The following is a 288,358-nucleotide window of genomic DNA, read 5'->3' on the forward strand; positions in this document are numbered from 1 at the left end:
TATGAAATCTTTGTTATTAGGTCTCTATATCATTGGAAACCATCGAACTTGTGATATTCTGTACGATCTATGATCTTTAATCTTAAGTTAGCAGTGCTTTAAAAGATTTATTGCCATCGTTTCGTTTCGTTGTCTTTATGGGATAATCAATATCTCTGGTGGACAACCATCTATGGTTATTTCAAATTACTACAGAATTATTTTTTCTAGATCCCTGGACTACAAGGATCATGATAATTCAGAGAGTTGTTATGAAAATATGAAACTCAGCGGCAAGAGTTGAAAGTTTGAATGTAAAAACTTTTTTATGAGGAAAGTTGTGTGAAAAAACGGGAAAAATGTTTCCTTGTTGCTTAATAATCGGGTGACCTACTTTTCTGAATCTGATTCCCAGGTTTGTAGAGGTAAAATGCATAATCTCTGTATAAGAAACATTTTGTTGATTATAAAATTACTACCACGCCAGTCGTTGGTTATTTTCGCCCTTCAGAACATTTTTTTTAAGGAAATGAAATGTTGGACTGGAGTATAACAATGCTACTGGACACTCAAAAAGGTTACAAAAGGAATTTTTAGAATTATTCGTTAAGCAAGTTCACACGATAGAGGGATAGAGGGAGAGAATGAGATTTGAAGAAAAGATATACATAAGGCTAAGAAGAAGGAAACAAAGAGGCATAATGGAGATTAGAGCAAAGAAAGATAAGCAGAAAGAGAAACAACAGATTGAGTAGGGAAGAGATTCATCGAAAGAAAAAGGGAGAGAGAAAGAAAAAACACATAAAAGAGAGTATTAAAGACGAATGTTACAAAATTAAACAGGAAGACAGATAAAACAAGAAATAGAGAAAGGAAGAGAGTGGAACAGGCGAACAAAGAGAAAGAGAGTGGAGAGAGAGATAAAGATGAGATGGAGAAGAGATTAATGTACCAAAAAAAATGTGTGAGAGAGAGACAGACAGATAGAGAGATCTAAGTAGATGAGAAATATAGAGATAAGGGAAAAGGGGAAGAAATAAAACGTAAAGACACATACACACACACAGGAGAGAGAGAGAGACAGACAGACAGACAGAAAATGAGATAAAAGAGAGGTAGAATCAAAAGTTATTTTACCAAATTTTCCACGCAAAATTTTCCAGCCGGTGGGTCCTCTAACTGCCAGTATCCGAGTTTGATCCCCGACTCTTTGCGACCTCAAGAATTATTACCGCTACATCTTCACATAAAGTGGCTCTGGGGTTCACCCAGCCCTTATCGTTGGTTACCTTCGGGGGACCCTGTTGGGTTGAAGGCGACGGTATCGTGGTGTTGATCATATGGCTACCACCCAAGTCAAGTAGCGAGAAGAAGCCTCGGGGGGGGGGGGGGGGGCTGAAGCCCACTACCCGAAATCCTACAAATATCTAATTTAAATAGTGTATTGTGCGAATTAGTTTTACTTCATTTCCAGGAATAAACATCTTTATAATATGTTGTAATATACGGATAAGTTATATTTAAGGCTTCTCGCGTCAAGTTTTTTCGCCTTTAGATGGCGGCTGCTGATGGGTGATGGGCCTCCCCCTGAGCTACGGGCATGAGCATAAATTTATTTATTTATTTTCTTTTATTTGGGATTACCAATGATAACACCATTAAACCTTGTTTCCATGATAACCAAAAAACTCAATATGCTGACAAAGACAGAATTTATTTCATTTTTAAAACATAAACCAAACGTTAGGTTTCATCCTTCTAGCAAGGTCTTCTTCAGACTCTGTACCAAATACAAATGAAATAAGGTACAAAACAGGAATATATATAAATCACTCCCCTCCAGACACAAGATTATTAGAAGCTTTTATATCTGGAAACATTCCCTTCCAGGTGATCCAGCATTTGGTCATCTCCTGTGAACTGTAGTTTTACCTGACAGGTGATTTAGACAAATATTTCTTTTCATCTGGAACGTGGTTAGACTCCTTATATCACGCTCTTTTTCCTTATCCTTTCCACTTCATTCTTCCAGGGGAAGAAGACATAATGAACTGGAATGGGGGAATGAATATAAACAAATAATGGAAGAAGGTGTTAGAAGGAGTGAAAAGGACAAGACCGAAGGAGGAAGAGAAATGAAGAATGAAAGGATAAGGGAAAAAAAGCGTGAGATAAGGAGTCCAACCATATTGAGTTTTTTTTGGGATCACCTTTTTTTGCAGTTTTTCTATCTATGTACTGTACACAAACTTACATATTTATTTTATCTTTGTATAAATCATTATTACTAAAATACTAAAAAAACACTTTGATAGAAATTACTCTTACTAAACTGTTATGTCAAATTTCCTAAAAAATTATAACATATATCCAACTGTAAGCTTAGGTTCACATATCAAAGATTCCAAACACTGTCGAAGAGGAATTGCAGATCTTATAAGTGATTTGTAGAATGTCTCTCTTTCTTGTATGTATCTATTATAATTAAATATAATATGATGTATATGTTGCTTATTACCACATATACAGTTTGGGTTTGTACAATCCGGATCTTTTTGAAATGACTTTTAGTAGTTGTATGTCCTGACCTAATACGATTTAGCAATACAACCACATTTCTTGTACCTTTAACTTTTGTAAACCAGGACCTGATTCCATACAAATTAACTATCCTCTTATAAAAACGGGCCGCATTTTGAAATTCACTTTTGCACCATTTCTTCCAGTTTTCCTGAAATGTTGTATTCACCCTTGGGAAAAGGTCTGTGTGCCATGTTTTCACCCCCAGGACAGGTTGAATTTTCTTAGCTTGTTTTGCAAATAAACAAAAATAAATAAAAATTGTTGCAGTATACTAGGTTAAATTTTCAGAATAGTCAACTTCATTGCAGGTGGCTGTGGGTCGAGGAGAAGTGATAAACTAAATGACATTTTCTAATAATCTAAAAATGTATTTTGCAAATTAGTATTTGAATGTATTTTCACAACTAGAATAACGCGCCAGCTGCTACGAAACGCTGATTATACCGAAAGAAGCCTAAAAGTGATTGGAATCGATAACTGGCAACGCCATGTTGTTGCAGTTGGCGCCAACACCCAATAGTGAGTTTTGCGAGGATGGATATTTGCGATTCATTTGTGTCCCCCTTTATTTTTTAAAGGCAGGCCGACGAGAGCGAAACATCAGCATTGTCAGAGGCATATTGTTGCTCCAAAGCTTTTGTTTACGCTTTTCATGCAAATCTATTTTCAGTTCGGATATGCTTTATGACGTCATCATTTCGCGTTTCAATCCTTTGTGTTCGCTTGTCAGTGTTTCAATTTCTGATTCACCGTGAGGGAATCTGACGTCTAAAAATTGTGAGTTTCTATAACGCCACCTGAAATGTCTAGCATTACCAAAGAGGTGCATGGTCTACTATGAATTCTGAACACTTGACAGCTTGTAAATTTCCTTTTGTTGAAATTGTGAATTGTTAAATTACGATTTAATAAAAGGTCACGAATGGAAGAATGTTTAGTCAATCTTCTTAACCTGCTAGAAATAGAAACATGTTTATATTAGTGTTGTTAACATATTTTATGGAAACGTATTAAGTATAATAAAATAAATATATATTTAGTTAAATTGTATACTCTTTACTTTATTGCAATTGATGTACTATTCTCAGTATTGTGTAAAGGATAATCGGTTAACAACACTAATATAAACATGCTTCTGGTCACAAAATCTATCTTTTTACCTCTATGTGTGATATTGAAAGTATTTTCAATATGAAATCATGCCAACTTAAGTAGTGGTATGGTTTAAATTTTATACTATACAGTATAACATTTAAATCAGACCACAACTTAATGTGGCATGATTTCACATTGACAATACTTTCAATATCACACATAGAGATAAAAGGATAGTTTCTTTATTTACCTAAATACATTGAGTAATATTGAAATAGTTTCTCATTTAACATATTACGATCATAATTTTGTACCAACTTACTGACTAGAGACGAGAGACGTTGACTAGAACTTGTAGCGATACAAGCTTTGTTTCTCACATACTATTTTTTTAACTTTCTGCTATGTAACATAAAATTGCTACGTTATCATTTCAATTAATTAAAGCTTTTTCTATAAAACTCAAACATATTTATATTGATTGTTCTTATATGTTCTTTAAATTTTAAAGTGTTGCACAGGTTGTCATAATGATAAAAAATGGAACATTTGAAAACAGTTTTGACACTTTTTACTGTGTGGGAATATCGCTTTGTTGAGAGTGGGGACAAAACTAGCAAGAATATTGTATAGATGGACGAATAAGTTTGTAAAAAGATAATTTTGCCAGCAATTGTATAAAGCGGTAAGAATAATTGCATATTGCTGCTTCAATATTAATTGTTTCTCAACAAAAATTAATTAAAACACGACAGTTATTGTAAAATAACACTATATAAACGCTATGCACTATAAACATAACGTTTCCACCCTCTAACACGATTTCATTAATTCTGGTTTTATAGTTAATATATAATTTTGGACTGCAATTTCAAGATAATAGGTCTCTTAAACCAAGAAATAGTAATTTAACAACTACTTCCGATGAAGAAATTAGTTTACTCCAAAAACAATTCTACCTTGCTCAGCATTTTGAGTGCTTTGTTATACATGGAAGTAAGGTTTAATAGTGTTACGACTGTTATATTACACCGAGGCTAACAGGAACTGGATTATATTTTGGACATGGCTCTTGCCACTTAAAATGGAAAGCAGATGACTGTATTACTGTTATTATTGCTGTGAAAACTGGAGGTGCGAAAGAGGTGCTTACTTAAGACACAAGGGGTGCGCAAACACCTCCGAGTGCCATCTATATGATGATGGCGCACTATTGTTAAATGGTACACAGCAACTTGACAGAAAAAAGTGTACATTCATGTTCAGCCAATTGAAGTTTAGAATCAACTTAACTAAAAACTGGATAGATACATAAAGAGTAACACTGTAAGGGGGATACTGTTATTTTATTTACTTTCATGTTGTAAATCTTTGCGATACCAAATATGTTCGCGGAAAAAGTTGACTCTACTATTACTTATGCCATTTAATAATGATATTTACATAAGGCAATGCGAATTTTCTTATCAATTCTGGGCAGAATTGTGACAGGATGCAACATGTTGAAATATATGTTTTAATTGTTCTTATTGATAGTACATTACTAACTCTCGGATATTCCTAAACCAGATGGTTTATTGTCGCAGGAACATACTTTTCTACCTGTCTAAATCTCAGGCAAGATGTATGCAATTTTGACCATCCGCCTCCATCCAGTGGTGGCGATTAGGAGGGACGGGGGGGCAGTTGCCCCCCACTTTTCGCCACTTTTACCCCCGCACTCTGCTACACCTTATCTACAAAGGGAAATATACTGTCTTTGCCCCCCGTTTTGGCCCCTTGGTCCCTGGTTTTGGAACCCAATCGCCACCACTGGGTCCATCTTATTATTGACATCCCATCTTGGTCTTGGATTTCTTACCATCAGGTTGGCCAAGCAGGATCATGTATTCTTCTCTATCTTAGTGTACGTCCTTAAATTAAGTGTTCTTCATTAAATTATTCTTATAATAGGGATGCATATTGGTTGATTTGGTGTTTTAAGTCCACTTTATTTAAGACTAAGCGGGACTGGACCTACAGTTTAAAGTGGGATACGAACCATTATGTGCCCCCAAGGGGTATCGAACCCGGGATAACTTGATTACAGGGATGAATGTATATTATGTAATTCAGTATTACTTATATGCGGCACATATATGAAACAATCTTTGCAAATTGTGAAAGATGGAACTCGGTTGAATCTAAAAATGAAGTTGAATATAGATACAATAACTGTAGGAAGAGACGGTTAAGGGTGTATGAGTAGAATAATATATGGGAAATAAGAATAACTTAGTATTCATAGCCAGACGAGAGTAAAAGGTTGGAAAAATTATGATGGATTGAAGAGGAATTTTAAATAGGTTGTGGGGAGAATTTTTAGATGACAAAATCTAGATTAGACACTTCTGTCCGAATGCTCGCGGTTTTAGAAACAAGTTCCTCATTCTGGGATGGTTATTCTAGGCACGGACTTACGTTTTTCTTCATATACATACATTTCCCGCATAAAGCGGCCCTGGTGCTCACCCAGCCTCAATCGAGGGGATTCTGGGGCAACCCTCGGGCTAAAGGCGGCCGGAGTGTAGTGCTGATCACATCACCTCCAAAAATGTCTTTAACGCTTTCAGTATGACCGGTAAATAGCCTATTAGTATATCAGTAGATATTCTTGAAAAAAAAATATTGGTAGATTACAATGTATTGTTCTCATCTTGAACAGCAGGGAGTGCCTGAGATATATATATAGGGTGTCCCAATAAAAGCGACGGATTTAATATGCTTAAGGAAATAGTGTATATTAGTGTATATTTACAAAATGGCAAATATTTTTACATCATTACAAGGGGCAAATATTCCGATTTAAGATTGAAAGGTGACATCTGGCTTATATCGGCCGGCTATATCGAGAGCGCAGTGTTTTGATGTCTCCTGTAGAACCTATTTCCTCAGACTTCTTGATCAACTTGCGAACTGTACTATCTTTAGGTTCAAGTATTGCACGAAGCTTCCTAACAGTCTCTGCATAACCCTCGGATTTTTGCAATGACTTTTCACTATCAAAACTTATTGTACCTTTGTGTAACGCTTCATGTCAACTAAGCTGCAAAAATCACTGATAAAGGAACTTGTAAGAACAGTGTTACCAACCCAACCACAAGACATGTTGCCTAAATTAAACTTGACATTCTTAAATCGGAACATTTACCCGTAGTAATGATGCAAAAATATTTGTCTTTCTTTTTTAAATAAGTTTCCTATTAAGCATATTAATTCCGTCGCTCTTGCTTGGACACACTTTGGTGAGTTCCCTAATTCTGTGAAATGTATGCTGGGTCGAACGGTGAACGCTATCTGATTCAGATTATAGAGATAGGTTCCGATCTACTGTTCCCCCTACAATCTCCCTTATCAACCCTTCGGTAGGGCGTGGAAGGAAACGAGATTTTTTGATACTGGCCAACTCACCTCTTGGTCAGAACCCCGCCGCAGTTTTCAGGTTGTTGTTGGCCATTACCAGAACATCCCTCCTTTCCATCCACGCCTTGTCGAGGGGTTGATAAGGGAGATTATAATGGTAACAGTAGAACGGAACCTATCTCTATCATCTGTATCAGATAGCGTTCACCCTTCGACCCAGCATAGATTTCACAGCATCAGTGAACGCATCAAGTTAGAGACGCTCTTCTCAATGTAATTTTGTACATGATCGTACAGATTACATAAATTTTAAACCCTTCCTGGGCCCAATCCCAGAAAAATGCAAATCTTTCAGTGTATGACTGAGATGCCGGCTTGTGGTAGTTTTGTACACGGCCCACCCAAATGATGAAATACTACAAAGTACAATTCAAAAGTTTGCGTGAAACCCAATTATTCTCTTCTGCAGACTAACGAATGCACGTATCAGTTCACGACGCTCTTGACCAATCGCTTGACGAAATATTGAGCTACATCCATTCAAAACCCCATCCCCACCCCACCTATAACCCGTTCAAGGTTACCCGCAACCTTCCCCCCACCCCCATGCTTAACTGTTTTTGAAACTCCCAGGCGAACACAGAAAAATCAGTTCACCAAACACTCCCAGATCAAAAAGCAGAACCAACATGTCCGTTAACATGCCCGCCAACCTATATTCCCCAATATTTTCTGGATAAAATTCTCTCACAAGTAGAGGATTCCTTTTCCAAATTTGATAGCGTAGCAAGCGCCCTTAACTGGGCAAGTGACCAGAGTAAAGAAATGCTCCTCCTTTCCTGTCGGATGTCGCACTAATGAAAAAGAGACCCACGTTTGCAACCACGACGGTCAATATACACGTTATACCCCTAAGGTATTGTGTGGGTCATGCCGTATATATCACACTTGCTGTTCGCATAACGTCTTAATAAGTATTGTGTTTCTTCACACATGAAATTTTTCAGCGTAGGAAAAAAATTTTTCCTTCGAAAAATTCGCCGAAAGGGATTCGGTGAAACGGGAATTCTCCTTTGGCCGAAAACTTTATTTAGGTGGGAAACCTGATACATTGCGACTCTGGGTCATTCGGGGAAACGGGAAGACACGGAGCAAAGTAACCTCTCTTAGCACTCTTTGTGACCATGAAGGAAATTTGTTTCACAAACACAGCGAGCAATTTGTAAGCACCTCAGGTATTAAAAAATAATTCACAGCATTTATAATAAAGTGAATTTGAGGAACTCACTCCTCAAAATATTCATTTTACTTTAAGCTATTTTTCCAAATGAAAATTTACTCTGAGCTCCAATCATTCCATGCGGTATACTGTTATAGTCAGTAATATTTTCTTTACATTCGCATTATTATTAATATATTTAATATTTCCTTTGCAGATTGGTGTACAAAAGTCCATTATCTACAGTGCATTGTAAAATAAAACACAAGGTAAGTGATTCTTGTGATAACAAGTATTTACGTACTTTTAAGTATCTGAATTAAAATTAGCTAAATTAAACAATAACTAATAATTTTTACAATGTTTAGGTAGATAAAAGTTCGCTCCCTCTATTTATCCCGTAGGATATTACACGATGAATATTGTTATCCCAGTAATTTTTCAAACTTTTACAGTTATTATTTCTAGCACACTACCACAACTAAGATGCTATGCACTATTTTATGAAATGATCCGAATATCACCAACTAATGATCTTTACTTTATGCACGAAAAATGTATTATTCTACTTATGTCATCTATCACAATAATTACGCTTTACCGGAAATGACTTCGATTGAAGTGGCCTAAGCCAAATGATTCAGGAATAAAAGCAGAAGGGTTTACTATCGCCATTTGACCTTACATTGCATTGTAAGATCTCGATTTTCCTTTTCCAACTATAATTAATAGTTTATAATTGTTTTTAAATGGTTGTATATTTTTGTACATGCTTAATACCATCTGTGTAACTTTAGTGCCAGTGCTTCTCAAATTATCCTAGTTTCCTTTAATTTTCCACTCCTGCCATCTTTCCTTTATTTGACTTACCATTTGATTATTTTGAAACAATCGCAGAAAACACAAAAATATTGATTGTGAGATTATATTCGTATAAATTACAATGTTTAATAAACTGAAACCGTATCTAAAAGGTTCTGTACAAATACTCGACAGATTAATATAGGTAAGGACGTTGCAAATGGACACCCTAAGGATATATTGCAAAATAACTATCAAACTGTTTATTGAAAAATTACAAATATGGTCTATACAGAAAGTGTGAACATTGAGTTAACAAATAGTACAATGTAAAATTCATCAAAATAATGAACGTTGGCGTCCAAATTGTTAAATGAATCAGTGTGTGTAGCAGTGTCCGTTTGCCCCACCATTGCGGGGCAAACGGACATGTGAGAGGGGCAAATGGACACTAGCTCATTTATGAACTGTCATCCTTCTCACAAGACAAAGTATTGGTCATTTCATTTCGCAACGCACTTTATGTGGAATCAGACAGAACACACTAAGCACTGCACCCAGTGTTGGCCGTACACACCGTTGCATACACGGCACACATCTTTTGCTGCGCGTTTAACATGTTTTGCCTTTCTTGTGTGTTTGATTTGCTGCAGTCAGTTTTTTCTCTTTGAGGCGAGCGATGAAAGAAGGATCCGTTAATAAGTGCGATTCCCCCGTTTTTCGTTTCCTGTTCGAGGTCCCAGAAGTTGATGGCAAGGGGTTGAGTTCTTGAAAACTTCCTTGGGATGAGGCATCATCGTCTGTGGCTAAAGGTTCTGGTGATCTCTGATCTTGACCATTCACTTCATGGACAGTTCCAGGAATAAATGCGTGCTCAGGCAGGCGTTGTGGATTAAATGGATGTATCCCACACGCATGAAACCCATTTACTGCATTCCACTGTGGCCGCACGATTCCAAGCCTCTGCAAAAATGCCACCAAAGGCCACTTTATTGATACCTTTCCCCGGATTTCTTCGCACGTAAACTCTACACCCGTAGTTCTAAAATGTTTTAAGTGGCCCAAAGAACGAAACGTCGAGCGGCTGAAGTTTGTGTGTGCTGTGTGGAGGTAAACACAGAAGGTACACGTTATTAGCTACTGCCTTCTCCAGAGTTGGTGGATCTGAACAATGCGATCCGTGTCCATGAAGAATGAGCACTACAGGGCCAGGGGGTTTGACACTAATGTAATGGTCCATAAAATGAGCAAACTCTTCCCATTGCATGTAGCCACTATCCGAAAGAATTATTTTCGTCCCGGAAGACATGCCAATTTCGAAGTTCTCATTATATCTTTGACCCTTCTTGATAACAAAAGGAGGCACATACTGGCCAGTTGCAGATACACATGCCATAACACTTACTGTTTCTCCCTTTTTCACAATTCGTTTGGCTCACGACTTCTCTTTTGCCCCGCATTGATATGACTCGTTTTGGTTTGTAGATCAGTTGCAAGCTTGTCTCGTCACAGTTGTATATGTTGGCAGGTTCGTCTAGCAACTTTGATAAACTATTGTAAAATATGTTAACATTTACCTTAGATAGTAATTTAGCTCGAGCATATGTCAGAGCCTCTGCAACACGCAAGCTGAGTTCCTTGTGACGAGCTAAAAATCCTTGTATCCAGTCCTTCCCTGCCATTTGTAGATCATTAAAGAAATGTGGCAGAGCATTCGTAAATGCATACCGACATACCAAACTGCGGAGTTCCTTATAGGTCAAACCATATCCAATAGAATCAAGTTTCAGAAGGTGCTCCACCAGTTATACCTCCGCTGCATCTGATTTTGCGCGTAGTCCCACTTGTGAACAATTCCGGATTGATCATGCCTTCTAGAAATTATGATTCCACAACAACAATTTTCAAACCAAACTGACTAGCGATGAGTGGCATGCACCAAGTGACACCCGCGAAGCGACAGGCGACACTACCATTGCCGCATCTACAAATCTTGTGCCCCCGAAAAATATTACCAAAGCCTCCCTCTACCTACCTGCCTACCTTTACACACACACAAACACGCATATATATATAATTCTTGGTGCTCGAGGAAGCGTGTTCAGATTAGGCGTGGTGAGTGAGTGACGATGTGTCTTCCGTTTACAATCCTTATCTCCAGTCACATCAATAAATTAAATGTGGAGAGAGTATCGTTCGGTGTAATGTATTGTTTCCCTTATCCAAGTACAGTCTCTACTCTCCCAGAGGATTCGGTTTTAGTAGAGCTATGGGATGTGACGATCCAGCATCGTCTTGTCCTATAGCGTGCTGTTCCCTCGGGGAGAGCTGCGACTATATGATGGAGGCGCCGGGTAATTGTGAACTGTGCAATTCAATTGTGACGCAGGGTGGCTACTCAACGGGAATTCCTTGAATCCCGGGAATTATTCGTGAATTCTGCTTGAAGTTTTCTCCGTAGACGTGAAAATTTACAACTTTAATTAACACAAAAAATTCGTATATTTACAAATGCCCCGAGGCAAGTTTTTCACAATTTAACTTTCATTTTTACCGAGAAAAGAAAGAGGAGGTGCCTGGAAAATTAAAGATAATTCTCTCAGTTCGTTTACTTTACTACTGACCTTTCAGAACAATCTATTTGAAAGGGAGAAGATTATTGGAAGATAATACACCGTGTTCATAAATATACTGTCATACTTTAAAGTAATATTACGTCGCTTTGGATAATCGTATTTAAATGAAATTGGTGACATTTGAAAGAAAAACTAAAATAGTTTTGTGCATTTCAACAATGGACACCAATATCAGCAATGGACAACAATGAACAAGATCAAACATAGAAACTGAAATAAATTCACTCCTGACAACAATGGATGATGCGGGTTCATTGTTGGATATTTAGCAGGCAGGCAGGTTACATGTGAATGTTTCCCTTTAAAATTGTGTTGTTATTACAGAAGATTTAAGAACGTAGTTGGTGTGTTTTAGAATATCATTGCACGCAGAGTTTGATGAAGGTTCAGCGTGCTTATAGGCGAAGGTTTCAAAATCAGGCTCCTTCACACACATCAATTTTGAAGTGGTACCGGGATTTTGTGGATCGTGGCTGCTTATGTCATCAAAGGAAAGGCCATTCAGGGAGACCATCTGTCAATGCGGGAATTGTGGAACAAGTGCGGGAGGCATTTGTTCGTAGTTCTAAGAAGTCTGTAGGTAGAGGTAGTCAGCAGTTGAACATTCCTAAATCCACCGTATCTAAGATCCTGCGTACGCGACTGAAGTTTCACAACTACAAACTGAAATTAGTGCACATGTTGAAACCTGATGACCCTGTAAAACGGTTAGATTTCTCTGAACATTTTATGTTACTAATGGAGGATAATGTAAATCTGTCAGGAAAATAATTTTCAGTGATGAGACAACATTCCACGTTGGTGGAAAAGTGAACAGACATAATGTAAGGATTTGGGGGAGTGAGAATCCACATGCAATTTTGGAAGTTGAAAGAGACTCCCCTAAAGTGAATGTCTTTTGTGCCGTATCGAAACGTTAAGTCTATGGCCCATGTTTCTTTCGAGAGGCCACTGCGAAAGGTCCAGCTTATCTTGACATGTTCACTGAATGGTTATTTCCACAATTGGAAGAAAATGAAGGCAATGAATTTATTTTTCAACAAGAGGAGCACCTCCTCACTGACATTTACATGTTCGAAAACATCTGATTGAGCGGCTTCCAGGAAGATGGATTGGACGTGCCGGAAATGATGATAATGTCTTCTACAATTGGTCGCCGAGGTCACCTGACTCGAAGGTCTGTGAATTTTCTTATGGGGTTACATAAAATATGTACCCCCATTGCCTCAAAACCTGCAAGAACTGCAAATTCGCATCACTTCTGCAATCCAGTCCATCCCTGTGGATATGTTGGAGCGTGTGTGGCATGAATGGTAATATCTCCTTGATGTCTGCAAGGCCACTCGTGGGGGACACATTCAATGTCTATGAGTTGTAAAATAAAATATTTGAGATTTTCTATCAAATGTCACCAATTGCATTTAAATACGATTATCCAAAGCGACGTAATACCACTTTAAAGTATGACAGTATATTTATGGACACGCTGTATATCTGGAAGTTGATAGGTAAATTTGAGTTGGAAATTCTTTCACAATTATTAAATTTCGTACATTAGTAGACTATGTCCGGCAATATTTGTAACTTTTGTTTGTAAATGTATTCGAATCTGAGTATATTAAGTAGCAAATGTAATCACCGCGTCCTAAATTAAATATTTGGGATAGTAAGTATGTTCTTTAATTGAATTAGAAGTTTTGAATACACTGGAATCTCACAGACCCTCTATATTGTTAATATATTTGTGTGTGTGCGTGTGGGTGCTGAGAGGCGGTAATATGTAAGGTTGAAATAGGGAAAAAATGTCTGCTTGGACCATTGCATTTTTGGAAAGTTCGGCTTGAAAACCAGGAATTATACTTGAACAAGCTTATTATACGGCGTTGCCCAGTTATTTATATATATCCCAATCTTGTATTAGACAGGAAAATAATGAATTCTAACTATAGTGTAAAATGTAACTAACTTTAAAAGTGATCGTGAATGTCACCAATTAGCTTAGCGACTCCAAAAACTATGGATTCGACACTAATCTAGGTCATTTGTTGCATTTTATTTTTCACCCCCTCACCCCCCCCCTCCCATGCCGATAGGGGATTAAGTTGAACCGCATTGGGAGTGTCACGAAAACTATGGATTCCATTCGCAACACAGCCTGAATGTTAGACAACCCGAGAAACACTATCGTTGTGCGGATTGCATAAAGTCACGGATGTCTGTTTGTGCGGAATTTAATATCGGTGTTTCTCGATTATCTTTACACCCCACCCCTAGGGGTGCCAGGGGTGTCTTACCATCATTGTATTTCTTTGCAGGTTGCAAGTGATACGCGTACCAAGTTTGGTTGAAATTGCTCCGGGCGTTCGAGAGTTATGCAGGAACAAACAAATATACACACCCATACACACACATACACCCATTTTTTCTGTGACACTGGCTAAGACTGAACTTCCTTTTGAAGATACTAGACGTAATGACTAAAGGGAGAAGAACTATGTGAAAGCAGAAGATATGAACTGATAGATGCAATTGAATTAAGCAATTGCAACTCCGTCATGAAGCACATGGCGCAAAATTGGAACACAGAAGGTTACGTAGGAAAACATGCTCTTTGGGAAGAAACCACGAATTAAAGTAATGAAATTAATGAACAATTAATTCGTAACAGGATCTCATGAGAAGGAGAGGCTATATGGGAAAAGACTACACTATCTGTTAATACGTAGGACTGGCCTGTTAATCACGATTTATGATGTGTCACATGTGTGAAGGCCCAGCGGGGTGGGATGTCCAGCTGATAATGGACAAGCTATTGCTCGTCATGTACACCTGCTGGACATGTAGCCCTCGCAATCGAACTGAAACACCCGTTTGGCCGAGGGGTCTTGTCCTCATGTTTATGCAGCTATGGAAACTAAGCACGTAGAGGCTGGATATTGTAATTTAAACACCTTCCTTCCTGCTCTACAACTAATCCTGGGATACTACGTTGGAATTGTGTCTAAAGCAGGGATCATTCCCTTTGTCCCATCATGTTCTTGACAGTCGGGATTATTCGGAAATACTGTGTCTTAAAAAAAATTTAAGGACTTACTTAGCCTACCTCCGTGGTGGAATGGTTAGCACATAGGTACGGGGTTCGAATCCCCGCCTGGGCACGGGCGTTCTCTGTGACTGTTCCTTCATCATATCATCATTCATCCCCATATTCGCGTGCGTCACCCAATGAAAAACCTATTTGCAGGCGCCCTGGCCCCAAATAACGCCATTGGCTTGGGGAATTTAGTACAATAAGCTGGAAATATTTGTCGTATAAATAATTTTTGATGAGGGTTACAATAGTTGACATCATTGCCGTGCAATAAAGGGTTTCGAATTCGATTCCCGATGAAAAGAACTCTACAGATGCCAATGTTAATGTTTTAGTATTAACTGTGTTACTACAGATGCAGCTCTAATCCGAAGAATGTGTAAATCATTCAAAGTGTAAGAAAATTTAGGTACACAGTGGACATCTCTCTAAGTTTCCATATATTTCAGTCATTTATTATTTTGTGTTCAACACTATGGACGGGCATTCATCTATAGTATGAAGTTTAATAAATAAATTAAAAACATTCATCCCAGTACTTACGATTGTGCTTCGTTGCAGATATTCCCAACAAGCTTAAGTAAGTAAATATTTGGCACGCGCAGTTCCGAATTACAAATACGTTCTCACAGCGCTGGATTGGCAATCCAGCAATCCTGGCAAATGTCAGATAGACCGGTAATTTTCAATGGCTAGTTTCATAGGGTATGAAAAAAAACACCATACAATAACAGATATTTCAGCACAGTTCCTATTTTATACTTACGTTTATCTTCTGAAAGTAAACTTTATATGAAATTTTAATGTTTTGAAACCGAAGTTTGCACGTCAAAAAGTTCCCTTCTTTTGCCCGGTTTATTCTAAACAAAAAATGTCGAATCACGAAAATTTGATAAAATATTACCAATTGCTAAAAATCGAAAAGAATACCACCTCCGCCACTACACATAAAATGAAACGGATTTGTTTGAATTACGAATTTTTTTCGTTAAGATTTTCATAACCATAAACAAAAAAGAATGGTAGCTTTTACTAAATTTATTAAGTTGTGTAATTTATTTTGCAACTGAACAAATGTCCACGGTTACTAAAATAATTTGGTTCTCGTATACAATCGTATGTGTGTGACCTTTTTAAGTATTTTTTCTTTTATGAGAAATTATTTTTTGGTTATTTGAAGCATTTTTTTCTCTCTGTCTACGGTCATATCCATGTCGTTACGGAACTCCGGGCCACGTTATTGTACGCACAAACTACAAATTAATATTCACACATACACGTACACCCAACGGCCAAAGAAACAGTAGGCGAATTGTCCTCCACCATTTTAATTCGGTCTGTATTACACAATGTGATGACAATGTATTGAAATGATGACGTCAATTAGCAGAAAACAATGCCTGCTTCGAACCAACATAGTTTCATTCCTTAAAACCACACAGGATGGAGAATAAAAAAAGTAACTAAAATAGCAATGGACAATTTGACTACCTTTATCTTTGTCGTTGACTGTACGTGTAGTTTACATTAGGTGCCATATTAATGAAAACGCCAGAACAATATTTTGATTCTATTCCATCGATGTGTTCTGACATATTTTTTGGTAGGGCGTAGCTACATCCAATATCATTACTATTTATTTTCATAGTCCCCTTATTTCCTTGTCACGGTTCGACTAACGCTAATTGAATTAACCAAACACGTAACTGACTAATCTATCCTTCAATAACATAGATATAAAGCAAATAAATGGTTTCAGTAAATTCATGGAAACTCTCATACTATAAGTCTTTGGAAAACGAAGGAAATATCGAAGTTAGAACGAAGTTATAGAACGAAGTTATATCCTTACATTATATGCAATCCGGTATGCATGGGTGTAATTTGGGTTATCTACCAATCAGGATGCAAACGGAGGATTCCGCTCTGCATTTGACGACTTGCTATCACTTTCAACGCGAACGTACCTTCATGAGGCTCCTTTTATGTTCACGTGACTCGCATGGAAATATCTGCAACTAAGCGAACAGCAGACGACATCGAGACACCGACAGTGCCATCATTTTCCGAAACGAGAGAGATTCGTTTTACTACGTGTATTGAACAAAAGTTGAACGGCTTGCTACATGGCCAGAGCGGAAAAGAAATGTGCCTGATCTTCATGCCGGCGTCTTCGTCGGGTTTGAGAAATGCGAACGTATTTCTCATCTACTTTCACGGGTCATTTAACACGGACTGCATAAGGAAGTTGCAGGAAGATGCGATTTCGTTGGTGAAAGGACGGGAAGAGAGGAATTTGAGCTGCAGCATCATCCGTGAAAGACCCAGTAACAGGAATGCAGTCATGGATAAACTATGGAATTCAGTGAACAGTTTCTTATGGGAGAAAAAATGCATGAAATTCCATGCGCACTGGCATATTCAGATTCTCTATGTGTGTGCAAAGAATAGTAATCTTGTGTAAAAAAGATCTTGTGTGTTTATATATTTGAATGGTCTGGTTAAGTCACTATTACATTTCTTTAAACACAACTATAATCATAATATTTGCTACGATATATTGCACAATTAAAGCTTGGCATATCCAAACCCACCCCCAAAACAGTTAATAATTAAAGATGCATGTATCAGTAACTCTGAAAGTATAATTATTTTATAACATTTCTGGCGAAATAATTATCAACGAATATCATCATTTTTAATCCTATACATATTCACAAGAGAGGATTGCTTGTCCTCGGCAATATAGATTTTTAAGAACTATCGTGTATTTTTCTTAGAGTTTTCATGTTTCAATTTGTTGACTCTAGTGGCGCCACCGAATGGACTCGTGTTGAATGAAATGAGCAATACATTCTTTTAACGAATATAGCCGATTTGGCAATAACTGATGAAAACTGATGCTCCTCCTATATGCTATAATTGCATAAAATTTGAAGCAATTAACTGAGGACAGCAAATAGGAAAAATAAGAAAGAAGAATTCAAGTAACTATTACATGAAATATGTGCCAATTTATTGGATATATTAATAAACTACAGGGTGTGGTCAAAAGTCAGGACCGGGCTAATTATTTTATAAACTGCGTACGGATTTGATCTAAAGTCAAATGGTATCAATGTTGGGGGAGGGAGAAACGTTATGACGTGGTTGCAGTCGTCGACCGCCATCCATATTGGATCCAACTTTGTTATTTCAAATGGCAACATGGTAATGTGCAATATCAAAATACACCCTCTTTCAACGAGGAATCGAATGGTGCAGGTCATTGTATGATAACTATAACGGTGTTGCACTTAGGAAAGATTTTAGGGTCGGTTATGATCTCTGCGAGCTGTTCAATAGCTAGAAAATTTGGATGCATAAAACTATTAACTACTGCATGTAATGATGCGTTAACATATTGTAAGTCGTGACTTTCAGAATTATACACAACATTATAAACTTTGCGGTGGATCTTTCATTTCTTGTTTCCATTATTTTTTTATTTCCCAAAAGATGTAAAACACCTAAGCGTTGTCGTACAACACATACGAAATTTAGTAGCACGTAGTTTTTAAGCTTTTTACATTGTACAGCAACAACCTGTATAATTTGAGAGTGTATTGATCTTTGATGGATTGACTAGATACTTTTCATTATTTTACGAAAAATTCCTGAAATTCTGGTGAAATGTTTTATACCAGTTTTTATAATTTAAAAGTGTCTGTTTAAATCTGAATTATTATTTGGATTGTTGATAGTTTATATCTTTTACATAAGGTGTTTGCAACAATTGTTGACTTGGACTGATATTTTTGATTGGATGGTACAGGGGTAATGTATGTTGTTGCTGGACCAGTTAAATGTTGTATAATACTCTATACTTACTCCATTTTAATATTCAATATTTAATTGAATATTTGTTGCAGTATTTTGCTTGTAATCCCATAAATATAAACGAAGCATTCATTATTTACTTGGAACTTTTTCTAAATACGTTCACGTAAGGAGCCTAGGAATAAAAGAAAGGGTTAGTTATAGGTTAATAAGACGTGGCACAATGTAAGAGCAGTGTTTAAAGAGATATTATCGTGTAAACCACCATCCTGTTTGAATCCTCTTTAATCTTAATTATTTGGTAATTTGTTAAGTTAACATTCTTAGATGTTCAGTGATAAATACTTGTAGGCGAAGTTTTGTTCTTTGAGATATCTAAGATTTGGGAATAGATCTTGGTTACTTTTGTACTTAATCATGGCCTAACAAGCAAGAGAAAGAAAATATCACAACTTCACCAAATCCCCTTTCATCGTAAGTTTTAAAATAGCTATTTTGCAACAAGATAATGCTTGTTCACACATTGCACAAGTTTGTCTCGCATGTTTCTGCGATATTGAGGCAGCCAGGTAGGTCTCCAGATCAGACTCTATTTGACTTTTTTAGGTTAGAGATTTTCATGTACTAAGCTTCCTCATCATAGTCAAGAATGCTTACCATTCAAAGCTCATGCCCAGAGCACGTCATTCTGTATTCTTCCTAAATTTTTCAAAAATGTAAATATACATTTTTGGTCAGTGTGTTCGAGCTTTAATTACAAATCATGTAATATTACTGTTTGTATTTCGCGTTTGGGACGTCACGTGTACTTTGGCATGAGAATGTTTTATAATTTATGTAGACATAATGAGCTCACGAAGTTAGAATATATTACATTTTTACGTAATTTAATAGTACTTTGGAAGTGTGATTTTTTGGTGTAACGTAGAATCTTCCTACTTCGAATTTTTTTTAAAAAATAATCGTTTATATTACAATTTCTGTACTTAGGGAACTAAATTCATAAAAATATTATGACACTTCGTTTGCAATTTGTTACTCAAAAACGTTGATAAACAAATAGTATTTAAGGAGGACAAAGTATTCTAGTTGGAAATTTAGTGACTACATCAAATGTCGAAAATTTAGAAATTTTAGCTGCATTATTTATAACAGGTGGAATAATTTAGTGCACTGGATTTGTAGTAAATGACAAACTGATTCAATTCAAAACGAGAGATGAAGTGAAAGTAGTTTAATTGCTATTTAAATTATATGTAATTCTGTATAAGGTACCAATTGTAGGTTCTGAGTTATTAACAATTTAAAATGTTAACACTTTCCACGTCACGGTTTCGTTTAAGCTCACTGCAAATTGTAGTTATTATTAAGCAATGAATGGATGAATTGGTTTTAAGAATTGAATAATGAAGTTTTTTATGAAGTTAGATACGCCTTGTTCTGGAGGGGCCAGGCGGGCCCGGCCCCCCAACTTAAAAAAGACTAAACATTTATTGAATATCCTCTACTTTATAATATCATATGCTTCTCCCAGAGTCTGGCCCTCCCAAAGCAAAAGCTCAAAGTTCGCCCATGCACAGAAATATGTTCTTTTTTCTGTAATATTGTGGTTTGTGTTATCAAATTTATAGTTTCTGGACTTACGTGTAATTAAAAGTGTCATCAGAAGCGGAAGTCATTTCCGGTTTATAAACATTTATAGAACTGTCCAATCTTTTATTGATTCCGTTGCCAGGACAACAGTGCGTGGTGGACAGAAAGTAAGTTGTTTTGGGTTCGATTATGTGAATTTTGTGAAAAAAAAAACACTGTTATAAAAGAAAAGCCGCAGCTTATTGAAAAGTGGTTGTATTTGTGAGTATAGCTGTGTTATTTTGCAGAAGGTAAAAGGTTCTATGAAACTTGTAAAATGGCAAGAAGCTATTTCCACAGATTACTATTTCTATTTCCAATTGTACGTCTTGAGAATGCTCCTTGTAGCATAACATTAAGGAGAGTCTCATAACTCCGCCGCACAAGGAGATTGGGTAGCTACCGTGACGTAATAATCCAGTGGCGAACACCCAAAAGGAACGTCAAAAGTTATTTTATTTTCTTGTTCGAGGTTTGTCTTCGTATTCTGTACGTAGGTTAAGGGGCATATGCGTGTGTTGTGTGACGGGCAAATATAGCTGATGTGCTGAAGTGTCTATAATATACAAATCAATCAATCAATCAGCAGAAGATACTTGGTTCCACTGTGCGAATTAAGGATTTTGCTTTGGAGAGATTCCCGATTTTTTATTTTATTTCCGGGGAAAGCATAGTTTTTTGGGGGAAGTATGCAAACAGTTATATGGTTCAGTCAGTATACTAAACTACTGCATTGCGGTACTAAGCACCTTAAAAGAGTAGTTCTAACATTAAATCTTGTGATAGATTTTACAGGTTATTTAGAAACAGAAGATTTGCGTTCAAACAATCCAATCGCACACTAAAAGAATTCTATTGAAATAGTAGCACTGAGAAAACTTGGATAAATTTCTATTACTCACCATTTCAAATTTAATGTCTATCTATCCTACCTTCATGTTTATTATTTTGTTTTTTGTAAAATCTCTGCACCCGATGACACTAACTATAGGTATTTTTCATTTCTTGCGGCGGGCGCTCTAGAAGTTGACAAGGGAAAGTGGGGTGCGGGAATTAGCCGCAGACCAACCAGACAACAGCGGTGGCGCCGATAGATACGACGTGGCGGAAATAAGTACTACGTGAACCTCGTTCTACAGGCTGCTGCGTTTTTTATCGCGCTGAATTGGTCGCTTCTCCACTTCCCTTGCCAGCTTCTGGAGCGCCCGCCGTAAGAACTGAAAAGACATATAAGTAAACAATATGCTAGTTAAGAAGTAGATCTTTAGACGAGAAGTAGGATGAAAAAGTTTTAAATATTAAAATAACTATTTCCGGAGTTTTTTCTCTGACGTTTGTTCCATGATTAATAAATTTTCTTTGAAGGGGGATAAAATAGTCCATGGTAGGGATGAAAATAAAATTATTTTGCCGGAAATATTGTGGGGCGATCCCCGGCATTCCCCTTTAATTCGCTCACTGCTTGGTTATAATAGGAAGGAAGGAGGCCTACCACTCGCTTTTAATTCACACACAGGAAGAGTTTTACGTAGAAATTTCAGAGAAGAATGCAGGCTCGATCAGGACTCGAACCCGGGTCACTGGCATACCGTGCCTATTCTCTACCACTGAGCTACAAGGCCCGCCGAGCCTTGCCTGTTTTTCCTCTGTCTCTGTTTTACCTGTGTGGATTCGTCTCTAGAAGTGCTCCTCCAACGGTCGAGCCATCATTTTCACATGAAAAATCTACATAGTACATCTCCTGTTTGCGACTAATTTAATGAAGGAGGAGTTTTGTTTAGTATTTACTCCATATAACCCGTCTCCCCAGTACCAACTCTCTCCAGTATTAAAAACATGTAGAGATTCGCCGTTAAAACTTCAAAAGAGAAAAACCTAGCCAGGATCATTAAGTTGTCGATGTCATCCTCTCATCGACATTTCCATCATTTCGCAGCAACTCGTTCCAAAGCTGTCAGAATCGACCATATATCACCGCGGAAGGGTCCGCCGACCGGCACTTCAGCTATCCATATCCGCGTCCATTGTTGTCCCTAGCTGAGGAACAATGTAACCGGCACTAATGACCCAACAGATCATTGTTAATTTTAGTCCCGCACCGGTAAAGCTCTCCCAATGCACAATCCGCAGAGACAAAATTACTTATTGGCGATCGGTCCTGCTTGCCTGGATGGAAGGTAGAAAGAAAAGGCAGGAGGCCATGAATAATAGAGGAACAGGAGGACACTGCAAAGGATTCCATCCCCAACGCGACAGACAATATAGAAGGGGGATTGAAATGCAAACAAACGTGTTTGGATGCGCCAAAAGGTAATCTTCATACCATATGCACTTCGCAATTCATCACACGTTCGTACAACGCTCAGCACACCAGGGAGGACTTGGTTTCATTCCCTCTATGGATGTCCTTTACTTCAGTAATTACATCTATTCATATCCTCTTCACGGAATCAAATACACCCAACTTCAATAAATACATGCATACTACATACATATACATATATATGCAGGGTGTCTGAAAAGTAATAGCGCAAACTGACACAGGTAAAAGTACACGATAATAGAAGCAAAAAAGTCTCAGCAAGCATGGGTCCGCAAACGAACCGTTTTCGAGTTAATTGCGAATGTGTCGTTAGAAGCCGTCTCTGATTGCATTTTGTAAACACGGAGTGCTTTACTCCTTTCGCATTCCGAGATTTGCTCTTTGTTTACAAAACAGAACATTTCCGAGAGGTCGCGTTGTAATCAAACAGGATGGATACAATTAGTACAGAGAATTAATTGTGCATGCTTGTGACCAATTCCGAAATGAACCGGGGGTGTTCGAGAGCATTGTACCAACTAGGACGACGTTTACAAACAATGAAGTCAGTGGTGGATTGTAACCACACATTCGCAATTATCTCGCAATTATCTGTGTCAGTTTGAGCTGTTACTTATGAGACACCCTGTATATGTATATATACAGTATATACGTATATATTATAATTACCGTATATAATGTCATAGGAAGGCGAACGAGCAAAGACCAACTTTAACTCGAGCACACTCACCCGATCAAGGCAGCGACAATAACAAAATTCTTCTGGCTAGACAGAATCCAGCTTGCTACTACAGGATCGCTCTTGCTGATCGAAAAAGGAAAGAGTGGCGCGGTAGCTTGCAAACTTATCAGAAACACGGCAGGTGGCGTGTCGAATAAGTATCCCGGACTTCTTTTGGGAAACATCAGGAATGTTCTAACGTTATCGTGGTCGCGCGGTAGACGCGCTCCACCGTTCAGGTGATGACCCCCTACCCCTGCTACCCGGGGTAACTGCCTCGCTGGTGCTGGGGTCGTCACCAGAGTCCGAGACGCCAGAGGGCTCGCTGCCCGTTTAGGTGAGTGTGTCTTTCTCCTTACCTCTTCATCGAGTCAAGGAGGGCTATCCACAACCTGTAAGACCCAGTTGGATATTGTTTTACAGCTTCATCCCTAAGTGACATCCCTCGTACATTTTTAGAAACCTTGTCAAACATATATATATATATATATATATATATATATATATATATATATATATATATATATGCATAAACCATAAACACACACACAGGGGAGACAGAGAGAGAGAGTGAGAGAGAGAGGCTGTTTCTGTGACCTTGGATCAAACTGGCAGGCTGGATGGAGACTGACCTAAGTATCAATTTGAAATCAGGAACCTGTCCGGAAACACAACATTAAAATGTTATAAAATAAAAGGTGTTGATGCTGCTTATGAGATTGATTGATTGATTGATTGATTTAGTTTGTTTTACTTCGCGGTTTGTGCCTCTTGGCTAATTTGCTAAGATGGGGATGAGTGATGAAATAATGAAATTGATGAATGGACATTCACAAACAACCAAGCCCGAGCGGGATTCGAACCCGGGACTCTTGGCGTCGCAGCGCGATGTCTGCTTATGAGAGTGGAACAAGACAACGAAAGATGCGGCTTGTACAAGCAGTTTTCAGGGTGAACTGCCAGGGCAGTAACAACTTAGCTAAGCGGAATTGTAGGTCAGGAATTGTTAGGTTAGGAGGTCTAGTTTTAGCGTTCGTTGAAGCTGGATGTGCTCCGCACCAGAACGAGTACGGGGACACCTGTTGGGTGGGAATGAAAGCAGGGAGATAACTCAAACCTTCCCTGCTCCCCACAAAATGGGAAGTACCAGGCACGTATATTCTAGCCTATCTCTGAAGCCCAGATTAAAAACAGAAAGGAATCAACTAGCAAATGTGACTGATGCTTCACTCTTAGATAACGACCGCGGGAGAAAACAATACTACATGGACTCCTTTTCTTTAAGCTATCGCCAGGCTTGACTCTTCCCCGACCAGCGCCTGGAGGCGATTCGGTGACGTATTTGTGGTGGCTTCTAAGCCCAAGCGCTGGACAGGGAAGTCTTCATTTTACGACGGAGATAAAACCTTGCAGCGATGCCAATTCGCTAACCGGCATGAGATTTTTCCCAGGAAAGGGAGATTTTCAAACTGAACTACAATTATAGGAATGAGAAAAGGGTGGCAAAGTGACAGGGATTTCCCCCCCCCCTCTAATCCAACACTGTCCCATTGAGCACATGCAGAAGCGAGAGGTCGCGTTGAGCTTCATCCAACCATGCTTTACAATGGTGACAAAGTTTTGAAGCCCTCGGCTGCTTTATTTATGACTGGGCAAGAGTGGCTCACCGCACTGAAGGAAGTTTAAGAGAATTACGTACCTTACTGAGCGGATTTAATTTAGTGTATTGAGTGAGTGACATATACGTTTTGAATGATCTGTGCTGCGTAGTGTAGTGAATGAATATGAGTGATATAATTAACGAACTATTGACGAAAGAAGTTACTCGGCTTTTGTATGAGGATAAGCTTGAAATCCTGAAGATATGCAGGCCTGTGGCCTCCCATAGAAGAGCAAAATGGATTTGATTTAGTTTTGTGTATTCAGCCTTTCTTTTCTGCCACTTTAGCTAATCGCGATGACGAGGATGGCTGACGATGCGATGAAATTGATGATGGGACATTCACAAAGAATAATCATGCCCAAGCCTGGACTTGAACCCGGAACCCCTGGCGTAGTAGTACGTTGCACTAATAACCATTTTAGAGGTCTGTAAGAGAATAATGGAGTTCCTGTTGAAATGAAGCATTCAACATAAGAAATTTATTATGTATTTTATTCTCGCACGTAGGCCTACATAAATATTTCACAACGCGGGCCTCTATATTTTATAAATAACCATCAAATACCTGAAATCCTTTCCTAACTGTTCGTTTATTATGACATTTATATAATTATTTGTATATTGTAAGGTACGTGTTTTTTATTCACAATGTCACATCACTTCAAAAATCCAAGAAATTAACGAAAGGGAGCTTCCCATTTGAACATTATGATATGAAGATAGCTCAGGTTTTGAACCCAGCATACGCCACTGGGAAGTACCTACACTCCATAGTTGAGTATACAATTCTTGGTCTATATCTTGGTTTAATATTACCTTTTACGAGCAGGCCTCATCTCCAGGAAGCTATCAAATCGGAACAAGCCCTGGCACCTAACGACCTGTTGGATGAGATGAGTCAAGGCAAGGATACTATAAACCTTTTTCTGCTCCCCCCAAAATAGGCAATAGTTTAACTGGATAGTTCAATGAACTAACAGATATCTAACTATGCACTTGTACGATCATTTTATCTCCTATTACCTCTTTCAGTTACAGAAAGGATTAAACGCTGGAAATATATTTTTAATAAGGGAATAGTAACTATAGAGAATCTAGCACTATAAACGCGGCTGCAATTTTATTTTACCTGGATATTAACTTTTTTAGGATTCTAATTTTCTGTTCTACATTTCAAGCTCTATCATGTTCTGGCATCTGCAGGAATGGATCATGCTGTTGTGGAGCAGAATTTAAAGCAGAGTCCTCTATGTGTTATTGAAGTAAACTACATTATCGTGGTTTCAGCCATGCTGAAGCACTGTACTATTCGCCATTGTTGCTTTAATTTTCCGCAGGTGCACATTGAAAGTCACATAAGGATATGATGGCAGGATGAATGAATCCCGGTTGCTTCCGGTTCAGAGTGTGTCAGAGTAGAAGGCAAAATTCCACGCATGCTTGCACTATTTGATGCACCGAAAATGCATGAGCTGCATACTGATTCAAAATGAGTATTGTTCGTAGGCGATATTGGATACGGATGCGCTAATTGGGGACCAACGTGGTGTCTGATTTCAGTCACCGGGACAGTTCAATGCCGTTGTTCTGGGGCTGCGTGCTTACAGAGAAATGGATGTTTGAGAAATGAACTTTTTCTTTCTGGGGGATGATGTCATCCTACGGTGCACTTATGTGCTTGTTCACGGTGAGATAAAGTACCCCGTGCGTATACAACCCTGCCATGAATGCACATTTCTAGTTCTTGGTAAATTTTGGAGGGGATGTGATCAGCATCACGTTCCGGCTGCCTTTACCATCCCGTACCCATTGATTTGAGGCCGGGTGAGCCCCAGGGCCGCTTTATGCGGGGACTAGTCCAGAAAAATTCTGACCTTAGATCAATGCACACCAGGAATCGAACTCTGGTCTCCCGACACCCTACCGGCTAGACCACGGCGGCTAACGGGACCGCAAAATACTATTTTGTCACAAATACGAGGGCTGCTGGAAAAGTTTCTGCAATCAATATGAAAAAATATCTCTGTCAATCATTTCACGCACAGCATCAACATTACTGGCAACAACAGACGTGTATGGACGACCTTCACGAAATTCATTGCTGATAAATGTGCGACCACGATGGAATTCGGAAAACCAATTGTACACTGTGTGGATGGTGCTTCATCCCCCAAATGCCAAACGAAGTCGCTCGATGCATTGTTTCGATGTTAAACTACAATGGAAATCATAAAAAATCATAAAAGTGTTCACTAGAAATTTCCATTTCTCACACAAAACTACTACTTCAAACTGATGTGAAAAGTAAACGAATAGTCTTAAACAAACAATCAAAGATAATTTAAACATAGAAAAAGGTCTATTTTTCAGATTTTTATAATAGCGGAACACTAGCGCCACCGTTGGTGGTAGTTTGCAGAAACTTTTCCAGCAACCCTAGTTCTTATGTTTGAAAACTAATTATATACATAAATAAATATACTGCGTAAATATCTTACATAATAGTGTGATATGTACAGCACTCCTACCAATCAGTCCTTTCGAAATGGAATGCGTGCATTTATATTTTGCCTATTACATCCTTCTTTAAAGTAGCTTCTTGCAAATGTTTACACACGTGTGATTAAGACCACATTATTACTCAACAAAGCTTTCAAAGAGTTCAGTTGCGTACAGTTGCTGTTTTAAGTTTACTTTATGCACAGTAAGGCTAATTGGGACTGGACCTACAGTTTAAGGTGGGATCCGAACCATATGTGCCTCCACCGGGTATTGAACACGTTACCCCTTGATTACAAGGCGACGACTCTACCACTGCGCCATCGAGGAGGCCCGTAGCTTTCAAAGATTGTACTGAAAGACCGTTCTTGTCACTTGTTCACAAACCATTCATGTACGATAACACTAGTTCCGCGGGACATTTGTTCCAGGTAAACGGAGGGAAAATTCTAATATATTAAGAACATTTGAAATATGGCACATTGTTGACGTGGAAATGTCAAATAATTTATACCCAACAATATCAAAGTTGATAGTAACAGTAGAGAAGATGTACCGAGAAATATAAAAATATGGTTGGAGAAGCGGTAACACCTTCTTCTTGTAATTGAGTAATCCCGGGTTCGAAACCCTGTGGAGGCACTTAGTATTTTGGATCCCACTTTAAATTCTAGGTACAGTCTTCACTAGTCTCTTTGTGTATGAAGTGGACTTGAAAATAAAAAAAATCTCACAACACATATATGAAATTAAGATTATGTTATTTGTCAACAACTTTTAGCAGAACCTTTCTCGGGCCAGTATAATTGACACCAGTGACCGGCGACTGAGAAGCTTTGTTCTAATTGATGTCACCTTTGTACATGAATATGTGTGACTTGGAAAATTTCTTCTTGCCAACAACACTGGTAAAATCTTCAGTCGTATTCAACATTGTCAACACAACCGCAACCACACGCCCTCGAAAACGCTCTAAATCATTGGTTCTCAAACTGTGGTATGCGTACTTCCAGGGGTACAGGAATTACTTGAAGTGGGTAAGCGATCAGCTCGGATGAGAAATGTCGAGAATTCCCACACGACAACCTTTTAGCTACAGGTGTGTAGAGCAGACTTCATATCTTTAACACTCAACAGGAAAATAAGGCTGTTTTCCTCACTGACACCCTTCGTTTGATATGTTTCCAAATAAAATACTCGTTCGAAATCTACCCATTTCATTCTTCAAACTAAAAAACTCACAAACATTTGTTAAAGTGTAAAAACGTCACGAGTACGTCTGGGATCAGTACCGAATCTTCGCTTGAAGGTTTCAAGTGCACAACCAGACATCAAGAAACTGTGTCAGACTGTACTTGGCAGTTTGTTTACTAACTTACTTTGTTCCTATTTTTTTTCAATAACTCTGGAAAGAATATGTGAAAATTAAAGTTTTTTATTTATGTACAGGTTCGTTTGAATCAATATTATCTGTATGCGTAGCACACGTATAGGAGGGCCTGTACGTCATAGAAGATATCTAGTTTTCACACCTTTAGGTATGAGGTTGGCAACTCCGCAAAAATAAGCGAGTTGGTAACGATGGGAAAATATAGAGATTTTTTTTTCTTTCTGGGAAGTTATCAAAAGAATGAAAGAAAACATTATTGTAAGTTTAAATTTGTGTCTTTCCAAGACAATTTGGTGAGTAATCTTGTGATTATATAATGTTATCTAATCTGCTGCAAATAGCAGCTGGAATTTAAATGAAGGATACGACTTTACAAGGTATGTGCATTATAAGATTCTTAATGGAAGTGTTCTTTAAACGTGTTGAGTCATGAGTGCTTACTAGTTTATAGTTAGGTCAATTACGGTTAATAAAGTATGAAATGTAGTAACTGAGACTATTAATTAATAAACCCAGCAAGCCCTAGGTGCAGAAGAGTTCTCATACTCCTAGCCGGGGACGTAGGATCAGGAATTAAAAAAAAAAAATCCCCCAAAACCTACTATTCGGAGAAAGCCTATGGTGGCTGTACCATAGACATTTAGCTACACCTAAAGGGTATAATGAGAAGAAAGTTTGAGAACCGGGGTCGGTTACCCTATTCTACACCCTCGAATTTTCAATTTGTTTTTCTTTATGAAGATTATGTGATCCTAATTGTGAAAAAAAATGGAGCTCGGAAAGAAGTATTTACGACTGTACAGCCGTTTAAAGTTGAGATTTTGTCGTTTGAAATTGTTGTGTCCAAATTTCCCACCTATTCCGGGCTCCGCCCCTGGGGTAATTGACTTACCGCCTCCTACCGCTACCGCGGCCCCGCCTTTAACTATAGAGTCTCTTTTAAAGGCATGTTAGTAATTGGTCGGAGTCACCTGCCCCCAACACTATTTCTCACTGTTTTCCGCATTGACACATGCAGATACCAAAAATGAAGGCTAAAATTAAACCTAAGAAGATAACTTACCTCTTTTTACCAAGGTCAGGCACTGAATTGCGGGTCGAAGTTAAATTTGTAAGTCCAACAATGAAGTAACTCCTACGTTGAAAGTCCTTGTTGTCCTTTTCCACAGAATACCATCCTCCACTCCCTTCCCATCATAAAAATAAGAAGTTCGAAATTATCCCATCCCACAAGTCATTTAGAAAATACAACCCTCCCCTTTACGGCCTGCAGTTGCCGAAAATAAATAATTAATTCTAATTTCTGAAGTCACATAAATGAAATCCAATGTCTGAAATGTCCAATCCGCCAATATATCACACAAATAACATATCGCAATAATGTTCCCATTGCACAAGTCAATCATATGAAGAAAAATAAAGAAAAAAACAGATGTGCGCCTGTGACATGAATCCGATCCGAAATCTTCAGACTTGCGCCTGTGACATGAATCCATCATCCGCCATCATAGAAGCTCTGAAAAACCTTTTTGACGTTACGCAAGGACGTAGCACGTAGATCTAACAAATTAACTTCCGCGCTATTTGCAGACACTTTTTGTTATGAGGAACTAAATATTTTCACGAAAGTATTTGAAATGTGCCTGAAATCGAGGGTGTAGGAAGAGCTACCGGAGCCGAGAACCGCTGCTTTAAATCCTTTTGAACCACAATGTAACAGAAACACATAAATTAGTAAGGTGCAGAGATGTGGAACCGGAGTTTTGGGCCCAATGCAGCAGAGAAGCGTGCATCGAATGATGGAATCCACGTTTGCTCAGTTCCCGCTGTGTGGTCTACAGTCTCTTAGGTGCACGTAACGATCAAATAGTGGTTCCAGGGTACTGCAAACACAACTAACCTCATAAGGGCGTCTGGAAACCGTGCAAAACCACTGACATGTTCATGTCACTCTCAAACAGAGATTGCATACTGTAACGTACAGAAACCTGGTAGTTACATAATACTGGCATTGTCTCGAACTAAGGAAAGACAAGAAAAAGACACACACATGCACACACACATACGTACACTTATCTCATCCTCAGTTCTTGGAACTTGGTCAAGGATCTACTACTTCCCCTGGTCGGTGCAAGTGAACTAGGAAAACCACCAAACAGGATATCATTGTGGCTTTTGCGATCCCAGGAGTGCTTTATGGCCCTGGCGATTCTGGGAATGAACTTTGAAAACAACAGGATGTCATAGGTGCATCTGGTCTGGGAAGGATGCACCAGATGATTACGAAAGTACCCATCACTTCCTTCGTAGGTGCAGAGGCACCTGCACATCCTTAATTCCTAGAAAGAACTAACTAAGTACACAAGCCACTCAGTGCAAGTGTCCCTAAGGGAGAACTAAGGGTGAGACAAAGGACATACACAAATATAAAAAGGGCAGGATATAGAATGGAAGGGGTCAGTTGATTCCGAGAGTCCAGAGAGTCGAGAGTGCAGTCCTGATAATCCAGTCAGCCGGGGGGGAGTTCACCTACATCGATACCGAGACGCTGCCAGTCTACCTCGCTCCTCTCTACCTTGAGTGGGTAAGACGACGTTCCTTCCTTTCTTTCTGGTCATTTATTTAGCTAGAGTCAGGCCTTAGATTGTTGTACGACGCAACATGACCAATGTTTAATGCAGTATACAATAAACCATATTTAATCTACCTCTGTTGTGTTATGTTCTAACGAGTAAGATACCTTTTAAGTAACGTTTGTATCCCCAGAGCGTTGCAATACTTGCTTTGCCAAATGCTTTCTTGAAATGTAGTAATACGTTCAAAATTGCACAGTCGTGCATAATAGATAATGTATTAACACTTGCTTAATTGTAATACCGTAATCATAGTCTAGTTACACTGCATCGATTTATATATTTAAATTGTTTACTATGTATAGTGCACATTGTGTCAATTTTGGCTAATTTGCGAAGATGGGGATGAGTGAAGATGTGATGAAATTGATAAATGGAAATTCACAAACATCCATTCACAGGCCGAGATTCGAACCCGGCACCCGTGACATCGTAGCGCGATGTGCTAACCACTCCGCCATTGGGGCCGGCCCTCACGCCTCTTCCCTAGCATCTTCCTTTTGCCTCATGCCTGTCCCTAGAATCCAAAATTTTTCACCTAACAAAGTATGGCCAAATTGTTTAATAGCCGAATGATAACGCATATACGAGAAGAGATGTAGAACCAGGTAGAAACACGGGATCTGATGTGGAGAACATATTAGACCCGAACGAAGTTTTGTATATCCTTAATATGGAATTGGACCTCCACTAATGTAACATATATTTATTTTGGAAGGTAAGGAAGATATTTAAGATTTCTGTATTATCATTGCAAAATAGGTATAATATATTCCGAACACTCAAATGTTGATTTGATTACATTTATGATTGCTTTTCTGCCACTTTTGGCTAATAGCGACTATGAAGATGGGTGATGATGAAATTAATCAGTTTCATTTCTTCAATTCAAAAAGCATCCTATTTACCGAAGGAAACGTAATAGTACAGAAATTCTTTCTAGGGCGTTAACGTTGTTTTCTTCAAGTACATACAGAGAAGAAAACACATTAATTTAAGCAAAATCTGTAGCTTCAAACTAATTGGTAAATGCGTCATGTATTTTGTAAATATTATTAATATCATATTACTTAATATGTTCGAGAGAGAGACATGGTAATGCAGGTTAATATTAGTTGAGCACGATAAAAACCACACAGTGAACAGAGAACATTTTTAATTCGAAACTGGACACATGTCCGAAACATTCATTTACATTGAAGCACGATAAAATGAAGCTATACACAGAATATATCTGTTTTGGTTTCTCTTCTTATAGCCATGAAGGAACGCCAAACCTAGTAGCCAAGTACAAATTTCTAGTCCGTATCATTACTCAACTCGCAAACATGCATAAAGTTTTTATACACATTCTTCCCAACAAGAGTAAATTATATTTTGAGTTTTTAATAAACAAAATTAGTCAATTCTGATATTTAGAACACAGTTTATTTAATTGGAATGTTGTATTGAATTGCTTAATGCACATTTTTAACTTTCTGTGTGAGAGATCTTTTCAGAAGTTTAGTAGTGAATTAACAAGAATGATATTAGCCAAAAGTGACAATAAAGATAAGTAAAATAAACCAATCAATCAATAATTTCTCTGTGTACAATTTCATGCTTTTCATTCAAATAGTAGGACGACGGTTGTTGCAAGTTTCAAGCCCCGTGATTATACAACATGAAACTTTAATTAGGGGATGAAAACTGACAGATAGTAGCATGGGATGTCAGCAAAACTTTAATATTGAAACTTTTCTTCCTTGTGTTCGAGTTGGTCGCACTTGTCACTTTGAAGTAGTCCTCGCAACTCTTAATACACTCCTCGTGTTGTTTCTCCAAATTTTGGAAGGAGTCCAGAAAAGCTTTTTTGCGAAGGAAGGGGGGTCCATTCCTAACTCCTTCTCCGAATTTGTTTGGATCTTCTCAATTGACTCTGAACTTCGTTCCCTTAAGTTGGACTCCAGCTTAGGAGGGGAAAAGATATCTTCAAGGATGAGACGAAAATTCTTGGCGGTCGGCCTTCCTCGTATTGCTCTTGCATTTACAATTTCCCTGCAGCGGAATAGATTCCAGATGTAAACTGCTATATTGGCCATCTTGACTCAGGTGTTTCCTTGGTTCTCACCAGGCACTTCGGTGACTGTTGGGATAGTGCCTTTACCAAGGGCTATGAGACAGTTCCTTTCTTGTCTCCTAATCTTCTCCTCACAGGTCCTATCTTCGCCTTGTTGAATTAGGAACGAGTCTGTATTTTTCAATTCCGTAAGGTTTCTGTTGTTACTAAAGTCATATTGAGGTAAAAACTAAATTTTGCCCCCTACCTCCAAAAAACACCCACAGTAAGAATGTTATCATTGACATAGAAATGAATATTTGCATCTCTCCTTCCACATAATCCGGAAGTTACAAAGTTGCTATTGAGATAAGAACGAGCGATCCTGTGCTTCATGGCTTCCCAAAAACCCTTGTGTTTGCAGTCATTCTTGAGTTAAAAAGAGACTGCATCGCTGTCTTCTCATAATTATGGAGTTACGACTTTAGTTATCATTGAGTTAAACATGCGACTACATCCTGCTTCCCAAGTATCCTGCAGTTATACAAAATTGTTGAGATAAGAGCGGTACTACTATTTTAGTGGTTGTACTAAAAATAGAATAGCCGGACCCCGTGGAAGAGTGGTTAGCACATAGCGCTACGTCGACAGGAGTCCCGGTTTGAATCCTGGCCTGCTCATTGATGTTTGTGAGTGTCCATTCATCAATTTCATCATATCATCCCTCATCCTCATCTTCGCAAATTAGCCAAAAGTGGCACAAGAAGCGAAGTAAAATAAAGCAAATCAATCAATCATTTTGTTTACCTTTTTTATAAGGACATATCTCAGCCGTATATGATGTTGCTATCGTCTTTTGAACAGCCACAATTAATTGTAGATTACAATGTTGCAATATCAGTAAGGGTCAGTCTAATGGCAATGCATTGCATATCAAAATGATGAAATAAAAACCAAATATCAATATCTCATCCTTCCAATTTAATTGACTTTGAAATTGAATGGGTGAGAGAAAGAAGGTAAAGATTCCAACATTTCGGTCATTTTGAGCTGAGATAGCCATTTGTTTTACTTAAGCTAAGCTGCATCAACCGACACAGAGAAAGCAAACATTCTCCATCTCAGCTCGTTGTAGTAGTCAGTAGGAAATATCATTGAGGGGAAGAAGGAAAACATTCCTGGAATGTTTGCCTTTTAGCTATCAGCACGGACAAGAAGCAGCCAACATTTGAAGTCAAAAGTGTTGAAAATTATCAAATAATCAAATTTAAGCAATGGTGGCCTACGCTTGCATAGCAGAGAAATGTTTCAAATTAGCAACTACAGACATCTCATGTAAAAAAGAAGAAGAAAAAAGGATATGCGACAGCACACAACTTCATAGACTGCACTAGGAGAAGTATTCAAGTTCTACAAAGACGGTGAGATTGTGCTTGCTAATACTTGCTTACTATTGGAAAGTTCCAATAAACAGTAACAATTTAAAAAAATGATGACGTGTCTAAAATTGTGCATTAAGTACAAGACGGCTGCAAAGAGTTGTATGGCATCATTTTATCATGGCCTACGATCAACTCAGTCGGCATATAATGAACATGCTGATAGTGACTTGCAGTGCTGTAGAGAGAATACTTTTTTTCACTTCATTACGTTCATGTTGCAGGTTCACCACTATCTGAAGAAAATGTGTTACGTAAAATGTATTATCGAGAATTGTTAATGTAAACATTTCATTTTATCAGAACACTTATATTGCATTCATGGTAATGTTATATCATCTAATAACTGGGGCACTAATATTTTAAAACTGCATTTATTGTTTACTACGTTCAAGTGAGAACCAAAACGAAAATATTCCACAATGTTTTTATAGCTTTGTATATTTACTTATGAACATTTTTTTAAAAACAATTGCTTTAGAATTATTGTCAGAGCTTTGTATTATACGTAATTTCACAATAGAAAGTTTTTTTAATTAAGAAAGTAGTTTGAAGTCCAGAACAATTTCGTTGATTTTCCACTCTGTGGGGTCTGTTATTTCTTTCTCTCACCCATTCAATTATATATTTCAAGTTTGCACATTTCCGTAAAATATCCATTTTGAAGTATCTACTAAATATCTGCACATGATTTTGTCCACAAAGTTGTAAAAATAAACTTCAAGTACACAAGTAATTGATTATGAAGTATCTTGTGTTAAGTTACTTGTTCTTGAAAATTGGAAAAAAAAAACACTTTTCAGTGAATTTTTCGTTATAATAAGTAATAGATTTGAGATTAATTTTCAGATAATGCTTATTAATAAAAATAGACAATTGAAGCTCTCCAATGAGGTACGTGAATTTTTTTCCTCTCATGGAGTTGAATTTTACAAGCATGTAAACTGAATGCTCAATATATTTGATGGCAAAGAAAACAATGGTACCGTATAATTCAATAAACCTCCGAAACTCTTACTGGCCTTGTGAATACTTATATAGTTCATCAAATTCTTCACATAATATTTTACTTTATCATTAGAGGATTTGAATTTTCCTTGGGCTTCAAGATCGAAGGGTACAGATTACAAGGACAATGAAAATCAGAGTATTTTTCTACCAGGAACTTTTTCTGCTGTTCATTCTGCCTGAAGAAATACTGGAGCATAGCACCAAAGAGAACAAGCCTGCCACCTATGGGACAAGAAAAGAAGTTTACGTTGGGTGATTTTATCTGCGTTGAGAAGCTTTTGAACAGTCTTCTGCATGAAAGGGTCTTACGAGCCCTTTTCAGTGCATGCTTGGTTGTTGCCGTGCGGGTTATATCAGCTCTTGTAGCCGTGGGATAAAAGACCTTTATGCCTCACCTCCTACAGAGTAAATCCACACCATCATCAGAGATGGCACTACAGTCGCTGACGTGACTGTGACGTGGGAGCGTATAAAATGTCATGGCGATCCCCTGTCAACAGTCAAATGACTTCGCTAGGCCTGAGCAAGCTTCCAGCGAATAGATAAGCCTAGAGGATGAGGTTCCGGGAATTTTATGGCTCCTAGGTTATCTATTGGGGATGGATTTTTAGCTGAGGACGGTACGGTTGTTTCGAAGCTGTTAGCGTTACTTTCTTTCACTTTCTTTTTCGCCTTTCTTCCAAGGCATCTTTGAAAAACCAAGATGGTAGGTTGGAATTGTGCAAGAAAGCAGTGTGATGGATCACATTGTAGGATTCAGTACAACTGGATTGTACAGAGTGATCACAAAGTCCCATTACCCCCTATGTATTACATAGATGTTAATGAATTGTTGTTTGTTATTGTTGCAGGATCTACATCTAAATCATGGCTGATGATGATGATCATGATGATCGCCATCGTACATGGCGGAGAATCATACTCTGTTATGAAAACGATGGAGTACACACAGATACTCTGGACTAAATCATAACGAATAGTCACACTACCTCCGAGTTGTCCTCTGCCATGATCTCACATTAATACAATGCGACCATCTATGACGATGTGGACACGCGATAGGGGGTAATGGGACTTTGTGATCACTCTGTACAATCCCATTAAAAGGGTTTGTTTATCCCAGAAGAGTCTGTGACTGTACCATCAAGGGCAAAGATAATAAGGCTAGTAGGCAAATTGTTCATCGCTAATTTCATTCCCTTTTATTCTACAATCCGGCAGGCCCGTAGCGAGGGATAGGTTACACGGGCTAAAGCCTAAGGCGCCATGCATAGAGGGCGCCATTCAAAGCTCTTTTTTTTTAAAGAAGACAATAAAGAATATGCGACGGAGAAATTTATACTTGGCAGTGGTAAGGGGAGATGAAAAACATACAAAGTTTTACTCGACTCTTGTTCCCATTCAGGATTTTCAAGTCATTAAATGACCCCTAGATACTTTCGTTGGGGGAGCCGCCACGAGAAAATGTATGTCATCATCCAAGTCGACCTTCCTGTTCGACCATGTCACGAAAAAATCGCTATCACAAATCCTATTCGATTTTTGAGGTTGGTATGAAGTTAAAATGCTTACTTAAGGACATTCCCAACTTGCCCAAAAATGGTATACTGGAGCATAGCATTGTTCTTAACCTTGACACGTTCTTTTAGTAAAAAAACTAAAAAAAACATGATTTCACTAAACCACACACAAAAAATGATCACGTGAAGACTCGAATTCACTTCATGCCTCTCAAGGTATGGGTAATATCTTCGTCGTTGGTTGTTCAAATACAATCGATGTCTAGTTTTGACTAAGAACAAGAAGTATATTTTGCTTCTTAGCAAGATAAAAATACTTATAGGCGTAATTCCATTGAAATAACAGCATCTTACAATTCAGCATAACCCCTTTTCGAAACTCCAAACCCGAACTAAGGACAAAACACAATCGTAATTCCCATGGCAAGATATGTACATAAGAGCTAATCACTCTCGTGACATTATCAGTGATAGGTCTAATTATAATTATTAAATAACACAAGAATCACATACAAAACAACAGAGATTAAGATTATTAACAATAAACTGTACAACGAGAAACGTGATTAGGAAAGAACAATAAACATTCGCACGAGTAAGTTAATTAATAACAATAATTATTAGTGCAATGGGAAAGGACGTGTCAACTTTTTTCCTTGATTAACTTGACTGACATGTGTAAATATTGTCCTAATTTTGCTAATTTCTCATAATCGGACTTCCCAGCATTTTTTTGTAAGGCAAGGAGCCACAGCAATTTCAGTTACACAAACTCCTATGCGTGCGGGAAAAAAGATGGTATTTCTTTCGCAAATAACAAACTTCAAACATAATTTCAGTATTTACCTTCTTCTATTTGGAAAAAAAAGATGCACGTGTGCAGAGCATGAAGTTTAATAATCGTTAATAACTTCGAACACTGAAAAAATAATTAACATGCAACTTATAAATTGTCACATTCATTTCAATGTCCATCTGAACCATTCTTCATGATTCGATAGTAGTGGAAAGGTATTATTTCTAAGTCATCCTTGTAGGTATGCCTAGTATTTAACCTCAGTTGTGACATATTTTGATGATTTTTTATGGATTTTATTGCGTTCGACGATGTTCTAGCCCTATTTTTTGCCCAATCTCATTTTTGGAGCCTCATCTTTGTAGGTATGCCATGATCTTACGTGATATAACTTAACCTATTCACTTTTTTACAGCCTTTTACGGGTTAAAATAACCTACAAAGTGTAAAAATGGTTGTTTCTACGCAACCCTTGTAGGTGGACCTAGTATTTAACCTCAGTTGTGACATATTTTGATGATTTTGATGATTTTTCTATGGATTTTATAGCATTTGACGATGTTCTAGCCCTATTTTTTGCTCAATCTTATTTTGGGACCTTTTTGGTAAGGTGGTTCAACGTAAACGCCTACGGGCCCTCAGCGTAAACGGCTACGCCCCCCTTTTCACGATGTATGTCGTGGCAATAGGTTCAATGCCCCCACTACTACTTTTGGAGGGAGGGAGGGGCTCGCAGTGTTGCCAAATTACTCCACAAAAATTTCACCACATGATATTTCACAGGCGAAGCTAACCTACAAATAGAAGTTGGCAACACAGACTAGCACCAAGAAATTTGCTTCACAGGCTCCCCCCTTTTTTTTAAAAAAAAATTTTACATAATGATATTTCACAGGCGAGGCTAATCTACAAGTAGGAGTTGACAGCGATCTATGCTGTAATATTTTGTAGCCTTCTAAGATGATAGGTATGCAGTAAGGTGGAGAGTTGGTGAGTACGCTAACTGGCAATAGTGGTGGTGCAGTGTTGATGCTCTTGTTACCCCCTCCCCCTGTTTATTTCTAACCTACTGATCTTTGCATGCTAACCAAAAAAAAAATCTTAAGCAATATTGGGAGGCAGGCTCGTTTTTTGTAATGCCACGGACGGAAATATGCATACCTCTGTCTTCCACATGTATGTAATGCGATTTGAGGGGAAGAGGGTCAATTAACCTTATGGCTGACAATATTTCTATAAAATAACAATTCCTATGAACTCTGTAAATTTCCGAGCATATGTTGTATTCATATTTTTACTTATCTTCGAGTGTACATTACAAATCTGCAAACGGATTTTGGCTATCTCGTACTGTTTCAGAGATAAACCTACTTCCGGTCGCCATTTTGGATTTCCGAGCATAGGTTGTATTCATACTTTTACTTATCTTCGAGTGTACATTACAAATTCGCAAACAGATTTTGGCTATCTCGTACCGTTTCAGAGATAAACCTACTTCCGGTCGCCATTTTGGATTTCCGAGCATAGGTTGTATTCACACTTTTACATATCTTCGAGTGTACATTACAAATCTGCAAACAGATTTTGACTAACTCGTACCGTTTAAGAGATAAACCTACTTCCGGTCGCCATTTTGGATTTCCGAGCATAGGTTGTATTCACACTTTTACTTATCTTCGAGTGTACATTACAAATCTGCAAACAGATTTTGTCTAACTCGTACCGTTTAAGAGATAAACCTACTTCCGGTCGCCATTTTGAATTTCCGAGCATAGGTTGTATTCATACTTTTACTTATCTTCGAGTGTACATTACAAATTCGCAAACAGATTTTGGCTATCTCGTACCGTTTAAGAGATAAACCTACTTCCGGTCGCCATTTTGAATTTCTGAGCATAGGTTGTATTCATACTTTTACTTATCTTCGAGTGTACATTACAAATTCGCAAACAGATTTTGGATATCTCGTACCGTTTAAGAGATAAACCTACTTCCGGTCGCCATTTTTAATTTCTGAGCATAGGTTGTATTCATACTTTTACATATCTTCGAGTGTACATTACAAATCTGCAAACAGATTCTGGCTGTTTCTCTCTGTTTTAGAGATATTCCAATATATATATATATTTGAAGGGCCAGGGGAAAAACGATGAATGTTCATTCGAGGCGATTTGCCAGGAAATAAAAAACAAAGTATTTCTTTCCATAAGTACGTTAATATATGCGAAAATAATAATGCGCTTTTCAGGCACTTCTCATCGTTTTCCAACCAAGGCCGTTCTCATTCTTATAGTACAGCTTCTGAACTATCAGATGCCGTTGCGATCTCAAAATGGGCGAAAAATCGAAATTCATCGTTTTTCCCCCTGGCCCTTCATTTGATAAGCGACAACAACAGAGCCATCTCTGTGCAAATGTTGGAACTCGATGAATGCTTGAGGGGGACAAGTCATTTTTTTTTCAGTACGTCAACATTTTTAACTCTTTTTGCCAGTGAATGGGTTAGGTGACTTGCAACGACGAAGGCCTTCTAGCAATGCGAACTTAGCTTATGCCGGCGTAATTCGCTAAAATATCTTTAATTTACATATTTCTCATACCGCCGTATCTTGTTCTATTAGACCTCTTCAAGAAAATCGCCAATTAGTGAAAACTAATTGAGCACAACAGCGAAAGAGGTGCTAATAGGGCAAGCATACAATGATATGGGGATATGTGAATTGTCGGTTTCTTCGATTCGGATAAATGGATCGAATTGAAACTGGGATATTCTGCAATTTTTTATATGATAGCTAAAATAACGGAGATTTTGATTGGCTAATAATTTATACGTGGTGTTTTCTGATTGGTTTAAGTAAGCAAGATTTCTATTGGCTCTATAAATCTATATAAGTCAGAGCACAATGCTTATTTCTCACCTTTGCTGGATCGGCACAGGAACCCACATCGCGGGGGATAGAACCTGAACGGCCTCCACCAAAGTATAGGAGATTAGAAGCATATAATTTGGCGGAAAACCCCAAGTAAGGTCATAGAGTTTTTTCATAGGGAATAGTTTTATCAGGTTGGTAATAACCCATAAAATTTTATATATATTTTTTTAAAATTTTATATAAATAACATATCTGAAATTTCTATCGTTTGTTTGCTCATATTTTAAAGCATATAAAAATGCAATCACCTACCTGTTTTACTCGCAAGAATGATAAGATCGAATGTGTCACTTGTGGGAAACTAATTTCAAAGAATAATTTATCGATACATAAGGCAAGGTGTAACGGAGCAAATCGTTTGTTATCCTCTAAAGCCTGTGCTCAATGTGGAAAAGAAATTAGCATTCCAAATCTAAGTAGACATTTGAAAATTTGCAAACCATCAACCGGAGAAGGAACATTGAAAAGAAAAATTAATTATTCTGAAGCTGAAGCTTCTGCTCCAAAACAAATTAAGTTAATAATAAATATAAACCAGTTAGGTCTGCATTTAATGGTCAACTTCAGGATTTATCATTTACGTCGGAAGCAGGCCGTGACGTTCCTAGTTTTTTGCGTGAAGTGAAAACTTTTGTACTGAATACTTTGAAAAGTAATCTTGAAAATAATTCCATAAAAGTATACGTTGATTTATTTTCCGAATATGAGAAAGTCGATGGTTCAACAGAAGTTTTTTATCATCGTACCAAAAACCAGGCTCTTTATTGGGCAGATGTTGAAAATTTGGACGAGTTTTACTCTAATCTGTCAAATGAGTTGATTATGAAACATGACACTTTCGAGGCTATGGGGTCGGGATGGTCTTTATGTGGCAGTCCTCATACATTAACCGTTTACGTGAACAAATTCATGCCTTTTTATGCATCGAGTTACGTTCCTCTACCACCGACCATTCAAAGCAAGAGAGCAGTGTTAAATATTCAAAATAATGACTCAAAATGCTTTCTTTGGTGCATCTTGGCAGCTCTGTATCCTGTTCATTGGAAAAATAATCCAGAGCGAGTTAATCATTACAAGCAGTACGAGACAGAGTTTGAAAATGTAATGTCTAGCATTGAATACCCCGTGGCATTGTCAGACATATCAAAGTTCGAGTCGCGTGCACGAGATTCTGATGGAAAACGCATTGCTATTAATGTATATTCTTATACGTCAGAAAAACATCTTGTGCATCCCATCAGGATAAATGATATCAACGATAATAATGCTCATATAATTAATCTTCTTTTAATTTCAAACAACAATATTCACCATTACTGCCTTATTCGTTCACTATCACGACTAATCAGAAGTCAAGCAACGAAGTATGCAAATCACATCGAGGTTTGTCCAAGGTGTTTGACCACGTTTAATGATCGAAGAAAATTCAATCACCAAATATATACCGGACGGCAAATTGCTATTGAAAAACGTGTCGAACATGAAATATATACAAACCAGCTCGAATGTTGATGCCCAAAAAGAACGAAGTCGAAGAATTCAAAATGTACAAGGCTTTGTTTGAACATCCAGCTATTATCGTTGCAGATCTTGAATCATTTCTGAAGCCACTGTCCTCCTGCAAACCAAATCCAAATATTTCCTCCACAACGCCATACCAGCTTCATGAACCAAATAGTTTTGGTTACACTGTCATACGACAAGATGAAATAAATAAACCATATGTATACCGTGGACCGAATGTTATCGAACACTTTTTTGAAAAGATGGAAGAGGAGGTTGAGAAAATTGGCAGCTTCTTGCAAATATCCAAACAGATGAATTCGTTGACACCAGAGGAACAAAAAATATTTGATGAAACTGTCGAGTGTCCAGTGTGCAATCAATACTTCACAAACGAGAATCGTAAAGTGTTTCACCATTCGCACACAGACGGTCGTTTCATCAGCGGAATCTGTAATGCTTGCAACCTCAAAATTTAAAGGCCCAAATTTGTCCCCATATTTTTTCATAATGGATCGAATTACGATTTTCATCACTTAATTCGGAAACTTGGATATGACGCACAAAAAATAGATATTCTTGCTCAAAATGAAGAACGATATATTTCTATAAGTAAGAAAGTTAAGATTTCGGGGACAAATGAAACCATAGAGATGAGGTTTCTTGACTCGTTCAGATTTCTCTCTGCAAGTTTGGACGCACTAGCAAGTAAACTCTGTGACGAACAATTCAAAATTACGAAAGCTAGTTTTCCCAACATAGATATACAACTGATTAGAAGTAAAGGGATTTATCCGTATGAGTACGTAAACAACGAATCTAAATTTAATGACGACACTCTCCCTCCTCAAAACAAATTCTTCAGTCAACTGAGAAAAGCAGGAATTACAGACAAAGAACATGCACAACTGATGTGGGATAAACTAGAATGTAAAACATTCGGAGATTATCACAATGCATACTTGAAATTAGACGTAACAATACTTGCGGATGTTTTTCAAGCATTCAGGAAAACGTCAATGTCTATTTACAAGTTGGACCCTGCGCATTTCTTCAGCCTCCCGGGTTTAGCGTGGTCTGCAATGTTGTTGCAAACAAAAATTAAGTTAGAATTATTAACAGATGTAGACATGTTACTTTTCATCGAGAGAGGGATTCGAGGTGGGATGGTGCAACATGCACATGGAAGAAAAATATGATGCAAATAAACCATCCAATTACATTTTTTATATCGACGTTAATAATCTCTATGGATATGCTATGGTACAGAAACTTCCTTATGGAGGTTTCGAATGGATAGAAACAACTTCCATAAATATCATTGATTTTGACGATTGTGAATTTGGTTTCTTTGCAGAAGTGGATATTGAATTTCCAGACAATTTGCATGATATTTTTTCCGATTTACCACCGGCACCCGAACTTAAATGTCCGCCTAATTCTAATCAACGCAAGCTTTTATTAACTTTGGAGAAAAAAGAAAGATATGTTCTCCATTACAAAAGTCTTCAGTTTTTGATTGCGATGGGTGTTAAAGTATTGGATATTAGAAGAGTCCTCAGGTTTAAACATTCCGAGTGGCTCAAACCATATATTGAAACAAACACACAACATAGAACAGTTGCCACTTCCGATTTAGACAAATATTTTTTCAAATTCATGAATAATGCTGTATATGGCAAGACAATGGAGAACGTGAGAAATCACGTGGACGTGAGATTGGTTTCATCTGAAAATAAATGCAGTAAGTTGGTGGCTGATCCTAGATTTAAATCACGAAAAATTTACAACGAGAATCTGTCACTTTTCAATCTAGATATAAAAGTGATAAAATTCCGAAAACCAATTTATGTGGGAGCAACAGTTTTAGATTTATCGAAACTTCACATGTTTCAATTTCACTACAATGTTATGCATCCTTTCTACAACGATAGCATTTCATTACTTTACATGGACATCGACAGTTTTATTTATAACATTAAAACAGCCAATCTATATGAAGATGTAAAAAATCCGTCCTTGCTTGATTATTATGATACTTCTTCCTACCCTCAACCAAACAGATTTGGAATTCCATCTAGTAACAAAAAAGTTCTAGGTAAATTGAAAGACGAGTGTAACGGTGACATCATTCTCGAGTTTGCCGGTTTGCGTTCCAAAATGTATACATTTAGAACTGAGAGCAGCATCACGAAGAAAGCTAAAGGTGTTGGTAAAAATACTGTACAAATCAAACTTTCATTTCAAGACTATATTGATTGTGTGAAGGAATTGAAGAAGCAGCTACGATTGGAAAAAAGAATCCAAAGTGTAGACCATGTGATTACAACAAACAAAGTTAGGAAAGTAGCATTAGATCCACATGATGATAAAATATGTATTTTGTCTTGTGGGATCCACACGTTGCCTTGGGGGCACTATCCTTTAGATAGTACTAAGAAATCCATACAATGCACTTAAAAAAAGAAAACCTTATGGCTGGCAATATTTCTATCAACACAAGCATATAAAATAACCATGCCTATGAACCTGTTTGGCTTCAGGAAGCAAGCTATGGAAGTGCCCGTCCAGCCTACGTCGTCGTCGAGTTTCAACGAACTCCTGCCTTCCATTCTATCGAAACTTAACGGTCTGTTAATTATACACTTGAATAGCATCCTGACGCAGTACGACGAGGATGTGGACAAAACTTTCTATGTATTCAACAACAACTTGAATTATTACCGGTTCCCCATCTCCGGCAAACTTAAGTTCAACATGAACCCTGAGAACAAAGGGGAGGCCAAGGTTTCCTCTGGCAAGAACATCTATCGCATTAAGCATGATAGGATGGATGTGACTACAACGTACGATATCTCTGCTGGCGATTGCCTGTACGTGGAGCTCTTGGACGACTACGATAAACTCATTCCTCTTTTCATAGAAATGAAAATCACCTACCCTATAATAAATAACCACAGTGGTAACAATGCCTAACGATATTTTTGGTCACACCAAATGCGACGACCACGGCGACGAGCTACTCATGCTCGACGTCAGGGTCAAGAAGTTGCGAAGCGACCTGCAGGCTCTGCAGTCCACGCTCAACTCCAGCCTCCAGTCAGAGATAGCTAGCCTACAGTCTCAGTGCCTGGACACCGTACTCAAAATTGACGCCGAGCTTAAATCGTTGCTGCAAAAGTACACCGACCTGGCGTCAATAGACAACTTCGATAACTTGGCACTGAGTGTAGGCAAGCTCCAAAAGAAACTTGTGAAGCTGCAGCAAACGCAGACCTCCGATGTGGAACAGCTGAAGCGATACTTGCAGGACCAAACGAGCACCATCCAGACTGAACTGCAAAACATTATCCAGAGTATAAAAACTCAAGATGACTACAATCGCGTGAATGCCAGTATTGCAAATTGCACGAACAGTTTCAATCGTTCGAAATTCCTACGTTGGAAAGCATCAAGGCTGAGCTTCAAACGGATGCTTTGCATGCAGCCATCAACGATGTCAAAACAAAACTCGAAACGCTACAGGACTTCATCGACAATCTACCATCGTCCAGCGAGCTGAATGCCATTGCCCGTAGCGTGGCCAACATAAAACTCCAACTTGAGACCTACGAGGATTTCGGGAAGCTGCAAGGTACCATAGCCCATATTGAGGATGCTCTTGCTGTTATTAAAAATGATCTAGCAAACGTAGACGAAGCATTGGAATCCAAACTGCCTGGCATCAGGGATACTGTGGCCAGCGTCCAACAGCAGATCACCAAGTTGGAAAATCTAAACACCGAATCAGAGTTGTCGCATTTTCATCACTTGATCGACGACATACAGGCCAAGTTGGAAACTTTGCAACAATCCACCCCCACCCAGGACGAAATAACGCAATTACAAGAAGGCATACGAGCTGCTGCTGCTGCCTCGGAGTTGGAAGCGATGAAAAAAGCTTTGGAGTCGCTCCAAAACACGGTGGCCACCCTGCCTACCTCGCAGGAACTGAAAAGCGTGAAGAGGGCTCTCAACCGAATACTCAAATCCGACGATATCAAAAACATCCAAACCGAAATTGAATTGCTTCGGGAGTCTGTTGCAACCTTTCCCACCAACCAGAACATCAGCGAGCTACACGGCTTGTTTGCGGAAATTAGAACCCAGGTCCACGACCTCGCAACCCAGAGCTCCAAGTTGACACTCGTGGAAAGCCTGCAGCAGATTATCGCCAATGTGAAAGAGCAAATTGGCAGCATCGAGGCGAGCCAGGAATCGGCCATAGCAAATTTCAGTACCCAACTACATGACTTAAACGAAAAATTCAAGAGGCTAATTGTCGATGTGAAGATCAAGCCCGATTACGACACTGTTGTCCGTGCTATCGAGGAACACTTGGAATCGGTGAACGATAGATTGGAGGACATGGAGAGCGAGGTTCGAACCAATGTAAACACCCTGAACGCCAGCATCGACAATCTCAAGTCTACTGTTGTCATCGAACTGTACAGCATTCCAAACAGGGAATTTTCCTCGCTCTTCCATCCGGGTGCCAAACTCTACATGCTGACTCCTGCCAAAGCCTATCACCAGTTTTTCCTCGCCGGCACACTTCAGTTCGTCAAGGTTTCATACTGGTCTTTGCCTCACGCAACCCACTACCCAACCATGACCGTGACGAACATCAGTGACGAGCCTAAAATAAAAGGAGTGGAGTTGGTCGATTTCACCCACCCCGAAACTCGCGAGACTGCCTATGCCGAAGATGCTACTCAAATTATCGACATAGAAATAGGTGATAAGCTGTACATAGAAAACCCGGCATTGTCTGCAGCCAGAAATCCCATCCAAGCTATATTCTTATTTTCGCGCAATGTCTAGGCAGGCTATTGTGAACGAGCTGCACAAACCTGCACGGCGAAACTACAAACGACTGGTGGTAGTGACCAAAGGCATAGACGACTTGTGGGAAGCTGACCTTGTGGAAATGAGCAGTGGCAATTTAAAATATTTACATAGAATCAACAAGGGGTACAAGTATCTTCTCACCGTTATAGACACATTTTCAAAATTTGCGTGGGCTTTACCCCTCAAGGCAAAAACAGGAACCTGCGTGGTGGAAGCATTCAAAACTATTTTCGATGAAAGTGGCAGGCGACGTCGATTTCTTCACACGGATAACGGAAAAGAATTCTACAACTCTGTCTTTCGGCAATTTATTCAAAAACAAAATATTCAACATTACTCCACCTTTAGTCACATCAAAGCCAGCATAGTGGAACGTTTCAACCGTACTCTCAAAACACGGATGTGGAAACAGTTCACGCTTCAGGGGAATTACAAGTGGCTCGACATGCTTCCGGAACTCGTTAACAGCTATAATCACAGTTTGCATCGCACGATAAACATGAAACCGGCTGACGTCAACAAATCTGACGAGCGACGTTTAATTTCTACGGTTTATTGTCCAAAGTACAAATTTACAAGCAAGAAACCGAAATACAAAATTGGAGATCAGGTGAGAATCAGTAAAGTTAAGCGTGCGTTCGGAAAGGGCTTCACAAAAAATTGGAGTACGGAACTTTTCACCGTAGTTCGAGTCTTACCCGGAAACCGTCACACGTATATAATGAAAGATAATCGCGACGAAATTCTGAAAGGAAGATTTTACGAAGAGGAACTTTCTAAAACAAAATACCCCGACACGTATCTTATTGAAAAAGTATTACGTAGAAAAGGTGACAAGCTGTTGGTGAAATGGCTGGGACTCGAGGAAAAAAGTTGGATAGACGCAAACGAGGTGATTGTGTAACGGGTGCTTGGGACGTGGTACGGCGACTGCCAGATTTTCCCTCGGAACATCTGGATAGGAAAAATGGCGAGCTTCTACCCGACAACATTCGCTTATTGATAATTTTCTTCTTGCACCCAACTGGTTAAACTGGAAGAACAGGCACCTGTACGTTTTCTCTAAAGGTTTGGAGCAACCAAAGTATCGCCAGCTGTCGAAACTGTACGAGGGTCTAGGCATAGCCATATTTGCTTCTGAAGTGATACCACTAGACTGCTGTCTCGAAAATTCGGTGGTGGTTTTTGACGATGTGATCCTGGAGAACCAAAACGAAATTCGCAATTTTTTTACTCAGGGTCGACACAGAGGCATGGACTGCTTCTACCTTGCTCAGACTTTTTCCAAAATCCCCAAGCACCTACTCCGAGACAATACTAATTTCATTTGTTTGTTTCGTCAAGACTACACCAATTTAAAACACGCTTACGATGATTATGTAGGTGGGGACATAAACTACAATCAGTTTTCCAAATTTTGCTCTTTATGCTGGAACCAAGATGATTTCGGATTTGTCACAATAGACATGACGAGGAAACCCAATAACGGAAAATACAGAAACAAAATTAATAATTTTCTGAACGTTGCAACGTTACAAGAAACGTCTTGACCTATTATAAATAACTACATACAATAAAAAAAATGAAACGCAAACTTGCAGACGACAACCTGAAGCTGCGTAGCTACCTGGCAAAACGGTTTAAGGGGTGGAAATCCGAGAATCGCGGAATTTACGAAGAGAAAAAGCGTCAGGACCAACCTATCATCGATGCCATCAGTGGACTTGGTAAAGAAATCAAAGATGTCACCGAGCAAAACAAAGAGTTAATCAACGAACTTGTGCCACTTACTGCTCGAAATTATACCATACCCACACCGATATCCAGCATTCACACTACTCCGTTCGAACTTGCTCCGGCTCCGAGACGTCAGGCCCTAGGCAGTACCTCTTCGGACAAGCTAGTCGAACTGGGTCCGTTGGCGAGGGATTACCTAAGCACTGGGAAATTCGAAAAAGACGAGGTATTCGGATTGTACCCGACCATGGAACATAACGAGGGTGTGGTTTGGAAAATTGGTAAATCGAAAGTCACGTTCGAGGGCGACGACGTGAAAGTTAATTTGGGCGAGAAGAACAGCTGGACTAGGTATCCCGGCACCGTGGGACTGTGGGAACTTATCACCAAAAAGCAACCTAAAGACTATACAGACGAGGATTACCAAAGTTACACGGAAATTTTGATCATGACGGACGCCCTGTACCAAAACAACGATGCAACACAGAATCGCGTGAAATCTAGCAGTGGAGAAAAGTACAGGAACCTCATCAAGCCAATATGGACTCAGCTCAAGACTGGCAGCGGTGTCAAACTCTACAATACCCTTCCTAAAGAGTTTGTTTGGGTAGACGACGTAAGGAAGCTTGTAGATCGATTGCTGGTTATCGCAGGCGAAGAAAATGCAGGCAATCGCAACTTCCACAACGAGAAGGTGGGCATCATGGACATGATTAGCACCAAGCTTAGCAACTTCATTGTCAACGACAGCAAGGGTGTTGGGCACCTCATCAAAATCATCAACACCCTGCCTCCGAAATTCTGGAATGTATCCGAGGGTCGAGGTCTCGTGAACGATATTATCAACAAGCTACCCTTCCAAATGCCCCTGCCAGGTTACCAGTACTGCGGTCCGGGTACGAAACTCGAACAGCGACTGGAGAGAGGAGACAAGGGTGTGAACCCACTGGACGCAGCATGCAAGAATCACGACACTGCCTACAATACTCACACGGATCTCGACGCATGTCATGATGCCGACAGGAAGTTGGAGCATGCAGCTTTCGGGAGACTCGTCAGCAGAGATGCCTCGCTAGGTGAACGGGTTGCTGCATTGGGTACGACCATTGCCATGAACACAAAACGAAAATTGGGGTGGGGGCTGTAAATAAATAACAACCTGTGAGAAAAAGGAACTTTGTATAACCAACCTATTAGGGGGGCAAAGCCTTACCTTTTCACGATATATATAAATAACATACTATGACCATGAAACCCAAAGGTGTCGTTTACCAAATACCTTACGAAAACCTCAAGTCTCTCGGAGCTCTTGATGGATTGCTCACCAAAAAGCAGCGCGAGAAGAAACATTCCTGCTTGGCAAAAGGTCATGGAATGAAATTGCTGCTTAGCATTCCTCAGTTGAGGAGGTTACAAGGTTCGCGAAACAGCAGCAGAAGACTGGAGGTTTCATATTCAGGATCCCGGCTATTTTGGCAGCATTGGGCGCTGTTGGCAGCTTGGCAGGAGGCAGTGCCGCCATTGCCAAGACCGTCATCGATGCAAAAAAGAATAAAGCCGAGTTAGAAGAGCAGAAACGCCACAACCTGGCTATGGAGAAGAAGGGGAAAGGTGTGACCAAAAAGCGAAAAAACAATCTCGAAGCTTTGAAAAAGTTTAAAAAAAAGAAGAACCCCTGTCCAACTTCGATATTGAATCTTTGATCGAATCGTTGGGGGTCAAGCACTTCAGGGGCGTTTTCATGTCTGATTCTCTACCTTCTGTTGTGAAGAAAAAAGAGTGTGGCGTGGTTAACCTAGACAGTTACGAAAATCCAGGTACACATTGGATATGCTACCTCAAAGCCAACAACGACAAAGCATTTGTTTTCGATTCATTCGGAGGCACGCCACCTGCTGGGTTGGTAAAGTATCTCAGTGTTGCCAACCTCTACTACAATGACGAACGCATCCAGGGTTTCAGCGATGTGAACTGTGGCCATCTCTGCGTTTCCATGCTTGTCTTCCTTTCGCAATTAAATAACCCAACAATCGAGGATTTCCAGAAAGTATTGTGGCACCTGAAGCACTATGGGGGTATTCCATCTCACAAGCGAGACTTCGCTTCTGAAACTCGCATTGCATGACGATATAATCTATCCTAAATCTATTGCCCTTCGTGCATTCTACAGCATGTACCTGATACCTAATGTGACGGTGCACAACAATACAATCAAAATTGGCAGCGAAAAAATCAGCATCACCCCTATCCAGTACAATCTTTCTACCTTGCAGGCTCAATTACCAAGAAGTGTATTGCTGTTGCAAAATTCTGTAACTCACATGGTAGAACTGGTGTCCGCCACGGAAACCGTAGACCTGGGTACCATTGGAGAGCTTTTGGGATTCGAGAACAACACAAAACTCGAACCTGGCATCAAGCACATCGGTGCTAACATTCCTAAATTTCTAGCCATCGAGACTCTGCACATACATTGCAATGTGGCAGAAGGTATGATCACCAAATCCTCGGACGGTATCCCAGGGAGTCACAAGCAGACAGGTATTATCGCTACGTTCAAACCAAACTCTGAGTTCATGGAACCAATTATCTACACACCCTCCCCACAGATATACTTTCCCGTATCTCGTAATCGCATAGACAACATAGAATTGGCAATTACCAACGAGAAGGGTGAGGTGGTTGATTTTGCAGGAGCCACGACCACTGCCGTCGTGGAGATTAACATATAATAAATAACCATCATGGAGCAAATCGAAAGTTACGAGTTGCAGTCCTTTCCTCCCAATCGTCGCACGTTTGCCAACCTCAACGAAGCGAATCGAGAGATAGAATACGACGTGGACGTCGGGGATGTATTCATTCATCCTCACAGAGCTGATTTGTATATCAAGTTTGATGTTGTGAAGAGAGACAACGGCGAAGCATTCCTTGCCAATGCAAATTTAAGACTTGTAGATAATTTTGTGCCGTACTTATTCTCGCAGGTGGAAGTTAGAAAGCGTGGCACCGTCATCGATAGGGTTGACTACCCCGGGATTACCTCTACAGCTGTGGGAACACTGAAACTCTCCAAGACCGATGCAGCATACTACCAGGCAGGGGGATTCGAAGCAGGTACAAAAATCAAAACTCAAAGTCACACAGTACTGTTTCCCATGCGCTTGCTTCCTGGCTTATTCTCCGACTACACAGAAATTATGTGGAAGTGTGGTTTGCGCGTCACTTTTCGCAGATGTGCCAACGAAAACAATGCGCTGATGCGTTACAGCACCTTGAGTGCAGACGGTTCAGCAATTCCCAATACACTACCTGATCCTGCCAAGTGCATCATCCAGTCCATGGAGCTGCGCATGCCCGTAGTGGAATACGAAACTAACTACGCTCTCAAGTACAAAGCAGACATTTTGAAGAATCCCCAAGTACCCATCCAATTTTACGGTTACCAGTGCGTGCAGAAATCTGCTTCCGGCAACCATTTTGAATTTGACGTGACCACACAGTTTAACAGCATCCGGTACGATATGCCAGAGTTTGTGGTCGTGCTCTTCTAGACGGGGGAGGACAACAACCAAGAAAAAGATTCGAGCCAGTTCGACAATTGCAAGATCAAGAACATCTACCTCAAGAATGGCAGGAACGAGATATTCCCGCGTGAGAACTACAACCTGAACATTGCAAACTACGACTACCTGAAACTGTACGAGGCATACACAGCTTACAAGAGAGTGACCTCCGGCAACGTGGACGTGTACTACAACCCCAATGAGTTCATAGCTCACAGACCCATGTTCGTCATTAACACATCGAAGATAAAGCAGGTGGTTGTTAACGATCGCACCAACATCAAGATTGTCTGTGAGTTCCACGATGCTCTGCCTGCGAACACACTGTGCAGCGTCATCCTTATTGCAGAGAAAACTTTTGTGTATGATGTCAAGAATGAAAGAGTGACTGAACAGTTTTGAATACAAGAAACAAAATCGGATAATTCTATAAAAATTACACTGACCTTAGATCCAAAACATTCTTCACACATAAAAAAAAAATCACTATCCTATAGAAATTTATGGCAATACTGAGTAGTGCCAACTTCTATTTGTAGGTTAGCTTCGCCTGTGAAATATCATGTGGTGAAATTTTTGTGGAGTAATTTGGCAACACTGCGAGCCCCTCCCACCCTCCAAAAGTAGTAGTGGGGGCATTGAACCTATTGCCACGACATACATCGTGAAAAGGGGGGCGTAGCCGTTTACGCTGAGGGCCCGTAGGCGTTTACGTTGAACCACCTTACCAAAAAGGTCCCAAAATAAGATTGAGCAAAAAATAGGGCTAGAACATCGTCAAATGCTATAAAATCCATAGAAAAATCATCAAAATCATCAAAATATGTCACAACTGAGGTTAAATACTAGGTCCACCTACAAGGGTTGCGTAGAAACAAACATTTTTACACTTTGTAGGTTATTTTAACCCGTAAAAGGCTGTAAAAAAGTGAATAGGTTAAGTTATATCACGTAAGATCATGGCATACCTACAAAGATGAGGCTCCAAAAATGAGATTGGGCAAAAAATAGGGCTAGAACATCGTCGAACGCAATAAAATCCATAAAAAATCATCAAAATATGTCACAACTGAGGTTAAATACTAGGCATACCTACAAGGATGACTTTGAAACAATACCTTTCCACTACTTTCGATTTCGTTCTATTTTATTTAAGAGTTACACATACAGGTTGATCGTCAAACAAAAATCTCAGACATGCGTCATACTAGTGAAATGTTAGTGATCACTGACAAAGCCGTTAAAATCTTGTAGTCTTATGTTCTGGTAACACATTGTTGGGATTTTTTTTTCTAAAGTCGTAGTAATACGTAGTACGTTTTTAAAGATGCTCGTCAGACACTAATACGCCGGCCCTTGTGATGGAGTGGTTAGCACATCGCGCTACGACGGCAGCAGTCCCGGTTTCTAATCCCGGCATGGCCATGGTTGTTTGTGAGCAAGTGCACCCGCAGGGAGGGGCCAGGCGGGACACTTGCCCCTCTGAGATTTCTGGTAAAAGTTAATGTACTTCTAATGGTGAAACCCTAGCGATATTTTATAACAAAAATGTTGTTTTCTGTTATTTATAGGCCGTAAATTACGGCAACTATTATTATTATTATTTCAAATAGGGTTACATTTAAGCTTACAGTATATTTTACACTGATTATCTAACTATAAAAAACAGCTTTTTTGTCAGTATACATGTATGCAAGTTGTATATAGTAAATACAGAATATGGAAATTACAAATGAATGTACAGTAGACTCGCGATTAACCGAGCTAATTGGGACCGAGACTACCTCGGATACGGAAATACTCGGATAGTACGGAGATAATGTGCAAATATGTCGTAAATGGCGAAACAACACTTAAAACTGTATAATAATTATTTATTACTAGTTCAACATAAATGAGAATATAACTTTTTCAAAAAGAATTTTATAGATTTTTGGACTAACCCCTTTCCTCTCTTCGACGCTGTGATGTAACGCCAACTCTGTAGGGAGTGTAGATGTAACGAACGCATGCAGCGCGGACGGTGACGTGACTTCAACTTACTAGTAAACAAATAGGTGCGTTATGAAGCGCGATGTTTTCCAACCACTCCCTCGGTTAACCCGGAGCCTTGGTTAATCGGGACTCGGTTAGTCGCGAGTCTAATGTATTTAAAAAAAAAAATAGTAGTAGTAGTAAGAATAAAAAATAATAGAAACAATACAGCAGTAATAATAACAATAAGAGTAATAATAATTTTTAAAAAGTTTCTATGATCCTGACCCTCCACCCTGAGGAAATATCCTGCGAGAGCCATTGTTTGTGAGCGCCCATTCATCAATTTCATCACATCTTTCATACCTATATTCGCAAATTAGCCAAAATTTGCAAAAAAAAAAAACGAAGTAAAATAAATCAAATCAATTCATGAACTAAAACATAACTGAAGTATTCTTAAATATGCTGCTTTTTTAAAGTTTACCTCTAATTACGCAAACTACGAATTATAACCTATATATTTATTTTGTGATTTATTTCTGTTTCCCCATTTCATAATTTATAAGATGTAAATATCAGAAACCAAGGCATAAGAAGAAAATATCGAAGGACGCTCATAAAATGTAAGGGATTGGTTGTGTGTGTTTGTGCGTTTAGGGCTCCAAACCGCAATCCTGGATAGGTTGCCAAAATATCTACTCCGTAGCTGCTCGTGTTGTTCTAACGAATGGAATTATGCTGATGCAAAGTATAGGTCCTATGCTTATATGTCAAAATACACTTACTCATGGGAACATTTCTTACGAAACATAAATGCTTATTTATTGAAGTTGTCCTGTGATAAAACAAATGAGCAGAGAAGACCTGAAGTGTGTAATTGCCCATCGTTGCCCATTGTTGTCGTATCAGCTGTCGAAATAACATGTACAGGCCCGGATTTAGAAAGGGGTGAGGGGGCAGAGCCCTCATACTTGCATCTGTATAAATTCTTTTAAAGGAGCTGCATGATGGAATATAAAAGGAGGAGTTTGAAATTTGTAAAATTATAACTAGCTATCTAGCAGACTTATTTGAATTAATTTATTGGCTAATCGAGAAGATCACAAACACATAACTGGGTCTAAAATTGTTGGCAACTGATCGAGTGGGGAGAGCTTTGCTCATAGTACTAGACTCTGTGGTTGTATCCAGTTTTCACATACTGGACTTTGTGGAAGTAAATGAGCTTGACTGATTGAATGATAAATACATTTCTTCACTTGGCTTTTCTCCCACTCACAAGGGAGGTTATCTAAGTGTCCCCCTCCGATTTCCTTCAAACTTGGCAGGTGTATAGAGGGGCACAAAGGAAGGAATAAGTGTTTTTTTTGTTTCAGCTAGAAAACTGTTTTAGGGGCCAAAACCCTCTCAAATGTCAAGATGAGAAAAAATTGAAGTGAGGATCTGACCCCTGTGTCCCCCTCCGATTTCCATGAGACTTGGCAGGTGTATAAAGGGGCCCAAAGGAAGAAATACGTGTTTTTTCTTTCGGCTAAAAAAACTGTTTTAGGGGGCAAAACCCCCCTCAAATGTCAAGATGAGGACAAATTGTCGTGGGGATCTGACCCCTGTATTCCCCTCCGATTTCCATAAAATTGGCAGGTGTGTAGAGGGGCCCTACGCCCTCTGTTTCTTCCTATGCCATATTTACGTGGTTTCGGGGTCAGATCCCCACTTCAAGTTCTCCTCATCTTGACATTTGAGGGGGAGGGGTTGCCCCCTAAAACTGTTTTTTTTTTAGCTGAAACACAAAAACACGTACTTCTTCCTTTGGGTCCCTCTATACACCTGCCAAGTTTCATGGAAATCGGAGGGGGACACTTAGATAACCTCACTTGTCAGTTGCGGCGATTAGAGCGTCGAGGGAGCACTTGCCCCCCACTTTCACCGCTTTTGCCCCGCACTATGCTAAATCTTATCTACAAAGGGAAATATATTGACTTTACCCCCCTAGTTTTGGCATCTTGCCCCCTCGGTTGCGTCATCGGGGAGGCCGAGGATTAGTGATAAAATGATGAAATTAATGAAGGGACAATCACAAAAAACTCCTATGCCCAGGCCGAGGTTCCAAACCGGGACCTCTGATATCGTTGAGCGCTGTGCTAACCGCAGCACCACGGAGGTCGTTGAAGTAACGTGCTCTACCTTTTTCAACCCTTCCCCTGCTTTTAGCTACGGCTGCTGAAGACCAATACCTTTGGGCTCGAATGAACTCGCGGCCGCAGCTAAGTCCATAAAAGAATATGCTTTGCAACGGGTTAAGCAAAAACCCTCCTCTCGCAGCGAGATAAGATTGATCTATATATTTCGGCCCTAAATTATAATTGGTCCCTGAGGATTAAGTTCTGGGGGAATTGAGCAGAACGGTGTTTCCGAAGGGGGTTGCGCCTTAATGCGCCCGACATTGCCCAGCAGAGAAAGACATAAATTCTCCCCCTTCGGCCATTCGTTTCTTCCTTAATGGACACTTGGTTCCATTCAAACCTAATTGCCTGATGGACAGCGATGCCTTTATATCCTCTCTCGGAGTTACGAGGCTCTGGTGAATATAGCGCCGTGAAGAACTCTTTAAGCGGTGAAGACTCACGTGAAGATAAAAACACTTACTATCCAGACTGGAATTGTTTGATACGGCCATATAATGAATTACGCCGGTAACATTGGCGTAGGCAGGTATTGGAACACGTGCCTTGAGCCTCTTCCGAATTATTGCCAAATTACTGAACTCTGAAGTGAATTATTTACAGAACCAAAAATTGTATTTTTAAAATACATTTTGAGGTTCTGCTTAAAATTACTGACTTACTCTTGTTTTCGTGTATACCACGTAATTGAGTTAAATCAACTGTTTTGAAATAATTATTTTTTTTTAGAAATTCGTTTTGTTGAAATGTGTGTACTTATTTTTACCTTTATTTTTTATTATCAGTTCGTGTATTTAATTTCATGGTTTGAATTATTAATTGTATTAAGTTAACAGGTAAATTTTGGTAAGGGAAAAGGAAAAAGATATATTTTGTTGTTTCCAATCATTTTTTATCCTTTTGTTTATTTTTATATTTTGTGTTTGTCCTTTTATAAATAAACCAAACTGGAGGACCTGGGTCATGTCAAGATTTGCGATCTAAATTTTAAATTTTCAAAATGGAAATTATTTTCCTAGGCGGCAAAACGTATTAATCGATAAGATTGTATTTTATTTAAACTTTCTCTGAAAGCTTCATATTGACCAGGGCATTTCCTTGTTTACACAAGTCTTCTACCCTATGTGGTATTTCAATATTGCACAGTTAAGCGTTAAGCAAACTTCCTGAATGTGTTGAGGAAACAGGAGTTTCATCAGGAAAATAGGTAGCCAGCTGTTTGCAATAAACAGGTGGAAACCTCACGATTCGGCATGGAGGAAGAGCTCCATGGCCTGGGTTTTTAGAAGGTAGACAGGCTGGGAGAGGACTGACTTTTGATTTGGATTTGAGAGAGGGAGGAGGTCGAGAGAGAGGACTTGAGAGGAGAGGTCAGAGTGTCGCTGGTCAACAAGCAACGAAGTCCAAAGAGAGTTTAGATAAATTGTAGTCTACGACATTTCAAATTGATCATGATCATTCTTCAGATAGACAGGTATTTATCCAACCAACATGCATGATTCAGGTTTGAAGGTTCATAAAACCGAATGAGTGACCATTGTCTTTTCTAGTTGCTTAGAGATTTTATTTCAGATTTGCCTTTCGCAGCCAAGCATTTAGACTTGTAATCTTAAGGACATCTATTCTTCATGTCAGGATTAGTATTTGACGAATAAGGCAACAATCAAAATTGACATATATAATGACAGGGTACATTGCAGGTTCTTAGTGTAGTACTAAGTGCCAGCACTACAATTGCTCAGTATCTATGAGTGATTCTATTCTGAAGCATTCGTTTATTTTCCTTTATGTAGACTACTCTCTCAGCAAGATCTAAATTTTTAGATTCCCATTCAACTTAAAAAAAAGAGCATACTTCATTTCTCTGTTTTTTTTTCCCAGATGTTTCTGAATAAGTATCAAAACCATGTAAGGCTTATAAATATAATTTTTTAACCAGCTTTAACCCAATTTACAGTATTTTCGTATGGTGCAATTATTAGATATTTTTGAGAGAAATTTAATTTTACTAGGTATTTCTTTCCAAGATATAAACATATATTGTAACAAATTAGTGTTTACAAATATAAAAATTCATATTCACTGTCATCGTACTTCCTGAAGGTTCCACGTATTTGATTGGCTCTAATAAATTTTCAAAAAGACTAAGGATTTCCACGTGAGTTATGATCCTGATATATTGATAATGAGTGTAGATATTCGGTATATAAAATACTCGTCCACATTGCAGTACTTTTTACTAGGTCTCATTGTGATTGTATAGAGGGCTAGATTTAGTGAAAGAACTTATAAACATCACATTTTCTTACAGAAAACATGGTTCGCAAGTCTACCACAAGCCTCAGAACACTTCCTTAAACTTTCATGTTTCTTTGACATTTTCAAACTGAGCAGTCATTGAAATGTACTCGATACATACAACAGATAAGTAATGAACTTATTAAACAATTTCATGCAGTAAGTGTACTGAAATTCATAGTTATCCTATTTCGTTACTTTTACACCCAAACGTTAAGGGGAAATGTTAACTAACTAATTAACTAACTCTCTAGCCTTCTTAAACCCGAAGGTTCATAGCTGCAGCAACACAGGCCTTCCATCTGTTCCTATCCTGAGCAAGATCTATATACGCTTTTCCATCCCTCCCGATTTGCTTTAGGTCCATTTCAACGTTGTCCCTCCATCTTCGTCTTGGATTTCCTACAGGTCTCGTACCATCAGGTTTCCCAACAACAATCCTGTAAAATGATCTTTCCTCTCCCATTCGTGCCACATGGCCTGCCCACCTAAGTCATCTTCATTCAATTATTCTAATAATATCTGGACATGAATACAAATTATGTACTTCTAAATTACGTAACCTTCTCCACTCAACTGTCTCCTCATCCCTTTTAGGCCCACATATTTTCCTAAAGATCTTATTTTCAAATACTCTCAATTTATGTTCCTCTTTCAATGTATGGGACGAAGTTTCGCATCCTTATAATAATACAGGCAAAATTACTGTTTTGTATATTTTAACTTTTAGTTTCTTAGATATTAAACGAGAAGACAAAGGTTATGGAGAGAAAAGTAACTTGCATTTCCTGAATTAAGCCTGCTTTTTATTTTCTGTTTAATACCATTTTCATTTGTTAGTATTACTCTTAAGTACATGAATTTGGAAACTGGTTGAAACGAGTTATTATCAATAATTAGATTTTGATTTTTATCTAACACCTGCTTTCGACCTGGAAGCATATATTTAGTTTTCTCTTTGCTAAGGGGAAATGTTAGATATAAAATTTATTTCTGACCTTTTACATAAAACTGGAATTTTTTGGAATTTTGTAAACTGTACTTTAGGCTATTTACTTTCGATCTAACGCAGTTTTTATTCGGGTTATTTTGTTCGAATATAACTAACATAACATTTTGTTTCTGTTATTAATACTAAAAATAAGAAGCTTTCTGCCTCTTGGACGATGACAATTTCCATGGGGGCCGACGGACTGGTTCGACCAGATACAAATCCTGGTATTTCAGCAATCACCTCAGACTTGAAAATTTCCCACATGGTAAAGTCAGTGTGGTTGAGGTCAAGCGTCCATTCCACAATTTGTTTGATTGGTTAGTTAGGTTGGAATGTGGAATCAGAACCACCATGTGCCTCCACCGGGTATCGAACCTTCACCCCTTGATTACAAGGCGATGACGTCCATTCTATAGGAAACCTTGTCCCATGAAACACGTCATCCAGTCGTGTATGTTTTAGCTGAAGAATTTATGTTCACCCTGTACGAACTAAACGAAGCTCCAACACATTTAGGATGCGCCGTTAATACCACTAGCGTTTTTTTTTGTGGCCTCCAACTGTAGCAGCGGTAACACGTATACATATTTAATTTCATTGCCCCCACGTTTTCTATATTCATCTCCTTACGGAACGTTTCTGAGAGTATCAAAACGGCACATTTCGTTTTTAAATGAAGTCCTCCCTTATCCTACTTAGCTGTTCTTCTGCTGCTTGTACAGAAGCTACTCTTGGTTCCGGGTTTAGCTTTGTAGATCAGCGCGGCCAGAAACTTGGAAAGGGGAGATAAAATTTTAATGGAGAAAGAAAATCCCAGCAAAGAAATGGAGATAAGCGAATGTGGAATACAGCAACGAGATGAGAGAAAGGTGGGGAGGGGGGAGGGTGGAGGAAGGATTGTAAGCTCTCCAGGAAAAGTCCAGGAGACATTATTTTAAGGGATTAGGATATAATCCCCGTGACAGTTGGGTAGGAAGATAACATAGACGGATGAAATTTTTGGTCCCCGGCCGTTCGTCTTACCAAATGCAGTGCGTTTTAATTACACCCTGGTTTCGGGCGGTATTGTGTTTTCCTTGGGGGACTGCCCCCTCCCCCTTTCCCCTCCTCCCTGCGCCATTTCACCAGACTCGCTTCACCGGGACGGCTCTGTTGGATACGTTTATACAGGGGTAGAAAAAAAGAAATTAGATTCGGCTGCGAAAAAGTCACCAAGCTTAAGAGAATTTCGTTTGGTTTCAGGGAAGAGAGATTTTCGTTTACTTTAATTTGTGTGGTGTGTGTGTAGGGGAGGAAGTAACTCTTGTCCCGCGGGTGTTGGTAAATTCTTTTGATCTTGATGCGTTTGGTTTCACTTTTGGCGAAGGTTCAAGGTTCGAGTCCCAGTTTGCGTGTAATTTTATCAATTTCTATTCTTCGTTCATTTCCATCTCCAGAAAAAATATTTTAGTTGAAACAATGCATTCACAAATATCTATAAATGTATATTTATAAATACGGTAACCCGCGATAAAAATTGGCATGTAGATCCTGAAATACATTCTTTGCGGACAATGCATTAAGAGTGTTGCCTGACTACGGGAATGGCAAATTACTAGTAGTAGTGCAGTAATTTTTGCTTTTTGTTATTATTAATATTATCACTACTACTACAACTACTTATGTTGTTTTTTAAATTAGATTTTTTTTGTAATTTCCATATTCTGCACATCTATCTATATACAATTTGCATAACTGTATACTTAACATTAATTCATGTATATATATAGTTAGGTAGACATCCCTCTCCACGCCCCTCCTAATCGCCGTCAATGAATATTGTTAATAATAATAGTTACTGTAATTTGCAATTCACAACTCGAATTACACTAACTATTTTCAGAAAACTCATGGCCCCCCCCCCGCCCCTGCGGGTACCCTTGACAACACTCATAACACATTGCAGGGAAGCGAGTAATTCAGGATTTAGGTATCATGTGAAGAGATATTACTACAAATTACAGCTTTATTAATGGCAAGTTATTAACACCGATATTGTCGGCACAGTTACATTTCTTATCACATGTAGAAGAAAGAAAGGTGTATGTGACGGGGATATTAGCTATCGACACTATTTAGCATCTATTTAGGGATGATGCTACCTCCTGCACGTTTATTTGATTCCTTTGGTATATGATACTTCGATTTGTACCACTTTTGGCGATTCGGAAAGATGAGGATGATATGATGAAACTAATGAACAACAATGCCCAGGTCGGGATTCGAACCTTGGACCACGGCGTCTTTACCGAGATCGGCACTAATACATAGTTATCTGGAGGCAACCCTGGTGTGTGAAGACTGTCGGAAGGCGGTGCTGATCTCACCATCTCCATAATGGCATAGATCGAGAATGTTTGGGGCTTAACTCCACATCCCTCTATATGTGCCTTAACGGTACGGTGAAATATGCACGGGGAATTTACTTAATATAGAGGAGTACGCAATATTCGGAGTATAGTTGCTTCGTTGTTGATTCTACTATAAGTTCAGCGAACAGGTAGGTACGCAATAATTTGCTAAACTGTTTGACTAATTCACGTAAATCATAACGCGAATCTCACACGCACAGCCCTTGTGATGATAGATGCTAATCAGACTATCGATGCAGATGAAGCCACTTCCCCTTCTTCATTCCTTCGTTACAACCTACTTGCACCATACAAGCTGCAGTGTGTTACATAACTAACTATTTCTCTAGCCTTCTTAAAGCCGACGGTTAATGACTGCCGTAAGACATGCCTTCCATCTGTCCCATCTTGAGCAAGATCTATATACTCTTTTCCATCCCTACCTTTTTCTTTTAGGCCCATCTCAACATTATCCCTACATCTTCGTCTTGGCCTTCCTACTGGTCTCTTACCATCAGGTTTCCTAACAAGAATCCTGTAAACTTGTTTTTCCTCTCCCATTCGTGCCACATGGCCTGGCCACCTAAGTCTTCTTGATTTGATCATTCTAATAATATATGAACATGAATACAAATTATGTAGTTCTAAATTATGTAACCTTCTCCACTCACCTGTCTCCTCATCCCTTTTAGGCCCAAATATTTTCCTAAGGATCGTATTTTCAAACACTCTCAATGTATGTTCCTCTTTCAATGTAAGGGACCAAGTTTCACAATCCATATAATATTACAGGTAAAATTACTGTTTTGTATATTTTAACTTTTAGTTTCTGAGATATTGAACGAGAAGACAAAAGTTTATGAAGAGAAAAGTAACATTCACTTCCTGAATTAAGTGTGTTACATTAGTTGTAGAATGTGTGTCAAGAAGTAATTCTATTCCGTTGTTTATCAGTGCCTATGGCGACAACCCATATATTTTGAAAGAAAATTGCAATTACATAAACAAAAGATGCAAAACAATCAATTGCAACTAAATATAAATACAATTAAGTTTCTAATTTGTACCACAAAATCACAATATACAGTCTATAATGACAATGTTAACAATGTACCAGTACAGAATGTAGACAATATCCAAGACCTGGGTGTTATATATGATATTAAGCTTACATTTAAGCCACACGTAAATATGATTGTTATAAAAGCAAGATCAATTATGGGAAACCTGATACGAAAAGGGAAAGAAAGCAGTATTGTGAAACTTTCATCTTCATGTATACCATTATGTTTAAGCCGTCCTTAGAATATGCTTGTCATATATGGCATCCATTAAATTTCGAAAGTAATACATTGCTAATTGAAAATGTACAAAGCACGTTTTGTAGATTTATGTATAATAATTTTGAAACGTATCATGTCTATTATAAATACAGTAACCTAAGTAAAAAATTAAATTATGTAACCATGAATGTAGAATAAATATATTCTGTCATAAGTTTATAGAAGATATCTTAGCAGATGTAGTATATATTAAATCAAATATGGAAACGTTATGTGTAAAAGTGCCGCACTATAACACCAGAAGCTAATATATCTGCAAATACAGTCTTGAATCTAACTCTTGGATGGACAATTTGGTAACGCTAGGGGGATTAAATGTCACAATGTATAGAAATTAAATACGTCAATAATGTAGGCTAATTAGTTTTTAACTTTTAATGTATCCTCTTTTTCTTTTGGATGGATATTATTATATGTCTATTTTATGTGACTAATCTTACTCTGTACAATAGTTTTAAGCATGTATGCTAAACACACGTTGTTGTATAAAGATGTATATCTTTTCGCAACACTTAAATACGCGTAAATGGATCCCCATTGCTATTTCACATTGCTAATCGGGTTGAATAACTGTAAGGAAGTCTCGTCGAATCTTCAAACGTAAACGTGCTTAGGGGAACGTCGCTGATGCGATCACCTGCTTGTCATGTCCTGCCCCTGCGTTGCCAAAATGTGTACCGTTCTTCAACACATGGTCGTCACCGTTATTCCGTACAAAGTGATTGTATCATCATGAAGGTTAAAACCTTAACAATGAAAGCAAAGGGGAAACGATGTTGAATATCTTGACAAGGAAGCAAATATACATTTTTAAATATGGAAACAGTGGACACATACGAAGTGGAAGCGAGATGAGTTTGCGAGTAGGGCGCATCTATTTTTATCTATTTGAAGGAAGATTTGGTGTGTATAAAGTAGGATGGATAAAAATCATTATTTTTATTTAAAAATCATTTTTGATGATCTTTTATTTAAATCGATTTTTCAATTCTTTTAAAAACACTTAAAATTGCTTGTATGTTTTTTTGGCACCAAACATATAGATTCATGCTTTCTGCAGAAAGGCTTCTTCTACAGTAGTAAATGGTCTTGAACAGTTTGATTAAAGGAAATAAAAAATATGTAAATATACATTTTCTGTTTCTGATACTCTATACATGAACCTACTATGGAAATGTTCGTTGAGTGTGTTATTTGCAAAATATCAGCTGCCATGTATTTTTAGAGTTTAATGATAATGACACTGTCTACGGTTTAACATGATTACAATTTTGTACATTTTTCTTCACAAAATGTTTGCTATATTTGCCTATAGAATTTATTGAATATCAAATCGAGAGAAATTTAAGTGTGTTTAAAGTTTTCATATTACACGTCCTTTCGTATGAGCATCAAACCCATCAGTACTTATATTTGGTTTCCCTCCTTTCCATGTTAGAGCCTAAACAACACCATTAAATGAATACTACATTAATGTACTTTCAATAAATGTGATTGTGATATCTGAAAAAATCCTTATGTACGTATACTATTCAGTAATTTATTTATTTAAATTGATTGAAATCGGTGATTTCACCTGATTTAAAATAATCCGCGGTAAATTTCACGTATCGGACAAACGGATTTCTTCAAATTTACGGGAGAAATTACTTACCGAATGCAGTTTCTTTATACTTGTGGAAGTTCGGGGAAGTGTCTTCTCGCATCGTTCATTGAATTTTGCCTGTAAATCAGCTAATTTTCGATATAAATGTGTGACCGATGCACGAAAGCTCTTGCATTCATTTACTTCCAGGAGGATGAACCCTGTGTGTGATGACGTAATCTGCTCAATGCCGGTCAGTGTTTCCAAACACGTGTTTTTGTAACTGAATAAAGTACGTTTCCGCATATGGGTTGTGGGGCTATGTGTCAATGGTTCGTGGGGCTACGCATATTTTTTTCGAAACCAATTTTTAACTATTCTAATCTATACGTGACCCTGCCTAACCTAACCTTACTGGAAATGGTTCGTGGGGCTATGCGTCAATGTTTTGTGGGGCTACGTAGGTATTTTTGGGTGCAGTGCAGGTGGAGACACTGCATGCCGAGTACAGTAGTGAAACTGTGACCGCCATTTTGCGTGTTACCGAAGGCAAAAAGAAAACCTACTCGATATGTCGCAAATAGAGCTTATTTCTGTGAAATAAGCGAAATGCCACCTTCAGCAATGTTTTTCAATGCAGAAAACGTAAGTACGAATATTCAAATTAAATAAACTAGCAAATTTCAGCCGTTTGTCCGATACGAGAAATTTACCGAATCCACCTTACTATAAAGTACTTTCACCTTTGCATCTACAGTCATTTTCTGATGGAGCTGAAATCATTACAAAACTTGAAAATGAGGTGGACCACCCAGCGTCGAATAACATGGGTAGTCGTTTTAAGTCCAGTTTATGCACAGATAGGCTAATCGGGAATGGACCTACAGTTTAAAGTGGGATTTGAACCACCGTGCAATGTGCCTCCATTAAACAAACGTTTAGTTAGTAACAATAATAAGAAGAATTGTAAACAATGTAATGACCCGTACAGCAACAGCTCTTGAAGGCCAGGTCCTACATACCGATATCAGACATCACTCCCACGTGCCTTAGCAAATGTGAGAGATCACCCAACCAGTTACGGCGTGACGTGTGGTCAGCACGACAAACCCCCAGTCGTCGTTGTATGTTTCTGTAACCGGGTAACGCTACTCTTTCGTAGCTCCCCAATGTCCTCACGATGGTGGGTGTCCACGCGTCCCATACACAGGTTGAAATCTCAGGAGAAAAGTTGTTACGCTTTCCCCCAGAAGGTTCGAACCAATGCGTGTCCTGTAGCTCGAGGCCAAAGCCTGACGCCTTAAACCAGATGGTCACGGTGGGGGACAAATGAACAATATATACTATAAAATGTTAATAGAAGAATCTTATAGCCAGTTCATGTCTCTGGAAATATCTTACTTATTTACTTATTTATTTATTAAGAACACAATAGGCAGATGCCCAATTACAGCGTTCTATAAATCTGGCATTGTACTCATTCATAATAATAATTAGGAATAAACTGAACTGATACAATTATACAATTCAATACATTCCCTACAGACCATCATCATCAACCATTGCCGTTTCCTGCCTCTGGCTGGTTCGGCATAGAAGTCAAACCTCTCCATATTTTCCTGGTCTTCCACCATTCCTCTCTTTCCATGGTATTCCAGTCTTGTCCTTTTCTCCTAACACTCTCCGCTATCTGCTCTTTCCAACGACATCTTGGTCTCCTCTTGGCCTAGTTCTCACTCCTTGTGCATTGTAAGCTCTTACTGGTAGTTTTTCTGCGTCCAGTCTCTTCATGAGTCCGAACCATCTCATCTGTGCCTGATCTATCTTGTCCTGAAGCTTCAATACACCCACTGTCTGTCGGATCTCCTCATTTCTTATTCTATCCCTTCTATTTTTCCTCAAAATACTCCTTAAAAATTTCATCTCCACTGTCTCGTCTTTCTTTTGTCGCTCTCTGTCATTGTACAAGTCCCTGCTCCGTACGTAATTATTGGCACATAGTATGTGTTATATATTACCTTCTTCCATTTCATAGGTACATCTATGTTCCATATTAACCTTTGAACGCTTGATAAAGTCCACCAGCGATTTGTCCTCTTCTGTTTACCTTCTCTTCCATTCTTCCACTTCTCTCAATTATGCTTCCTAGATATTTGAAGCTCTCCACTACCCTCAACTCTTCCGTGTGCATCTTTATTCTTGGTTCATTTCTGGCTCTGTTTCTTGTTGTTATTAGCACCTCGCTCATTTCTGCACTGAAATCCATTCCTGCTCTTCTGATTTCCTCATTCCAACTATCAAGTTATCTCTATATTTGTTCTTCCCTATTTTCCCATATTATTAAGTCATCAGAACGGCTCGTTTGCAGACCCATGTTTACTGAGACTTTTTTTGCAGTGTATCGTACACTTTTACCTGTGTCAGTACGTCTACTGTCTTAAATCATGAAATGTATTGAGTATATTTAATAGGAATTTTTTAGGTTCATAGAAAATACAAATAGAAAATGTTGATGATTTGTGTATGGTAACTTATAATGGTGAATTTTGAAGTGTTCCGTTCCTCATTAATTATGCAATATGGTCATTTTCTTCAATAATTGTGCAATATTGTTATTATCTCCAATAATTATGCAATTTTGTTATTATCTTCAATATTTATGCAATATTGTTATTATCTTCAATAGTTATGCAAGTCATGCAAAATAGTCTTTATCTTCAATAATTAAGCAATATTTTTATCATCTTCAATAATTATGAATTATTGTTCGTTCCAGTACCGTTGTATTACTCGTTACCATTTGCGTTTCTTCATTTCTCACTTCGCTCCGAAAACAATATTTACATTATAATTCTCTCCTTTCTGTGAAAAACACTCAGCCATTGTCTGCAATCTGCGGGTAGTCTATTGCGCGGGAAAATTTCCCGCGCGATTCCTTTTGCAGAGTCCGGCATTACCGCCTTGTCACCCTCCCCTCTTTCTTTTCCATGATTCCATTTTTCAACTTCTCCTCCCATTTTTCCTCCCTCAACCCTTCCCTTTATCTATCTTCCCCTCCCCTCCCTTCTCTGGATGGCTCATTTATTTCATTCGCCCCTCTATCCTTCTCTCGCACCCCCAAGGAGTTATTTATATCTTGCGAGCATCGCAGCGTGAACAGAAATTAAAGTGTATTTTTCTTCCAATTCTCCTCATTCGTTTCCCCCTCAGCATGTATGATTTCGCTCCCTGGGTGATGGACGATGTGGACATGTAGTCAGCAACACGCTCCGCTTTCCCGGCTCCCCCTCGGTGCGAGATAACAGCTTAATTATCATTATTCTGCGAATGTAAAATGTGGGTAAGAGTCAACGTTTTTCCACCTTTCCATTTTAATAACGTTAATTCCCCTCTTTCTAAAATAAATTAAAATGCATTGTGGCACTATATTAAGTTGAGCTAAGTAGCCTATAAAAAGAGCCTTAGAAAAGGAACTAACGTTGGTAAATAAGTATGACGCAACTACCGTCTTTATTTCTTCTAAAGCGCATTCCAACGTCACACGTGTGACATTTTATAAACAAAACGTAGGAGTCTCGAAATGAGAAAAAATTGACTTCATTTGTCTGTGATGAATATAGGCTAAAGATGCTGATAATTTTTCATTGAGAAATATGTAAATTATATGCATTCACAAACACTTAAAACTTAATGCAATTAAAAAGAATAATAATTTCGAGATTAATTAATTTTGTTATTTGTATGGAGTAGAGCCACTTGGCCCCCTGCACAGTGGCAAACACTCTCTACGTACGAGGTGTAACGGGAGTTATAGATACCCACGCAAGCCTTCACATTTCAGGGTGCGTGTGTGTTCGCTAGCTCAAATATAAAGGGGTTGGACAAAATAATATGAACACCCACCTAATATGGCTTTTAGAACAGCCTCCATCCTCCTGGGAATGGATGCATACAAATCCTGGATGGTAGTTAGTGGGATGCTATACCATTCCTCAACAAGAACTGCTCCAATTCCTTGAGATTGGCTGGCGGAGAGCAACGGACCCCTACTCTGGTTTCCAATACTGACCACAATGGCTCGATAATATATACAAATCAGGCGATTGTGCAGGCCAGGGAAGATGTGTAAGTGCGTCATCGTGCTCATCAATTCAATCTTGGACAGTTCCAGCGGTATGAATGGGAGCATTATCATCATCCTGGAAGATGATATCACCTGCTGGGAACAATGCCTGCGCTTTTCGATGGACATGGTCACCTATAGTGTCTTCATACACCTTCGCAGTTACCCTTCCTTTCAGTGTGACAATAGGACCCAGTGAACGCCATGAAATTACCGTCCACACCATTACACTATAGCTTCACTGTTGGCACCAGACAGTCTGGAGTGTATGCCTCGGCCGGTGTTCGCCATACGTAAACACGTCCACTGGTGGGGAAGGAATATTTTGAAGATTGATTCGTCGGACCACATGACATGTTTCCATTGGACGGTAGTCCAGGTTTTGTGCTCCTAACACCACTGACGTCTCCGTTTGGCATTGTCCTGAGTTACAAGAGTTTTGGCAATAGCGGCTCTGCCATGGATATTCTTTATGCAGTTCTCGGAGCACTGTTTTCGTTGACACTGCATTCTCGACACGCATATTCGGCTGAGCAGTCACTTTGGTTCTTCTCAGATCCAAAAATCCTCCTGTCTCTCTCTGTCAGTTTATTCTTTCTGCCACTATTCTGTTTCGCAGGCGTCGTTTTCCCCTGCACTTTGCATGCTGTCATCACGGTAGATACAGTAGCTTGCGATACCCCTACTAACTTTGCGACCGTTGTTACGGATTCACCAACTAATCGGGCACCAACAATTTGCCCTCGTTGGAAGTCTGTAAGGTCAGACATATTGGTAGCGCAACCCAACACGAAGCCATTCACTGGATTCCTAGTGGCTTATACCTCTAGCAGAGGGATCATAGGACACGAAGAAAACAAAAGACGCGTTCCGTGCGTGATAGTGCAGTCAGCACACAACTCCGAAAATGAGACTCATCTAATCGGGTGTTCATATTATTTTATACAACTCCTGTATATATTACGCTTTGTCCTTCTTTTCATACTCACTATATTGTCACCAATGTTTAATACCAGCTCACCACCCTCCCTGTTGACAGGATTTGCGTGCACCACAGCTTGGAATATGGAGTGTCCATCATTGTTTCTATTTCATCATTTATGCTTAATGATTTAACTCACCCATAAATAATAATGATTTTTTAAAATACGTTCGGCCTCCCCGATGGCGCAGTGGTAGCGTCGTCGCCTTGAAATCAAGGGGTCCCGGGTTCGATACCCGGTGGAGGCACAAGTGATTCGGATCGCACTTTAAAATGTAGGTCCAGTCTCGATTAGCCTTACTGTGCATAAAATGGACTTAAAACACGAAGTCAATAAATTTAAATACCGTACTTCCCGTACATATTTAACTTCCTACAACTGAATATAGCAATGGATGCCACATTCGCAAAGCAATAATAAGAATAATTCCCTGACATTCTACATGGGCCTCCTGTTCTTTTTTTTCCATTCAGAGCCAGGAATATGCATTTTTCTTTAGAGAAATACGAAATCTTAGATTATACACTGCAGTTGTGATAGAGGTTTTTTAATGGGCTATGCAAGAGGGTGACTTTCTCTGAAGGCTCTCACACTGTAGCCCTTCTTCCATGCAGTACACACTTGCTGCATTTTGCAGTCTAACTGGTACCTGGCTTCTGGACTCACAGCCAGCTCGTGTCGTGTCGTCCACATAATATATGATTGTGGTTCTCCCTTCCACACCTCATCTTACCACCATTATCCATATCGCCGCGATTAGCCAAATGTGCCAGAAGAGCGACACAACATTTTCCTAGGGAAATGATGAGAAAGTACATGCAAAATAAACTTTTGGACGCTAATTTTGAAACATTGGCTTTACCATATACTTCGTAGTTCATATTATGCAAAATTATATTTATTATTTCTGGCGCAAAGCTGTTTGAAAAATATATTTCATTAAAAGATTATCACTTTAATGATATTAGCACATGCCTTTTTCACGTGGGTGGTGGAATTAAAGGTTATTAATATTTTCTTACTTGGATGGAATTTTTTTCTGTAGTAATGCACATTTCTACATCAAATTTAAGATTATATTCACCAGTATGGCAACAAAGTGTCGCCTCGATGGGCGAGGGCGTTAACGTGTCGACTCTTGATCTCGCCATCAAAGTTCTTGGGTTCGAGTCCGGGCTTCTGTGTTCTTTGTGAGTATCCCTTCATTAATTTAATCTAATTAACACTCATCCTCATCGTCGTGATTGGCCAAGGAACGCTAATTAACTAAAACAAAAATATACCAAATATCAACCCAAAATTCAATCCATTCTTTCACCGAATTATACATATTTCAATGGGGTGTAAGTTGTGATCCTTTCTGGGAAAATCCCAATGTCAACCTCTCCTCCAATTAGTACACCTTGGACTGCATTTTGCAGACTAACGAGGTTCTGGCGACCTGACCTGTAGCCATAATTCTCCTCTGTGTGTCTTGTGTTGTGTTGTCCTTGTATGTTTGTCAATGTCCCTTCTTCCATCTCATCTTATCATCATCATCGCGATTATGGAAACCTGGCATACAAGCAATGTAAAATAAAATCAATCATTAAACTTTTGCTCTTCACTGTACAGTTCTTAATTGTTCTATCGATTTAATTTTCGTCCATCCTAAATTCCGTTCTAATTTTGCCTAAGAACATTACACCCTAATCGAGAAAAACAAGCGAAGCTCTGGGTTTCAGCCTACTAACACTGCTTCGGCATTACGTGTGGATCTCTCCTCCATTGTAGGATTCGTTGAAAGGTTTCTAATATCGCGAGACAAGCGGAAATTGATATTCGAACTTTGATACCTGAGGATGAAGCCTGGAGAAGAACTGACTGAAAAAAAATATCTCTGGAAGAAGAGTTCTAAACTTCGTGATCTGTATCACTGATGCTCCTTCTGACAAGACTTCCTATTGTCTGGACAATGGACCGGAAGCTGTTCCACATCCACGATCCGCCGTGTGTAACTTTTCCTGACAACAATCGACTCGTATCGCGAGAAAAAAAAACACTGGTTGCCACTAGTGGCGGTCGATACAAAAACACACGGCGTCTTGTGATGAGGACTTTTGTTCATCATTATGCACATTTCATGTTTCTAAGTCGAGAGGTGTGGGCTCAAAAGGAATAAAAATAAAAGTTTCTTTTACACCCCACTCTTTAAGGGTTGAATTTCGGAAAATCCATTCTTTCTGTGTGTTTATGTTATAAACTATCATTTTTCTAGGTCCATGGGCTTAGCTGTAAACGTATCTGCACTTAGTCCAAAACCCCTAGAAATAGTAACATGAACGTTTAAGGGTGTCTTTCTACTATGACATAAGCACCCACTTCATAAATTAAACCCCTAAGAGGGGTAAGAGTGTTAATAGTATTTAATTTGATACGTTTACAACTCAAACGCAAACCATTCAACATAGAATCATGAAAGATTAGAGATGTCTTCCTCCTATGATGTTAACAACCATTAAGATGTGACTTTCCGAAATTCAACCCCGCCTATGTGGTATATTTTAATATCCAATTGTAATATTCATTCCCCCCCCCAAAAGACCTATCTCAGAATAGAACAAAGTGTGCTGTGCTTTAACTAAAATAGCCCAACTAAATACACTAGATAAAACAACTTAAAATACAAAACCACTACAAAAACCGCTACTTCCTGGACATTGTTCCATTCCGAGTATGTCCCTTTCTACACTCAAAAGAACTCAACGTGTTTTAACCTCAGCTAATCAGTGGGAAGTGAAGTTCCACACGAGGCTAGCCACGCCCCTTTTTCCTAATTAAAGCCATCTGGTGGCAAACTAACTAAACATTTCTCTTTTTTGCACTCAAAGACCTTGCATATGATTTGCATAACTGATCTGCTATTGCATTTGAGCGAAATCAGTCAACACTTTTCAAGGTTCCGGACTAAGAAGATTAATTTTGATATATGGTCTGCTGTGAGACCTATACATTGCCAAGTATTAGTATATGCAGATGACATAATACTAATAGCAGATACAGAAAATAAGCTACAGGAGGCGGTTACAGAATGGACAGAAGTGCTAAAGGCTAACAGAATAACGGTAAATGCAAACAAAGGAAAAGGAACAAGAGCATTGAAGAGGATGGCCAAGGAACGGGAAAGATGAATGGAGTGGATAGAGGAAATCCCGGCGCTATGAGGCAAAAGGTTTAAGAGGAGGAGGAAGGTGAAAAAGGATGTCTGGTCTGCTATCACATTTGAGCGAAATCAGTCAAAGTTCCGGATGAAAAACAAATTTACACTCGGTTGTGGTGGATCGAAATTCAGTTAATATTTTAAATATCTGCGTAGACTTCATTTCTGGAGATTTACAGTGGATGAAAACTTTGAAATGAAGTGTGTGGTTGAGAAGGGCGGGAGTAAAACGCAGGGAGTGGAGCGATAATGCATTTAACCATGTTAACTGCCGTCGAATAAAAACTCTTAATCCGAAAGGATCGGACCAGTGGCATACATTGATTGACTGGTTTTATATTCTATTTGAGGGACGTCGTTTTACATGTTAGTGTAATTTCAAGCTACATAACTTATAAAATACACTTGTAGTGGTAGTTTAAAGGATGACGTCACAGAATTGTGATAATTGATTTTCAATGTAACGCATGGAGACCATCAAATTGATGTCTGCCAATGACAAGTTGTTAAAGTTTGTTGTAAAATAATTCGTCTCCGAGGCCTCTTTTTGATCCTAATACAAATATTTATATTTTCCCCTAGTGTGTATACAACAATGCAAACATATAATGCCTTTATTACCGTCATTCATAAAATATATTTTAATGGTGTATAGGATCTGAATGCAGAATCGTATCTCGTAATCATCTCACCCAAAATGAGTACCCTTATGCGCTGGGTGTGTCCGGCCATCGATCTGAATCAACTACCAGTATCTCAGGAACTACGAAAGCTATAATACCAGTTTTGGTGGACTCGTATATCTATGCTTGAGTGGTTATCACAGGGTGCTACGATTCCAGGGGTTACGGGTTCGAATTCAGGACTGGGCGTTGGGTGTTCTCTGTGAGTATCCTTTCAGTAAGTTGAAGGCATTGAAGTGCCAACTTCACTTCCTTTTTGTACACCCCTGGCTGTATTCTTGCAGGGTAACGAGACTCTGGCCCACAGCCAATATAATCCTTTGTGGGGCTATGTGTTACCGTGTGTTTTGTCGGTTTTGCGTACTGAGAGTCGCTTTACAGCCTCAGCTTTTAGTAAATGCATGGAGATTTCAATTTTCAGATGTCGTTTTAGCGTTAGTTCTTTAGTTGATATCAGAATTCTAGAATATGTTTCAGAATATCTTTCATTTTCCTTGTGATGACAGCCTTATTTTTTTCTGATACGACGCCAGAGGTCCCAGGTTCGAATCCGGGCTTGACCATGGGTATTCTTTGTAGATGTCCCTTCTACAATTTCATACCTTCACTCATCCTCATCGTCACAATTAGCCAAAAGTGGCAAGAAAGGGAAGATAAATAACAAAAATCAAATAAAAATCATTATTTCGTGTCTTTCGTTAAGAAATATACCGGGTGGTCTAAAAGTCCCGGAACGGTCGCATATCGTGAGAAATACACATCGACTCTGAAAACTAAAAAATGCGTGTTTAATGAGTGAAAGAAAGCTCTTCAATGATATCACACTTGATTCCCCACCCCCGCCCTCTGAGATATGGCGATTTTAAATTTTCGTAGATCCCCCCTTCCATATACTCTATTGAAAAGTCTTGACGTGCAGATTCCGAATCTGCAATCGCTTTCAATCTAGCTCAATTAGGGGCAGAGCATCAATTTAAAATTTCTTTGGGTTTTATAAAATTTTCACTTTTTTATGTTTGTTTTTTTATCGCCATATCTCCGTTCCTAATTGAGCTAGGAGGATCGTTGATAGCTCGTTGGACTCGAAATGAAGTCTTCTTTCCGATTCTACAATACAAAATGGGGGTTTCCATTTAAAATTTCACAGTTGGCCCCCGCTCCACCCCAGGAGGCGGGGATGGGAAATCAAGTGTGATATCATTGAATAGCTTTCTTTAAATTATTAAAGACGTATTTTTTCATTTTTCTATTTGATGTGTATTTCTCAGGATATGTGTCCGTTCCGGAACTTTTGGACCACCCGGTATATGTCCAACATAAATATTTCGGGGAGGGGCAAGATTGACATCAATATTCTTTTTGATATAATATTTACACTTAATGAGGATTTGGGAGGAGCACAAAATACCTTGTTCCCCAAAAGTCGGCGTCTGTGATGACTGTAGCAATAAACAATTGCACTCACGGAATCGTAATAACATTACAGTCGTCTGTGCATCTCTTCAGCTCGAGTACAACGGGAATGTTGATATTAACGGCTTGTGTATCTGGTAGAAGAGACTAAAGGTCAAAGGTTAGGTAGCTGGTTGCGGCATGACATCCTCGTAACCTAGACGCCTTAACTGTGACCTGAGGATAAATATAATTCATTCTCTCTTTAACCTTTTTTCGATCACGTTCTTGTTTTAAGGATCTAATGGTTCATGCTCACATTTATATCGCTACTTTGCTTGTAACATTTTATTGCTTTTTTTTGTTTAAAAAAGGGCAAAGGAACTCAACATAACTTAGAAACATTAAGCCATGGAATCATGCCAAAACGTGATTTCATGTAGCACGTGCTTGTTCTTTCTGTTACAGTCTCAGGGTAGTTCTTCGGAAACTTAAATGCCGTGGAGACAACATGCTGTGAAAGCTTATGGGGGGATGTGAAGGTAGAGCCCCACACATTCACAACGTAGGCCATTTGTGGTGGCGATGTGATCATCACCACGCTCCGGCTGCCTTAGCCTCAAAGTTGCCCAAGAGTACATATTAATTGGAGCCTTGGCGAAACCTAGAGCGCTGCATGCGGGGACATTACTGAAATATTCCCATCTGAAATCAGACACGCCGGGATTCGAACCCACTTTTAAGCCTTACCGTACCGATTGAACTACCGTGACATGTATGTATGTATGTATGTATGTATGTACCTACCTACCTACCTATATACTTATTTACTTACTTACTTACCTACCTACCTACCTACCTACCTACCTAGCTACCTACCTACCTACTTACCTACTTACTTACTTACTTACTTACCTACCTACCTACCTACTTACTTACTTACTTACTTACTTACCTACCTACCTACCTACCTACGTACCTACCTACCTACCTACTTACTTACTTACTTACTTATTTACTTACTTACTTACTAACTAACTAACGAACGAACTAACTAACTTTCTTTGTACATACATACATACTGCGTCTATGAATATATATGCACACGCATTTACTTTTGGACCACCTCCGATGCGGAGTGGTTAGCACTACAACGCCGGGAGCTGGGTCCGAATCCCAGACTGTGCATGAGTGTTCTTTGTGAGTGTACCATGACCAATTTCATCACTCATCCTCAGTGGCGGCGTTTAGGGGGCGCAAAGGGGCAGTTGCTCCACTTTTTGCCACTTTTACCTCCGCACTATGCTAAATCTTATCTACGAGGAAAGTAGGCTATCTTTGCCCCCGAACCCAAGTTTTAACTCCCTAGTTTTGGAACCCAATCGCCACCATTGCACATTCTCATCTTCGCGGTTAGCGAAAAGTGGAAGAAAAGGGAACTAAAATAAACCAAATGAATCAATCATTAGAATTACTTGAAGAATTAATAAAGAAGGAAAATAATCCAAAGCGAAGTCAATCAACTAAATTTTTCAACGAAATGTTAATGTTTCTTTAGATAACTTAACATAGATGTATACAAAATTCCTACTTTCTATTCATATAAGAACATTGTATATTTTAATGAGAAGTACTTATATACTTCTCTCTCTGGTTATTGACCAGGTCAATTTCTGTAACGGTTTTCAAGTTTTCGAGAGCTAATATAACGGAACTTGATGTACTAGAAGCTCAGAAATATTCATTTTTTTATATCTCATAAATGTTGAAAATATGTAATAAAAACAGGAAAATTTGTGACAAAAATAAAAAAAAAAAACATTTAATATCAAAAACAAAGTATTACATGCATTTTAAACACCTGAAATCAGTTTCTAAATGCTTACCTCTTAGTGAGCTATTTTTTGGAAGAGTTGCAGTGGATCACCATAGTGTTTTCCAAATTCTCCATTGTAAATCTGTGACGATTATCTCTGAAAAGCATCTTATATTGTGAGAAAGGTCGCTCCACGTCACAAGAACCAATTCTTGAATATTTGAAGCACGAAATGTCACTAACGCTGAAGTTTTCCTAAGCTTTCTCTTCCTCTAGTTCACCTCCTTCCAAAACACATGAAATTTGGCACATCGTTTGAAATCCTTGGTTTTTCCCAAAAAATATCTGTACATTTAGGCATTAGCACTTGTGCGTTAGATCCAGTGGGGGTAATAGTTTCCCCCAATAGGATCGTAGGCGAGGCGCCAGAAGTCTGCCAACGAGCGTGTTCAAGGACAAAACAAACCTAGCACTCTCGATATGAAAGAGGTGCGGAGAATAAACATTTTTCTTTCGAGGATTTCGAGGTAGCTGAAGTCAATGAGCGATTTTATGTATTAAAAAATGAAAATTTGCAAAATATGTATTTACATACGGAAAACTGAAAAATATGTGTATTTATGTAAAATACCTAGTCTTACCATAAATACTGTCACAAAGTTTTAAGTAAATTGACACAAAATGCTGAGAGATATTTTGGACCACAATTTGTACTCCAAAGGGTATAGGTCCGGACTTGCAGAAGGCCAATCTGAAGTGGAAATGAAGTCTGGAACATTTGCTATGAGGGCACGCTCCATTTCTGTGAAAAAGGAGTCAAAACATCAGCCAAAGTGTACCAGCACACAGTGCTTGAGAGACTAGTCAAGAATGTCAACAACACTGTCTTCCATGGCCAGAACTGGAGCTTCTAGCAGGATTCAGCCCCAACAACACAGCAGTGGTTGGAGGCAAATGTACCAGATTTAATTTCCACTTCGGATTGGCCTTCTGCAAGTTTGGACCTATACCCTTTCGACTACAAATTGTGGTCCAAGCTTCAGGAGATGGCTTGCAAGGAGAGACATCCCAATACTGAAAGTTTAAAGCGGTCTCTTCTGAAGGCAGTTGCTCATTTTCCAGTCGATGTGTTGCGTAATTCAATTGATGCGTGGCCACAAAGACTTACGGAATGTGTGCGTGCTAAGCGTGGCCATTTTGAATATTGATTTGTGATTTTGATTTGTCATGCATCCATTTCAGTAATGTTATTAGGATATTAAAATATCTCTCAGCATTTTGTGTCAATTTACTTAAAACTTTGTGACAGTATTTATGATAAGACTAGGTAAAATTTGCTGTGTTGATATAAAAGGCTATGATCAGAGTTTATCCAAAACCAGGGTCTCTATCTTATGGCAGAAAAAAAACATTTATTTACCTAAACTTCCGTTCCTAAATCACTCTCATCTTCAGAGTAGAAGATATACCTTCTCTACTGCCCTGAAGATGAGAGTGACGTTAGCTCTCGAACGCCTGGAAACCCTTACAGAATTGACCTTGACCTGGTCCATAGCCCGAGAGAAGGTTTTCATCAGTCGGCGCCAGGGAACCTTCAAGTCTTACTTCAAGCACAGAATTGTTGCGACAAATCCTGGGATCATGTTTCGAATCATGGGTAAAGTGATTCATATAACCTATTCATCCTTACTGTAGTTACTAAATTAGATTAAAAATATATGTAAAATATTTATATACTACAACATAACATATTTAAGAGTGGATTGTAGAAATACCGGCTTAATCTTTTAAAACTGGACATTTTTTCGTACATTTGGCAACACTTATCTGCGTCAGGTGCAAATTTGTAACGAGTATACATTTCCCAGTTCAGCTGTGTAATTGCAAGGAATGAACGCCTGAGGGTGCTGTATATATTCGCGAACATTGCAGCGCGGGAGAAAAGAATATGAAAAACATCCCCTCGTGGCCAAAAGACTAAAAAATATATTTCTTAGGGGAAGATGTGGGGAGTAAATGAAGGCCTTATGTTACATTGGGGATCCGAAAGCTTCGTTCGTGAACGCAAAAGAGCATGGAGGTACGTTTGGAGGTGAATACATTTTATAAAGGATGAATATGATTCCTCAGAAGAAATATGCACTTATTTCGATGATTTCATGTAACTTCTGACACGTCAGAGGTTCGTTCAGGGCTCTAGTCGAGGGTATACACCGTATATCGTCTGGTTAATAAATACCTTCTACTATGCTTCGTTTACACTTACAGTAAATCCTCGTTAATCCGGACTAATGGGTGGGGATAATTTGACCGGATTAACGAAAATGCGGATTAACTGAAATAACCTAAATAAACAGTAGAAAGTGCATTAAAACTCCGTTTATAGCAACAAAACACGTTTATTATGGTGTATTTAAAGGGGATAGGCCTAAATACACTACACAGTACAGTACAAAGTGTGCGGGAAACAGAATTGCATCAGTGGTTGACTGCCTTTTCTTTGCGAAGTTCTCTTGTTGACTTCTAGCCACATTTTAAATCTTGCATTTTGCTATTTTTGCCTTTTGCCTGTTCGGATTAAGCGAAGTCCGGCTGATCGGGATCCGGAGTAACAAGTTTTTACTGTATGTATTGCTAGAGCCAAATGAAAACCTTATGAGTTCAATATAAATTGCAGGCCAGACTGTATACAGCTTAAATTTACATGACGTATCAAATTTACAAGACGACCTCAAGGCTGCAACACTAATCAAGTAAGCTTGAAAACGCCATTTTTGTTATTGTAAATTTGGCGCCTCCTAAACAAACTTGCACCAGTAAAGAGGAGTGCTTTCTTATCCTTTGTCAGCGTAAAACGTACAAAAAATTCTCCGCAAATTACACTATGTGGAAGAAAGTCATTGGACACCGAATGTCAGCGGATACCATCAGTTTTCTTGCAATCAATAAGAGGTCGGTCCGCTTTTGGCAGAGATAACAGCAGCCACTCGTCGTGGTAAACTGGCCACAAGGTATCTTGTAGTACACCGAGTGGGATATTCCGCCATTCCTCCTGCAGTACAGTCACCAACCCTGGAAGTGTAGAAGGGCGAGGCGATCGCGACCTCTATCGGCGCTCCAGTTCGTCCCATAGGCTAGATGTTCGATAGGGTTGAGGTCAGGGCTCTGAGCAGGCCAATCCAGTCGGGTGACATTATGTTCTGCATACCACTCCGTAATAGCCCTGGAAACATGACAAGTTGCATTAGCGTCTCGCATTACCTACACTCTCCCATCTGATCGAAACAGTGTGAAGCGTGATTCATCGCTCCATAGGACCTTCCGCCATTGCTCCACCGTTTCTCCACTCTTTACACCAGCGTAGTCTCTGCCGTTTATTGTTTTCTTTTTATCAGGGGTTTGTGGGCAGCGGCTCGACCATGATAACCGTGTGCATTGGCCTCCTTGCGAAGTGTCTTGGTCGAAACAGTCAAATTAGTTGCAATTTGAAACTTCTGCAATCGAATGCATCGGACAGGTCCTGTATTTCCGAATCTCCCTCTCAGCACTCTCCTGTCCTGGTCGTCCAATTTCGCGGGTCTTCCACTTCGTAGTGCACTTCAGCAGTGTCCTTTTTCCTTCCACTTCTTGATGACAAAGGTTACAGTTGATTTAGGGACCTGTCGGGCATAAGCTATGCTATGTATACTCATTTATTTATTTATTTATTTATTTCCCTTCAACAGAGACAAATCTCCAATTACAGAAAGGTAATATCAAAACATTACATTTTCATTTACAACTTGTATGTACACACGTACACATTCTCCCTCCTTCCTCCTTTACACACACACATATTCACAAACATAGACAGATAATACATTATATATATATATATATATATATATATATATAGACATCTTGGTGACAGATCAGGTTTACTGCTTAACTGTGACAACAGAAATTATCATATATTTACACATTTCATCTGAATTACACAAAACAAGTATCACAAACACTGGTACAATATATCATTACAACAAACTTCAATATGACAAATCCAATTCTCATAATAAATACATTATTAAGAGAGATACCCCTTTAACATATTCATAAATTTGGTTCGTGTCATGCCGAAATCTAAGTCCACCAAATGATTTGAGATCTTGTTATATTGAAGTGTCATTTTTTGTATTGGTGAACCTTTATACATTTCTGTTCTTGGGATTTTGTATGAGAGTAAACGTCTATTACGTAAATGACCCTGTCTTACATTAAACCATATTCTCTCTAGTATAGAACTACTATCAATATGTCCATTTATTATTTTATACAGAAACATTTGTTGAGAAATTTCACGTCTATTTGACAGGCTTACAAAATCAAATTCATTTAATAAATCATTGTATGGTATTTTAAGAATTATTGGCGATATTCGATACTTCTTATAATATAAAAATCTGAGAAATTTCTTCTGTATACGTTCAATCATATTTTTCTGGGACTCACAGTTTGGCGCCCATACGGAACAAGCATATTCTAATTTGCTTCTAACTAAACATTTGTAGAGCATACACAAAGAGCATATATCATTTAAACTTTTAGCATTTCTTATTAGAAATCCAAGATTCCTGTAGGCATTCTGGGTAATGCAAGAAATATGCTCAGTAAAAGTCATATTATGGGTAATAATTACTCCTAGGTCTTTGATTGAATACACTCTTTTTACAAATTCGCCGTTAATAACATACTTATCATTTCGCACATTATTTCGTGCTCTAGTAAATATCATGTATGAACATTTCTTAATATTAAACTTGATATCATTCTCTACACTCCACCTATGAACCATGTTTATATCAGTCTGTAATTTCCTAGTATCCGTAATATCCCTAATTTCTCTATATATTTTAACATCATCTGCGTACACTAAACACTTTGAAAATTTGATTGTACCTGGTAAATCATTAATATAAATTGCAAAGAATAGAGGACCCAGATTTGAACCTTGTGGAACCCCAGATTTAACATCATAAACAAAAGACTTCGCTTGTTTATAAGTTACATATTGTTTTCGATTAATAATGTAAGATTTGAAAAGATTTACATATTGTGTTGAGAATCCAAAACTTGCAAGTTTTCTTAGAAGAATATTATGATTAATTCTGTCAAAAGCTTTTGCGAAATCTATATATATTGCATGTACACTAAGTCTCTCGTGGAACGCATCATGTATATCTTGGACAAAATTTATCAGATTTGTTTGCGTTGATCTACTTGGAAAGAAACCATGTTGATTGTCACTTAAGAAACATTTTACATGATTAAATATGCGATTGTATAGGATAGACTCGAATACTTTCGCCGGTGCACAGAGAATCGATATGGGCCTGTAATTTTCTATTTTTGAACTTTCACCAGATTTTAAGATGGGGCATACACGCGTTTCCTTCCAGATATCAGGGAACATTTGTGTTTTCATTATTAAGTTATAAATTCTAAGTAGAGGATACATCAATACCTCAGAGCATCCTTTCAAAATGTAAGGTGGTATTTCATCTGGGCCGCTAGATCGTTTGCCTTTTAACTGTTTTGTAGCACTTTCATATTCTTTCTGACTAACTGGCGAAATTGCTAATGTGTATGATATAATGGACTCAGTGCGTTCGTCCATTATACATGGTTCAGATGTTTCAGCATATACGGACCTAAAATATTTAGCAAAACCATCAGAAATATCTTTTGCAGATTTGAGAGAATTTTCTTCAAAATTCATTGTGCTGTTACAAGCACCATTATTACTTTTCTTATTTCTAATAAAACTCCAAAACTCTTTAGTATTTGATTTCAAATTGCTTTCCAATTCCTTTATGTAGTTGTAATAGGCACTACTTATCATTGTTTTTACCTGCTTTCTAGTTTGCCGAAACAATGACTTATATCCTATTCTAAATTTTATATTTTTTCTGTAATACTCTTTTAACTTTATCAATTTAATGATATCATTATTAAACCAACATGGGTATTTATTTGTTGTCTTTCGTCTTCTTTTTGGGACTGTGGCAAGAAATACTTCATGAACTCTATTACAAAAAATATTAACCGCCTGATTTACATCAGTCATATTATCTAATGCAGACCAATCTACCACTCCAAGCAAATGATACATCTGCATGAAATTGGCTTTTTTAAAATTGTAAGAATAATAAGCTTCATTTGTTATTACATCAGTAGATTCCCTTATAGTTAGGTGTACAGTCAATGCAGGATGATGGTTATCTTCTTTTACAAGTGGCATTTCTTCCCTACATATGTTCACATTCTTTGGAATGTTAGTAAGAATAAGATCCAAAGTTCTATCGAGGCAATTTTTAATATTGTTTACAGAATTAAGGTTATAAAAATTCAAAAAATTTAACAAAGCTCTACAAGAGGGTCCACCTTTCTGTAACTCATAACCTGAACTGGTAATCATGGGTAAATTGAAATCTCCAATTATAAATATATTCGAGCCATGAAATTCCACGAAAGAATCAAACATATTATAAAATGACAAATATTTTTCTATACCGCATGCAGGCGTAAAATACACTGTGGTAATGTAATAAATCTTATTACGTGTACTTATTTTAACAACCAATGTATCTACCTCACAATTCAAATTTATTACTTCCGATTTCAGTGATTCCTTTATTGCTATCATAACTCCCCCTCCCCTCTTATTTCCAGGTCTATCGCGACGGTACACTTTGTAATTGCCATTAAATAATTCATTACTATTTACACTCTCATGCAGCCAGGTTTCAGTAACAATTATAATATCAAAATTATTACTCAAAACATTAATATAAAATTCCATAATTTTAGTATTTAGACCACGGGCATTTTGATAATAAATACATATTTCATTTATACGACCCTCGAAAGTTACATTAATTGGGTGACGTCTTCAAGTGATTTTAATAATATGATGTTAGCATCATCCCTTTTTTTCCTTAACTTAATTAATCCCGCATGGTCTACCCATAAATAAGCATAGTTTTTCTCGTATTTTATCTTCCTAGCCTGACTAAGAATGCGCTTTCGGTAAGGTGTGAGGCTTTGGTTAATATAAATGATTTCACTTTTGGTATAACCGAGATGTACAGCATTTAAGTTCCTTTTCACTTTCCTCTTCTGTATAAAGGCATCCTTGTCCATTCGCCTGACAAATTTCACAATGATTCCACTTGAAGATTGATTAGAGGGTTTGCGCAACCTGTGACAACAGTCTATCATCTCATCCTTGATTTCTATGTCCAATGCTCGCCCAATAGTTTTTACTACATCCGTCGTATTTTCATTCGGCTGTTCAGGAACACCGTATATTTCCAACGTATTGCGGCGACCATACTGATCTAATTCATCTAGTTGCTCCTGATTATCCTTCAGTTGTTTTTTTAGAGTTACATTTTCCCCTTTCAACTGTTCAATTTGTACCATACAAGTATTTATTGACTCTGCCTGCTTTTTGATCAATGATGCATTTTCGTCCAGCTTTTGATGAGCTAACTCAAGTGATTTACTTAGTTCGCGTTCACAGTTTATATTTGCTTTCTTCAAATTTTCCATTTCATGCTTTACAACTTGAAGTAGTTTATACATATCAACAATAGTTGGCACTTCCGTTTCACTTACACTTTCGTCCTGTAAACTACTACGTCTAATCTTCGCACATTCTTTGCATCTCCAAATTTGTCCCGCACTCCGCATATATTCTGCATCTTCCTCTTTCAAACGTGCACATTTCAAATGACATAGCTTCAAACAATCTGAACACTGTATTTTTGAGGAAATGTCCTTCCGAGCCACAGGTTCGTGACATTCGATGCAACTACTCATCTTATTAGATATATCGAACAATTCGATAATGACAGTTCAACTGTACTCCGCGGGTTTTTTTTAACACTGAGGTGGCAACACTGTTTGTTTACATACGGGAAGTAGAAATGACAGTGACAGTATTTAACGTATTTATCGTTTCATTTACCAGATATTGAACTATTTGTTACACAAAAGTAATCTTCAGTACTTACTGCACATTCCTGCAATATCGTTTTCACCACCTCGCATCAGAAATACATAAAACAAGACAAAAAACACGGAGCACATTCACACCGTTGTCCTACCGATCCATCACCACAGACTATGCCTCCTATGGAGCAGCCTACTATGATCCCTCTTCAAAAAATACTGACCTCTTTCCTGTCCATCATTTTATCAGCGAATGATCTGAGAAGCCGCTTGCTGCCGTATATATATACCCGTCTGTACTCTCTTTTCCATGAGGAGTTCGTTTCAGAGTTAAAACCGGGGTGTCCAATGACTTTGTTCCACATAGTGTATAATTCAATATCTCTATGTATGCTTACAACACCAGCAATAGAGGAGAAAGTTCGACAATGACCTCATTTCGCAGGCAGATGGGTGTAAAGGCAGTGGCTCATAAGTGACTGCATGTGGATCCCAAAGACCAATTCTTCTTAAGATATACAGGTACTAACTCAAAGTTGAATATCTGTACAGGAATAGATCTCTGCTAAAATGCAAGAAAACTTGTGACACCCTACGTACATAATTCTACTAAAAAAAAGAGAAAAACAATTTAATATTTTCATTTCACACTTTCATTTGACCATTAGTACAGTGAGCTTATTACTGGCAAATATTGTTGTTGATTAAGGACCATACTGTTGAGAAGGTATAGGGTGTTAATAACCGAATACACATCTACTTAATATCGCCATTTGACTGCTATAATAATATTGTAAAATTGCGTACAATTAATTTGAAAAAATCTTAGTTAGCATTTTTTTTTGTACAAGTCTTGAATAAAATGAAATCTTCCTCTTGCTATCAAAACGAATGAATGTAGAAGTCTGACCTAATATGACTGAGTATCGAGTAAGTTCATACTAAAGTCTCAACAGTGTTCTTGTTTATTTTTACTGCAACAATTGGAGGCGAACTATGAAAGCTCTTATCGTTAAACGCGATAATTGAAGTCCGTTTTATTTGAGTTTTAAAAATAAACGGAACGAAAAGAGATAATCGTAGCTTTTCCTAATTCTTGCGCTTTTTTATTTGTGTTTATCCACATTTTTATATAAAGTGTGACTATTAATATACAGTATACAAACTGATAACGCGCAAGTCAATATTAACAAGAAAATACATAAAATACGATAACATGTTGTACTAAAGCTTCTAAAAATTTATTGCAAGTAAATTATTGAACTAACGTTAACGAAACCAGTCCAGAAAGAACGAGAAACTCGAACATTTTTTTTAACACTACAAATTTTCAATGTATGAGTCAGTTAGTAAGCTCACACTGTTTCATTAACCTTCCGGCGGGTGTGCTATTTTTTATAACATGAGCACGCGCGCCGGGGGACTTTGTCACCCCTGTCGTTCTTCGTTTAAAAAATTGCTTGTTTTACATGTATAGTTGAATAACTTTATTTAGACATGTTCTTACATTATTTATTTGTTTCCTTGAATGCATTTAATTCTATTTTTGTTATTTATTTGTATATTTTTTATTAAAAGTTGTTGTTTTCACATAATAGTATAGTTTATGTATCATTGAGATTTCACATATTTATGATATTTATTTATTTTCGTATAAAACATAATAAGATTATTACAAACTTTATTTGTATTTTTTTTGTTTCCTTGCACTCCTACAATAACAAGTTGTTGTTCTTATATAATATATTTGTATCTTTTAGTTTAAATATTTTAATTATATTTGTTTATTTTCTCTTGTACAATAATAAGGTTCTCACGCACAATGTTTTTGTCTTTTATTTTACATATTTATATAAATGTTTATTTTGTATTTACTTTCATGCATACAATAAGAAGTTGTTGTTTATCCGATGTTGAATCGATATAAATATTAAATAAAAATCACACCTCATTACTATAATAGTGATAAAGCTAGTAAGAGATACAAACGCAAGGGGAAAAAATAATAATTAAAATTTTAGTTACACGAGAAGGCGCGGGTGAATCAGTCACCCCAAGAATGCAAAGAGATGGAAAACGTTTCTGGTATGTAGAGAAAGGTAGACAGAAGAACGGCGCCTTCCTCCGTCGGTACCAGAAACCCCAATTGATGAATTCGAAGGCGGATGGTAGTGTGCCACTAGTCATGTCTCGACGAAAAATGTGGTTTTGGGGTAACAAAGTTCCCCCGCGCGCCTGCCGGAGAGTTAAGATTTTGCAATAACCTGCTTTGCACTGCTACCTACAAATAATTCCCTTACCCGCAGTCAAATGAACCTGTTATTGGAACTTTGAGAACATACAGTATTCAATGTTTGCTTTGTATAACTCAGAGTATAACTTGCTAAACTAAGGGACAAAAATTGGATCGTTTCATCCAATTAGGTTCCCGTGCATTCCACGTATGGAGCAACTGCCTAGAAACTTCGTGGACGTGAAACTCCCTCAACTTCCCAAAGTTTCTTGTCTTAGTGTTTACGCCTTAATCAGTAGACAGCCCGCAACACTTAATTGCGACTCTGGCCCTTGGTTCTCTGTAAACCCATTAAGGGGGGATTATTTCATGGGTTTTGCCTCCTTTTTTCCTTGCCTGGCTTTCTCATATAATTTCTTCCGTAGACGAATCGATGGTGGTGGCCTCTTCTGGCAGGACGTAGAAGTTAAGCAGGTGGATACTTTGATTCATTAATTCTGGGATTCTAAGAATTATTATATACCCAGGCATTTGAAATGTTATATTATTATACTGGAGTTTGTTACGACCCGATGTGATTCAATAATGCGACGTTTAAAATGTTTATTATTATATTTATAACTTATAAAAGCAATACTTTTGTCACATTATGACGTCAAATATGTTATGATGCAGTCGAGTGGTTATTGACTAGCCTGAAAGTTCCTCTCCCGGGTCCTAGAAGAAGTGAGTTGCTTAATAGAGGGAATGATGTAAGCTGCTTAAATCAGTTGTTCTCAAAGTTTTTCAGTCCGGGACCCACCCTGAAGGATATTATACTTCATGTGACCCATAAGTATGGACGCCGACAAAATTACTTGTATGATGTGCACCCAGTTTAAAATCATATTTTTACTAACATCGAGTACTTTAATGAGCCCTCTGTTACGCTTGCTGAAGCAAATTACACTTAGCTACTTCATACGATACATGTAAATGTGTAATTTGAAAGACTAATTGACTCTAATCTAACTTGTAACTAAATACACATCTTGAAACTGAGAGATACCGGTAAAAAGCAATGGTAGAGAGCGAATATCATAACTCTATAGGTTAGACTATGTGCAGCACGGGTTGAATTTAAATTGCTAAAACCTTAGTAGTTTAAATGTAATGGTTTTAAGAGACAGCAAATACATTTTCGAGCCCAACTTCGCGATCCGCAAAACGCCCTCTGGGGAGGGCTTTAGAGAAAAGATGGCCTAAATGTTTGATTTCGATATTTGTAATACTGTACTTCTCCTGAATTTAATTTTCTTACAGCTCTCGCCACGAAACAGTCCAGTCATTGTCGGAGCTTCCCCTTGTCTTCTCCACACCCCTGGCTCTCCAGGGTTGCCACACTTCTTCTAAGCTGCTCAGTCGACACTTCGCGCGTTGCACGTATGCGGTCGATTCCATCTGTTGAAATTGTAGCTTATTGGCAACACTGTAGGTGGATGGCATGACCTTGACTGGACTGTTTTCGTGGCGACAGCTTTAGTGAGTGTAGATCGTGCGAAATTATCATGACTGGCATTTAGCGTGGATGCTTACGATAATTCGTTCAAAGACCCAAACTGCAGCCCATGTTTCAGGTGGCCTGAAACGAAAGAAGTACAGCGTGGCCACAAAGTCCTGCTACCGTTACAATGAAACTTAACTCCTTTACTATATGAGATAAAGTCTTGTTTCCATGATTATGAAAAACTAAATATGCTGACCAAGGCAGTAATTTATTTTATTAAAAACATAAACTAAAACGTAACGTTTCAACCTTCTAGCAAGGTCTTCTTCAGACTATGTATCAAGTACAAAAGTAACAAGATACACAAAAAGGGCATTATATATACACAAACATTACTCCATCCAGACTATTAGAAAGTTGTTAGGAACTTTCTAGCAGGTGGCTTTCACTTTCCAACTGTACTTTCACCTAAAAGGCTAAACATAATTACTTTCATATAGAATGTGAAGAGATATTCATATAGAATATCTCACGCTCTCTTTCCTTCCTTTTTCTCCCTTCTCCTCTCCCTTCTCCTCTCCTGACGTCTTCTTTTATAAAGAATATGGAGGACAGAATCAAGAAAATATGCATGAAAGAATGTGAAAAAGAAGGCAAAATAAATAGCATATGGAAACAGCTGGAAAAGAATGGCTATGAGAAGCAGGATAGACCGGACATAAACAGAAGAAGTAAGAAAACGGGCAGGGGTGAATTGAAAGAGAAAGAAAAAGAGGAGAGAAGGTTTTGAATAAAGAGTATGGGGAAGACCACAGGAAAGATATGCAAAGTGCTTAGGAAAGCGGGAATTAAAACTTACAGGAAGGGAGGGAGAAGCATCTTAGGAATAGCGAAGAATGTAAGCAAGAAAAAGGAGAACAGAGAAGAGGAAGAGGAAGGGATTATCTACGAAGTGAAATGTAAAGAATGTCAGAGTGTGTACATAGGAGAAACGAAAAATAGGCTGAAAGACAGGTTGAAACAACATAGGGATGATGTACGACTTAAGAGAGAGAGAAATGCAATATTTAAACACACGAGAGAAACAGGACATGACATAGAGTGGGATGAGGCTAAGCAGATAGGGAGAAGAGAATGCTAGTGAGAAAATGGAAGGAAGCCAAGGAAATAGAGAAGAGAGGTGAAGAAGACATAATGAACTGGAATGGGGGACTGAAGTTAAACAAAGAATTGAAGAAGGTGTTAGAAAGAGTGGAAAGGACAAGAGAGAAAGAGGAGAGGAGAAGGGAGAAAATGAAGGAAAGAGAGCGTGAGATATTCTATATGAATATCTTTTCACATTCTATATGAAAGTAATTATGTTCAGCCTTTTAGGTGAAAGTACAGTTGGAAAGTGAAAGCCACCTGCTAGAAAGTTCCTAACAACTTTCTAATAGTCTGGAGGGAGTAATGTTTGTGTGTATATATAATGCCCTTTTTGTGTATCTTGTTATTTTTGTACTTGATACAGAGTCTGATGAAGACCTTGCTAGAAGGTTGAAACGTTACGTTTAGTTTATGTTTTTAATAAAATAAATTACTGCCTTGGTCAGCATATTTAATTTTTCATGAGATAAAGACATGCGGTTTTTTGCAACGTGTTCTACAGTTCTCAAAGTTGTGTTTAGAATTACCAGACTCAGCATACCACACACATTGTGCCTTCTCCTGTGCTGTCGTCATTGTCGCTCACAACATATTCTGAAAAAAAAAAGAAAAACCTTAAAATAATAATAATAAAATACCACTACTTATTAAAACTTTGAGAGCTGTAGAACACGTTGCAAAGAACCGCATGTCTTTATCTCATACAGTTTAGGAGCTATGTTTCATTGTAATGGTACAGGACTTTGTGGACACCCTGTATATATATTTTTCCTATTTATTTACTGGGGACGAAACGCGGAAGTTACGAATCCTTTTTTTTCCCCAGTTGGTTAATTTTGGTTGTTCGTATGTCAGGGCGTCTGACTGCTGCACGACATAACCGCGTTCGATAACCAGAATGCTTTATTGTTACTGCTTATTTCCTTTCACTGTATGGTTTATTGATTTACTTGGTTGATTCTACTTTCCTTTTCTGCCACTTTCGGCTAACCGCGAAGATGAGGATGAATGATGTGATGAAAGTGATGAAGCAATAGTCACAAAGAACACCCATGTCAAGGTCGGTATTGAAACCTGAGACGATTGGTGTCCTAGCGCGCTGTGCTAACCACTTCACCACTAAGGTTGGCGTACAAACAGTGGTGTTAAAATTACACAGGAGGTCTACACCACGGTTTGTTCAACGTTTAACCTCGGTTGTATCTAAGTAACACAAATACATGTTTGTAGTCAACACTTTACCAAAATGCGATGTGAACGTCGTGGGACCTCTGTTTGAACTTCATTAACAATAGTGTTTTACGGTGTGCATAAGCTGCCCTGGAGGTTATCATACCTCCCCCTATTTCATAGCTGTACGATAAAGTTGGCAACACTACATCACATGCTCTGACGTCACGCTACGTAATCTCGAGGCCTCGTGTCCGAGCCAGGAGAATCGACCACTTGGTCTCGGGTAGCGAAGCTACACACACACACTTGGGAAAATTCTACTACAGTTAAGTATTTCACTTAAACTATGAATTAATCAATAACATAATCCACGTTAGTCTACTTATCGGGCTTATCCTACTTACTAGGACTAAAAATAACTTACTTAAAATGGGGGGGCTATTTTTTTATTTTATTTTCTTAAATTAAACTTCCATAGCATAATGTAAAGAATTAATATCGCCCTATGACTATACGACATATACTGGGGGGTGAACACTCAATTTAGGTGCCAACAAGGCAACGTTATTTTCTGGTTATTCATATAAACGTTAATGATGTTAGAATTCTTGTTATTAGTAATTACTAATGACTTGTTAATGCTTTAAACATGAAATTGAAAATATACATTTGCTTATAATTTGTAATTATTTACTAAGGTCTATTGTTCTCACTACTAGGTAAGTAGTTGTATGGCTCTAGAAAAATAGGGGCCCAGTCAAACTATCCACTGCGTGGTACGATGTTCGAACGTAATTTCTTCTTATATAGAGGCAAAATACGTGGGGATGTCATGAGCTCAACAATGGATGTCTTGGAACAACCCAAAGGCTTAAAAGGTGCGGAAACGTGGTGCTTACCGCATCATCCCCACTTTGGGGGACGATGGGAAAGAAAATACATGTATAGGGCGACCACAGGAAAAAAGAACCTTTGCCCAATATCCTTCGCGCACCTTCTCCTCCATCGGTTCAACTCTGGCCACGAGGAAGTATGCTCCACTCTACCCCTCCCCTCCACGTGGGAGGACGATGCACAGGAGTCGCGGGTCTGTGCAGGTTCTTTTGTGTGTGGTTCCACTGTAGGGGTCATATCGACTGCAGATGCAAGCTGTTTGCAGCAGCGCGCACTGGTTTTGCTCCGCCCACTCGATTTCTCCTCTTCTCTACCGTTATGCGTAACAGAGTCCTGGGAAGATGGTGTAGGGCGTTGGGTTGGAAGTATAGAAAACAATTGGACGATAGATATCGTCTTGAGTAACTACACGTGCACTTGATTGACTACAGAACACGTGTAGTCCTGACTGATTGACTACAGAGCACGTGTAGTCCTGACTGATTGACTACAGAGCACGTGTAGTATGACCTTCCTGTAGCTACCAAGGCCAAGGCATGGGTGTTGATACGTAGGGGCTAGGGTGGGTTAAGCCCCACCGATCCATACATTAGTCCCTCCCACCCAACCAAACCCATGCGGCATATGCGCAAAAAAATTAATGAAAGATAAATTTTAAATTCATCATGAAACTTTCATGTGTTGCTCTTGTGGTTTAAAAGTCACACTTAAGGCATAGACAAGATCTAAAAATTCAAATTATGTTTTGATGCAGGCAGTATATAACAACAGAAGGTATATACAGGGTGCGATTTATTCTCTATAAAAGTTGAAGTCCATGTGCATTTTATGGACCATATGTACGGACAAGGTTTCAAAGAAAATATATCACTCTTATTTCCGTTGATATTCCACCTTGGTGGCCATGGTAAACAATGATGTTATTGCTTTCGTTCGATACCCTGTGGAGGCACAAGTGGTTCGGATGGTACATAAACTGCAAGCCCATTCCCGATTAGCCTTGTGCATAAAATGGACAAAACCAAAACTCGAAAACTCACATGTTGTTGCTTTCAAACAATAGTGGCTTGGCATACAGTGTTAACATACATGGAGTCTTTCAACAATGACTACCTACAATTGCGTTTTTTCTGAACATGAAAGGGAGCCGTCATTATAGAGACATGAGCGTGTATTCAAGGGGTATCTGGTTCGAATCCTTGTGAAGGCACATTACAAAGTGCATAAAGTGGAATTAAAAAGAAATAATGCTAAATAACAATTCATTGCAGAGACTTGAATAGAATAACATTTTGATGGGGAATAGGTGTCAGAAAAAAGAAGTAATGTTAGTTCCTATGAATCTGCACTACTTACGGGTCTTATATAGAGTACACCTGAAAGTAAATGTGTTGCGATCGTGTAGAATCGGTTCAATCCCACGCAATCACTTTATTAAATTGCACCTTAGGTAGATGTTCATTTTCATTTGCACAAAATGTTGTACATTGCACAGTGTACACCCTGCATGATTGCAGAATGACGAGGCTCTGGTGACTGGACTTACGGCCAGTATAATCCTCAGTGCCCTCTATATTTGTGCTTGTAATTATCCTTTCACCAATTTAATCGTATCGCGGTTCACTCTTATCTACGCCATTAGCCAAAAAGTGGCAGAAAAGCGAAGCAAAAACAACCATCGTCGTAAGCATCAAAATTGAAAGAAAAGCCACATAAAATAACAAAACTAAAAATACTAGTGGTGGCACTGTACGTAAATTGGTACCATATGCAAGCCCGCATCTCGTGTATATCTGCGTTCACTGACGTACGTAGGAAGAGGAGCTTAAGCCCCTCTGAAATTTTGAGAAATTTGGAAATGAAAACATTAAAAAAACTCGGAAAAAACCCTAATGACACAGCTATGTATATCCACCTTGACCATTCCACCCCCAGAAAATAATCCACCATACGCCAGTGCCTGGGTATGTGGAGGTGACCGAGCTGGAATTTTTCGCGAAGTTCCACACCCAATCTAGTACCTAAAAAGCAAGGAACTATCAAACTCACAACCCTTACATCACTCGGCGCACCTCTCAATGTTTGTTCTACCCTCTCTCGAAAGATCAATACGAAAACCGCCCCGAGGTCACCCCTGCCTCCTCCGCACCGATTGGAGTAAGCCAGTGTGTCGTGTAAATCAAAGTAGCGAGGCTGTAACAGCGAGTAACACTTCTGAAGCAAGAAAACACCCGCCTCTTTTTCCTGCTTCTGTCTTGATGGATCATTCGCCGTCTTTCTTCCTGCAACCGGGGAAACCAATGTTTATGCTTAAAGCCTTCCGCTGTTCCTCGATTAGGTTCCTGACGCATCTCGGGACTCATGTCGTCTTACCTGCGGTGTACTTTTGTGCTGGGGAAAGAATAACAACTCCATTCATTCATTCCCTCTTTCTCCACCCCCTCCCACCTTTCTTTTCGCTTTCTCCTGCCTATCTCTTTCGGTTGAATGTAGGAGTTACCGTACTTTTTGGAAGGCGAAAAGGAGCATGCATATACTAGGGAAGGAAGAGTACCATTTTCGACTGAAGTACCCAACATCAGGAAAGAACTTTGTCAACTTCGAAAGTTTCCACCAGTTTCTTCTATATTACAGACAAAAATGTATGTTTGTTACGGCATAACTCTCGAACGCCTTGAGCGATTTCAACCAAACTTGGTACATATATCACTTACAATCTGGAAAGAAATACTTTGGGGGTGGGAAGGGGTGATATGTAAAAATAATCGAAAACGACCGATATTAGTGTGGAATCCATAGTTTTCGGGGTCGCTAAGATGAATAGTGACATTCCAAATGCCGTTTAACTCAAGTTCATTTCACACTATAGTTAGAATTCATGATTTTCCTGTCTAATAGAGGATTGGGATAAATAAATGCCGGGCAACTCCGGATAATCAGGTAGTCTGCTTTATAGTAAAATTTCCTAGTTAAGTTATATTAAAACACAAGACACTCTTAAGTTGTCAGGGGGTCCTGCGTCAACATAATCGTAGTTAGCAAAAATATAAGGTTTTGTATTAATTTGAGTAGCTTTTCTACTACTTTTAGATAAATATGAAGATGAGCGTGAATGATGATTAGGGTACTTGAAATTCATTAAGATGAACCAAAAAAGATAGATCAAATCTCAGGAAAGAACTCAATCCCGAATTCGTTTACAAGACGATAGTGACACACACACACACACATATACATACATGTATGAATTTTTCAAAATATTTAACTATTCTGTTTTGTTATATTTAACTTGCGTTGCCCGGGTATTTATTTATCCCAATCTTCTATTAGACAGGAAAATAATGAATTCGAACTATAGTGTAAAATGTAATTAATTTTATTTACAAGTATTTAAAAGTATATTTACAGTATACAAATTATAATGAAAAATCACTTACAAATTCACTATAATATTAAGTTAACTTAAAACGTCCCACCCCCACCCCTAGGGGTGTCATGGGTGTCTAGAGTTCTAGAGTTATGCCGGAACAAACACACATACATCCGCCCCTAAGGCTGAGAGATTTTGAGTATGTAAAACCCTCCCTGGATATATTTCATACACCTTCACGCGTAGGGGTAACTTTACTTTTGCAGTAACTTTTACGACCAGTATGAGATCCTTAGTTACCATTGGCTTATATTCAGTGTTGTCGAGGGTTAATCTTACTCCTTCGCGTATACCTTCTGTTGCAATGTGTACATCGTCTACGTTCGTTTCCTTTCAGTGGCGGTGATTTGGTTCCAAAACTGGGGGCGGCAAGGACAAATTAGTTTCTATGATACATAAGGCTTAGCATAGTGTGGGAGCAAGTGTGGCCAAAAGTGGGGGGCAACTGCCTCCCACCCATAGACCCCTATATTCGCCGCCAATGTTTCTATGTAATTTGGCCATTACTCCAGTGAGCTTACTAAGCTCATGTACGTGTGGTGTCCTGGAACATAATGTTGAGAATGAGACAGGGTAGTCAGAATTTTATCGCTATCATTTGACTACAATAGTAATTTTGTAAAAATACGCAACATGTTTAAAGCTATTTCTAGCAGAACTTTTTACTAGCTTGTGTTGTCCTTCTGTGCACGTCTTAAGTTATCGGCGTCTGGTGACTCTGAATGGTTAGAAGGATAAAAATAGGATAATAGAGCAAATTTGATCAATAGCTGCACATACTTATTTCAAAATGTGGTTTCAAACAAAACACATTCCACGTATCGACACTGGTTCCACCTAAAAACCATACAAACCAATCTTGGCAATATTTGAGCCTTAGAGTTTCTATAGTAACTGGAACTTTGTATACCAGCTCTTCAAGCAAACTAAACACACTATACATTAACCAAAATTGTATATAATAGATTTCCAGACAACTCAAAATGGTGAAGTGTTGCAAATAAATCAAATTTAGAAACTCTTCTAATTAACTAGACAATACTAGTATAATATGCTGAAGAGAAACTTACTTAAACCAACAATTTTAACAAACTCTGTCAATATCCAACCTTAAACACTTTCATGAATAACATGAAGAAGACATTCCACTGAGGTAATATGTTCATGCATGTTGCAGAAAGGAATTCCACTAATGACACATGCGCAAAAGAAAAAAAAAACTAAAAAGTCATACACATGCGTGAGTAACTTATCACAACCTCGTGCATGGAATTTCAGACCGGATCAATAATAGTATGTGTAGGTGAACAATAGACAGTATGTCCTGAAAGTCATATACATTTGTTATGTTGAGTCATGGCAAATGAGAATGAAAGACATGGTGTGTTAAAAGTACTAGTATCTATTTTCTTTATATAATAACTTGTGGCAAATAAGGATGAAAAAATAGGGTGCATTAAAAGTAATATCTTTTTTTTTATTGGTAACCAAGTAGTCAGTTTTTTTATATCTAAGAAATTGTTTTTAGTAACAACAAATATGATAGCTTAGAGGTTTATATCATATTTAAGAAATTATTTTGAGTAGAAATAAATATGATAGCACATATTTACAAAGGTATAGATGACACATAGATGTGAAGAATGAGAGAGTCACAGAACAATTTTAGTTGTTTAATTTACTAGACAAGACTAGACTAGTCTCTTACATAGGATGCCTCAAAAGTTTTTTCTTAATATTAGTAACCAAAATAATATTTAAGAAACTACCTTAGGTATAAGTAAAGCACGGTGTTTTAAAAATAACTAGTAATCAAGTAGTCAGTAGTTTTCATATCTAAAAATACTACCCTGGCACCATTCTCAAACAAAACTAACCACCTGACAGTAGAGTTGTTTGGAGCATAAGTTAAGTACACTCTCAACCAATCAACAGAGAGTCACTTGACTCTGAGAGTAGAGTATTAACAAGCTAGACATTTCAAGAATGTTAATCACCCTAGTGCGAGGGTTTAGAATTCGTAGCATGGTTAGACAAGTTGCTACAAGTATAAATTAGCTAATTCCACCAGAAGATATGAAAATATAGCTTAATTTTGGTCAAAATATACAATAGTATCAATTGTCCTTTGACAAGGTTGTTGCCAGAAACAATCAACTTATTCTACTCAAGCCGTAAGACAATGAGCTTATAGTAAAGAAAATAGATGTCAGGTAACTTCAGAATCTTCGAGGTGAGGTTAGTGAGTGAAAATTTGGGCTAGAAATTAATAAAGCTAAAACAGTTAGTGTATCGCATTACATTGTACTAAATGTGAACAATAATGTAAGATACGAGTATCGCAAGGGACTAATAAAAATCGAGGTTTTGCACAAACAAATAAGGATTTGGTTGTAAAATATAAAGGTAATCAATAACAATACAAAATTAATTTTAAATAGAATATGGGAAACTACCTCCGTCTTCTGTTTATGGTATTGTTCTTGGGGCAAAATATGGTTGAAATTGGAATTAAGATATCTATACAATATTCACGGAAAAATCCACAAAGAAACACGTATGCAAAACTCCCTGAAAATTTGGAAAAAATTATTAACTCCGATACTGTACATTTTACGGTGAAAATTAAAGAAGAGAATATGCTGGAGACAAGTGTTTAAGAAGTATTTTATTTAATAATGTGAACTTCATTTTTAACATGATATAACGCGTATAAATGAACTCCCTAAGAAGTCAGCTAATATCTTAGTGAAGAAAAACTAATACATGTAACTGTTATAATAAAATATCTTGTGTATTGTATTTTAACAAGACGTTATGATATAATTTGCAATTTGTGAAAATCGTTCCATCTATTTCATCATTAAAGTTTCCATAGTTGGGGCTTGTCTATGGTAAATTTCGAGACAGGATCTAAAACGAGAATATGAACTTTGTAGTACATTAATTCAAAATAGATGGAGCTATATATTTTGAATTTAAAACATACGACATTTATTATTTTCTGAATGTTTTTCTGTTTTGCGTGAGATCTCATTTTTATACAATCTGCTGTTCATACATTATCTATGTTTTTAAATTTGGTCTGATTACATTGATATTTCTGACGAGACATTTGGCTTCAAATTACACAATTTGTTTTATTTCTTGTTCTATCAATTATGGTGTACATGCCAAATCACACTGAAATGAAGTACTGGAATTCTATTTTATTTGTTACTACTATAGTCCCGCTCCCAAAGCTTTCATAGAGTATACGCTACGTTTCGTGAAACTTTAGATACAGACTGTATTTCCATTAACTTTGGGTTATGGTTCCATTCAATATAACACTGAAATCATTTAACTTCTATAAAATATGTCATTGATGGCCGAATATTGGTGATGCTAATGAGAATGATATTCAAATACTTTGCATGGTTAGCGAAGATATTTTTAAAGTAAAATAAAAAATATGAAACAATTATTTTAGTAATTTAGGATCATGAACATCCGCAGATTTTTGAGGGGGAGGGTATTTTTTCCAGAAGAGGCGGCCAATATGTTGATTTTTTCACCATTATAGTGTCTTGTCCTCGTAAAATAATGTTTAAGTTTTAAGTTATCATGTTCCTCCAACTCTCTTGCATTAATTAACGTTTATTAGTGGCTGAAACGAAGTTATGTGTTAAATATATCATTGTTCGTTGGCTCATTTTCCAGGGGGGGGGGCGTGGAACCTCTTACCCCATTTCCTGGACATCCATCTTTAGGATTGAATCAGAATGTATACGCTATTGAGTACGGTTGACCAGAGATCCTCGACTACATCCATTTGTTACTTGTTAACCATTCTTATGCGGAAGAGGATTTTTTCTTTACATATAGAAAATGCGTTGATGTATCTTGAAAGGTGACAGGTGCTTCAATTCTGTCACCGTTTCCGTTCTTCTTGGCAAGACCATGTCCCCACTCGTCTGTGGCTTCCATACTCCAGAGGCGGTGGTTTAACCGAGTACAGACAATGTGGTCACATTGCCCCCACCAAGCCACGTACTCGCACAACACTGAAGTTTCTTCTTTCGTTTTGGCGACAGCAATAGACAACAGAGAGAACAGTTCGCTTTTCTGCTGTTCATACAGCGCGCGAGCGTGTATGTAGATTACGTGAGAACATATATGTTTTCTACTGCAAAAACGCGTTTTTACATCACTATATGAAAAATACTAGAGAGCAAATCACTAGTGTCGCTGGCCGAGTATGTTGGTATCCGTGGCATAGTGGTTAGCACACCTAACATGGGTCCCGGGTTCCAATCCTCCGTAAGACATGTATATCTATGTATGTTTGTCTGTCCTGATGAAAATTCAAGTGTAAAAATGAATAACAGAAAACAGCAATAAGTTATATAAAATATTAAAGTAGATTTTTAAAACAATAGTTGGACATCTGACTTTCGCACGGGAGGTCCTGTTCGATTTCCGATTTTTCCACATAAAGCAGTTCTACGGTTCACCGAACTTGTAATGATATGGATTAGGATAGGTGGTCGTAACATGGTGCCGATCACATAACCTCCACAATGGCCGAGGGAGGCCCTTCTCTCCACGCTCCCTATTTGCTTAAATGGCATATTGCAATTTTCAGAGGAAAGCTTTCACACACGAATGCACGCGCGCAATTTCTAAATATAAAAAAAATATTCCCTCATAAGAATGCGAGAATGATGAAAATCCCTTCGTTATTATATTATTTTGTTTTACACAACAATAACATATACTTAATATTATTGAGACTTTCGCGGTCGTAAGCTGTGTAGGCTATTTACCATCGATTTCGATGACTTAGATGCGTTGCCAGCAATTATTCCCTTCTACGAAACGATTCTTGCTTCATGAACAATTTTACATGAGCTGTATCCTTGAACGAAACTATTCTTGCTACATGAACAATTACATCTGTATTGTCCGTTTGTATTCGAAACGATTCTTGCTTCATGAACAATTTCTCATGTGTTGTCCGTTTGTATTTTGGCATGAAACGATTCTTCTTTAATGAACAATATACGTATAAGTGTGTTCGTTTGTATTGTTGTACGAATCGATTCTTGCTCCATGAACACTTTTGCATTTGAGCATGATTCGTTAGACATGCAACTTAATGCTTGTGGGAGTATTTGATTGATTCATTGCTTTATTTTACTTCCCTTTTTGTGCCACTTTTGGCCAATTTGCGGAGATGGGAATGAATATTACATGATGAAATTGATGAATGGACACTCACAAACATTCAGGCCCAGGCCAGGATTCGAACCCAGGACTCCTGGCATGGTTATGGGAGGAGAAAAGAATCCCTATGAAGGGTGAAAACGTAATTCTATTGCCAAGGGTACTTGGATCTACTGAGTTCTTCCTGGCAACCCTTCTACCCTTGTTAACTCAGACCATGTTGGAATAGTCCATTATCCACTTACAAAGTGCACATCCAATGTCATATCCCATTTTCCAACCTCCACGGCATACTGGTAGTACAGCGAATCCCGGCCTGGACATGGTGTTCTTTGTGAGTGATCCATCATCAATCTCATCATATCATCACCCTCATCTTCGCGATTAGACAAAAATGACAGAAAAGCGAAGTAAAGTAAACTAAACTAACCAATAAATCAATGCTATCCACTAAATATGTTTTGCATCAACTTCCTCCCTACATCCCAAATCATGTTTTGCCTGTTTACCACTCATTTTAATAACTTTTAATAACTAACCTTTCTTGCAATCCCCTTGCCTACACATCTAATGGACTCTTCCTTCAGCATCCATCATCATTTCCTGTTGAGCGCTGCTCATAAAATGGATAAAAGTGTTCAAAACGCACCCCACACTGCTGCACGCTCACTGGATCATCTCTAAAATTATTCACATTTGCACATAGGTGGTCTTCAATAGCATGCATGAGGAACGGGAGTTAATAAATCTCAAGCGGCAGTTCGCAAATTGCCCCGGTTTCGTATTTCAAAGGTGGAAAAAAAGATAAATTAATTAGGAACGGAAAGGTGAGGTAAAATCTGCTTTTATTTATCCTCTCCGCACATGCAACGCTGGAAGTGCACGTTGATTGTTCATCGCCGATATACAACACGACCCCCACTCGCCTTTCTTCATAATAATAGATAGAACAGAGCGTGGTTAGCACGGGAAAAAGCTCTCTTTGCACCTGCAGAGCACACACGCGCAGGTCTCTTTGTTACCGCCCCAGATATTAATTTCAACCCTTGGGCATCTTGTCTGTGGAGTTTAATAAAGGATCCAACCGTTATTTTTTTCTCCCACCTTCTCTTTGGAAAACGAAGCTCCACTATCCTTATCCTGGTTTCAATAAAGAGAAAAGCGGGCACTGGGCCTGAAGCGATATAAGGAACGGGGACAGGCTGAAGTGATTTCGTGTAGTGTGTTCCTAACGGTGATTTTTCTTTCTTTTTTACGGGATCAGCAAGCTCATGGAGTTAGCAATATTGATTTCGGTAATCTGACAACACTGTAAGGCTAACGTTTCTTTTTCAAATTACGTTAAAAGATATATAATCTCTTCATGGAATCGGCGTTTTTGCTACAATGTAAGCGTTAATATTCTGAAACATTGTCGATAAGTGCTTAATCCAGTTAAAATAGTGCATGATTTGTTGGTTTCAAGTATGTTTTTAGTAATTGTTGTTATGGAAAGTCTGTTAGCACCTGTCGCATAGGAGGAGAATATACTTTTTTATATTTGATTCTGTGCTGGTGTAATGTGCGCGCACAAGTTTGAACTTGTCACACTTGTCTACACTTCGCATGTAGGGGAGAGAGGCTCAAAGAATTTCACGGTGACGACGCACTTGATCAGTGCGAAACAAACAAAAATGATTTCTTTCGAGACGGGTAAGCATAGTGTAATTATACCGAATTATCAAAGTTCGTTACTTTCGTACTTAAGGTATAACTTGTTAGAAAATTGTTCTTCTTGCGTTTGCAATGTTTCGTGTCTTATAGATACCTTTATCTTGTGCAGTAATTGAACTGCAGTTAATAAGTACTTGGTACATTACATTCACAATACTACTCAGCGTATAAATTCGTTTTCATACAATATAAATGTCTATAAATAAACAAATGAAGCCAAATTGACAATATACAAATGTTAATGCATTATTCCATCCTGTGAAGAAGAACAATGCCGAACGTAGTTACAATTGTAATCAATCATCATGTACTGGAATTACCGCTATGCGTTTGTTATTTTGCTACACATGAACAGTAATCAATTATGTTGAAATGCTGGCAAGGTCCAGCATCTCAGAAAGTCAATGGTCTCAAGATAAGTACAGCCAGAATAGAAATTATAAATAAAACATGATGCAATGTTCCTTCTCTACCATAGTTATGAAAGCTTGCCAGCTGTTCATTCTTTTATAATTATTAATAATGCCGTTGATGCAATATTCAACAGAAGGACTGGGAAAATTTGTATTCTGATCCAAAATCGGGTTGGAGGCAAATTATTGTTCCTTGTGCAATTGGTTTCATTTTAACGGTACCACGAATTGAATAGAAATTTTTCATTAATTTCCTTTGGGAAATTTACTTTCAAATGTTGTCCAGAAAACAATGGACCTAATTATTGGACAGTGGGCACGTTTCTTTGATTTTTTTCTCTGAAACGGTTGTTGGACGATTGTTGTGAATTAACTTTGGGGTTAAAAAGTGTTAGAGATTTCGCAAAAACACAGTTTGATATGCAGAATTACGATGTTCGAATTGTGAATTATTAATAACGAAAGTATAGATAGAATATAATAGAAAAGAAAAGTTTCTTTACTTACTACAGAGCGTAGTTCGGCCTTAAGCTGTTCTGTAACCTTACCTGGAAAATTAAAAGAAATAGTATTAAAAATGAATGATAATATGAACGAATGAACCTCGTCGCCTTGTAATTAAGGGATTCCAGGTTCGACACCCGGTGGAGCCACATAGTGTTTCGGTTCCCAATCTAAATTAGCCTATCAATGCAAATAGTGCACAACCATCAATACATTTTTGTACCTACCTTACATGTTTACCCGTTTTCATTTGTACTATTTCCAAATGGAACAGCCTGTAGAACTTGCCAACAATTCAACGGAAGTCCACAGGAGTGACATCGGGAGATCTGGCTGGGCATCATGTTTGTCCTCGACACTCTATCAATATTTGTATTACCTATTACTTCTACTCCACCCTGTAACATATACAACCTTTGTAGTGAAAAAAAAAAAAAAAACTAAACGCAATTCCAACTGGCGGCTGGGAAACAGCGAATCATCGATCAGTTGAATTTTCTTCGACTGAAATCGGGCATTTTCAAGTCACAAGGTACCGAGTGTTGTTCTCGGGACGAAACAAATGAATTTTTTCTCGGTCAACAGCAGAAATCTGGGGGTTCAACTGCACACGTGGTTCTCCACGTTGAAGTTTCCCACTGGTCGGAATACAGCCGGACACACAGTCATATAAAGGCCACTGGCAAAAACAGAAGTACGCTTGGCAACGTTGCTTCGGGAGAGCGATGTGATCCCTTCAGGTTTTACTTCGCAACTGAGATTGTTGACGCCCATCGGACCTCACGCCCCCGAAAGTGATTAGGGAACAGGACGCGCCATAAACAACCATCAAGATCAACCGCTAGTTGGAATTGCGTTCAGTATAATAGTTTCTCAGAAATGTACAAGCCACGTGGTCATTTCGTAATAATTCTCAACCTTGAGGAACGTTACGACTTATTGTACGTCACCACGTATAAGAGACGACCGATTTCAGCAGCTTTTTATATCCAAATAGTGTATATCAGTTTTCCGTTCGACTTAATTTTACTTTCGCTTGATTAATACAGGGTGTACATAAAATAATATAGCAGTTTCGATATGTTTTTATTTCTCGTAGCGACGGAGTATGATAAAAAGTCACGTTGGATAAAAGAGGAAACCGCGAAAGATTTTTAAAACATGCCCGCAAACTTGTACTTTCCCTCATTGCCGCGAGCGACGCCACTGTCACCAAGGGATTGAACACTTCTAATGCAAGTTGCACAAACTTGGGCAGTTCTTCTTTAATCTTTCATCACTACAAGAAGGAAAATAAAATATTGAAAATCCTATCTTATTTTATGTACACCCTGTAGTTTCCAAATTAAATTGGCCCGATTACAACAGACGACCCGGTGTTCACAATTTCGAGAAACATATTAATGACTTTAAGCAGCTGAGGAACAAAACCTATTGGTCAGTAAACTAATATTAATGGTTTTCCCCTATCTCATTCTTGCCTGATAAATTTCACCTTCCAACTACGCATATAATCAAAAGTAATTGTTACAAGTAACGCTATTTCTTGTTATTGGGAGCTTAACTGGTAATTGTTATTTAGAGGCTGAAACACTGAGAGTCTAATACATCCTCATTTTTTCATCATATAATTAACAGCAATGTGAACTTTCTCTATACCTGAAAACATAACAGCTCACTGTAATTTTTCAACAATACCCTGCCTGCACCCTAATGATAATTTATAACCATCTAGGAATAAGTGAGGGGTTGTGGTTAAATTGGTTTCTGGTCCCAGAAATACATTTTTTCTAGGCCTTCACCTACTTCCTGCATACATTTTGATAAACATACATACGAAACATATGACCCTGTATCCATGGCTGACTGTGTCTCTACCCACTATGCAACGTACTCCAGTTGGACACTAGTCGTTACAAAGTTAGTCCGCTGCTCCTTGTGTCGGGAACATGAGACTCTTTATCACACATCAGGGCTTGCTTGGTGGAAAAGAAACACAACACGGTATTCAAAGTTAAACGCAGTTTTATAATCACTTATCTCTCATAATCACTTATATTTCCTGTCGTATGTGGACTTACAAGCAAGGTACAGATTTGCTTAAGTTTCTGCCTGAAGAGACGTAAAGAATAATTCTATAGCATATTAAATCACATCACAATCACTAAACACACTTGCATATAGAATTAACGTTGGACAAGACAAACGTAAATACACGAAAGTTTCTGTACTTAATTATTATTTCCGAGTATAGCTAGAATCAAACTAAATTAATTACCAATTACACTATTCGGGCATTCCATTAACCGTTACCACGTGTCTGTTGATTTCTTAATTCACCTGTTTTTCAACTCAGTCTTTCGTCAGGAGAAAACATTCAGTCGGGTTCACTACCTCTGATGAAATGAGAAAGTGACGTCAACACGAACAGATTATGACGTATTTCTAAACATATACACAAGTTCCAACCACAACTGTATCAATCTAACTATAGTTGTCTGTGACAGCTTGCACATTATTTGAAGTAACAAACATTTTAAAAATCTTAACTTCTTACAAATATAAAACCTTAAACGCTCAGGTTCGTTACAACTAAGAATCAGTATTTGTAATTAGCGAATTACTTGTAACGCAGTTACAAGGAACATTTTTTTAAGTAACTGGCAACTGTAACCAAAAGTTTCATTTTGGACTTGTATGTGGTACCTCTGAGGACGCGTTCAGTGTTGCGATAGGGGTCTGGAAAGGGGAGGGGGAGGCACGCCACCTCGGAAAATGAACGTGAACCAACAATTATATATTTCAGATATAAAATCTCGTTCAAGTTGAAGTAATAATAATAATAATAATATCATGCCCATGAGGATCAGTGACAATCTATCACTCCACCCAGACGTGGGAGTTCATCCAACCTGTTACTGGATGACGTGCAGTCAGCACGGTGAACCCGGGGTCGTTGTGTTTATTTACTTATTTATTTCGACTTCGTGTACACGGCGAATTAAAGGCTATAATTCCTTTTCTTCTACTTGACCATCTACTTTGATATTGTTTTACATCTGTTGCTAATAAAATACAAAACAAAAAACGAAAAGAACACAAAAACGAATACATTTTATAAACTCACAGACAGACACGTGCGCACCCACATAAACAAAAAAACAGAACTAATTACGTTACACACACACACACACGTACAAGCAAATGCATAACGTTACACTTAAACATAGTCCTAAACGGTAAATTCATCTTAAATAATACAAAGAATCATTTTTTGTGTCTTAGTTTCATCTTTCATTCTCCGCACTGCACCTGCTACTTAGTTTGGGAAGTCAAGTATTTAATTTTCATTATTGAATAAATGTATTTTTAACATTTTTTGAACGTCACAACTGAAAAAGAGGCATGGATTTCAGGTGGCAACTTGTTCCAAAGGCCTGCTAAGATCACAGTAAAAGAATTTCCATAAAAGTTGGATTTGTGGAGAGGAAAGGACAGCAGAGGTTTTCTGTCGGAAAAATGTTGAAATCGGTTATAGCGTGTCCTCCCGTTTCGCCGTATTGCGTTTTCACCCTCCCCAATAGAATTTCAAATGATTTATGTGACACGAACTTTCTAAGGCGAAACGGGACAGAGCGCAGAGCTTGTTATGTTACCTACTTTGCCTCTCCCAACGGCCCCAGGAGCACCGACCAGGTTAGGTTAGGTTAGGTTAGGTTAGGTTAGGTAGATTGTAAGTCGATAATATTCTCTGGTGGGAAATGTTTTGTGTGTAAGGCGAAACAGGATAAGGCGAAATGGGATGTCCCGTTTTGCCTTAGAAAGTTCGTGTCACATAAATCATTTGAAATTGTATTGATGGAGATGAAATCTCAATAAGGCGAAACGGGATAAGGCGAAACGGGCCTTATATATATATTGTGGGTCTTTTTATTTTGAAGATTTTGTACAGCAAAAACATTGCGTTTATTGTTTAGTTTAAGCCACTCGTAGGTATTCAAGTTGAAGTAATCAATGTTAGTTGAAGGGAGTTACAGAAACATGATAATTACAAGGTGAATGAGTGTTTTTGAGAGGGCAACAATATTATTAGGGGAAACAGTGAAGCCCGAGCCCACACAATAATTATTATAATGTGTCCTGCTTTATAGTGACAACAATTGTTATTTATTAGTTAGCGTCTTTCCTGGTAAATTGCTTATTGAAAACAATAACTAAGAGATTTTTTTAAAAAAAAATAGGTAAGGATGCATCATCGTTAGTGTACAGTAATATCATGATACTTGGAAGAGAGGATTTAGTACATTTTTTGTGAGGTTACAAGTCAAGTTGAAAAGATTCTGTTGTGCTGTGGACCAGGTAAGTTGTGCAAAGGATTGCAAGCTTTTGAAAGCTAACGTCACTCTTAACAGAGTGAAGATGAGAGTGAAGTCAGCTCTCGAAACCTTGGAATCATTTCCACAACTCACCTGGTCGATAGTCGAAGATAATCATTTCATCATCCGTCACCAGGAAAGCATCAAGACTTAGTTTATAACTCAAGTCTTTGGGTCCACCAAAAAGTTTTCAGAAGTTGTCGTGCCTGGGGGAAAATATGCATACCCCCAGGGGAAAAAAATAGCTTTCTTTGACATGCCACATATTGGCAAAATCCTGAATATGTCAATGAGTGTTGCTGAAGTGGAAACGTCAAAAGCGTTTCAAGATGGCGGACGTTATACACACCTTAAAACTCAATATGCTGACCAAGGCAAAAATTTGTTTTATTATAAAACATGAACTAAACGTAACGTTTCAACCTTCTTGCAAAGGCTTCTTTAGACTCTGCACCAAGTACAAATGTAACAAGGTACAAAACAGGGAGATATATATACACACAAACATTACGCCCCTCCAGACTATTAGAAAGTTGTTCTGGAACATTCTAGCAGGTGGCTTTCCCTTGTAAACTGTACTTTCACCTAAAAGGCTAAACATATTTACTTTCATCTAGAATGTGGTTGGACTCATTATCATTACTCTTTTTCCTTCATTCTTCTTCCTTCTTCTCTCCTCTTTCTCTCTTGTCCACTCTTTCTAACACTCTTTCTTTGTTTATCTTCAGTCCCCCATTCCAGTTCATTGTGTCTTCTTCACCTTTCTTCTCTATTTCCTTGGCCTCCTTCCATTTTCTCACTAGCATACTCTTCTCCTTTCCTATCTGCTTAGCCTCATCCCACTCTGTATCATGTCCTGTTTCTCTCGTGTGTTGAAATATCACATTTATCTCTCTCTTAAGTCGTACATCATCCCTATGTTGTTTCAACCTGAAAGACAGGTACTTGGTGCAGAGTCTGAAGAAGACCTTGCTAGAAGGTTGAAACGTTACGTTTAGTTAATGTTTTATAATAAAATAAATTACTGCCTTGGTCAGCATATTGAGTTTTTAATATCATGGAAACAAGGCTTAATGGTGTTATAATTGGACACCGTAAATATGAACTTTGAAAATGAAAGCACTTTGGGTGCTTGATGCGCTGAAGAAATGTTTTCAGGAAGTGTTTTGGCCGTGTATATTTGACACCGCTTTGCTTGCAAAGTTGGGTGTGAAATTTTATGAGGATTCTTGCTAATTGCTTCGGTAGTTTCACCACAAAGAAATGGCGTTAGTCACTTGTCTGCCTCGTTTGCTTTACCTTCCGGCTCGTTCGTTGTTTTATTAGAGGCGTTGCCTCTTTAAGCGCGATGCATAAAGGAGAATATAGAGATGTGTGCAACAATAGGTTCATTGTTGGATAATTGGCGTGAACGGAATAAAAGGGATGTGAGGTTGGCAAAAGAATGAACCTCACAGAATCGTGCCGCATGACTAACCACAACATTTCAATTCCGCTGAACATTTAGCCGAAGCTGAACACTGTGCAGTTCTTTTTGTTTTATTCCTGATCAACAAGTTCAAATGAAGAGAATCGTACTCTTTTTAGGCAACCATATTCGTTTGTGATTGTTGTATTTCCTGCCTTTTTCTTCTTCTCTACGTTGTTGAAATCGGAAACAGAATTTTAGTGATGACGTACGATTATAGTGAGAGCAAGACAATATATATATATAAAAAAAACTTTTTCTGAAATAGAAAAAAATGGGTATAGAACCCGCGACCTCTTCATTACAAGACGACAACGTTACCACTACGCCATGAATGGGCCCCCAAGGTTTACTAAACTGTTATCATGGGACAGTAAATGCGGGGTTCTCTGGAGCAAACAAACGAAAACAAGTAGTGACTCAAAAGAACTTGACCAATGCGACGGAATTGCCTTGGGGAACGACTGCAGCTACCAACAGTTTGCAGCAGCGCGCACAGCTTCTCTCTTTCTCCCCTTCTATCCCGTTATGCGCGTCTTGCTCCACAGACTCCCAAAATGGAGTATAGGGCAATTACTGCTTCAGGAATGCTACAGCGACCCGTGGGGCTGATTCGGAAGCGATTGACACGTCTCTGACTGAGAATTCTCCCGATTCCGGTCCACCGCACCTTCGCGGGAGCCCGACCATCAAAACGCAATCATTGCGATAACTCAGGTACCGAGGGGTCAAACGCCCATTTGCCACGTGCACTTGGGCTTCACGAGCAATGTCAAAGCAACCGTGTGCTTACTGGTTAGCAGTCCATTACGGGTAATTGCTGGGAACGAGGTTACGCGCGCGGTACACCGTCGCACACGTGCGAGACCCACGGGGGAATATCGTTTTACGAAAATTGCGTCGGTTTTTCTTTTCCATTATTTGCTCTCGTTCCTGGTATGTACTCCATTTTAATTCGACCAGCTTTCGAGATCATCGCACGCAAATTAACTGGAAAGCACTTTTTTTTGCGCTTTCCCTGCTGCGGAGTTATCCATTTAATTAACAACAAAAGCCTATTTGAGCCTATGGCGTTTTGTGGGTTTTTTATTGCGACTTCTACTGTTTTGATAGAAGAGACTACGTGCAATAAACGCATAATGACGCTATGGTGTGTTTATTTACTTTTCTGCTCGTTTTTAGGTTCATACTTTTCTCTTTGGGTTCAAGACTGCCGCCCGGGTTCGAATCCCGGAGGAATCCGTGTGAGAATTTTCCAGGTCATTCATTGATTGATGGGATTAACATTTTTGGATGCTTCGGCACGTATGGCCATTTTACACCCTTCTAAGTATACCGTATACCTGCTCGATAGCGTGAATAATCTTGCACAGACTTGTTCAAACTTGCCGAGACCTGTAGCTGGATTTTGTTGGTTTTACCTGATCTTCACTACCTATCCTCCAGGTAAGCGGTCTCGACGTTTCCTGTAAAAAAAAAAAAAAAAAAAACATTCTCGGCAAAATCCAGCTACAGGTCTGGGCAAGTTTGAACAAGTCTGGGCAAGATTCACGCTATCGGGCAGGGATGTTATGAGTAAATATCCCCTTATCACATTTTCGTTGGGATCCCGCTTTAAACTGTAGTCCAGTCCCTATTAGTCTATATATGTAGAAAAGTGAACCTAAAACAAAAATTCAAACTCTATTAAGGGAAAGTAAATTGTCCTTGCCCTCATTTTTGGCACCCAATTGCAGATATTGGCTACCAGGTGAAAATCTCTCTCTCTATTTTTTTAATGGGTTACTCACATTCAGAATTCATTATTGTAATAATAATTGCTAATGCGTTATAATTTATTTTATAAATATATTACTTTGTAAACATAAAATTATCGTAGCTGTTCAATGGTTCTGCTATAAGAATATAAAAGAAATTAGAAAACATTTTTAATTTTCGAAACTCAGAACTATCCGAATACTTCTGACCAGTATCGGCGATTTGGTGCCAAAACTGAGGAAGGGGAGGGGGGCAAGGACAGTTATTGTCTCTTGGTAGACAAGCAGGCCATAGTACGGGTGCAAAAGCCGGAGAAAAGTCGAGGGAAGTTGCCCCCAGGTCCCCCCAAATAGCCGCCACTGTATGTATTTATGTAGCTATATATATATAATTATTAACAGGGATTTGCCCCAACCCTTAAGAAATCGTGGGTACGGGCCTGGTAAGGACACACTAATGAAACCTTCCTCACAGACAGGGGAAGAGACTCGCACTTCTTCAAAGCTAAAGGCACCCAATATAATAATACTAGTATATTTATTGTTATAAACGAAGATTTACATTTATTAAAATTAGCGATGTTAAACTTCAATTTTCACAACATTAAATTAATCCTGTATACGGTTTTTTCTCATATTTCTCATAAAGCTTATATTCTAGATGTTGATAATGTGTCCTAAGACAAATTAACTGCATTTTCCATCCTTTTCTTATTTGAAAATTTAGGAAGGTTTCTCTAAAGTTTGTAATATATTTTATGAGCATTTGAGTAGCGAATGTTAATAATCCTGTATCGTATTTATGGCGATTTGGCTGATCATTTAAAATACTGTTAAGTAACGCCATCTCTCTTTCCTTCTCATTACAGGTGACCTTGAAGTTGTGCTGAAATGAAGAATGGTGAAACTTAGAGCAACTACAGCTGCTGATGATATGAATTTAACATGGCTTTGAAGACTAAAAGAAAAGCAAGACGTAATGTCTGAGACGGACTATTTTATTACACTTCCGTCGTTAGTGTTACGGTAGATTTCCAGTGCGGTGATTTGTCACGTGACTAATTGTACTGTACGCGATGGATTAATTTCGGGTTTGGTTCTGAAAGAAGTGGCCGAGTGTGTGCTCAATGTCTCAACAAAGGAGGAGAAGAAGATATCGGTCAGTGAAGGAACTGAAAGGGTTGTCACAGTTCCAGTGCGGATAGCGTTCCAGTCGTCCAGCCTGGAGATCTCTAGAATGGATCTTTTTAATCGAACCAGTGTGGAGTTTTCGCGCGTCAAGTGATATCTCTGTGTGTCGTTGTGAGAAATCTTCCATTTACAGACCCTAATTTGTAGATATAAAACAATTTACTCATCTTCATGTACTCCAAGCGCATTTATGTAATAATGAGTTCCCAGCGTAAACAATTTGGCCTAAAAACATGCTCTTCTGTATTGGGCTGATGGCGGACATCACGGTGTCATGTGGAACATCAGATGAAGGTGTAGACATGTTCTCATAGTTCGCCCGTTCATACGCTGTCATATGATACCTTGTCATTACACATCTTACCCATTTTAACCCATTTGTACTCTTCCCAGAAAGTAAACTTTTATACACGGTCGCGGTACATTCTTTCTTACATTTTATAAGCCATCAACCAATTTTTGTTCTTTCTTGAACCTTACGCAGCAACTTCAGACCATTGTTGAGCCATCGTCGAAACACAACAATGGAAATCCTCACGGTGTGTCACTGCCTTGTGATTCTAACAATCGTGCAGCTCGTACCAAAGCTCACTCTCTGCGTGAGTATGAGCACGCGCATCGTGCAGACGAAGTACGGGAAGCTGCAAGGTATAACATTGTCTATGGAGAACAGACACTTGAAGCCCGTGGAAATGTTCCTGGGGATCCCGTACGCAACACCCCCCGTGCACTCCAACCGATTCAGCCCCACCAGGACCCCCTCCCCGTGGAACGGCGTGCGCGTTGCCGACACACTGGGGCCCGTTTGCCCTCAAAAGTTTCCGGACATCAAGAACGAAACGGCTGCCCTGGAAAGGATGCCCAAGGGGAGGCTGGAGTATCTGAAGCGGCTGGAGCCTTACCTGAGGAACCAAAGTGAGGATTGCCTCTATCTGAACGTCTACGCACCTGCGCAAGGTAAGTGACGCAGATCTTATTAAAATGCACTCTCTGTTATGATAATGATGAGTATTTGAATCGTGTTAAAGATATGGACATATTATTGTTTTTTTCTCCTCAACCATGTAATCATTTAATCTTTGACGTCTTTCTGATTATTACCCCAACACTAGCTTAACTGTGCCTTACGAGAAACTTACTTACGTGCAAAGGGGGTGGGGTGCACAGGCCCACACTTTTATTTCGTTATTAAATTTCATGAACCACTGCTTCCTTTGTTGATTATATATGTGTAGTTATTTATTAATTATAATAATTACAAAAAATACCTCTATTATTGGCACAAAGATGGCGCCTGATAATCCTGCCTAGTGCATTTTGCCTCCTATTAATATTACATTATGTTTTTATTATCAAAAGTAATACAGAAATATTGGGAACAACCTAGGGAACAATGTAATTTATTTTCAATTTTCTTATAAACTTTTCACAGTTTAAAAATCGAAAAAATAAAAATTGTGGACCTGTCAGTCCCCTCCCCTCAGGTAAGCTAGGGTTTACGTCGTATCATTGTATTCAAGGTGTCCCGGGTTCGATACCCAGTGGAAGCACATAGTGGTTCGGATTCCACTGTAGGTCCAGTCCAGTCCCAACGAGCCATTAAACAACAAAAATCAATCTAAAAAAGTCAATCATGATTACTTTAGAGGAATCAAAAACACACACAAATAAATAAATGACACACATACATATTCCTATTTTTTTTTATTTTACGACACTTTTCTATTTCATAGTTTAACCGCGGCTTGCCAGACAACACACATCCATGTTATGCCCGGGATTCGATCCTTGGGACCATAGTTTCGTGGTAAGTCACGCTCATGGGTATCCGTGATGGTGTAGATATAATGTCATCGCCTTGTAATCAAAGGTTCCGGGTTGCTACCAGGGGATGTTCACTTCACAGTGGCTGAGGATCCCACTTTTTAAACTGAAACAAAACTTCAGCTAAGTTTTCCACCTCAGAGGCTGGTCAGGAGCTACTCATTTCAAGGGAAGGTTACAAACTTATGTTATGCTCAACTCTTTATTTCATTGAAACAAAAACTCGCTGGGATATTTAGTGATGATTCCCAAACAGTTTCATCACATGCGTATGTTCAGTATCAATTTGCGATCCACCCCCCTCCCCCAAGCTTTTTTCCTCCCTCAGTCTATTAACTACGTAGAGTAATGTAAAAAAATGCGATTTGCATATAAATTGCCTCAATCAAATAGCGTCATTACAAATTCCAGTTTTATCCTTTTGTTAATCGTCGCTAAACGAATATTCCATTGGAGATGGATTAGCGGATTTTTTCATCGCTTCTTTTCGCTGGTTTTATTCACTGTACTGTTCACTGTCACAATGCAGTTCTTTGACTAGATGCTTATTAAGAGAATGTCTTTCTGATAAAAATCACTTTCTGTAAAATGTGACGTAGTAATTTATATTCCATGCTATGCATAATTTAATCACTCTAATTGTATTTCGTATATCTAGATGGTTGTTGGAAACACATATTTTACAGAATATTTGTGTAATGTATCAACTATAGATATAAGAATTTCATAGAGATTATATTCACAAATAATAACGCAAGGAACATATAATTTAATAGGAAGAAATTAAAATAATTATTTCAGTCAGTGGAAAACAAATCTCGTAGTTCAGCCCACCAAATGTCTTTAAAATGTTATATTTCTTGTTCCTTGGCTAGTAATGTAGTCTTCTACTTTTAATATTCCTTTCGAGCTATTTATGAGAGGAATACATTAATTTCACATTGGCCGTTTTTGCCTATGTTCCTAACATGTGTCGATTTCGAAGATAACTGCTTTTTGAGTTCATAATCCTGGAAAATGACCAAACCTTTGTCAGCTTACCACTTCCAGTGCCTATTTTGCACTTTCCGTGCTCTGTGCCAATTGTGAGTGCATAGTTTATAATATAATGGAGGATAACTTTGAAATGGACATAAAGGAAATTAATAAAGATGGAAAAGATTGGATTGATCTTGCTCAGGATAGGGACAGATGGAAGGCTTGTGTTGCTGCAGCCAAAAACCTTCAGGTTTAGTAGGCTAGAGAGTTAGTTAATGCCTGGTCGTAAGACTTTGTCCTCCCTTACAAATCATTTTGTGTGTGTAATGAGAGAAGAAGATTTGAAGAAGATTCCTCGCTTAGCTAGTAAAACATACAGGTCTCTTTTAATGTCGGTATAAAAACATGTACATGAGTGATCTGGAATACACCACGACTCTAAGATATATATAAAAAATTGGATCCTAATCCAGTGGCAACTGAATATTTGGATCCGTAACCAAAAATTGTGTACCTGGATCTTGAATCTAGGATCTGTTATCCGAATATCTCAGAATCCAAATCTGTCCATGACTACGCTGGTGCTACCTGGTGGCAGTAGTTAGTATTAGATAGATATACACGAATTCCCTCTCCAGATAGACGAAACTTAGTGGTACAACCGCAGGGGGAAGGGGATTGACCCCAACCTTTGACAGGAAATATATTATATATTAATAATAATAATAATAATAATAATGTCATTATTACTGCTGTTGTTATTATTATTATAATTGGCACGTTCGTCCTGGTAATTTGCCCCCCCCAACAAAAATTCGTGATTGCGCTTCTGACGAAATTAATAACAATTGTACTGAACAGCAAATTGCCAACAAAAGATTTACTTGCAGTATGATCCGCGACATGCATTCCATTCTGAGACAAACACTGAGTAGTGTAATTTGTACTACAACCAGCACAGGAAAGTATGAACCCCCCTCTGGCAGATTTGCCTACACTTAAAACTTGCTCAACATGCCCATATGAGCTTTTTGCTCAAGTGTGGAACCCTGTCTAATCCAAGATTTTTGTAAAAATGCTCTCGGGAATTTCCTGAGAAAGTATGACCCCCCTCAGATTGATTTGTCTACACTTACAAAAGGCACTTCTGTGAGATTGTTGTCCATAAACCTGTCAAAAACATGCCCCTCTTCATATTTTTTTTGGCCACACCTAAAACTACGCCAAACGTATTAACACACACACACCCATACACACACACACACACACACACACACACACATACACACACACACACATATTCACACATATTTATTTCCGGTCCATTTCTACCTATTTCTGCCCACTTCCGGTCCACTACCGGTCTATTTTCGGCCATTTCTACCCATTTCTGCCCACTTCCGGTCCACTTCCGGTCTATTTTCGGCTATTTCTACCCATTTCTGCCCACTTCCGGTCCACTTCCGGTCCACTTCCGGTCTATTTTCGGCTATTTCTACCCATTTCTGCCCACTTCCGGTCCACTTCAGGTCCACTTCCGGTCCATTTTCGGCTATTTCTACCCATTTCTGCCCACTTCCGGTCCACTTCCTGTCCACTTCCGGTCCACTTCCGGTCTATTTTCGGCTATTTCTACCCATTTTTGCCCACTTCCGGTCCACTTCCGGTCCACTTGTGGCCTATTTCTGGTTTATTTTTATTGCATCATGTTTTGCAACAAATTATTACCCAATATTAAGCAACAAATTATTAGACATGTGTTGTTTTCTGATTGGTTGCTTATGACATAATGTAATGATGTGTTATATTCTGATTGGCCTATTGTTTCAGATGTTTTCAATGCGGTCTGTGTTTGGGCTATATAGATTTTGCATTGCATATCAGCCAGTATTGTGAGAGTTGTTGAAGAGTAAGGGTGTGTTGTTGCAGTGCTGATCATATTTTTTAAACACAAAAATATTGCAGATTTGTATAAAATGAATTACAAATCTATTTGATTTAATATATAGAATTTTTAACAACCTGTCATAGGTTTATTAAGTATAGAGTTTTGATTTGAACCCCAGGAAATTTTATATAAATACCAAAGCCAAAAATATTCACACACATATACACATACACACACACACAAAATATACAAAGCACACTGCTGAACCCAACTGATATTTTTTATTAAGCATAGAATTTTGATTTGGACCCCAGGAAATCTTATATAATAAACAACAACAAAAATGCCAAATTAAAAATATTGTAATCAATGCAATAAGAATATATCCAGCCCCAATTGGGCTAAGCATCAAAAGATTTGTAATCCAGACAAATGCAGAACTCCCACAAAAATATGCCCTAAATGCCATAGAGAATATAGCATGCAATACTTCACATATACACATAAAGGTACTTGCTCTGCACAGTCATCAACATTGCCCCCACAACCATCTACATCTGGTCTGAAAAGGAAGCATGAAACACCTGTTAATGCTTCACCGGCAAAGCAGCCACGCTATGAACACATCCATAGCAGTTTTAACGGCCAATTAAGGGATCACCGTTTTGTATCAGAGCCAAGATGTGACATTAAGACTTTTTTGAACAGTATAAATCCTGATGTGCAGGCAATTCTAAATGCACAAAATGGCTCTTATAAGCTGTCTCTCAAATTGTTTTCACAATATAAGAAGCCAAATGGCACAAAATTTACACAGCCCCACATAACAGAAACTGTACCGGTATATTCAAATGCAAATTCAGACAAAATAATAAGCAGTTTGATAGATCAATTGAATATTAAACACTCTGAATTTGCAGCAAAAGAGTCTGGATGGAGCCTATGCGGTTCTCCACACAAGTTATATGTTAATATTTCTGAATTCAACCCATTACAAGGTTCCACTTATGTGCCATTACCTGCCAATATCAAAAACAAAACAGCCGTGGTTAATATAAAAAATAATGACGAGAAATGCTTTTTGTGGTGTATTTTAGCTGCTTTGTATCCAGTTTCAAGGAATCCTGATAGAATAACTTATTATAAACAGCATGAACACAATTTTGATGAAGCAATGTAGGGTTTAGAATATCCAATGCCTGTTCAGAATATTGATAAATTTGAAAAAAAAGGCCAGGCACATCAATGGCAAACAATTATCTATTAATGTATTTACTTGTTCTACTGGCCGTGACAATTGCTTGATAGATCCTCTCAGAATCAGTACACTTGATGATGAATCTGCTGTTCCGATTGATCTGCTCTTAATTGAAAAGAATGGCACAAATCATTACACTCTGATACATAATCTTGAAGCTTTAGTCAGAACACAACTAGACAAAACTCATAAAATATTCAAGTTGTGCAGAAGATGTTTAAGTGTATTTGATGGTAGAAAAATGGTGAATGGGGTTCGGGAAAAAAATGCAGAAATTGCTAAAAACAAGTTAATTGAGCATCTGAAATACTGTGGGAATCATAAACCTGTTCATATGCTTATGCCTAAGCCAAGTGAAAATGCCAAATTCAAAAAGTTTGAAGCCTTGTTGGAACACCCAGCATATATAGTCTGTGATTTTGAATCAAACCTCAAACCCCTTGCATTCTGCAGCCCAGACCCTGAGGAATCTTCAATTACATCATATCAATTACATGAACCTTCCAGCTTTTATTATGTGGTTGTACAGGGTGGTGTGGTTAGTAAAGAATATTTATACATGGGAGCAGATGCCATCAAAGAATTTGCACATAGAATAGAAAATGAGTGCCATGACATAGCATCTAATATTTTATTAAAATCAAAACCCATGTTGCCTTTAACAGAGAAACAGATTGAAGATTTCAACAATGCAGAAAAATGCCCGGTATGTGATTCTGAATTTTCAGATGCAAATATCAAGATTCATCACCATTCTCATACAGATGGTAAATTCTTAATGGCCCTGTGTAATAGCTGCAATATTATGATCCAGAGACCAAAATTTGTCCCTATATTTTGCCATGGAGCATCCAATTATGATTTCCATCATTTGATCAGGTACGAGGGGTTTAACAAGCAGAATTTAAATATTTTAGCAGAAAATGATGGGAAATATATAGCTATTAGAAAAATAATTAAAGTTAATGGTGTTTCTATTCACTTAAGATTTCTTGATTCATACAGAATTTTATCGGCTAGCCTGGCTACACTGGCCACTCAATTATCTGATGATCAATTCAAAATCACATGTGCTTTGTTTCCAAATCAGGACCTGAAATTAATTAGGCGGAAGGGTGTATATCCATATGATTATGTTACAGATTTTTCTAAATTTGATGAGTGTTCTCTGCCACCACAACAAGAGTTTTACAGCAAAATCAGAGCATCTGGAATCACTGATGATGATTATCACCATGCCCAATTGATGTGGAACAATTTAAAATGCCAGAAATTTGGTGATTATCACAAGGCTTATTTAAAACTTGATGTGACCCTCTTAGCTGATATACTGCAGGCATTCAGAAAATCTTCCATGCAAAATTATAAGCTGGATCCAATGTATTTTTACAGTGCTCCGGGCCTAGCATGGTCTGCAATGTTTTTAAACACTAAAATGCAATTGGATCTGATCCAGAATCAAGACATGTATCTGTTTATGGAACAATGTATAAGAGGAGGCATGGTGCAATGTTCTCAGAGATATGCCAGAGCAAATAACAAATATATTCCTGATTGTGATCCAGCACTGCCATCAAATTATATACTGTATGTAGATGCAAACAGCCTCTATGGTTATGCTATGATGAAAAACTGCCATATGCAGGGCTTGAGTGGGTTGAAAATTTCAATATTGAAGATCTTAAAAATTTTGATGACAGTAACTATGGCCTGTTCTTAGAGGTTGATCTGACAATTCCTGATGATTTACACAACACATTTTCTGATCTGCCCCCAATTCCCGAGGTTAAGTGTTCACCTGGCTCTAAACAGAAGAAATTGATGATGACTCTAGAGCCGAAACAGGGTTATGTCTTATATTACAAAAACCTCCAGTTCCTGATAAATCATGGTGTCCAAGTGACCAAAGTTGGAAAAGTTTTGAGGTTCAGGCACTCAAGATGGTTGAAACCATATATTGATACAAACACAGAGCTTCGAACATCTGCAATGAGCCAATTTGATAAGACCTTGTTTAAATTGATGGTCAATTCTGTGTATGGCAAAACAATGGAAAATGTCAGAAAACATATTGATGTTAAAATAATTACTGACCCCAGCCGGAGCAAAAAATGATAGCAAAGCCCAACTTCAATTACAGAAGAATTTATGATGAGAATATGGCACTTTTCAACATGAAAAAAACAAAGATTAAGTTTGATAAGCCTATTTATGTAGGGGCTGTGATATTGGAATTGGCCAAATTACACATGTTAAAATTGTATTATGATGTGTTGAAGCCTTTTTATAAGGATCGTGTAAAACTGATGTACATGGACACAGATAGTTTTGTTCTTGATATTCAAACAGAAGATGTTTATCAAGATATGGCACAGGCTGAATTGTTTAAATATTTTGATACCAGTGAACATTCAAAAATTCACCCCCACAAGAAAAAGGTGCCTGGCAAGTTAAAAGATGAGACACTTGGTGATGTTATTGTGGCATTTGCTGGGTTAAGAGCCAAGATGTATAGTTTTGAAATATGTAGTGGGGCTGTTGCAAAAAAAGCCAAGGGCATTGGCAGAGTAATTGTGGACAAAGAGCTTGAATTTGAGGAATAAAAAAAATTGTCTCAAATCATGTAGCACAATCAGAATATCAGAAAATAGAATTCAGAGTGTGGATCACTTATTGACTAGCAATATTGTAAGAAAAGTGGCTCTGGACCCACATGATGATAAGAGATGTATTTTATCATGTGGCATACATACTTTACCATGGGGGCATTGTGATTTGAGAAGTAGCAATCAATGCCCAATTACAGAGCATGATTTGAAATAAATAAACATGCCTATGAACTTATTTGGGTTCAAAAACAGGCTATTATGGAGCTGCCAACAGCACAACCCTCTTCTGATATATCTAAACTAAGTGCTTTGTTAATTATTCATCTGAACAGCATACTTACAGATGTTGATGATAAAACAGGTAAAACATTGTACATATTTAACAATAATTTAAATCATTACCAATTACCTGTAGGTGGTCAATTGCAATTTATTACAACCCCTGAGGGTAATGTCAAGATTTCAGTAGGGAGAAATATTTATAGAATTAAGCACTCAAACATGATTTCTGGCACTGTATATACTGTTTCTGCTGGTGACTGCTTATATATTGAGGTCCCGGGATCATATGACAAGCTTATACCTTTTTTTATAGAATTAAGAATCAGATATTCAATAATAAATAACCACTAAAACAAAATTGCCTAATGATATATTTGGCCATACAAGACATGAAGATCACAATGATGAGATTCTGATGCTTGATGTCAGAGTCAAGAAATTAAGAAGTGATTTACAAGCTTTACAAACCACACTCAATGCCAGTCTTCAACTAGAAATTACAAATTTACAAACACAATGCATGGACCCTCTTCTTAAAATTGACTCAGAACTCAAAGTGCTGCTTCAAAAATATACTGATTTGGCAACATTAGATAATTTTCAAAGTTTAGAAGAGGCTGTGGCAGCTCTTCAAGCCAAATTTAAGACCCAGGCCACCAACTCTGAGCAATTGAAACAGCAATTGGAAGAGCAGATAAATAATGTCCAGACACAGCTCCAAACAATTGTCAAAAGCATAAAATCACAAGAAGATTTTGATCTAGTGATTTCCACTCTAAAAGAACAGATTCAATCACTCCAAATACCTAATCTGGACCCCTTGAACATCAGCCGAGGTTAAAGAAAAAATTGAGACACTTGAAAATTTTATGAACAACTTGCCATCTTCTGATGCTTTGAGTGCAATAACTCGGAGTGTTGCAAACATCAAGCTGCAACTTGAAACATATGAAGATTTTGGAAAAATTCAAAGTACCATAACCCATCTTGAGGGTACAATAGCAGCAGTGCAAAGTGATTTGACAAATGTACAAGAATCTCTAGAATCCCGCCTGCCCGGTATTGTAGACACACTTGTCAGTGTCCAGCAACAGATCACAAAGCTTGAAAACCTCAACACTGAATCTGAACTATCTCATTTTCATCACTTGATCGATGATATCCAAACAAAACTTGAAATTTTACAACAATCAACACCCTCTCAGGCAGATATAGCCCTGCTCCAAAATGCTATGCAAAATGTGGCTGATGCTTCTGAATTAAATAATGTGAAATTGGCACTTGAATCTTTGCAGAATACTGCATCAAATCTGCCTACATCACAGGAACTTAAAAATATTAAGAGGGCAGTGAATCGCATATTGAAATCAGAAGATATCAAGAATATCCAGACAGAGATCAAACAACTTACTCAGACAGTGGCCACTCTACCAACCAATCAACATATTAATGAACTGCATGCCCTGTTTGAGGATATCAGAAGACAGGTCCATGATCTTACTGCTCAAAATTCAAAATTGGCAGTTATTGAAAATTTGCAACAAATTGTAGCTAATATCAAGCAACAGCTAGGGACCATGGAATCCAATCAAGCAAATGCTCTGTCTGTTTTTGCCACCCAGCTTCAAGAGATTGTGCAACAATACAAGAAACTTGTTGTGGACATAAAAATCAAGCCAGGCCATGATGATGTTGTTAGGACCATCAATGAGCACCTTGAATCTGTAACAAGCAGATTGCTTACAGCAGAAAAAGAAATAACAGGCATAATTGAGAATCCAAAACATACAGTAATTCTTGAATTGTACAGCATCCCCAACAAAGAATATGATTCACCATTTACACTAGGTGGCAAAATATATATGCTGTCCCCTGCACAATTTTATTACCAGTTTTTTGTTGGGGGCACACTGAGACCAATCAAGATCAAATATTGGCTTCAACCACAGGCACACCACTACCCCACCTTATCAATAACAAATGCTGACAACAAACCAAAAATCACCAGTGTAGAGTTAGAGGATTTTACAGATCCCAATACATTAGAAACATCTTTTGCTGAAGATGATGGCTCTCTGGAATTTCATATACAAATAGGAGAAAAATTATATTTAGAAAATCCTGTAGTATCAGCTGCTGAACACCCTATAGTTGCAATATTCTTGTTTTCATATTATGTCTAGGCAAATTATTGTTGATGAATTACACAGACAAGCCAGACATAATTATAAGAGACTGCCAGTAGTCACAAAAGGCATAGATGATTTATGGCAAGGGGACTTGATTGAGATGGCAAGTGGACAGCTGAAAAACTTAGACAAAATCAACAAGGGCTACAAGTATCTACTCACTGTAATAGACACATTTTCAAAATTTGCCTGGGCTGTGCCACTCAAATCCAAAACTGGAAAATGTGTTACAGAAGCCATCAGGACAATCATCAATCAGAGTGGAAGATCACCGCGCTATTTGCAAAGAGATAATGGCAAAGAATTTTATAATTCTGTGTTCCAACAATTTATTAAAAGCCAGTCAATAAAACATTATTCGAGTTACAGTGATCTCAAAGCCTCAATTGTAGAGAGATTCAACAAAACCCTAAAAAATCTTATGTATAAACAATTTACACTTCAAGGTAATTATAAATGGATTAATATTCTTCCAGAACTTCTACATAAATATAACAACTCGGTCCATTCCACGATCAACATGAAACCCTCTGAAGTAACTTCATCTGATGAGCAAAAATTGATCAGGACTGTTTATTATCCTAGATACCAGCCAACAACAAGAAAGGCCAAATACAGGGTGGGTGATCAACTAAGAATCAGCAAATATAAGCACTTATTCAAAAGAGGCTTTACAAGAAACTGGAGCACTGAATTATTTACAGTGGTTCAAGTTAAACCTGGGACCCTTAACACATATATAATAAAAGATCACCGAGGAGAAATTCTCAAAGGCAGATTCTATGAAGAAGAACTCAGCAAAACTAAACAGCCTGACACATATCTCATAGAAAAAATCATCCGCAGAAAAGGCAACAAGTTATTTGTCAAATGGCTAGATCATCCGGAAAACAGCTGGATCGATGCAGACAAAGTGATAATATGAGCACCTGGGATGTTATAAAAAGTCTGCCAGAACCTGAACAGCAGATTAAGAGAAATGGCAAGTTGCTGCCTGAAAATATTAGATGTCTTATTGTTGGGCCATCGGCTTGTGGTAAAACTACACTAATGATTGATAATTTTTTATTGGCACCCAACTGGTTAGACTGGAAAAACATTTGTATGTCTTCTCTAAGAGCTTGGAACAATTAAAATATCAGCAGCTGATGAAACTATATGATGGATTGGATATAGCCACTTTTGAATCAGATGTTAAGCCACTTCATGAATGTCTCGATAATTCTGTTGTTGTGTTTGATGACATTATACTGGATAATCAAAACAAGGTTAGAAATTTCTTTACACAGGGCCGACACAAAAACATTGATTGTTTCTACCTGGCACAGACTTTTTCTAAAATTCCGAAGCAGCTGATCCGAGACAACAGCAATTTTATATGTGTGTTTCATCAAGATCATACCAACCTCAAACACATACATGATGAATATGTAGGTGGGGACTTGAGCTACAATAATTTTTCCAAGTTTTGCAGTAGGTGCTGGAACCAGGACAGTTATGGGTTTGTCACAATTGATATGACAAGAAAACCCAATAGTGGCAAATACAGAAATAAAATCAACAATTTTCTAGACATTGAAACATATATAAATAACCATGAAAAGGCCAATCATTGATGATCTTAAATTAAGAGATTATCTTGTAAAAAGATTTAAGGGATGGAAATCACAGAACCGAGGAATTTATGAACAACACAAACAAACAGAACAGCCTATCATTGATGCTATTAGTGAATTAGGTAAAAATATCAAAACTGTTACAGAGCAAAATCAAAATTTGATCACAGAGCTTGTACCTGTAGCTGCTAGGAACATATTAGATTATCCAATCACCCCACTTTCCAGTATTCATACACCTAGTCCTGTTGCTCCTCGAAGAATTGAAGCTACTCAGGATCCTATTGAATTGGGTCTTCTTGCTCAAAAATATTTAAGCACACCTAAAGACAACAAAGATGAGGTCTTTGGCTTATATGCTGACACAGAGCGTGATGGTAGCATCATACATAGAATTGGCAATTTCAGAGTAACATTTATGGGAGATGATATAATTGAATATTCAGAATCTCATCTTGGACAAAGAGGTGGTTTTGTTAAATATCCCGACACACCTGGATTGTGGGAACTGATGACTAGGAAAGGCCTGGCAGTTATACAGATCAAGACTATGAGCACTACAAAGAAATATTAATAAAATCAGATGCTCTATACCAGAACAATGATCCCACACAAAAAAGAGTCAAGTCTAGCAGTGGAGCAAAATACAACAATTTAATCAAACCCATATGGTCACAGATCAAGACTGGCAGTGGAATCAAACAATACAACACCCTGCCTAAAGAATTTGTCTGGGTTGATGATGTCAGGAAACTTGTAGATAGGTTATTGGTGATAGCTGGGGAGGAAAATGCTGGCAACCACAATTTTTACAATGAAAAGGTTGGAATTATGGACATGATAAGCACCAAATTGTCTAATTTTATAGTGAATGACACTAAGGGGATTGGATATCTTATAAAAATTATTAATACTCTACCACCTAAATTTTGGAATATTTCTGAGGGCCGGGGGTTGGTTAATGACATTATAAACAAGCTGCCATTTGAACTACATATTCCAGGCTATCAGTATTGTGGTCCAGGCACAAAATTGGACCATAGATTAAACAGAGGGGATCCTGGTGTTAATCCCCTAGATGCTGCTTGTAGAGACCATGACATAGCATACAACACACATTCTGATCTTGACAAGAGACATGTTGCAGACAAAAAATTAGAAGAGGCTGCATTTGGTAGATTTGTAAGCAAAGATGTTTCTTTAAGTGAAAAAATAGCAGCATTGGGGACCACCTTAGCTATGAATACCAAACAAAAACTGGGGTGGGGGCTGTGAATATGTATATAATAAACCTACAATGAAGGCCAAGGGTGTTATGTATCAAATACCTTATGCAGGTCTTAAATCTCTAAAAACTATTGATAGTCTTTTAACCAAAAAGCAGCGCAAGAAAAAAATCTTGTCTTGCAAAAGGCCATGGTATGAAATTGTTGCTTAGTACCCCCCAATTAAAAAAATTACAACAATCTAGAAAAAAATCACATGTGGGGGGTTTCCTATTTACTATCCCGGCCATCTTAGCAGCACTTGGGGCTGTTGGGAGCTTGGCTGGGGGATCAGCTGCCATAGCAAAAACAGTAATAGATGCCAAGAAAAATAGGGCAGAATTAGATGATTTGAAGCGCCATAACCTGGCCATTGAGAAACAAGGCAAAGGTGTTAAGAGAGCCATAAATAAGTTTAAAAAAAACAAGAGCCGCTTACAAACCAAGATATTGAAGCTTTAATCAAGCCACTGAGCATCAAAAATTTTAGAGGTGTGTACATGTCTGATTCTTTGCCAGAACAACCACTCAACAAAGAGTGTGGCATTGTTAATTTGGATAAGTACAAAAATCAGGGCACTCACTGGATTTGTTATCTTAAATATTTAAAAGATGAGGCATTTGTGTTTGATTCATTTGGAGGTGTTCCACCTGAAAATTTAGTAAAATATCTAAAATCAGCTAATCTTTATTACAATAATGCCCGTGTTCAAAACTTCAAAGATGTTAATTGTGGACATTTGTGTTTATCTGTTCTCAGATATATGTCTCAAATAAATAAACCATCAATTGAAAATTTTCAAAAAGCCTTGTGGTATTTAAAACATCATGGGGGTATTCCATCTCACCAGCCAAAATTCAATATTGAAACTCAAATTACATGATGATATAGTGTATCCCAAAACAATAGCTCTCAGAGCATTTTATGGCATGTACTTGATCCCTAATATTACACACCACAACAACACAATTGCAGTAGGGGATCAAAAAATTGTCATCACTCCAGGACAATATAATCTGTCCACTCTAAATGCTCAATTACCCAGAGGTATAGTATTAACTCAAAATTCTGTCACTCACAGAGTAGAGATTGTATCTGCTACAGAAACAGTGGATCTGGGTACTATAGGAGAGCTGTTGGGATTTGAGAACAACACAAAACTTGAACCGGCCATCAAACACACTGCTATTAATATACCTAAATTCTTAGCCATAGAGACTCTGAATATTCACTGTAATGTGGCTGAGGGTATGATCACCAAATCAAATGGCATAGGCACTCACAAACAAACTGGCATCATTGCAACATTTAAACCTAATTCTGAATTTATGGAGCCAATCATCTACACTCCATCCCCAACATTATATTTTCCTGTGTGCCATAATAGAATAGATAACATTGAATTGATGGTCACTAATGAAAAAGAAGAATTAGTTGATTTTGCTGGAGCCACAACAACTGCTATCATAGAAATTAATATTTAAATAAAAATACATACAAAAAAAATAATGGAAAATATTGAGAGTTATGAGCTACAATCATTCCCCCCAAACAGGAGGACATTTGCAAATTTAAATCAACCCAACACAGAGATTGAGGTTGATCTTGATGTAGGGGATGGCTTTATACACCCCCACAGAGCAGATCTATACATCAAATTTGATGTTGTAAAGCTCGATGGAACAGATTATCCGGCAAATTCAAATATAAGATTGGTAGATAATTTTGTGCCGCATCTGTTCTCTGAAATTGAGATCAGAAAGCATGGTGTTGTTATAAACAGAGTGGATTATCCCGGCATTACCTCCACAGCTTTGGCCACACTAAAATTATCCAAAACCGAGGCATCATACTACAAAATAAGTGGATTTGAGGCTGGTGATAAAATTTTATCCAAGAGCCACACAGTGCTGTTTCCAATGCGCCTGTTGCCAGGATTCTTCTCAGATTACAAAGATATTATGTGGAAGGGTGGTTTAAGAATCACATTTAGAAGAGCTGCCAATGATAATAATGCTTTGATGAGGTACAGTACATTAAACTCTACAGGGGAAGCTCTGCCCAATACCCTACCTGATGAAGGCAAATGCATTATTCAGACTATGGAGCTAAGAATCCCAGTTGTTGAATATGAAGCCAGTTATGCTCTTAAATACAAAGCAGATATAATAAAAAATCCACAAGTACCTTTACAATTTTATACATATCAATGTGTACAGAAGCCTGCCGCTGGTACTTATTATGAGTTTGATGCTACAAATTCATTCTCCAGTATACAATACGACATGCCGGATTTTGAGGTGGTTCTGTTTCAGACTGGAAGACACAATAATCAGGAAAAAAATTCAAGTAGATTTGATAACTGCAACATCAAGAACATATATCTTAAAAATGGCAGAAATGAGGTATTCCCTAGAGAAAATTATAATTTAGACATTTCCAAGGATGATTTCCTTAAATTATATGAAGCATTTACAGCATACAAAAGGGTCACTACTGGCAATACTGACATGTATTACACACCAGATGAATTCAAAGCACAGAGACCCATGTTTGTCATCAACACTTCAAAAAGAAAACAAGTTGTGGTTAATGACAGGACAAACATTAAAATTATCTGTGAATTCCACGATACACTCCCCGATGACACTATATGTAGTGTTATTCTCATAGGTGAAAAATCATATGTTTATGATGTAAGAAATGAGAGAGTCACAGAGCAATTCTAGAAGAATTACATTGTTTTAGTACTAGATATGCAAGTTGAGCCTGGTGCCCAATTGAACTTAAACCGGAAGTAAATATGTGTGTGTGTGTGTGTGTGTGTGTGTGGGTATGGGTGTGTGTGGGTGTGTGTGTGTTAATACGTTTGGCGTAGTTTTAGGTGTGGCCAAACAATATGAAGAGTGGCATATTTTTGACAGGTTTATGGACAACAATCTCACAGAAGTGCCTTTTGTAAGTGTAGACAAATCAATCTGAGGGGGGTCATACTTTCTCAGGAAATTCCCGAGAGCATTTTTACAAAAATCTTGGATTAGACAGGGTTCCACACTTGAGCAAAAAGCTCATATGGGCATGTTGAGCAAGTTTTAAGTGTAGGCAAATCTGCCAGAGGGGGGTTCATACTTTCCTGTGCTGGTTGTAGTACAAATTACACTACTACACTGCATGCATCCCACATTGCAACAAAGGTGCGCAGAGAACGTTTAATGCATTCTGCACATAACTTGGCCCATTTGGAATACCAGGCGTTCTCAGCGCCACTCTTCCAACATCCGGTTATTAAAGATAAGAGAGACCTTGTGCATTTTGCGCAGCGCGAGGCTGGTAATGGGAGGGAAACATACCGTAGTTTCGCGGAACACAAACCAGGAACCTCGCGTAGAGGATCGTGAATATGTGTTTATTGCCATGCACACATGAAATTTACTTAATAATGCCGTACGTTTTTGGTAAGAATGTTGTCGAATTACTACCAATGTGATTTCTACTGCAAGGAAGTAAAAAATTCTGTTCATTAGAATTAATCACTGACGAGATGTTTCATACCTTACTCACTGGATGGCACCACTATTACGCATCAGAAAAAGCTCAAGAGAATACCAGGAATTGTACATAATACTAACCTGTTCTACCGCGATATATTTGGCGGTGAAACAGGAGTCAATCAGAAATATTTTGTTGATATATCGGAAACTGATAAATGTAAGCTGACTAGGATCTGTCAGTTCAACCCATAGCCAGTAATATCATCAGCTGCTATTATATTCTGTTCTGCGCATGAGATGTAGCCTTGTTCGAATTGGTTTGTCATCTTTGAGTGGTTAATAAGATTTGTCCCTTTCATTCCAACTCAATTTTGTTCAAGATTATGGAGATGTATATGTGCGTCGTTTTTTTTGCCATTTTGGTAAATCGCTACGATGAGGAGTAATGCACTTATGAATTTAAGTAATACTCAGTTCAACAAATACCAACAAATGTGAAAATATGCTACTTTCTGGAATTTTTTACTAGTGCAACGTGTTATAAAATATTCCCATTTGCCAATCATACTGTTTATGGCAATAAATGATAGGAATTTACCAATAGTTCGTGATAGAAATGTCTGATTTCTTTGACAATTTTCCAAATGCAAATGTGAAAGTTTGCTCGAAATAACTTGAATGAACGGTGAATTATCAACGTCATGCCCCATAAAAATCTCAACTTGTTAGCCAATTTTTCTGTTCTAGTCAACACTCGAGTTAAATCGATACCTTTCGGTTATTCATAAGTTACTAATTAACAAAAATGCCTATTACAGCCTTAAGAACAGAAACATGAAATTCGCTGCATGGAAAAATCTATTACATAATATCTTATTTCAATGTACACTAATGTACATTATTCAATGAATAACCGATTGTATGTTTGTAAACACAGCTCCAACCTGTTTAATTCCAGTACACAACAAAGTGTATAGAATCCATCAATGTCCATAGGAAACTAAATTGTTATGCGGAAAATTGTTACAAAATAAACTTTAAAAATGTATGCAACACTGTATGAGCCTTATTACAGAGGAAAATAAATAAGGATTTTGGTCTAGTAATTTGCATTCTTAGCTGATATCGAGAAACTACACACTGCTTCCACATTATGTAAAAAAAAAAAGGCGACGTTTTTCGTGCACATTGAACCATACCATGAAGTAATATAGGGAGAATTAGAGGTGATGTGATCAGCATTAAGCTCCGACCACCTTTATCCCCCATAGGGTTGTTCCGAGGCACTTGTTTATTTGAGGCTGGGAGAACCTCCGATCCGTTACACTCAAGGAGGCAATTCGGAAAATTCTCGCCCGATATCACTCAAGCAGAAAATCGAACCTTGATTTTTCGCGCGGCTGTCAGACACCTACCTGAACTACCGTGGCTTATCCACATTATAAATAAGAAAAAAATACTATAAATTCATATATCAAACTCCACGTTACTGTATTATAATAGACTATAAGCTACAGGGTGTCTCATGAGTAACAGCGCAAACAGACACAGGTGAAAGTACACGGTAATAGAAGCAAGAAAGTATCAGTAAACATGGATCCGCAAACGAGCTGTTTTCTTGATAATCGCGAATGTGTGATTACAAGCCACCACTGACTTCATTGTTTGTAAACGTCGTACTAGTTGGTAAAATGCTAATAATGTGTGCGAATGTGTGGGTACAAGCCGTCATTGATTGCATTTTGTAAACACAGAGTGCTTTACTCCTTGCGCGGTCTGAGGTTTGCTCTTTCTTCACAAAACAGAACATTTCCGAGAGGTGACGTTGGAATCAAACAGGATGTAAGTAGAATGTTCAATAAAAGCAATGCGATCTCCAATAGCATTTTATCAACTAGGACGACGTTTACAAACAATGAAGTCAGTGGCGGTTTGTAAGAACACATTCACGATTATCCCGGAAACGGCTCGTTTGCGGACTAATGTTTACTGAGACTTTTTTGCTTCTATTATCGTGTACTCTCACCTGTGTCAGTTTCCGCTATTACTTTTGAGACACCATGTATTTAGTAAAATGTAATCAAACATTTGTGGAAAAATACAATACAAAATTATGAACAAAATATATTTTCTTTAAGGTGATTTCGAACATACATAGCGAAGCGAAAACAATATACAGTACCTTTTAAAAGGCATTCAGTACAGCTGAAATTCGATGTTTATCTACAGTATAAAATACGATAAGAATTCTGAGCAATAGCAGATATTCAAGCGTTTAAGAGATGTCATGTTTATTTGAATTTTTTAAATCTTTTCTATCTCTCTAGCTTAATTGTGACGATTAGTATGAATGATGAAGTAATATAGATGACGCGACCCAGTGGTAGCATACATGATTTTCTTGGCCAAGATTATAGTATAAGGATCCGTATTGAGTATCTCCGCTGGTGTAAAGTGTACATCTATTTACCAGTGCATTAAAGCAGTCCATGCTATATTAATTTAATCTCTATTAATCCACTTTTACTGTCAATAGCATTGTTCTACAAAATGCCAAGCTTGTATTTTCTTTCATAGATGGCAGCACGAGATTACTTTTTTGTTTCATGATTAAAATCAAGTAAATCTGCACAGTGGATGATAATTTTGTAACATTTTATACGCAGTAATGTATCCCTAAAGAATATAAGAAACAATAGTGTGTGGTGTTATTTGTAATAATAATAATTTCATTTTCTTTTCAAAACTTTGATTTCCTTTCCTTATATCACACTATTTCTTGACGAATATGTAATGGCTATTGGTTCTTTCTGTACTAATCTCATAGCGTCTGCTTCACCTATAACTCGCATAATTTGCAAGGATATTTAACAAAGGGCACAACTGACTTGTATGGGTACTGGCATGTTACAGAACACCTCCCCCTTTCTACAGTACGATAAAATTGAATGTCATACGGTTGCGATTTTGAAGAATGCAAATGCTAACCAAAATCCGGGCCTCCAAATGGCGCAGTAGTATCGTCGTCGCCTTGTAATCAAGGGGTCCCGGGTTCGACTGCCGGTGGAAGGACATAGCGATCTGGATCCCACTTTAAAATGTAGGTCAGTCCCGATTGGTCTTACTGTTCATAATACTTCAAACACCAACTCAATCAAGCTAACCAAAATTCATTTTTGCGCTTGCAAAGGCTCCTGTATGATATGTAAACTGAAGGAAGTTGTCAAGGTATATGTTTTTAGATCTTGTGTTCCATTGTCATAGTAGCAGCTCTGATCGAAGTAAAAGAGGCGATAATAAACACGATCATGCTGATACGATATGGATATATTTTAAATATGAGCATACTTTACATAAGAGGAATTGCACACTTATAAAACAACTCATTTTCTAATTTTATTTTACGTTTCTCTCCCAAGCACAGTGTGATTTGCATGACTCAGTGGCGGGGATTGCGTTCCAAAACTTCGGGGACAAGGTGCCAAAACTGAGGGGGAGGGGAGGCAAGGACAGTTTACTCTCTCTTGAAACGTTTAATATAGTGCGGGTGCAAAAGTGACAAAACGTGTTGCAACGAATAAAACGGCCGATAGCCCATCGTCAGGTACGGGACGCAAATGCTCGGTCCCCTCGAACGACCAAGATACTACTTATTTGCCTCGACTATTTACTCAGTACCTTCGGGACATGAGAAACCGCATTTCAGAGTTCGGGTATGGGGGCTGCATCTCAACTTAGCTTACATACCTATTGATTCTTAAATCTAAATTCATGCGTAATAACTCTCACTTCGGTACTTGGCTTAACCATCGTGATCACACTCACGTTCCACTGACCAGTGAGAACATACATGCGGGTCACGATGGAAGCAGCACCAAAATAACTGACCAGCGACGGCGGAACACCTTGTCAAACCAGAAGTCCGTCAATCAACAAAATATTATCTATACACAATAATCGTTAGTTATGCTTACTTATAACTTTTCAAAGAAACAAACTTTACAATTACTGAATTTATTTACAACTCACTTCGAGATAACCCAACACCTGAATATAATACAGAAGAAATATTCCTGATCTGTTCATCAAATGAAATTTTAAGTTTTTGAATCATGGTTGGAGATCCTAAAATATACAAACTTCTGATCATGACATTTAAAAGACTTACAGTTTACAGACACAAAAAAATAATAACTTCAGTTTTTTGGAATTAAATTTGATACACAAATAACCATAAAACCAAGAGCACCTTTTCTACTACATATCTGAATCCATCAAAGATGTAAAATCCAATTACTCGGTCCCGACAACTGGACATATTACGAGTTCAACTATTTTACATAAGGTCGAAGATCTTACTTTGTACTAATAGCTTTACAAAAGACTGAACTTTATTATTCGTATATTCTACATGTATGCCTTCATAATTCTTTCGCAATTGAGGTACGTATACTACCCACTTAAGAGACAACCTTGACAGCACTAAAGTTAACACTTACATTATGTTACTACAGAATTCAGGAGGTATTCTCAACTCTTTTACAGGCCAACCTCAAAATATTCGTAACAAATAATAGGGGAGCCAATCTCAACCCTTTTCAACCATATTTATCCCTTTAAAAGTACCGCCGGCTACTCAAATTATAAAAGCAGATCTACAGAATACACTTAGTTAATTCTCTATTAGAAATCTGCGACCAAAACTTATTATAGTTTACCCAACAATCTGTACCATGACAACCAATAAATGAATCCATTCGCTTTTACCTTAAGACGCTATACGGCGTACGCTTTTAGAAGGAACATGAGTTCAGCCAATATGCAGCCAGCGCTCTTGCGATGCTGCCAAACCAACTGATAGCGGAAGGGGAACACAGAGAATTCGTTGTGTCCAATATTCAACATTTTATACATAATGCATGCACGTGATATTTGAGAACAATGAAATATGTAGTGAAGAATTCTACACAGGATTATATCATATCACTTCAGCATATAAGAGAAACTCATACCTGAAAGAAGTTTGAAGGTATTTATTATATAGGAACTGCAAGGTCATCATCATCGCTCTAGTTCCTGTTTTCTGGCATGTTTCCCAGGAGATTTGAATACGGGTTCACCTATTTCTGTGGCAGATACATTACCCTCTTTTATAATACGCAACACAGTATGCACACATACACCACACGCTTTAGCCGTAAGTTCTCGACTATGAGAAAACGCTGTTTCAGCACGCACTTCTTCCAACACCAATTCCGTGAAGTAAGAATACACTTTAAAACAAAAATGTTTGTCTTGTGAACGCAATATTTTACCCTTGGTGCCTGTATTACTGGTACTAGGTTTGGAGAGCGACATTACGCGTATTAATTTGATTTGATTTGTTTTACTTTGCTTTTCTGTCAATTTTTGCTTATTGCAAAGATGGGAATGAGTGATATAATGAAATTGTAGAATGGACATTCATAAACATCCATGTCCAGGTCGGGACTCGTACCCGGGACCCCTGGTGTCGTAGCGCGATATGCTAACCAATGCACCATGGTGTCCGGCGCGACATTATTTAATAACACTCACGGAATACACACCATTGCACAATTATCGAACATAAAGGCAGTATGCACAGCGCGCTTCGACGCTAGGGTTCTCGGGTTCGAATCCCGGCCCGGGCATAGATGTTTGTAAGTGTCCCTTCAACAATTTCATCATATCATCACTAATCCTCACCTTCGCGATTAGCCAAAAGTGGAAGAAAAGCGAAGTAAAATAAATCAAATTAATCAATCAATAAGGGCTGTATTGAATCCTCTCACAACTGTTTTTCGTAGCGTGCGAGTATAATTATCTTGCACCGCCCTTGTTACGAAAACGTTGAACTCAAACTGACTTAAATGACTCGCAATGTTCGTGAACACCCACGACAATCAAAGGTCATTGTGTATATTCAGCCGAATTAGACACCCATAGCTTTACCAAGACACAACAACTCAGCGGGGTCAACACGGTGGCAACAAAAAGAACAGACTGAAGCAAAATAAAAGGGTGTTGTGTGCGTGTGTATTGAGATATACTGTTTCCCGTGTTTCTTCAAGAAACTATAACTCCGGCTGTAGGATAGGAAATTCATGGGACTTCGACAGTCAGGTTCAAAATGTTGTGCTCCATCTTATGATGAACCTTAAAGTGGCGAGTTTTATGAAAACTTCCTGCGCGCAAGAAAAATTACAGAACACGACGTTTAATTTGTGCGCCGCAGTTTCCTAACTGTACAACGTTGCACTCCTGCCATTGGCTGGTCGGCAAGGACACGCTCTCAGTAGCTCCACCCGATATCGCTTCTAAAACGTGCGTCGTATAGTATTTACATTCTAACGGACTTGTTACGGAAAGTTATAAACGTACACCTTCTGACCAGAAGCGTGCTCTCAGTTTAGGTAACCATTTCTAATTTATTTACAGAACCTCCTGACCAGGAAAGCTCCGAAAGATTTAAGTTAAAAACGTTAAAATTCGCAATATGATTTTCACATGATAAGTTCTTAACGTGCACCTTCTGGCCAGAAGAGTGCTTTAAGTTTAAAGCAACAAAATTTGAAAGTTATTTACAGAACCTCCTGACCAGGAAAGCTCCGGATGATTTAAACATAAAATATTTCGAACATGACAAGTAGGTTGTAGATCTTTGAAAACTCCAGTTTAATTTTTATGATATAAGTGGAGTCACACTGACCAGTGCTAACTCCGACGAAAATGTATATATGATTAATGATTTTAAATATTCAAGTTATATAAATTAATTATTTACAGACAAGCGTTGTTCCCCCTTAAAGACCGTACTGACCAGCACTAGTCCTAATGGTGGCTTCCTGAAAATGCCGGACATTGCGGAAGGACAGAGCTGACCAGCCACTTCCCACACAATGCCCGTATTCTGAAAGCCTGGACCCCGACGTGCGAAGTGATTAGCTCGAAACCCAAGAACAGAATGAATTTTGCCGTCGAATCTCCCAGTCTTTATACTTGCGGGATTGCGTAATTTTCTCCACCGAACAAAAGATTAGGCCTAACTGAAAGTTATTTTTAGCCACAACAATTACCCCTTTCAAAAGACACGCAGAAAGAAACACAATAGAACTTATGTTTACTGCTAATACCAAGCGCAGCGCCGAGTGTAAGAAACGCATTGTTGAGACAAGAGAAAATGCAAGATTCAGCTTGTTCCGCGTTCTTTTTCGCCCGGCAGAAACTGCGTTACTTTAGAACTAAGCAAAATTATACATTCACGAAATAAAAACTTTTAAAAATACATATACGAGGGCTGATTAAAAATTATTCAAAGAAGTATAAAAATTTAACGAAATTTCCAGATCGTTACAATGTTGGGAGGAGTGCAACTGTACCTCTGACTTGTAGGTACGCCCCTGGACTTTTTATTTAATATTACACACAAGTTTATACTGTTCTGTTGCGATTTCATCATGATACATATGCATTTTTTACTTGGGTCGAATTCGATTTATGTATTTTAACACAAGCTGCGAGTTCTAGCGATTACTTATATTTTGTTAAATACATGCTTTAGTAGTTAGGTTTAGTTTCCTTTAGCATTTTAATAATGACACTAAATGCTTTCGTGGTTAGGTTATAAGGATCAGGTTTAGTTTTCTTAGCATTAAAATAAGATCCCTGGATGCTTTGTACTACTAAACGTGGCTAAAAGGTTTATTTCCCCATAAATTGTACTTTTTCGAAATGAAAACTGTGCTGCTTAGTTTAAGGAAGGTTCCAAATTACTGCTACATTCATTCCCACTATTCTACAATACTTGTTGTCGCTTCTATCAGCGCAGAATACCTTGTCTATGTCGAGCGTGAGGTAATTTTAAAGCTTTTTCTCCAACATAAATAACTTTTTCCGAAATTCAAACAGTGCTCATTACTTTAAGGAAGGTTTAAGTTTCGTGTGACAATGATTGCCAAAATTCTACGACTAAATTCTTTCTGCTAGAAGAATTTTAAAAAACCCGAAAACAATCAGATCCGTTGCCCAATATTACTCTAATTTAAACTCTCGCTTACTCCTGATATCTTGCCCTACAGAAGAGGAATTAATTATTGGAAATAAAATAAAATTTGAGACAAATATAATTCATTAATAATGATCCCTATCCAGCCTCGTAACCCTCTTTAAAATAGCAAGTTAACGAAACATACAGACTTCTACCTATTAGCAAGCTGTCTGCGTTGCTTTTTTGTTTCGTCCGTGACAAGCACCCAGGCGACGTTGTCTTCAACTTCCCAACTTAATTAACTCTTAATTAGCATTCGCTCTCGTGTTATTGACAACCCGAAAGTCAAGTCCAATTAACAAACTAATTTCTTATTTTTGGTGGTTTAAACTTCATTTTTTCCTGAGGCGTAACGCCCCCTATGCTCTTGGGAATTTAAAATAAATAAAACAACAAAAAAGGCAGATGTATAAATTAGTAATTGGCATGTTCACATTGTCACTGATGATAAGTAATTGGGCTTAAAATAGCAGTTAGAGTTGGATGATGTTCACGAAAGAATAATTGGAACTTAAGTTACACGTTTTTAATTATGGGAAGGAAGTATAGATGGCCCAAGACATGTTATTACATTGTAATATATACATTAGCGCTAAAATCATCACATTAAGGACGGTATTATTTAAACTTATTACACAGAATCGTATGTAATTTCCTTCAAATATTACTTAATGTTAATGTTATATAAGTAATATTTGAAAGAAATGATTGTGTAATTCTATATAATAAGTTTGAAGAAGGCCTTTAATTTAACGTAATGATCACATCACGCTGCACAACCGCTGAAATATTGCTTTTAAAGCGTCACGTTATTCGTATTCGCATTAGATAGTGTAAATATTGCTGGAATGCCTTTCTCTATTTCCACAAGACGATTGAATATCTTGTAATTTTTACTTCTATTACAGCAGGACTACAGCATCGTTGGAATTCTATCTCTCTTCCCAACGTATCTTGAAATTGTTCCATTCTTATCTCTATTACTAGTCGACCTCCGTGGCGTAATGGTTAGCAGAGCGTGCTACGACGCCAGAGATCCTTTGTTTGAATCCCAGCCTGCGCACGAGCGTTCTTCGTAAGTTTCCCCTTCATCAATTTCATCATTTCGTCACTCATCTTCATTTCGCGATTAGCCAACAGTGGCAGAAAAGACAAAATAAAATAAAACAAACCAATCAATTAACTTCATTGCCACAAGACGTATATAACAGATTGGAATTCAACCAGGGTTGTTGAAGGTCCAGGATTTTAACTAAATTCAATTCCGGTCCAGGAGAGATAATCATCAAGCGTAAATGGGATCTGGACAGTAAATAACATTTCTATCTATGAAGTATTTCAATTCGGTCCAGGAACCTTTTTTCGAATGAATTTAAATACGGTCCAGGAACCTTTTTTTCAATGAAACAATACGCAACTTGGACCGAATTGAAATTGTGCGAGAAATAAGGTTCTATTCCTGCGGAACCCATTAGAATATTTTGGTTCCTTGTCCTTTAACAACCCTGAAATCTATCCTCATTCCCATCGCAATGAAATCTTGGAATTCTTATCTCTATTAGACACTGAAACCTTGGATCTATTATTTATATTTCCACAAGGTCACTAATATATTGTTGTATACGTAAGTCATATCTATATTTCTGCAGGAATACTGTAACATTGTTGATGCACTTCACTTCCCAGCAGACATTTAAATTGTATTGGAATTCTTGTATATATCCATAGATAACCATAAAATCAAAGTTTTAAATAATCATAGAGTCCACTTTGTGGGCTGGTGATCTAAAGTATAGATGCACCATCACATTTGAGGCATGAGGGCAGTGGCGCTAGTGTCGCTAGGTTAAGTAACGTTGAAGCCTGTAGTTCGCATATTTGCCAAGGTTGCTGAAAGCTTGGTGCTACTATACACACGGAAAACTAAATGCCTCAAATCTATTTGATGGACTAGAAATGCATTGGTTGATGCAGTAAAGTGCTGCTTTCATATAGAAAGAAAATGAAACCTCACTTTAATGCATTTCTTGATGCATTCATCTTCCTCGATGATGCATTTTAACATTCGGTCTGAGCTGCATTTTTTGTATCTGCTCATGCATTTACCTGTGTGACCGAATCACTGAATTTTTCCCTGATCAGTACTCGACCTGTGATATCTATAACAAATAATGCTGTAGCCAGGGTTGCTAAAGTTCCAGGGACGCATAAATTCTAACGGGTTCTATTGGTTTCCTGCTACAGGACCGGAACCTTTATCCTCAAGTAACTGAAATTCGACCCAAGTTGTGCTACGCACTTGTGGGTACGTACTCAAATGTTATTTGCCACGGCTACACATATCTTAATCTCAGGGGGATAGGTTCTTTATTTGAGAATTCCAAATAAGAAAGCGTTTTATAGCCAAGAGGATATAGTTAAATGCGGATCTATATTCTGAGAACTATACAAAATAGAGATAATATATATATATATATATATATATATATATATATATATATATATATATATATATAAGTATAATCGAAAAGGCTTCTTCCCCTTTGGTTATCAAAAAGGATTCTTCTTCTTTGACTATCAACAAGGCTTCTTCTTCTTTGATTATCAAAAAAGGCTTCGTCTTCTTTTAATATGGAAAAGGCTTCTTCTTCTTTTAATATGGAAAAGGCTTCTTCTTCTTTTATTATCAAAAAGGCTTCTTCTTCTTTGATAATCGGGAAGGCTTCTTCTTCTTTTAATATGGAAAAGGCTTCTTCTTCTTTTATTTTATTATCTTTCTTTTTCAAAGCGTAATCTTATTTATGCGCTCGCTTTCCCCGCTTCTTTGGCAACAATACAAGCTATATTTGTAGAAAGAGTAGGGTAGACTAAACTGACAATAGCGCCACCTCCTATTTAACGACCAAAGGGGAATAACCAGGATCGCTAATAACAAGCGCTACCAATGGCCCAGTGCGACTAAAAAGGAGCGCAACCGTAAAGTGCTTCGGGGCGTCTAATTTTACAACAGCGCCACCGGGGACAAACAACCAAAACACTGACGATGTTCTCCTCGTCAGAAAAATAAAAAGAGATAGATTTCTGAATTCGTTCGCTTACTTAATAACTTTCCTAAACGTTTCATATGCGGCCATATTCTTAATTATTTTAATTTGCTATATACAACATTCTATTTATTCCTTTATAGTATTTGAACTCTTCTTTTATATATATCTCTCAATTTACTATAATATATATAAATCCTCTTTTCCGCTCTAAGTTTTTATAATTTCCTTTGCTCCTCTTTATATAGCGTGCTGCCATCTCTCGTCGATTCCGAGAAACCATTCCTCCTTGCAACTTTCATTGTGTCATCGAAACTGGCACGTGACAGTTGCGTTTATTTTCATTGAAAAAAGTTTCCTGGACCTTATTTAAATTCATCCGGAGAAAAGGTTCCGGAACAGTATTTAAATTAATTCGGCAAAAAGATTCCTGTACGGTATTTAAATTCATCTAGAAAAAAGGTTGTCGGACCGAATTGAAATACATAAAACTGATTTTCTATCCAGAACGGGAATTGATGTTCTTTATAAATTCTGTACCTTTAACAACCCTGGCTGTAGTATTTACCATATAACACGCAATTCTTATATCTTATCCTACAAGTTTATGCTACCTTGTGGACATTCTATCTCTCTCTCTCTCTCTAAGCTGATGACATCCTCTTTCCTTTTGAAGAACCGCAACATTTTTTTCCCGCACTGTACAAACATATAAACCCCAAACTAATATCAGAACACCACTTTTCAGGAAATTCTGTGCATGTCTCTGCCAGCAAACACTGCAAAAATTTTGCAATATGTGTGAGCAAAATCCCTTGATCTTCGTTTAAATTGCGAGATCATACAAGAAAGATCCCTAACCCAAAGTAAGATCAAATAGCACAATATTTGCGGTCGAGTCGTGTGGGGAAGCTTCATGTCTGCACAAAACATAATTAATGTTTGGAGTTTACACCGAAATGGCTTCTTCCAGGAAGCAAAGTGTTCAAAGCATTTTATGAAATTCCGGTTACTTGGCAACAATACTCTCGCGTCTAGATGCCTTCATCTTTCTATATATATACAAATGGATGTAAGTGTGTGTGTGGGTGTGTATATTTGTTTGTTCTGGCATAACTCTCGAACGCCTGGACCAATTTCAACCAAACTTGGTACACGTATCACTGCAATATGGAAATAATATTTTGGGGGTAAGACCCCCTGGCACCCCTAGGCTGTGGTGGGGATGGTTGACTGTAAAAATAATCGAGAACCACCGATATTAAATTCCGCACAAACAAACATCCGTGACTCTATGCAATCCGCACAACGACAGTGTTTCTCGGGTTGTCTAACATTCAGGTTGTGTTGCGAATGGAATCCATAGTTTTCGTGACACTCCCAATGCGGTTGAACTCCAAGTTCATCACCTATCGGCATTGGGGGTGCGTGGGGGGTGAAAATGCCACAAATAATCTAGATTAGTGTCGAATCGATAGTTTTCGGAGTCGCTGAGTAATCAGCTAGTTACTGTTACGTCACGTTTGCTTTATAATTGTTTATAGTTACTTGTTGATTATGATATTTCCGTTATTTAACACAGGGGTCCCGGGTTCGAATTCCGGCCTGGGTATGGATGTTTGTGTGTGCCCATTCATCGATTTCATCATATCATCACTCATCCCCATCTTCGCAAATTAGCCAAAAGTGGCGAAAAAGCGAAGTAAAATAAACAACAAATCAATCAATCAATCAGTTATTTAACCAGAGGATTTAGCAGATGTTTTAGTGATTTGATTTGATTGATTCATTGAGTTGGTGTTTTAAGTCCACTTTATGCACAGTAAGGCTAATCGGGACTGGACCTACAGTTTAAGGTGGGATCCGAACCACTATGTGCCTCCAGCGCGAATCGAACCCTGGAATTTTTAGTTATTTAAAAGGATTGCACTTACGTTGGTGGTATAGTATTCTGTAGAGAGTATTATATTCTTCGAATCCCCATCCAGCAATGTGGCGACGATTAAAGGGACGTGGGGGCAGTTCCCCCCTTAGGTTTTGCCACGTTTGCTCCCACACTATGATACACTTATCTACCAATTATAACACCATTAAGGCTTGTTTCCATGATATAAAAATTCAATATGCTGACCAAGGCAGTAATTTAATTTTATTATAAAACATAAACTAAACGTAACGTTTCAACCTTCTAGCAAGGTCTTCTTCAGACTCTGCACCAAGTACAAGTGTAACAAGCTACAAAAAAGGACGATATACAATACACAAACATTAATCCCCTCCAGACCATTAGAAAGTTGTTCTGGAACATTCTAGCAGGTGGCTTTTCCTTGTCAACTGTACTTTCACCTAAAAGGCTAAACATATTAACTTCCATACAGAATGTGGTTAGACTCTTTTTATCTCACGCTCTTTTTCCTTCATTCTTCTTCCTTCTTCTCTCCACTCTTTCTAACACCTTCTTCCATTCTCTGCTTATCTTCAGTCCCCCATTCCAGATCATTGTGTCTTGTTCACCTTTCTTCTCTATTTCTAAGCCCTTTGCATATCTTTTCTGTGGTCTTCCCCATACTCCTTATTCCAAACCTCCTTTCTTTTTCTATCTCTTCCTCTTTTTCTTTCTCTTCCAATTCTCCTCTTTGTCCCCCCCCAATAAGTTTTGTAGCCCAATCGCCTACACTGGTTGTATACTCAGAGTGGTCTCATAAAGCGTAACAGGCTAATATTTTCGAAGCAGAATAAAAATTGCACAAATTCTCAACGATTCTCAAATTGAACGACTTCTGATTTATTATTTATTATTAGACTGATGATAATCTTTTTCCTCCTTAAATTCTATTTTAGAATCGTTTTTATTTTCACATCAGCAATTGTCGGCCACCATTCCGCCGATCTGCAACGCGTAGTGGGTAACACAGAGCACCAATGTACCGTCATCAATTTCATCATCCTCATCGTCGCAGTAAGCCAAACGTTTCAGAAAAGCTACGTAAAGTTACCTAATTCAATCTATTGGTCAGCTTGCCACCATCGCTCCAAATATTCATTCGTTCGTCTAATCTCATACGTGATCCCTTCAAAAGAAAAAAAAACTATCCTCACTTTCATATCTGCCGGATAGAATAGACAATAGCGCTTCAGCTTCGTAACGAATGTTTCAGAAGTTCGATATGCGTACAATGGGCGTAAATGTGGGTTGAAGTAAGCTTCATATTCTAATTTTGGCAGTGGTTCATCCATACCTGTGTAAAATGAACTATTAAAAAATAAGTATTTCCTAAACTGTTCAGCAATATAGTCAGCGCTTGTCATATCTGAGGTTAAAATTTAATCGTAGGACTTAATAGAAGTCATTTATCGTCACTCAATCTTACCAATGTGTGTGCATGCTCCAAAGCATTCTTTGGTGTGAACTTAAACAGATAGAGAGAAGTAAATATTTTACCAACTGTGAAAGGTTTAGAGTATCTTTGCTCATTTTGTTAATTAAATTACAGTAAAACCTCGTTAAGCCGGACTAATAGGATGGGTCGATAAGTTGACCGGTTTAAAGAAATTCCGGATTAACTGAAATAACCTAAAATAACATAAAAACTGCGTTTATAGCAACAAAACACGTTTATTATGGTTTATTTAAAGGGCATAGGCCTAAATACACTATACAGTACAGAATGTCATCAGTTGTTGAATGCTTTTTCTTTGGAATGTTATCTTGTTGACTTCTAGCCATATTTAAAACCTTGCATTCTGCTATTTGTTTCCTTTTACCTGTCCGGATTAAGCGACGTCCGGTCCGGATTAACGAGGTTTTACTGTATAGTACAAAAGAGTTATTTATTTTGTCATCGTTGGGACAGGATTTTCAGTTACGGCAAATTGATATCCACCATGCAGTGTTGCCTACTCAAGGCGTCAGACTTTTCTCCAGAAGGGAGTAGAACGTTGCTCTTTACCACATGTATTGATGCCATTCTTTCACACAGAAAAGTAAATGCATTAATTTAGAAAACTAATGCATACTACAAGCTGCATGAGATATTCAGTAAGCTCTAAAGTGCATTTCATATTTATGAAATGTTATTTCATTCCCAGATTCCCAGATTCAAGTTTCCTGCGGGAAGCGTAACAACTTTTCTCCTGAGATTTCGGCCTGTGTATGGGACCGGTGGCCATACACCATCGTGATAAAATTGGGGAGCTACGAATAAGCATAACCCTGTCATGGATACTTCAACAACGGCTAGGGGTTCGTCGTACTGACCACACATCACCTTGTACACTCACCGCTCACGTGAAGATCCCTAAACGATTGGAGACGGGGAGCGGGTGTGAAGGGAAGGACCGGTCCATTTTCAGATGTTAGGGGTAGCAGAAAGCCTTCCGCTACGGCATATCGAAGTGGGTGGGAGTTGATTTGCGTCAATGACGCAGAGCGTGTCCGCAGCAACAGTTTGCTGCTTTTCTTTCAGTGGCCAGAATACTTTTTTATTGCTTATCCTGTGCATTATTTAGACTGCATTTCAAATAATTTTAAAAATAATATACGGTTACCAAATGACACAAAAAAGATGGCATTTTTAGATTGCAAAACTTTAACAACTTGCAACGAAGATGCAGCACTTCGAACACACGTTTTGTACTTACTGGTGCTTTGGTGAGCTTATAGATCACACACCCCTGTAAAACCATTTCACAACGTTTCCGTATAACTAATAATAGGCTTCATTATAGGCATATGTCTGAATATGCTAATATTTATTTACTGGGCCCGTAATATTATACGGTTGGGAAATTCGGTCTCTTACTTTAAAATAATAACATAAATTGACATTCTGCAAGACATTCTGCTTTGGATTTGTCTCTTCCAGGCCTAAATACAGGAAACCGTTTTTGTAGGGTAAGTTGTTACGAAAATCACATTTGCGTTTCGGCATGGTTCAGATCGCTGATCCGCAGAATTTCACTTCCCCACTGCCATGTAACAACTAAGAGTACAGCTGTTAAAAACTATTGTTTATTCTGAATTCTGATGTCGTGAAATTCAAATCAGAGAAAGCCGTGGCATATCGCAAATTCTTACCTATTGTTAAAAATGTGCTGATCACCATGAGCCGCGGTTTTGAAAGCAAAACCTTACGCGACGAGCGACGACAACAGAAGATACGCAAAAGTTCAACAATTTTTCTTTGTTGGAAGAAAAATTTCTTGGCTTTGCGCTTGCAACTGAGTGTGTCGTATTTCTTTACTTTGAAATTGAAGACAGAAACAATTATCATTAAATAACATTTTGTTACTAATCTTGAAGTTAAGCAGTTGTCTTTATGCCAGAAAAGATAACATTTCCAAATTTTCCTAAAAATATGCCCGGACCATTTTTAGGACCGAAAAAGAGGATTGGTCCAGGTAGAACATTGACGTCTGGTAACCCTAAACGACTTGTATCGCTGCACCGGTTACAGGGATCCCACATATGTTTCTCACTCAGGGGAGTGAAGCCAGCAGTCGGTACCTAGGCTCTGGACCTGCCGGACTGTTGCGTCACGGGTTTTGAGTATGAATGATGATACGATGAAATTGATGAAGGGACACTCACAAAGAAAATCCTTGCCCAGACAGGGACTCGACCCCGGGACCCCTGGCGTGGTAGCGCGCTGTGCTAACCACTCTGCCAAGAAGGTCGGTGATAAAGGCATTGTTTCAGTTGACGTTAATGCTACAGAAAAGAGAAGTCTGTAGTGTTTATTGTTAGAAACGAAGGGACCTGCTAAATTGAACGGAAAATTCAGACTTCGGAAAGGATTAGAGGCGTTGCCGATTTGATCTCCCCCCCCTTTCCCCCTTGCAGAACGGCGAGAATCCGATTCGAATAATGGCAAAATTCAGGGTGCACAATAGGCGCCGAATTTCTTTTAAGCTCCGATGATTTCGTTTGTTAGATACGATTCAGTGAACAGATATTCCTCCTCCCCCCTTCTCTCCTAAGGACTCCACATTTTGTACTTGTGCGAGAACGCGTGATATACTTGTCCTTTTTCGCTCTTTTAGTGATCATAGCTCGACCGAATGGTCTTGGGTTTTATGACCAGTTTCTATCGGTTTGGTTGGAAACCAGCGAAACGGGTGGATCGAAAAGGGATAACAGGAAAACTTAAACAGATTTAAGCATGGAAGCAATAATCGGGAAACAGATTGAGCCTGAAAGGAATAATCATGAAACAAATTTAGCCTGAAAGGAATAACCGAGTAATGCATTGAGCATGAAAGGAATCACCGAGTAACGGATTGGTCCTGAAAGGAACAACCGAGTAACGGATTGAACATGAAAGGAACAACCGAGTAACGGATTGAACGTGAAAAGAATAACCGAGTAACGGATTAAGCCTGAAATGAATAATCATGAAACAAATTGAGCATGAAAGGAATAACAGAGTAACGGATTGAGCATGAAAGTAATCACCCAGTAACCGATTGAGCACGAAAGGAACAACCGAGTAACTGATTGAGCATGAAAAGAATAACCAAGTAACGTATTGAGCCCGAAGGGAATCACCGTAACGGATTGAGCCTGGAAGGAATCTCCGAGTAACGAATTGAGCCTGGAAGGAATGGCCGAGTAACGGATTGAGTCTGAAAAGAACAATAGAGTAACGGATTGAGCCTGGAAGGAATGGCCGAGTAACGGATTGAGTCTGAAAGGAACAATAGAGTAACTAATTGAGCCTGAAAGGTAGAACCGAGTAACGGATTGAACCTCAAAGGAATCACCAAGTAACGGGTTGAGTCTGAAAGGAACAACTCGAGTAACGGATTGAGCCTGAAAGGAATCACCAAGTAACAGATTGAGCCTGAAAGGCATATCACGAAACGATTTAAGCCTGAAACGAATCACCGAGTAATGGCCTCCCCGATGGCGCAGTGGTAGCGTTGTCGCCTTGTAACCAAGCGGTCCCGGGTTTGATCCCGGTGGAGGCACATAGCGGTTCGGATCCCACTTTAAACTATATGTCCAGTACCAATGGGCCTTACTGTGCATAAAGTGGACTTGAAACACCAAATCAATCAATCAAATCAATACCCGAGTAACGGATTTAGCCTGAAGCAAATAACCGTGTAACGGATTGAGCGTAAAAGGAACAATCGAGTAACGGATTGTGTCTAGAAGAAACAGCCGAGTAACGAATTGAATACGAAAGGAATAACATGGAGACAGATTGAGTCTCAAAGGCTTAATCACGAAACGACTTGAGCCTGAAACGAATAACTGTGTAACGGATTGAGCATGAAATAATTAACCGAGTAACGGATTAAAAATTACATAAATCACCATTGAGAAGATCAGTTACGAAAGGAGTTCCTAGGAAACTATTTTAGCGTGAAAGAAATAACCAGGAAACAAAACGGATTCAGAGAGAACGGAAAATGTGGGAACGAGATCGAACATGAAACGTAAAACAAGAAAAGGATTGAGCACGAAGGGAATATCTGTGAAACGTATTGATCATGATCAATGGAACAGCCCTTCTTGCAACGCTGCTCGCCCTGCCGTCCAGACTGAGCGAGTTCTCTGTCACAAATACGATTAGTTGGCCATATTTGGTCTAGTCAAAAATCATCATGTTCGAATGATCTTTACAACAACCACATTAACACCAGATATGTTAAACAATTGTTAGACACTGATTAATGGTTTTAGGTCCTATATTGTTTTATCCATATAGTTGACTGTGAGTCCAGACCCCGACAATAGAAAACCTCAGAATTGGAATATGTCCGCTCTAGCAGAAGAGAATGATGAAATATCTGTTTCCACCGGATGAAGAAATGTTTCTAAGTGAAAGGTTCTTGGCAAACGGCCTTGGAAGACGAAGAGGAACAAAAAATTCACTTCTGTGTGAAAACGATTTCTTCAGATTGTTTCTTTTGATTTGGGAGAATTCCAGTTCGAACTCCAAACAGAAATGTACTGACAAATGTACTAATTCAAAAAATAATGCGAAACTCTTACAAGCGTGTGACAAATACTAATATTGATTACATATATAGAGAAAATTTCATGTAACAATAGGACAATCAATCAAAAACAAAATGTAGCATAGTTCTTCTACAAAAAACCACATACAGAGTCATGCACATATATGTATCTTGTGTTCTGCGCTACGTTTTACAACTCATAATGTGGTTGGTAGTTTTTCAGTTATCGCAGAATATATTTACCTTGCAACACTGGCACGCGTTGATTCACGACAGGAAGCTACGTCACAGATTCTATCAAATAGTTGTTAGGTTGCTAGCATACAGGCGGTAAAAATGTCGCTTTAAAATGATGTCCTCGGTATGTTTCTTTGGTCCGTCGGAGCAATTTTAATGACAACTTGTATAATAGTGCAGGAAATCACATTGTACATATACAGTGTGTGTGTGTGTGTGTACAGGGTGTATATATACACAGGGTAATTCATAATTCCTTCTACACAAGTAGAAGATCAAGTTTTGATAAGGAAACTTACCGTTTTGGTACTACACAGAAGTCAAGATCACATACTTTCACATCGTCCGCTTCACGGTAGGCAACCCACATTGACGGACGGTGACGTCTTCATTCACCTGATGTCATGTGTGCTGCTTCCAACGTCCTCTGTTTACAATAACGTGTGCTTTGACCTTCACGTCAGTTGCTATTCAGTTGCGGAAGACAGTACAGTATGGTTGAATACACATTTGCCGAAAACACGGATATGTTGTTAATTTACAGCGAAGCTGGACGTAATGGTAGAGCTGCGCAACGTCTGTATGCAGAGCGTCTTCCGCATGGTGTCACTCCATCACATACCATTTTTACTCGATTAGATGATGATGAAGATGTGGAATTATGTGATCTAGTCATCCATGTAGTACCAAAACGGTACGTTTCCGGACATGGGTTCCTTATCAAAACTTGATCTACAAAGTCCCCTCTACAACCCCTAGAAGAGTGTAATAAGAATTCTGAATCACCCTGTATATATACATATGTATATATATATATATATATATATACAGACACACACACACACAATCATCCACGTGGACAACCCCCCCCCCCACGCACTTTCAGTAGAACTTATGAAGCAGATCGCAGATGCTGATTCCCCCATTCCCCATGTAAAGAACGACAACCAAAGATGCTGCTTGTGTATCATGTGGTTTAGTGACTGGTAACAATAGACAAGGTAAATAGCTAATTTGTTTTCATGATAAAGTATCCTCCACACAACAGAGAATTGCGGATTACCACACGTGAGAAATATTTTAGGTTCCATAGGGTTACTCAGCGCACGTAAGAAGAAAATAGGACTACACATAATTACTCTGTTTTTTTTTACAAGCACAACAGCCCGTTAACGTGAAGGAATGTAATTGCCATGGCGCAATGGGATAATGTGAAGGTATAGGTAAAGCTCCTCGTGCATATAGCAAAGTTTTATGAAGGTATATTTAAGGGATGCTGGGGTATGCCTCCACACATTCTCTATCTCTACCATTTTGAAGCCTTTACCCCTTACGATTGGTCCCAGGTACCCATTGATTTGACGGGCTCCAGCGTAACAGCCAGACGCTGTACCTACTAGACCATGGGCGTAACTTGAGACTTAATTTTGAGGGGGCAGAATCAGACTTGGGGCCTAATTTTGAGAGGGTAGAATCAGAATTGGGACCTAATTTTGAATGGGCAGAATTAAACTTGGGCCAAATTTTGAGGGGGCAGAAACAGGCTTGGGGCCTAATTATGAGGGGGCAGAATCAGACTGGGGGCCTAATTTTGAGATGGCAGAATCAGACTTGGGTCTAAATTTTGAGGGAGGTAGAATCAGACTTGGGGCCTAAGTTTGAGATGGCAGAATCAGACTTGGGGCCTAATTTTGAGGGGGCAGAATCAGACTTGGGGCCTAATTTTGAGGGGGCAGAATCAGACTTGGGGCCCAATTTTGTGGGGACAGAAACAGGCTTGGGGCCTAATTTTGAGGGGATAGAAACAGACTTGGGGTCATATTTTGAGGGGGCAGATTCAGACTTGGGGCCTAATTTTGAGGGGGCAGAATCAGACTTGGAGCCTAATTTTGAGGGGGCAGAATCAGACTCTAGGCCTAATTTTGAGGGGGCAGAATCAGACTTGAGGCCTAATTATGAGGGGGCAGAATCAGACGTGGGGCCTAATTTTGAGATGGCAGAATCAGACTTGGGGTTAAATTTTGAGGGGGGTAGAATCAGACTTGGGGCCTAATTTTGAGATGGCAGAATCAGACTTGGGGCCTAATTTTGAGGGGGCAGATTCAGACTTGGTGCCTAATATTGAGGGGACAGAATCAGACCTTAGGCCTAATTTTGAGGGGGCAGAATCAGACTTGAGGCCTAATTATGAGGAGGCAGAATCAGACTTGGGACCTAATTTTGAGATGGCAGAATCAGACTTGAGGCCTAATCATGAGGGAGGTAGAATCAGACTTGGGGCCGAATTTTGAGATGGCAGAATCAGACTTGGGGCCTAATTTTGAGGGGGCAGAATCAGACTTGGGGCCTAATTTTGAGGGGGCAGAATCAGACTTGGGGCCCAATTTTGTGGGGACAGAAACAGGCTTGGGGCCTAATTTTGAGGGGATAGAAACAGACTTGGGGTCATATTTTGAGGGGGCAGATTCAGACTTGGGGCCTAATTTTGAGGGGGCAGAATCAGACTTGGAGCCTAATTTTGAGGGGGCAGAATCAGACTTTAGGCCTAATTTTGAGGGGGCATAATCAGACTTGAGGCCTAATTTTGAGGGGGGTAGAATCAGACTTGGGGCCTAATTTTGAGATGGCAGAATCAGACTTGGGGCCTAATTTTGAGGGGGCAGATTCAGACTTGGTGCCTAATTTTGAGGGGACAGAATCAGACCTTAGGCCTAATTTTGAGGGGGCAGAATCAGACTTGAGGCCTAATTATGAGGAGGCAGAATCGGACTTGGGGCCTAATTTTGAGATGGCAGAATCAGACTTGATTCCTAATTATGAGGGAGGTAGAATCAGACTTGGGGCCTAATTTTGAGATGGCAGAATCAGACTTGGGGCCTAATTTTGAGAGGACAGAATCAGACTTGGGGCCTAATTTTGAGGGGGCAGAATCAGACTTGGGGCCCAATTTTGTGGGGACAGAAACAGGCTTGGGGCCTAAATTTGAGGGGGCAGAAACAGACTTGGGGCCTAATTTTGAGGTGGCAGAATTATACTAGGGCCTAATTTTGAGGTTGCAGAATCAGACTTGGGCCTAATTTTGAGGAAGCAGAATTAAACTTGGGCCTAATTTGGGGGGGGGGCAGAATCTAACTTGGGTCCTAATTTTGAGATGGCAGAATCAAACCTGAGGCTTAATTTTATGGGAAAAATCGAAAAGGTTTCGATCGCATAAAACAGCATCGAGGATTATTTGCTAAATAACTGTGACGTTTTCAAAATTACAAATGTTCCTCTTTATTCCTTTTCTTCTCAGGTCCCCTAATTTGTAAATTTGAATAAACCTGCAATTATGGATGGGAAAAGTGCCACCCCTTGCACCGCCAAGTTACGCCTATGTACTAGACAACCACGGTTATCTGGGAGAATGGTTTGTACGTATTTAATGAATTCCTAGAACGTAACTTCTTACACTTCTTTAAGTAGGTTGTGGTGCTTATTCTATTATATATCATGCAGAACGAGAAGATTCTAGCGAGTATATGTTGGGTTGAGTCTGTCTGTAAGGCAAAAGGGGGAAGCCATAGCCCATAGAGTCCGAATGTGGAGCTGGGATCCCAAAATCCCAGTCTCGGACATTTGCGGAGGTGTTCAGCGCCATGCTCCGGCCATCTTTACCCTCCTCCCAGGTGGGGTGAACCCGAAAACAGTTCCGTAAAGAGAGACTACTGGAAATCATCCCCCTCGGAATCGAATTCTAGTCTTCCGCGCGACAGTCAGACGCTCTACCGTGTGATTTTACTCCCTTCCTCTCCTCACGTACACACCCTCTATATAAGTAAACACGTCTTAGTTGCCTATTACCTGTGCTTCAGTATTATCATTCTTTAGCTCAACACCTTCCTGATCATTAAACGGTGAATGCTGGCACAGCGTCTTAATTACCTACCAGTGACTTGAAGCACACTTCACGCACAAAAGCGTTCCGGGAAACATGTGTAACAGAACACTCTCTTGTTAAGTTGGCTTCCAGTTCCAGCTCGAGTGCCGACCACTTCTCCAGCAGCGATTCAAACAAAGCCCTTCCTCTCCCCTACTTCCAGTAATCTCCAAAACTCACAACTCAACTTTGTCAGAAGGGCGAGATCAAGAAAGGAAGTTATGGCATAGTTTCCAGCTTGGCCGCGGGACATAAAGTTCCACCAATCGCAGCGTAGAAGGGGAACCAGGATCTAATGGTCACTCTTGTAAAACCCCGGCTGGAGTTCCAGTAACTCACCTCTCAGCCTAACTGCAGTTGTTCTGTTGTTCTTCCTCCTGATGACTGCGGAATTGTCTAATAAGGAACAATGGGGTAGTCCTAGCATTGGCATTCTCCTCGGGAAAGAGATAAGTTACAAGCGCCCAGTTCATGATACGGAAATATGGAGATACCATTTCCTTTAGGTGAACGGATAATAGTTGATAACACAGATAAGGAGATCCTCTCTGTGTGGGCACAAGAATAAGTGACATGGAAATAAGGAGTTTCTTTCTGCGCAGAGATAAGAATGTGCGATATAAAAATAAGGAGATATTACACGGAAATATGGAGATACTATTTCCTTTCCATGAAGGGATAAGAGCAGTTGATGCTGAGATAAGGAGATCATTTTAGCTTAGAGATATGAATTAACGATATAATCTCCTTTCGGTGAACAGATACGAATAGCTGATACGAAGATAAGGATATAATTTCAGTGTAGAGATAAAGAATGAACGATATAGAAATTATGGGATATTATGCCGAAATGGGGTTGATTGATTAAATTGTTCTTTTCAGTCCACTTTATGCACAGAAAGGCTAATAAGGTCTGAACCTACAGTTTAAAGTGGCATCCAAACCACTGTGCCATGTGCCTCTATATTTCCTTTTGCTGAAAGGATAAGAAAAGCTGATACGGAGATACGAAGATTATTTTAGTGCAGAGATGTGAATGAGCGATGCAGAAATAACGATAAACTGAACAAGGAATTTTGCAGATACCATTTCCTTACGGTGCAGAGATAAGATCAGCTGATGCTGAGATAAGGAAATCCTTTTAGTGTAGAGAAACGAATGAGTGATATCGAAATAAGAAGATACTGTAATGAAGTTTAGAGATTTCAGTGATCACAAAAGAACAGCTGATATGGGGATAAGAAGAGTGTTTTAATGTAGAGATTTTAATGTGTGATATAGAAACAAGGAGACACTGTGTAGAAATATGGAGATACCATTTCCTTTAGGTGAGCGGAGAAGAATAATTGATACGGAGATAAGTAGATCCTGTTAGTTTAGAGATAAGAATAAGCTATACAGGAATAAGAAGATACGATACCTTTTCGAGATAATGAAACAAAGAGATGCCAATCCTTTTGGGAAAGAGATACAAAATTATATGGATATCGTTTCGCGTGTTGATAAGAATGAGCTGAAAAGAAGTAGAATATTCTATTTCGTTGTTGAAGTAAGAATTCTGATATAGACATAAGAAGATTCTCTCGATGTAGAGATAAGAATGATATGTGTGAGATAAGGAATAAGAAGATACTGTCTGGCTGCCTTAGCAGAGACCATGGACGGAAGTGCGCATGCGCCAACCGGACGCGTTCAGTGGCTAAATAGGGGTGACGGAGCTTTGGACAGGAAGCGGGTTCCTTGAAAATCGTCTGCTGTAGAAAAGACAATGAAATTTCAACGTAGTAACATGGCCGCCAAAATACATACAGAGATGTTTATGAATTATATAAGGGTTATGTAAGCCAGTCATATACTATATCAGCAAACAGAACATATCAGGACAGTATTCATATCGTCACATTAGTAGATACATTTGTTTGTAAAGCAGTAGCTTTATTTTAGGTCATTCAATTAAATTGATCTTCTTAGTTAATATTATAATCACAACATTAATCATAATTGTATTCAATAATAATAATATTGTTGTATATAGTATTATAAATACAAATGTAGTAACTGAATGAATGGCTTGTGACATTTTCTAGCATAACGAGGATGTTTTGTAGAATGTGCAACAGGGGCCAAAACGTCCCAATTTTCCTCGTTCCACTTCGAAACGGTTTGTTGCGAATTGTAAGAGCCATCACAAAGACAACACAGAAAGCGGTCATAAACACAACAAGCAAACCCACACAAGCGAAATACCACAGCTGAGTGTAGTTCGGCGAGTGCTTCTCCCTGCTTCCCCTCTCGCGTTTGGTAGTTTCAAGGTAGTTTCGTCTTCCTGGCCGGACTCCATTTCGATGGGGAAATGTAAATAACATTTGCTGTGTAGTTATGACTATTTACTTATCATCACATTTAAATAATTGGACAGTCTTTATGTTCGGTGTTGGGATAGAAATAATGTGTTTAGGACATGATGTAAAAATGAGTAATGATACTTTCTGCATTGGAGTAAATGTAGAGGAATTAGTTAACAAGAATTATGACTATTCGTTTTAAAAGATGATGGCATTACCACTTGCTTTTCAAACGTTTAATTAATAACCGTAACTGCTTTGAGAATATTGTTGGTTCTAGACTAATGTTTTGCGTGTACATAAGAATGATAAGGCACCCAGATTCCCAGATTTGACACAGCAGTGACATGATTATGACCATGGGTGTCCCCCCTTTTCTAGCATTTTTTCTTCTTCTCTTCTTGTGTCTTGTATTGCCGATTTTAGTATATCTTTTGTTCTTTCTTACTTCTTCTTTACTTAGTCATTTCTATTTGAAGTGTTTTCCCCTCCTCTCTATCTCTCTGACTAGGTTTTTCTGTTTCTCTTCCTCCCTCCCATCTCTGGATTTTCTCTTTTACTCTCTGCGTGTATGTTTTTCACTTCTTTATTTCTCTCTCTCTCGATTCTTTCTTTCTCTTTCTCTCTTTCATACTTTTTTCTTTCTCTTTCTCTCTTTCATACTTTTTTTCTTTTTCTTTCCCTTTTTCTCTGTATGTGTCTTTCTCAAATCCTCATTTCTCTCTCGATATACACACTTCTTTTATCTATCTCTCTCTCTCTCTCTCTCTCAATCTTTCTAACTTGTTTCTCTTTGTCTGGTTTGCTTTCCTTTTCAGTGTCTCTATCTGTCTTCTTGAATTCTCTTCCCTCCCTTAATTCTATTTCGATTCTCTTCTACATTCATTCCTCTTTCCCTTAAAACGTTTCTCTCGTATGACGCCTGACAAACATGACGTCACTATATCCCACTTAAGGACTCAACTTTTCGACGCTTGCAAAATTACCTGTGGGAGCTCATGATTATGATGGCGCCGGTGGACCTCTAAACCTTGTGTTCTCGGTTTAGAATTACGATATGTTATCCGCTTAACCACAAGAGGCTGTCACCGTTGATCTCAAGCCGTGCATCACATGGTGTTCCATTCTTTGGCGGCATCGCCCGCCATGGACCCACACGTCAAACACTCGCTTTGGAAGAACAGCGGGTTTAATTAATATGGACATGATAGCTTGAGGCTATGTGATCATCCACGAGACACATGCAAGCGATTAAATTGATTACGAGCCTCGATCCCTCCAGGCCAGTCCACAGCGGAGATGATCCAATCCACAGCCAACTAGTCGAGTCCCGCCAGCAACAAGGAAAAACGATTTGAATCCCTGCAAAGCCCGAGGGTGAATTCACGCTGAACGGAATCATTACATTATAGTGTTGAAAGCGAGACTTCACGAGTGATAAGCAGATGCCTCTTTCACTTCAGCTGTTTATCGAAATTTCCTCTTGGAGAAAATAAGTATACTGGTCCTTCTTGCTGCTGGCATCATTATCTTCCTAAGCTGAAGATAATTATGTGTGTGGAAGCGGAAGCGGAAGCGGTCTAAGGTGTCAAGCTTTGATTTCCGGTTACGGGACGCGCGCAGCTTCGAGCCTCCTGGGAGCAGCGTAACAACTTTTCTCCTGAGATTTCGCCCTGTGTATGGGACCGGTGGCCACTCACCATTGTGAGGAAATTGGGGAACTACGAATGAGTTCCGTAACCTGGTCATGGAAACCTACAACGACTGGGGGTTCGTCGTGCTAACCACGCGTCATCCCGTAACTGGTTGGATTATCTCCACCTTGGATCAGCGAGTGAGGCCGGCAGTTGGTGCGTGAGGCTATCGTGAATGGTTTTTGGGGCTATCTGTGGATGGTAATACGATCCAGAATGTTTTTTGGCGCTATGCGTGAATGGTTTTTGTGGCTATGCAGGAATGTTTTTTGCGGGAATGGTTTCTGGGGCTATTTGTGTATGGTCATACTATCCCGAATGGTTTATGGAGCTATGAGGGAATGGTTTTGGGGGGCTAAGCGGGAATGTTTCTGTTAAGAAGGTTGAAGCACTGCTTTGCCGTTCGAAACACAACGCTAGTCAAGATTTGCCCGCCATTTTGCGTGTTCAGGAAGCGAGAAAAGAACGAACAATAATTACTCGATATCTCGACAATAGATACTAATTTCGTTAAAAAAAAAGCGAAATCCCTTGTTAAACAATCTTTCGCAATGCAGAATAAGTAAGTACGAATGCCAACAATTACAGAATAAACGAGTTACAGCCGATTCCCGGCGTTGACAGCTTTTCCATTTGTTTTATGTATTTATATATATATATATATATATATATATATATACATGTATATATGTACATGTGTGTATTGTTGCTTGACAAGGTATCAGTGAGGTACGAGGGATGTCAGTCGGGGATGGAGCAGTGAAATTTTAGTCGAGCTGGGGTTTAAAAGTCGCGAATAACCCTCAGCTGAGAGGGAAGAAAGGCGAATGAGCAGAAGTACACTCTCCTAATCAGGCAACGATTTCCCTGGCGTCTTTGATCCTGGTGACGACCACGGCACGGGCGGGGTGAGTATGCCGGACAGCAACTGTTGGCTGCGACAACACTTGAACGATCGGCAGCGTTGGCTATGTGGCCACCGAAATGTTGGCACAAACTGATGACGTTTCCCAAAATCCGGGGTACTTAACCGACTGGCCACGTGCCGTGTTTCTGATGAGCTTGCAAGCTATGGTGTCACTACTTCCCTCTTTCGCCGGGAAAAGCAACCCGGTAGCGCGTTTACAAACCCTCCAGTGCTGCAGAACCAGACGGATATAACGCTTTCTTATTGGCTGTGTGCACCGGAAGTGTTTATGTTCCGTGTCCATCCATTACCTTATCTACCTGAAAGCCTCACGGCTTGCTCCGTGTACGTGACTAAGCGTCATCAACTGGAGGCGAGATAGCCGCCATGTTTGATTTGCTTCTTCGGAATCAATGTTGGACCTTTTTAGTGAAAATGGAATTGTAATGCAAATTTAAGAACTGTAATCTAGTTTACATGACGTATAAATATGCTTAAATGTGCAAGAGGTATGGTGTATAAGTGTTGTGTGCTCAATTGCAGAGGCAATTATGATGAAAAAGGTAAGAGGAACGTTCACATTTCTTCAAGAAGTAGCTGAAAATGAGCAATGTTTGGAGCAATTCCATGAGATTTGGTTCTTACGAAAAGATACAAGTTAAGTTACAAAGGTTTTATACTCATAAATAAATAAGAGTAATAGTTCATGATGTAAACATTTCATGTGTCCGGAATAGGCATCTAATATACCTACCCTTGAATGTGGTCATGTTTTATCTTTTGTCAACATTTTTTTTAGAAATATCGAATAATTTACCCTGAATTACAAGATTATTGCTTATGATTGCAAATTAATTTGTTTCAAGATTTACTCAACGTTTAAAATATTAGCTACGTTCGTGTCTACCAAAGCAATGTTTTGCTGCACATTTTATGCAAGCTTTCGATAAAATATTCATATTATTTACACAAATTTTCAGTTTCAAAATATGCTTAATGAAAGAAAGCTATACAACGGGGCAAAGTTGATACATGTGTACATTTACATTCTTATTTTATCCCGCTTTATGCTTCTTTATGCTAATCGGAGGCTAATGCAAGATATGTTGTGCATTCAAATACAAGGGTGCGATATGTAACAAGAACTTCGATTAAATATTCATGTGTAAAACTATCCAGGAACATATTACTTACGTTTCAAATACAAATGTTTCCACACAGAAAGCATTTTGTTACCTAGCTATGTTAATATGAACTACAAATGAATTAAATTTTATAAAACTGTTTCATATGAACTGCTTTTTATTTTTTGTCTTTGTGAAGCTTCAATGTTCGTAACTGTGATTATTAAATCAGTGATAATGTTTATTGTTTCATAATTTATTAACATTCTTCACGATTTTATTAACAGTGTAAAAACAGTGTAAAGAAATATTCCAAATGTTTATTTCCTTCCCAAGTGAACGCTAAGATCGAAATATTAATCTGCGTTTTTCTAATGAAAATGTTTCGTTCAATAAAGTCAATAGGATCGAAATTACAATGTGACAAATGATTTAGGTTTAGTCTTTATTCACATATATGTAACATTGCCCTTGTACCAATTTCTTTCGCTTTTGCTGAAAGGTTATAGAAATTAAGTTCTTGTATTGAGATTGTATAGCTACCCAGAATATCTGCATTATCTGGTTGATTAATTTTGGGTAAAGTTAGACAATTTAATTGATTAGGTAACTTGGAAAGTTTACGGTTAACCTAACATGGGTGGGGGGGGGGGTTCTGATTGAATCAATTGATTTTACATACAAAAGTTCATACAAAAGCGGTTACGAGTTTTACTGTAGCTGACAAATATTCCCTATAATATTTTTCAAATAGATGCAATGTTTAAATTTTTCTGCCAGGAAGTTTCTAACTGTTTCAACTCTTACTTTATGCTATGGTAGGAATTTTTGTGGAGGCCATACTGACTTCCTGAATGAAAATTTTGGTGTAAATATTCAATATTATACTTTTTTCTTCTAACTATATTCGTGTCGAGGGTATATGTCAAAATTTAACTTCATAAAAGAAATAAATATACCTTAAATCTCTACGGTAAAATTACGACAAGGTGTTTACAGCGTTAAGACGATCGCCTCCAGATGATGACGTCTTGACTGAGCGCTGTGGCCTGAACCTCAAAATGGTCTTGGTCCATCACTCCTTGTGTGTTTGTTTACAGCATAAGGATGAAAATATCAGTCTCGTGATTATTTAGTAATAAAGTTCGTAATCAAATTGTCGAAATTGTGTGAAGAAATATATGGAGAAACAGTAAGAAAATACTATTCAATCGTTACCTGGTGATAAAAATTATTACGAAGCCATCGAATTATAATAATGTTGAATATCTCTGAAAGCACTGTGAAGTGATTACTGCATTATAGAATAAATTTCATACTACTAAGTTGCCATTTCTGCATAATCAACTATTTACATGACATATTAAATATACAATTGGGGCGTAATATATCAACCAGTGTTTAAACGAGTTTCTTATCGTATTGGGATAGATAACTGAAATCTACCATGTAAATCTGAACCCTGCCCTCTAGCGTTAAACGCATTAACTTTCGGCATGACAGCCAATCAGAAGCCAGGTATCGATGGAGGTTGTGCAGCACTATAGGGTTTGTAAATTCGCGACCCGGTAATAGCAAGCTGGATTCTGTCTAGCCAGAGGAATTTTGTTATTGTCGCTACCTTGATCGGGTCAGTGTGCTCGAGTTAAAGTTCTTTTTTACTGTTAGCTTTTGATGCTCGTTAGCTTTCCTCTCTCTCTCTCTCTCTCTCTCTCTCTCTCTCTCTCTCTCTCTATATATATATATATATATATATATATATATATATATATATATATATATATACATATGTGTGCGGGGGTGCATGTGAATTAAAACACCATTAAGACTTGTTTCCATGAATATGAAAAAATAAATATGCTGACCAAGGCAGTAATTTATTTTATTAAAAACATTAGCTAGAAGGTTGAAACGTTACGTTTAGTTTATGTTTTTAATAAAATAAATTACTGCCTTGGTCAGCATATTTATTTTTTCAAAAAATATGCAACATCAAAAACATCATATTACCATAATTCGGTCCTGAGACAAATTATTCGTCAGACAAACCAACTCCATTACAATATTTTACATATTATTTTACATATTCCTGTTAGTTTTCCAACACTCGAGTAACAAAAATTTGTTTCAAATATTGCGGAAGAATAAACGACAAATGATAACAACACTTGAAATAATCGGTACATATTTAAACTTGCACCAAATCTTCTCGCGGGTACTCAGTTTCTAAGGCATCGGAATTAGCCATTTGTCAGTAAGCAGTTCGAAAGACACCTTGCAGATGGCACTAGTAGTTTGTAATGCTGTATGGTTTTGCTAAGAAAAAAATATAAAATTTGAATTCGAGGGGGCAATTGTCCCTCTATTCTCTCCTACAGTTGCCCTTGGCCATTTGGAAGAAAAGATGCAAGTAATACGTGGAAAACAATTCTATTTTTAGTAGTTTTGTCCTGCTACTATTAGATTCAACTACTCATGCTTTTTCTTACTTCAATGTTTGCCCGCCCTTGCCCCCCTAGAATTGATTTGGGTCCAAGGTTTGGATTAAAATCCCCCGCTTGACTCCCCCTCCTGTGGTTGCGCCACTGCATTGGAAAATGCATTAATTACCTTACACGTAATTAAAAAATTATCATGTATCTACCTTGACTATATGTACTCGTAGATATGACAACGTTGTACTCCGTTGCCAAGGCAGCTGTGCTGTCATCTGTTATCGAAAATTCGCCACAAAATGGCCTTTAGTGCAGCCTTAATAACTTTTCAAATTGAGATCTAAGCGAATTTCGACATTTACCTACAAATTTTTCAATAGTCCATCAATAATTTTAAAGACTTTTCCCAGCGAGAGCTGACGGTGTGGCTACTGTAATTATGTCCATGGTGTGATGGACAGAGCTGAAGTGGGGATACGAGATGACACGAGATCGTGCTGGGTGATGGGTTTTGCTTCTTTGGAGCCTTGACCTGTCCCTCAGCTGACCATCAATCATGCCTTGCGCGTCACCGTGTCACCTTGTCACCCAACATGTGCTTCATGAAGGGTCTCCTGCATCCGACAAAGAGTTGGGAATATTTCAACACAATTACAATTTTTTTTCGCCACAAGATCTTGAACCTGTTTGAATTTTTCATTGATCTTACTGAAATTCTGTTAATTGATAACGACGTTAGTATGAATTTGAAAATATGGTGAAAGAGTTACAAGAACTGACATGAGTGTCAGCAGTATCTTTTTATAGATGCATTAAATAACAGCTTCAGTGTGTTTAAACATTCCGGTTTCCAGAATTGAACGCTGACACATTACAATTGAACGCTACAGCCTTTACCGGTGTGCTGGCTGACGCATTACAGATGCTAAAATGTTCTGAAATACATATTATGCAGGCGAGCGCTTTACAGGTACATGCAACAGCTTTTCGAAATTATCAGTATGTAGGCTGACGCATTACAGGTGCAGTATGCAGGTTAACGCATTTCAGGTGCACGGTGCAGCGTTTCGAAGTTCACCGCTATGCAAGCTGAGACATGATAGGTGCACGCTGCAGCATTCGTGGGTGCACCGGTATATAAGCTGACGCATTACAGATGCATGTTATAGCTTTTTCGGAATTACTGGTCAGTAGGTTGACGCATTACAGGTGCACGCTACAACCTTTCTGAATTATCGGTATGCTGGCTGACGCATTACAGATTAAAGCTACATACAACCTTTCGGAATTATCGGTATGCTGGCTGACGCATTACAGGTTTAAGCTACATACATCCTTTCGGAATTACAGTTGAACGCTACAGCATTTACCCGTGTGCTGGCTGACACATTACAGGTGAAATTTACAGCCTTTCGGAATTACCGGTATGCTGCCTGACGCATTACAAATTAAAGCTACATACAGCCTTTCGGAATTATCGGTATGCTGCCTGACGCATTACAGGTTTAAGCTAAGTACAGCCTTTCGGAATTACAGTTGAACGCTACAGCCTTTACCCGTGTGCTGGCTGACACATTACGGGTGAATTTTACAGCCTTTCGGAATTACCGGTGTGCTGGCTGACGCATTACAGGTGCACTCCACAGCCTTTCGGAATTACCGGTGTGCTGGCTGACGTATTGCAGATGAACGTTAAATGTTCTGAAATACATATTATGCATGCTAACGCTTTATAGGTACATGCAACAGCTTCTCGGAGTTATCAGTATGTGGGCTGACGCATTACAGGTGCGCTATGCAGGCTGACGTATTACAGGTGCAGGCTGTAGTCTCTCGAAATTACCGGTATGCAGACTGGCGCATTACAGGTGCACCCTGTAGCGTTCTGGAATTTACTGTTATGTACAAATTTGGGCGAAACCTGGACTCGAACCAGGGTCTCTTTCATGCTGTGTCGTTTCTCTACCAAATGAGCTATCAAGGCCTGATTTCCTGTCGCTGTTATACCTGTGTGAAATTCCAACCAAAATGGTATGAATTGGTCTGGTGGTCATGCACATTGAATGATTTTCATTTGTCGCTTGTCACTCTTACCCGAAAGCTTGTTTTAGAAATAAGCCTATTGTGTTACAAAACGGATGAATCTCTTTGTAAATAGTTCTCAGGATGTACATTTCTCTTACTAGGTTCCAATCACCAGAAGGTACTATACGTTCCTCACACAGTATTGCGCCTCGCTAGTACTTCTCAGTGCTTTCACTGTGCAGAATGTAGAATATCTTCCCTCAGGGACGGCAAACATAATCCTTCAGGGATTCAATAAAAATGGCACACGCGTTTCCTCGTCGGAGATTTATAACCAGAAGCTACACTGTCTTCGGTTTGTACGTTCACGGCCGGCTGCCGCGACAAACAACAGATGGGCAACGTGACTCACATGAAAGAGAGGTTCCCGAACAATCCTTCCATGCTAGAGTTTTCGGGGCAGATGCTTTGGACGGAAGCCTTGGAATCTTATACCCGGAGCTTTCCTACGGAATGTGGATCAAGTACTTTTGTCTGGATTTTCCGAACCCACTCAGAACTTACTGATAACCATGTGCGTTGGCAGAGATTTTTGTAGAGGAAGTCAGGCCTTTGTTAAAATTTGAACTGTAGAAATACTAATAGCAACATAATTATTTACTACGTTTACGATTATTATTATTATGTAGTATTAACTATTACATAAAAATATTATGTAACAATAATTTTCTTCTAAATGTCTTCTTCTTCAAACTAACTAAACTAACTCTCTAGCCTCCTTAAACCAGAAGGTTTATGGCTGCAGCAACGCAAGCATTCCATCTGTCCGTATCCTGGGCAAGACCAATCCAATCTTTTCCATCCTTACCGATTTCCTTTTCGTCCATCACAACATTATATCTCCATCTTCGTTTTGACCTTCCTAAAGGTGTCTTACCATCAGGTTTCCCAACAAGAATCCTGTAAACTCCTCTTTCGTCTCCCATTCCCCTGCCTATCTAAATCCTTCTTGATTTAATCATCCTAATAATATCTGGACATGAATGCAATAATAATCATCATCAACTTAATATTATTACTATTTTTATATTCTTGGAGAAACTTTTCTATTCAATCCACCAGAGAGTGAATATCCACCATAACTGTTTTCCATTCATTGTTCTAAACACTTCACTCTCGTTCAATTGATGGATTAGTTTATTTTACGTCACCTTTCTGTCACTTTTGGCTAATCGAGAAGATGAGGATGAGTGATTATATTATGCAATCGATAAATGGGCACTCGGCCATGATCAGGCCACGATTCGAACTCTGGATCCTTGGAATCGTAGAGCGCTCTGATATCCACTCTGCCACAGGGGCCGGCTCACATTCGTTCAAGGAAAACAAAGCTTTAGAAGTTCGGAAAATTTTACTCATCAAGTTTATGTTGTGTGAACTGTCAAATAAAACCTAAAACCATAAATTTTGAAATTTTTGAAACATGTTTAACGTCGTATTCTTTGGACGGTAGAATTTGAAAAATTATAACCTAGATTCTGTATTTTATACTTATTTTTTTCGATCTAACGCATGATTTACTCTGGTTATTCTGTTTTAATGTGAGCTAACTGATTTCAAAAATGGATGTATGTATATATGTTTGTTCCGGCATAACTCTCGAACGCCTAGAGCAACTTCAACCAAACTTGGTACACATATGACTTACAATCTGGAAAGAAACACTGTGTGGGTAAGACACCTCAGGCACCCCTAGGGGGGGGGGGTGCGAAGGGGACATTAAATAATACTGTTATTTGTATTCTGTTGCGTGGCATTTTCGTTTGGCATATCCTGCACTTTATGTTTCCCGCTACACAGCATGGCGAATTTGTTTGCCTAGACAGAAGGGGCGAAATTCCAATAGTTTTTTGGGTCGCTAAGATGAGTAGTGACTCTCCCAATGCCGTTCAACTCCAAGTTCATTTTACACTATAGTTAGAATTCATTATTAGTATCCTGTCTAATTGAAGACGAGTAATCAGCTAGTTAAGAATATAAATAATAAATTTTCTCCCTTTTTGTTAGCTTGAAATGAATGTCAATTTCTAGTAATACAACTTTTCCGGAATGTCTGAAGTAGCGATGCGCAGAGGCGAATGCTTTTGGGCGGGGCCAGACTAGGTGGAGAAGGATGCGATTGGCTAGTCCAGTCGACCCCTCCCGCGCGGACCCTCCCCTCCGCGCGTTCATTGGACGAGGCACACACCCGCAACGTGCGCCCAGGACGAGTTCGTGTTATCTTACTCCAGACATTCCGGAAAATGAATATAGTTGGACTGACCAGTATAACTCTACTTCACCACATGGTTTCACCGTAAATCGATACGGTGCTGCTGATGTTCACTTTTACTATTTCTATTGTTTACGTAGCCGCGGTGGCTAAGTCGGTAACGCGTCTGACTACCATGCTAAAGGTCCCTGGTTCGATCCCCGGCCGGTTCAAATCCGGGAAGTTTTCTAACAAGCGGCCCCGGCGCCCACCCAGCGTCGAATAACATGGGTACCTTTGAAACCTGGGGGGTAAAGGCGGTCAGGGGCATGGTGCTGATCACGTCACCCCCACTCACGACCGGATCAAGAAAGTGTGGGGCGTTACCCCCACACCACCTATACGCCTTCATGGCGTGGTGCTAAGCACAGGGGAACACTTTACTTTTTACTTTACTTTGCTTTTCAACCTATTAGGTTAATCGCAATGATGAGGATGAAGGAAGAACTGATTACATTTACGATTGAGCGAACACAATGATGCATCCGTGCCTGACCAGGTTTCGAACATGGAACCTCTGGCTTCATCCACTCACCACAGATGCTGCCTGTTCACTGTTGTTTCAGCATACGCCTGTATCAACAGATTGAATTGAAGGTCCACTCTCAAACCATCTATATGAAACAGCATTGCAGATATACGTAGGGTAATAAACAATTTACAATTCTAAGCTCTTGAATTTTTGATTCATACTAGCAGTGATTACCTTTTAACCTCTCCTTAAAATGTAAAGGTGTGTAGGTGTATACGTAAGTCCCGACCCCTCTCTTCCTCTCTTTTCCATTTATTTCCATCTCTCTCTACTCTCTCTTCGTCTCGTATCTCTCTTCCTCTATCTATTTAGTCAGCCTTCATCTTCATTTCATACTTTCCTTCCCTTTCACCTTCTCTTTGCATTTCTTCATCGCGTTCCCTATCTCTGTTTCTAATTCTCTCTCTCTCTCTCTCTCTCTCTTTGTACTTATTTTTCTTTGTTTGTATTTGTTCATTTTCTATCTCTCTGTCTTTCTTTCTCTATCTCTCTTTCACTTACACTTTCTCTCTCACTCTCTCTCTCTCTCTCTGTCTCTGTCTTTTCTCATTGTATGTCTCTCTTTTACTTCCACACACACACACACTCTCTCTCTTTCTGTGTCCCTCTTTCACTTTCACTCTGTCATTTTCATCTCTCTCTTTCTTTTCCACTCTCTCTGTCTATTTTTCACTCCCATTCCCTCCGCCTTCTCTCTCTCTCTCTCTTATTCTGTCTATCTTTTCCTCTCTATGTTTCTCTTTCACTCTCTCTTTTTTCCTTTCCTCTTTCTGTTTCTCCTTCACTCCTAATCTGCCAGACCCCCTATCTCTTTCTGTCTTTTTCTGTGTCTCTCTTTCTCTTCCATTCTCTCTCTCTGTCTTTCCTTTCCTATCTCTCTGCCTCTAGCTCTTTCTCTTTCTCTCTTTTCCATTTCTCCATCTCTTTCTATGCCATTCTCTCTCTTATTCTAAAATTGCACCGATATGAATGATGTACTGAGGACCCCGAAGAAATTTATATCCTTTCATAAGGTTTGTAACCATGGCTATACAACTGATGCAATCGCCATGCCGAAAGTCATTTCCAATTGTGTTTGCACCACACGGAAGACATTGCCCTGCGGGTATTGCGAAATTGCGCATGCTGTTAGATTAATTAACAATTAACAGACAGGATCATCGAAGTAATAATTATCTTAATGGCAAGTTGCGGAATTATATTCCGGTAATTATCTTGGTATTCATATTTAGAAGCGTGTGTTGCAGGATATGAAGCAATCTTGACGTAAGACTGCTTGGGATAAACCACAATGAGAATCGGGTGTTTGTTCTCTCGCATGTCCATTTTGTATGGGGGAGATACCATTGTTTCTTAGTTACAAAAGGGTATCCACCAATGAGTTAGAATATTCATTCCTCACAATGAGATTGATATATTGTTATATTAGGCACAAAAGGCTTGGAGTGTTCTTATATTAGGCAGTGGGTGATAGGTATGGCATATATCGGCGAGAACTCGAGAACGTCCATGTGTTGTTGCATTCCTATGCCGTTCATGTAATCAAGGGGTTTGGGGTTCGATACCGGATGGAGGCATTTAGTAGTTCGGATCTCACTTTAAACTGTACGTCCGAGGTGTCGAATTTGGATACAGGAATTGATAAACAGATTACACAAGTCCAGCTAAGTATACATTTAGCAAAGATGTTGGTGTTAACATTGATCACGATAATATTTGGTTTTCATAAGACTTACAAAAATAATTTATAAGTAAAAGAATGCCTAGTGCATTGCACTGTATCGTGGACGAGATACAGAAGCTGTAGAAATCCATATAGAAGCGCACAATTTCTACATCTCAACCTTGCTAGAGCTGATGTCATTAGCACCATTACTTCCTAGTTTCTTCTCAAATTCCCATTGAATTCTGACCCATAGATAATTGCGCCTCGCAAAAACAAAAATGGGCGTTCCTTAAGGGTAATTGTTTCGACATTTGGTAATAAGTGTCACAAAACGATTTGAGAATTTAGAATTGACAAGGAAAACTGAAAAAACAAGCAATTTGAATATCCAATTTTCATCATTATAGGGCGGAGTGTTCACTAAGACACCTTTGAATCCCGGCCTGGGAATTGCTGTTCTTTGTAAGCGTAACGTCATCAATTTCATCATATTATCACTCACCCTCATGGTCGCGATTACCCAAAAGTGGCAGAAAAGAGACACCAAGTAACAAGAATCAAATCATTGTTGTCGATGAAGTGTGTGAGTAGCTGTTTGTTACTAGTGGATATAATTTCCTCAATGCATCACGTACGTATACTCAATTAGATATTACTCTTTTGTCTTGGATGGCGTAGTGTTAACGTCTTCGCCTTGTAGTCAATGGGTTTCGGGCTCGATACCCGGTGGAGGCACATAATGCTTCAGATTACATTTTAATCTGTAGATCCAGTCCTCATTATCCTATCTGTGCATAAAGTGGACGTAAACAGCAGTCCATGCTCAAAATTCGTTCATCTTTTTCTCCACATATGAACAAAGTTAGCCAATGCGCGAACTGAAGAACAAATAAGATACCACCTCAGGAATTGACCGAATTTGATTGGCTCACGTGCTGGTTTTTGGCGAGAAAGGAACAAAGTTATACCTCACAAACTATAGTCCCTTCCAAACATTCCACGCTTACGACCATGCTTATATCAATATCCATCGTACCTCATGGAGAGACAAGAGACTCACGAATCACAACGATCTATGAGAAAGAATGTATTTACCATTCTTAGAGAAGACTTTCCGGCTTCACCCTTAGAATTCTATGATGTCTGACCTCGTTTTTGTGCAGCAAAAGTGAAGGAAAGAAAAATATATTTCCTCAACTGACTTTGTGTCGTCGAACGATTTCGCACCTCTGCAGGAGCCATCCTTTTCATTGAGATCAATACGTCTGGTGAAAAATATCTCCGTACGCTATTAGTTGAACTTTTCAAAGGGTGCTTATTTTTCTGTCGCCGTGTGCCATGCCTTAGGTATCAATAGCTTGTTACACTTTTTGAAGAAGTGCTTTTCTATTGGTAAATGCTGTGCTTTGAAGACGTTCAGTTCTCCATGGCTTGATTTGCAATAATAACACTCGGCCTTTTGTTAAAAAAGGAGCACTATCATTATCATCTTCTAGCGAGAGAAAGGATCACACGCACACGTATTTATCACACTATTTTCTCTATTTCTTTCTCACTCTTTTTTATACAGCACGTTCTGTAGAGGGATCGAAAAATAAATGATCACGTTCAAAGCGGAGGAAGATAGTGTTGTGATTTTCATTTTGCAAGATACAGAAACTCTTAGAGTTTATACACCAATACTGAACACACGTGCTTGCGCATGCGCGCCAATGTGCAATGCTCCTACAAGCCTGACGGTAAGAATGGAGAAGTTTAGATGTCTGCAGGGCAACTCGAGGCTCATACACTGAGTAGCATTGACCATTTTCCTAAACTCTGAGAGTTTCTACATCAAGGTATGTAAAAAGGTTTGTTAATAAAACCCGCGGTATTGCAGTCGATAGGGCTGACTGTGACACGGATATCCTGGTTCGATTCCGGTGTGGGTGACCTTTTTGTGGGAATTTTCCAACATTGTTAGAGCGGCACACCCTCTAATAAAGGATACCTTGGGATAAACGTCCGAAGCCTGGTGCTAATTACGTCACCTTCACAAATAACCACAATTTTGAATGTGTAAGTCTCCTACCTTTAGAGTCCACAATATGGAATGTTGTAACGTGTAGGGAGTAGTTTTTTACCACACTCTGATGGTTTAGTGGTAACGTCGTTGTCTCATAATCAAGGTGTTCCAAGTTCGATGCCGAATGGAGGCACATAAGTGATTCAGATCCAAGTTTAAACTGTAGGTTCAGTCCCGATTAGCCAATGTGAGCAATAAGCGGACATAAAGCAGAAACACTCAGACTCATTGTGTGACTGATTGAATTGGTTTTCTACGCTTTTCTGCCAATTTGGGTTAATTGCGAATATAAGGATGAGTGGTAAGGGACAGTCAGAACTAACACTCACACCCAGATTGGTACTCGAACCATGGACCCCTGGCGTCGTAGCGCACTCTCTCGTTTTTGTATGTTTCAGTATCCTTCTCCCCTCCTACACACACTGTGCCAATTTACCCTTTCCTCACACCCATTTCTGGAGGGTGTTGCAATGAAAAGTAACTGCAAGCATCCAGAACACACTCACCGTTCAGTTAACTTTTCTTGAAACACCTTGTAATATTTTGAATATACACGTATATATATATATATATATATATATATATATATATATATATTTCACTTTTGCATTCCCTTTCTGCATCTTTCTGTTAGTACCGATAATAAGGATGAATTGATGAAGGGAGGATCACAGAGAAACACCCAAACCTGGGCCGGGACGTGAACGTACGGTAGATAGATAGTGAGTCGAACCCTCAACGCCTCGGCCACCGAGGTGGCTCGTTCTTGCTGGGCAGAAGTTATTGAAACATACCCTGAGTGTTTGTAACAACTGGAAAATGTCCGTAATAATATATTGCGTGAAACGAGAGATAAGGAAAGAGCATTTGAAATTAAAGTTTTTGGTGCGTAAGCGGCACACATTATACTAGGCCCAGCTCCTTCACTAAAATTGCCTTACCTAGTTAAAAGCTTAGGCTATAAAGGGACACTCAGCACATGTGTATAAAGACAAAGCATGGGGTAACAATCTTGCAGAGAGGAATATACTGGCTGTAGGGCAAGACGCCAGAGCATCGTTGCTGGAAGACTTCAGTTAACTGCGTGTAGTTGTGATTTTTTTTGGAATTGTTGTTTTAAGTCAACTTCGTGAACAGCTAATCGGAACTGGACCTACAGTTTAAATCGGTATCCAAACTACTGTACAATGTGCCTTCACGAGTATCGAACCCGTTACCCCTTGATTACAACGCGACGTTTAAACCTTAACCAGCCGCACCTCTTTCACCACCTTAAGTAGGCGCGTGTTGGTTAATTTGACCCCCAAATATAAAATATTATTTGTAATCAAGTAAGATACAAATGCACCAAAAAATACTTTGATACGATTAAATTTACTATTTTCAAGAATTTAAAGTAGTTTTTGAATAAAGAAAATAGGTGCAATTAATTTTTAAAAATAGTATGAACAGACATTTCATTTTCAACATTGCAAAACCGTTTCCTGAAATAGCTAAATCAAATGATAATAATGAGGAAAGTGTGGAATAAGCAATACAATTTTTTGTACAGTATACTCTTCAAATATTTGTGTAAATTTAGCAATATCCATTTTTTAAAGAAATGCAAATATATATATTTAGTAAGTTTTACCTTGAAAAAAATTGAAGTTCCAATACATAAATTTTCAAAATCTCAATTGTTTCACACAACTAACTAATCGGGACCATTGTATTATCTTTTTTATCATACATCATATCATATATTATGTCAAATATACTAGTCTTATTTTTAAAACTTCATCTTCATCGGCAAATTTGGCATTTCTTTCCCTTACAGAATATCCCCGTATAATTTCTACGTATGTAATGGTATTTTCCACAATGATCATCGATAGCAGATTTGACATTTTTTGCAGTTGCAAGTGATCCAAGAAGATGTAAAACAATGTTCATACTTCTTTTGTGAACATTCGAACATGAGCAGGGAGCTTCTTTCCATCGAGTTATTTTGTCTTTTCCCAAGAAATAAGTTTCATCTTCATCCGGGATATCATTCTCATCATCATGATTTGTCTTAGAATTAGTATAAAGTTCTCACTCAGTAACATGATATTCTACATCATGATCTGATTTGGAGTCAATTATTCATCTTGAAGCACTTCACATGAACTAGGTTCGAAATGTCCTCCAACAGCCACCGTATATGCCCATGCTGTCTTTCATACTACGAGCTTTTGAACGATTTCTTAGAAAAAATAAACATTCACTTTATAACACGGTCACACAACACAGATCAAGTAAAATCTGTTAACATATTTCACTCACGAAGCACGGTAAGAGAAAGTTCGATTAGGCGTAACTAGACGCATGGGGTATATTTGACCCCCCATCAACTTTGAAACAGATTCACCTTGCGCAATGACACACATAATGAAAGAAATGACCTTGACAGTTGACTCAGACTGTTTTAGGAAGATAATAGATAAGCTAGCACAGGGGGCAACCAACAAGTTTCTGGGCGTTATAAAAAACCTACCTGGGGTCAAATTTACCCCCGCGCGCCTGGTTAAGGGTTAAGTGAGGTTTTATGTCTTCTGCAAAGGTTACCCCTTACACCCCGATAAGGAGTAGAGACTGTGCTTTGAAGTACTGAACAACAAATCTCCCCTCACCTTTCCACATTGTGTATACACCCTCCTGTTTCTTGAACAACAAGATACTCACAAATATCAAACAAATACTTTGGAATTGAGTTCTGTCCTTTTTGTTCTTATTGCACACATTAAAATCCGAAAAACAGAACCGCCTCCGCCATTTATTAAAGCGAAAAAGATATCAGACCTGGAAAGTTGCTCTTACCAACGCAATTTCGTGAATTAGAATTCTGTATTGGAAAGTTTTCGCAAGAGCTTCCCTGCTCCGAAGGAGGGTTTTTATGTTTCTTCGGCGAAAGAACATCGACCAACTTTCCTTCTCGGATCTCTGCTGTCTTAAGATTCAGTTGGCAAGCTTTTAAATTCGCTGGAAACTTGCCCAACACGAATCGAGGCCTTCGGCTTTCGAATGCTCAATAAATTCCCTTAACATTCCCAGACCCTGAAACAGGCAGAACGAACTATATTGTGGCGCTAGTTTAACTTCTGGGTCAAAATTTATATTGTGCTTCTCCATTTCATCAGTTATAAAGTTGAGCGATTGAGGCGCGGCTAATTTTGTCTACATGTAAACACACTATAATCTCAGGAGGGCTGTAAAGTGTGGCCTGAGAAGGGAAACCAACCTCTCTTCCAGTCCTGTTATAAGAATTAATTTAGCAGAGTGTTGCACTAAAATATTAAAAAATTACTTCAGAATGTAAGAAAATATCTATTATGTAATCACGAAATACAGTATTATCAAATAATATTGGTAAAAAAAATCAACGGAAACTTCGAATTTTGCATAACGTCCAGGATAATTGAATGTGTGAGGTGAAGAAGGTAAAGATTCCAGGTTTTGGTCATTTTGAGCTGAGATAGACATTTTTTACTTCAGCATCAACCGACACAGAGAAAGCAAACAGTCTTCCTCTCAGCTCGTAGTAGTAGTCAGTGGGAACCATCATTGAGGGAAAGAAGGAAAACATTTCTGGAATGCTTGCCTTTCAGCTCTCAGCACCGACAAGAAGCAGCCAACATTTCAAGTAAAAGGTGTTGAAAATCAACTTTAGGCAATGGTAACCTATGCTGTTCAAGAATAACATTAAAAGCTTAGATAGCAGAGAAGTGTTTCAAATTATCAAGCACAGGTATCTCATGTAAAAAGAAGAAGAAAAATGATATTTGACAGGACACTAGTTTATAGATTACACTAGAAGAAGTATTCAAGCTCTACAAAGACGGTGAGATTGTTCTTGCTACTACTAATGTTTATGATGGGAAAGTTCCGATAAACAGTAACAATTTTAAAAAAAATGAGGACGTGGCTAAAATTGTGCATTAAGTACAAAACGACTGCAAAGAGTTGTATGACATCATTTTATCATGGCCTTCATCCATGCAGTCTGCATATGATTAACATTCTGATAGCGACTCGCAGTGCTGTAGAGAGAATACTGTTCAAAGTAATGTCCATGTTGCACGTTCACCCGTATTTGAAGAAAATGTTGTGTTACTTACAATTTATTGTCGAGAATTGTTAATGTAAACATTTTATTTTGTCAGAACACTTATATTGCAGTCATGGTAATGTTATATCAACTAATAACTGGGCTGTAATGTTTGAAAACTGCATTTATTGTTTGCTACGTTCAATTGTGAACCAAAAGGATAACACTCCACAATGTTTTTATAACTCTGTCTATTTAAATATGAACAATTTACAAAAAATATTGCTTTAGAATTATTGTCAGAGCTTTGTATTATAATTTTACAATAGAAAGTTCTTTAATTAATAAAGCTTTTTGAACCTCAGAACTATTTCATTGATTTTCCAAAACTTACACTCTGTGGAATCTGTTCCTTCTTTCTCACCCATTCAATTATACTCTACAAAAGTTCACTATATATAGGTAACGGATCAGCACTTTAAGAGAGAGAGAGACATGTGGATAGAAAAGGAGAAAGGAGATGGAAAAAGGGCTCGGCTATTCCTCTACACAGAAAAGAGAAAGGAGAAAGACAGAAGCCGAGAAGGAGAACACAATGAGAGAGAGAGAAAACAAAGGGACAGACGATTAAGAGAAAGTGGGAACGAAGAAGAGTAAGCTAAATAGAGTGAGTGAGAGGGAGAAAGAGAGAAGAGGGAGGGAAGACAAAAAGGATGGAACTTGAGGTACCCCTTATCCAAGAACATGACTATAAACCTGAGTACGATGTGGATATGTAATTTTGCTTCTCACGTCATCTACAGGGTGGTCCAAAAGTGTGGAAACACCTGAATAAAAATTGAATGGCATGATATTTCCAAAAACTAACATTGCAGGGTTGTAATAGGGGTGGGGGAAAATGTTATAGAGCATATGACGATGACGGCCGCCATCTTGAAATCCGCCATCTTGAATGCAAATTTAAAAGTTCAAATGGAAACCATGTCGTGTAATACCTCATTTCAATAGGAAATTTTCTCAGAAGTGCAACGGTGTGCATAATTTTGCTCTAGCACCAACAGGGACGAAGTTATTAACGTTTATGTGGAGGGACGCCATGGTGATTTTGGTTTGTCAGCCACTGTCCCGGTATAACGAAATTTTGCAAGCACTTTACTGACGGTACCATAATGGATGGGGACGCTATCTGGGTGACGGTGGTTAAAATCGTCTGCAATCACCCTCGTGCTTCGTTCGCCTGAGATCAACACGATCTCAATGCGTTCTGCCTGCGTGAGACCCATGCTGTGTTACGTCACCTGCAACTATAAAGCAAGCATAAAAACGTTAATAACTTCGTCCCTGTTGGTGCTAGAGCAAAATTATGCACACTGTTGAACTCGTGAGAAAATTTCCTATTGAAAAGGTATTACACGACATGGTTTCTATTTGAACTTTTAAAGTTGAATTCAAGATGGCGGATTTCAAGATGTCGGCCGTCATCGTCATATGCCCTATAACATTTTCCCCCACCCCTATTATAAACCTGCAATGTTAGTTTTTGGAAATATCATGCCATTCAATTTTTATTCAGGTGTTTCCACACTTTTGGACCACCCTGTATATTAACATAAGGGGACAGAAAATCGTACATAAAACATAAGTGTTTTAAATGTTGTGCTTGGCCTTTAAGATTGACATATCAGAAAGGCACTCACCACCAGCCAAAGTAAATTAAGGAGTAATCATTCACAGTAAAATCATTACGTCATCCTTTGACTAGAATTCAAAACTTTCTATTCTTATCTGCCTGTTTTTAACCCGTTACTTTTATTTTCATAAACTTCGAACTTCTCGCATAATATCTAGGGCTTCCCCGATAGCGCAGTGTCAACGCCGTCGACTTGTAATCAATGGTTTCCGGATTCGATACCCGGTAGAGGCACATAATGGTTTGGATCCAACTTTAAACTGTAGGTCCTGTCCCGATTAGCCTTACTGTGCATAAGGTGGACTTGAAATACCAACTCAATCAATCGTATACTATCTAAGAAACTCAAAATTAAATTATACAGCACAGTTATTTCGCCTGTGGTAATATTTGCATGTGAAACCTTGTCCATTACATGAAAATAGTAACACAAATTATGAATATTTGAAAATAAAACCATTAGAAAAATATTTAGACTTAAAAGAGATGACGAGACAGGTGAGTGGAAAAGGTTACATAATTTAAAATGGCAGAATTTGTATTCATGTCCAGATATTATTAGAATAATTAAATGTGGGCAGTGTTATTTCTGAATAGATGTAAGTTATCTACAAAGAACCAGTTGGATGGACTTAACTTTATCTTCATAAACAAGTGAAAGAACTTCGAAATAATCGTACCTCTGCGGATAGAAGCAACGAGAATGGAACCTGCATACTTTTTCCTTCTCGTATGTCCATTCACGAAATATAGCGTGCGGAGTTTCTTAGCTATCGTCGGACTTGGCTGCGAAGCTAGGGGTCGTCGTGAGGGGATACAAAACGATTGGTGGAAAAGTATGACGTTTAAGCGTGTAATGTTCCAGATGATTTTGATAAGGTAGAATTGCGTGGCATGAAATAACGCCGTGGAGGGAAAAAATAGTCCCCCTTTTCTTTGTCTTTAATCAGACAAGAGACGTATCAATACAGAACGATTTCAACCTTACTGCTTAGTGGGATTTTAAGGGAATGTTAGGATTGTTTGTCCTCTTATATCCTTTCTAGAGTCTTCCATATTAGTGTATATTAAGATTAATTGAGGAGAAGAACGACAAATGAGGTGGTAAGTATATTGAATAATGAACACTAACCAGTACTTGAATACAGAAATACTCTTGCTTAACTACATGCAATGTAGGAAGTTTACAGGCATTCTAGCTACACTCTTAAGCATAGTGTTAACTACATACCCTTATAATGAAGTGTCCCGGGTTGGATTTCCGGTAGTGACTCGTAGTAGTTCGGATCATATTTCAAACTGTAGGACCATTTCCGATCAGCCTATGTGTGCATAAATAAAATCCTTAGTATTTTTTTTGCCTAAAAGGGACGAGGAGAAATGTGAGTTGAGATATTAGAACTGCACAATTAATTCCTGTCCAGATATTATTAGAATAATTAAATTAGAAGGTTTAGGTGGGCAGGTAATGTGGCACGAAAGGGAGAGGAAAGAAGATTTTTCATAATTCTTGCTGGAAAACCTGATGGTAAGACACCTGTAGGAAGGCCAAGATGGAGGGATAACGTTGAGATGGACCTAAGGGAAATCGGTAAGGATGGAAAAGATTGGATTGATCTTGCCCAGGATAGGGACAGATGGAAGGCTTGTGTTGCTGCATCTGCAGCCATAACATTCATAATGCGCAGCTCTTCGTGAATGTATCCGATTCAAATCTTGTGCAATGACATGCGAAATTCTCTCCCTAGACGTCACTTTGATCTCGATGAGTTGCCGATGCGCTAAACAAATTTTAAGGCAGTTTTCTAACACCTCGAAAAGGAGCAAATTTGGTACAAGATTTCCGTCATCACTTTTTGCTGGTTAAAGATACGTCGGAAAAAACCTTCACCATTTCATTTCTCGTGAAATGCTAGCCTGATGTGATATATCATATCACCCCCTTCCCATTTAAAATTCTGAAGTTGAATTCAAGATGGCGGGCATCAAGATGGCCGCCGACCGCGCGGGTGGCGTCAATGTGGTTCCCCCTTCACCTGGCAACGTTTGGTCATCAATATTTCCATGTTGCACGCTGCAGTGGCCTTGTATCGGGGGTGTTAAGTGGCTTTTTGAGCCACCCTGTATATCTCAAAGCAGACGCAAAGTAACATACACGTCACATACAAATCACAGCATAACAAATCTCATGAACCCAACAGAAGTTAGTGCAGGTAAATCCTAGAACACTACCATTAGATTATCAATCTTTGGTTCTAGAATTGTATTAGAGAACTCAACAGTAATGTTATTGACGTGTGAATTCCTGCTGTGGTTATGTGCTATTTGAGTTACTAGGAATGCATCGCACATATATCACACGATGTCAAACATTCAGCCTGCAGTGCTTTGCATTAATAGGCTAGTTGAATGAGATCGCCTAGGTGTTATGCATCCCAAATATTATAGTTGTATTGTGGGTTGCATAAAAGAGGCTTAATAAGGGTTGACTTTTCAAGTTTTTTTTTTCTGAGCCGAACAATGTAATGATGTATCGAGATTAAATGAGACAGTTGGCTTTTGTCATTTGCGTATTTGCCGAGCTCTATAGCGGAGTGGTTAACTCAGCGTGCTACGAAGCCAGGGGTCCCTTCATCCCTTCATCATATCATCACTCATCACATTCTTATTTCTTGTGTCGCTGTTCTGGCCATATTTGACTAATCGCGATTAAACGGTTGAATGATGACTGGATGAAATTCGAGTGAAGAGATACTCAAAACAAGAGGAACAACTTATTTATAATTACATCACATACGATATTGCGCCGGCCTCCTTGGTGGAATGGATAGAACACAACGCTAGCACGCTAAGGTTCGAATCTAGGCTTGGTTGTTTTTGTGAGTGTTTCTTCATCAATTTCATCATCCTCATGTTCGCGATTACTCAAAAGTGGCTGAAATGGTAAGTAAAATAAATCAAATCAATCTATTAATCGCAACAATGGGAATGCATTAGGTTATAAAGCTGAGGCTTATAAAAACATTGAAATTCGTGTTCCAAAACCGAGACTCTATCCTGAATCCTTGAAGGCGAGATAATGGAACGGACACTCGGTTAGTTTGGCCAGTGTAGAATCACACTTCATTCCCCACCCTTGCTCATGGTGGTGGGGCGGCGGGCAACTGTGAGATTTTAAATGGAGACCCCCATTTCAGATTGTAGAATCGGAAAGAGGACTTCATTGTGAGTCCAACGAGCTATCTACCATCCTCCTAGCTCAATTAGGAACGGAGATATGGCGATTTAATTTTTTTAAAAGGTAAAAATTTCTTAAAACCCAAACATTTTTCAAAGGGACTCTCTGCCCGTAATTGAGCTAGAGTAAAAGCGATTGTAGATGCGGAATCTGGGAAAACTTAAAATCACCATTGTTGGTAGCTCGTTGGATTCGGAATGAAGTCCTCTTTCCGATTTTACAATACAATATTGGGGTTTCCATTTAAAATTTCAAAGTTGTCCCCCGCCCCGCCCCCAGTGGACGCGGGTGGGGAATCAAGTGTAATATCACTGAATAGCTTTCTTTCACTTATTAAACACGTATTTTTTCGTTTTCCGATTCGATGTGTATTTCGCACGATATGTGACCGTTCCGGGACTTTTGGATCACCCGGTATATATAGCCCCAATCCCACCACTCACTTATTCACTCACTCACTGACATAAATGTTCTTCACGAAGGAAGTCCCGGACGCAAAAAACGATTACGACCTCGAATGAAATTGTCCCAAAAAGGCCGAGAAAATTAAGAAATTTCTCAATTGGCCCTTTTTTAAGGATGAAATGCCCTTTTTTCACGTCCTTAGAAACTCGTTTGCTAACGCATTTTTTTGCCTACGTTGTTTGCTTCAATTCTTATTTGTCGAGATACATTATATTTCTCACAGATTTAGAACACAGATGAATTAACTCCTGCTTTTGAAAAGGTGCCTTAAACAAGGGTGGCATCTACATAAGAAGAAGATTCAGTCCAGATACAATTACGTATATATTGTTATACTCAATGCAAAAATATCTGCATCATGGTTCTTTCAACTAAATGTTTAGAGGTATAATGACAAACAATTCTTTAGAGAGTTTGCGGTGCTTGTTGTTGACCATGGAAACTGACGTTGCTAGGGACGTAAAGAAAGTTTATTTTCACCCCGAAAACTACTGTAAGGGATTTGTGCTAGACTTTTCGAATTTCAAAACGTGAGCATCAGAATTTATTACAGAGGAGAGGTAGGAATTTGATGGGAAATGACGGAAAACAATTATTTTTCAATTCCGTTTACAAATTTGAAAATTACAAAAGACGTAAAATATTGCTTTTCCAATTTAGTGTCGCTATTGAATTCGTTTATACAAAACATCTAACTAACTATATTGAAATGTATATTAATTACCCAGTTTATTATTAAGACAATTTTGAATATTGTGTATAGTTATATCATATTAGAGCCCGTACACACACAAATTTACGTTCAAAACTTTCCAAATAGGCGAACCATGTCAGCGAGCTCACGAAATTACTGAAAACAATTATTTTTGAATTACTTTTGAAAATCTGAAAATGACTAAAGACGTAAATACTGCTTTTCCAATATAGTGTAGCTACTGAATTCGTATATATGAAATATCTCACTATTTTGAAAGGGACAATATTTTCACAGCTTATTATTATGAAAATAGCCAATAATGTGTTGAATATTTGTACAATATTAGAGCACGTACACAAACAAAATTACTTTCTAAGCTTTTCAAATCAGCGCACTTATACACATGACGATTCTTTTGGCATATAGAAGGGAAAGAACAGGCAGCTCGACATTTTTCCCAAAGAAATGCAAGATGAAGAAAGAGAGATATTATTGGAATTCGAAATAGAAAAATAAGACAAGTTAAGCTACCTAGATATATTCATGAAAGGAAGCGAGGACAAGAAATTAAAACCGCTTGGCATCAGAAGAAGTGTGCAGCAGGGGTATTCTGCCACAAAAGAAGTGATGTAAGTGAGGTGACAAAAATAAATTTTATAAAGAATATGGAGGACAGAATCAAGAAAATATGCACGAAAGAATGTGAAAAAGAAGGCAAAATAAATAGTGTATTGAAACAGCTTGAGAAGAATGGCTACGAGAAGGAGGATAGATTGGACATTAACAGAAGAAGGAAGAAAAGTGGCAGGGGAGAATTACAAGAGAAAGAAAAAGAGGAAGAGAAAGAAAAAGAGGAAGAGAAAGAAAAAGAGAGAAGGTTTGGAATAAGGAGTATGGGGAAGACTACAGAAAAGTGCTTTGGAAAGCGGGCATTAAAACTTACATTAAGGGAGGGAGAAGCATCTTAAGAATAGCGAAGAATGCAAACAAGAAAAAGGAAAACAGAGAAGAGGAAGAGGAAGGGATTGTCTACGAAGTGAAATGTAAAGAATGTCAGAGTGTGTACATAGAAGAAACGGAAAAGAGGCTGAAAGACAGGTTGGAACAACATAGGGATGATGTACGACTTAAGAGAGAGAGAAATGCTATATTTAAACACACGAGAGAAACAGGACATGACATAGAGTAAGATGAGGCTAAGCAGATAGGAAGGGAGAAGAGAATACTAGTGAGAAAATGGAAGAAGGCCAAGGAAATGGAGAAGAAAGGTGAAGAAGACACAGTGATCTAGAATGGGGAATTGAAGATAAACAAAGAATAGAAGAAGGTGTTAGAAAGAGTGGAAAGGACAAGAGAAAAAGAAGAGAGAAGAAGGAAGAAGAATGAAGGGAAAAGAGAGTGAGATAAAGAGTCCAACCACATTCTAGATGGAAGAAAATATGTTTAGCCATTTAAGTGATAGTACATTTGACAAGGGAAAGTCACCTGCTGGAATGTTCCAGAACAACTTTCTAATAGTCTGGAGGGAAGTAATGTTTGTGTGTATATATATATATACAGATGGGGGACAAAATAATACGAACACCTGTGAATGTAGAGAAAATCTTTATTAATAGGGGGTTGGACCACCCTGTGACTGAAGTACACTTTGTATGCGACGTGGGATGGACGCATAGAGGTCATGCACAATGTTTAAGGGAATATGGAGCCATTCATCCTCCAGAGCAGTCTCCAATTCCGAAAGTGTGGCTGGAGGCGGACTTCGAGCACGAAGTTTGGACTCCAAATATCCCCACAAATGTTCTATAATGTTCAGGTCAGGAGACTGTGGGGGCCATTCAAGATGTCCTACTTCATCGTCATGTTCTTCAAACCATGTTTGGACAGACCCAGCAGTGTGGATAGGAGCGTTGTCGTCTTGAAAAAGCGGTCGGTCCCCAGGAAATAAAGTCTGTACAAAAGGATGGAGATGATCCCCCAGAATGCTGCGACAGTGACTGGCATTGATCTTCCCATGCAGAAAAACAAGTGGTCCCACACCATGCCAAGATATCGCGCCCCATACCATAATGGACCCACCTCCATGCTTCACAGTCGGCAAGAGGCAGTCAGGATGAAATGCATCTCGAGGCGTTCTCCACACATAAACGCGCCCCGTGGTCTGAAATAACGTGAATGTTGATTCATCAGACCAGATGACTTGTTGCCACTGCTGTGGGGACCAACTTCTGTGAGCTCTGCACCATTGGTGCCGCTTGACAGCATTACGTGATGTCACCAATGGCTTACGAATTGCCACTCGGCCATGAATGTTTGCAGCATGGAGTTCCCTTTTGACAGTTTTGGTTGAAATGGGGTCCTGGAGATGCCTGTTCATTTCAGATGTTATCTCGGATAACGATTGCTTGTGCTTTCGGGCCACTATGCGCTTCAACACCCTCCTATCCCGAGCAGCAAGCTTTGTCTTTCGTCCACTGTTGTGCTTTGAAGACGCCATCTTACCTTGTGTTGTGTACGCTGTCATAACGGCTGATACAGTGCTCCTTGCACACCCAACAAGCTTTGAGGTTTCAGTCACCGTGGCTCCAGCTGAACGTGCTCCAACAATCATGCCTCTTTGGAACTCTGTCAGGTCTGACATTGCAGTGTCTCTTGAGAGCGTATGATAGACGAATGCACCACCAATGACTGCTGTTGGCAAACTAATACCTTCCCCTTCACAGCCACTAGGTGGCAGACTTCAGTGCCAGGTGGTGCTGCTGTACTGCCGGTGTGAAATGTGGCATACTTTTTCACAGGTGTTCGTATTATTTTGTCCCCCATCTGTATATATCATCCTGTTTTGTACCTTGTTACATTTGTACTTGGTACAGAGTCTGAAGAAGACCTTGCTAGAAGGTTCAAACGTTACGTTTGGTTTATGTTTTATAATAAAACAAATTACTGCATTGGGCAGCATATTTAGTTTTTCATATCATGGAAACAAGGCTTAATGGTGTTATAAATGTTCCCCTTCATCCAATACAACATGCAGAAATTTTCAAAGTCATTACGATCTATGAAGAACCCATCTGTAACGTGATTGCGTTCCACAACGTGGTCGGAGCTCACCCATGCGAGCGTACAAGACGTGGCCAAAGACAACGTAGAAAGTACGCGAGTATATATTTATAATATTATATACACCAGTTCATTCATGTTCATTACAACAAATAGAAATTGTAAGTTATTGTTGTGACATTAAATGCTTCTTCGTATTTAATTGCGCTGGACTTCGTTTAGTGGTGTTAGTGGTTTATTTTAATCTTTCATTGCTACCATTATGAAAAAGTAGCCGATACTGATGTATCGGCATCAAAAAGTATAGATTGGAATTCATCAAATGATGGTATTCTGTCATATTAATCTTTCGCGAGGTCCGCAAGAATCCTGTGAGACCCTTTCGTTATAATCCTCAAATATTGAAATATATTAGATTAAAACAGCTCACAATCCTATATAGTAACTATCATTTTCCAGACAGGAACTTGCCAATAAGGAATGCAGTGTCAGACACTAAGCTAACCGGGTTACCAACGGCGAAAACATGGAAACATGTGAAATCAAGGAATAGGATACAGGTAACTGACTCCGCATTACTTAGTAAAACATATGACAATAAATATCTGGGACAAAAGAGGTAATTAGGCAGCTTTAGAACGAACTTTGAGAGGGGCAGAACGAATATTGCGATAGGAAACGTTGGAGGGATTTGCAAGTCAAACTCTTAAGATACTGTACATTAGCAACCATAATCGCTCACCGCTGAATTTCCATCTCCAGGCAGAGACAGGTAAATTATTTCATTCCACCATTTGAGGGTATAAAACTCAAGTGTTGTGTTTTGCCATTTATGTGAACGTTTACCAACTCTCGCACGTTGCCATTTATACCGTCGGTATCACCTTACGGTGACACGCAAAATAAGGGTCTTTTCTGCCGTTGTCACCGTAAGGTGGCAAGAAGAATTAGGTAAAATTTCCATGCTGCTTGACCTTGATACTTTTATATTGTGGTGGAAACACTAGCAGGCTTTCTGGGAAAAGCCTTCGTCATGGTTGGAGAACTTGCCCCCCTTTCAACACGCCCAGGTAATGTGTTCGTGTCCTTGTTAACCTTGTTTTTCGAGCTGTGCATGAGGACTTCAACATCTTGGCTCATATTACATTTTGTGTGACAGCTAGGAACATGAAACAACTTTCATTTCATTACGAAAGATCCATACTATGGAAAGAAAGCTAAAGTTTGCGTCCTTATCTTATAGGAGTGGGGAAAGATGGGGCGAAGTCCAGATTTTTCTTATTTTTTCATGGAAATTTGGGAGGCTCGGCCCACCGCACCCCGTCTTTTCCACTTTGGCGTTCTAAATTGGTCAGCAGATTGGTCTAATAGTCCACGAGGTATAACGTTTTTCTGAAATACTTGTAAAAATTTAAAAATCGCGCGGAAAAGCCTCGGCGAATCAGGGGTTACATTCCGCAAACCCGCGCGGCAGTTTAAAGGTCTCACCAAGTATAATGAGTTGATCCATAATCAAGGATGAATGATGAGTGAGCTAAACTATCCTCTAAATTATGCAAAATTCAATCTTTAATTTTATTTTGCACACATTGTGCACGAAGAACTGTATTTTGTGATTACACAGCATCTATTTTTTTATATTCTGATATAATTCTTGAATATTCTAGAGCACATTTCTTGAAACATTGATGGCTGTAATTGAAGATGAATATTTACACACCAATATAGATCAATACTTTGAAGACATTTTAATTATTGCAAATTTCAAGTATCGGTATCGTGAGAATCGGTAAGAGTATAAAATCAGTACCGGCTCAAAGTTGTATCGGCTCAGCCCTAAGAAAATTCTATGTGGTATTACGTTGTGAATATGATTTTCGAATTTATTTTTGTGGATAGAATTGAGCAGTTTTAACATATAAATCTTTATGTTGCTTTTTGTTCACACGTTCTTTTCAGTAATGTTAAGTATTGTCTCGTTTCGATGTTTAAGCAGTTATTTTTAAATAGTTTTCGTTGAATCATTATGTATGTTACACTATGCTTAAAACGATCTTTTGCGGGGTGAAGAGGAAGAGAGAGGAAAAGAGAGGAGGTTTGGAATAAGGAGTATGGGGAAGACCACAGATAACATAGGCAAAGCGCTTAGGAGAGCTGGCATTAAAACTTACAAGAAGAAGGCTTCTTAAAAATAGCGAAGAATGCAAACAAGATAAAGGAAAACAGAGAAGAGGAAGGGATCATCCACGAAGTGAAGTGTAATGAATTTCAGAGTGTGTACATAGGAGAAATGAAAAAGAGGCTGAAAGACAAGTTGAAGCAACATAGAGATGATGTACGACATAAGAGTGAACGCAATGCGATATTTAAACACACGAGAGGAACAGGACATGACATAGAGTGGGATGAGGATAAACAGATAGGAAGGGAGAAGAGAATGCTAGTGAGAAAATGGAAGGAGGACAAGGAAATAGAGATGAAAGGAGAAGACACAATGAACTGGAATGGGGGACTCAAGATAAACAAAGAATGTAAGAAGGTGTTAGAAAGAGTGGTAAGAACAAGAGCGAAAGAGGAAAGAAGAAGGAAGAGGAAGAAGAAAGAAAGAAAAAGAGCGTGAGATAAAGAGTCCAACCACTTTCTAGATGATAGGAAATGTTTAGCTCAATCACCAGTCAGATGAAAGTACAGTTGACAAGGGAAGGCAACCTGCTGGAATGTTCCAGAAACAACTTTTAATATCCTTGTGTCTGGAGGGGAGTGATTTCTGTGTATATATATATATTCCTGTTTTGTATCTTGTTTCATTTGTACTGGAAACAGAGTCAGAAGAATACCTTGCTAGAAGGTTGAAACGTTACGTTTAGTTTATGTTTCAAAATAAATTAAATTTCTGCCTTGGTCAGCATATTGAGTTTTTCATTTTACCGTTTGTAATGTAGTATATATTATTTAACGTATTTCAGTAATACTAGTGTGCTTATTGGTAGAAATAAAATTCAATAAAATATTAAATTATAGATAGACCAGTTATGGAACTAGCGTGTGAGAAACTCTATGTCGCTAGGTTTGCAGACTAAGAGACATTATTTTTCAATCAATCTTCCCCAACACTTCCTCCCATCTAAGCTCCCAAGAAGTTTCGAAACTCTTGGCAACAGCTGCAAGATTCCCACAACTCACACAAGAAAGATATCCGGTTACATCCAAGTTAAATTAATACATTACTTAAAAGCAAGAGTAGCGTCTGCCATATCAAAGGCGATCTTATCACCTCCCTAAGTCAGCAAAAGTATGCGTAATATAGAAATCTCCTTAATGAACCCCTGTATTCATGTCTTTAAGGCACCCATTAGGTTTCACAATGAAGATCGTAACTACGTTAAGTACGTGGGGAGTTTTCTTCGTCGTCAACAGGTAGTAAGAAACAGGGTAATACTTAAACTCTAGAGGGTGGAGAAGGAACTAATGGCTGAAGTATATGATCGCTCATAAAGTTCGGATTGTTTGCTTTTGTGTTCTTGGCGGCCTGTTTTTTGCCGCAATTAAGCTACGATGCTTTCATCTTTCCTTCGTGCCATAAGCAAACTGTCTCTCAAAGGTAGGCTTTGCTTAAGATGGCTACTTTGGTTTCTACCACGATGGTGCTCCAAGCGCCATCATCATCCTAGCACTTTCCAACCACTTAATGTATGAAGATAAACTGAATGTCCCTCTCAATATGATGCGGAGGTTATTGCGAAAACAAGGTAATGCACATTCCCTATCCTCGCGGCCCAGATAGGACCTTTGCCTCTCCAAACATCAAAGTGTTCAGCCTTGTCTGACCCTTTGCTATCAACCTTTGGCATCTTGCTTCCGTTGATCAATTTCCACATTATTGGACCATCTTAGTCTTGTTATCTCTGGTGGTCTTCTTCCTTAGGGAGATTTCTAACCGAATCAACAGGCGACACGATGGTTTCACATCGAAGCGACAATTTGCAAGCGACACTTGTTTCTCTGCTTAGTCTGCATGATCGGGTGATGATACCGATATAAGTGCATTAATCAATTCATGAGTCACCAAAATAAAACGTAACAAGAGCCATTGCAATGCAATTCATGTAAAATGTGTGCAATTTTAAACTCCGGAGATATGTTGTCCATTAAAAGATGAAGACATAATGTGCACTGACCTCAAACTGTATACGTTAGACTTTTCGCTTCCTTCTCATCCAGGATAAAGCAAAGACCTAAACACTAGAACAGACGCTCTCAACTTACGATACTTTGACCCTGTAAATTCTTTTTTTAAAAAGCCAATGCCCAGATCACAAGAATTTTCCTTGTAAAAGAATAAGGCACATGCTGATTGTCGTGTCGCTTCGGTTCGAAATTTTTAATTACTAAGGGTTCGATTCCAAGCGACACGTGCCGCCTGTCGCTTCCTTGTGAAATCTCCCTAAATGTTTTCTATTGAAGAGCTTCTTGAACATCATATCCTTACACATTCTCATCACAATTCGTTGTACCAATGCCACAAACACAAATCTACAAATTTTAACTTTTTCACATATTCGAGCTTCTGACTGCATTTTGTTGATACACTCATATGCTTACTTATATGTCGTAATACGTATGTACATATTTTAACCGATGACAAGATTCATCCAAATGTAAAGCTTGCTTTCCCTGCAAACTTGGATCTTGAAATCCTCTTATCTGAAATGTAAGATTCAGCACAATTCTAGTTTTGTTATTGGTACGAAGATATCCTAACCTTACTATACGATTACAACTGATCTTTAAGGGATGTCTGCATTCTTATAAATATCTTCTAATTCAGTTTTGGTTCACTTTCTTACGACCAAAAATTCTTCATACGATTTCCTTTTTCATCTTCGATCAGGACTCGCCGATGGTTTAGTAACGCAGTTATTACCTTGTAATCAATTGTCCTCGGGTTCGATACACGGTGGGGGCACATAGTAGTCGGATACAACTTTAAATTGCGTCATATCCATGTAAGTGTTAATAATGAGACCTTGGTTCATATCCAGTGGAGGCACATAGTAGTTTAGCCGGTTCACCAACAGAAAATGGGGCTCGGTGGGGCTCGCAGTGTTGCCAGCTGCTTATTCGAAAAAATCACCAAGGTTTTTCTTGGTCTAACCTAACCTAGAGCAAGGAGCTGGCAATCTTGCTTGAGAGTTCACAAACCGGAAGTGGGGCTCGGTGGGGCTCGCAGTGTTGCCAACTTTACTTGAAAAAATCACCAAGGTTTTTTTTGGTCTAACCTAACCTAAAGCAAGGAGCTGGCAATCTTGCTTGAGAGTTCTGCAACCGGAAGTGGGGCTCGCAGTGTTGCCAACACCTACTCGAAAAACAAATCACCAAGGTTTTTGTCTTGGTCTAACCTAACCTAAAGCAAGGAGCTGGCAATTTTGCTTGAGGCTTGTTTTACAGTGCATAAAGCAAAGTTGGCAACCTACTGGTATTTTTGCCATAGCCTTTTACAAAAAAAAAGAGAGAGGAGAGAGAGAGGGAAGAGTTAAACAACCGACAGCTGCCAACACCCACCTACAGCTTTTTTTTGTCTAACCTAACCTAAAACAAGGAGCTGGCAATTTTACTTAAGACTTGCCTTACAGTGCATAAAGCAATTTTTGCCAACCTACTGGTACTTTTGCCATAACCTTTTACAAAAAAGAGAGAGGAGAGAGAGAGAGGGAAGAGTTAAACAACCGACAGCTGCCAACACCCACCCTAACCTAACCTAACCTAACCTAACCTAACCTAACCTAACCTAACCTAACCCACCCTAACCTAACCTAACCTAACCTAACCTAACCAGGTCTAACCTAACCTAAAGCAAGGAGCTGGCAATTTTACTTAAGACTTGTCTTACAGTGCATAAAGCAATTTTTGCCAACCTACATATACTAAACAAGGAGAGCCGGCACTGCCGTAAAAGAGAGAGAGGGAAGAGTTAAACAACCGACAGCTGCCAACACGAACCCTAACCTAACCTAACCTAACCTAACCCACCCTAACCTAACCTAACCTAACCTAACCTAACCTAACCTAACCTAACCCACCCTAACCTAACCTAACCTAACCTAACCTAACCAGGTCTAACCTAACCTAAAGCAAGGAGCTGGCAACTTTGCTTGAAGTTTGCTTTACAGTGCATAAAGCAATTTTTGCCATAACTTTTTACAAAAAAGAGAGAGGAGAGAGAGAGAGGGAAGAGTTAAACAACCGACAGCTGCCAACACCCACCCTAACCTAACCTAACCTAACCTAACCTAACCTAACCCACCCTAACCTAACCTAACCTAACCTAACCTAATCTAACCTAACCTAACCTAACCTAACCTAACCAGGTCTAACCTAACCTAAAGCAAGGAGCTGGCAACCTTACTTAAGACTTGCCTTACAGTGCATAAAGCAAGGTTGCCAACCTACTGGTATTTTTGCCATGGCTTTTTACAAAAAAGAGAGAGGAGAGAGAGAGAGGGAAGAGTTAAACAACCGACAGCCTACCTACAGTTTTTTTGTCTAACCTAGGCTCAAGCAAGGAGCTGGCAATTTTGCTTGAGGCTTGCCTTACAGTGCATAAAGCAATTTTTACCAACCTACATATACTAAACAGGGGGAGCCGGCACTGCCGTAAAAGAGAGAGATGGATGGATGGCAATATAGTATGTGCGTGCGTGTGTGCGTATAATATGTAGCATTATTAACTAGAGTGTGTTGGCAATTTACTTACAACTAAAAAAATAGAGATGCCAACGTTGCTGTAAGATGAAAAGAGAAAAAGAGATTTATGGCTGGCAACAGTAATGAGCGAATGCGCCATATCGTAATTTTCCAACTCCGTATATCGTGACCTTTGTAAACCTCTCTCTCTCGGGGGAACGATGTGCCGCGCACACACACACATACACACATACATGCATGCATGCGTATGTATTGTGACGCAAACAAACAAACAAAATAATAATTGTTGTTTTTAGGATGCCTGGCCCCTATAACCTCGCCAGGGTGCGTGGTGCCCAACCAAAAATGTAAAAGTTTTCCCGTACGGCCTTCGAACGTAAAATTGATTGACGTGGGGGGGGGGCAAATCTCTTCGGGGGTGTTTTTCAATTTGTATATTTACCCGTGCATACTATTCATTATTAATTTAGCCGCGTTCTGTTTGGCTTCCACGCCGCCGGTGTGGGATTCGTGACGCCGCGATAAACATTAACTTTTGTACCGGGTGGAACGTCCGCTCCGGCGGCGTGGAATTTGTGCCACTCCCAAGTTCACGCTGAAAGGGGGGAGGCCAGCTGCTGTACGTAACCCCCGACCAGCTTGTGATAATGCTGCCGTGGGAAACACAAACATTGCTTGTTCTGCATCGCTTCGCTGAAATAGTAATGCGAGAGATGCCAGTTGAGTTTGTGCCCTCGAACCTGGTCCGCGCGCAACATGTTCTGGCAACACAATTCGGGTCGCCCTAAACTCAGAGGCCTAGTGAGTTGGCAATACTGACACGACGTAGTTTTTGCTTATATTGTCACCGCAACCAGATGCGACAACAGGTGGGGAGAAGAGAGAGGGGGGAGATGACTTTCGTTTTCTGTGGAAGCTTCTAGACAGAACAGTGAAGTTTTTGCGACTGCGCGCGATTATACTACTATTTGTGAGTGTTAAATTGCTAGCAGCTTTTTGTAGGTAAGTTTTGTTTCTTGTTATTTCTTTTGCATGTGTGTATGTGTTAATAATAATAATTACGAGTGACGTTAGTGAACAGAAAGTGTTGTTTTGATTAAACATCGAAATTTACGATAAACAAAAAAGAATATGAGTATACATAACGTGCGCTTGAAAAAACTATTCTTTATCGCATGACGCGTGTACTCTAAGTTGGATTTGGTGTTTTATGCGCAGTAAGGTTAAGCGAAACTGGACCTACAGTGGGATCTGCCGGGTATCGAACTTGGAGATTAAAATTATACAAGTGTACAAGGGGGAAACTTTATTTTTTTGAATGTGTTGATACTCTAAGTTGGATTTAGTATTTTATGCGCAATAAAGTTAAGCGAAACTGGACCTACAGTGGGATCTGCTGGATATCGAACTTGGAGTTTAAAATTATACAAGTGTACAGGGGGGGAAACTTTATCTTTTTGAATGTATTGATACTCTAAGTTGAATTTATTATTTTATGCACAATAAAGTTAAGCGAAACTCGACCTACAGTGGGATCTGCCGGGTATCGAACTTGGAGATTAAAATTATACAAGTGTACAAGGGGGAAATTTTATTTTTTTGAATGTGAAGGTTCTAAGGTTTTGTGAATATGTTGGAAAAGCACTAGTATATACATAGAGTAAAGTTACAAGGTTTTACGCACCATAGAAGTCCTATTGGAAACATAATGATTAGTGCTTAAACAAAAACATTTTCATAGTTTCGCACCTCTACTAGATTGGTAGAAAAATATACTAGTAGGCAATAAAATCTGAAGAAGATTCGTGTCTAGCAAAAATAAGCTAAATAGAATTACACATGCATACAATATTTATTGTGCTTTTTCCTATCTACAATCATATTTTTCTTATATATTTTTTTAAAATTTTTTTACAGGGTTTATTTTGTAAACACTCTACCACCAACAGATCACATATAAATAAACATACCCCCCAAAAAAATGCGCTCCATGAAAAGTTGTCCTGTGTGCAAGGAAACCAAATCAAGCAAACATTTTGCAAGACATTGTCGTACCTGCGTGCCAGGCAAGCATTTGGCTGCCACTGAACTATGTTCCGGATGCAATATACAGATCACAATTGCGTATGTCAAGGAGCATAAGCTTAATTGTCTAAGCAAAAATACATCTGGGGCCCAGCCTTCGACCTCCACCAAGAGGAAGGCAGAAGCAGCCTCCATCAATGCACCACCCACGAAACGCGTCAAGCCTGTGGCGAAAGCGAACCAGACTGCTTTCGAGCGGTTGTTAGAGGACTTTGTCATCACTTCGGAGGGCTCATGCGACGTACGTAGCTTTTTGGAGAACGTGCAAGCCAAAATCATTTCCATCCTCGGCGATGCGCTTGCAACGCACTCCACTAAATTCTACGCATCGCTACGTTGCCAGTACAAGAAGCCGTCTGACGAAATTTACAGCTTCTGCCACAACACCAAGGCGAAGACGTTGCATCTGGCGGATGTCGACAACCTCGAGGTCATCTACAACCAGTTTACCGATGAGCTGGTGGCAAAACAAGAAGAACATCAAGCTAAAGGCTCGGGGGGTTCGCTGTGTGGCGAGCCTCACGAACTGTGCGTCAAACTTTGTAAGTTCGTGCCTCTCTCCGCCTCCAGCTACGTCCCCTTACCACCTACTATTGCGGCAAAGAAGGCTGTCCTGAACATTCAGAACAATGACGCCAAGTGCTTCGTATGGTCGGTGCTTGCAGCATTACACCCTGTCCACTGGAAAAACCAACCACACCGAGTTAGCCACTACCTACCCTACGAGGCAGAGCTGGAAGTTGCGATGGCTGGGATCAACTACCCGGTGGCGCTTTCGGACATTCGAAAGTTTGAGGTTCGTGCGCGGTTGGCTATCAACGTTTACGGTCTCACTGACGAAAATGCGGTGTACCCCATCAGGGTGAGCGACGTAAATGTTGATGGTGCGCAGGAAATTCACCTTCTGCTCATCAAGGACGAGACCCATCACCACTACACCCTCATCCGTTCCATCTCTCGGTTGGTGTCGAGCCGAACAAGCAAACACGAACACCACATAGAAGTTTGTCGCAGGTGCCTGTCAACTTTTGACAATCAAAAACAGCAGGATTATCAGCACATCAAAGGTTCCAACATCGCTGTCGAGAAGCTTGCCAGCCACAAGATCTACTGCAATGCCAACGAGCCGGGTGTGGCAGTCTTGCCCAAACCTGGCACCGTGGAGCGTTTCCACATGCACGGTGCCATGGTAGAACATCCCGCTATCATCATCGCGGATTTCGAGGCCTTCCTCAAACCCCTGTCCACTTGCGATCCAGATCCCGAAGTTTCCTCCACCACCCCTTACCAACTCCACGAGGCTTCGAGTTATGCATACGTTGTGGTGCGACGTGACCAGCACATCGCCCCCGAGCCCTATGTGTACCGTGGTCCCGACGCAGCCAAACACTTCCTCGAGAGGATGGTTGTCGAGGCCAGTGAGATAGGGAAGGTACTGTTGGCCCCCAAGTCTATGCTCCCACTGTCCCCCGATGATCAACGTAGACACGACGAGGCCATTGCTTGCCCTGTCTGCGTCAAGGAGTACACCGCCAACAACCGTAAAGTCCAACACCACGATCACTTTAACGGTAGGTATGTTGGTCCTTGGTGCAACGGATGCAACCTCATGGCCCGGGACCCGCGATTTATCCCTGTGTTTTTTCACAATGGCTCGGGATACGACTTCCACCACCTCGTCAAGCATCTTGGGTACGACGACATGCGAATCAACGTCCTGGCGCAGAACGAGGAGCGTTACATTAGCTTGAGCAAGTGGGTGCGAATCTCAGGATCACACTCTACCGTCGAGCTTCGCTTCCTTGACTCCCTGAGGTTCCTCCCGGCCAGCCTCGATGCTCTCGCAGGGAAGCTTAGCGACGAGCAAATGCTTATTACCTCCGCGAACTTTCCGAACTTGGACGCCGGCCTCTTCAAGCGTAAGGGGGTCTATCCCTACGAATACATCACAGACCCTTCCAAGTTCGCAGAGACGTCGCTACCTCCTCGAGCAAACTTCTATAGCAAGCTGCGAGGCTCGAACATCACCGACGAGGAATATCACCACGCCCAGTCCATGTGGCGCGAGCTAGGCTGTCGAACTCTCGGGGACTACCACGACGCCTACCTCAGACTTGATGTGACACTCCTCGCCGACGTGTTCCAGACGTTCCGTGCGACTGCGAAGACCATCTACAAGCTGGACCCTGCATACTTCTACAGTCTCCCCGGACTGGCGTGGTCGGCCATGTTTCTGGTGACGAAGATCGAGCTGGAGCTTCTTTCGGACGTAAACATGATGCTGTTTGTGGAACGTGCCGTGCGGGGTGGAATGGTCCAGGTGTCGCAGCGACACTCGCGCGCCAACAATCACCACATGTCCACCGGTTACGACCCCTCACAACCGTCCAGCTACATCATGTACACGGACGTCAATAACCTCTACGGACACTCCATGATGCAGCCACTCCCCTTTAGAGGCTTCGAGTGGGCTGACCCTTCCAACTTCGACATCGAAAACTTCGACGATTCGGAACATGGGTTCTTCGCCGAGGTGGACCTTGAGGTCTCCGAGAAGCTGCAGGATTTGTTCTGTGATCTTCCCCCTGCACCCGAGTTCAAGTGTCCACCCGATTCCAACCAGAAGAAGCTCGTCATGGACTTCGAGTCCAAAGAGCGTTATGTCCTACACTACCAGAATCTCCGGTGGTTGATGCAGCGAGGGGTCGCGGTCCACGCAGTTCACCACATCCTCAAGTTCGAGCATTCTCCATGGTTGAAGCCATACATCGAGCTCAACACCGAACATCGCACAGTCGCCACTTCTGATTTCGATCGCGATTTCTTCAAGTTAATGAATAATGCGGTGTTTGGCAAAACTATGGAGAATGTACGGAATCGCATGGACATAAAATTGGTAACGAGGAAAGCACAATGTCGCAGGCTCGTAGCAAACCCATTATTTAAATCGAGGACCATTTATAATGAGCAGCTTGCTCTGGTGCATATGAGGAAGAGTGAGGTGAGGCTCGACAAGCCAATTTATGTTGGTGCCTCAGTATTAGACCTGAGCAAGCTGCACATGTTCGAGACGTACTACGACATATTACGTCCACATTATAGCCACAACATCTCGCTTCTCTACACGGACACGGACAGCTTGGTGTACCACGTCCACTCAGCCGATGCATACAGGGATATAGTCACGGCACCAGCTTTTAACCTCTTCGACACCTCGGGCTATCCCCAGCCGAACCAGTACGGCATCCTGCCCCGAAACAAAAAAGTACCTGGCAAACTCAAAGACGAGAAGGACGGTGATGTAATTCTCGAGTTTGCAGGTCTTCGCGCCAAGGCCTATGCCATCAAAGCCGAGGGCAGCGTTACCAAGAAGGCCAAGGGTGTCGGCAGTCAGGTGGTTCGGGAGCATCTCGCATTCGAGGACTTTGTCGATTGCCTCAAGACCAGGTCGTCGGTTCTAAGAGCAGAACAGCGCATCCAGAGCGTCGACCATGTGTTGACCACAAACAAAGTTAGAAAAATTGCGCTGGATCCCAACGACGACAAGAGGTGCGTCCTCGAGTGTGGTATTCACACATTGCCGTGGGGGCACTATCGCTTAGCAGAAAGCAAAACCTGCAACATATGCCCATCTTCAACAGAAGATTCATAAAAAACAAAAACAAAACAAAAAAAAACATTGACTGTCATTACAAAAAAAAACTTTGACCGTATTCTTAAATAACCAGCATGCCTATGAATTTGTTCGGTTTCAAAAAAACAGATCATTATGGAAACCATACCAGATCATGAAGTCTTACCTTCCGTGTCACCTAAACTCAACGGTCTGTTGATCATTCACCTCAACAGCATTTGGACGAAACTGAATGACGATGTGGGCAAGATGTTTTATGTTTTTAATAACAATTTACATTTCTACGAAATTCCGATCGACGGGAAACTTCAAATCACCGTGAATCCGGAAAACGCAGGCGAAATCAAAATTTCTACCGGCAAGAACATTTTTCGAATCAAACACGACAAGATGCTTTCTAACATTACGTACGATGTGTCTGCAGGAGATTATCTTTACATGGAACTCCTCGGAGATTACGACAAACTTATTCCTCTCTTCGTAGAATTACGAATCGTCTATCCTATTATAAATAACCGTTAACCAAAAATGCCTAACGACATTTTCGGCAACACCAAGCGTGTGGACCACGCAGAAGAGATTCTCATGTTGGACATTCGAGTTAAGAAGTTGAGGACCGATTTGATCGCTTTGCAGGAAACCTTAAACAAAAGTTTAGAGTCGGAAATCGCTACGCTCCAAACGCAATGTCTCGACCCCATTCTGAAAATCGATTCCGAACTGAAAACGCTGATAAAAAATTATGTCGACGTACCTTCTTACGACAACGTTCAAAATATACAGTTGAGCGTGGATTCGCTTCAAAATGATTTGGCCAAATTACAGCAATTTCAATCGAAAAATGAAGATTTGGAAAAATTGAAACTCGAAATCGAAGAACGAACTTCTGCAATAGAAAAGAATTTCTCTGAACTTCAAACCGTCGTGAGCGATATAGACGCAGAACGCTTGCATGTCGTCGTTTCCAAATTACAAGAAGAATTCACCAGCACGTTGGAAGAAATTAAATCCAAGTTGCAGACTTTGGAAGATACAATGACGAACCTACCATCGTCGGACGAACTGCAGGTCATCGGTAAAAGCGTCGCGAACATAAAAATTCAATTGGAGGCCTATCAAGATTTCGAACACATTCAAACCACCATCGCTACGCTTCAGGCGTCCTTGGAATTGATCAACGAAGAAATTAAAAATATTCACGCTGAAGCGAGAGCGTTGACGAGCATTCAAGACACGTTGAGCACGGTTCAGCATAAAATTGAATATTTAGAAAATTTGAACGTCGAAACGAATCTCGCTCATTTTCATCACGTACTCGACAACATACAGGGTGACTTGGAATCGTTACGGACGAGCGTGCCTTCGAGCGAAGATTTGGAAAAATTGAAAACGGCGGTGACGGCACTATCCGATTCGAGCGACATCAAAAGTTCTTTGAGCGATCTCGAGAGTAGGGTGGCCAATCTCCCCACCTCCAAAGAATTGCACGCTTTGAAAAGAAACATATCTCGAATGCTGAAACGACTAGAAACGGAAACGGCGAACGTGGAACAGATTCGAGACGAAATTAGTTCGCTGGTGTCGACGCTGCCCACTTCCCAGAGCGTCGCCGACCTTCACACGCAGTTTACAGAGATGCGAAGGATCGTGAACGATCTTACCGAGAAGAGCTCGAAATTGAATCAAGTCGAGAACCTTCAGAACATCGTCGTCAACATCAGAGATCAAGTTGGAGTGCTGGAATCCACACAGGAATCGACGCTGGCCTCTTTCGGCGCCAAGTTGCAAGAACTCAACGAAAACTACAAGCAGTTGAACGTGGAAGTGAAAATCAAACCGTCGTTTTCTGCCGTAACGGATACTATAGTCGAGCATTTGCTGCCCATCGAAAATAAACTCGGACAAGTTCACAGTAATCTGCTCGGCGTCGACACTAAATTCGCTAAACTGCATTTTCTGCAAGCCATCGAAATCAACAGCGTGCCCAATCAACAGAGAATCTCCACGTTCGTCGAAGGTAACAAACTGTACATGTTGCATCCTTATCATCCGTACTACAAGTTTCTCCTCGATGGCACGATTCAGATAAACGAATTTTCGTACTGGTCTCACGGCAGAAAAGCTAGCGTTCCCACCATGACTTTGATATCGAATCGTGGTGTCCAGAAAGCAGGAAACATTCCTCTGGCACGTTGGAACGAAACGCGCAACATATATGAAATACACGAAGACGAAGATCTTACCGTTTTCGACGTGAGTGCCGGCGATAAGCTGATCATTCAAAACACGAGCGAGGTGCCACCCTCTTTGAATCCCATCACGCTTGTGCTTCTCTTGAAACGTAATCTCTAAAAAAAATGTCTAGGCAAGCCATCGTCGAAGAATTGCATAAACCAGCACGCCGTAACTACGAACGTTTGGCTGTGGTAACCAAGGGCATCGACGACCTCTGGCAAAGTGACCTCGTGGTGATGAGTAGCGGCAATTTGAAAAACGTGCATAAATTGAACAAGGGCAACAAGTACCTCCTCACCGTCATAGACACGTTCTCGAAATTCGCATGGGCTCTACCTTTGAAAGCCAAAACGGGAACATGCGTCACGGAAGCATTCAAGACAATTTTTCGCGAAAGCGGCGGCAGACGACCACGGTTTCTGCAAACGGACAACGGTAAAGAATTTTACAACGCCGTATTCAAAAAATTTATTCAAAAACACAAGATTCGACATTATTCGAGCTTCAGTCACATCAAAGCCAGCATCGTGGAAAGATTCAATCGAACCTTGAAAACACACATGTGGAAACGATTCACGCTTCGGGGAAATTACAAATGGGTCGACATCCTGCCGGAACTCGTCGACACCTATAATGATACGGTACACAGAACGATAGGCATGAAGCCAGCTGACGTTACGAAATCTGACGAGCAGCGTTTAATTTCTACCGTTTACTGTCCAAAGTACACATCCACGACAAAAAAAGCTAAATACAAAATTGGAGACCAGGTGAGGATCAGCAAATTCAAACGCACCTTCGAGAAGGGATTCACAAAAAATTGGAGCACGGAACTCTTTACGGTGGTTCGAGTTCTACCCGGAAACCGACACACGTATATAATAAAAGATAGTAGCGGCGAGATTTTGAAAGGAAGATTTTACGAAGAGGAACTCTCTAAAACGAAACACCCCGACACGTACCTCATCGAGAAAGTATTGCGTAGGAAAGGTGACAAACTGTTTGTCAAATGGCTGGGACTTCCGGAAAAGAGTTGGATCGACGCGGACGAAGTGATCTTGTGAGTACTTGGAACGTGGTGAAGCGTCTACCGGATCCGGAAAGTCAAACGAGAAAAAAAAAGAACGGCGAGTTGTTTCCCGACAGCATCCGCTGTCTGATCGTAGGTCCTTCGGGGTGTGGGAAAACGACACTGCTCGTGGACAATTTTCTCCTCGCACCGAATTGGTTAAATTGGAAGAACAGGCACCTGTACGTGTTCTCGAAAAGTTTGGAGCAATCCAAATACCAGCAACTGATGAAACTGTACGATGGTCTGGACATTGCAACGTTCGCCTCCGAAATAAAACCACTCGACGATTGTCGTGAAAATTCAGTCGTTGTGTTCGACGACGCCATCCTGGAAAATCAAAATGAAATTCGCAACTTTTTCACGCAAGGTCGTCACAAAGGAATGGATTGTTTTTACCTAGCTCAAACGTTTTCCAAAATTCCAAAACAGTTAGTGCGCGACAACGCCAATTTCATATGTTTGTTTCGTCAAGATCACACCAACCTCAAGCATGCGTACGATGACTACGTAGGCGGAGACATGAACTACAATCAATTTTCGGAACGCTGCTGCTCTACTTGCTGGAACGGTGACGATTTCGGATTTGTGACGATCGACATGACGAGAAAACCCAACGATGGAAAATACAGAAACAAAATCAACGACTTTCTAAACGTTGCAACGTTGTGAGAAACGACGTATATAAATAACGTCATGACGAAACGAAAAATCGAAGACGAAAATCTCAAGCTTCGCGATTACCTCGCGAAACGCTTCAAAGGTTGGAAATCCGAGAATCGTGGATTCTACGAAGAGAAGAAACGTCAGGATCAACCCGTGATCGATGCCATCAGCAGTCTAGGTAAAGAAATTAAAAGTGTCACGGAACAAAATAAAAATTTGATTAATGAACTCGTACCGCTCGCAGCTAAAAGTTACGCCGTACCCACGCCCATTTCGAGCATTCCTTCGACGCCGTTCGAACTGAAGGATGCACCGGCACGACGTCGAGCCATAGGCAGCACGTCGTCTTCGGATAAAATCGAGTTGGGACCTTTGGCACGAGACTACCTGAGCACGGGGAAATTCGACAAGGATGAAGTGTTCGGATTGTATCCCAGCATGGAAACCAGCGAAGGCGGCGGTGTGGTGTGGAAGATTGGGAAATCGAAGGTGACCTTCGAAGGCAACGACATTAAAGTCAATTTAGGCGACAAGGATAGTTGGAACAGGTATCCGGGTACGGTGGGACTGTGGGAACTCGTCGCCAAAAAGCAGCCGAAAGATTACACCGACGAAGATTACCAAAGTTACAAGGAAATTCTGATCATGACGGATGCCTTGTACCAGAACAACGACGCCTCGCAGAATAGGGTGAAATCGAGCAGCGGCGAGAAGTACAGGAATCTCATCAAACCGATTTGGAACCAGGTCAAAACGGGCAGCGGCGTCAAACGCTACAACACGTTACCCAAAGAATTCGTTTGGGTGGACGACGTTAGGAAACTCGTGGACCGATTGTTGGTGATAGCCGGCGAAGAGAATGCAGGCAATCGTAATTTCTACAACGAGAAGGTTGGCATCGTGGACATGATCAGCACGAAACTTTCCAACTTCATCGTGAACGACGACAAGGGCATAGGTTACCTGATCAAAATCATCAACACGCTGCCTCCGAAATTTTGGAACGTGGCCGAAGGAAAGGGACTCGTGAACGACATCATCAACAAGTTACCTTTCGAGATGCATCTACCTGGCTACCAGTACTGCGGACCGGGTACCAAACTCGAGAAAAGATTGGAGAGAGGAGACAAGGGTGTGAATCCGTTGGACGCAGCAAGCAAAGATCACGACATCGCTTACAACACCACGCAGACGGATCTGGACGCACGTCACAAAGCAGACAAAAAATTGGAACATGTAGCTTTCGAAAGGTTCGTGAGCAGAGACGCATCGCTGGGTGAACGGGTCGCCGCACTAGGTACCACCATCGCCATGAACACAAAACAAAAATTGGGGTGGGGTATATAAATAACATACCGTAAAAAAAACTACACAAGAAAAAATCTCAGAATATATATATAAATAACATATCGTGAAAATAACACATAGAGCATCAACATGAAGCCCAAGGGTGTCGTGTACCAGATACCATATTCGAATCTAAAAAATCTAGGTGCTCTCGATGGGTTACTCACCAAGAAACAACGCGAGAAGAAGCGTTCTTGCTTGTCGAAAGGACACGGAATGAAATTGCTGCTCAGCACACCTCAATTGAAAAGATTGCAGCGTTCGCGGAAACAGCAAAAGATCGGAGGTTTCATATTCAGCATCCCGGCCATCCTGGCGGCATTGGGGGCCGTTGGAAGTTTGGCCGGCGGAAGTGCCGCCATCGCGAAAACCGTCATCGACTCAAAGAAGAACAAGGCAGAATTGGAAGAACAGAAACGTCACAACCTGGCCATGGAGAAGAAAAAGGGGAAGGGCGTGATGAAAAAGTTTAAAAAAAAGAAACAGAAGCACTCACCAACCGAGACATTGAATCTCTGATCGAACCGTTACAAATCAAACACTTCAGAGGAGTTTTCATGTCCGACTCGTTACCTTAAACCGTCAAAAGAAGACAATGCGGCGTAGTCAACTTGGACGGTCAAGAAAATCCAGGCACGCATTGGATATGTTACCACAAAAATGATGATAAAGCATTCGTTTTCGATTCTTTCGGAGGTGTTCCACCTACAAATTTAGTCTATTATCTGAAAACGAACAAAACCTCCATATACTACAACGACGAACGCATTCAAGATTTCGGAGACGTGAACTGCGGTCATCTCTGCCTCTCCGTGCTCGCGTTTCTCTCTAAAATAAATAACCCTACGATCGAGGATTTCCAGAAAGCATTGTGGAACCTCAAACAGCATCACTAGGATGGACGTGTTCCATCTCACGAGCGAATCATCGATCTTGAAACTCACGCTGCACGACGACATCGTCTATCCTAAATCCGTGGCTCTGCGTGCATTCTACAGCATGTACCTCATACCCAATGTTACGCAGCACAACAAGGAAATTAGCGTCGGAAGCGAACACATCGTCGTCACGCCAGGACAATACAATCTTTCCACTTTGCAAGCTCAATTACCCAAAGGCACATACCTTTCTCAAAATTCGGTCACGCACAGAGTGGAAATCCTATCCGCGACGGAGACCGTGGACCTGGGCACCATGGGAGAACTTTTAGGTTTCGAGAACGACACCAAACTCGAAGCTGGCATCAAGCACGTGGCAACCAACATTCCTAAATTCTTGGCCATAGAGACTCTGAACGTACACTGTAACGTGGCCGAAGGCATGATCACGAAATCTTCGGACGGATTGTTAGGAAGTCACAAGCAGACGGGAATCATAGCCACTTTCAAACCAAGTTCCGAGTTCATGGAACCGATCATCTACACACCCTCTTCGCCGATCTATTTTCCAGTATGTCGCAACCGCATAGACGACATAGAGTTGGTGGTGACGAACGAGAAAGGAGACGTGGTGGATTTCGCAGGTGCCACTACGACGGCCATCGTTGAGATCAACGTATAATAAAAAACCATACATGTAAAATGGAGCAAATCGAAAGTTACGAATTGCAATCTTTCCCTCCCAACCGTCGCACGTTCGCCAATCTGAACGAAGCGAACAGGGAGATCGAATACGACGTGGACGTAGGCGACGGGTTCGTTCATCCTCACAGAGCGGACCTCTACCTTCAATTCGATGTGGTGAAGAAGGAAAGCGGAGACGCGTTTCCCGCAGCAGCAAACTTGATACTCGTGGACAACTTCGTGCCTCACCTGTTCTCCCAGGTGGAGGTGAGGAAACACAACACCGTCATCGACAGAATAGAATATCCAGGCATCACGTCGACGGCAGTGGGAACTTTGAAATTATCCAAAACGGACGCAGCATACTACCAGGCCGGGGGATTCGAAGCCGGGACCAAAATATCGACGAGAAGTCACACGGTGCTCTTTCCCATGCGTCTGCTGCCGGGTTTCTTCTCGGACTACAAGGAGATCATGTGGAAGGGAGGACTGAGGGTCACGTTTCGAAGAGCGGCCAACGACAACGACGCACTAATGCGATACGCTACTTTGGGTCCGGACGGCACCACTCCGATAGCCAACACTCTACCCGAAGCAGCCAAGTGCGTCATCCAAAGCATGGAATTGAGAATGCCGGTGGTGGAATACGAAACGAACTACGCCCTCAAGTACAAAGCGGAGATCTTGAAAAGTCCGCAGGTGTCGATTCACTTTCACGGTTACCAGTGCGTGCAGAAAATGGCGTCGGGAAGTCACATGGAATTCGACGTGACGACGCAGTTCAACAACATACAGTTCGACATGCCAGATTTCGTCGTAGTGCTCTTTCAGACCGGGAGGGACAAGAATCAGGAAAAAGATTCCAGCAAGTTCGACGACTGCAAGATCAAGAACGTTTATCTGAAGAATGGACGCAACGAAGTGTTCCCGCGCGAGAATTACAACCTCGACGTGACCAAAGACGATTACCTCAAACTTTACGAAGCTTACACAGCTTACAAACGCGTGACCGAGGGAAGCGTGGACATGTACTACACGCCCAGCGAGTTCAAAGCACGGAGACCCATGACCGTCATCAACACATCTAAGAGAAAGAAGGTTGTGGTCAACGATCGAACCAGCATCAAGGTCGTCTGTGAGTTCCACGATGCCTTGCCCGAGGATACCCTATGCAGTGTCATCCTGATTGCAGAGAAGTCCTTCGCCTACGACGTGAAGAACGAGAGGGTCACAGAGCAGTTTTAACAAGTTTTTAACATCTTTTCTTGCACAAATAAGAAATTTTCTGCACTAGCACAATCAGTTACAATAGCACAATACGAATTTCACTAGTTCAGATCAGTTACAAATGTCAATTTCATTAGTTATCAGTTACAATATCTTTTTTGCACTATAGCACGAGACAATCAGAAAATTTGCACAAAAAAAAATTTGTTGTTGTTTTTTTACACGTGAAAATTAACAATAAAATTTCTTTTTTTATCGTTTCAGATGCTGTCGAAACATCAAAAACACATACACACACACTAGAAAAAAAGCATGCAACTTTATTTGTAACACACACATATTCTCCATCTTCATCAATAAAATATTATAATAAACATAATTATTTTTATCTATATCTCACAATAAAACTCTATATCCAAAAATATCACAACATCAAATAACACTAGAGTCGTTAGTACACGTTGCATGCATTACGGAGGTCCTCTGTAGGGTTTCATGGAAGTTTGGGGAAAAAAAAACACGTGAAACTCTACAGAGGTGCGGTAATCTATAACCGCAGCCATTAGAAAACTTTTACATTTTTGGTTGGGCACCACGCACCCTGGCGAGGTTATAGGGGCCAGGCATCCTAAAAACAACAATTATTATTTTGTTTGTTTGTTTGCGTCACAATACATACGCATGCATGCATGTATGTGTGTATGTGTGTGTGTGCGCGGCACATCGTGCAAGCCTCAAGCAAAATTGCCAGCTCCTTGCTTGAGGCTAGGTTAGACAAAAAAACTGTAGGTAGGCTGTCGGTTGTTTAACTCTTCCCTCTCTCTCTCCTCTCTCTTTTTTGTAAAAAGCCATGGCAAAAGTACCAGTAGGTTGGCAACCTTGCTTTATGCACTGTAAGGCAAGTCTTAAGTAAGGTTGCCAGCTCCTTGCTTTAGGTTAGGTTAGACCTGGTTAGGTTAGGTTAGGTTAGGTTAGGTTAGGTTAGGGTGGGTTAGGTTAGGTTAGGTTAGGTTAGGTTAGGTTAGGGTGGGTGTTGGCAGCTGTCGGTTGTTTAACTCTTCCCTCTCTCTCTCTCCTCTCTCTTTTTTGTAAAAAGTTATGGCAAAAATTGCTTTATGCACTGTAAAGCAAACTTCAAGCAAAGTTGCCAGCTCCTTGCTTTAGGTTAGGTTAGACCTGGTTAGGTTAGGTTAGGTTAGGTTAGGTTAGGTTAGGTTAGGGTGGGTTAGGTTAGGTTAGGTTAGGTTAGGTTAGGTTAGGTTAGGGTGGGTTAGGTTAGGTTAGGTTAGGTTAGGGTGGGTGTTGGCAGCTGTCGGTTGTTTAACTCTTCCCTCTCTCTCTCTCTTTTACTGCAGTGCCGGCTCTCCTTGTTTAGTATATGTAGGTTGGCAAAAATTGCTTTATGCACTGTAAGACAAGTCTTAAGTAAAATTGCCAGCTCCTTGCTTTAGGTTAGGTTAGACCTGGTTAGGTTAGGTTAGGTTTGGTTAGGTTAGGTTAGGTTAGGTTAGGGTGGGTTAGGTTAGGTTAGGTTAGGTTAGGTTAGGTTGGGTTAGGTTAGGTTAGGTTAGGTTAGGTTAGGGTGGGTGTTGGCAGCTGTCGGTTGTTTAACTCTTCCCTCTCTCTCTCCTCTCTCTTTTTTGTAAAAGGTTATGGCAAAAATACCAGTAGGTTGGCAAAAATTGCTTTATGCACTGTAAGGCAAGTCTTAAGTAAAATTGCCAGCTCCTTGTTTTAGGTTAGGTTAGACAAAAAAAGCTGTAGGTGGGTGTTGGCAGCTGTCGGTTGTTTAACTCTTCCCTCTCTCTCTCTCCTCTCTCTTTTTTGTAAAAGGCTATGGCAAAAATACCAGTAGGTTGCCAACTTTGCTTTATGCACTGTAAAACAAGCCTCAAGCAAGGTTGCCAGCTCCTTGCTTTAGGTTAGGTTAGACCAAGACAAAAACCTTGGTGATTTTTTTTTCGAGTAGGTGTTGGCAACACTGCGAGCCCCACTTCCGGTTGCAGAACTCTCAAGCAAGATTGCCAGCTCCTTGCTTTAGGTTAGGTTAGACCAAAAAAAACCTTGGTTAATTTTTCAAGTAAGAAGTTGGCAACACTGCGAGCCCCACCGAGCCCCACTTCCGGTTTGTGAACTCTCAAGCAAGATTGCCAGCTCCTTGCTTTAGGTTAGGTTAGACCAAGAAAAACCTTGGTGATTTTTTCGAATAAGCAGCTGGCAACACTGCGAGCCCCACCGAGCCCCATTTTCTGTTGGTGAACCGGCTAAACTGCACTACTCCGCTCCTACTTTAAACGGTAGGTCTCGTCCCGATTAACCTTTGTGTGCATAAGGTAAACTTAAAAAGAAGCTCAACCACACTGAAACATCTATAATTCGTTTTAATGTAGTGCAGAAAGAGTGACGGAGTGATTAAAATAAATTATATTGTACGTGGTTGAGAGTATAGATGTTCGTATCCCTCAGCGATTATCCTGAGTAAGGTTTTCCGTTCGAATTAGGGGATAATAACTTTATCGAAGTGCACTGACTTTATTTTCCCCTCAAGTACCACAGCGGTGAACATGCTAATGGTACAGTCAGCGGCAATAAAAATAAAACATATAGATCCTGAAACATTGGTTTCCATGCAATGTGTTATGTGTGTTGCCTAACTCTCAGGCGAAAGCAAAACTTCCCATTGAAATGTTTCCATTGAAGTCGGCTAATCTCTGTAGCGTTAGGCAACACGCATAACATATTCCTTTTAAACCAGTATTCCAGAATCAAGATATCCCATTTTTACTGCAGGTGAATATACCATTAAGACTCAGCTAGACCTTTGGTACCCGAATGGGCGATTTTTTTAAAAACGTTTCCTCCCCATTTCAAAAACCACTTGTATATTACAAAATATGAAAACTTATATACGCTTAAAACTCCATCTAGAACATTGACGCGAATTTTCGTGTAGTTTTATATCACGGTTATCTAGATATTATCAAAAGTTTAACAGAGTTACGTAATCATGAAACTATTGATAATATCTATACAACACTGAAACGAGAAAATTCACGTCAATGCTCTAGAAGAAATTCTAAGCGTATGTAATTGTTCATACTTTGGAATATCACAGCGGTTTTTAGAATGGAGAGGATTTTGTTTTAAACATTAACCCATTCGGTTGCCAAAGATCCAATCGAACCTTAACAAAGACTTTAATGAATCAATAAATTAATTACGCTCACCCTTTCTGATCACCACTAATTAGAGTTTCCTTGATATAATAGTTCCTGAGATATCTTTTACAAACGTCATTTTAAAGTCTTGTATTACCGTCCGAAAGTTTCTGCCGGAGAACACAATGCGTTTCTGTACTAGAAACTGCAAGATTCTTGCGTCGTGCAGGGTGGAGATTTATCTGGAAATTTCTATTCCTGTGCATCTATGGAAAGGTGGAACCGATGTCTTGGAAAGACGAGTTCGCTTTTCTCGGTTCATTTGTTCCATACGGCCTTCTCCCTGCATCACCTGCCACGAGTCGCATCCCTTCGCGCCAAGAGATTTCGGAATTCCACCCAGCTATTGGAGAAAATTGAGCGAATATCCTCGTAGTGAGAGAGACGAGACGAGCTTTGTAACAGACGAATAACAATGAAAGCATATTCTTGATGGACTGATTGATTTTGTGTGTCTCTTAACTAAAACGAAATTGATGACAGTAATCTAATAAAATACAGTAAAACCTCGCTAATCCGGTCTAATGGGGGGATAAGATGACCGGTTTAAAGAAAATACGAATTAACTGAAATAACCTAAAAGAACAGTAGGAAGTGCATTAAAACTCCATTTAAAGGAACAAAGCACGTTTATTATTGTGTTTTTAAAGGGCATAGGCCTAAATACACTATACAGTACAGTACAAAGTCTGCGGGAAATAGAGCTTCATCAGTGGTTGCCTGCCTTTTCTTTGGGAAGTTCTCTTGTTGTCTTCTAGCCACATTTAAAACTTTGCATTCTGCTTTTTTTGTCCGGATTAAGCGAAGTCCGGTTTATCGGGGTCAGGATTAGAGAGGTTTTACTGTATATGTGTTAAAAACTTACTAAATTTCTAAAACTGTTACTGCCATATGCTCTTTACTAACAACTGAAACTACACTAAATCCCAGCTTCTGAGGATAGAATCTCCATATTCCTAGTTAGAAGCTGAGTCTATAAAGACACATTCAGATCACCTAAGGACACATTTCAACAAACCCTCACAAAGGATTGTACTGGCTGCAGGTCTAGGCACCAGTGCCTCGTTAGCTTGCAAGCTTGATTGCAGTTTATGGAGTGTGCTACGTGGAAGTTACTTTTAATTTTGGTTGTCTTGTCAGCAAATCACCCCGTTCACCAAATAAGCACCTTCTTGACGCACCTTCTAAATCAGTTACCCAACCTCTCTGTTGGAGGGGTTAGCACAGCACCCTACGACACCAAGGGTCACGGGTTCCAATCCCAGCCTCGGCAAGGGTGTTCTTTGTGACTGTCCTTATATAAATGTCATCTTATTACTCATCCTGATCTCTGCGATTATTCGAAAATTGCATGAAACCAAAGTACCTGGACAGTTGCGGCGATTAGAAGGGGCAAGAGGGGGCAGTTGCTCCCCTACATTTACAACCTTTGCTCCCGCACTATGCTAAACCTTATCTACCAAAAGATAGACACCTTGGCCTCTCCAGTTTTGAAACCCAATCGCCGCCACGGTACCTGGGTAAAATAAAGGAAATCAATCAACTAGGTTTCTCTCAGGGGAACCGTTTAACTAAACCAAAATTAAACTGCACGACACAACCACCTATGAGAATCAAGTCCTGTCAAACAGATATTCTCTGAGTGACACGTGAGAGTGTACAGTACCATTGTACCTGTTTTCTGATTATAGAGTCGTCCTCACGAAACTTGTTCAACAACGAAATTTTGGAGATCGCCCCTGGGACTGAACCCGTTACCGTTTGCACCAAAGGTGAGAGCATTTACGTTTCGCCTAAACAGAAGCTAAAGTGACTCTTAAGATGCATAAGTACCAGTGAAACGTAGCCCCACTCCGATCAACAGCCACTTGTCACGACTGTGCGACGCCTGTGCCTGATTGTGTAATAGTGACATTGAGCACCTACCACGATTTACGTTACAATGGACTATTCCATTTTATTGGTGAAATATAGCCGTCATTTGCCTCTTATACGGGGCCAGGCTACTTTTAACTGAGACACTTTGTATAAAATTGCTTGTAATCAAGTAGCGTGTCTCGGAAATTTCTCATTTGATTTATTTACTTTTCTGCTACATTTTGCTAATCGTGAAGAGAGTGAGTCGTGATATGATGGAATTGATGATGGGACACACAGAATACCAATGTCCAAGGTTCGAATAAGGAAACCCTACTCTCGTAGCGCGCAGTGCTAACCACTCCTCCACGGAAATTGTTAGAAAATTCTCATTTGGTATTTCTTTCCTATATTGTGTTTAATATGCCATAAAACAGAGCAAACAGTGCCGTCTAAATGACTGACAAATATTTGTCACTTGACACGTACTTAACTAACTAACTAACTTCTTTAACCCGAAGGTTCATGGCTGAAGAAACACAGGCCTTCCATCTGTCCCTATCTTGAGCAAGATCTATATACTACACTCTTTTCCATCCTTACCGATTTCCTTTAGGTCCATCTCAACGTTGTAAAAAAAATTTAGGACACGTATGTCCCATTAGAGTCAGGTAACACACTCAAAGCATTGCAGTGAAGCGAGTATTTCAGGATCTACGAGTCCCATTTTTATTGCGGGTGACTGTACATATCTGTAAGCTTTAGGCCTTAACTTAATGACGTTACTTGAGAACTAACATAATCTGTTTCAGGTTATAATTGTATGTCCTAATTAATATTTGTCCTTCTTCTTTTCAGGTAAGTGTTTCCAACTGTTATGCACCAAGGTTGAGTAAGTACACTGAAATTTGTATTTCGTTATTATTTCTTTAAAAGCGAAACCGTACACAAACTATGTGATTTTGAAACTTTGATACTTATCAATGATAAGGTGAGGATAAGCAATGCTTTGCACATTGACGGGGACCTGGTTTCGATTCCCGTTGTGGGTTATTTTCCGTAGGATATTCTGAAAATGTTAAAGCATGGGGAGGCTCTAGGGTTCACCCAGCCCCTAATAAATGGCTAGCCGGAGACAACCCTGGGAAGTAAAGGTGATCGGAGCGTGGTGTTGATCACGTAACTTCCATAAGTGGCCGAAGTTTTGTTCGTGTAAGGTCAGACACTGGTTAGTAATCATTGATGGGAATTTAACAACATTTTTCAAGCAATAAATCCTTTTAGACTTTCGCATGTGATAAAACTTTGATCCTTAATATCTCACTAAAAGGTTCAAAACCTGTGATTACGTCACAACAAAGAAACAACTAACATACGTGCTTCATAACATCAATTGATACGTATAGATCGTCGAAAACACTACAGCAGAATTTGTATTCATAATTATGAATCAGACCCTATCTTTTCGAACGACCCTCGTATATCACACCACGGAGGTGGTTGTAAATTTTTCAAAAACAAATAAGGTAATCGGTATTGTAATTTCCCGTGCAGGTTTAAATCATTCAGGACATTTGTGATTGGCAATTAGCATATAGGAAATTTGTGACGTAGAACGTGTCACATTCAACAAAAAGATTTACATTGTGCACATACCCTGGTTATATCTCGCAGTGAAAATGTCAAGAAGAAATATTTTTTCTGCGATCCACTGCCGACGGACGTTTGTCATATCAACATGATAAAGAATTGAGGCTTTTGAATTTTACAAATCCAATTACAGAGGGCCCATACATTTTTCATCGGGCCAGCTTGGACTCTTGCTTCAGACCCTTCCTGGGAATGCACGACGCAAACGGAAAATGCCTTTGTCGCGAGATGTAAGCTTACCATTACGTCTGTGTGCAAATGTGTCTACGCACGCCCTCTGATATAGCTACGCGCAGTTTACGACAGGGGAGGCCTTTTGTTATATCTTCCATTAAAGAGGATGAGTCCAGCATATGCCAAGTCTTTATACTTTTATTTCCACAACTATACCTCCACATAATTGGTCATTATCTTTAACAACTAACCTATACAAATACAGTCACTAACCCAGTCAGGGTTGCCACTGACAAGGAGAATCTCAGTTATTCACTTTACAAATGTATGTTTTTATAGATACTAGTTGTATTTATACAAGTGTAATAGATGTGATACAAATAGACATAAGTTCCGGGTTAGAGTCCTGACTATATACTTGTGTTCATCCTCGTTGTCAAGATTATCCAAAAGGGCTTTCCCGATGGTGCAGCGGTAGCGTCGTTGCCTTGTAATCAAGGGGTCCCCGGTTTAATTTCCGGCGGAGGCACATAGTGGTTCGGATCTCACTTTAAACTGTAGGCCCAGACCCGATTAGCCTTACTGTGCATAAAGTGGACTTAAAAACGCCAAACCAACCAACATTAGAGAATGTGGCAGAAATCATACAGAAAAATTGATTGAATTGTGTTAAGGCGCTTTTCTATCGTTTTGGTTAATCGCGACGATCAAAACAACACAGAAAGAACATCCACATAAGATCGTACTGACTGTGGATGCACACGCCAGAGCCTCGTTTGCCTGAAAAAAATTTCAGCTTCGAGGATGTACCGCTGGTGCACACATACAGCAAAATACCAAGTGAAATGTTCACATGTAATAAGCCAACGTATAGTGTTCTAAATTTGTATCTTTCGTCATAAGTGTGTAATTTCAGAAAATAATCAGTATACAAGGGAGGTAAAATATTACCCATAGCTTAGTCCCTAGTCTCCAGTCTCCGTTGCATAATGATAAGAGTAATGTTTGTGTTTGTGTTTGATCCACTATTTCATCGGTTCTTCATTCATCCTCATCGTCGCGATTAATCCAAGAGGTAGAACAGAGACGTAAAATAACAGAAATATTAATAGTGATACTTTATTAAAGTTAGTGTTAAAGTATGCTTACTTTGATCGCACGGCATGCTTCTAAATTTGTAGTCATTTCCAATCCACATTAACCCTCTAACCCTCCCTAAAACTTATACTTTTCTTGTTGCTGGAAATGCTGTCTTAGAAATTTCACACGTTCAAAAAACGGTCAACGTTGTCATCTTTACCGTTATATACGGTTGCGAATTTACTTTTCTTTTCTCACCTCATCCCATGGCAAGGGCGGCCGCAGGACGGAGGGTATGGGAGGCATTTGCTCCCTGTGAGATATCTAAAAAGAGTTAATGTACTCAGAATGGTGAAATTGTAGCGAAATTGTAAAAACAATATATTGTTTTCTGTGACTATAGTTGCAGCAACTATTATTATTTTACAGTACCCATTGGCACGTAAAACCAAGGATGAGATGTACCAGGAAGGACAGTAGATTACGTTGTCTCTGTTCCATATCTGTTCTTTGTGAAAAAGTACAAAATGACAAAGAACTGTTCATCAACAAAATGATACATGTTTATTAAAATGAAGAAAGGTGAATCCAGTTTCTATCTAAATAGTACACTCGAGTCTGAACTTTTATACAACGCCAAAATATTTTCAATTCAATTTGAATTTTATGATTTCAAAATTAGCAGTAGTAGTAACTAATAATAACTAATAATAATAGTAACAAACTAACTAACTAACTAATACTAACTCTCTAGCATTCTTAAACCGAAGGTTCATGGCTGTAGCAACACAGGCCTTCCATATATCCCTATCTTGAGCAAGATCTATATACTCTTTCCCATCACTACCGATTTCCCTTAGGTCCATCTCAACGTTGTCCCTCCATCTTCGTATTGGCCTTCCTACAGGTCTCTTACCATCAGGTTTCCCAACAAGAATCCTGTAAACTCCTCTTTCCTCTCCCATTCGTGCCACATGTCCTGCCCACCTAAGTCTTCTTGATTTAATTATTCTAATAATATCTGGACATGAATACAAATTATGTAGTTCTAAATTATGTGACCTTCTCTACTCACCCCTGTCTCCTCATCCCTTTTAGATCCAAATATTTTCCTAATGATCTTATTTTCAAATACTCTCAATTTATGTTCTTCTTTCAATGTAAGGGACCAAGTTTCACATCCATATAATACTACAGGCAAAATTACGGTTTTGTATATTTTAACTTTCAGTTTCTTAGATATTAAACGAGAAGACAAAAGTTTATGAAGAGAGAAGTAACATGCATTTCCTGAATTAAGCCTACTTTTTATTTCCTCTTTAATATAATTTTCATTTGTTAATATTACTCCTAAGTATTTGAATTTGGAAACTGGTTCAATCGAGTTGTTATCAATAATTAGATTTTGATTATTACCTAACACTTGGTTTCGGCCTGTAAGCATATATTTAGTTTTCTCTTTGTTAACTTCCAAACCTATCTCTTTAGCAGTTTTGAAAAACATTTTAGCATGATTCTTAATTTTATTCACATCATCCCCCAGTAAGTCTACATCATCTGCATATGCTAACAACTCAGTTACACCATTTAATTTTAGTCCTTCGTTAGTTTCTTTTACCTTCCTAACAGCATATTCTAAGGCAAAATTAAAGAGCAATGGAGATAATGCATCACCTTGTTTTAACCCATCATGAATTGTAAATTTGTCAGACACATTAATACCCACACGAATTTTACTTTCTGTTTCACTGGTGCATATTTTTATCATACTAACGAGCTTCTTAGGTATTCCAAACTCTTCTAATATATTATATAATTTATCTCTTTTGACGGAATCATATACTTTTTTGAAGTGAATGAATAGCTGATGGACATTTTGATTATATTCCCACTTTTTTCAAGTGTCTGTCTGATGTGAAAATTTTGATCTGTAGTTGATCTGTTACGCTTAAGTCCACATTGATAATCACCTATAATATCATTATCATATGGGGTTAGTAACAAATGTAATAGCAATGATAATAATAATTATAATAGGTTTCTATGACTTTGCTGTCCCGGAGAAGAAATCCTCTTCAAATATTTTACATAACCATTTACCATTTACCAGAAAAAGCCCAAAAAAGTCACCGAAACATAAGGTAACGAAAATTATTCGGTTACGTTTTTTGAGCCACCCTATATCTATACATATGGTGTCAAGTACCATACCAGCAATTTTAAGCGTGTTTAATAAATCTATTTAATCAAAAAAAAATCGATTTAAGTAAAAAAAATCATCAATAATGATTTTTTAAAATAAGAATCTTTATTTTTATCCACGCTGCCTTTTACCATACAGCTTGCATTTACTTCTAACAGTCTACTCTTGATGTTGCCTTGTGCAAGTCTTCCAAGCATTCTAAACACTTGAATTCCTTTCCTAATTGTGAGTCCACGTTTTCTCCGTCAGATGAGGATTTCAGAGCAGAGGTTCTTATGTTTGCGTCGTCATTTATTTGCTCAACTTGTATTCTTTATCGAATAGATTTTGCTTTATCAATGATTTCGTACTGTTCCTCTGTAATTTCTTAGACTTTACTCACGATTTTACGAAATATATTAAATAATTTATTTTAAAAGTATATTACAATTATCTTTAAAGTAAATTAGAAATATAAGAAGGTGGAACATCTCGTCTCACATGAAATTAATGGGGTAACTCTCCTTGCTCTAAAACAGGGCATTTGTTCTTTTGTCTAAGGAGAGATGCACCTCTCTGTCGTGCTCGCTCATGCCCGTGAAAACGTAGGACGTAATTTCTTTGTACGTATCTTGCAAAATTTATCACAAAACATAGCCACATTGACCATTATTGTGGAAGTTAAGCAAGTTAAAAATTTCTCTTGATGTAAAAAAGTTATTGGCCTCACTTTTGTCTCGATTATTTAAAAAAAATAAAAGACGCTGCTCAGATTTCACACACGATAACATTCAGTCTGCACCAGAGAACGACGTATAACAAACAGCGGATTCTCGCTGAAACTCGCTGAATTACAGCACCTGGGGCATGAAATTACCCTTTAATTCGAATTAAACTTTTTCATGTAACGCAGTCGCATATAAAGCAAACATTCCAAACGTTCCACCAGTACCTTTTACATTATAAATCTGTAAATGAGGAAACATTATCTGAATTAAGTTTGTTATTAATTCGCTTGAGTGTTGTTTCCATAACAAATCAAGTTCGGATTACATTTCGAAACAAATATTTTATTTTAGAAAAATCATTAATTAAATTGTAATCGTTTGAAAATATTTGATTTCGGTAAGAAAATATTTATTTAATGTTATGTAACTACCAATCTTTTTATATTAAAATCAACAATTTTTCAATTAACCTTATTAATATGTTCAGTGTTTACATTACGTTAGACAGGTGTTTCTCAGGTTTGACATTTATTTTATGATTATCAATTTAAACAAATAAAATACACACGATTAAGCCTTGTTTCAATGAGAAAAAACTCTACACATGCTGACCTAGGCAGTCTATATTTCATTAACAAAATAAACATCAAACAACGTCATGTTTCAACCCTCTATCAAGGTCTTCCTTAGACTTGAAACCTAACTAAAATGAAAAAAAACAACAACTAAACCCCGCGGCAGGTTAAATTTGCAGCAACGTTTCTCATATATAGACCCAAACGTGCACACAGAATGTAGTTGAGCTATAATATTGTCCATTTTCTCACAGTCTGGGATATGAACAACTTGGCGGTTGAGACAAGACTGGCACGGGAGATGCTAAGCACCTTACTCGAGTGGATTAATACATAAAACCTGATTCAAACTTAACCTGTCGTGGGGCTTAGTTTGTTTCATTCTTGTTTTTTTCATTTTTGTTAGGTTTCAAGTCTGAGGAAGACCCTTATGGTAGGTTGAAACGTCACTTAGTGTATATTATTTGTTACTAAAATATACACTGCCTTGGTCAGCATATTAGGGGTAAAAAATATTTCGAATGTGAAAAACCCTCATTGTTTATGCAGAGGGGGAGCGAGAACGAGTGAGATATAGAGATAGAAAGAGATAACGAGAAAGAAGAAAAAGAGAGACGAAGAAGAAAATGAAGAAAGATATAAGAAGAAGAAGAAGAAGAAAATGCCATCACAAATTCTGTTTCTGCAATCTATTAACTACAAAATATTTTCATGTATTATCATGTTGTTACCATACGAGTCAATTTTTTTATCGTAAACTATGAAAATAATAAATTATCGTATCTAATAATATGACACATTGTGTTAAAAGGAATTATATTTGAACAACAAAAAATTTCACACAAATTTCAGAAGCTGATCAGAACATACGCTAATCATAATGACTTATAAATTTACAATTAAGGGTCTCCTTTTCTAAAAACTGAGGAATCACGGGTGTCAAAATACATTCCTGATCGACCAGGTCAACCATAACCCCTATTGGCGTCGCCACTGGAACAGAAGCTTACTTGTGTCGCATCTAACAAATCCTGAGTCGTTAAATGACATAATTTAGTACAACACTTAGCAATATACAGGGTGAATCAAAAGTACATTAATGCTCTGTATAAAATTTAGCTGGGTACAATTAGTCATGATAGAAACAGGTTAGTTCTGCAACATTGTGACCGCCACATTAAATTCAACTCGAAATGTTTAAATAGGAAGAGGCTGATGTGATGTATTGAATCAAACTACAATTTCACGAGAAATTCAATGGTGAAGATTGTTTCGACGTATCCTTAACCAGTAGAGAGTTATTAATAAATGTTTGTATCCATTTCCTCCCTTTCAAGGTGTCAGAAAGAAGCATTGAAATGCTTCTAACGCCCCAGTAACGCATGAAGATCAAATTGACGTTTAGGGTGAAATTTCACAGAATATCATGGAAAGAAGAGGAACATTATGAATTTTTCTTTCCTTTCTGTAGTTAATAATCATTCATAAATGATAAAGGTTTTTGTAGTGGAGTAATTGGGATAAGGAGCAGTTTGTTATTTAGCCTAGTTATTGAGTACAGTTAATTCTTAAGTATTGAATATAGATGCTGGCTTTTCATTTATATCACTGGATTTTCTGGTGGGAATACCTGCTTAAGGGCACTGCGCTAGCCAGAGAATATTATTTTGGGTGTGCTCACGGATGGACAAAATATTTTCGAGTGAACATTTCTGAGGTGGGCATACCTTGTAAGAATCTTTCTTACATTTTATTTTATTTTTCTAAAATTACATATATCTTCCTTCCTCTGTTTCTGCTTTCTTCTTCAGTTCTCGCTTTCTATCTTATTCTCAATCTCTCTTGTTCCTCCTTCCTTCTTTCTTACTCTTTATCTCACTCTTTCTTGCTACTCCTCTTTCTTTTTGTCTATTTTTTTGTGTTCTCTCTTTCTCTCTTCCCCTGTTTTGTGTTACTTTCTTCCAATGTTCCTCCATCTCTATCTCCCTATATCGTATTTTGTTTCTCTCTGTTCTTTCATCTTCTTACGTTCATTGGCTCTTTTCGTTCTCTCTTCCTCTTTTGCTCTATTTGTTTCAGTGTCTCTGTCTCTCTTTACTCTGCTCTGCAAGTGAATATGTGGTTTTGCTGCAACTGTTTTTTAAACTTTCTAATGCGTGTTTGCGCTGGAGGTGTTGGGATTCCACTGATGAAGGTAATTTGCCTAATTTGTGTGCTGGATAACTATAAAATAATACCACACTATGATATTTACTGCATGAGCATTATTCTCCTCGCAGAGAACATGTTAAATGTCATGAGGTAACAACAGTCGTTTATGCAAACAATATTGCCCTAAATTCGCACACGGAGAATCAGATGGTTATAGCTGTAAAACCTATGTATTTATTCCAACAATTCTGCAGATACCTGCAGTTCCTACGAATAACTTGACAAGGCACTTTTTCTCTCCAGTGTGTGTGTGTTCAACACATATAAACGGTTTTGTGTCACCGTTTGCAACACGACCAAATTGTCTCAATTACTGCGACGTCTCATAGGGGACGATAAAGGCGACTTTAAACCCTCAACCCCCTCCCCAAGCCACCAGAGGTTGTGCTCAAAGCTTTCGGCGTCAATTTTGTGGCTGTTATCCTCCATTAAACGAGCTCCCGCTTTGATTTCCTGCTTTCTTTCGTCTCCCCGCTCCAAGTGGTTAACAACCAATGAAGAACAAGGATTCCTTTTGTTACTGTTTCGCAGCACCAATCAGCAATGGGCTAGCCCATAAAGGTAAACCATTTCGGCCCATTTGGTGCTCTTGTTATGATTATTGACAATTTAGTGGGTCGACCAAGATTCGTAATTAACAGCGGTTTGGCTGTCTGCAAGAGGTTCATGAATAAATGTTAATGTTTTCTAAATGAACAGAGAATCAAATTTTATGGAAATGAAATCAATTTGAAAATGAGTTTATTAACGTCTGATGTTTCTGCTGTTAGGACTGATTTCGTCAGTTACCAAAAGATACATTTTAATTTTCGAAGCTTTTCAACACTTGGAATGATCCGATCTACGTTGTGGAGGGGCTAACACATCTCGCTTCGACACCAGGGGTCGCGAGTTCGAATCCCGGCCTGGGCATGGAAATTCTTTGTCATTGTCCCTTCTTCATCAATTTCATAATATCATCACTCATCTTCTCCATTAACCAGGAGTTGGCAGAAAAGCGGAGTCAATCAACATGATAAAACATTTTCAATATTTTGACCTCGATAACTCGTAAAGTTATAGATAACTAGCTAGGATATATATGTCTGGCTTTATCTTACATTTGAATGTACTTGGTAAACATGTACTTATTTCTAAATGACACACAATATACCGATTTGTACTGTTTTGTGTGGGTTTCCGATCAGCTGATATATAATTTTAAATGTCTGATTAAAATTGCATATATAAACTATACTTCCTTGAGAAAATATACTAATGGTGTTTGAAAGTTATGTATAGATGGAGCTTGTACATGATAAAGTATACTGACTTAATAATTGACATGAATGTTTTAACGTATCGAGTAAAAATTTTCGTAGCTACGAGACATCGTTCGGGATTGATGTAATGTATTACAAATACATTTCACACAACAAAAGGTAGAACGCAATCTAGATTTTTCCTAAGTATCATGTGTTTTAAATTCTATAATTTGGTATATTAACATTGATCTTTAATTTGTATGTTTATACATACTTAGATGCAAGCCAGTCCTAATTCACTTTAAGTTTTGAGCGAAGTCTACTGACGTACGATACACCACACTTAAGTTCTCTCAGGGCCTCCCCGATGGGGCAGTGGCAGCGTCATCGCCTTGTAATCAAGGGGATCTCGGGTTCGATACCCTGTGGAGGAACATAGTGGTTCGGATCCCACTGTAAACTGTAGGTCCAGTCCCAATTAACCTTACTGTGGATAAAGTGGACTTAAGAACACCAACTCAACATTAAAGTTTTCGCAACTAATGTCTGGAACATACAGTTGCGGTGGTGGACACGCGGAGAACATTATTGGCTTGAAGAACTACAGAAACAACTTGCACACATGTGCACATTGAAGCAGACTTGGATAACCTGCTGTATTCGTTCAAGAACGAGCAGCGGTACTCTAGCGTTATAAGAGAGGCGTAAGAGATTGCAGAATGATGCATAGGCTTCGACGGTCGCGTCAACTGAGTCGTGCTTACTGGTCTTATGTTTGGTGTGTAGGCGAGTAACTCTCACCGTACGGAGTGCTCGCTACCATCCACAAGTACAGGCGAGGTGACTAAGCTCATTTTAGTGTGATGGTGGTAAGATATATATATTAGCCATTTACTTAAAGAAGTGCCATTCAGGAACACAAAAATGACGTCATTTGGTAACGAACAACTCCATCGAGGCATTCGTAGTCTCATATCTATTTAAAAAGGAACCTTTGTGTTGATAATATATTCTCGGAATGACCCCCTCCCCCTCATACTAATGTCACCATTACTTGCCTCATTCCTGGAAATCTGAATTGACCTAGAGGAATTTGCAAGCATCGGACTGTGTTTGGAAGTAACTATAGATCTTTTCCACTCTTACGGCCGCCGGTCCTAGTTCTGGCAAGAAACGTGGGGAGGAGGGATTGCGTCGGAGACCAACCAGACAACAGCAGTGGCGTCAAGAGGCACAACGCGGCGGGAAGAAGTACTACGGGTATCTCGTACTTCTGGCTGCTGCGTTTCTTATCGTGCTGGATTGGTCGCTTTTTCCGCTCCCCACTTCCCTTTCCAGCATGAGGATCAGGCGCCGTAACAGTAGAAAAGACCTTTAGTTACAAGTAACTCAGTTGCAAGTAATAGTTACTTTTTGAATATATGTAATTGGAACTAGTTACTTTAAGAGCTGAGCCGATACCGATGCATCAACATCGGAAAGTATCTGTTGAAATTCATCTATCGATACCAGCCCATGCATTTCCGGCATATTGGTTTTTCACGGGGCACGCAAAAACGCGCGCGACACTTTGACGGAGTGTAATTATCTTGTAAATTACACAAAATTCAAACTTACGCCTTGAAGTGGTGGTCAAGGACAACCTCCTCTTTGTCCATGCAATTTACCTGGAAAATATAACCCCAATGAATGTGAAAGTTGCAAATGATTTGCCACGGATCTACTCATCGCTGAAGAACGCCGTATTTGCATGAATGAAGGGACTTATAATAGTACGCGGAAGATAATTCGATATTTTTCTCAGAAGATCGGTATGAAGGTAGATGATCATTTCTTATTTCAGTGTTGGATTGAGGTCACCGAGTCAACAGTTGGAAGCTTGCTGCATGACAGAAGCGTGTCTCTATTATTCTGTCTAAGTGGCGTGCCCCCTTTGGCCCATTATTTTTTAAAAAAAATGAACGTCAATGGAAGAAAAATATGACAAAATGAGGGCTGACTACCAAGAAATAATATTCGTAACCCCTCCCTTTCGAAAATCCTGGGCACGCCGAATCCGCCAATTATTTATTAACATCTAGCTGCTCCGTATCCCAACCAACATTTTACACTCTCTTTAATTACAATTGACCCTAGTGGGATCTATGATAGAAGGATAAATTTAAATGGGAAGCGAGGGGTTAGGAGGAGATCGGTTTAGAAAGATTACAGAGGCACGCTTCAGTCTTCCATGTACATGTATGTTTCTCACTGTTGACTTGGAGTAAAATTGCCGTAGAATGGTCCTGATCACACCACCCAGTTATGGCTGAGATTGGGAATGCCAGCTTCCCTACTTTCAAACCCACTCTCGAGGTCTAACTTCAGTGCTCAGGATATAGCTTTACTTTTTATATATCTTAGTCAATATTCGATTCTTGGACATCTCGTTTATCTAACTAAAATACGGTAAAATAAGCACGGTTTTATCTCATTTCACAATTTTCCCATTCTTATTTTCACACTTTTCTCTATCCATCTCTTTCCTCTGGTTTCCTTCCGTTCTCTTCTCTTCCTATCTTTCCCTTCATTTTCCGTCCTTTCTGTATACTTCTGTTCCTTTCACTTCATTTCTCTTCCCGTCACTTCATTTACGTTCCTTTTCTCCTCGTACCATTTCTTACCTTCACTTCATTTCTCTTCCCGGTTCTTCCTATCCGCTCTTTTCTATACTCTTACATTCACTTCATTTATCTTCCATTCCGTTCCTTTCCCTTCTCGTCTCTTCATTTCTATTTTCGTCTGTTGCCTTTCATGCCTTTCCCTTTTCTTCCCATATCTTCACTTCCATTTGCTTAATTTCTCTTACCTTCCTTTCTTTTTCTTTTATTATCTTCTCCTTTCTTCCCATCACTTCTTTTCTATTCCTGTCTCTTTCCCTCTCTTCCCTTCCCAGTAAGCACTTCCCTCCTCATCCCTTCCCTTCTCGTCTCCTTCCTTCTGTTCTTCCCCTGCTTCTCTCTTTTGTTCATTTCTGTTCCTTCCATTGTCTTCTCTTCTCCACCCTTCTACACATTTCAAGTTTCTTCCCTTCCTTCAATTTTCATCTCTTCTCTGCCCTTCCCCAATTTTTCTTGCATTTTCTTCTCTTCTCTTATTTTCTCCTTTCTCTTATTTCCTTATATTTCGCATCTCTCTCCTTCTTTGTATTTTCTATTCTTCTCTACCTAGCGCTTACTTTCTTTTTCTCTTCTTTCGCTTCTCCTTCGTTCCTCTTTTCCTTTCATTTCTTTTCTCTTCCCTTCTTTTTCTTTTCTGTTTTCCATTTTCTCCTTTCTTCTCTACTATTCCCCTACTTTCTCTTTTCCTATTTCATTCCCTTCCCAGCCCTTCCTTTACTCTTTCCTTCCATTCTCTTTCCTTCTTCATACTGAATTTTTCCCAAAATAATATTTCTAACGAGCTTTACAGGAACACGTGATCATTAGTTTAATATTAGTAACAAAGATGAAAATGCACTTCACATGCATGAATCATCTCCTACTTTCATGTCTAGTTGTTGCTGACAAACACACTTATTCAGCACCCATAATAATCGAATCTCTCTCTGGCACGGCGTTTATTTCGAGTTTCTCTTTGCTTTAATATCCATCTGCGTCCCGCCTTGTCGTCACAGATGGCAGCGTGCGTCACAATTTCCTGATGTTATTTCCAAGCTCCCTGCCTTCGTCCCGGAAGGTCACAAATTAACACAAAAGGGAAAAATGAGAATTTGGTAGAAAATTTATGAAACTCGGACGACAGACTTCCAGGATGACAGGAGTTGGGCGCGGAATCGATACGACTATCCTTCCACCAGACCGAGTACAATGCTTCTTCAGAGGGAAAATTTACTCTTCCCTCCCACCCAATCCAGAGGTGGAAAAAAAAAGTTGAATTCGCCAACTGAGGGTTTGTAATTTCCGTTTGAGTTTAAAAAAGGATTTTCCACTTTTTCCCACTGAAATGTTGAGGGTCGTGTTTTGGACCTGCCCGAATGGTTTTTTGGTACATCAGAGAAAATACGAAATCGCATTGGCTTATTCTGTGCTTTGTCGTTGCTTCTAAAAAAAATGGGTGCTGTCAAAAACTTCAAAGTATACAAACAAACAGCAAATATACAGTTTCCTTTTTCTACTTTGATTACTGTAAGAAAGGATCAAACAGTAGTAGAAATCGAAATTTCGTTCATTTTAGCAAATACGGTTATGAATATGTTACTTTCTATCTTAAGCCCATTTAATAAACCGTACTTAAATTTTTGGGTCTTCTTGCTAAGATAATGGAGAGTGTGCTTGAGTTTAAGTTTAGGTCCAATTTATGCACAATAAGGCTAATCGGGTGGACCTACAGTTTTAAGTGGGATCCGAACCACTATATGCCTCCACCGGGTATCGAACCCGGAACACCTTGCTATGAAAAGAATCGAAGAGAATGTTTTACTCATTCTAAATATTGTTAGGAAGCTCCACGAAAACTAATCTATATGTATTAGATTTTTAACTTTGATTTGATTTGAATTTAAAATTTTGGGTGCGTCAGCACTAAGGCTATTTTGCACCCGTCACATTATACGGGGTCCAGCCCCTTATCGTTGCAAATAACAACTCTAACGTTGCATAATTAAAAATCTTAAAATCTTCTGACTTTCGTTAAAAGCTGAGGCTGTAAAGGAGCACTCAGCACAAATAAGGAGAAAACACAGGACAACACGAAAAAAATTATACTGGCCATGGGGCCAGTCGCCAGAGCCTCGTTAGTCTCTTGTCCAGGGTGTACTACGTGGAAGTGAGGTTGACTATTGGGTGCACTACGTGGCAGGAGCACCCCTTACACCCCTAGATTTATAACTGTCTAAGGTGGAGTTAACATAAGTATTTTATTAAAATACAGTAAAACTTCATTAATCCGGACCCAGATAAGCCAGACATCGCTTAATCCGGACAAGCAAAATGAATAAAAAGCAGAATCCAAGGTTTAAAATGTGGATAGAAGTCAACAAAATAACTTCCCAAAAAAAAAGGAAGTCGACCACTGATAGAATTCTGTTTCCCGCAGATGTTGTACTGTACTGTATAGTGTATTTAGTCCTATTCCCTTTACATACACCATAATAAACGTGTTTTGTTGCTTTAAATGGAGTTTTAATGCACTTTCTACTGTTCATTTAAGTTATTTCAGTTAATCCGGACTTTCGTTAAACCGGTCGACTTATCCCCTCAATTAGACCGGATTAAAGAGCCTTTACTGTATTTTGTTTATTATTTGAACTTCGATCAGAAGTGCAAGGACTCATCTATGGCGTTGTGTTAATGTAGTCGCCTTGTAAGCAAGTACTCCCGGGTTCGATACCCGGTGGAGGTAAACTGCACAGTTGATTGGGATCTCACTTTAAACTGTAGGCCCACTCCCGATTAGCTTATCTGTGCATAATTTGGGCTTAAAAATCCAAGTACAAAAATGTAACTATTTCGCTATTGTCTGGTTAGTGAAGACCTGAACACTAATTTTTTTTGCGACTATTCAAAACCTTCAATGTTTGACATTTGCAAAGACATTCATCAAGTTTTGAAACTCGAAAAAAAATAATGGTTTATTAATGGTACTTTGTTTCCTTTCATATATATTAATTATGTGGATTATTAGCAATATAATCCTAAAATATTTAGGCAGCGTTTGTGATTACCTTCCCTCGACCTTCCGACAGATGTCTATAACAACATCATTCTTTACCAACATCCAAAGCCAAATGTGTGTTCTTTCAACATCCAGCTCGCCGACCAGAAAATACCATCGCTGTTCTGAGGCCCAGGCAATACCAAGGCATCCAGAGTGAAGGGATGATTAAAACTCCAGCTCCAGTGGATCTTTAAGAAGTTCCCGCTGATGCGTGCCCGGGTGCGGGACTCTTGGTGCTCATTTGCATAAAGTAATTGGAGGAAAGGTGTCGCAGGGACATTACTTTCAGTGCCCGCTTCTGGGAGTCTCCAGAGCAGAAGAGCTCACTCTCCCGGACTGCATTGGCCTACGCATTCTGTGTTCTTTGAAACGAAGCCATGCGCCGTGATTTCTTTGTGAGCAGTTGATTACGTGCTAGCTCTTTGGTGCTCTTATGGCGTGTCAATTCCTTGACGTCTTCTTTTGTTTGATTAAATTTCTAACGAGCATACAGATACCTGCAATAACTACGGGACACCTAGATCCTAACATATTCACCTGCAATAAATATGGAACACTTAGATCCTGAAATACTCACCTAAACAAATATGAGACACCTAGATCCTGAAATGCTGTTATCTGAAATAAATACGGGACACCTAGATCCTGACATATTCACCTGCAATAAATATGGAACACTAGATCCTGAAATACTCACCTACAACAAATATGAGACACTTAGATCCTTAAATCCTGTTATCTGAAACAAAATGGAACACCTAGATCCTGACATATTCACCTGCAATAAATATGGAACACTTAGATCCTGAAATACTCACCTAAACAAATATGAGACACCTAGATCCTGAAATGCTGTTATCTGAAATAAATACGGGACACTTAGATCCTGACATATTCACCTGCAATAAATATGGAACACTAGATCCTGAAATACTCACCTACAACAAATATGAGACACTTAGATCCTTAAATCCTGTTATCTGAAACAAAATGGAACACCTAGATCCTGAAATATTCACCTGCAATAAATATGGACCACCTAGATCCTGAAATACTCATCTACAACAGATATGAGACACCTAGATCCTGAAATGCTGTTATCTGAAAAAATACGGGGCACCTAGATCCTGACATATTCACCTGCAATAAATATGGACCACCTAGATCCTGAAATACTCACCTAGAACAAATATGAGACACCTAGATCCTGAAATGCTGTTATCTGAAAAAATAAGGGTCACCTAGATCTTGACATATTCACCTGCAATTAATATGGAACACCTAGATCCTGAAATACTCATCTACAACAAATATGAGACAACTAGATCCTGAAGTACTGTTATCTGAAAAAAAAAACGAGACACCTAGATCCTGAAATATTCACCTGCAATAAATATGGAACACCTAGATCCTGAAATACTCACCTACAACATACATGAGACACCTAGATCCTGAAATGTTACCTGAAATAAGCATGGGACACCTAGATCCTGAAATATTCATCTGCAATAAATATGGAACACCTACGTGTAGGTCCTAAAATACTCACCATCGCGCCATTAGATGTCGTGTGTTGCACTTCTCCCACGCCACGTGATATCCCTAGCTATGGTTCTGCAGGAAAGTTTGAGTATAGAGAATTTCTTCTCAGCAATGCTTTGGAGGTATCTTAAGAAGTATCAAAGATGGCGACGACTCGATCACAACACTGCTCATACCTCCGTTAATACTTGACGACCGATTTTGATGAAAGTTGATTCAGTATGCTGTAATTTCTATTTTGAAGGAAAAATGAAAATGATTTGTATACGGTTTTGTCTTTTGTTTATGATTTTTCTAGTTTTCTTTCGCATATAAACGTCCATAGACATATTCATTTAATGTTTATTGCAATAAATTCAATATTACTGTTGAGTTTGTTTTAAAACCACTGTACGCACAGAAAGGCTCATTGTACAGTCTAAAGTTGGGTATCGAACTCTGGCTTCCTGATAAACATGGCGACGATTGTATGATTTGGATTATTTTACTTTGCAACTCACAATGAACATCCATTTCCATTCTGGGGATTCGATCCCGAAACCCCTAACGTCGTAGCGCGACAAGTTTGTCATTGTGTTATTAATCATAATGCAACGATGGCATGAATAATATGGTCTTTTACTATAATTAAAATTAATATTTACTAATATTGATTGATCGCAGTTTCACATTTTATCTAACCTTCATCCGCTCGCGATCGGGCGGGGCCGCGGTGGTGGATGTATTCTCTAATTAGGCATTGTTCTGCAAGGTGTCGAGCGTATCGCATTTTTTCGATCCGCCGTACGGGTTCAGTACAGTGCTAAAATTTGATCTGTCAATTTCGAGCGACAGATTGCCGTCCGCGAGCGAAAGTGTGACCTTTTCTTCGATCGCTTAAGAAAAAATGTAAGTAAACATTTCAGTTTTTCCATACATTTGTTTTTATTTCTCTCTCCCCCCGTCTCCCTCTCTCCATCCCCCTCCCCCATCACTCTCTCATTCTTTTTGAATTACGTATTTTGTGGTACAAGTATGATGTTGTCATCTCATTATAGCTTTCGTATTCTCATATCTACCTATTTCGTATCAATTTTTTTTATGGCAAATTGCTTATTATCACAATCACAATGGATGATGGTTGACAATATTGCCAGGTATTCAAATATATTTATAGATAAAAAAAGGAGTTGAACGACAAGCCCTATTCTATTGCCTGCAACACGTGCACGGAGTGTTCCGATCCTGATGAAGAATGTAAAGATACGGAATAGATCTCAATTATGATCTCAGATATCTCATGAGATCACAATTATCTCAATTACGTGTACTTTTCTTTCCAAAATGCATTTGTTTTCTTAGTGCCAAGTGATGTGGTTTTTCCTAGTAGTAGGGGTAAAAAGACAGTTTAGCAAACGAAAATGGGGCTCGGTGGGGCTCGCCTTAATGGATTTCTCTTGTAAGGCATGAGCCCCATTTTCTGGCAGTGTTGCCAGCTGCTTACTCGAAAAAATCACCAAGGTTTTTTTTTGGGTCTAACCTAGCCTCAAGCAAGGAGCTGGCAATCTTGCTTGAGGCTCACCTTAATGGTTTGCTCTTGTAAGGCATGAGCCTTATTTTCTGGCAGTGTTGCCAATATTTTACTCGAAAAAATCACTAAGGTTTTTTTTTTGGGGTCTAACCTAGCCTAAAACAAGGAGCTGGCAACCTTGCTTGAGGCTTGCGTTACAGTGCATAAAGCAAGAAGCTGGCAACCTTGCTTGAGGCTTGCTTTACAGTGCATAAAGCAAAGTTGCCAACCTACTGGTACTTTTGCCATAGCCTTTTACAAAAAAAGAGAGAGGAGAGAGAGAGAGGAGAGAGAGAGAGGAGAAAAAAAGAGAGGAGAGAGAGAGAGAGGAGAGAGAGAGAGGGAAGAGTTAAACAACCGACAGCTGCCAACACCCACCCTAACCTAACCTAACCTAACCTAACCTAACCTAACCTAACCCACCCTAACCTAACCTAACCTAACCTAACCTAACCAGGTCTAACCTAGCCTAAAGCAAGGAGGTGGCAACCTTACTTAAGACTTGCCTTACAGTGCATAAAGCAAGGTTGCCAACCTACTGGTATTTTTGCCATAACCTTTTACAAAAAAGAGAGAGGGGGAGAGAGAGGGAAGAGTTAAACAACTGACAGCTGCCAACACCCACCCTAACCTAACCTAACCTAACCTAACCTAACCTAACCTAACCTAACCCACCCTAACCTAACCTAACCTAACCTAACCAGATCTAACCTAACCAGATCTAACCTAACCTAAAGCAAGGAGCTGGCAACCTTACTTAAGACTTGCCTTACAGTGCATAAAGCAAGGTTGCCAACCTACTGGTATTTTTGCCATAACCTTTTACAAAAAAGAGAGAGAAGAGAGAGAGGGAAGAGTTAAACAACCGACAGCCTACCTACAGCTTTTTTTCCCTTGGTCTAACCTAGCCTAAAGCAAGGAGCTGGCAACTTTGCTTGAGGCTTGCCTTACAGTGCATAAAGCAATTTTTGCCAACCTACATATACTAAACAAGGAGAGCCGGCAACAAACACGCACTGCCGTAAAAGAGAGAGAGATGGGTGGATGGCAATATAGTATGTGTGTGCGTGTGTGCGTATAATATGTAGCATTATTAACTAGAGTGTGTTGGCAATTTACTTACAACTAAAAAAAAATAGAGATGCCAACTTTGCTGTAAGATGAAAAGAGAGAGAGATTTATGGCTGGCAACAGTAATGAGCGAATGCGTCATATCGCAATTTTCCAACTCCGGCAATGTTTGTATATCGTGACCTTTGTAAACCTCTCTCGGGGGGAACGATGTGCCACACACACACACACACACACGCGTGCGCGTGTATTGTGACGCAAGCAAACAGACAAAATAATAATAATTGTTGTTTTTTAGGATTCCTGGCCCCCATAACCCCGCCAGGAGTGCGTAGTGCCCAGCCAAAAAAGTAAAAGTTTTCTAATGGCTGCGGTTATCTACAACCGCACCTCTGTAGAGTTTCACGTGTTTTTTTTTTTTTATTAAACTTCCATGAAACTCTACAGAGGACCTCCGTAATGCATGCAACGTGTACTAACGACTCTAGTGTTATTTGATGTTGTGATATTTTTGGATATAGAGTTTTATTGTGAGATATAGATAAAAATAATTATGTTTATTATAATATTTTCTTGATGAAGATGGAGAATATGTGTGTGTTACAAATAAAGTTGCATGCTTTTTTTCTAGTGTGTGTGTATGTGTTTTTGATGTTTCGACAGCATCTGAAACGATAAAAAAAGAAATTTTATTGTTAATTTTCACGTGTAAAAAACAACAACAAATTTTTTTGTGCAAATTTTCTGATTGTCTCGTGCTATAGTGCAAAAAAGATATTGTAACTGATAACTAATGAAATTGACATTTGTAACTGATCTGAACTAGTGAAATTCGTATTGTGCTATTGTAACTGATTGTGCTAGTGCAAAAAATTTCTTATTTGTGCAAGAAAAGATGTTAAAAAACTTGTTAAAACTGCTCTGTGACCCTCTCGTTCTTCACGTCGTAGGCGAAGGACTTCTCTGCAATCAGGATGACACTGCATAGGGTATCCTCGGGCAAGGCATCGTGGAACTCGCAGACGACCTTGATGTTGGTTCGATCGTTGACCACAACCTTCTTTCTCTTAGATGTGTTGATGACGGTCATGGGTCTCCGTGCTTTGAACTCGCTGGGCGTGTAGTACATGTCCACGCTTCCCTCGGTCACGCGTTTGTAAGCTGTGTAAGCTTCGTAAAGTTTGAGGTAATCGTTTTTGGTCACGTCGAGGTTGTAATTCTCGCGCGGGAACACTTCGTTGCGTCCATTCTTCAGATAAACGTTCTTGATCTTGCAGTCGTCGAACTTGCTGGAATCTTTTTCCTGATTCTTGTCCCTCCCGGTCTGAAAAAGCACTACGACGAAATCTGGCATGTCGAACTGTATGTTGTTGAACTGCGTCGTCACGTCGAATTCCATGTGACTTCCCGACGCCATCTTCTGCACGCACTGGTAACCGTGAAAGTGAATCGGCACCTGCGGACTTTTCAAGATCTCCGCTTTGTACTTGAGGGCGTAGTTCGTTTCGTATTCCACCACCGGCATTCTCAATTCCATGCTTCGGATGACGCATTTCGCTGCTTCGGGTAAAGTGTTGGCTATCGGCGTGGTGCCGTCCGGACCCAAAATAGCGTATCGCATCAGTGCGTCGTTGTCGTTGGCCGCTCTTCGAAATGTGATCCTCAGTCCTCCCTTCCACATGATCTCCTTGTAGTCCGAAAAGAAACCCGGCTGCAGACGCATGGGAAAGAGCACCGTGTGACTTCTCGTCGATATTTTGGTCCCGGCTTCGAATCCCCCGGCCTGGTAGTACGCTGCGTCCGTTTTGGATAATTTCAACGTTCCCACTGCCGTCGACGTGATGCCTGGATAATCTATTCTGTCGATGACGGTGTTGTGTTTCCTCACCTCCACCTGCGAGAACAGGTGAGGCACGAAGTTGTCCACGAGTATCAAGTTTGCTGCTGCGGGAAACGCGTCTCCGCTTTCTTTCTTCACCACGTCGAATTGAAGGTAGAGGTCCGCTCTGTGAGGATGAACGAACCCATCGCCTACGTCCACGTCGTATTCGATATCCCTGTTCGCTTCGTTCAGATTGGCGAACGTGCGACGGTTGGGAGGGAAAGATTGCAATTCGTAACTTTCGATTTGCTCCATTTTACATGTATGGTTATTTATTATATGTTGATCTCCAAGATGGCCGTCGTAGTGGCACCTGCGAAATCCACCACGTCTCCTTTCTCGTTCGTCACCACCAACTCTATGTCGTCTATGCGGTTGCGACATACTGGAAAATAGATCGGCGAAGAGGGTGTGTAGATGATCGGTTCCATGAACTCGGAACTTGGTTTGAAAGTGGCTATGATTCCCGTCTGCTTGTGACTTCCTAACAATCCGTCCGAAGATTTCGTGATCATACCTTCGGCCACGTTACAGTGTACGTTCAGAGTCTCTATGGCCAAGAATTTAGGAATGTTGGTTGCCACGTGCTTGATGCCAGCTTCGAGTTTGGTGTCGTTCTCGAAACCTAAAAGTTCTCCCATGGTGCCCAGGTCCACGGTCTCCGTCGCGGATAGGATTTCCACTCTGTGCGTGACCGAATTTTGAGAAAGGTATGTGCCTTTGGGTAATTGAGCTTGCAAAGTGGAAAGATTGTATTGTCCTGGCGTGACGACGATGTGTTCGCTTCCGACGCTAATTTTGTTGTTGTGATGCGTGACGTTAGGTATGAGGTACATGCTGTAGAATGCACGCAGAGCCACGGATTTAGGATAGACGATGTCGTCGTGCAGCATGAGTTTTAAGATCGATGATTCGCTCGTGAGATGGAACACGCCCATCCTAGTGATGCTGTTTGAGGTTCCACAATGCTTTCTGGAAATCTTCGATCGTAGGGTTATTTATTTTAGAGAGAAACGCGAGCACGGAGAGGCAGAGATGACCGCAGTTCACGTCTCCGAAATTTTGAATGCGTTCGTCGTTGTAGTATATAGAAGTTTTGTTCGTTTTCAGATAATGAATTAAATTTGTAGGTGGAACACCTCCGAAAGAATCGAAAACGAATGCTTTATCATTGTCGTTTTTGTGGTAACATATCCAATGCGTGCCTGGATTTTCTTGACCGTCCAAGTTGACTACTCCGCATTCTCTTCTTTTAACGCTTGAAGGTAACGAGTCGGACATGAAAACTCCTCTGAAGTGTTTGATTTGTAACGGTCCGATCAGAGATTCAATGTCTCGGTTGGTGAGTGCTTCTGTTTCTTTTTTTTAAACTTCTTCATCACGCCCTTTCCTCCTTTCTTCTCCATGGCCAGGTTGTGACGTTTCTGTTCTTCCAATTCCGCTTTGTTCTTCTTCGAGTCGATGACGGTCACTTCCGCCGGCCAAACTTCCAACGGCCCCCAATGCTGCCAGGATGGCCGGGATGCTGAATATGAAACCTCCGATCTTTTGCTGTTTCCGCGAACGCTGCAATCTTTTCAATTGAGGTGTGCTGAGCAGCAATTTCATTCCATGTCCTTTCGACAAGCAAGAACGTTTCTTCTCGCGTTGTTTCTTGGTGAGTAACCCATCGAGGGCACCTAGATTTTTAAGATTGGAGTATGGTATCTGGTACACGACACCCTTGGGCTTCATGTTGATGCTCTATGTGTTATTTTCACGGTATGTTATTTATATATATATTCTGAGATTTTTTCTTGTGTAGTTTTTTTTACGGTATGTTATTTATATACCCCACCCCAATTTTTGTTTCGTGTTCATGGCGATGGTGGTACCCAGTGCGGCGACCCGTTCACCCAGCGATGCGTCTCTGCTCACAAACCTTTCGAAAGCTGCATGTTCCAATTTTTTGTCTGCTTCGTGACGTGCGTCCAGATCCGTCTGCGTGGTGTTGTAGGCGATGTCGTGATCTTTGCTTGCTGCGTCCAACGGATTCACACCCTTGTCTCCTCTCTCCAATCTTTTCTCGAGTTTGGTACCCGGTCCGCAGTACTGGTAGCTAGGTAAATGCATCTCGAAAGGTAACTTGTTGATGATGTCGTTCACGAGTCCCTTTCCTTCGGCCACGTTCCAAAATTTTGGAGGCAGCGTGTTGATGATTTTGATCAGGTAACCTATGCCCTTGTCGTCGTTCACGATGAAGTTGGAAAGTTTCGTGCTGATCATGTCCACGATGCCAACCTTCTCGTTGTAGAAATTACGATTGCCTGCATTCTCTTCGCCGGCTATCACCAACAATCGGTCCACGAGTTTCCTAACGTCGTCCACCCAAACGAATTCTTTGGGTAACGTGTTGTAGCGTTTGACGCCGCTGCCTGTTTTGACCTGGTTCCAAATCGGTTTGATGAGATTCCTGTACTTCTCGCCGCTGCTCGATTTCACCCTATTCTGCGAGGCGTCGTTGTTCTGGTACAAGGCATCCGTCATGATCAGAATTTCCTTGTAACTTTGGTAATCTTCGTCGGTGTAATCTTTCGGCTGCTTTTTGGCGACGAGTTCCCACAGTCCCACCGTACCCGGATACCTGGTCCAACTATCCTTCTCGCCTAAATTGACTTTAATGTCATTGCCTTCGAAGGTCACCTTCGATTTCCCAATCTTCCACACCACACCGCCGCCTTCGCTGGTTTCCATGCTAGGATACAATCCGAACACTTTATCCTTGTCGAATTTCCCCGTGCTCAGTTAGTCTCGTGCCAAAGGTCCCAACTCGATTTTATCCGAAGACGTGCTGCCTATGGCTCGACGTCGTGCCGGTGCATCCTTCAGTTCGAACGGCGTCGAAGGAATGCTCGAAATGGGCGTGGGTACGGCGTAACTTTTAGCTGCGAGCGGTACGAGTTCGTTGATCAAATTTTTATTTTGTTCCGTGACACTTTTAATTTCTTTACCTAGACCGCTGATGGCATCGATCGCAGGTTGATCCTGACGTTTCTTCTCTTCGTAGAATCCGCGATTCTCGGATTTCCAACCTTTGAAGCGTTTCGCGAGGTAATCGCGAAGCTTGAGATTTTCGTCTTCGATTTTTCGTTTCGTCATGACGTTATTTATACACGTCGTTTCTCACAACGTTGCAACGTTTAGAAAGTCGTTGATTTTGTTTCTGTATTTTCCGTCGTTGGGTTTTCTCGTCATGTCGATCGTAGCGAATCCGAAATCGTCACTGTTCCAGCAAGAAGAGCAGCCTTCCGAAAATTGATTGTAGTTCATGTCTCCGCCTACGTAGTCATCGTACGCATGCTTGAGGTTGGTGTGATCTTGACGAAACAAACATATGAAATTAGCGTTGTCGCGTAGTAACTGTTTTGGAATTTTGGAAAACGTTTGAGCTAGGTAAAAGCAATCCATTTCTTTGTGACGACCTTGCGTGAAAAAGTTGCGAATTTCATTTTGATTTTCCAGGATGGCGTCGTCGAACACGACGACTGAATTTTCACGACAATCGTCGAGTGGTTTTATTTCCGAAACGAACGTTGCAATGTCCAGACCATCGTACACTTTCATCAGTTGCTGGTATTTGGATTGCTCCAAACTTTTCGAGAACACGTACAGGTGCCTCTTCTTCCAATTTAACCAATTCGGTGCGAGGAGAAAGTTGTCCACGAGCAGTGTCGTTTTCCCACACCCCGAAGGACCTACGATCAGACAGCGGATGCTGTCGGGAAGCAACTCGCCGTTCTTTTTTTTTTCTCGTTTGACTTTCCGGATCCGGTAGACGCTTCACCACGTTCCACGTACTCACAAGATCACCTCGTTCGCGTCGATCCAACTCTTTTCCGGAAGTCCCAGCCATTTGACAAACAGTTTGTCACCTTTCCTACGCAATACTTTCTCGATGAGGTACGTGTCGGGGTGTTTCGTTTTAGAGAGTTCCTCTTCGTAAAATCTTCCTTTCAAAATCTCGCCGCTACTATCTTTTATTATATACGTGTGTCGGTTTCCAGGTAAAACTCGAACCACCGTAAAGAGTTCCGTGCTCCAATTTTTTGTGAATCCCTTCTCGAAGGTGCGTTTGAATTTGCTGATCCTCACCCGGTCTCCAATTTTGTATTTAGCTTTTTTTGTCGTGGGTGTGTACTTTGGACAGTAAACGGTAGAAATTAAACGCTGCTCGTCGGACTTGGTAACGTCAACTGGCTTCATGCCTATCGTTCTGTGTACCGTTTCATTATAGGTGTCGACGAGTTCCGGCAGGATGTCGACCCATTTGTAATTTCCCCGAAGCGTGAATCGTTTCCACATGTGTGTTTTCAAGGTTCGATTGAATCTTTCCACGATGCTGGCTTTGATGTGACTGAAGGTCGAATAATGTCGAACGTCATGTTTTTGAATAAACTTTTGGAATACAGCGTTATAAAATTCCTTCCCCTTGTCTGTTTGCAGAAACCGTGGTCGTCTGCCACCGCTTTCGCGAAAAATTGTCTTGAATGCTTCCGTGACGCATGTCCCCGTTTTGGCTTTCAAAGGTAGAGCCCATGCGAATTTCGAAAACGTGTCTATGACGGTGAGAAGGTACTTGTTGCCCTTGTTCAATTTATGTACGTTTTTCAAATTACCGCTACTCATCTCCACGAGGTCACTTTGCCAGAGGTCGTCGATGCCCTTGGTTACCACAGCCAAACGTTCGTAGTTACGGCGTGCAGGTTTATGCAATTCTTCGACGATGGCTTGCCTAGACATTTTTTTTTTGAAATTACGTTTCAAGAGAAACACAAGCGTGATGGGATTCAAAGAGGGTGGCACTTCGCTCGTGTTTTGAATGATCAGCTTATCGCCGGCACTCACGTCGAAAACGGTAAGATCTTCGTCTTCGTGTATTTCATATATGTTGCGCGTTTCGTTCCAACGTGCCAGAGGAATGTTTCCTGCTTTCTGGACACCACGATTCGATATCAAAGTCATGGTAGGAACGCTAGCTTTTCTACCGTGAGACCAGTACGAAAATTCGTTTATCTGAATCGTGCCATCGAGGAGAAACTTGTAGTACGGATGATAAGGATGTAACATGTACAGTTTGTTACCTTCAACGAACGTGGAGATTCTCTGTTGATTGGGTATGCTGTTGATTTCGATGGCTTGCAGAGAATGCAGTTTAGCGAATTTAGTGTCGACGCCGAGCAGATTACTGTGAACTTGTCCGAGTTTATTTTCGATGGGCAGCAAATGCTCGACTATGGTATCCGTTACGGCAGAAAACGACGGTTTGATTTTCACTTCCACGTTCAACTGCTTGTAGTTTTCGTTGAGTTCTTGCAACTTGGCACCGAAAGAAGCCAGCGTCGATTCCTGCGTGGATACCAGCACTCAAACTTGATCTCTGATGTTGACGACAATATTCTGAAGGTTCTCGACTTGATTCAATTTCGAGCTCTTCTCGGTAAGATCGTTCACGATGCTTCGCATCTCTGTAAACTGCGTGTGAAGGTCGGCGACGCTCTGCGAAGTGGGCAGCGTCGACACCAGCGAACTAATTTCGTCTCGAATCTGTTCCACGTTCGCCGTTTAAGTTTCCAGTCGTTTCAGCATTCGAGATATGTTTCTTTTCAAAGCGTGCAATTCTTTGGAGGTGGGGAGATTGGCCACCCTACTCTCGAGATCGCTCAAATAACTTTTGATGTCGCTCGATTCGGATAGTGCCGTCACCGCTGTTTTCAATTTTTCCAAATCTTCGCTCGAAGGCACGCTCGTCCGTAACGATTCCAAGTCACCCTGTATGTTGTCCAGTACGTGATGAAAATGAGCGAGATTCGTTTCGACGTTCAAATTTTCTAAATATTCGATCTTCTGCTGAACCGTGCCCAACGTGTCTTGAATGCTCGTCAACGCTCTCGCTTCAGCGTGAATATTTTTAATTTCTTCGTTGATCAATTCCAAGGACGCCTGAAGCGTAGCGATGGTGGTTTGAATGTGTTCGAAATCTTGATAGGCCTCCAATTGAATTTTTATGTTCGCGACGCTTTTACCGATGACCTGCAGTTCGTCCGACGATGGTAGGTTCGTCATGGTATCTTCCAAAGTCTGCAACTTGGATTTAATTTCTTCCAACGTGCCGGTGAATTCTTCTTGTAATTTGGAAACAACGACGTGCAAGCGTTCTGCATCTATATCGATCACGACGGTTTGAAGTTCAGAGAAATTCTTTTCTATTGCGGAAGTTCGTTCTTCGATTTCGAGTCTCAATTTTTCCAAATCTTCATTTTTCGATTGAAATTGCTGTAATTTGGCCAAATCATTTTGAAGCGAATCCACGCTCAACTGTATATTTTGAACGCTGTCGTAAGAAGGTACGTCGACATAATTTTTTATCAGCGTCTTCAGTTCGGAATCGATTTTCAGAATGGGGTCGAGACATTGCGTTTGGAGCGTAGCGATTTCCGACTCTAAACTTTTGTTTAAGGTTTCCTGCAAAGCGATCAAATCGGTCCTCAACTTCTTAACTCGAATGTCCAACATGAGAATCTCTTCTGCGTGGTCTACACGCTTGGTGTTGCCGAAAATGTCGTTAGGCATTTTTGGTTAACGGTTATTTATAATAGGATAGACGATTCGTAATTCTACGAAGAGAGGAATAAGTTTGTCGTAATCTCCGAGAAGTTCTATGTAAAAATAATCTCCTGCAGACACATCGTACGTAATGTTAGAAAGCATCTTGTCGTGCTTAATTCGAAAAATGTTCTTGCCGGTAGAAATTTTGATTTCGCCTGCGTTTTCCGGATTCACGGTGATTTGAAGTTTCCCGTCGATCGGAATTTCGTAGAAATGTAAATTGTTATTAAAAACATAAAACATCTTGCCCACATCGTCATTCAGTTTCGTCCAAATGCTGTTGAGGTGAATGATCAACACACCGTTGAGTTTAGGTAACACGGAAGGTAAGACTTCATGATCTGGTATGGTTTCCATAATGATCTGTTTTTTGAAACCGAACAAGTTCATAGGCATGCTGGTTATTTAAGAATACGGTCAAAGTTTTTTTTGTAATGACAGTCAAAGTGTTTTTTTTTGTTTTGTTTTGTTTTTATGAATCTTCTGTTGAAGATGGACATATGTTGCAGGTTTTGCTTTCTGCTAAGCGATAGTGCCCCCACGGCAATGTGTGAATACCACACTCGAGGACGCACCTCTTATCGTCATCAGGATCCAGCGCAATTTTTCTAACTTTGTTTGTGGTCAACACATGGTCGACGCTCTGGATGCGCTGTTCTGCTCTTAGAACCGACGACCTGGTCTTGAGGCAATCGACGAAGTCCTCGAATGTGAGATGCCCCCGAACCACCTGTCTGCCGACACCCTTGGCCTTCTTGGTAACGCTGCCCTCGGCTTTGATGGCATAGGCCTTGGCGCGAGGACCTGCAAACTCGAGAATTACATCACCGTCCTTCTCGTCTTTGAGTTTGCCAGGCACCTTCTTGTTGCGGGGCAGGATACCGTACTTGTTTTGCTGGGCATAGCCCGAGGTGTCGAAAAGGTTAACCAAAGATGGAACTGTGGCTATATCCCCGTACGCGTCGTCCGTGCGAACGTGGTACACCAAGCTGTCCGTGTCCGTGTAGAGTAGGCTAATATTGTCGTTATAGTGCTGGCGTAGTTTCCCATAATATATTTGAAACATGTGCAGCTTGCTCAGGTCTAATACTGAGGCGCCAACATAAATTGGCTTGTTGAGCTTCACCTCGCTCTTCCTCATATGCACCAGAGCAAGCTGTTCGTTATAAATGGTCCTCGATTTGAATAACGGGTTTGCTACGAGCCTGCGACATTGTGCTTTGTTTGATATTAGCCTCACATCTACACGATTCCGTACATTCTCCATGGTTTTCCCGAACACCGCATTGTTCATAAGCTTGAAGAAATCCTTATCAAGCTCGGACGTGGCTGCGGTGCGGTGTTTGGTGTTGACTTCAATATATGGACGCAACCACGGAGAATGCTCGAACTTGAGGATGCGGTGAACTGCGTGGACCGCGACCCCTCGCTGCATCAACCTCCGGAGATTCTGGTAGTGTAGGACGTAATTCTTCTTGTTTTCGAAATCCATGACGAGCTTCTTCTGGTTGGAATCGGGTGGACACTTGAACTCGGGTGCAGGGGGAAGATCGCTGAACAAATCCTGCAGCTTCTCGGAGAATTGCAGATCAACCTCGGCGAAGAACCCATGTTCTGAATCGTCGAAGCTTTCGATGTCGAAGTTGGAGGGGTCAGCCCACTCGAAGCCTCTAAAGGGGAGTGGCTGCATCATGGAGTGTCCGTAGAGGTTATTGACGTCCGTGTACATGATGTAGCTGGATGGTTGTGAGGGGTCGTAGCCGGTGGCCATGTGGTGATTGTTGGCGCGCGAGTGTCGCTGCGACACCTGGACCATTCCACCCCGCACGGCACGTTCCACAAACAGCACCATGTCCACGTCCGAAAGAAGCTCCAGCTCGATCTTCGTCACCAGAAACATGGCTGACCACGCCAGTCCGGGGAGACTGTAGAAGTAGGCAGGGTCCAGCTGGTAGATCTTCATTGCGGTCGCACGGAACGTCTGGAACACGTCGGCGAGGAGCGTCACATCAAGTCTGAGGTAGGCGTCGTGGTAGTCCCCGAGAGTTCGACAGCCCAGCTCGCGCCACATGGACTGAGCATGGTTATAGTCATCCTCAGAGATGCCCGAGCCTCGCAGCTTGCTATATAACTTCGCCTGGGGAGGTAGCGACGTCTCTGCGAACTTGGAAGGGTCTGTGATGTATTCGTAGGGATAGACCCCCTTACGCTTGAAGAGGCCGGCGTCCAAGTTCGGAAAGTTTCCGGAGGTGATGAGCATTTGCTCGTCGCTAAGCTTCCCTGCGAGAGCATCGAGGCTTGCTGGGAGGAACCTCAGGGAGTCGAGGAAACGAAGCTCGACGGTAGAGCATAATTCTGGGATCGACACTCGTTTGCTCACACTGATGTAACGGTCCTCGTTCTGCGCCAGGACGCTGATTCCCTTGTTGTCGTACCCAAGATGCTTGACGAGGTGGTGGAAGTCGTATCCCGAGCCATTATGAAAAAACACAGGGATGAAGCGCGGGTCCCGGGCCATGAGGTTGCATCCGTTGCACCATGGACCAACATACCTACCGTTAAAGTGATCATGGTGTTGGACTTTACGGTTGTTGGCGGTGTACTCTTTGACGCAGACAGAGCAAGCGATAGCCTCGTCGCGTCTAGGTTGATCGTCGGGGGACAGTGGGAGCATAGACTTGGGGGCCAACAGTACCTTCCCTATCTCGTTGGCCTCGACAACCATCCTCTCTCGGAAGTGTTTGGCTGCGTCGGGGCCACGGTACACGTAGGGCTCGGGGGCGATGTGCTGGTCACGTCGCACCACAACGTATGCGAAACTGGATGCCTCGTGGAGTTGGTAAGGGGTGGTAGAGGAAACTTCGGGATCGGGATCGCAAGTGGACAGGGGTTTGAGGAAGGCCTCGAAATCTGCGATGATGATAGCGGGATGCTCCACCATAGCACCGTGCATGTGGAAACGCTCCACGGTGCCAGGTTTGGGCAAGACTGCCACACCCGGCTCGTTGTTACTACAGTAGTAGTAGTGTTTGTGGTGGGATAAACCCGAGAAAGTATGAACCCCCTCTCCAGCAGATTTGCTATACTTAAAACAAGCTCAACATGCCCATATGAGCTTTTTGCTCTAGTGTGGAACCCCCGTTTCATCCAAGATTTTTGTAAAAAAGCCCTCATGGATTCCATGAGAAAGTATGACCCCCTCAGATTGATGAGGCTATACTTACAAAAGGCACTTCTGTGAGATTGTTGTCCATAAATTTGTTAAAAATGTGCCCCTCTTGTGGCCACACTTAAAACTAGGCCACCCACACACATACACACACACACACACACATATTTATTTCTGGTTTAAGTTCAATTGGATACCAGCTTCAATTTATTTATCTAATATTAAAACAATGTAATTCTTCTAGAATTGCTCTGTCACCCTCTCATTTCTTACATCATAAACATATGATTTTTCACCTATGAGAATGACACTACATATAGTGTCGTCAGGTAATGCCTCATGGAATTCACAGATAATTTTAATGTTTGTCCTGTCATTCACCACAACTTGTTTTCTTTTTGAAGCATTGATGACAAACATGGGTCTCCGTGCCTTGAATTCATCTGGTGTGTAATACATATCAGTACTGCCTGTGGTGACACGCTTGAAGGAAGAAAAAGCTTCATATAATTTAAGAAAATCATCCTTGGACATGTCTAAATTGTAATTTTCTCTAGGAAATACCTCATTTCTGCCATTTTTAAGATATATGTTCTTGATGTTGCAGCTATCAAATTTACTCGAATTTTTTTCCTGATTGTTGTGTCTTCCAGTCTGAAACAGTACCACTACAAAATCAGGCATGTCATATTGAATGCTGGAGAATGAATTTGTAGCATCAAATTCATAATATGTGCCAGATGCGGGCTTCTGTACGCATTGATATGTGTAAAATTGCAGAGGAATTTGTGGATTTTTTAGGATATCAGCTTTGTATTTAAGAGCATAACTGGCCTCATACTCAACAACCGGGATTCTTAACTCCATAGTCTGAATAATGCATTTGCCTGCATCTGGTAGGGTATTAGGCAAAGCTTCCCCTGTAGAGTTTAATGTGCTGTACCTCATCAAAGCATTGTTATCATTGGCAGCTCTTCTAAATGTGATTCTTAACCCGCCCTTCCACATAATTTCTTTGTAATCCGAGAAGAATCCTGGCAACAGGCGCATGGGAAACAGCACTGTGTGGTTTTTAGATAATATCTTATCACCAGCTTCAAATCCCCCGATTTTGTAGTATGGAGCCTCGGTTTTGGATAATTTTAGTGTGGCCAAAGCTGTGGAGGTAATGCCGGGATAATCTATTCTGTTTATAACAACGCCATGCTTTCTGATCTCAATTTCAGAGAATAGATGCGGCACGAAATTGTCTACAAGTCTTATATTAGAATTTGCCGGATAATCTGTTCCATCGAGCTTTACAACATCAAATTTGATGTATAAATCTGCTCTGTGGGGGTGTATAAAGCCATCCCCTACATCAAGATCAACCTCTATCTCTGTGTTGGGTTGATTTAAATTTGCAAACGTCCTCCTGTTTGGGGGGAATGATTGTAGCTCATAACTCTCAATATTTTCCATTGTATGTATTTTTATTTAAATATTAATCTCTATGATTGCAGTTGTTGTGGCTCCAGCAAAATCAACTAATTCTTCTTTTTCATTAGTGACCATCAATTCAATGTAATCTATTCTATTATGACACACAGGAAAATATAATGTTGGGGATGGATTGTAGATGATTGGCTCCATGAATTCGGAATTAGGTTTGAATGTTGCAATGATGCCGGTTTGTTTGTGAGAGCCTATGCCATTTGATTTGGTGATCATACCCTCAGCCACATTGCAGTGAATATTCAGAGTCTCTATGGCCAAGAATTTAGGTATATTCATAGCAGTGTGTTTGATGGCTGGTTCAAGTTTTGTGTTGTTCTCAAAGCCTAACAGCTCTCCTATAGTACCCAATTCCACTGTTTCTGTAGCAGATACAATCTCTACTCTGTGAGTGACAGAATTTTGACTTAACACTATACCTCTGGGTAATTGAGCATTTAGAGTGGATAGATTATATTGCCCTGGAGTGATGACAATTTTTTGATCCCCTACTGCAATTTTGTTGTTGTGGTGTGTAATATTGGGGATTAGGTACATGCCGTAAAATGCTCTGAGAGCTATTGTTTTGGGATACACTATGTCATCATGTAATTTGAGTTTCAATATTGAATTTTGGCTGGTGAGATGGAATACCCCCATGATGTTTCAGATACCACAAGGCCTTTTGAAAATTTTCAATTGATGGTTTATTTATTTGAGACATATATCTGAGAACAGATAAACACAAATGTCCGCAATTAACATCTTTGAAGTTTTGAACACGGGCATTATTGTAATAAAGATTAGCTGATTTTAGATATTGTACTAAATTTTCAGGAGGAACACCTCCAAATGAATCAAACACAAATGCCTCATTGTTTAAATATTTAAGATAACAAATCCAGTGAGTGCCCTGATTTTTGTACTCATCCAAATTAACAATGCCACACTCTTTGTTGAGTGGTTGTTCCGGTAAAGAATCAGACATGTACACACCCCTAAAATGTTTGATGCCCAGTGGCTTGATTAAAGCTTCAATATCTTGGTTTGTAAGCGGCTCTTGTTTTTTTTAAACTTATTCATAACACCTTTGCCTTTTTTCTCCATTGCCAGGTTATGGCGCCTCTGCTCATCTAATTCTGCCCTATTCTTCTTGGCATCTATTACTGTTTTTGCTATGGCAGCTGATCCCCCAGCCAAGCTCCCAACAGCCCCGAGTGCAGCTAAGATGGCAGGGATAGTAAATATGAAGCCACCTGTATGCAATTTTTTTCTTGATTGCTGTAATTTTTTTAATTGGGGGGTACTAAGCAACAATTTCATACCATGTCCCTTTGCAATACAAGAGCTTTTTTTCTTCCGTTGCTTTTTGGTTAAAAGACTATCAATAGTTTTAAGAGATTTAAGACCTGCATAAGGTATTTGATACATAACACCCTTGGCCTTCATTGTAGGTTTATTATATACATATTCACAGCCCCCACCCCAGTTTTTGTTTGGTGCTCATAGCTATGGTGGTTCCCAATGCTGATATTCTCTCACTCAAAGAAGCATCTTTGCTTACAAATCTGCCAAATGCAGCCTCTTCTAATTTCTTGTCTGCAACATGTCTCTTGTCAAGATCAGAATGTGTGTTGTATGCTATGTCATGGTCTCTACAAGCAGCATCTAGGGGATTTACACCAGGATCACCTCTGTTTAATCTATGATCCAATTTCGTGCCTGGACCACAATACTGATAGCCTGGAATGTGTAGTTCAAATGGCAGCTTGTTTATAATGTCATTAACAAGCCCCAGGCCCTCAGAAATATTCCAAAATTTAGGTGGTAGAGTATTAATAATTTTTATGAGATATCCAATCCCCTTAGGGTCATTCACTATAAAATTAGACAATTTGGTGCTTATCATGTCCATAATTCCAACTTTTTCATTGTAAAAATTGTGATTGCCAGCATTTTCCTCCCCAGCTATCACCAGCAACCTATCTACAAGTTTCCTGACATCATCAACCCACACAAATTCTTTAGGCAGGGTGTTGTATTGTTTGATTCCACTGCCAGTCTTGATCTGTGACCATATGGGCTTGATTAAATTAATGTATTTTGCTCCACTGCTCGACTTGACTCTTTTTTGTGTGGGATCATTGTTCTGGTATAGAGCATCTGATTTTATTAATATTTCTTTGTAATGTTCATAATCTTGATCTGTATAGCTGCCAGGTCTCTTCCGAGTCATCAGTTCCCACAATCCAGGTGTACCGGGATATTTAACAAAACCACCTTTTTCTCCGAGTCGAGATTCTGAATATACAATTATATCATCTCCCATAAATGTTACTCTGAAATTGCCAATTCTATGTATGATACTGCCGTCAAGCTCTGTGTCGGCATATAAGCCAAACACCTCATCTTTGTTGTCTTTAGGTGTGGTTAAATATTTTTGAGCAAGAAGACCCAATTCAATAGGATCCTGAGTAGCTTCAATTCTTCTAGGAGCAACAGGACTAGGTGTATGAATACTGGAAAGTGGGGTGAATGGATAATCTAATATGTTCCTAGCAGCTACAGGTACAAGCTCTGTGATCAAATCTTGATTTTGCTCTGTAACAGTTTTGATATTCTTACCTAAATTATTAATAGCATCAATTACAGGCTGTTCTGTTTGTTTGTGTTTTTCATAAATTCCCCGGTTCTCTGATTTCCATCCCTTGAATCGTTTTACAAGATAGTCTCTTAACTTAAGATCGTCAATGATTGGCCTTTTCATGTTTATTTATTTATGTCTCAACGTCTAGAAAATCGTTGATTTTATTTCTGTATTTGCCACTACTGGGTGTTCTTGTCATATCAATTGTGACAAACCCATAACTGTCCTGGTTCCAGCACTTGCTGCAAAATTTAGAAAAATCATTGTAGCTCAAGTCCCCACCTACATATTCATCATGTATGTGTTTGAGGTTGGTATGGTCTTGATGAAACACACATATAAAATTGCTATTGTCTCGGATCAGTTGCTTGGGTATTTTTGAAAAAGTCTGTGCCAGGTAGAAACAATCAATGTTTTTGTGCCGGCCCTGTGTAAAGAAATTTCTAACCTTGTTTTGATTATCCAGTATAATGTCATCAAACACAACAACAGAATTATCGAGACATTCATGAAGTGGCTTAACATCTGATTCAAAAGTGGCTATATCCAATCCATCATATAGCTTCATCAGCTGCTGATATTTTAATTGTTCCAAGCTCTTAGAGAAAACATACAAGTGTCTGTTTTTCCAGTCTAACCAGTTGGGTGCCAATAAAAAATTATCAACCATTAGTGTAGTTTTACCACAAGCAGATGGCCCAACAATAAGACACCTAATATTATCAGGCAGCAAGTTGCCATTTCTCTTATTCTGCTGATCAGGTTCTGGGAGCCTCTTTATAACATCCCAGGTACTCATATTATCACTTTGCTTGCATCGATCCAGCTGTTTTCCGGATGACCCAGCCATTTGACAAATAACTTGTTGCCTTTTCTGCGGATGATTTTTTCTATGAGATATGTGTCAGGCTGTTTAGTTTTGCTGAGCTCTTGTTCATAGAACCGGCCTTTGAGAATTTCTCCTCGGTGATCCTTTATTATATATGTGTTAAGGGTCCCGGGTTTAACTTGAACTACTGTAAATAATTCGGTACTCCAGTTTCTTGTAAAGCCTCTTTTGAATAAGTGCTTATATTTGCTGATTCTTACTTGATCACCCACCTTGTATTTGGCTTTTCTTGTTGTTGGCTGGTATCTAGGATAATAAACAGTACTGATCAATTTTTGCTCATCAGATGAAGTCACTTCAGAGGGTTTCATGTTGATTGTGGAATGGACCGAGTTGTTATATTTTTGTAGAAGTTCTGGAAGAATATTAAGCCATTTATAATTACCTTGGAGGGTAAATTGTTTATACATAAGATTTTTTAAGGTTCTGTTGAATCTCTCTACAATTGAGGCTTTGAGATCACTGTAACTCGAATAATGTTTTATTGCCTGGCTTTTAATAAATTGTTGAAACACTGAATTATAAAATTCTTTGCCATTATCTGTTTGCAAATAGCGTGGTGATCTTCCACTCTGATTAATAATTGTCCTGAAGGCTTCTGTAACACATTTTCCAGTCTTGGATTTGAGTGGCACAGCCCAGGCAAATTTTGAAAATGTGTCTATTACGGTGAGTAGATACTTGTAGCCCTTGTTGATTTTGTCTAAGTTTTTCAACTGCCCACTTGACAACTCAATCAAGTCGCTCTGCCATAAATCATCTATGCCTTTTGTGACTACTGGGAGTCTCTTATAATTATGTCTGGCTTGTCTGTGTAGTTCATCAACAATAATTTGTCTAGACATAATATGTAAACAAGAATATTGCAACTATAGGGTGTTCAGCAGCTGAGACTGCAGGATTTTCTAAATATAATTTGTCCCCTATTTGTATTTTAAATTCCAGAGAGCCATCATCTTCAACATAGGCTGTTTCTAATGTATTGGGATCTGTAAAATCCTCCAACTCTACACTGGTGATTTTTATTTTGTTATCAGCATTTGTTATTGATAAGGTAGGGTAGTGGTGTGCCTGTGGTTGATGCCAATATTTGATCTTGATTGGTCTCAGTGTGCCCCCAACAAAAAACTGGTAATAAAATTGTGCAGGGGACAGCATATATATTTTGCCACCTGGTGTAAATGGAGAATCATATTCTTTGTTGGGGATACTGTACAATTCAAGAATTACTGTATGTTTTGGATTCTCGATTATGCCTGTTATTTCCTTTTCTGCTGTAAGCAATCTGCTTGTTACAGATTCAAGGTGCTCATTGATGGTCCTAACAACATCATCATGGCCTGGCTTGATTTTTATGTCTACAATAAGTTTCTTGTATTGTTGCACAATCTCTTGAAGCTGGGTGGCAAAAACAGACAGAGCATTTGCTTGATTGGATTCCATGGTCCCTAGCTGTTGCTTGATATTAGCTACAATTTGTTGCAAATTTTCAACAACTGCCAATTTTGAATTTTGAGCAGTAAGATCATGGACCTGTCTTCTGATATCCTCAAACAGGGCATGCAGTTCATTAATATGTTGATTGGTTGGTAGAGTGGCCACTGTCTGAGTGAGTTGTTTGATCTCTGTCTGGATATTCTTGATATCTTCTGATTTCAATATCCTATTCACTGCCCTCTTAATATTTTTAAGTTCCTGTGATGTAGGAAGATTTGATACTGTATTTTGCAAAGATTCAAGTGCCAATTTCACATTGTTTAATTCAGAAGCATCAGCCACATTTTGCATAGCATTTTGGAGCAGGGCTATATCTGCCTGAGTGGGTGTTGATTGTTGTAAAATTTCAAGTTTTGTTTGGATATCATCGATCAAGTGATGAAAATGAGATAGTTCAGATTCAGTGTTGAGATTTTCAAGCTTTGTGATCTGTTGCTGGACACTGACAAGGGTATCTACAATCCCAGGCAGGCGAGTTTCTTGTACATTTGCCAAATCACTTTGCACTGCTGCTATTGTACCTTCAAGATGGGTTATGGTACTTTGAATTTTTCCAAAATCTTCGTATGTTTCAAGTTGCAGCTTGATGTTTGCTACACTCCGAGTTATTGCATTCAAAGCATCAGAAGATGGCAAATTGTTCATAAAATTTTCAAGCGTCTCAATTTTTTCTTTAACCTCGGCTATGGCATTGTTCAGAGGGTCCAGATTAGGTATCTGGAGTGACTGAATCTGTTCTTTTAGAGTGGAAATCACTAGATCAAAATCTTCCTGTGATTTTATGCTTTTGACAATTGTTTGGAGTTGTGTCTGGACATTATTTATCTGCTCTTCCAATTGTTGTTTCAATTGCTCTGAGTTGGTGGCTTGGGTCTTAAATTTGGCTTGAAGAGCTGCTACAGCTTCTTCTAAACTTTGAAAATTATCTAATGTGGCCAGGTCAGTATATTTCTGAAGCAACAATTTGAGTTCAGAATCAATTTTAAGAAGAGGGTCCATGCATTGTGATTGTAAATTTGTAATTTCTAATTGAAGACTGGCATTGAGTGTAGTTTGTAAAGCTTGTAAATCACTTCTTAATTTCTTGACTCTGACATCAAGCATCAAAATCTCATCACTGTGATCTTCATGCCTTGTATGGCCAAAAATATCATTAGGCATTTTTGTTTTAGTAGTTATTTATTATTGAATATCTGATTCTTAATTCTATAAAAAAGGGTATAAGCTTGTCATATGATCCAGGGACCTCAATATATAAGCAGTCACCAGCAGAAACAGTATATACAGTGCCAGAAATCATGTTTGAGTGCTTAATTCTATAAATATTTCTTCCTATTGAAATCTTGACATTGCCCTCAGGGGTTGTAATAAATTGCAATTGCCCACCTACAGGTAATTGGTAATGATTTAAATTATTGTTAAATATGTACAATATTTTACCTGTTTCATCATCAACATCTGTAAGTATGCTGTTCAGATGAATAATTAACAAGCCACTCAGTTTAGACAGCATATCAGAAGAGGGTTGAGGTGTCGGCAGGTCCATAATAGCCTGTTTCTTGAACCCAAATAAGTTCATAGGCATGTTTATTTATTTCAAATCATGCTCTGTAATTGGGCATTGATTTCCATTTTTCAAATCACAATGCCCCCAAGGTAGAGTATGTAAGCCACATGATAAAATGCATCTCTTATCATCATGTGGGTCCAGAGCCACTTTTCTTACAACATTGCTGGTCAACAAGTGATCCTCACTCTGAATTCTATTTTCTGATGTTCTGATTGAATTCTGGGATTTGAGGCAATTTTTATAATCTTCAAATACAAGATCTTTGTCTACAGTCACTTTGCCAACGCCCTTGGCCTTTTTGACAACAGCACTACATGTTTTAAAACTGTACACCTTGGCACTTAACCCAGCAAATTCCACAATAACATCACCAAGTGTCTCATCTTTTAACTTGCCTGGCACCTTTTTGTTGTGGTGGTGTTGAATTTTTGTATGTTCACTGGTATCAAAGTATTGAAACAATTCAGGCTGTGACATATCTTGATAAACATCTTCTGTTTGAATATCAAGAATAAAACTATCCGTGTCCATGTACAATAATTTTACACGATCACCATAAAAAGGTTTCAGCACATCATAATACAATGTTAACATATGTAATTTGGACAATTCCAATATCGCAGCCCCTACATAAATAGGTTTATCAAACTTAATCTTTGTTTTTTTCATGTTGAAGAGTGCCATATTCTCATCATAAATTCTTCTGTAATTGAAGTTGGGCTTTGCAACCAATTTTTTGCTCCGGCTAGGGTCAGTAATTATTTTAACATCGGTATGTTTTCTGACATTTTCAATTGTTTTGCCATACACCGAATTCACCAACAATTTAAACAAGCCCTTATCAAATTCGCTCTTTGCAGATGTTCGAAGCTCCGTATTTGTATCAATGTATGGTTTCAACCATTCTGAGTGCCTGAACCTCAAGACTTTTCCAACTTTGGTTACTTGGACACCATGTTTCATCAGGAACTGGAGGTTTTTGTAATATGCGACATAACCTTGTTTCGGCTCCAGTGTCATCATGAGCTTCTTCTGTTTAGAGCCAGGTGAGCACTGAACCTCGGGAATTGGGGACAGATCAGAAAATTTATTGTGGAAATTATCTGGAATTATCAAATCAACCTCTAAGAAGAGGCCATATTCACTGTCATCAAAATTCTTAAGATCCTCAATATTAAAATCTTCGACCCATTCAAGCCCTGCATATGGCAGTTTTTGCATCATGGCATGACCATAGAGGCTGTTTGCATCTACATACAGTATATAATTTGATGGCCGTGCTGGATCATAATCAGGCATATGCTTGTTATTTGCTCTGGCATATCTCTGGGAACATTGCACCATCCCTCCTCTTATACCTTTTTCTATAAACAAGTACATGTCTTGATCGTGGATCAGATCCAATTGCTTTTTAGTGTTGAAAAACATTGCGGCCCATGCTAGGCCCGGGGCACTGTAAAAATACACTGGATCCAGTCCATAATTTTGCATGGAAGATTTTCTGAATGCCTGCATTATATCAGCTAAGAGGGTCCCATCAAGTTTCGAATATGCCTTGTGATAATCACGAAATGTCTTGCATTTTAAATCGCTCCACACCAACTGGGCATGGCGATAATCTTCATCACTGATTCCAGATCCTCTGATTCTGCTGTAAAACTCATGTTGTGGTGGCAGGGAACACTCATCAAATTTAGAAAAATCTGTAACATATTCATATGGATATACACCCTTCCGCCTAATTAATTTCAGGTCCTGATTTGGAAACATTGCACGCGTGATTTTGAATTGATCATCAGTTAATTGATTTGCCAGTGTAGCCAGGCTAGCAGATAAAATTCTGTAAGAATCAAGAAATCTTATGTGAATAGGAACACCATCAACTTTAATTATCTTGCTAATAGATATATATTTCTCATCATTTTCAGCTAAAATATTTAAATTCTGTTTCTCAAACCTGATCAGATGATGAAAATCATAATTGGATGCTCCATGGCAAAATATGGGGACAAATCTTGGTCTCTTGATCTTAATATTACAGCTATTACACAGGGCCATTAAGAATTTACCATCTGTATGAGAATGGTGATGTACCTTGATATTTGTATCTGAAAATTCAGAATCACATACAGGGCATTTTTCTTCATTGTTGAAATCCTCAATCTGTTCCTCTGTTAAAAGCAACATAAAAGTAAAGTAAAGTGCTCCCCTGCGCATAGCACCACGCCATGAAGGCGTATAGGGGGTGGGGGGGTAACGCCCCACACTATCTTGATCCGGTCGTGAGTGGGGGTGATGTGATCAGCATCACGCCCCTGACCGCCTTTACCCCCCAGGGTTTCCCCCAGGTACCCATGTTATTCGACGCTGGGTGGGCGCCGGGGCCGCTTCCAACCTTAGAAAAGTTCCCGGATTTGAACCGGCCGGGGATCGAACCCGGGACCTTGAGCATGGTAGTCAGACGCGTTACCGACTGAGCCACCGCGGCCACTTAGGTTTTGATATTAATAAGATGTTAGATGCTATGTCACGGCACACATTTTCTATTCTTTGTGCAAATTCTTTGACGGCATTTGGTCCCATGTATAAATATTCTTTACTAACCATACCACCCTGTACAACCGCATAATAAAAGCCGGAAGGTTCATGTAGCTGGTATGGTGTAATCGAGGATTCTTCAGGATCTGGATTGCAGAATGCAAAAGGATTGAGGTTCGATTCAAAATCATAGACAATAAATACTGGGTGTTCCAACGAGGCTTCATACTTTTTGAATTTGCAATTTTCACTTGGATTGGGCATCACCATATGAACAGGTTTATGGTTGCCACAGTATTTCAGATGCTCAATTAACTTGTTTTTGGCAATTTCTGCATTTTCTTCACAAACACCATTCACCATTTTTCTACCATCAAATACAGTTAAGCATCTTCTGCACAACTTAAATATTTTTTTATATTTGTCTAGTTGTGTTCTCACTAAAGCTTCAAGATTATGTATCAGAGTGTAATGATAAGTGCCATCCCCTTCAATTAAGAGCAGATCAATCGGAATAGCAGATTCATCATCAAGTGTACTGATTCTGAGAGGTGCTATCGGGCAATTGCCAGTGGAACAAATAAATACATTAATAGATAATTGTTTGCCATTGATGTGCATGGCCTTTTTTTCAAATTTATCAATATTCTGAACAGACATTGGATATTCCAAACCCTCCATTGCATCGTCAAAAATATGTTCATGCTGTTTGTAATAACTTATTCTCTCAGGATGCCTTGAAACTAGAAACAAAGCAGCTAATATACACCACAGAAAACATTTCTGGTCGGTATTTTCTATATTAACCACGGCTCTTCTGTTTTTGATATTGGCAGGTAATGGCACATATGTAGATCCTTGTAATGGGCTGAATTCAGAAATATTAACATATAACTTGTGTGATGAACCGCATAGGCTCCATCCTGACTCTTTTGCCGCAAATTCAGAGTGTTTAATGTTCAATTGATCTATCAGCCTGCTTATTATTTTGTCTGAATTTGTATTTGAATATACAGGTACAGTTTCTGTTAAGTGGGGATGTGTAAATTTTGTGCCATTTGGCTTCTTATATTGTACAAACAATTTGAGGGAGAGCTTATAAGAGCCATTTTGTGCATTTAGAATTGCCTGGAGATTAGGATTTATACTGTTCAAGAAATTCTCAATGCCACATCTTGGCTCTGATACAAACGGATAATCCCTAAGTTGGCCAGCAAAACTGCTGTGGATAGGTTCATAGCGTGGCTGCTTTGCTGCTCTGGCATTAAGAGGTGCTTCGTGCCTTCTTTTCAGACCAGATGTGGATGGTTGTGTTGATGACTGTGCAGAGCAAGTATCTTTATGTTTATATGTGAAATATTCCATGTTATATTTTCTATGGCATTTGGGGCAAATTTTTGTGGGAGTTCTGCTTTTGTCTGGATTACAAATTTTTTGATGCTTGGCCCAATTGGGGCTGGATATATTCTTATTGCATTGATTACAATGTTTTTGATTTGGCATTTTTGTTGTTGTTTATTATATACAATTTCCTGGGTTTCAATTCAAAACTTTATACTGGATAAAAATATCAGTTGGGTTCAGCACTGTGCTTTGTATGTGTGTGTATGTATTTATGTGTGTATACACTTAATATTTTTGGTTTTGGTATTTATATACAATTTCCTGGGATTCAAATCAAAACTCTATACTGGATCAATTGAATTCAGACAAAAAAACTGCATAGCTTTATGTCAATTAGTTCTTGAGATTTGTATTTAGGAACCACTTTGGCCCCCCTGCCAAATTGTATCAGTGTATATTGTCTCTATGACCTTACTTGGGTTATTCCGCCAAATTATATGCTTCAAGTCTCCTATACTTTGGCGGAGCCTGTTCAGGTTCTGCCCCCCACTTGTGGGTTCCACTGCCAATCCAGCAATGGTGAAGAATTTGCACTGTGCCCTGGTTTATATAGATTTACAGAGCCAATAGAAACACTGCTTATTTAAACATAATATATAATCGCATTATGTCATAAGCAACCAATCAGAAAATACCACATAATCACATTATGTCATCAATTAATATTGTACAACATGATGCAATAGAAGTGGACCGGGAAGTAAATATGTATGGATGTGGGTGGGTGGGTATGGGGTTGGGTTGGGGGTGCATTCAGAGACATGAGCTCTTCTCTAACATTTTTGCCGAAGTACTTTCTTCTGAGCGCACATCCCGTTTTTCTGCTGAGCGTACATGCAATCCAGACTGCAGCGCCTCCCCAGCGAGGCGAGCGGAATTGTCTGGAACTAATCAATTTTGTAAAGGATCGCTGCTCCAAATATTGATCGACACGCCGGTGCTGGGCTCGAAATGAACTGCTCGCAGTGCTGTTGCTTCAAGTGCCGCTCCGCGGGAATCTGAAAAACTCCCCCGAATATTGATCCGTATAGAGGAGCTGCGCCATGGCCAATTCTTCTACACGGAAAATGCAAAATATCCCAGTTTGAATTCAATCCATTTATCTGAATTGAAGAAACCGACAATTCACATATCCCCATACCGCCGTATCTTGCCCTATTGGTACCTCTTTTGCTGTTGAGCAATTTTCTTGAAGAGGCAATTTTATTGAACAAACCTAATAGAACAAGATACAGCGGTATGAGAAATATGTGAATTAAAGATATTTTAGTAATATACGACGTCTAAGAAAGGCATTTTCAGCTCCAAAGTACTTTGTTTATTGCTTATTACCATTCCCTATTACTGGCAAAAGAAGTTAAAAATATTGACATAATGAAAAAAATGGACTTGTTCCCAAGTGTTCACCGAGTTCAGACATTTGCACATAGATGGCCCCTGTTGTTGTTGCTTATCAAATATATATATTGAAAAAAATTGACTTGTTCCCAAGTGTTCACCGAGTTCAGACATTTGCACATAGATGGGCCTGTTGTTGTTGCTTATCAAATATATATTACATTGTTATAAGAATTACATTGTTTTAATATTAGATAAACAAATTGAAGCTGGTATCCAATTGAACTTAAACCAGAAATAAATATGTGTGTGTGTGTGTGTGTATGTGTGTGGGTGGCCTAGTTTTAAGTGTGGCCACAAGAGGGGCACATTTTTAACAAATTTATGGACAACAATCTCACAGAAGTGCCTTTTGTAAGTATAGCCTCATCAATCTGAGGGGGTCATACTTTCTCATGGAATCCATGAGGGCTTTTTTACAAAAATCTTGGATGAAACGGGGGTTCCACACTAGAGCAAAAAGCTCATATGGGCATGTTGAGCTTGTTTTAAGTATAGCAAATCTGCTGGAGAGGGGGTTCATACTTTCTCGGGTTTATCCCACCACAAACACTACTACTTACAGTAGAACTTGTGGCGAGCGAGCTTCTCTGCAGCGATGTTGGGACCTCTGATGTGCTGATAATCCTGCTGTTTTTGATTGTCAAAAGTGAACAGACACCTTCGACAAACTTCTATGCTACCATCATGCTTGCTTTTTTGGCTCGACACCAACCGGGAGAGCGAGCGAATGAGGGTGTAGTGCTGATGGGTCTCGTTCTTGATAAGTAGGAGATGGATTTTTCGAGCATCATTGTTGTCTACTTCGCTCACGCAAATAGGGTACACCGCATTTTTGTCAGTGAGACCGTAAACGTTGATAGCCAACCGCGCACGAACCTCAAACTTTCGAATGTCCGAAAGCGCCACCGGGTAGTCGATCCCAACCATCGCATCTTCCAGCTCTGACTCGTAGGGTAGGTAGTGGTTAACTCGGTGTGGTTGGTTTTTCCGGTCGACAGGGTGCAACGCTGCAAGCACCGACCAGAGAAAGCACTTGGCGTCACTGTTCTGAATGTTCAGGACGGCCTTCTTTGCCGCAATAGTAGGTGGTAAGGGGACGTAGCTGGAGGCGGAGAGAGGCACAAACTTACAAAGTTTGACGCACAGTTCGTGAGGCTCGCCACACAGCGAACCCCCCGAGCCTTTAGCTTGATGTTCTTCTTGTTTTGCCACCAGCTCCTCTGCAAACTGGTTGTAGATGACCTCGAGGTTGTCGACATCCGCCAGATGCAGCGTCTTCGCCTTGGTGTTGTGGCAGAAGCTGTAAATTTCATCAGACGGCTTCTTGTACTGGCAACGTAGCGATGCGTAGAATTTGGTGGAGTGCGTTGCAAGCGCATCACCGAGGATGGAAATAATTTTGGCTTGCACGTTCTCCAAAAAACTACGCACGTCGCATGAGCCCTCCGAAGTGATGACAAAGTCCTCTAACAACCGCTCGAAAGCAGCCTGGTTCGCTTTCGCCACAGGCTTGACGCGTTTCGTGGGTGGTGCATTGATGGAGGCTGCTTCTGCCTTCCTCTTGGTGGAGGTCGAAGGCTGGGCCCCAGATGTATTTTTGCTTAGACAATTAAGCTTATGGTTCTTGGCATACGCAATTGTGATCTGTATATTGCATCCGGAACATAGTTCAGTGGCAGCCAAATGCTTGCCTGGCACGCAGGTACGACAATGTCTTGCAAAATGTTTGCTTGATTTGGTTCTCTTGCACACAGGACAACTTTTCATGGAGCGCATTTTTTTGGGGGGTATGTTTATTTATATGTGATCTGTTGGTGGTAGAGTGTTTACAAAAAAAAAATGCCTTACGAGAAAAATTTTGTAGGCTAATTCTAATTAGTGTTAGTTTGAGGGGTTTATTTATATATGGGTGGCGTTGTTTTCCTCAAATATGTGTTTTAATCAACCCTGTAAAAAAATTTAAAAAAATATATAAGAAAAATATGATTGTAGATAGAAAAAAGCACAATAAATATTGTATGCATGTGTAATTCTATTTAGCTTATTTTTGCTAGACACGAATCTTCTTCAGATTTTATTGCCCATTAGTATATTTTTCTACCAATCTAGTAGAGGTATGAAACTATGAAAATGTACTTGTTTAAGCACTAATCATTATGTTTCCAATAGGACTCCTATGGGACGTAAAACCTTGTAACTTTGCTCTATGTATATACTAGTGCTTTTCCAATATATTCACAAAACCTTAGAACCTTCAGAGACAAAAAGATAAAGTTTCCTCCTGTGTACATGTATAATTCGAATCCCACTGTAGGTCCAGTTTCGATTAACCTTACTGTGCATAAAGTAGACTTAAAAAAAAACAAATCCAACTCAGGGTATCAACACATTCAAAAAGATAAAAACACACAAAAGAAAATACTCGAAAACTAGCTAAATTTACTCAAGCTTTTATTTTTCATAATGTCAAGAGCATCTACCTCTAGCGCAGGTTGCTTGTTGCTGACTTACAGACTGATAAGAGCTTATGTAAGAGCACCCTGCTTGGCGACGAGCTGTAGAAGCCACAATTACCTAACCTATTTTTTTAAATATATTTGTAAAATCCATCTAATGTCTGAATTAAAAAAATATATTATATTTGTTAACTGTTTAAGAAAATTTTTTGCAAAATACCCCGACAACGTTTCAGCTACTAGGACCTCATTACCATGAGCCTAATCCTAGTAAGCCACATACACACCTGTTCTTCGTATCGCATATGCTAGTAAGTCAGATGACATACTGGGAGAATCACATTTCCCCCAATGATCCCACCACAACAAACGTCGCACATGCTAGAAGAAACAGGATCAGGATATTTTATGCTAAATTTACGGCTGCCTGTATGCAGTTATAGGCAAATCATTAAAAGAGCGCTCTAATATACAATGATTTCTCCTACCATGTACCCTAACATACAATTTAACATAACAAATAAAATTTCGATTCGTCTATATATACCCAACAAAACTCAAAAACTGTCATACGCGAGAGCTAATATTTTGCAACAACTATAATTACCCAACACTAGCAACAAGAACAAAAAAAATATATCAATTACTTGTATAATATTAATTAGTAACTTTAGATAATATTAATTATTAGTTTTCAGTTGTAATTAATTTTAAAAAACAATTAATAACATGTTAGGTGATGATAACCAAGTGCAAAAAGCATTGCATTTTTTTTTACACACAAACAAAACACCACGTAGTTCACAAAACCTCTAACAGATGGCAGATAGTTACATGGTTCTAGTTAGGATGATTTTTGGGTTGTTGGATTGGGGTTGAAGAAGACTATTTGTTGTAGTGACCACAGTATTGTTTTTTTTGTGTGTGTGTGTTTTCTGTTATTTTACGAGAATTAATATAGGTTGTCATAGAACCCTCCAATTCATGACTTAGGAAAAATCTGTTTGGTGATTCATCATGTACACCTATATGTGAGAAAAAGTATGAATAGAACCTATGTTCGGAAATCCAAAATGGCGACCGGAAGTGGGGTTATCTTGGAAACGGTAAGACTTAGGAAAAATCTGCTTGCGGATTCATTAGGTACATCTATACGTGAGAAAAAGTATGAATAGAACCTATGTTCGGAAATCCAAAATGGCGACCGGAAGTGGGGTTATCTTGGAAACGGCAAGACTTAGAAAAAATCTGTTTGCGGATTCGTCATGTACGCCTATATGTAAGTAAAATATGAATAGAACCTGTGCTCGGAAATCCAAAATGGCGACCGGAAGTGGGGTTATCTTTGAAACGGCAAGACTTAGAAAAAATCTGTTTGCGGATTCGACGACTGCAAGATCAAGAACGTTTATCTGAAGAACGGTAGGAACGAAGTCTTCCCGCGCGAAAATTACAACCTCGACATGACCAAAGACGATTACCTCAAACTTTACGAAGCTTACACCTCTTACAAACGCGTGACCGAGGGAAACGTGGACATGTACTACACGCCCAGCGAATTCAAAACCCACAGGCCGATGTTCGTCATCAACACATCTAAGAGAAAGCGGGTGGTGGTCAACGATCGCACCAACATCAAGGTCGTCTGCGAGTTCCACGGCGCGCTGCCCGCCGATATTCTATGCAGCGTCATCCTGGTCGCAGAGAAGTCATTCGTCCACGACGTGAAGAACGAGAGGGTCACAGAGCAGTTTTAAAAAATAATTCGTAAAATAATTGCCACATACTAAAAAAAATCAACAAAATTATATAAAATACAATGTAAGTTAGTTCGGTGCGCAAATAAAAAAAAATAATAATTCACGAAACTCTCTACAGAGGCATTGTTGGCGGCTTTGATGGCCCCACGACCATTATATAGAACTTTTTTGGTGTTGGGCACCACGCACTCCTGGCGGGGTTATGGGGGCCAGGAATCCTAAAAAACAACAATTATTATTATTTTGTCTGTTTGCTTGCGTCACAATACACGCGCACGCGTGTGTGTGTGTGTGTGTGGCACATCGTTCCCCCCGAGAGAGGTTTACAAAGGTCACGATATACAAACATTGCCGGAGTTGGAAAATTGCGATATGACGCATTCGCTCATTACTGTTGCCAGCCATAAATCTCCCTCTCTTTTCATCTTACAGCAAAGTTGGCATCTCTATTTTTTTTAGTTGTAAGTAAATTGCCAACACACTCTAGTTAATAATGCTACATATTATACGCACACACGCACACACATACTATATTGCCATCCACCCATCTCTCTCTCTTTTACGGCAGTGCGTGTTTGTTGCCGGCTCTCCTTGTTTAGTATATGTAGGTTGGCAAAAATTGCTTTATGCACTGTAAGGCAAGCCTCAAGCAAAGTTGCCAGCTCCTTGCTTTAGGCTAGGTTAGACCAAGGGGAAAAAAAGCTGTAGGTAGGCTGTCGGTTGTTTAACTCTTCCCTCTCTCTCTTCTCTCTCTTTTTTGTAAAAGGTTATGGCAAAAATACCAGTAGGTTGGCAACCTTGCTTTATGCACTGTAAGGCAAGTCTTAAGTAAGGTTGCCAGCTCCTTGCTTTAGGTTAGGTTAGATCTGGTTAGGTTAGGTTAGGTTAGGTTAGGGTGGGTTAGGTTAGGTTAGGTTAGGTTAGGTTAGGTTAGGGTGGGTGTTGGCAGCTGTCGGTTGTTTAACTCTTCCCTCTCTCTCTCTCCTCTCTCTTTTTTGTAAAAGGTTATGGCAAAAATACCAGTAGGTTGGCAACCTTGCTTTATGCACTGTAAGGCAAGTCTTAAGTAAGGTTGCCAGCTCCTTGCTTTAGGCTAGGTTAGACCTGGTTAGGTTAGGTTAGGTTAGGTTAGGTTAGGTTAGGGTGGGTTAGGTTAGGTTAGGTTAGGTTAGGTTAGGTTAGGTTAGGTTAGGTTAGGGTGGGTGTTGGCAGCTGTCGGTTGTTTAACTCTTCCCTCTCTCTCTCTCCTCTCTCTCTCTCTCTCCTCTCTTTTTTTCTCCTCTCTCTCTCTCCTCTCTCTTTTTTTGTAAAAGGCTATGGCAAAAGTACCAGTAGGTTGGCAACTTTGCTTTATGCACTGTAAAGCAAGCCTCAAGCAAGGTTGCCAGCTTCTTGCTTTATGCACTGTAACGCAAGCCTCAAGCAAGGTTGCCAGCTCCTTGTTTTAGGCTAGGTTAGACCCAAAAAAAAAACCTTAGTGATTTTTTCGAGTAAAATATTGGCAACACTGCCAGAAAATAAGGCTCATGCCTTACAAGAGCAAACCATTAAGGTGAGCCTCAAGCAAGTTTGCCAGCTCCTTGCTTGAGGCTAGGTTAGACCCAAAAAAAAACCTTGGTGATTTTTTCGAGTAAGCAGCTGGCAACACTGCCAGAAAATGGGGCTCATGCCTTACAAGAGAAATCCATTAAGGCGAGCCCCACCGAGCCCCATTTTCGGTTGCAGAACTGTCTTTTTACCCCTACTCCTAGTCATATATAATATTTTTTTGTTGAAAAATGCCCTTTTGAAATTACTTTCGAAACCACCAAATCTAACTGCAGGCATAAAAAAATCCTATGTGCGAGAAACCTTTGAAAATTAACAAATAAGGGACGAACGGCGAATAGCCGTACCGCGAGCGCAAGTCAGATGGCAAACCGTGCGAGCTGATGAAGGCTAATATGCGCTTTAACAAGCTGAATCCGTAATCTGACGCTGACACACCTAGAAAAGGAGCAACATGTTAATTCATATTCCCTACAAATGCATGAGGATCTAGCACATTCTTAACAATTATACACCTCCACAAAGTCATCGGAATATTTCTTTAAGTTCGTTCTGCAACATAACCAACTTCTACCAATTCAAAACCAAATCGACAAGGATCCGTGTGAGATACCACGTCATCTCAATGCAGTGTTGCTGAAGATGTTTGTCGAAATTAGATCTCAACAAATGTCCCCTATAGCACTTCTGCTTGTAGGTGGCAAACCATCTTTGTCTGTATTCTTCCCATGTCAATACCGCCACTATGTGTTCGTCTCAATATTTGCAAAAGGGTTATCTTCCGCAGCTTTCAGAGTTCTTCCATCTCCTCCCAAAAATTGGGTGGGTTGGAAAGGCGATTGTCACCCCTCTAGCACCTAAACAACACACCCTAGAAGAAAAATGCACAGAACATGTTTTGTAGAGAGAATTGTATGTAAATTAATCTGTGTCATAACCTATTTAGCTGTAAAATGCTTTTCAAGCTAGATATTTGCAAAAAAAAAATGTTTTGGGCGCCATTTTCAAAGATGGCGGCCAAAGCAGGGGTGCTAGAGTGGTGAAAAATGAATATGTTGATAAGAATACTTTTACGACGATAATAAAATTTGTTCGAGATTTCCCGGATTGTTTTCCTTTGTTGACCCCTTGTTGACTCACTATAGTCAAGCTGAAGTTATCTGTGCTACAACTTTCAGTACACAGCGCTTAATTTTATGTGCGCAACTTCGGTAGTAAAGAATTATTAGTTCTTTACACTCTATTTACTTTGTACCCATTGTTCGCAAATATTATAATGTATTATAATGCTTTGATTGCTTTCGATCAAATCATTGTGTCTACCCAACTCACTACATTCACGCTTATCTGTGCTACAACTTTCAGGATACAGCGCTCATTTTTATTTTCACAACTTCGGTAGTAAAGAATTATTACTTCTTTACACTCCATTTACTTTCTACCCATTGTTTGCAATTATTGTAATATATTACAATGCAATGATTGCTTTTAAATAAAGGATCTTGTCCTGAACCTAACTTACTTTATTCGCGCGGAAGTTCTTAAAGTTACTGTGGTGCCATCTGTTTTCAATTACCCCAAGCTTGTTCGCCTGTGTGAAACGTGACAGTGTGTTGCCTATGTCTTGCTTGATGGGTGAACTTGCCATTGTAGATTTGCTACAGAAAATCACTCGTGCTCGTAACATCATGCAACGAGACGGATATTTCAGGACCTTCGTTTCACTTTTATATTGCCAATGATTGTACAGACAGGAGTATATTGTATTTGCCAAGCGCTAATTGAAAAACAATTTCATTTTTCCCTTCCATTTTCATTTACACTACTATTAGATGCGTACTATGCAAACAGTTTCTCTAAACACTTTACTATAAAAACAAACCAGAAGTATTTTTTTTCAGTGAAAGAAAGTTTCATTTCGAACTTTCACAACTAACTCCGCCATTTAAAACAAGGCGTTAATAAATAAATAAATAAATAATTTGTTGATTATATTGTAATTATATAGCGACGAAAATATCTCGTTCACACTGTATGAGGAAGAGTGCTTCGAGATAATCACTGGATACACTATTACGTAGTCTTGTCTCCATTATCTTTAATTTGGTAAAGGCTCTTTTGCAGTGGGATTGTAAGGAGATTATTATAAACTTTATAGAAACCAGTGTCGCCCCCAAGGCCTGTGACGCACTTCCCTCCCAAAAAGATAGAACATTCGTTCCTCTTTATGCCGAATTATTTACTCAAATTATATTGGTCAGACAAAATTTTCGGAACAATATAATATAGACATACATATTTAAGCAATATATGTTTACTTTAGGTACTTCAGGCTCACTTTTATGTTTGCTAACATATAACGTGCAAAACTGCTCAGGCTTACTGTCATTGTTAGTGTACTGAAGTTAATTCTTCACAGTGTGTCCGCTCGACTAACCTTGTAGTATTACTGGGAAGAGCACGCTCCACCATCCAAATCGATTCTAAAGACATAAGAGATTGTGTTTCATTTCAAGCCTATCGCCACAGACAGGTGGAGAAACAGTACATAATAACCAAAGCTAAATATCAATAACAAGTCAATTAAACGATCCCGACCCCCTTTTGCAAGGAATACACATTGTACTCACGAATAACACTGTATGCACACCTGTTGCAGCTGTTGCATCTTACACTTCCTCCAATTTCCGTTCCATGTTCACTAGTCTGTCATCACTGACTGTCTGCATATTTGAGGCCAGATACTGGCGAATAACTAAGCACTTCTTTCAGTCCTTTCTTGTCAGTGTTTGGGACCAGTTCTCAAATTTCCTTCAAAGACTGAGAAGCTGCAGTGCTCCTTACATCTTTTAATTGCCTACTTTCGAGAATTTTCTCGCCGTACAATCGACACCTAATTTTGTGTTCTTTCCTTTCTGGTTATTACTAGTCCGTTGAAGTAATTGTTTCTATTCAGTGCGCCAGGCCACTCAGCCCTACTTTGTTGTTTGTAAGTCCAGGGGTGGCTCGAGATAAAAATTTCACCCGGGCGATCTGGATTTTTGCCCCCACCCTCTTACTTTCCATCTTCCTCCAATCAAAAAGCATGACCATATTATACAGGGTGATCCGTTCGAGATGCCAGAAAAGTAACCCGTTACATACAAGAGGTTACTGTACGTATCTCCAAGCAGCGTGTTGTAATACAAGTAGAAAGGATGTAAGTATCGTGAGTGGAGGTTTACAGTCTTCAGCCACGTGGCGGCGCTACTGTGCATTGTAATAAAGGTGGTAGTCACAACAGCGCACACAGTATGTCGTATGGTATGCGAAATTTTCGAGTATTACATGCATTCTAGCGCCGCCACGCAACTGAAGACTGTAAACCTCAACCCAATCGACACGTATTCCTTTCTGCTTATATAACAACAAACTCTTCCCAGATATCTACATTAACCTCTTGTAGATAACGGTTTATTTTTCTGACATATCAAGCGGATCACCCTGTATATTTGGAGGCACATAGTGGTCCAGATTCCATTTTAAACTATAGGGTCATTTACGATTAGCTTTTCTGTGAATATAGCGGACATAAAAATAAATTCAAACAAACAGCCACGATTATGTAATCAGAAATAATGTTTGGCACTAATTAAAGTGGGACGTCATGGTTTGGCAACCCCCCCCCCCCGAAACAACACGTGTGACAAAAGTAACATAGAGCCCGACCCTGTGGCCGAGTGGTTAGCACATCGCGCTGCGAAGCCAAGGTTCCCGGGTTCGAATCCCGGTCGGGCTTGGTTGTTTGTGAATGTCCATTCATCAATTTCATCATTTCATCACTCATCCCCATCTTCGCAAATTAGCCAAGAGGCACAAAACGCGAAGTAAAATAAAAAAATCAAATAAAAAAAATCAAATCAAAAGTAACATAGACGTGAGAAGTTAGTTTAGAATGAGCACTTTTCAACTTGCTAATTTCCACAGTTATGGACGATGTGCTATATAAAATTCGCAAGTTGTCGAAATGTATTTTTTCGAACATAAACACACACTTGAAATGTTACGTGATTCGTCTCTTCATAGCCATTCATCGTCACGTCTAATATGAAAACATCCAAGAACTGTTATATTATACGTGCAGTTTTGTATGATACGAAACGTGGTAATTTACGCTAAAACAGGAACACAAAATAAGCTTTCTTTAAAACTGGATATTAAGAAAAATACATGGAAGAGTACAACAAAAAAACTCTAATTAGTTTTTTGTTTTTTATCTAACAGATTTCTGTATGTACGGTTGGCAACCCTAGTTTGCTGCATTTTAGCATCGACCTATTACTGATCCACATATATTTTAAACTGTGAATTAGTGCCTGTGTATCTAAAGAAGAATAAGTCTTTGGGATCCACGTGCAGTCACTTATGAGCCACTGCGAAGGCCTTTCCACCCATCTGCCTACGAACGGAGGCCACTGTCGAACTTTCTCCTCCATTAGTAAACTTGCTGGTGTGGTAAGCAGGAACAGAAATATTGAATTTTCATTTGCCGATAAATTTCTGTAAGTTTTAAGTTGACGAGGGCAAAAACCACTCCTCTTCACTAGTGAAAGTGTGTATAGGAGGCGCCATCTTTAAAATGACAAAAATGGCGTTTTGAATTTCTCTTAATCAGTGTTGCAGCCTTGAGGTCGTTTTGTAAATAACAGTTGATACCTCATGTAAATTTGAACTGTGTACAGTCTGCCCTACAATTGTTATTGGACTTTTACGGTTTTCATTTTAGCTACTATTGTAATATTTGGACCTAAAACAGGTGAAGGAACAGGTAAATGGAGAAGGTTACATAACATTGAAACGGACTATCTGTATTCATTATAATTAGAGAAATTATATCAAGAAAACCTCGATAGGTAAGGATATAAATGATTATAAAGCCCTTGTTGGGAGACCTTATGGTATATGGGACAGGGCGTATAATATGACGGGACCCAGGGAGTGTGCAAATATTGTAAGTGCTAACGCACCCGCAATTTTAATTTCAATCTATCAGCAAGCATTTTATTGTGTTACTGAGGTGAAAATATTTGTGTCACTTGACATTTTAGGTTCTGTGTGCGGTCGATGCACTTTCTCTGTAACACCGAGCTTCATAACCCCAAGAATAAGTGCTTATTGTAACTTTTGCCATGCTACAACGTCATTAATTAGTTCCTGCTTGTCTTTTTTCAAGCTCAGGCGTGTGTCAACCGTACAGCATCATTATTTCCAGCCTAGTTCAGTGACACACAATTCCAGTTCGGACAGCAAAGGTTTATACCATCGTCAAATATTGAGATATCCCGTCTCTAATCTGTGACGTGTGGTTACATACAGCGCGCGCAGAACTTATTTGCTCGGGTTCTGTAATTGCTTACACGTCAGAGATAGACTCTGCGCCAATAGGGTTAGAGCGTCGCATTTGGACTTCCTGATGGACGCCCCCCGTGTCATATGCAGTAAATACGCTTTTATCGGACACCGTGTCGCATTAGAGACAAAAAACACGACCGGGTGTTGCTATCAGTTGTAAAAGCCAAGCGGAAATCACGTGAATCATTTGGTACCTCTAAGTGGTCCTTTTTTCTCCTCTGTCTCCCGTTATTACACACATGTACACACATGTTAATCTCACTTGACCTACTGTTAGATCGCGTATATGTCTGGTTGCTCGCATGTTGTGTTTCATTTGTTTTCTAGGTTCCTTGATTCTTGTTACAATTATAATTCGCTAATACAGATGGCGTGTTCGTTAATTCAATCATTCCATACAAATAATTTTCATCAGCAGATCACTGGATGGATTTTGCCGTTTCTGAAGAACACATTCCGTTTTTAGTGTTAAATGCTTTGTAATTGAAAACAGTACAATAGTTAATTTCGACTTGAGAGAAGTAAATACCTATAAGTTCTCGTAGCAAACATGTACTGTTAAGCAAGTGAAGATTTAAACACAAGATGACTCTCAGATTACTTAAAGTTATTTTGGTCAGTTACTTGATAAAAACTATTTCTAAGTTTTATCAAAATCAGATAACTAAATGTTTCTTTCTTCCACGCTATATCTATCATTACAACACCCAATTCTTACACTACGTAGCAGTTTTCACAAAACGAACATAACTTAATCCACAATATTAATTCTTACTTTTTCATATATTATTACATTTTTATTTCAATTCATTAGAAAGTGTTATAATAATAGTATTTGTTATTTTTGTAGGGTGATCTTACTGACACCTCTAAAATAAAAACCGAGATCACTCGCCACCAGGATTAATCATCTGGGGGGGAGGGCTGAGGGAGTGGATGTTGAAAATAAAGGAAACAAGAAACATTCATGCATTTTTGGCATTAAATCAAATACCAATCAAACTTTAATAGGCATCTATGATAATATGACAATAAAACTGAAGAATACTAGCTTTATTGTTTGGTTTGATTTTAGCACAACAATTACATTTTTCGAAATTTGAAAGGAGCAGTTGGCTCAAGGGATGGCAATGACATACATGGACGTCGTGAAGGGAGGAAGGACCTTCCGTCCTCTCCCTCCAAACAAAATTTAGGTGCAATTAAAAAAATACCATCTATGTGTTGCGTATAGCTTTGTTTCGGGCCATCCTGTATACTTTTAGATTGACATCCATTTTCCGGGAGGCGTGGATACAACTCGCGCTAAAGAAATTTCGCTTGCACAAACTGATGATATCTTGAAAGCAAACAGATTTTTTTTTCCAGTGCGACTTGGAGAAAAGAGTAAGAACAAGTAGGAGGAAAATGAAACCGTTTATCAATAATACCAAAAAATAATAACGAAAATAAAACAACTCATACTGAGCTATAGGCAGTTATCGAAAATCACAAACAGGCCACTTCAAGAAACAATTCTCAACAACAATACTGACGAAACACGACGACCGTTGATCATTATCTAGACTGTCGCGAGTACAGTAAAGAATATTCGGCTTTGCTTTCAGAGTAGGATTAATGCTTGTCTATTGAATACAACAAGATTGGTCTCACTTCAGTCACTTCAGTACATAACATCCTGCGCTCCATTGGACGACGTCATAATATGGCACTGCAAGAGTTGGCATTTTCGTTTCACCATAGGTTTTGAAAAGGAGGTCTTGAAGGGGTGCGGAAAAAAATTAGGGGTGCACAAGCACCCTTTCCCACCCACCTGGCGCCGTTTCTGATCGCAGCACACCCGCTGCCCCTTTCTCACCCTTAAAGGCCAACAGTAACTTTTATCATTAAAATTCTGCTTCCTTTGTTGATTATAGATGTGAAGTTATGTATTAATTATAATAATTACAAGAATTACCATAATGAACAAGAAATATTAAGTAATTATTGCAATAATATCATACACATATTTTGCCATTCAATAAACCTCACGTAAAACATAATAATTTTTGATTAATGATTTCTTGTTTTTAAGAGGTGCAGATGTTTATTAATTATAATAATGACAAAATTTATCATCATTACTAATAATATTGTACACTCTTACTAGCATGATTGTCTCGAAAAACACGTATTCAAAGCATGATAGGCCAACCTAGTGCACTTTGCTCCTATTAATATTACATTTTCGTGTTTTTGAACTAAAGTAATACAGAAATATTAGGAACACTCTGTAGAACAATGCAATTTATTTTCAATTTTTTATAAAAAATTTCGAAGTTGAAAAATCGAGGAAATAGAGATGGTGAGCATGACAGCCCCCCCCCCCCCCCACTCTCTGTACGGTACGAGTTCCTCGCCTGCACACATCAAATCGAGACTCGTAAGCAGCAGAGGAGGAGGGGAAAGACACTAGCGTTGAGAGGTGAAAATGTTTCGGGGGGGGGAGAGGCGCACTTCTTGCCAGGGAACCACTAGGATGGTGAGAAATTTCACACTGCACGAACGCAACCGACGAAGCCTCCTTTCGCCCCATCTTACAAATAAACAGTATTGCTGCTCTGTCTGCAGTACACCCGTGCATCCAAGAGCGTTATTTCATACAAACTGTGACTATACCCTGTCCCAGATAACTGTACAGCAGGGTCGGGCATTTCGGCAGAGGAGGAGGAGGAAAATCGAGTGGTGAAAGCGCAGTGTTGCCAACCGTACGGTCCAGACCTTAGTCCGTACGCTAAATGCACGGCTTGTGAAAATTTGCTCTTGCAGTTTTATCCCTAATATATCAGTAAGAAATTCTTAAACCAATCGTACGCACCTGGAGACAAAAATACGGTCTGTTAGACATGTGCGTTCGGTATTATCCTTTTCAAAGGTTTGCAACGCTTACACAATCCCGTTTCTCTCACTGTTCATTGGTGGAGCCGTCTCGCGTCACTACTTGCACAGAGACTTGTTCTCTTTCACCTGGTCTACAGTTAGCTGGTAGGGAGTTTAGTTGACTAGATGCAACAATACAAATGTTCTTTACAATATAATTATACACCGGCTGTTTTCTAATGAACTCTGTTATAGTAATACAAATCTGACGAACTGTTGAAATCGTAAAAATAATGCGAACAATTTACCGAGTATCGTGGGCGCTTGTCAACTTGCTTCATCGAATTCAACGCTAGACTTTCAAACGAAGGTTCCAGATTCGAGTTTTGCCAGGGCATGGGTATTGTATATATTATTTTGTCCAATCATCATTCATCATCATCGCATTCAGCCTAAATAGATTAAAAATTGATGTTGAAGAAGTAAAATAGCCGTTATGGCGACCTAGTGCGTCTACATCGTCACCAAAGTTCCCGAGTTCGAGTACTGTCCTATGCTTTCTTTTTGACCTTCAGATTTCATCATTTTCATATCATCACTCATCCGCATCGACGAGATTAGCTAAAACGGCATAAATGCAACGTACAATACGATTGATTCATTGATTTATTTGATGTTTTAAATCCACTTTATGCACAGTAAGGCTAATCAGGACTGGACCTAAACTTTTAAGTGGGATCCGAACCACTATGTGCCTCCACCGGGTATCGAACTCGGGTACAAAACGAAAAAGGGTAAGCAAAGCAATGGCTGTACCGAAGCGAAGATACAAATTGAACGCACGATAAAGGCGATACGCTGAAATGAAAAGTTATAAAGGTTTTCTCTTTCAATCTACATTTTGAACTATTGCTAGCCGTAGCATCTAGCGACTGCAGAGACGCTCGTTCACCAAAGAGTCTCCCACTAACAGCACTTGTGTGTATCGTGGCATCATTTTCTATGCCTGGGTCGTAAAGAGGGGTTGTAAAACGCAAGGTACTCGACAAAACTCGGCGCAAAATCTACGTCGGCAGTCAGACATCCTCCAGTCCCGCCTTGGCCTCCTGCTTTGAAACGGTGGGGAAGGTGGGTTTAAGACCCCCTTGTTAGAAAGCAAGGGTTACTTTTATTATGGGCGTGATCTATTACTCTCGTTGCCTGGATACCACCTTTTCTCCCGTAGAGATGAAGATGTTCCTGGCGGTGGGATAAAGAAAAGGGAGTAGTTGGGGGATGGAAGAGACTTTCGTCGTCGTCGCAGTGGCTGTTTCAGAAAGTTATTCCGGCGAGAATTCTTCATTTAACTTTTTTAATAGGTTATTGGTGTGCAATACCACAGGATAATGTTTATTGTTTACAATTGTAGTACGGCCTCCCCGATGGCGTAGTGGTCGCGTCCTCGCCTTGTAATCAAGAGATCCCGAGTTCGATACCTGGTGGAGGCACATAATGGTTCGTCACTTTAAACTGTAGGTCCAGTTCCTATTAGTCTTACTGTGCATAAAGGGTCATAACACCATTAAGCCTTGTTTCCATGATAACCAAAAACTCAATATGCTGTCCAAAGCAGCATTTATTTTATTTTAAAACATAACCTAAACGTTACGTTTCAACCTTCTAGCAAGGTCTTTGTCAGACTCTGTACCAAATACAAGAGAGAAACAGGACATGGCATAGAGTGGGATGAGGCTACGGAGATAGGAAGAGAGAAGAGAGTATTGGTGAGAAAATGGAAGGAGGCCAATGAAATAGAGAAGAAAGAGAAAGAAGACGCAATGAATTGGAATGACGGGACTGAAGATAAACAAAGAATTAAAGAAGGTGTTAGAAAGAGTGAAAAGGTGAAGAGCGAAGGAGGAGAGAAGAAGGAAGAGGAATGAAGAAAGAAAGGATAAGGAAAAGGAGCATGAGATATGGAGTACAACCAAGTTCCAGATTTTAGGAAATGTTTATCAAAATAGCTTGTCAGGTGAAACAATGCTTGACAGCAGAAGGTCTCCTGCTGGAACACCTGGAAAGGAGTGATCCAGATAAACAACTTTCTGATATTCTTGTGTCTGGAGGAGAGTAATTGTTTAGTATATAGAATTCTTGTTTTGTACCTTTTTAATTTGTACTCGGTACAGAGTCTGAAGAAGACCTTGGTATAATGTTGAAACGTAACGTTTAGTTTATGTCTTAAAATAAAATAAATGTCTGCCTTTTTCAGCATATTGGATTTTTGATAATAAATGAATCAATCAATTGTAGTATAAGTATGTTTGCCTAGTAGACTTTCTCATTATTCCTGTATAACAACCGGCCACCTTGACAATGTGGTTATCAGTAACAAAAATCAAAGAAAATGAAATGCTTACTAATTGTTTTGTCACATGCGCGGTCAATAGAAATAATTACATATTTTTGATACATCAGATAGCATGGTTGTAACTAACAAACAAACTCTCTAGTCTTCTTAAAGATTTATAGCTGCAGTAACCTAAGCCTTCCATCTGTCCCTATCCTGGGCAAGAACAAGCATAATGGTAACGCTCTAGGTCCATTTTAGGCACGGATAGGATACGTTCTTCTGTGCAATATACCTTCACCGATGATCGAACCCGTGATACCTTGATTACAAGGCGGCAGAGTTACAACTACTCTATCGGGAGGCCTCTTGATATGTGCAACATCAATCTACGACGTCATATAACAAAGTGGTGTCTACTTATACTATTGAAAACAATCCAATCCAAAACGGTTCCACCCAAAAAGACCTAGGTATTATCATTGATCAAACTCACTTTTAATTATCATATTATTGCTACCACTAAAAAAGTCATGCGCCTTCTCGGTCTTCTATACGGATTTAGCAAAATTGAAAACCCATCATCTCTTGCTTTATTCTTTAAATCCTTCATCTCGCCCATCCTTGAATACTGTTCCCCAATTTGGGCAATGGCCTCAAAACCAATCTCACCAAAATAGATTCTGTTCTCAGTTTCTTTCTTGCAATTGTTCGCCATAGAATACCTTCCTTTCGACATGTATCCAAATCAGACACCATGGCTGCTCTGAATATTCACACTCCATCCTTTCGTCGTGATCTAGCTGACATGAAACTTTTATACAAGATAATAAATGGCAAAATCAGAACAGATCTCCTAATCAGTGAATTCTCACTTAGGGTACCCCAAAAGCAAACGCCCAACCTGCAACTCTTCCACAACCCAACCACTAGGCTATCCCTTCTACAACGCTCCTTGTATTACAGGCTCCCAGAAATCTACAACAAACTTCGCCTGAATGTAGATATTTTCTTTCCAGAACGTAATTTTTGTATATTACTGACGAAGAACATGTAAATCTATCCCATCTTGTTTTTGTTTTTATCTTTTGTTATTTTTTATTTCTACTTTATGTTGTTTCACTGTAAAATGGCCAAATAAGACTGTATCTGAAACTGTGAGTAAATAAATAAAATTAGAAATAATAAATAACTTCCATCACAAGAGAGGGGGATGAGCCAACAGTTTTACCACAATTCTGCTAGTCGCCATGGATCTCTGAGTTATGTATAGTCACATAAACGTAAAAATCATTTTGTTCTTTACACGTCCGTCACAGAACCATCTCATTATTAATCTAACTTGATAATAAAACGTGAGCGAAGAGATTGTTGCTATGCCTCTGCAGCAGTGACGTCCCAAGTTTGGAAGATTTTTTTTTAGGTGGATTACCTCTCTTCCTATTTGTGCAGTTCATCTTTTTTCTTTTCATTTATTCTTTCATTTTTCTTATCTCTATTCCTGTTGATCTCTCTCTCTCTCCCTCTATTCCTTTATTAGCATTAATTTTCCTCCCTCTCTCTATTCCTTGATTAGCATTCTTTATCTTCCCCTCTCTCTCTATTCCTTTACTATTACTAGCATAATTTTTCCTCCACCTTCTCTCTCTATTACTTTATTAGCATTCTTTTTCCTCCCCTTCTGCCTCTCCCTCAATTTCTTTATTAGCATGTTTTCTCCCCCTCTCTCTATTCCTTTATAAACATTATTTTCCCCCTCCTCTCTAGTCCTTTATTAGCATTTTTCCTCTCCTCTCTATTTCTTTATTAGCATGTTTCCTCCTCCTCTCTCTATTCCTTTATTAACATTATTTCCCCCTCCTCTCTATTCCTTTATTACCATTATTGTTTCCCTCCTCTCTCTATTCCTTTGTTAGCATTACTTTTCCTCCCCTCTCTATATTCCTTTATTAGCATTCTTTTTCCTCCCCCTGTCTCTCTCTCAATTTCTTTATTATCATTATTTTTCCTCCCTCTCTCTCTATTTACTTTTCTATCATTCCCTGTTTTCCTCTCTCTCATTCCCTTTCGCTCTCTATTCTTCTTCTTTTCTGTTATTCTGCCCCTGTTTTCCTCTCTCTCCTTCTTCGTTTGTATAATTCTGTTTTTCTCTCTTTCCTCTCATTTTCTAGCATTCTATTCTCTCTCTCCCCTCTCTCTTGTCTTCCTTTTCTATCAATGTTTATTTTCTCTCCACCTCGCTGTCATTCTTACCCTTAATTCTGTATTTTTCTCTCCCCTCTCTCTCTCTCCTTTTGATGCAATCTCTTTTTCCATTTCCTTTTCTCTTTCTTCTTTTTCTTGCATTATCTTTCTCTTTCTACCTCTCTCCTTCTTTTCTATCATTCTGTATTTTCCGTCCCTTTCTCTCTCTATTGCTCTCTCTCCTTCTATCATTATTTCTCTCTCTCTCTTTCTCTATGTTTATACAGATTATCTTTATACTTTGGTGTACCATATGGTCTACTGAAATATAAAAAATAAGTTTTTAAAAAAACCTGGGTAAATCGTGGGAGATGGTAAATATTTCCATTACCAAATTCCAATCACTTTCAACCAATGCTTGAGAAATCCATCCTGAATCATTTACCAGAAAAACCTGGTTGCATTTTACAACCTTTTCTCACTGAAAATACCTCATATTTACAGCCCACTTTACATGTTCATTACACAATTTATTCCCGTATGAGCATCACGTACCCTTTTACGCCTCGGCGAATTTCTTGTGTATACTGATTTCCATAGATTATTTCAAAACGGAGAGAAATTTTCGACGGGTGACGCAACTTGAGTTTCTTTTTACAACCTTTCAGCTATTTTTCCGAAGCACCTCGTAAAAAATGTTCGGTAGACCTCAACGTTTACTGCCTCGTCTCCAACATTAGGTGGCGCTGGCTGCGGATGGAGTTGCCACGTCCTCAGAGATCGTTCCAATTTCCAAAGTTCATAACGATGACAGCGATCTTCCCCAGATGTTCGACGGAAAGAATTTCTGTCTCCCAGTGTTTTCTATCACCGTTCCCTGTGGTGCCGCTGCCGTGATGGGCTACTGGAAGAGGAGTTGCAAATATGTTCTAGAAGGAGAACTAGGATTCAGTCCAGAAATTGTCCATATGGGTAAGATGATTCGTGAAAGCAAGACTTTTCATATACTCCCTTCTTTACACTTCCGTCACTGAACCATCTCGTTATTAATATAACTTGGTAATAAAACGTTAGCGAAGAGATTGTTGCTATGCCCCTGGAGCAGTGACCTCTCCAAGGGTGGACGAAATATATTTAGGTGGATTCCTCTTCGGTGATCATTTTTGCTTACATTCTCGCAATCTATTTTTCCTCTTTGTTCCTCTTTCCTTCTTTTATATTTCTGTATTCCTCTTTTTCTCAGCTTCACTTTCTTATTTCTTACTCTGTCTCTCGATCCTTATCTCATGTATATCTTCGTCGGTTCATTTTTCCACGTATTTTAATACGTTTCGTTCTGTCTCTCTCCTCACTCTCCCCGTCTCTCTCCCTCTCCTTTTCTATCACTCTCTATCTCTCTCCCTATTTGTGCAGTTCATCCTTTTTCTTTTCTGTCGTTCCTTCATTTTCTCTTCACTCCTTTCACTGATTGATTTCCTTTATTTACTTTGATTTTCTGCCTCTTTTGGCTAATCGCGATGAGTGATGATATTTATTTATTGATTTGTCTCCAACAGAGAAAAGATCTACAATTACAGGAAATCTTACACCTGTATACTTTTCTATTCAAATAATGAATATACTCGTACAACAATATACGCGTGTATGCGTAAAGTCCTGCACCCACACATACACAAATGTATTATATACACAAGGTAATAAAGTAAAGTAAGTAATGGAACTGGAGATTTGATTGATTGATTGATTTCATTGGTTGATTTCATTGATTTGCATTATTTTAGTTCGCTTTTATGCCACTTTTGGCTAATTCCGAACATGGGGATGGTTGATGATATGTTGAAATTGAGAAATGGACACTCGGAAACATCAATGGCCAGACAGTGGTTCAGATCCCACTTTAAACTGTATGTCCAGTACGGATTAGTCTATCTCTGTACAAAATGGACTTAAAACAAAATGACACACACACACAAACGTACGTTTGCATTTGTGTAGATAGACAGGTGGTGGTTATTTTCCCATTTTTTGCCCTCTAGATATTTTTGAAACACTAAACATTTTCAATACGGTAGACAATTTGCAGTGAGAACTGTAGGAAGGCCAAGACGAAGATGGAGGGATAATGTTGAGGTGGAAATCGGCAAGGATGGAAAAGATTGCATTGATCTTGCCCGATAGGGACAGATGGAAGACTTGTTTTTTCTGCAGCCATAAACCTTCGGGTTGTGACGACCCTGCGTGGTCACCACATTTAACGATCCTGCACGATCGCTATATTCTTTAATCTATAATTATTAATGTTTGCGAAATGCCCTGCGAGGCTTTCACTTTTGGTTTATCTAATTTTGTGTGCATTGTTGTTAAGCATGAAACATACATTGTTGTTCATAATTTATTGTAACCTATTTGGTTTGGGAAAGCATGCTAAATGCCCTGCGAGCCTTACGCATTCAGTTTTCTTTTGTTTAATCTTATGCGCAGTAATTGTTGCATAATATATAACTTGCATTGATGAATCTCTTTGTCTTGTGCATTGATTGTAAAAGCATTAATGCAACGTGTTTAGTTTAGCACAAAAGTGTTAAGTTTGAATCGCCACATTCTACTGGTTTTTACAATGAAAAACATGATAATTCTTAACCCACGAGTTGCATCATGTAAATTGAATGGAGTTTGCAACGCTGCAGCGAACTTAGTTCCGATCTTCTCCACCCGCCTCAGTGCTGCCACTAGACAGTACTGTCTGGCTGCCTTAGCTGAGACCATGGACGGAACTGCGCATGCGCTAACTGGACGTGTTCATTGGCAAAATAGGGGTGATGTCACTTTGGTGAGGAAGCGGGTTCTGCTGTGGAAACAACAATGAAGTTTCAAACGTAGTAACATCGCCGCCAAAATAAGTAGAGACGTTTACGAATTATGTAAGGGTACAGAATGAACAAAAAATAGCCATCCATATACTATATAAGCAAACCGATCATATCAGGAAAGTCTTCATCACGTCACATTCGTAGATAAACTTGTTTGTAAACCAGTAACTTTATTTTGGATCATTCAATTAAATTGATATCCTTAGTACATATTATAATTAGCACAAATGTACACAGCAGTAATCAGGATAGCATTCACTAATAATAATAGTATTATTATACGTAGTATTATAAATATAATAAAGAAAATGTAGTAACTGAATTGTTTGTGGCATTGCGTTTCATATCGAGGGCGTTTTGTAGAATGTGCAGCAGGGACCAAAACGTTAAAGTTTTCTTTGTTAAACTTCGAAACGGTTTGTTACGAATTGTAAGAGACATCACAAACACAACACAGCAATCAGTACCTAATAAAAACAACAAGCGAACCTATGCAAGCAAAATGCCACATAGTGGTTTGGTGGATGTTCTACCTGCTTCCCCTCTCGCGTTTGGAATCGTACTTTCCAGCTAGTTTCGTTTCCCTTGGCCGGACTGTATATGAGCGAAGCAGCGAGGTCCGGAGCTCAGTCGACCGACAGAGTCTATCTCCCAATGTATGATATGCATAGGGAAGATAAAACTACTGACCATGCACATGCACATTTATTAAAAACAATATAATCCACTCACGCATCCCGATCCCCAAACTCAACACGCTTGAAGCTGTAGCGATCACTGCAAAAATGGCAAATCGCGACATAATATTCATTTCGGCTTACCGATCTCCTCGTGCAAACAACGAGCTAGACCCCAGAGACATAGATAAGCTCCTCCGCCTCGGACCCTCAGTCCTTATAGGAGGAGACCTAAATGCAAAGCATTCCGCCTGGCACAGTCGAGTGCACAATACAAGTGGCAATAAGTTATTTAGATACATTCAAAATACGCCACTACTTGTCTATGCGCCCACTACTCCAACTTATTACCCGGAAGACCCTAATAAACTACCTGACGTCCTAGACGTGGTAGTTCTAAAAGGTCCCCGCATAATAACGGACCAAGGGTCACTACCGGCCCTCACATCGGACCACAACCCAGTGTTAGTGACACTCTTCGACAAGCCGCGATATCGTCCCCCGTTCAAAAGATACAACTTCAATAAGGCAAACTGGGATGCCTTCAAGAAAGATCTAGAACAAAATTTCGCGAAGAACGAACTTCGAACAGAGCTAAATTCAGAACAAGCCATTAACGCCCGCGTCTCGTTTATTACTAGTAAAATAAAAGGCGCCATGGTCAAGCATATCCCCCTGCACAAACCACTGCAACCGGATGCAGCGCTGCCGGACACTATCAAAGTAAAGATAAGGCTCCGGAACAAAATTCGCAAATTATTCATGCGTACCAGACAACCGTTCTACAGACAAGAACAAAAAGCACTGTCGAACGAAATCCAAGACGACATAAAGAAACACAGAAACGAGAAATGGAAATCTCGCGTAGATAAATTGGCAGTAAAAGACCTCTCATTATATAAATTCACGAGAAGGCTCACGCGTACCAATATTGACACCCCCATACTCCACGGGAAAAACGGCATGGCGTATGGAAACGAGGAAAAGACGAACGCACTCGCGGACACGTTGGAAGAGGCATTTAAACCAAACGAAGACCTTGATATCGATTCCGAAGACGAAGATGAAACAACCGACACGGTAGAACGGTTCCTCACATCAAGCCATGATCATGATGAAGATATAATTCACACAAACGTCCCTGAATTACTTCACATAATCAAATATCTACCCAACTTCAAAGCACCGGGACCAGATGGGATCCAAAACGTGCTCTTCAAGCACATCCCAATTAACATGGTGCAAGCCATTGCCGCGTTGTTTAACTCGTGCGCCAAACTCGCATACTTTCCAGAAAACTGGAAAATAGCCAAGATTATCTGTCTCCCCAAACCGGGTAAAGACAAAACGTTTCCACAAAACTACAGACCGATCAGTCTACTCAACAACCTCGGAAAAATATTCGAAAGAGTAGTAATGAAGAGACTGCAATTCATAACGCAACAAAAACAATTGCTACCGACAGAGCAATTTGCCTTCAGACAAAAACACTCTACGGTGCACCAGCTCACACGCGTTATAGAACACGTCACTGAGCACTATAACAAAAAAAAGGATACAGGAATGGTGCTACTAGATGTAGAAAAAGCGTTTGACAGAGTATGGCACGAAGGCCTCATACACAAACTTATCAAATTAGGATTACCAGATAAGCTAATAAGATTGATAAAATCTTATATAAGCGGACGGAAATTTTTCGTATCAATTCTCCAGGAGAAATCGAACACAAGAAACATAGAAGCAGGAGTTCCGCAAGGGTCTATACTCAGCCCTCTGCTATTCAACCTCTATATCTCAGATATCCCCCGTCACCATGAAGCCCAAATAGCGGTCTACGCCGATGACGTGGCTATCTACCAATCTTCATGGAGACGTCTCAGAATAGTCAGAATTCTAGAAACTTACCTAGAATCACTCCAAACATACTATAACCGATGGAAGATAAAGATCAACGCCAATAAAACGGAAGCGATCATCTTCACTAAGAAAAGGCAACCCCTCCCACCAGAAATCAGCCTGGAAGGGGTCAACATACCCTGGCAAAAACAAGTTAGGTACCTTGGAGTCACTCTTGACTCCAAGCTTAGCTTCTCCCAGCATACTAAAATAGTACTCGACAGAGCAAGAGTACGCTTCCATCAAATTAAGTCACTGATATACTCGGCTAGCCCGTTAGTACTATCACACAAGCTCTTGCTTTACAAACTTATGATAAGGCCAATCCTAATGTACGGATCACCCGCTTGGTTCTGTGGGAACAAAGGCAATATAGTCCTCCTACAGAAATACCAAAACAGGATGCTCAGATACATCTTGAACCTACCCTGGAGCACCAGAATGACTCCAATCCACATTATGCACAAGCTTCCAAAAATAAAAGCTTTCAACGAAAAAAATCATGACCAAACTCTACAAAAAGAAAAATCAAATAGACAACGAACTAATCAAGAATCTAGGCACGTACCCGCGAACGCGCTACAAGCACAAGAGACCTCTGAGCGTTCTATGGAATTACCCCCGATGACAATAAGCACCACTCCCGTTGTAGCAACGTAGAGGCACCGCAACAAGTATGACCATAGACTTCAGTAGCTGCACAGGTGAAAGTACACCTCTTCAAGGTCGATCTTAGTACTAAGCCGGTTTTTGAAGCCTTCAGCTGGGCCGGTGGAGGAACGTGAGTGCCTCATTTGTGCACTCGCGAATTCGTCTACTGCGCAGCCTCTGGAAGTCAACAACGGCAAAAGTGGTGCCAACTGAAACAACAAAGGGGCTCCGCCACAAGTACGACCAAAGAATTCAGTAGCCGCACAGGTGAAAGTACACTCTTCAAGGTCGATCTTAGTACTAAGCCGGTTTTTGAAGCCTTCAGCTGGGCCGGTGGAGGAACGTGAGTGCCTCATTTGTGCACTCTCGAATTCGTCGACGGCGCAGCCCCCGGAAGCTCCAACAGCCACTGACCACCTCTACAGGAAACAAGAAACAGGAGTACCCCACGCACCGTTAACTCTCCCCAGGGTTTGAAAGTCAGACGAACCTTCACACCCCAACATCAGAGAAGCGACGTGTGCATGAGTAGGTCCTACTAACACAAGACTTGAAAGGCTACTTGTAGCCAAAAACACCATACCTTCCAATTCCCGATCCTACCTGCCGCCTCACGGCTCCATTAAGGATAGAAACCAATAGGATGTGTGTTTTTTACCCCCCTTCACGTGGGTTTTTTTCGCACATCAGAATCTAGACGAAGCTTGCATACTAGACGCAGCCGAGGTTTTACAAGTTTACTTGGTTTTACCCTCGGGAGCTTCCCTTCTCTTTGTTCCTCTTCTTAGCTGTAGTTTTTTCACCATCTTTCTATTTTCGCCGCCTGGTAAAAATCTCTTTACAAGATTGAAACCAGGTTTAAATAAATCCCGATGTCATGTAGGTAGTTAGCATACTAGTGCATGCCAAGCATGAATGGAGGCTTCCCCAAGGGAGAAATCCGGCTTGACTGGATCTATTCTGAGGGGAAGACTGCGCCTAGGCAAAAGACCGAACATGGGATTATGATGTGCTCCAGAGTGCATCAACATCTCACGCGAGGTCTGCGCCTTTCGGTACAGTCGCCAGTTGACTCAGGTCGGGCGCCACTCACCCCCGCGAGCCCTTTGGGGGCGGGGATTTTTCCTTTCTTTTTTTTTTTTTTTTTCCGGAGCTCAGTCGACTGCCAGATGCCAACTGCGAATGACCTGCCTCCCAGATCTAATCTGGACGCTCCCTCAACCAGGTTCCAATAGCCGAGAAGCCAGGAGGAAAAGAAAAGAAGCAGATTACCTAACTACCAGGTCTGCCCAACACGATCTTGGATTCCTCCATTAGGTCGTGGCTGCCTAACCCCAAGTCTCCTGGGTGCTCTCGGACCTATCCTTTGTACCTTGCCACTGCCTGGACATACTAACGGAAACTGTCCGTTCCCTTGCAGTAGTCCGAGTTCACGACACCTTTGCGATTCCGCGGGCCCCCCCGTCCGTCCCTCGCAATTGACGTGGGCACCTTCGCACGTTGTCCTCCCTTGTCGGCGCGGCACGTGACCACTACAAAGGCGGCTATTGGCTACACGCACAAATTGATTCCCATAAATTAATAAGGTCCGTAATACCTCACAGACACCTCACTGCGAGGAACAAATGAATGGTCCCTGCTCTCCCTCATCTTCTAGACCTTCAGAGCAGTGACGACATCTGGTGTAAGTGTGCTAAACAGGTAATTTTAGGTGTGGGTAAAGATAATTGAAGTTTTACTGGTTGACCATTTACTTTTCCTTTCTAAACTCTGCAAGCCCTGAGCTACTTAGAGTACATGTCTACGGCTGGTTACAAGTTAGCGTACATGGGTACACTATTGCATCGCCTACTCGTGTAGTGCGTAGCGTGCAGTGTGTAGCACGCACGACACAAGTCTCTGCGCAAGCAGTAACGCGAGAAGTCTCCACCAATGAACACGTGCGAGTGAACGGGATTGCGTGAAGGGGTTACCAGCCTTCGAGCAGGGTGTACTGCTTCGATCTGCCCACTCGTTACCCCCCCTCTCTGCCGCTATGTGTAGCCTTGCTCTAGATGTAGCCGGGACAGGGTATAAATAGCAAAATTTCAAATTTTTAATAGTAAAGAATCGATTAAAGATCGAAGCTTGATTTTTACTAAGTGAACCGTTGATAGTGAAAAATATTCTTGCGAGGGATGCAGTGATTAGATAGAAAAGCAAGGATCTTGCAGAGCCTTTGGCGGCCTTGATTGAAGCAGAAAGTATATATCGAGCGATTATGCAGCGAAGTGTGACGTCTGAATTGTCGGTTGGCGAGGCATCGGTTCATAACTTCGGACCGGGTCGGTCGGCTGGAAGGACACAGCGCGCGAGGGACTGCGAGGTGACAGCTGGCGCCGGGCAGAGATTCCCCGGACTGTCGACAGGTGTCTTGGACAGAATCGCTGCTGCTCAAATGGAGCGCGAGAAACAATTTCGCACGAGGGGGAAGAGAGAAAGGATGGATGGATAAGGATGCGAATTCGATAATTGGTGGAAGCGGCTAGAAGGAACACCATCTCTCTCTCTCTCGCTGATAAATGTTCGGATATTAATCACGTTCATCTCAAGAAGAAACTGCTATCAAAACTCAGGTTCAGCTTTCACCCCAAAATTACCTCCCCTGTGGCGTAATGGTAATGTAATCAAGGGGAACCGGGTTCGATACCAGTGGAGGAACATGGCACAGTGGTTCGGATCTCACTGTAAACTGTAGGTCCAGTTCCGATTAGCCGTTCTATGCATAAAACAACAATTCAAACAAACAAACAATTCACACCAAAGTGGCACGCGTAGTGGTGTACCCTGAACATTTTACCATGTTCCTAGCAACAATTCTTATTTGTGTATATATTATATACCCTATATAGATTAACTAGATGTAACGGAATTAAAACACCAACTAAGGCACGTAAGATAAAATAAAGAAATCCGACAACTTAATTTTTTTTTGGCAACTTCTATATTTCTCATAAAATCTCCCATTTTAAAACTAAAATTGGAGCTAGATTTCCCTGCACTAGGAAAAGTTTTCCTTCATATAGCAACACTGCCTCTGCCAAACGCGGTGCAGAAAGCAGGAAGGAACAAGGAGTGTTCTCCCGCCAACGCTGAGTCCCGTATACCGCGTGTTTTAAAATAGCAACACGCAAATTACTCTTATGATCCTCGCCCTCCCCACGTACAATCGGGTGGAAACCCGGTCGTTAGAAGGGTGCAATGGGGAACGAGCAGTGGCGCACATGAACCAGTCTATAAGTACTTTAATTACTTTATACATATAATATATGTAATATTTATTATATAATATATATATAATATTTTACCGTCAGTAAACGCGTGGAGAATACGCCACAGGGCATGTGGCATGGCACTGGTTTCTGTAATACGAAACAAGATTCGAACCCAGTTAAGCCATGGATGTATGATTATGTTGGTAATTTATTTCAGCACTTTGTCATTCTTCATATATACAGTGTGTATAAAACATGTGTCTGAAACTTTAGGAATTTATTCTTGACACCAAAACATAACAAAAAGTTGATATGAACATGGGTCCGAAAATCCTTCGTTACTGAAGTATGAAAGAAAATAATATTCATGGCACAAAAATGAGACATTGACCAAACACATTTACATGTATGAAAGGATTTAATATTCATGGCACAAAAATTATACATTTACCAAACACATTGCCATTTACAAAAATTGCTCGAACTGACCACCTCCTGCTTCCATGCATCCCCTGAGCCTACGTTTCATACATTGTCGTACGTTGTGGAAACCTCCTGGTGTGTTCCGTATTTGGTCAAATCCATGTTGGATACGCTCCCTCAGAACATCGACATTGGGTACGGGAGTTGAATATACCAAGGATTTTAAATGTCCCCAAAGGAAAAAATCTATTGGGTTTAAATCTGGCGATCGGGCAGGCCACGCAATGGATCCCTCCGCGACCAATCCATCTATTCGGAAACTGGCGAACTATCCGTGTAAAATGTGGTGAAGCACCATCGTGCATAAACCACATTCGTTGGATGACGTCTAGAGGTACATCATCAAGTAAATGCAGCAACTCATGTCTGAGATACTGTAGATACGTTTGTCCAGTCAGACGTTGCGGAAAGAAGTAGGGGCAAATGAGATGATCATTAATGATTCCACCAAACACGTTGAGGCTGAACCTCTGTTGATGTTTGTCTTGTCGAACTGCATGAGGGTTTTCATAAGCCCAGATGTGATTGTTATGATAATTGAAGATCCCATCACGTGAAAAGCCAGCCTCATCAGTGAATAAGGTACATCCTAAGAACTGCAGAAACACAGTACACTGCCCTAACATGCGTTGACAGAAATTTATTCGTGGCTGAAAGTCTGCCTCATTTAATCCTTGCACCCGTTGAAGGTGATACGGATAGATAAGATTTTCATGCAGAATGTTCCAGATCGTCATGTGATTAACGCCTTCCCTTCTCGCAATTCTCCTTGTACTGGTTGATGGAGTTTCTTCCACAGTCCGAAGAACCCGTTCTTCAAGCTCAGGCGTTCGTACACCGCGTGGTCTCCCATCATCTGCAACTTTCTTCTCAAATGTGCCTGTCTCTCACAAGCGTTGGCGTAGTCGTACAGACGTTCTTGCACAAGGTAACTTCCTCCCAGGATAACGTTCAGCATAACGTTGACGTGCTGCGTCCGCATTCCCATCTGCTAGGCAGTACATGTTGTGCATATCCGCCATTTCAGCCTCTGAATACATCGTTGTGATGTGTTGTGATGGAAGTTACTGTAAAACAGAACAAACGACAATCAGACACAAAAAACAAATTCCATGCCCAACTGTACACAAGAAAGTCAGTACAAATGCACATTTGAGGTACATTACACAACCACGAGTCACTACAGGGAATTCATTTCATACCTCTGTAACGAAGGGTATGACACATATTTATATAAACCCTGTATAGTATAGCATGCGCGTGCATTCCAATACAGCAAGGCCAGCAGTGCTGGCCCACAGTATTTCAGTTGCAAACATTTAGATTTTTGATCATATTTTTTTTGATAATTACTTTCTATCATCTCAAAAGAATGAACTTGTAGTCGTCCTCCCAGTTAGTTCGTTTTCGAAATGGCAACCCTTAGCACCACCTTGTGGCAATTTGACAAAACATTGGTGTATTTCGCCCAACACTCCGGACTCGGGGGAAGCAAGAAATGAAAACTGGACTCCCGTGACCTTGAACCATCTAATAACACGCCAGTTTCTATGTACGATAACTTTATCCCCAATCAACAGGGGCTGAAGTGCAACCGCAGTACCATCAGTAAGGCCTGCTGCTGTAGCTACCGTAGTGTTGCAAACTGTACGGTTAAATATCTACATACAGGGATTTTTTTTCCATTGTCATTACCAGCGTTGAGGCAGATCAGCGAAGCATTTTTTTAAAAAATTATAATTAAAGGCTTTGAAACATATTAGAGACGCAAAAACTATGATTTCTTGAGAGAAGAATAACATATTTTCATGAGCGTGCTCGTTTCAAAAATATTTTGAAAACATTAATAGCAAGGGACATTTCTAACAAGGAAGGACTTGAGTTTACAAAGACAGAGAATTACTGTTTTTCACCTTGATATAGCCACTTATTAAAGATCGTTTTGAAGGTAGAAATACCTTAAATATTCTTGAGTTTCTTAATAGTTCTGGGGCAGCTTCCCCAAGGATAAATGTCACCACACGCCACTTAGTACAGTATTAATGTCAGTCTCTGAAACAATATTTGGACGGGTCAGGCATTTAGTACAATTTTCAGGCCTTGGAAAATATACAAAGTTTTAGTTGTCCAGAAATGGAGTGCTGCGGTGTGTCGGATTTCTTAATCGCATTACCTCTAAAATAGATTAAATGGAAGTTGGGCGATTACATTTGCATTGCGTTCTCTATCGGAAATTGCAAACAAATCCAGGAATTCCCTGAGGATACGTAAGCATTGTAAGCGAACCAGAACGAACGTTTCAAGCAAGTAGTTCCCGTTGAAATCAATGCGCGCAATTGAACATGTGGGGGAAGAGAGAGAGAGAGAGAGAGAACGAATTCACTGGCGTCACTGGGTGAAATGTGAGAACACTGGAATGAAATTACTTGATTTCATTTAGAAAATTTAACGCTAAACCAATACACATGTTTAAACTGAGTGTTTACATTTTTTTACAGCATATTCTCGTAAATATTAACACTTTACTGTAGCTGAGTTACTTTTTTCAGTAATTGTAAGGCGTTTAATCTTTGGTAACTGTTACGAGATTTCTTTCTATAGTTTATGAGTTGCAACATTTTTTCCTTTGCCGCCAAAAACATTAGGTGTCATTTCGGTCAAACAGCCGATTAGTTACGATTATATACAGGGCATTCCAAAATTATTGTTTGTTCATCACTTCCTTCCCTATCTAAGGGATGCCATAATGGCTCTAAGTAAAACTTTGATTTCCTTTATTTTACTTCGCTTCTTGTGCCACTTTGGCTAATTTGAGAAGATGGTAATGAGTGATGACATGATTAAATTTATGAATGGACACACACAAACATCCATGCCCAGGCCAAGATTCGAACCGGGTACCCATGGTGTCGTAGCGCGATGTGCTAACAACTCGGCCGCTCGAGGGGCGGCTATAAGTAAAACTGTAATAGCCAATGAAGTAATGGAGGATGCAGGAGATTCCCTCCCCCCATAAAAGAATTTATCCCAGCAATAGATAATTATATTTATCTCTTGGCATGGATGTTTTATCTCTCTCAAACAAAATGCAATTGAAAGCATAACGATTTCAATGTAAGAAACACATTTGAAAAATTATTCGAGTATTTAACGGTCCACTCAAAAAATATTTCCCTACCGAAAAGTATGCAGCCTTGGATATTAAAGACGAAAGACAAAGAACTTGTAGGTGCGTTAGATGGACGTTAAGTCTGATCTTCAATAGCGATTTGGTCAAATTTTTGATAGCTTTTGTGTGTGTGTGCTTGTGTGTATGAGAGAGAGTTTAGTTTGTTTTTTTAGAATGTAAATATACTTAAATCTCGTGTAAATGTTATTATAAGATTTACTGACATATGGTCGAACCAATACTCTATGGTACTTTGAAATTAATTTACTGGTAACATATACACATTTGCATAGTGGTAATAGTAATATGCTTCATTATGACTACGATTGCGATAGTAAGTAACATCGTATCATTCTCTCAGAAATGGGGATATGATATAGAGCACTCGCCTCTTGCTGATGGCTTGATGGTAAGGAGCTAGAGGTTAACTATGCACACTTGGAAATGACAAAACGAAACCACTTGGATTTTATACTTTCAAGTCTGTATCAAACATGGTTGAAATGGGACAATACCTGTCTGTCACTGATGATGAAGTTCCTTTCAGAAAGCTCTTAAAGTAAGCCTGTACTCGTTCACTCAATCTCTCCTCTTGCTTTCAGCTCCAAGACCAAAGGCAAAAGACCCCTCTCCACCCGTTGCTCTCCAACTTATTCCTTCTTCCGATTCCCTGGTCATTGCCCCGTGATCAGCACCTTAACTGCCAATAATCCAGGAAGGTTTGTTAACTACTGGCATGACATTCTTTGAATGCCCGAGAGATCAACGCCTGGTGATTGGGTTCATGAATTCTGGCATGATACAATTCTCTATGTTGAGGAGATTGACACGACATGATAAAATTATATTTAGCAGTAATTTGATACATGATAAAAAAAGCCGTTGGATTTGTGTTAAAAACACAAGAACCGCTTTTGCATTGTAGGGCGGCATCTAGTTTGAACAATCAATTCAACTGCAGGTTTGAAATGAGTGTTTCCACTGTGTCCAGGGGTTCGGAAACTCCAGGGCCTAGCTCGAAGCCAAATTATTCCGGGCGAACCTGACCCTTCCGCGAACGGTCGGCGCTCTGGAGCAACTCTCCGTTGTCATTTGAGTCCGTAATTGGGCCTTTCGAGACCCATTGGCGGAGCAAGGCTCAATACATCCAGCGGCTCGTTAACGGTGTAACCTAAGAAGGCCGGGTATTGAGCGAATTCCCACGGTGAGGCGGCTCGATGTCGGTTCATTTAAACAGCGATGAAGCTGGCGCGTCATTATCTTCAACAATGTAACGGTTTGCGTGGAACAAACATGATGCTGGCTCATTGTTGCGCGTGGTTTCCACGTCTCGATTGTTGTTACCGGAAGAGCCTCGAATTACCCTTGCTGTATAGGCTCGATCGCTGACATTGTGTGGAACGATACGCCGTATAAGTAACTCATTTTCGAAAGAGTAAACTCACTCGAAATCAACTCATTTTTATTTACATGAGAAAATATACAAATATATACAGTGCGTTCAACTTTAAACAGGACTGTACTTTGTCGAGTACATATTTGTGCCCATATTTAGTTTGTAGTAGTAACTCGAACCCTGTATTGTTCCGTTGAGAAGCGCTTGGCGAGGAAGGCAGGGGAAAGGAAGGGAGTGAAATATTTGGACGTAGAAACTCCAGTGAGTCAGTTGCGGAGAGCTGCCTTTGAAGATGGTGAGTTGCCAATGGTTTAATGACTTCATTCCTGGGGACATTTCCACTTTAGGTAAGGTGTTCTTTACAGTCGAAGCGTGGTTTTACCTCAGTGGATATGTCTGTAGCCAAAATCACCGTACACAGAGCACTGGCAACCTGCCTCTTTTTAAGTCTCCTCTGCATCCTACGAAAATTGGCGTCTGATGCGTCATGACATCTCACGGCGATAACGGCCTCGTGTTCTTTGAACAACCGTGGATGGTGAAACCTACCAAGATTTTGTCAGACATTTCATAGCCTTCCGCATCTATATTTGCGTTTACTCTCATGCTGTTTCTACGATGGATCTTATTGTAAATTGAACACCCTATATATGCAGTATTGGCATGCATGTAATGGTTAGGATAGTTACCTGTCTATACTTAGAACAATAATCATCAATTTAGTAAACTGAGCTCTCTGTAGGCTTCGTAGGTAGTTCACCTAACTCAGGCTGACTCCTCTCCTTCCCAAAGTCTTCTTCCTGTCTCTGAACCAAACGAAAAGTGAGTTACTTGCCAGCCTGTCCGTCCCCATAAAACCCCTGTCCGTGGAGTTTCCTCCACGCTGACACGTGATTTATCCTTCCTAGTATTCACAGCTTGCTGCTTGTAAACCTTCTGTAAAACTTGCAGAGCCTTAATACATCAGGAAGTTTGCTTGATACACGACAGTGCATATCTCACATACCTGAAAGGAATGGGCAGCTGGTAACTAGCAAGTGAATGACCTGGTTAGTTCGAGCCTCTAGAGAGACTTTTAAATGAAGTAAAGTATAATCCTAAGGATTGATACGATATACAGTATTGGCCAAATTTTTGGACTCATTGTAAAAAGAAGCACATTTTCTTGTTTTGAAATTGTTCT

At 39.5% G+C, this 288,358-nt stretch overlaps 1 protein-coding gene across 1 annotated transcript; it reads left to right on the top strand.

Annotated features, from left to right (window-relative positions):
- The first annotated feature begins 112,599 nt into the window (after positions 1 to 112,599).
- Positions 112,600 to 113,834, top strand: LOC145979525 (neuroligin-2-like). Its single transcript, XM_083112471.1, has one exon. The coding sequence runs from the start codon at positions 113,394 to 113,396 to the stop codon at positions 113,832 to 113,834; it is 441 nt and encodes a 146-aa protein (XP_082968597.1). The 5' UTR covers positions 112,600 to 113,393.
- Positions 113,835 to 288,358: the final 174,524 nt, after the last annotated feature.

This window comes from Lepisma saccharinum, chromosome 26 (assembly GCF_977018435.1).
Source record: "Lepisma saccharinum chromosome 26, izLepSacc3.1, whole genome shotgun sequence".
NCBI lineage: Eukaryota > Metazoa > Arthropoda > Insecta > Zygentoma > Lepismatidae > Lepisma > Lepisma saccharinum.

Coding starts and splice junctions, on each gene's coding strand:
- LOC145979525 (XM_083112471.1), top strand. CDS start 113,394: ATGGAAATCCTCACGGTGTGTCACTGCCTTGTGATTCTAACAATCGTG.